This window comes from Dipodomys merriami, unplaced genomic scaffold, assembly GCF_024711535.1.
Source record: "Dipodomys merriami isolate MVZ:Mamm:240054 unplaced genomic scaffold, mDipMer1.0.p SCAF_7, whole genome shotgun sequence".
NCBI lineage: Eukaryota > Metazoa > Chordata > Mammalia > Rodentia > Heteromyidae > Dipodomys > Dipodomys merriami.
In genome coordinates, this window is record NW_027206290.1 from 6,063,366 (window position 1) to 6,351,723 (window position 288,358).

The 288,358-nt window shown below is 37.7% G+C and overlaps 6 protein-coding genes, 2 long non-coding RNA genes, 3 other non-coding genes and 2 pseudogenes across 20 annotated transcripts in view; 10 read left to right on the forward strand and 3 right to left on the reverse strand.

The window, feature by feature from the left end:
- The window catches only part of Slc44a5 (solute carrier family 44 member 5), a 349,067-nt gene extending 342,128 nt beyond the window's left edge, over window positions 1-6,939 (reverse strand). For 2 of the 4 annotated variants that reach the window (XM_070007303.1, XM_070007304.1), the window contains exon 1: window positions 1,565-1,639. Coding sequence is in view for 2 of the 4 variants with exons in the window: in XM_070007306.1 (XP_069863407.1) it covers window positions 6,890-6,923 (34 nt within the window). In the remaining 2 variants the exon portion in view is untranslated. Of the gene's footprint in view, window positions 1-1,564; window positions 1,640-6,889 lie in introns of those variants that run through there. The other 2 variants (XM_070007306.1, XM_070007302.1) reach the window with 2 other exon arrangements.
- An 8,428-nt stretch (window positions 6,940-15,367) lies between these two features.
- LOC138816814 (mitochondrial carnitine/acylcarnitine carrier protein pseudogene) lies at window positions 15,368-16,644 on the forward strand (annotated as a pseudogene).
- Window positions 16,645-23,373: 6,729 nt separating this feature from the next.
- Window positions 23,374-49,131, forward strand: Acadm (acyl-CoA dehydrogenase medium chain). Of its 2 annotated transcripts, XM_070007311.1 has the most exons (13): window positions 23,374-23,478; window positions 26,997-27,084; window positions 32,341-32,438; window positions 32,539-32,608; window positions 32,875-32,975; window positions 34,027-34,107; window positions 37,938-38,068; window positions 38,389-38,463; window positions 39,419-39,527; window positions 41,492-41,632; window positions 42,452-42,547; window positions 46,228-46,476; window positions 48,567-49,131. In XM_070007311.1, exons 1-13 carry the CDS (start codon window positions 23,449-23,451, stop codon window positions 48,636-48,638), a joined length of 1,341 nt encoding a protein of 446 aa, XP_069863412.1. In that variant the 5' UTR covers window positions 23,374-23,448; the 3' UTR covers window positions 48,639-49,131. The 2 variants fall into 2 exon arrangements, with proteins under 2 accessions (XP_069863412.1, XP_069863413.1); XM_070007312.1 differs by lacking the exon at window positions 38,389-38,463.
- Window positions 49,132-60,046: 10,915 nt separating this feature from the next.
- Rabggtb (Rab geranylgeranyltransferase subunit beta) lies at window positions 60,047-66,379 on the forward strand. Of its 2 annotated transcripts, none has more exons than XM_070007307.1 (9): window positions 60,047-60,104; window positions 61,301-61,408; window positions 62,285-62,482; window positions 62,824-62,929; window positions 63,656-63,708; window positions 63,832-63,942; window positions 64,342-64,467; window positions 65,172-65,321; window positions 65,590-66,379. In XM_070007307.1, the coding sequence occupies exons 1-9, from the start codon at window positions 60,102-60,104 to the stop codon at window positions 65,728-65,730; spliced, it is 996 nt and encodes a 331-aa protein (XP_069863408.1). In that variant the 5' UTR covers window positions 60,047-60,101; the 3' UTR covers window positions 65,731-66,379. The 2 variants fall into 2 exon arrangements, with proteins under 2 accessions (XP_069863408.1, XP_069863409.1); XM_070007308.1 differs by lacking the exon at window positions 60,047-60,104 and adding an exon at window positions 61,004-61,149.
- LOC138817370 (small nucleolar RNA SNORD45) lies at window positions 60,759-60,837 on the forward strand. Its single transcript, XR_011368828.1, has one exon. It is a non-coding gene; the product is annotated as a small nucleolar RNA SNORD45 (small nucleolar RNA).
- Window positions 61,650-61,733, forward strand: LOC138817369 (small nucleolar RNA SNORD45). The gene has a single exon (XR_011368827.1). It is a non-coding gene; the product is annotated as a small nucleolar RNA SNORD45 (small nucleolar RNA).
- On the forward strand, window positions 62,532-62,603 carry LOC138817372 (small nucleolar RNA SNORD45). Its single transcript, XR_011368829.1, has one exon. It is a non-coding gene; the product is annotated as a small nucleolar RNA SNORD45 (small nucleolar RNA).
- Window positions 66,380-67,256: 877 nt separating the features above from the next.
- Window positions 67,257-143,589, forward strand: Msh4 (mutS homolog 4). 2 transcript variants are annotated; one of them, XM_070007310.1, is made up of 21 exons: window positions 67,257-67,606; window positions 71,748-71,930; window positions 87,651-87,811; window positions 89,713-89,823; window positions 91,294-91,409; window positions 93,228-93,401; window positions 96,202-96,374; window positions 100,719-100,786; window positions 106,238-106,312; window positions 108,440-108,504; window positions 113,681-113,850; window positions 117,824-117,960; window positions 119,396-119,499; window positions 121,281-121,405; window positions 123,614-123,814; window positions 132,770-132,888; window positions 135,786-135,914; window positions 138,168-138,342; window positions 139,607-139,695; window positions 140,157-140,263; window positions 143,228-143,349. In XM_070007310.1, exons 1-21 carry the CDS (start codon window positions 67,360-67,362, stop codon window positions 143,253-143,255), a joined length of 2,757 nt encoding a protein of 918 aa, XP_069863411.1. In that variant the 5' UTR covers window positions 67,257-67,359; the 3' UTR covers window positions 143,256-143,349. The 2 variants fall into 2 exon arrangements, with proteins under 2 accessions (XP_069863411.1, XP_069863410.1); XM_070007309.1 differs by lacking the exon at window positions 140,157-140,263 and having other exon boundaries at window positions 67,259-67,606; window positions 143,228-143,589.
- Window positions 143,590-144,740: 1,151 nt separating this feature from the next.
- Asb17 (ankyrin repeat and SOCS box containing 17) lies at window positions 144,741-157,647 on the reverse strand. The gene is made up of 3 exons (XM_070006342.1): window positions 157,116-157,647; window positions 146,911-147,190; window positions 144,741-145,022 (listed from the first exon to the last, which is right to left on the reverse strand). The coding sequence occupies exons 1-3, from the start codon at window positions 157,514-157,516 to the stop codon at window positions 144,816-144,818; spliced, it is 888 nt and encodes a 295-aa protein (XP_069862443.1). The 5' UTR covers window positions 157,517-157,647; the 3' UTR covers window positions 144,741-144,815.
- Window positions 157,648-157,688: 41 nt separating this feature from the next.
- Window positions 157,689-191,348, forward strand: LOC138816540 (uncharacterized). Its single transcript, XR_011368682.1, has 3 exons — window positions 157,689-157,766; window positions 161,778-161,840; window positions 191,150-191,348. It is a non-coding gene; the product is annotated as an uncharacterized lncRNA (long non-coding RNA).
- LOC138816539 (uncharacterized) lies at window positions 161,945-176,418 on the forward strand. The gene is made up of 3 exons (XR_011368681.1): window positions 161,945-162,283; window positions 169,098-169,245; window positions 176,200-176,418. It is a non-coding gene; the product is annotated as an uncharacterized lncRNA (long non-coding RNA).
- A 72,673-nt stretch (window positions 191,349-264,021) lies between the features above and the next one.
- LOC138817395 (small nucleolar RNA SNORA40) lies at window positions 264,022-264,136 on the reverse strand (annotated as a pseudogene).
- A 21,361-nt stretch (window positions 264,137-285,497) lies between these two features.
- The window catches only part of St6galnac3 (ST6 N-acetylgalactosaminide alpha-2,6-sialyltransferase 3), a 543,084-nt gene continuing 540,223 nt past the window's right edge, over window positions 285,498-288,358 (forward strand). For all 4 annotated transcript variants that reach the window (XM_070007314.1, XM_070007316.1, XM_070007317.1 and 1 more), the window contains exon 1: window positions 285,498-285,623. In XM_070007314.1, coding sequence (XP_069863415.1) covers window positions 285,606-285,623 — 18 coding nt within the window. In that variant the 5' untranslated portion in view covers window positions 285,498-285,605. The remainder of the gene's footprint in view (window positions 285,624-288,358) is intronic.

Here is a 288,358-nt window from a genome sequence, read left to right on the forward strand (position 1 = left end):
CCCAACCACTGAGCATCCAGAAAATCCAAGGAGGAAATAAACTGCTAAAGGGAACTCAAGAGAAAGAAGAAAAGAGAATCTGTTTGTAAGCCTAATTTACTAATTAGAAAAAAGGGCTATGATTCAATGCCAGTGCTAAGATTTCTAATGAAAATTATAAAAACAGACTATTTCTCCCCTGTCCCCCACCCCAGGAGCCCAGAAGCAGCAGATGGAGTACAGGGGAAAGTTAAAGTGTAAATTAATACAATTATAGTGTAGGGTATTTTTTATTAATATTCTTTCATATAGACAAAAACTTCCCCCACCCCATTAGTTATATACTAATGAGGGCATCCCTATCTCCCAAGGTAGAAATGCAAAAACAATAAACCACAAGCATACTCATTATCTAATGTGTTGCAACAAATTGTCACCAAAAGTTAGTGGCTTAAAACTAAATGAAGGCATTTTCACAATAAAAAAAAAACTAAATGAAGAATATCTTAATCTCTCAGAGTTTCTATGATCAAGGAATGCATAAGCATGATGGTTAGGATGTCCTTACTCAAAAGTAACCATGAAATTCAGTGTGAGGTTGGTGGAGGATATATACATCTGAAAGCTCGACTGGTTGGGAAGACTCATTTCCAAGATACTTCACTCATAGAACTGGCAAGCTGCCATCGGCCGTTAAGAGGAAGCCTCAATTCCCCACAGTTCCCCACAGAGGCCATTCCATGAGAAGTTTGTTTTTATAGTGAAGCAGCTGGTTTTTCCTCCAATGAGCAATACCTTTCTAGTGAGGCCTAGCCTTCCCCTGTACTCTACTGGTCACACAAGTCAGCCCTGATTCAGTAGGGGCGGCTTACCATATAAAATTGCAAAGTAATGTCAGTCCACCTCAGAGATGATTCTGCTGTATCTTTTCCCTGCTTATACTTTTCAAAAAGTGATAGTATTTGTCTATCTTCTCTGCTTTTCACCTCTTGAGAGCCCTATTTGATATCACCTTTTCATCTTTGAGAATTTAGCCTATTTTTGCTAGCAATACATTTCTCATTTTAATGGTAGATCACAAATGATAAAATTGTGGCCCTTTGGGGGATAATATAAGAAGGTATAACATCTTGGGGAAAAAGATGATTATCTACCTTCCTATGTTAGACCCAATAGATCTTGAGAAAAGGGGACATATATCAAAACATTGAATGTAGATGAGGAAAATGGGGTCACAGAGCTTTTATGCCCCCGTCTACAGTACATGACTTAAGCCATGTATTTCAGCTTTCTTGTATATGAAATGTAGATACTATCACTGAAAAGTCTATCAAAAGTGGGAACAATTTTCTACTAGCCATGTATGTACAGATACATACTGAGAATTCAAGTCATATTCAAATTTCACCATGTATATACACACATAGTAAAGTATTTCTGAATATGAACCATATACACACGTATGCATACACACATCTATGCATAAAAATACATATATATTTCTTGAATTGTATAGAAAATATTTTTCAAATAATAAATTCTAAATTTCTTATATAGAGTACTCATCATTGGCAGAAGCACTCACCTCTCACTGTATCATTCCTTCAATAACGCTACAAATACTGAGCCATTCTTCTACAGCTAAGGTGCTATGGTTCCTAGTACTGTGAAAATAGAGCTGATGTCATAAACCCATTGTGTTACAGTGTTGCTAAGGGCCATACCCCACTCATATTTACTTAATTCCTGAGGCTACTAGTCTTCCTAATCTCCAAAATCCTGCTTGTATTACAAAGCCAAAACTGGGAAGTTTTCTGAAGGACTAATTTGCTTTTAGAGACTTGCTAGGTGGATGACCAATTAAAAAATCATCTCAGCTAAAAGAACCCCTGAAGTTACAAAGATTCTTTACTTTTCATCATTAATCATTGGCAGAGAAGCAGAATAGTTGAAGTAGGCAATAGCATTAAAATAATCAATAACTATATATATATGTATATATGTATATATATATGTTCCCTAAATATTACAGCATCTTTACATCACCAATGAACCTGTTTTCCCTCTTTTTTTTTTTTTTGGTCCAGTTATGGGGCCTGAACTCTGGGCCTGGGTGCTGTCCCTCAGCTCTTCAGCTCAAGGCTAGCGCTCTACCACTTGATCCACAGCACCACTTCTGGCTTTTTTCTTTTTGCTTATGTGGTGCTGAGGAATCGAACCCAGTGCCTCAGGCATGCAAGTCAAATGCTCTACCACTGAGCCACCTTCCCAGCCCCCTGTTTTCCCTCTTGTGAACATTTCTTCAGGAAAATCTGAACCCCCAAGTCATAATGTCCCTGATAACTAGTTGACAAGTAATTCCTTCCGATATAGGGAAGTAATCATTAATATTTTCATTTATTCTGTAAGAACAACCTAATAACAATTGAATGAAACTCAGAGCTCTTGTAAAAGTCTGTACATTTTTATTACCATAAATGTTTCAAGTAAAAGCTCAGTAAAAAGCATAAGGTAGCCTAATTTGAACTTCCTTTGTGCTTGAATTGGAATGATTCTCTTAAAACACTCATACCCAGCTTCCACTTCCTGGCAAAATCATGAATTGGCTAATGTTATTTTAGAGGCTTTCTCATTCCTCTTTCCCAACATCACTCTTTTTCTATTGGGCTTCTTTTGTTACCTAGGAACTCTCCTACTCCCCCTTCCCACCATAATGTCTTCCACATTCCACCTACTATTTGCTCATATTCCAGACTCTTCATAATTCCCCCTTCTACCATTATGATACATTTTTCCTAAGACTAACTTGCTTTTAGAGGCTTACTAAGTAGGTAATAATTAAATCATCTCTACTAAAATGAATTAATCCACATTCTTTCTGGAATTGGTTTTAAAGCAGAGATACATAGAGACACTCTCAATATCTCCACCTAGAATGTGGTGGGTATTTTTGATTAATGGTAAGATGGGATAATGGGTACAATGGACCTTTTAGAAAGGTCCATCTCATTTGGTCTAGAAAGCTGACACTGGAAAGCTACCCTCCCTGAAATCATTCTTGAAAGTAGGAATGTAGTCCCAAACATCAAATAAATATCCAATGGATTCTCACTTCAGTTAAAACCTGCATTCCTTTTTATGGCAAAAGAGATCTGGCCTTTTTTTAACCTGTCTACCTCACACAGAACACAAGTCTTCCTTCTGTCCTTAAACCCCCTGAGCTGCAACTCTACTCCTACTTGAAGCTCTTACAGTGCTATGTTCCAGTTTTTAGCATGCAAATTACTCATAATTTATTTTCCAATGCAAATGCCATCTCCTGGTACAATCTAAAGTAACCTCATGATCACTTTCTAGTATATCATCTATTTTATTTCTTTGTGGTGCTAATCATTATGTGAAATTCTCTGGTTCACATATTTGTTTAGCTGTCCTTCTTAGATTCTTCAGGGTCTATCATCTATCTTTACTGCTTTGTACAGAGTATGGAACTCTGCAAAGCTCAACACATATGTGTTCATGGTGACTCCAAACATCACCTTTATACCCAAGTAATTTTGTAAGGAGTCCTTGTTGTACTAGTATGGGGAGGGATGGGTTTTAATACTAATATAACCAATATAATTAATTTGTATTTATAAGACTTCTATTCATCGTGGACAATAGTATTTCTACTGAAAAAAACTGTAGATATTGGATTCATAAAGATTTCCTTTGACTTTTGGCAAAGCTATTCTTTTGATGAGATCAAATGTGAACACCAGTATTCCCTTGAGAAATCCAGTTAACAGATCTCATTTTGTCAATGCTAAGAAATTACAGTTCCCTTTGGACAATTTCTATCTCTGAAATCTCCAAGGCCTGTCAGAAGATTCAGCGAATAATCTCTCCCATATGCAGTGTAGCTAAGCAGAGAAGCAGGTCTCCTGTGGGGAAAATCAATACAGTATGGCAAATATCTTGCGCCCTCAAAAAAATAAAAAAGTCTGGACATTTTTTTTTCTTCCTACCAGGACGATCCAGTGTAGTTGATGGTAGCTTAGAAAAAAAGACATCTGAGAGCATTTCAACTAGCTTGCAAGAGATTTTGCAAGACCCTCGCAACAGAAAAAAACTGAGTTGACTGAATTGCTATTTCTTAGGTGTGCTTCTATCACACATGAAATATCAAAATGAATTTTACTAACATGAGAGTCAAAGAGATGTTTTTTTGGTGGGTCATGGGTCTTGAACTCAGGGCTGGGTACTGACCCTGAGCTTTTCAGCCCAAGGTGAGCACTCTACCACCTGAGCCACAGTACAACTTCTGGTTTTCTAGTGGTTAATTGGAGATAAGAGTTTCACAGACTTTCCTTCCCAGGCTGTCTTTGAACCATGATCCTTAGATCTCAGCCTCCTGAGTAGCTAGGATTACAGGCATGAGTCACCGGCCCCTGGCTAAACAAAGAATTTTTTAACCTATTCTTTGTTCTAAGAAGTATAATTTCTTGCTTTTTTTTTTTTTTTTTGGTTGGTCGAGGGGTTTCAACTCTGGGCCTGGGGGCTGTCCCTGAGCTCTTTAGCTCAAGACCAGAGTTCTACCACTTGAGCCACAGCACCACTTCTGGTTTTCTGGTGGTTAATTGGAGATAAGACTCTCACAAAGTTCCTGCCTGGGCTGGCTTTGAATCAGGATCCTAAGATCTCAGCTCCTGAGTAGCTAGGATTACAGGCATGAGCTACCAGCACCCAGCTAAACTCAAAGAATTTTTAAACCTATCCCTTGTTGTAAGAAATACGAAATTGATTTTAAAGGCATACAGAAACCTCAACCTTAACAGAGAAACACAAGTCAGAAGATGTAAAACAAACAAGAGGAAAAATGACTTTCCCTTTAAGACAAACATGTAGCCATGTTAAAAAAAAATTACAGTAAAATGTTTGAAACCACATGTCCTAGGAAAGCTTGACAAAACTATTCAACTATTTCACTAACTGATTATATTTATTTAGAAAATGCACAGAATTTCATCTTAACAGATAAAACAAAAACTTCTTGGTGTTTCAACGGAGGAGGGAACTGAAGGTGAAAAAAAATGCTTTTTTTCCCACCAAACCTCTTACACTAGCTCTTATCTCAGCTCACTTCTCATTAATTAGCTCTCCTCTGCATCTGTTTGTACTTACTGATTTCAGGAGTAAGGTTTTTGTTCAGCTACCACGCTCTGCAAAATTACAAAATTTGCCTTTTTATGAACTACTTACAATCTGCTAGATTTGGAGTATGACTCATAGGCCTGCCAATGGACAGCCACATCGGCGGTGCTGAAAACCAATCCTTCGGTTTTATTCATGGTGCTATATGGTTCCATAAAAAAAGAGAAAACCAAAAGTGTAGCTAATGCACTTGTCAGTTGGGGTTTAAACAAAGTCTTTGATATGATGGTAAGAAGAACACCTCTTTGTTGTGGTCTACCTCAATCCACATGTACTAATTAATAAGTCATAGAAGTCAGAGGTTTAACACCTTTGCTACATTTTACAGGTACTATATTATGTTTTAAGATAATACATTGAAATAAAGTTTTTTGTAAATCGTAGGCTGAAATTTCAACAACAAATCGCAGGAGTATATCTTCTAAAAAGTAGTCATATCTTCTAAAGAACCAAGGGTCGCCCGTTTTTAAGGCTTCCAAATAAGAAATCGGGGTAATTACAACACCAGCTGGAGCACTCAGATAAAGTTGTGTCCCCTGGTGACCTCTAGAGTAGAACCTAGCTCCCACAAGCAAGACTGGGGCTGCGGGCGGGGGGGGGGGGGGGGGGCGGGACAAGAAGCCAGGCAAATCCCAATACATTTGATCGCATCCCGTAGCTCCCATTTCAGAGTCAACGGTCCTATTTTATACAACCCTAAGGCATAAGAAATCTGCTCCTTCCAAGCCGTGAGACCCACTGGGTTGAAATCCAACTTCAAACACCGCTGCTTCCTCACCACCACCCCCGGGTCTGCTCCCCAGCGCCCAGCTTTCCTCACCACGCATGGTGTCGAGCTGACTTCCACCCCTCTGCAATCTTGCAGACAACCTCTTCAGCACTGCTCGTTCCCCCAGCGAGAGAAAGGGGCCGGAGGGGCGAGAGAGTAGCGTCCTCCACGAGTCCCTGTCGAGTGCGCCAGCCCAGCCGCGGAGCACCCGCCTTCCGCACGCGCAGCTCTCTCCAGGTCCCCAGGACGCCTCCAGGCTGGAGGCTGCCCAGGAGTCTTGCTCGGGACTGTGTGGCAAGTCACCCCAACAACCAGGTGTTCCACCTCCTCACCGCCACCCCTCCTATCCTTCAACTTTGCAAGTTTGGAACCCCAATTCCAAAGCAGCAACAGGGGGACAACTCAGCTGGAGTCCCCGCCCGCCCTCACAGGCGGGGCAATAGCCCGCCAGGGGCGGGGGCGCTTGACAAATCCCCTGGACCCGGGCGAAGGGAGCCAGACGCCTTCCAGTCTCCACTTAATAAGGATGAAGGTTGAGAAAATGGATGCAGAACTTGTCACCCTAGGGATGGAGGGAGAGAGACAGAGAGACAGAGAGACAGAGATGGATAGACTGCTTCAGAAAAGGCGATGTGAGGAGCTACTCCCCAGTGCGCTGAGGATAGAGAAGGTGCAACAGATAGACGCCCCAGCTCGCGGAGTAGGCAAAAGGGATGGGGTTGCAGAAGAGTCTCCAGGTTTCCCCAGGTTACCAAAGGGACAAACTCCTGATAGAGTGTCCCTGGAGGCGAGGAGAGGCGAAGCACTGCCCGGGTTCCTCCAGCACCAGGCAAACTCTTCCCAGGCAAGGCAAGCCTTCCACTTGGCCGAGCCTGGATGTAAACAGGCCGGACCGCTGGCGGGGAGAGGCGCGGTGCGGTGCGATGGGGATGGAGAGGGACTCACCCTTGATGCCGGGGGGCTTTCTCTTCCTGGCCATCCTGGGCCCCCTTCCCTCCCCCCGGACCCCTCCACGCGCTTCCAGGGGCTGCGGCGCGGCTCCGGGAGCTGGCGCCCCGGGCTTCCAGGCGAGCTCTGGCCGCCGCGCTCAGCTCAGCGAGCTCTTTGTTGCGGCGATGGCATCTGCGCGGCAGCGGCGGCAGCCGGGCTGCGCGCTCGCTCGCTCGGCTCGGCTCGGCTCGGCTGCGGCGGGCGGGCGCCGCCGCCCCTCCGCTCTCGGCCACGCGGAACTGCCCGCCCTGGTTCGCGCTCCAGCCGCAGCGGCGGCGGTGGCTGCGGCTGTGCAGCTCCCGCTGCTGGCGGGGGGCAGCGCCGTGGCCCCGGAACGCCCGCCCAGCGCTGACCTCCCCCCCCTTTCCTACAACTCTCTCCCTCCTCCCTGCTTCCCCAGCCTGGGTCCCGCCGGAGCCAACGGGTGACGGCGCCCTTACCCAGCTGTCGCTACTGAAGAAGGCCACAGGGGTGATGAGGGAGGGAGAGATGCTGGGGAAAGAAGGGAGATCGCAGACGCAGGGCTAGAGGGAGAGAAAGCAGCGTGCAGCCGGAGTCTGATGGAGCCTGAATGTGCCCTTCCTGCTTCTGGGGCCTCCTAAGCTTCCTCTCGGAGACACAACCAAGAATCCCAGGCAGTCTGCGACCACCACTCACAAACCAGCCCCAGAGCGTTCCTCCTCTTCGGCTTCCTCTGGGATCCAGAGCCCGAAGTCCAAGGGGTCCATGAACTCCAGGGCGCACTTGCCTCTGCCCGCCTCTTGAGTAATTCGGAAGAGGAGGTAGGGATGCTAGAGGCCTAGGAAGGAGAGAGTTTAAACTCCCGGGTGGCTACCAGAAGAACCTGCAAACAATGACCTTGGCCGGGGCCTCAAAGCTCTTCACGGCTAGGGCTTGGGACAGCTCCCTTGGGGACTTCTAAAAGAGGAAAGAAAGTTCACACAGTCAGGTGTTCGGGGGGTTGGGAGGGGGAGGAGGGGAGGACTGTTTCTTTGCCCACCAGCGGGAACTTGTGGCCGTGTACTCTCACGATGTGAAGAGAGGTTTGCCAATGAAAAGTTGTTATTGTTTTTTTCTTCTTTTTCCTTGAGGAGCTGTCCAACTCTTGTGTGCTGATCAGAAATAAGAAGGAACCCTGCTATTATCCGGAGACGTAAGGGCAGGCAAAAGTTTAAGAACGATCTAAGGACTACAAGAGCAGGTTTTAAAGTATGGTAGGAAGGGTAGAGTAGGGTTGGGTAGGGTTGGGTAGGGTAGGGTAGTGTGTGCCGCTGTGGGAATAGAAAGCGAATTCATTTATTGCTGTAGCTGACTATTATGTCCTAAAGTACTTTGCAATTCATCTGTATTTTAAACACCCGCCCTTTCCTCCTTCTAGATAAGCACAGTTCTCCATCCAATCTCATTATCTAAACATGTACTTCCTCTGGCCAAAACTTGTCTTGGCACCAGTGTGGTACAACAGACAGAACCCTGGACTCAAAGCCTTCAGTTAAGAGTTCTGGCCTTGTCGTGTCATTGCTCTGTTAATTTTGACTCGTTATTTAATCCCGCTGTGTCTCTGTTTTCTGGTCTGTAAAATGTCATCTCAAGAAATCGCTGAGGGGAAGGGAAATAGCAAAATGCTGAGATAAGGATGACCCATTGTAACAACGAGATGTACAAGACACTATGTTGAAACGAACTTTACAGCTTTGCGGGGGGGGGGGGGGGGGGAGGGAGTAGTTGGGGAGGAAAGAGTTGGTAGGGGAAAAAACAAAAGAAGGGTAACAATGTTCGATAGGAAATGGACTCATTACCTTGCTTATGTAACTGTAACCCCTCTATACAGTATCTTTACAATAAAAATATATATTAAAAAAAGAAATCGCTGAAATACTTGGCCAGATAAGTTATCATGTTATTTTTGCCATCTTTCTAAATTTAACTTTAACCTTAGATAAGGTAATTTTTTTAATTAATTACATTTTTTGTCGGTCATGGGGCTGGAACTCAAGGCTTTGTTGTTGTCCCTGAGCTAGTGCTCTACCACTTTGCGCCACAGTTCTACTTCTGATTTTCTGATGTTTAATTGGAGATAAAGAATCTCACTGACTTTCCTGCCCAGGCTGGCTTTGAATTGCAATCCTCAGATCTCAGCCAACTGAGTAGCTAGGATTACAGGTGTCAAGCACAGGCTGGCTTAAGGTAATCTATTGAAGTAAAGTGAAAACATGGAAGCATTGAATGCAATGTGAAATAGCCATTTTTTCTTAATCAAAGTGTGCATCAGAAATAAAACCTGAATAGCAATATTGTGTGTGTGTGTGTGTGTGTGTGTGTGTGTTGTGGTGGTGAGAATCCAAGACATCACAGGTGCTACGTTTATGTCCTACCACAGAGCCAACACTGAGCCCGTAAGTTTATCTTAATAAGCAAAATAGTTCCATTCTCAGACTTGTGCCAGAAATGAGACTCATCAGATATCCCTTCCCAAAAGCTGCTGCCTCATATTTCATTAAGAGCTACCCCCACTGACTGTGGTGGCACACACCTATAATCCCAGCACTGTGAAGATTGAGGTAAGAGAATTTTAAATTTGGGGCCACCCTGGACTACTTAGTAAACTTTGGGCCAGCATAATTTACATCAAGAGATTCTGTCTCAAAACAAAAACAAATAAAAACCAAAATGACATTATTTCAAATCAAGGTCATAGCAATCACAGAATACCTTCAAAAGAAGTTTATTTGTCATCACTGAGAAGATGAGGAACTGGGCTCTGTCCCTCAGCTCTTCAGCTCAAGGCGAGCACTCTACCACTTGAGTCACAGCGCCACTTCTGGTTTTCTAGTGGTTTATTGGAGATAAGAGTTTCACAGACTTTCCTGCCCGGCTGGCTTTGAACTGCGATCCTCAGATCTCAGCCTCCTGAGGAGCTAGGATTACAGGCGTGAGCCACTGGCGCCTGGCTTCCTTCTTTTTCTTATGTACTTGGGTTTTGACTCAAGGACTCTTGCCCACTAACTCTAAAAATTCTCAAAATACAAAGTTGAAGAAAACTTAGACGAAAAGTAAAAGCCTTAGGCTTTTGCAATTAAAGACAAAGCAGTTTATGTAGAATAAGCTTGGTTGCTTAAGAGCTATGTTCCTCCTTTCAAGATTTCTTGTCTCCTATAGATAATGATTGCTCCCATGAAATTCAGCCATTGTCTCCTGCTTAACAAGTTGCTTACATTGATTTCCACAGATGCTATGGATCTTTTTAGTCTTAGTAATGCTTGACACTGGGCCACAATTTTGAGTTGTTCACTCATACCCACAATTATCCTGTCTCCTTAAACAAACTCTCTCTGTGGAGAGTTTTGTTTCTATCAAATATAGTGCTATTTTCCAGTTACCTTTTATATTGTCGCAGCACCACTCAGCAACTTTTAGAACATTTCTGCCTGAACCAGCCATGGGAAACCATTTACTCTTCTGAACATCATCATTTTTATGATATTATGGCTAGCTCGTGTTAGGATAGGATTTCTCTCAGGGCTTTCCAATCTCTCAGCTTGTGTTATTCCCAATTTCTACTAAAATAATGGACCCACTGAGTTACCTAGTGAGTGTCACTCATCTCCAACACATATCCATGACTCCTTTCCTAGCACTTACTACTTTTCACATGTCAAGATTTCTTTTGAAGTTCTTCCCTGTCTTTTCATTAAGCTCATTGCAAAAACAAACAACAGCAACCAAAAAAAACCCCACTATTTTTCAAAGAATTAAACTTCCATCTTGCTTTATGAAGGGCTGCTGTTGGACTTTAGCAGCCAGAAACCTCTTGGCCATTTCAATCATCCTAGATTTCAAGACCACTTTCATAAGAGATTCAAGTAAGTTGGCTTTGAGATTAAAAATTGAGAAAACATTGCTTTTCTCTAGGTACATTGAGTCTTCCCAGAAGAAATGGATGCCACTGATTCAATGTGGGAAGAGTTGCTGGTCAAAAAATTTATGAGGATACAAGCATTCATTGGTTCACATACCATGTTTGCCAAAACATATTCAATCAAGAAATATGGTCTAATCACAGTGTGCATACTTTGTAACTTTGGAAAACTTTTACATCAAACAAAAATTGCAGCAACAATTTTGAAGCTTATTTTTGGTGGGCCAGGAAAGTTATACTAGCTGTTTGTTGGATCTTTTATTTTAATTTGAGGGACTTGTCCCATTCCTTCTCTATTACCCTTTAGACTTTTACCCTAATCCTCTTATATGAGGATTCAAAGTGTTGTTGTGCATTCTAACATTTATATTCCCTTTCCTACATAATACAGGTGAGTATGGGTCCAAGCAATTTTACCAACAGAGCAAGGAAAGTTGAAAAAGCTTCTAATGGCTTTTACTTTCCTACTTTTACTAGTAGGGGATGAAGCCATGTCCTAAGTTAGGGGAAATGGATTGTGGGGTAGAATGTCTGAGAAGAGCAGAAATGCTAATACCACTCTGCTGTGGAAAACAGGAGAAAAAAGCAACTAAGAAGACACAGAGAATCCTTGCCACTAGGGAGGTCAAGAGATCAAGGACAATGCGTTGTTTTTTAATTGAAACAGACTATTCTATTTTACTCAGTTGATGCACATGACTAGAAAAGATAGGTGACTGGATTGGCTGGTCTGGGTGTGTAGTTTGCAGAGAGCAGAAGAGATGAACAAGAAACAAGTAGAATCTAGCTAGAATTAGGAAAGGTATGAAGAAGAAGGAAGGCTGGCTCTCCTGCCAATATCCACATACTGGGTTGCCACTGTTTATTGAAAAACTTTCCAAATCAACGTGAGTATGTAGGAATGACCTGACCCAGGGCTACTTTCAGCCTCTCTTGTGTCAATCTTCCCCATCTTTTCTTCACTCAAGCCATGCATGAAGGGAGCCAGAAGAAAATAAACTAAATATAGTTTCTATCTCATTTTGCCCAAATTATCCTATCTAGCTTCTTCAGTCCAATCTTTTTTTGATAGACTCAGTTTGTAGCACTCTAGTTTCTTTTCTCTGTTAATTAGCAATCTGAGAGCTAATATTTCTTCCCATGTCCTCTCTTTGAAGCCCCATGGTCTCCATTCTCTCACCTCTGTAATTCATCTTTTTTCTTTTGTCAGTCTTGGGGCTTGAACTCTGGGCCTGGGCGCTGTCCCTCAGCTCTTCAGCTCAAGGCTAGCGCTCTGCCTCTTGAGCCACAGCACCATGTCCTCTGTAATTCATTGCTGTCTTTGTTATCTTTCTGTTATATAAAGCAAGACATATTCTTTCTTCTTCTCTGAAAGGATTAGATTTTACTTTGGTTCATTGTTTCTTTGCTTCTCATTTCCAACTCTGAAAGTCTTAGTCATCCCTCAAGTCATAAATGGTCTCATTGTGATCTCTTTTTTATTGTAAAGGTGATATACAGAGGGGTTACAGTTACATAAACAAGAAAACGAGCACAATTCTTGTTGAACATTGTTACCCTCTTCCATGTGTTCTCCCACTTGCTTTCCCCAGGTTGTAAAGTTCATTCCCAGCACCGTGTCTTCTGAGTATCACTCTTGCAGTGCTTCACCCTTTGTCCTTTGTCTCACCATTTCTGTAATTCCCCTTCCTATCCTCAAATCAGATAAAGTTATATACAAGACAAAATCAAAAACAGTGACAACAGGGAGTAAACCAAAGGAAGAAAAAAAATGAAAGAGAAAAGAAATAACTGCATACAGTGCACACACAAACACACACATACACACATACACACATACACACATACACACAAACCCCTTGTTTCCATATTTTGTAGTTCATTTCAATTAGCATCATTTTATATGGTCATATGTACATAGCTATTGAATATCTACACATATACTAATTATTACAAGTGAGGGAAACCATCTAGTCATTGTAATCTCTTGATAGAGGTGATTCTTTCATCCAGTACCCCAGTAGGTTGCCTGACCTTTATCAATAAGTTGTTGTTGTTGTTGTTGTTTTGTGCCAGTTCTAGGATTGAACTCAGGGCCTGGATCCTGTCTCTGAGCTTTTATTTCAAGCCTAGCACTCTACCACTTGAGCCACAGGTCCATTTCTGGCATTTTAGTAGTTAATTGGAGATCAGAATCTCATGGACTTTATCCTGCATGATCCTCAGATCTCAGCCTCCTGAATAGCTAGGATTACAGGCATAAGGCACTAGGGCCCCAATAATTTAATATTTTTAATATATATTTTTATCTTGGTAAAATGTGTGGATGTCTTTATTCCCATTACACTAGAAGGTCCACCCGGGGTGAACGCTTCATATAGTCATAATATCTCTTAGTGGGGTCCTTTGTGGATGAGGTTAGGGAGCCCCTGCCTGTCAAATTATAATTAAAATGTAAATGAGCATTTACTAGGCATTTAAATATTAAAAATTAGTATTTCTTTTTTGGCTTAAGAAATTGAGCCCAGGCATTAAACATCACTCTAGGCAAATGATCTTCCATTTGAGCTATACCTTTAGTCCTTTCATTTTATTTTGTCTTTAAGTCGGAGCCTTGCCACACCACTACCTTTGCCCAGGATAATCCAAAATTATAATACTCCTACTTCTGCCTCCTAAGTAGCTGAGATGACAGGTGTGCACCAGCACACTGAACTCTCTCTTCATGTAACTGATTTTTAACATATCTTTCCATTTGCACAGGCAGGAAACGTTTCCTTTAGTCTTTGAACATCATTGATTTACTCATTCAACTCTTACTAAGCACTGATTAGGAGCTGGAAGGGAACTGATAGACTAATTCAACTTTGTCAGTTTAAACATAGGGAAAATGAGACCTGGTGAATTCAAATGATTTATTGAGGGGTTTATGCCAATACATAGTTTAAAAAAAAGACTACAAACTTGAGTTTGTTTTGCTTCCTAACCCAAAGCTTCTCAATTTAATACAAAACTCTTACAAATTTGAGTGTGTGATAGAAAGATTGATAACATTCTAGCAACCCATGAGAAAAAAAAAGAACTTGATTACCAACTTTAAAAGTTTAATATTCAACAGATGTTTCCCTTTAACTCAAGGCTTCATTCCTTTATATCTGATTTCATTTTTTTTTAAAACCTTCCTACCTTATTTCATTGCTTCAATGAAATTTGCTTTTTTGCAAATTCACTTCACACATCTTTATCAGTCCACATGCCAGTTCCAAACCTAAAATGAATGTTTCATTTCATCAGTCACCTATTTAAAAATTCTGACTATGTCTATTGATTGCAGAATAGAATATTGAATACAGGATAAAAGACAGGTCTCGATTCAAGTCATGGCTCTGCCCTGTCACCTTCTTCTGGAAGCTGTGTTTCAAGCAAATCTCTTAAACATTGTGACCTTTAATTTTACCTAACAGGTAGGAATAAGAGAGTTCAAGTTTTAAACACTGACATTCAGCCAAATTCAAAAACAAATCTCCCTTCCACATATCTTAATTATATAACTGTCCAAAGAGAAAAAAAATAAAGCTAGCAAAAAATATCAATAGCACTCAAACAAAGGAAAGGGTCATATCATAACCTTCAGAAGGAATCAGAACTTTCCCAGAACAAAGGTCAGAGCAGTGTGACAAGCCCTAAATATCACCCTCCATAGAAAGGCAAAGTCAGAAATGTGAACAAAATCCTGGAAAGGGAAGGGAAGGGAAGAGAAGGGAAAGGGCCTTGATGAGGCTGGGAGAGGCATTCTTCAGCATAACAGATAGGAAATCAGGACAGGAAGATGATCCATTAGTGGATTAGCAAAACAAGGGAAAACAGTACCCTATAATGCACTAATGGAGTATCTTGCTTTCTGAGCTTTCCTTGGACATATGTTATACCAACACACTAACAAATCCCTCCCCCAGGCTCATCAAGGCCCTTTCCTTGCTCTGGAGCAGACCTACCACTTCCCACTCTGAAATATGGAAAAGATAGACTCCAGGACATGTGACAAGTCCTTAATGGAGACTGACTTCTGCAAAGGAAGAAATGTCTATGTATGCTTTACCAGAAATGAGAACAATTGTGCCTCCATTCTGTCATCTTTTTGCTGGGAGAAAGTGGAAAGGTCATAAGAACAATCATAAACACTAGTGAATTAGCTCCAACAATAAATAGTAGATTAGCAGAAAGGAAGGAAAAAAGAAAATAATTAGGACTAGAGACTCTGAGGGAGGAAAAGCTTAGTGCCTGTAGTCTACATATATATGATTGGTTCAAGGACAAAAGTTTCCATTTATTATCTTTGCCCCCAGGGAGGAATAGGTGAGGGTTAGGACAGAGAGAAATTGCTCTTGGGATAAATGGGCAAAGGTGGGAAAACGAACATTTAAAAATGTGAGACAGTGAAGTAGAGAATCTAATAAACAAAATTACACATTCCAGATAATGATCTAAAGAAACCAAAAAGGTCAAGTTTCATCATGACTAGAAGAAATAATTTAAAGCCCATTGATATTTCCCAATGTGATGATCAGAAATCCCAATTGATAGGACAGAATTTAACAGTGACAACATATACTAAAATCCAGGAGATGGTAAAGGACAGGTCTTTCTTTCAAGGCAGAACACAGGTGCAATTGAGCTCTCCCACTCTCTTTGACACTAAGATACAGAAAAGCAAATCAAGTAATTCAGCACTAAGGCACAGCAAGAAGAAGGTCTAGATGAAGCTGTCATGTAAAATATAAATATGGCCCGCCTATCCTAAAGTAGGCGAAAGGTCGGCAGTGCCAGAGGTGCTGCTGGGCACTAGAACAAGACCGCCAGGGAACTGATAGGTCGACTGTCAGGACGACAGACCATGGCAAAGGGGCTGAAACCATCAGCCTGCTCAAGAACCTGTTGGCTGGCGGCTTTGGCAGCATGTGCCTGGTGTTCGTGGGGCACCCTCTGTCTGGGACACAGTCAAGGTCCGAATGCAGACACAACGACCAAGTTTACCTGGACAGCCTCCCATGTACTCTGGCACGTTTGACTATTTGGGAAAGACTCTTATAAAAGAGAGCATCTCAAGACTCTACCGTGGTATGACTGCACCCATCATTGGGGTCACCCCCATGTTTGCTGTGCGCTTTTGGGGGAAGAGACTACAGCAGAAATCCCCAGAAGATGTGCTCAACTATCCCCAGCTGTTTGCAGCTGGAATGTTATCTGGTGTGTTCACCACAGGAATCATGACCCCTGGAGAATGAATCAAGTGCTTGTTACAGATTCAGGCCTCTTCAGGGGAAAACAAGTATACTGGCATTATGGACTGTGCAAAGAAACTGTATCAGGAGTTTGGAATCCGAGGCTTTTACAAAGGAACTGTGCTCACTCTAATGAGAGATGTTCCAGCCAGTGGGATGTATTTCATGACCTATGAATGGCTGAAAAATATCTTCACCCCAGAAGGGAAGAATGTCAGTGAGCTCAGTGTACCTCGGATCCTGGTGGCTGGAGGTGTTGCTAGAATCTTCACCTGGGTTGTGGCAATTCCCCCAGATGTACTCAAGTCTCACTTCCAGATGGCACCTCCTGCAAAATATCCTAATGGTTTCCGAGATGTGTTCAGAGAGTTGATCTGGGATGAAGGAATCACATCCTTGTAAAAAGGGTTCAATGCAGTGATGATCTGAGCCTTCCCAGCCAATGCAGCCTACTTCCTTGGCTTTGAGGTTGCCATGAAGTTCCTAATTGGATCACCCCCAACTTGTGAGGTTGAAGATTACTTGAGGCTTCTGGATGCTGTATGCTGGACACTGTCATGGAGGAGAAGCAGTGGGCAGGACTGGCAGTTCTGAAGGGGTGAGGGAGGGAGAATGGTGGGAATCGGGGCTCTATGCATGGACATGGTGAGCCTATTGTCTTAAAGACACCCTTTTCCTTGTATGAACACCTGGTAATGCCATTTGGAAACTTGAATTCACTCTTGTCACTCTAAGGGATCTCAAGATGGAATATGTAGCTTCTAGACCAGCTAACCACCTGTGATCAGATGGCTAACCTACTGGTTGACTACTTGGGTCTCGACTCTACCCAAAATACTCCTCACCTAAAGAGGTGATTATCAGCCTGTCACTGAAGACGCCTTACATATTAGTTTTCAGCCAGCTTATCAGATGCTGAAATCTTGTTAAAATCTGAATCAGGAACACTCAATTGATTTACAAGGTGTCATCTAATCCTGGGGTATACATAAAAAATATGGACTTGTGGACTTAAGGCCCACATCTTAGTCACCCAAGAGGTCTTGGCAGATATGTCTTGGAAGAGATAACCTGTTTAACTATTGGATTTTGATTATGTTTATGGCAAGAAAACAATCATACATAAAATTAGAGTAGCCTAATTTCCCAGGAGAAGATGGGAGAATTTGTTTTTCTTCCCACACAATGAGGACATTCTTAGGCTGCTAGGGTAAGTGTGAAAGCTGGAGGGTGTAGGAAGGCTTTTTGCACACTCTTTCCTCATGAGAGCACCCAGACTTAACAGGGTACAATAAATACTGTTTCTAATTAAAAATATACATATATATATATATAATCTAAAGGTATACTTTAAGTGGTAGAGTACCGGCTTTAAGCACAAAAACAGAACAGAAGCCCGAAACCCTGAATTTCAGCCTGACTGGATAGATAGATCAATTAAGTGATCAAAAGATAGATAGATAGGGCTGGGAAGGTGGCTCAGTGGTAGAGCGCTTGTCTTGCATGCCTGAGGCCCTGGGTTCCATTCCTCAGCACCACATAATCAAAAAGAAAAAAGCCAGAAGTGGCGCTGTGGCTCAAGTGGTAGAGCGCTAGCCTTGAGCTGAAGAGCTGAAGGACAGCGCCCAGGCCCAGCATTCAGGCCCCACGTCCGGACCCCCCCCCCCAAAAAAGATAGATAGATAGATAGATAAGTGTTTACTTACTTACATACACCTACATACATGTGTACATACTTACATAAATAAAAATAGCTACACTGAAAACACATTCTCAGCAAAAATTAACAAATTATGAGAAAGAAGAATACAATGGCACAATGCCACATAAAGAATATCCAGAATCCCACATAAAAATACTTTCTTCAAGTGGCTCATGATAGTGAAGTTAGTGAAAACATAAAATAAAATAAATTTCTGAAATGAAGTGTAAAGAACAATTAAAGATGAAAAGGTAGAATTCCAGGTGAAGAGACTTGAGAACCATATAGTACCATTATAGAACTAAAAACAAATTACAAAGCAGAAGAGCCAGCACTGTTGCAATTTAAACCCCAAAGCCATTAAACTGTACATTTCTTCTGTCTCCAAGTTCAAATAGAATTTCAGGTAAAGTTAGCTAGGGTTCCCATCCCCCTAATTTGGTAGTCACTGCATCCAATATTTGAGAGTAGAAGAATAGATGGAGAGACAGGACCATTTCCTAACAGGCACAACCTGTAATTCACTTGCAAGCCCTTTGGTGGCAGTAGTACAACTACTGATCTCCAAGTACCTCATCTGCCTTTCTGTTTGATCCTCTGCTTTGTGTATGACCTTCGAGTACAATTTATTAGGAACATTTAGGGTCCTTACAATGTGTCAAAAACATGCACCAGCCATGAGAGGAAGTACAGCCTTAGTCCTAAAGCAGCCACTTATGCATTCTGCTCTCAGTCAGCAGCAATTGTGGCCATAGTACTTTATTTACTTTTAGAACATTTACTGGCAGAATGTTCAAGATCCAGGACACATCTATAAAATTCTTCAAGAGGGGCTGGGAAGGTGTCTCAGTGGTAGAGCGCTTGCCTTGCATGCATGAGGCCCTGGGTTCAATTCCTCAGCACCACATAAGCAGAAAAAGACCGAAGTGGCGCTGTGGCTCAAGTGGTAGAGCACTAGCCTTGAGCTGAAGAGCTGAGAGACAGCACCCAGGCCCAGAGTTCAGGTCCCACCACCAGAGGTGGGCAGCGGGGGGGGGGGGGGGAATTCTTCAAGAGGCCCCTGGCCTGTTAAGAAGGGGAAGCTGTGTATCTACCACATTCTAATTTATAAACTAGTATTACTGGGCTTTGTTTTGTGCATATTTGAGGATATGTGAAATACGTTTGCCTCTATACACTGGGTGAGTTCACTTTTGCTTATACTTAAAGAAGTAAAAAATTGATAAAATAAGTCAGTGGATGCCACTTTCCATGCAGTGGAATTGGCAGCCTGACAATTTTCCAAGAAACAGAAAGATGTGGACTCATTGTTATCATGGCTCTGGCAATATCAATAGCCAGAAGTAACCTACAATACCAATAGAAGGTAATAAATCCACTATTCAGAGAACCATATTCCCATATTCTAGGGAATATGTGCCAGCAATGAGGTTGTCCCCTCTTCTCAGAGTTTATTACTACTTAGAGATTTCTACTACCCTTTCTCTATCCAAGATAGGAAATAAGATAGACAAAATGCAAATCACTTTCTTTCCAAACAAATCTTTTCAAAGCCATTACAGCTAGCAGTAGAAGGCGTTTGGGATTGTGATCTTTGAAGTTTCAATGTGAATAGTCTGGGCTTTAGAATGGCCAAACACATACTGTTTTGTTGTTAACTTTTTTAAACTTTTGATAGAGCATCCTCTTATCATGCCTTAAATTATTACCTCTGAGCATCTGTGACTTCTTTCCTTAAGGCAAAGAACTATCACTCATCCTTCTCTGCAGAGCCTGGACTGACCTAAAAACACAGAAGACACCTCACAAATTTCTCCTCGCCTTCTCTACCATTTTGCTTATCTGAACCACCCCCTCCCTCCCAGGGCTTGAACTCAGAGCCTGGACCCTGTCCCTGAGCTTCTTTGGCTCAAGGCTAGCATTGTATCACTTGAGTTACAGCATCACTTCAGGCTTTTTCTGAGTAGTTTATATGAGATAACAGTCTCAGAGACTTTCCTGCCCTGGTTGGCTTCAAACTGTGATCTTCAGATTTTAGTCGTCTGAGTAGCTAGGATTACAGGCATGAGCCACCAGTGCCTGGCTTCATCTGAGGTTTTTAAGAATATAGTTTACTTTACTTCTTTAGAGATGGTCTTAACCAATATTCAATAAATGTTCAAATAAGTATTATGTCAAATCAGAGATTTTTCAATCTTTCTTATATATGTTTGAGAAGGGATTAATTCCTTCACCGTCCTCATGTGTTGTATTGTAACAAACTAATGAAATTTAGAAAAAGCCATACATTAGTGGTTCATGCCTATAATCTGAGCAACTCAGGAAGTTGAGATCCAGACAATCGAGATTTGAAGCAATGCTTGTCAGAAAAGTCCAAGAGACTTCATGAAAGGTTATTACTAATACTTCATCTGTAAAATAAGCCTGGCTGAAGTCATGGTTCAAATTTTAAAGCACAAGCCAATTAAACAAACCAGTAAGCTCCAAGCCCTAAATTCAAATACTGGGAGAGGGTAAATTCTTCACAAATAAAGTAAAAACTTTAAAGAGACCATATTCATGAATTTTATCCCCTTGTAAAATGTAGTAACACATTACAAATGCTGCCTCCCTTCACCCTCTGCTGTCCATTTTTGTAACTGCACCATCTTTAACCTCGTTTCAGAATGATTTATCATTTCTGTTTAATCTGAGCTAACAAAATTGGCAGTTTTGAAATGTGCTACACATAATAAAATTCATGTTTCAAAAAAAGTAAGATTCTATTCCCTTGAGGAATCTGTTTAAGCACTTAGGATCTAGAGCCAGATTGCCTCATTTTGCAAACTTGTTCATTCTACTTGGTAGTTTGGACAAGTTACTTAACGTCCTAACACCTCTGCCTCTATAGTATTAGGCTAAACAAATTAATCAGTACAAAACACTTAGAACAATCTATGGAAATCAGTTCATTGTTCTTATTTGGTATGTTGTAGTCACGATTCCTAACTTTCATAGCAATGACAATTCTCATTTGCTTATTTTAGCGGACTAACTTCCTAGAAAAGACACATTGCATGCTTTAGACATCTTTACATTCCTAGCTCTGGACATGATATTTGGCACATTGTAATTACCCAACAAGCATTTATTGAATGTCTATAAATAATGTCTCTGACCACATTTTCCTTTCCATACATGAGAAATGATGGTGATGACAGCTTTTATTTTATGAGGTTGTGTTAAGAATTATTGCAAACAAGAAAAGCCTTTACAATAGGATCTGGATTATGGTAAATAATAAATGTTAAGTAACATTATTGGTAAAGATATCCCACAGTAATACTTATAAAGTATAAGTGAACTTCTAAGAGCAGCTGACATACCTGAATTTTTTTCTTCCTTTTATTCTGGAGTTTTGACTGTACCAGGCCCACAACCCTTTATGCTATAATTGTTTTTCAAGTAGGTTATCATGTTTGGGCCAGGGGGCATAAAACTAAATAGTCTCTAAGATTTTATCAGATAATATACAGACCAGATATTCTCCTTTTGTGGATCCCATTGTTTCTTCTTCCTTCTTCTTCTTCCTTCCACCTTCCTCCACCCTCCTCTTTCTCCCTTCCCCCTTCCATTCCCTCCTCCTCCTCCTTCTTCTTGCTGGAAATCAAACACAGCTTTAGACATGCTAGATAAGAACTCTACCACCAAGCAAAAAACCCCACAAAGAGGTCTAAAATGAAAAACTCACTAAGGATTAGTTTCTAGTATCTAAGTCAAATAGGTAAATCTGGTGATTAAAGAAGCCAGAAATTTTAATATGACTTTTGCTCCACAAATAGAAGCATTGCAGAATGTGCATCTGGGTTTTCACTATTAAGTCTGATAGCCTGAAGCACCAGCAGAGGCTTGCTCAAGTATAATCACCAATTCCTTTTTCATGAAATGATTTTCACAAAAACATAATGTAGTATGCCAAGATCTATTACTAATGTTTATTTATTCCACAGTCTAAGGGAAGGTCTTAAGGAAGGAAGGAACATTGGAGGGTAATAAATTATTTCATCTAAAAATGTAGTGAACATGTGTGAAACAGTGCCCTGTTAATAGTATTTACTGAGAAATGTTGCTACTTCTACCACTGGGCAAAAATTAGGTGAAAGATTGTTTGGCCTGATGCCAACTTTCACTGTGTATGTCTGTTCTTAGTGGTGGAAACAAAAATAAACCCTTATTATGGAAAGAACTGTTTGGTAGGTGTAGTGGCTGGCCTTTAGAAGCTGTAATTCTTTAAGAGTTAGTTTTCATTCCATTCAAAGCCAGCCCAGGTAGGAAAGTCTGAGAGACCCTTAGCCAGCAAGAAAATGCTGGAAGTAGAGCTGTGGCTCAAGTAGTAGAGTGCTAGCTTTAAGTGAAAAAAACTGAGGGAAAGAACCCATGGTACAGGTGTGGCAAGTCTAGGATCCTATTGAGTTTGAGCGCCAATAGCCACATTAAAAAAAAAAAAACCTACATTATAATGTCAGTAATGAGAGTGAGAAGTCTTAAACCCGTGCCAGTGGCTCACGACTGTAATCCTAGCTACTCAGGAGACTGAAATCTGAGGATCTCTGTTCCAAGCTAGCCCGGCAGAAAAGACCCAGTGAGACTCTTATTCCCAACTAATCACTCAAAAACTGGAAGTGGCCCTACGGCTCAAGAGTTAGAGCACTAGCCTTGAGCACAAAGAGGCTCAGGGACAGAGCCCAGTCCCTGAGTTCAAGCCCCACAACCGACTTCCTCCTCCCCCCCCCCCAAAAAAAAGTGAGAAGTCCTGAGAAAAGGAAACTATGTACAGTCCAGGCTCGCCCTTGGCCTTTGCTAGGAAGTACCCAGCCTCCCCCTGCCCCTCTCCAGCTTTTCATCCCATTGGATCTAACTGGAAGACAAAATGACTTTAAGTAGCTTTTTCGGAGAAATCTTTTCTCCCAACATTCACTGAAAGCTAGGAGCTTTTCACAGGGTTGATCTCAAAGTGCACCCTCTCCATATTCACACCCGTGATTAACACCCATGCACAAGGTTAATACGCTGTCTTTGCAGAACTCAGAAAGTACGGATTTGTGGGAACGAATGAAATCCCTTAATTGGTTCACAAGGCCGACGTCCTGGCATCTTTCCGCTGTATTCCGACCTGTGTTACGGGCGCCGTCACAAACCGACCTCTGCCGGTAAAGGTCGGCGCTCACCACGAGGGCTGGATCCTCCTCCGCGCCCCGCGGTGGCCTTTCATCTAGATCCGTGTCCAGTCCCTGCCTCTCCGTGTCCCCTGGGCGCTGGGCACCTGCCAGCCCTCCTCGCTTCCAAGCCCTGCACCCCAGTCCGCCCCCAGGACTCCCGGGGCGATGTTGGCAAGCACCGAGCACCACGGTGTCTGAGCGTTTCCGGATCCTGCGGCGGAGCGACCGCGGGCGGCTCTTCCGAAGGCCAAGGTCGCTGGGTCGGCGCAAGCCAGACCCTCCCCGCCGGAGGCCGCGCCGGGGACACACCCACTGCGGGGCGGGGTCGCGTGGCCACGCCCACCGGCGGAGTCCTGCGGGCGGTGGGCGCCCTCTGACAGTCTGTGACCTGGTTGGCGAGATCCGGAATCAACATGGCAGCGGCGTTTAGGAGAAGCTGCCGGGTGAGAGGGAGACCAGGGCCAGCGGTGGGGCTGGGCTGGATGTAGGGGTGGAGGCCAGGAACCGTCTAGAAGTGCAGCCCCGACGAGTAAGAGCGGTGATGGGGCAGGGGCCTGCTCGGGGCGCCGTGTCCCCACTCTCTACCCCCCTTACCAGGCTCCGGGACCCCGTCGGGCTTTGCCTCCTCGCTGCGTCCGCGGCCTGGCGCTGCTCCCCTCGCCGGACAAAATGCATCCCCGGCTGCACGGGTCCGAATCCCCGCGGCCCCCGCCCCGCCGGCGGCGCCCTCCTGGCCGGACTTTCTTCTCCGATCCGGCCAGGTAGTCTACAAGGAATTCCACCCCTCGCCCGAGCGAGCCGGGTCTCAGCGTTAGGATCCCCAGCTTGCAGAACTAGCACGCTACCTCCCGACTAGCATTTCCCTCGCGATCTCCAGGCCAGGCCCGAACAGTAAGATAGCTTGTCGATTAGGTTGGCTGAAAAGGTGTTGGAATCCGAAACAGGCTCAACTTGGGTGCTGGCACATCGCGTAGAGGAAAACAGAGGGCTTGCTCCTTTGGAGAGTGAATATATTGAATACGAAAGGCTTTGGTGTTGTAACATGGAGGAGCGCCCTCACATGCTGAAACAACAACAACAACAACAAACTACTGCTGGACTTTGCATATAAGATATGCTATATATATATATATATATATATATATCGAGTATGTGACTTACACATGCTGATATATTCACACAAGCTTAACATTTAAAATTGACCTTTGGTTGTCTTGAACCAAAAGTATCCCTAAAGTTTTAATTTATAGTAATTATATTGTATTATTGCCCAACTTTTGCTGTTGCTTTACAAGTTAATGAGCTCTGAGGGCAGAAATTGGGTGTTTTTAAAAATTACTAACTCTGACATCAGAAAAAAAATATTTCTTGACCTCTCCAAGGAATGATCTAGAGAAACCTAATTGGAGATATATTCTATTCCTCCCCCCTTGACAGTCTTATAAAACTGAGTATTCAGTTTCTAAGAAGGAATTGTAGGAAAGTTTATATAATTTGTGAAAGGATTTAATTGTAATGGCATTATTGTTGCTGAATTAATAATTCATTAAAGTTGCTATCTTTTTTTTCATATTTGGAATTCCATTGTTTTCTGGGCAGAGTGCCTGAAGCAATGAAACATATATATATATATATATATATATATATATATATATATATTTTTTTTTTTTTTACCACATCAAAACACCTTATTTGTATCACATCATCCAGTATGAGATTAAGTCCAGTGTTTTCCTCATATAATATAAACTGTAAGACATAAAAAATTTACAACCTGTCCACTGTAAAAAAGATGACAGGAAACTAGACATAGATTCAGCAATTCTGTGTTATTTTCCTCCAAGTCAACTCTTTGAATGACTAACATAGTTAAGTAGTGAGTAAGGCAAATGGACACTTTTCCCTGAGGGTCATGTCTAACACACTTTGTTTGATGTACCAAGTTTTCTGAAAATATGTGTAAACTGACTGATTGTAAATTAAATCCATTAGGAAATTGCCTATTTAAATTATCTCAGCAGACCATTTTGCTTATTTTGTGAGGAAAGTTTTATATTCAACAATTTATGTTCTTAACACATTTACAGTAGAGTCAGGGTGTTTTATTTGATTTTTGTGAATTGTTCTTGTTCCTAATAGAACCTAATGATCAGCTAGGAGAATAAGAGCAATATAGCCAGTGGTTGCAGCTTGAAGTCTTAACAGGAAATGTGAAGGGTAGAATCCTTATTCCTCTATCTAAGAATAGGAGTGACCTTGTCTACTTTTAGCCAAGTTTCTTCCTATACAAACTAAGAATAAAAATCTCAAACATGACTTAGGAATCACTGAATTAATACTTGTAATTGACTGTAATGAAGAATAGATGTATATCTATAAAGACTAGATGTAAAATCTATAAAGACAGGACAATTCAAACTAGAGACTTCCAAAAAAACAGCTAATGCAAGTTGCAAAGAAAATGACTTTTCATACAGTGTAATTTTTTTTCAGGGTTGTAGTGTAAGGAATGTTATTTTGAAAGGGTTAGTGAGGTTACATTTTTGATCATCTAAATGATTTTGTCACTTTAAATGTAATTATCAGGTGAAATGCCATGTACAAAATGAGCAATCTATAAAAGATTGGCTGTTGCAACTTATTTATATTGTTCAACTTCTATTTTTTTTTCTCTTTCTACCTACCTTGTGAAAAATTGCCTAAGGAAGTAACCTTTCAAAACCCTTTATAAAGTATAACTTGGGTAATTTTGGTTGCCCTTGGTTGATTACTCAGAAGTACTGGGAGTGTTTTTCAGCTTGCTGACTTTAATAAGTGCTATTGGCTACTTCTGTGACCATTAAATTGTCAGGAATATAAAAATGGGTTGCAAAGGAATAGTATATGTGTATCTTACTATTTTTTTCTTTTTTCTTTCTTTCTTTCTTTTTTTTTTTTTTTTTTTTTTTTTTTGTTGCTCCTGGGCTTGAACTCTGGGCTTGGGTGCTGTCCCTGTAGGCTCTTCAGTTCAAGGCAAGTGCTCTACTGCTTGAGCCACAGCACCACTTCTGGTTTTCTAGAGGTTTATTGGAAATAAAAGTCTCATGGAATTTCCTGCCTGGGCTGGCTTTGAACCGTGATCCTCAGATCTCAGCCACTTGAGTAGCTAGGATTACAGGCCTGAGCCACTGGTGCCCAGCTTCTTACCATGTTTTTATATGTTCTTTTGAAGAAATATGAGTGAATTTCATCTGCTAAAATTTAGTATATTACTAAAACATCGACTTTTCTTTTAAGGGATAGATAATAAATAGATTATGTTTTTGTGACCCTGAGGTCTCTGTGGCAGCCAAGTAACTTTGACTTCAAATCAGCAGTAGACAATGTGGAATAGCTAGCTGTGTTCCAATAGAATTTGATTAACAAAACTGATGATAACTGTAGTTTGCTGACCCCTGCTTTAGAACCTTCTTTGAATGCCTACAGATCACAACAAAGTTCATAAAACATGAGTTTATGCAAGTTTATTTTGTTAGATAAGAGTGAATATTTGGAAAATGGGGTCTTCCAAAGAGAAGATTCCCAGTGGCTCACCTGGGGCAATATCAGAGGCTGGGTATCAAAATGGTAGAACAGAAAATTCTTGAAAACACTACCATTCCAAGTGGAGCTGTGGTTCAAATGATAGACAGCTAGCCTTGAACAGAACACAAGGACAGCACCCAGGCCCTGAGTTCAAGACCCAGGACTAGCAAGCACACACACACACACACACACACACACACACAAATGTCTTTGGATAGGTGTTCTTGAAGTTGGCAATTGGCATATATAAATTCTAATTTAAAACGTAAGGAAAAATTACTTTAACATAGACCTCTCAAGTATAGGCAAACAAGTTATTGCACTCAATGATGGTCAGCATTCTCTTATTTAGTTGATACTTAATTTATCCATTTGTTTTTAATAATGTCTTTTACAGGTCCTGAGAAGTATTGCTCATTTTGAGTGGAGATCACAACATACACAGGTTTCTCAAAAACATGAACCAGGAACAGGATTTAGCTTTGGTATATATTATATTCTGTCTTTTGACTTTAAAGTGTATTTGTCTGGAATATGTTTGTTAACTTGATTATGTTTGTCATCAGGAAGAGACACCCATTTTTCCTCAGCTCATTTTGTTTCTTTCGGCTATATTCAGGGCCTCTTCTTTCTTACCCCACTTGCTTGCTCAATCAGTTAATGCTCTACCACTTGAACCATGCTGGCTTTGTTGATGGTTATTTTGGAGATGGAGTCTAATGGACTTTTCTGCCTGGGCTAGCCTCAAACTCAACATCCTCTAGACCTCAGCTTTTTGAGTAGCTATGATTACCTGGCTGAGCTTATTTTCTTCAGCATACTACTCTATACCTTTGGTCTGTGTTAGAATATGTCTATGTATACATGTAAAAGTAATTCCCAAAGTAATAATATAGATGAGTAGTCTTCCAACTTACAAATTTGAAGGCAACAAATACTTTTTAGAGGGCCAATACAGTGGCTCAGGTGGGAAAGTTGCTGCCTAGCAAGCATGAAAACCCCAAGTTCAAACCTTAGTACTGGAAAAAAAAATTAGACAAACTTCAAGCATTGCTGATCAAAAACAACATTAAGAATCAAAGAGTTGATAGCTGGGTACTGGTGGCTCATGCCTGTAATCTAGCTGTTCAGGAGACTAAGATCTGAGAATTGCAGTTCAAAGTCAGCCCAGGCAGGAAAGTTCATGAGACATTTTTATTTTTTGGTGGGGGGGGGGAGGTCTGGTCATGGGGCCTGAACTCTGGGCCTGGGCAGTACTGTCCCTCAGCTCTTCAGCTCAAGGCTAGTGCTCTACCACTTGAGCCACAGCGCCACATCCGGCTTTTTTCTTTTTGTTTATGTGGTGCTAAGGAATCGAACCCAGGGCCTCATAAATGCAAAGCAAGTGCTCTACCACTGAGCCACCTTCCCAGCCCTCATGAGACTCTTATCTTCAGTTAATCACCAGGAAACTGGAAGTGGAATTGTGGCTCTAAGTGGTAGAGTGCTAGCCTTGAGCAGCCAACACACACACACACACACACACACACACACACACACACACACACACACACACACACACACACACACACACACACACACACACACACACACACACACACACACACACACACACACACACACACACACACACACACACACACACACACACACACACACACACACACACACACACACACACACACACACACACACACGGAAGAATCAAAGAGTTGCCAGTCTGTAATCCTACCCATTCAGGAAGTTGAGATCTGGAGGATTGCACAGCCAGCCTAAGCAGAAAAGTCTACAAAACTCTGTCTCCAAAATAACCACAAAAAGCAGGACTGGAGGCATGGCTCAAGTTGTAGAACACCAGGTGAATAAATAAACCTAGTGTGTCACAGGCTTGAGTTCAAACCCCAGTACCACAAAAAAAAAAAAGAGAGAGAGGGGAGGAGGTATAACTACCACTCTCCCCCCACAAAACACTTTTTAATCTACTTAGTGCTAGATGTTGGATAAAAATAGTAAATCCTATTTTGGCCACAATTGATCTGAATGCAGTTTTGATGCTATTACATAAAGTTCTAATACCTGGGACCAGAGAGTAATGTGGTGTGTTATCAGAGTTTCAAAGAAATAAGATTTTTCTTTCCTTTTATAAAATGAAAACTCTAGATAAAAAGAAAAAACACAAGAAATAACAATTCATATTTTTAGCATCTTTTGCTATCTAAAAGGGCTTTTTGCTTCAAAATGTTTTCAGAAAATAGTTACAAATGGGACCAGGTAACTTAAGAGAATAAGTAGGGATGGGATGAATGATGGTAGGGGTGACATTGATCAAGATGCATTGTACCAATAGATTAACATGCTGTACATGTTAATTACATGTCAATAACATAACATGTGCATGTTATATGTGTTTGTAAAACTAATTAAAATAATAACAAAAGAAAAATGCAGTTACAAGGCAGCTGAGATAATTAATATATACGCAGGAGCAACTGGCAGCATCAGAGACCTAGGGTTATTGTTGCTGATTCTGTTCCAAATTTTTTTCTTTCTCTGAATTAGGTAAAAGGTTTTCATGGAGGCTGAGGACAGCAATTTGCTTTTGAGAGTCTGTGGGATGTTAGTTAGCATTGCTATATAGTTTCAGTCAGCTTACTGCATACAAATTCATAGCAGTAAGAAACTAACAGGAGGGCTGGGAAAGTGGCTCAGTGGTAGAGTGCTTGCCTTGCATGCATGAAGTCCTTCCTTAGATTCCTCAGCACCACTTAAGCAGAAAAAGCCAGAAATGGGGCTGAGGCTCAAGTGGTAGAGCGCTAGTCTACAGCTGGAGAGCTGAGGGACAGTGCCCAGGCCCAGAGTTCGGGGGGGAGGGGGGGACGACTAACAGGAAGTCTGTGACCATTTCAAGAGTGACAGGATTAAATCAATATAAATATTGGGGAGGGAATTTGTGAAGTGTGAGGAAATACAGAGAACACTTCTGACCAGTTGATCTGTTTTGTTATAAGATGGAGATCATATCTAAAGTAGGATTTCTTTGATGGGTAGATTATATGCTTGTACATGAAGTTGCTAGCAATTAATGGCCTGATGAAAGTGGTTTCTCAGCAATTAATACATGACAGAACCCTGGCTTTCCTCCTCTTAACCAATCCACAACTGGGGCCAATACACTAGCCCCAATTTTGCAAGTAAAGCTGTGCCGTGAAAAACACTGCACATCTACTTTATTATTTATTTTTTTTTTTCAGTTGTGGGGCTTGAACTCTGGGCCTGGGTGCTGTCCCTTAGCTCTTCAGCTCAAGGCTAGTGCTCTACCACTTGAGCCTCAGTGCAACTTCCGGTTTTCTGGTGCTTAATTGGAGATGAGTCTCATGGACTTTGTTGCCCAAGTGCCCAAGCAGGCTTTGAACCTTGATCCTCAGAGCACAGGCTCCTGAGTAGCTAGGATTACAGGCGTGAGCCACCAGCTACTTTACTTTTTTGCCAGTCGTAGGGCTTGAACTCAGGGCCTTGGCACTGTCAGCTTCTTTTGCTCAAGGCTAGCACTCTATCACTTGGGCCACAGCACCACTTCCGGATTTTTCTATTTATGTGGTACTGGCAAGCACTCTACCACTAAGACACATTCCAAGCCCACAAATCTACTTTAGAGGTGGAGATTAGGATTAGTTTAAAGCAGGCAAAAAGTGAGACCATCATCTCAAAGAATTATGGGCATAGTTGAGTCCTAGTCACAGTGCTAGCCATAAATTGGAGAATTAAGTTCTAAGGCTAGTCACAGGCAAAAAAAATCTAAGGCTGTACCTGAAAAATAAAAGCAGAAAAGGTCTAGCAGCATGGACCAAATGGCATAACACTAGTCTAATGGCCTGTGGCTCTTGACTTCAAAATCCAGTAGCTGAAACAACAACAGAACCCACATATACTTCTATATCTAGTTCGTGGGAACACTATGGGGCTATCATTTTCTCTCTCTATGCTTTAGATTCCTTATGTATTAAATGAGAGATGTGACTTAATGCTCCTCAATTCAGCACCAAAAATCTCACTGATTTATGTTTCATCTCTCATTCTTACTCCTTTTTCTGTGCTTTTGCTATTGTTCTTTTTTTGCTGAGAATATAGTATTCATAGTTATACTTCCCTCCCCGCCCCATCCCTGCTCCTGGGGCTTGAACTCAGGGCCTGGGCACTGTCCCTGAGCCCGTTTTATTCAAGGCTAGCACTCTACCACTTGAGCTCTACCACTTTTAGCTTTTTCTGAGTTAATTGAAGTGTCTCATGGACTTTTCTGCCCAGGCTGATATCGAACCATACTCCTCAGATCTCAGCCTACTGAGTAATTAGGATTACAGGCATGAACCACTGGCACCTGGTTAGATATACTTTTCTTTTTAAATCTTAACTATTTTTTAGAGCTCAGGATGTAGTCCAAGTGGTCAAGTGCTTATGTATCAATCATGAGTCCCTGAATTCAAAACTCTAGTAACACTAAAAAAAAATCCTATTTATTTTTGACATTAGATGCAACCACATTAAAATAGTAGCTAGCATGGATTTTTTTTAAAAATGCAGTTAGCAATACACTCTTATCCTCTCCAGTCTAGCTCCTATTTTCATTTCATTTATTTTAAAGTAGTTCCTTATTCAAAATTAATTGTTCAGAGATCACTTATTAACAATACAGCAGGGTCTAACATCATTACTGTCTCCTGAAAAACATTTCCATCCTTTCACAAAGTTTTTCCACGCTGACTTAAGACAGTTTTGCCTAAGTTTAAAGAAGAAAGATTGATGGAGGGTGCCAGTGACTCATGGCTCTAATCCTAGCTACTTGAGAGGCTGAGATCTGAGGGTGAAGGTTTGAAGAAAGTCTGTGAGATTCTTATCTCCAATCAAGCACCAAAAAAGCCACTCAAGGCTCCTGTGGTAGAGTGATAGCTTTGAGCAAAGCTCAGGGACAGCTCCCAGACCCTGAGTTTAATCCCCAAGATGGGCACAAAAAAAAAAATGAAATTATGGCATCAGGGGCTGGGAAGATGGCTCAGTGGTAGAGTACTTGCCTTGCATTTATGAGGCCCTGGGTTCAATTCTTCAGCACCACCCAAGCAGAAAAATCTGGAAGTGGCACTGTAGCTCAAGTGGTAGAGCGCTAGCCTTGAGCTGAAGAGCTAGAGGGATGCTCGAGTTCAGGCCCCACAACTGGCAAAATTTAAAAAAAAAAAAAAAAAAAAAGAAGAAGAAAGAAAAAGAAAAGAAAAAAAAGAAATTATGGCATCAATTTTCTTGTACAGTTCCTAGAAATAAATTTTGGTCATGTAGTGTAGCTAATTCTCTGTTCTGAGTCTTGCATATTATTTCACTCTAGTCTTAGTTAATAAAGGTAAATCTGCTTAAGAATGACACTTTGGTGGTACTGAGATATGAACTCAAGGCCTCACACTGCTAGGCTACCATGCCTCCAGGCTAACATAAATATTTTTTATATATTAATTAGAGAGGAGAAGCACTTATTTGAGCACTACAAGTTTAGAAATCTTACCTGTTTTCTTCAGCATCTGTACTGACATATTTGCATGCAGTGAAATTTTGATTAGTCAGAGAATGCAATGTATTCTTTAGAGTTTCTGATTAATTAAAGGTTTAATTTCCCCATGATAGAGGTAAATTTTCACATATCAATTTCATAGGATCTTTTTCCCTCAACTTATATCTTTAAAAAAATGTTTTCTCAACAGAACTCAGTGAGCAGCAGAAAGAATTTCAAGCTACTGCTCGAAAATTTGCCAGAGAGGAAATAGTCCCAGTGGCTGGAGAATATGATAAAAGTGGTGAAGTAGGTATACACATTTAAGGAGAGAAAGACTTCTCTTTTTTTATAAGATCATGTAATTATGCACAAATATTATAACTGTTTTTTGTTGTTGTTCTTTTAGTATCCTTTCCCCATAATCAAAAGAGCCTGGGAACTTGGTTTAATCAATACACACATTCCACAGAGTTGCGGTAAGCTATACTTGTTTTGAATCCTTGAATGGTTTCAAACAAGAAAAACTGTGAAACTTCTTTAAAGTATTTATTGACTTTAAATGGTTCTGCCTTTAATCTCCTTTATCTGCAGTTAGTTTTAGAAGCTTTGTATTTAATATGTAGGGTCATTTTCCCCTCTTTTTTAACTCGTTTCAACAAATACTTAAGTAGTTCCCCTTTACTTATTTCTTTGAAAAGTATTATGTGTTGTAATGGGTTCTTAAAACATTTTGATACCATAGGAGGTCTTGGACTTGGAACTTTTGATACTTGTTTAATTACTGAAGAATTGGCTTATGGATGTACAGGAGTTCAAACTGCTATTGAAGCAAATTCTTTAGGGGTAAGTCATTTAGAAAATGAATTGCCTAACTCAGCTATTAATGAGTCAGAAGCAGCTAAGTTAGGATAATTCATAAATTTTAGGGGTTGTCTTTATTTATTTTGTTGTGTTGTCATCATCGTCATTAATTTAATAGTAAAGTCTGGAGTTAGGATTCCAACACTTGGTCACCCTGGATCTGTTTTCTCCAGTATGTGGAGCTGTCTTTGTGAGGAAACTGTACATTTTGGCTGTAACTTCAGTAGGAATTCTAACTGAAGGCAAGGCCTATAACCAGCATCCAGGAAACTCTTAGGTTGGCTTATGGCCTCCACTTCCAATGCAGAAATGTAGTGAGCAATTCATAGGAGGCCTGATCCTATTTGCCATGTCGTATATCCTAAGTGTAAATTTTGTGGTCTTTTACAGTAATCAGTTTTTATATATTACCAAATGAGTCATTTATGTAACTGTGTTGGGTCTTCGTCCGTCCCACAAAAGACGGACGGGGTCCGAGGAAAGGTAAGTGCGGCGCTCGCCCGTTCCCTAGCCTCCCTCAGCCCAGGAGACAATCAGACACAGCGGGGAGCCAAATCCAGCAGGCAGAAAAACTCGTTTATTAACAGAGAGCAGCCCCTTTTTAAAGACAAAGAGGGTGGGTGGTATGGTAAGGGAGGAAGAGGAACCAATCACTGTCAAGGTCACACCCTATCATTCACCTGAGCCTTCACGGGCTGGTTAGGTACTGATCAGAAGATCAATTGGGGTCTGCCCACTCTACTCTCTCCCAGCGCCATCTTTGCTGCCCATGTGCTCTTCAGTAAATTAGGCTCTGCCCACTCAACCCCTTCCTAGCGCCATCTTTGCTGCCCATGTGCTCCACATAACTGAGTCTTATGAAAAGACTTAGATTAGATGATGGTTTTAGCTTTTTAACTTAAGGACAGAGTAAATACTCTGAATTTATTCTCTGGGGGGTAAGGAAGCAGTTTTGTTTTGAACTGTAGTGTCCTTCACTTTGTATATCTGATAAAACCTACCTTGCTTTGTAACTATCAATTTTCTTTGTCAGCAAATGCCTGTTATTATTGCTGGAAATGATCAACAACAAAAGAAGTATTTAGGGAGACTGACAGAGGAGCCTTTGATGTGTGTAAGTACGGAGAGCTGTTGCTTTAGTTCATAGTTCATGACTGTGTTGAATTGAAATCCCTTTGTACAGCTACTTAAAGATAATTTTAAGAAGTTAATTAATTAAAGAAAGGGAAAAAAGAAGGGCAAGGGAGGTGCCCTTTTCAATCCATATGTATATTTTTGACTTTATGACTTTAAGACAAAAACTAGCAATATATTAAGTTCAGTGTTGTTTCTGGATGTCAAGAGTCATAATTATCAACTTGCTTGTTTCTACCATACAGATATTTACTTGGTGATATTTCTGGAATGCCAACACATCACAATAACCTCCCTACTTTCATCAGAGTAGTATCTGTTTAATGGACAATATCTACTTAATTCTGTGGTTTGAGAACTGAGTGTTCTTCTGATTGAATGTAGTAGAGTACTAAGTCTAAGTGTTTAAATCTAGTAGTTTTCTCAATTAGTAACAAATCAATGGGAACATATGACTAGAGAGATTATAGTTCATTTGTTTGGATGACCAAATAATTTAGGGAAACTAAGTGATAGTTTTATTGGAGATATATTCAACAGTATTTTAAATTGTATATTTTAAAAAGATATGTACGTGTTAAGTATATATACAAAAATAAATACTGAGGTTTTATTCTGAAACTAACTTTTTTCCTTTTGGTAGCAATGTGGTTTATTTTCAGGGCCTACTATTTGCAAGGCAGGCACTTACCATTTGAGTCATGCCCTCAGCCCTAAATCTCTCCTTTCTTTTTATTAGGATATATTAGTTGTACAATGTATCATATCCATACGTATACACAAATTCCCTCTCCTTCATCTCCCATCCCCACTTCATAAAATAAACTCTCAGTGACACTGAAGCCCTAGGTAGGAGGACTATAGTGTAAGTTTATGCCCAAGACAAAACAGACTCTATTCAAAAATGAAACAGAAAAAATCAGTCAAGGGCTGAGAAGGTGGTTCAGTTGTAGAGTGCTTGCTTTGCATGCATGAGGCCCCAGGTTCAATTCCTCAGCACCACAAGCAGAAAAGGCTGGAAGTGGAGCTGTGGCTCAAGTGGTAGAGCACTAGCCTTGAGCTGAAGAGCTGAGGGACAGTGCCCAGGCCCAGAGTTCGGGCCCCACACCAGAAAAAAAAAATCAGTCAGGGATATAGTTCAAGTGTAGTAGAGTGCCTGGTCTAGCAAGCTCACAGTGTTTCATGCCTTGGAGTCAAGTCTTTCTGAAATACTTCCAGAAATTTTTCTGGCCATTAGAAACTTCTACATTACATGATTCAAGGGATAATTTTAATGAATTCTTTTTGTAATTTTATCACCTTATTCTGTAATAGGTGTCCAATATATGTTTGAATTATTTAGTTATATTTTAATTATTTTTTATGATATTTAAGAAGTTGAATAAAGGAGTTACTATTGAAAAAGGAGTTTATAGGGCTGGGAAGGTAGATCAGCGGTAGAGTGTTTGCCTTGCAAGCATGAGTCCCTGGGTTCGATTCCTCAGCACCACATACACAGAAAAAGCTGGAAGTGTTGCTGTGGCTCCAGTGGTAGAGCGCTAGCCTTGAGCTGAAGAGCTGAGGGGCAGTGCCCAGACCCAGAGTTCAGGCCTCATGACCGGCAAAAAAAAAAAAAGAAAAGAAAAAGAAAAGAAAAAGGAGTTTATAAATACAATGTATGTTGATTAGTGTTACCCCTTTTAACGTCCTCTGTGTCTTTTTTTCCTATTCATTCAAATAATTTCCCCGTTGACATTAGCCCCTCAGGTACCAGAATGTAGTTTTTACTGGAAACGCATTTAGTAGGAATAGATTGTTTTAGTTACTGTTCTTATGCCTCAAATCAGTGCTTCCAACTTTTGTAATAATCAGCGGTCTCAATATGTCATGTTTTGCAGTTTCAAAAATATTCAGTGGCTCTCTGTCATTAATAACAATGGTTCTTAATGTTTGTTTGTTAATTTGTGAGTGCATTTTCAGGTCTGACTTCCTCAGAAAATGTATGTACTATCCACTTCTGCACATAAGAGTGTTTAGATTCCTCTAAAATCCATCTCAAGTCCTTAAGGTTCCGCTGCACAGTAGTAGGCATCCAGTAAACTTTGCTGAATGCATGAGTATGCTCTCCTCAACATGGCAGACTCCGTAGCCCCTCGCCCTTCTTCTCTGTCCACATCTTCAGCTTATTTTCATGCTTCCATTTTCTCTTCACATCTCAATAATGAACAACTTACTGTCTCTCTTGATGCTACTATTTCATTCCTTGTCATTTAATACTTGTCTCTTTCAATGAGTTTTACTTCTTTTCTTTCCAGTGCCACTAACCACTTACCATCTCCCAGCCCTCCTCCAGGGTAAACAAATCCTTTCCAATGTCTATATTACCTTTACTTTGAAATAAGTAAGTAGTAAGTAGTTTTCTTCTTTGGACTTATGGATAATGAACCTGTATCTTTAGGTGGTATATATACCACTATACCTTCTACCCAGTAAACTGAATTAACTTTAAATTCCCTAAGGCTTGCCTCTACCTACTCCACCCCTGGCCCTTAATCCATTACTGCTGTCATCTTGTTGCTCTTTGTTTAGGAACTGTTAAGAGGCTCTTCTGTTTCTACTGGGTAAACTCTTAAATTTTTAGGATGAGATACTGTTTCCTTCTTTCTTTCCAAGCTCATTCCCTACCATTCCCACTAGTCACATAAAAAATTCTGGGCACATTCAGCATTAGCTCCAGTGGGTGACCCTGTTTTTTATCTTAGTATAATTGTATATGCTATTCTGCTTGCAGCACACATTCCTTGTCCCTGTTCCTCTTCCGAAAAAATCTCTTTACCATTTGAGCCTTATTACAAGTATATCCAGTCATGGTGCATTGCTTTCATATATAGACATATAGTATAGATACTTATCTCCACTGTCATATTGAGAAACTCTAGGACAAGATATTTTTCTAGCTCTGATTTCCTTTATTAGTCTTGAACTCTGGGCCTGGGCACTGTCCCTCAGCTCTTCAGCTCAAGGCTAGCGCTCTACCACTTGAGCCATAGTACCACTTCTGGTTTTCTGGTGGTTAATTAGAGATTAGAGTCTCATGGACTTTCCTGCCCAGGCTGGCTTTGAACTTCAATCCTTATATCTCAGCCTCCTGAGTAGCTAGAATTACAGGTGTGAGCCATTGGTGCCCAGCTTTTACCTCTGATTTTTTATCTCTTAATTTATAGCATGGTACATGGGTTGAACTTAAAAGTTATTAAATTTATGAATTTGTTTGAAGATATATAATTTTTGACATGGTTTATTAGTATCATATGCCCAATTTCAATCTATTTGATTTTATAATTGAATTATGTATTTGATTTTTCTAAGAACACTTTAGATATTTTTAAAGTAGTTTAAAAACTGGCTTCGAAAATAAGATAGTACTGGCCACTGGTGGCTCACACGTATAATCCTAGCTGTCCAGGAAGCTGAGATTGAAGGATTGTAACTTGAAGCCAGCCCAAGAAGGAAAATCCATGAGACTTTTATTTTCAGTTTACCATGCAAAAGCCAGAAGTGGAGCTCTGGCTCCAGTGGTAGAGCACTATCCTTGAGCACAAAAGCCAGGGGACAGCACCCAGGCCCTGAGTTTAAGCCTCAAAACCCACACAAAATAAAAATAAATAGTAAGTAAATAGGAGCTAGAGATGTGCTCAGTAATAGAGTTCTTACCTAACATGTTTGAGGCCTTAGATTTAATCTCTACTACCCCAAAACAAAACCAATTCTGTTTCCAAATGTTCAGGTTTTAATTGTTAACATTTCATTTCTTGTCTCCATATGCTCAAGGCCTACTGTGTAACAGAACCTGGAGCGGGCTCTGATGTAGCTGGCATAAAGACCAAAGCAGAAAAGAAAGGAGATGACTATATCATCAATGGTCAGAAGATGTGGATAACCAATGGAGGAAAAGCTAGCTGGTATGGTTTTTGAAACATCTCAGTGTATTTCTTCTTAGTTACTTTATTTTGGGATCTCTTCTCTCTTTTTTAAACCATCTCCATTAAAGTTAGCTATATTGAAGAAACTGGAAGATCCATAAAAGATCATGTATAGTTGAGTGATTTTTCAAGAAGTATTTCTAAGCCCCTGAGCTATTTCTTTTCTCTCTCTCTCTCTCTCTCTCTCTCTCTCTCTCTCTCTCTCTCTCTCTCTCTCTCTCTCTCTCTCTCTCTCTCTCTTTCTTTCTTTCTTTCTTTCTTTCTTTCTTTCTTTCTTTCTTCCTGTGGCTTGAACTCAGGGCCTGGGAAGTGTCCCTGAGCTTCTTTTGCTCAAGGCAAGCACTCTACCACTTGAGCCACAGCACCACTTCCAGGTATTTCTGTTTATGTGGTAATGAGGAATTGAACCCAGGGTTTCATGCATGCTCGGCAAGCACTCTACCACTAAGCCACCTTCCCAGCTCCTGAGCTATTTCTTTCAGATTAACTTTGTGACATTCTGTTTGTAAGATAAAACAAAAGTAGCTACACTTGTTAAAACTGATTTAAAAAGCTAGCAGTCCATTTACCTGACTTACCTCCACTTCTCAACTCAGTTTATTATCCTTTAGAGTGAACAGAGATTGCTGTTAATAAGATCTAACAGTTCTTAGGTTCAAATCCTAACATCTCGCCCCCACCTCAAGGAAAAGGATCATTATTGGCAGTGAGCCTATTAGGAATTTAAATGTTTATTTTAAATATCAGTCAATCCTTTTTGAGTATCCTAAATGTGGATACTCTGTATTATGCAATGTTAAATTGTTAGCATTTCACATCATGATACCGATAATAAAAATGTAAAAATAGCCAATTTAACAAGTTGAAAGTAATGTAACAATGCAATAAAATTTTAGTAGGTCAAATCAGGTGAAAATATGAAATTAGAAAACAAAATGAGCTGACCACTTGTGGCTCATGCCTCTAATCCTATCTACTTAGGAGGCTGAGAGCTTATGATTGAAAGCCAGCCTGGGGAAAAAGTCTGAGAGACTTATCACAAAACTAGCAAAATGTCAGACTGGAGGCATGACTCCATGTGGTAGAATGCCAGATGTGAATGGAAAAAGTCAACTGAGAGCACAGGGTTCTCAGTTCAAGCCAAAACTTCAAAGGAAGTTTTTGACTTGAAATGTGTTTGACTCTTCATTTCCTTACCCGTAAGATGGGAGTGATAGTAATGGGGAGTGTTGGGAGGATTCGCTGGGATAGCAATCATCATGTGCTACTCATTAAAACCATTTCATCATCATCATCATCATCATAAATATGTATGTATGTATATATCAGGTATTTTTTATTGGCGCGTTCTGATCCTGATCCTAAAACTCCTGCCAGCAAAGCTTTTACTGGATTTATTGTGGAAGCAGATTCCCCAGGAATACAGATTGGAAAAAAGGTAAAATATTTGGTAAAAAAAGGTAAAACTGTTTAGCCAAAAAGTAAAAAGGTAAATAATATTAGTGATTACGTTCTTTTTTTGTTTTTGGTTGTGGGGCCTGAACTCTGGGCCTGGGCACTGTCCCTGAGCTCTTCAGCTCAAGGCTAGCATTCTACCACTTGAGCCACAATGCCACTTTTGGCTTTTTTTTTTCTGCTTATATGATGCTGAGGAATCAAACTCAGGGCCTCATGCATGCAAGGCAATTTCTGTACCACTGAACCACCTTCCTAGCCCTTGAGGTCTTGAATATTAATTTAACTATATATAGCAAAACCACTATTTTAGTTTCCTTTAATAAAAATATTTTATTAAGTTGGAATAGAAATAAGCTGTGTTGTCGGGTGCCAGTGGCTCACACCTGTAATCCTAGCCACTCAGGAAGCTGAGATCTGAGGATCATGGTTCAAAGCCAGCCTGGGCAGGAAAGGCCATGAGACTTACCTCCAATAAACGACCAGAAAACTGGATGTGGCTCTGTGGCTCAAGTGGAACTATGTTTTTGTTTTTGATTTTTTTGTCTGTCATGGGGCTTGAACCTCTGGGCCTAGATGCTGACCCTGAGCTCTTCAGTTCAAGGCAAACACTCTATCACTTGAGCCACAGCGCCACTTGTGGCTCAAGTGATAGAGTGCTCACCTAGAACTGAAGAGCTGCGGGACAGCTCCCAGTCCCAGAGTTCAAGCCCCAGGACCAAGAAAAAAAAAAAAAAAAAGAAGAAGCTGTGTTTTGATATCAGGAAAAATAATTTATTTAATGGAAGATTTTAAGTTACAAAGAGTTGTTTCAAGTCAATTTGTAAAATTGGCCATTCATGGGACCAATCTGTAGAGAATGTAGATAATAGCTGTAGGTATAATGAAATAGAAATCAAATTATCATTTGTATTACCTACCCAATAGTAGAGTGTTAGATATCTTAAAGGACTTGCCCACTCTTTCCCCACTGGATCCTTACAGCAATCTTTTAGTGGGATAAGTGGCATTGTGCCCAGATCATGAGTTAAAACAATGTGACAAAAAATGGACTGCAAGACTGGTTCAAGTGGCTCACACTTGTAATCCTTGCTCAGGAGGATGAGATCTGAGGATCATAGTTTGAAGCCATTCTGGGCAGAAAACTCTGTAAGACTCTTACCTCTAATTAACTACTAAAAAGCCAGCAATGGAGCTGTGGCTTCAGTGGTAGAGTGCCAGCCTTGAGCAAAAGAGCTAAGGGACAGCCCCCAGGTCATGAAATCAAACCCTGGTATTTATGCATGTGTGCGCACGCACACACACAAACACACACAAAGTTTCTGATTCAATAAATATTTGTTGCCAGATATATATTTACTAGGCACCATTCTAGAGTTCGGGAACGGTGTATTGCACTAACAGACAAAAATCTCTTGAGGAACTTTCTAGTAAGAGACCATATGATCTCTGTTCTAGCTCCTCAATTTTTCCGTTGCAGCAAGAAACTATAGAAACTATGTAAGTAGGTGTGTCTATAGGTCACTGAAACTTTTCTTATGAACCAGACATTTCTGGCCCTCAACTGTGGCTCCTCATTTAGATAATCACAGAAAAACATAAAGTAGTGGTTAATGTTAAAATTGTTGTAACTCAAGCTAGGCCCTGGTGGCTCATGTTTGTAATCCTAGCTACTCAAGAAAACAAGATCTGAAGATTGTGGTTCAGAGCTCGCCCTGGCAGGAAAGTCCATAAGACGCTTATCTCCAATTAACCATTAAAAAGTCAGAAGTAGTGGCTCAAGTGGCAGAGTGCTAGCCTTGAGCAAAAGAAGCTCAGGGACAGTGTCCAGGCCCTGAGTTCAAACTTCAAGACCAGCATCATAGAAACAAAACAAAACAAGAAGAAAAGAAAAAAGTTGATGTGATATTTAAAAAAAAATTTTTAATGTGACAATTTCCTTGTTAGGAATTAAACATGGGCCAGCGATGTTCAGATACAAGAGGAATTGTCTTTGAAGATGTCAAAGTACCAAAAGAAAATGTCTTAATTGGTGAAGGAGCTGGTTTCAAAATTGCAATGGGAGCTTTTGACAGAACCAGACCCCCAGTAAGTTGATAAAGTCTGTATGATCTTTATTTACTACATTCAATACATAGTCATATTTTCATATTGTGTACTTGGTATATATTTCTTTTTTAATATTTTCTTTTAGTAAAGGTGGACAAGATATACTATTACTTTACTAATTTATAATTCTTAAGAGTTTTTTTAAAAATAGAAATTACTTCAGCAAAAACAAAATTAATGTAGTTTCTTCTAGGTTTCCAGGGAGGAAGCCTAAACTTAATTTGATAATTCCTGTTATATACTCATTTCTTATTCCTTTGTTCATTAAGGATATTTCCCTTAGGAAGGTTGCACTTGTTAAAAACAAGGATAAGTTTTCTCTAGGCTATGATTCTATGCCTCATAAATGCCTGCAATTATTTTTTGTGTGTATGTGTGTGGAGCTAGGGATCAAGCTCAAGGCATTTTGTAGGCTAAATATGGTCTCTACCACTAGGTATATCCCAAGCGTCTGCCTTTAATTTATAATTTATAATATAAACAAGTGCTCCCCTTCCCATTTTTTATTATGCTAATTTCTCTTTGTATAATCCATAAGAAAGATAGCCATATGCTGTGTTGAAATTATTTTAAAGACAACGTGATCTTTGTCTTTATACAATGTTAACATGCTAGGAAAATGGCCTGTGTAACCTTGTGGAAAGGGCTGGGTGAGCAAAACTGGGGGAAAGGGAAGGAAGAGGTAACATTGTCCAAAAATAGAAATATACTATTACCTGACATATGAAATGGCACCCCTTTATATTCTACCTTAATAATAACAATAAAATTATGTTTACATTTTTTTTTAAATACTAGGTAGCAGCTGGTGCCGTTGGATTGGCACAGAGAGCTTTGGATGAAGCTACCATGTATGCTCTGGAAAGAAAGACATTTGGGAAGCTGCTTGTAGAGGTAAGTTTAATAGTGTTCTTGCTTTGTTGATATATGAAGCCACTCTTTTTGCTGTTATTGTTGTTGGTGGTGGTCTTGGGGCTTGAACTCTGTGCCTGAGCGCTGTCCCTCAGCTCTTCAGTTCAGGCTAGCATTCTATCACTTGAGCCACAGCACCGCTTCCTAAGCCAGTAATTTTCATATAGCAATTACAAAAAAAAAAACAAACACAACTTTTTAAAATTCAAAATAATCCTTTTTGTATTTGGGTAGCAAGAAGATATCATGGTTATTTTTTCAAGTTTTCAAGGATTGATTGGTCACTCTGTGAATTACATTAAGAAGAGGAAAAAAGCTTATATTTATTGGTTGCTTATTTTGTACCTGATACTGCACTATCAATTTCATTATATTTTATAATTTTCCAATTAGTCATGTTTTGATGGTGTTATAATAAAGACTAAGAAACAGCCTCAGGATTACTAAATATTAGTCCAAGGGCATACAAGCCATAGATCCAGGGTTCTGTTTTACATTCTTAATTTGTGTTTCATTCTTTGCCTTACCGTGAATATCAAATTTTAATACTACAGAGTCATGTCCTGCATATTTTCCAGGGAAATTATTAACTCTTTTCAAATACTGATATCCCCATTCATTGTATTCTCTTCTTTAACTCACTATGGGCTCCACATCTTTTGGTGGGGGTAGGAGGCTTAATGTTTTATTTTTAGGAAAGGTTTTACTGAACCTCCATTTCTATCTCTATATCAGTGGTTCTCAAACTATCTATGGTGAAGACCAGTTGCTGTTTAATTTCCAATCAATTGTGCATAATTACTTTTGTAAAATATATGTCCACTTATATTGAATAACAGACTAATTCTCCAACGAGTTTGGGAATAATGATCCAATAGTAGCTTATCGATCCATCTGAGGGACATGGGGCAAGGGGAAGCTCTTAAAGACAAATGAAAATCCCTAACTTGTTTTGAAACCTAGACCACTTGTTCCAGTGTTTGTTGTAGGATTTGGTGTTAGTTCATTAGTAGAATCAGCCACTGCTTGGCAAGTGTTCTTGGGCAGGTTATCTGGTATACTAATGTTCCGAGGGCTTCTTTCAATAGTTCCTGTTAGAATCATGCATGTGTAAGGGCTTCTCTTTCATGGTCTCTTGGCTCCCATTTGTTAGGCTTTGACATAAGTGACTTCATTTTGTTACTACCAGCTTTCACAAAGGTCGTAACAAGGTTAAATCTATTAGGAACCAGTAAGTTTGTGGGCTGTCAACATGGGCCAACCAGATTTGTAGTAGTAGTGCTTTATGTCTCCAAGACTCGGTTTCATGATTTATCTACATTCTAGACAATATACCACTGATGCTCTTTTTTTCTTCTTCTTCTTTTCTTTCTTCTTTCTTTTCCTTCCTCTCTCTCTCTCTCTCTTCTAGTTTCTTACTCATGATTTTCCTACCTCAGTCTCCCAAACTGGAATTATAAGTATATACCACTATAATCAATATATATGTATAGTTTAATAACCAGTAAGATATATTTGGTTCATTTCCAAACAACACTTTCTTCTTTTAGGGTGTCTTGAGTTTTAGAACATAGCCTTTTTCTATAAAAATTATTTATAATCAATTTTATTTCTGTTATCTCAAGTACTTAAGTTGCTAATCTTTTTGTTACATCTGCCAGCTCTTTAGAGTGTTTTCCTGTTTCAGGTTTTGCTTATAAGCTTATCTATAGGAGGGTTTTTGTTGTTGTTTTGATTGTAGTGCTAGGGATCAACCAGGGGGCTTGGTGTGCTACTGGAGTTACTGTTCCTCTTAGTAGAGTGCTGAAGCATTCTGGAGAGTGACACCTTTTTGTTTTGTTTTGTTGGGGTAGGGAGAGGTTGTTGGCTGAAGTTTTTTTCAGGTATCCTACAAGTTTTTATAATTTTAAGAGTTATTGTTTTACATTAACTTTTCAACTTGGGAAATCCTATATGACAGAGGCTATATACATGGTTTTATCCTTCAAGAGGTTCTTCTCTTTTAAATCTCCCAGAGTCCTAGGCAAGAGATAAGCTTCTTTGTGGTCTATAGCTCTTTATCTTATTCTCTCTCTCTCTCTCTCTCTCTCTCTCTCTCTCTCTCTCTCTCTCTCTCTCTCTCTCTCTTTCTCTCTCTCCCTCTCCTTTTTTTTTCTCTCTCTCTCCTCTCTCACACACACAAAAAAAACACCCCAAAACTCCTGTTCTTGATGTGTTTGTTAAACTCTAGCTTCTATCCCATTGACTCAGATCTGAGTCTGATAACATACTGTCTCATCTCCTGTCACCAAGATTTCAGTTCCTTTCTGGAGGCACTTAGAGATTTCTGTTTCTTTCAAAAGAAAGCTTTGTTGTTCTTGTTTTATTTATTTATTTATTTATTTATTTATTTATTTATTTATTTATTTATTTATTGAGACAAGTTCTTGCTGGCTTGAACTTAACTATCCTGCCTCAGCCTTCCAAGTGCTGGGATTAAAGGAGTATGTATACCACTGTGTTAGCACTTTGAAGTCTTTTAAGTTACATGTTTCTTTGTTAGCTCATTTGTGCTAGCAGAACTACATTCACATGTATTAGTAAATACAAGTTCTATTTAGTTAGTTCTGATCTGTAATATTCCAGTTCTTCATACCAAGAGACTAAGGATAACTCTCTAAGGTAACATAACATAACCTACTTTTGTTCAGCTAGTTCATTTCACCTCTATCATTTCTATGCATGCACACACACATACCATATGTTTTTTTTACATATAAACTATAAAATAAATATTCAGAAGTAGTATAGCCTAACATATCAGATTTAGGTCCTAAAATAAAAGCTTTCAGGCACAGTTCAGAAAACAGGAGATAAGTTGTTATGGACTAGACACATTACAGGGAACTTGAACTGGGTGTAGAGTAGTTTTTCATAAAAAGTAAACTAATGATTAAGATTCACAGGAAGTGTTTGTTAAAAATTCATCATCTGATCACTGCCATAATATTTTAACATCAAGACCTCTGAAGGAATATAGGCATCTTAAAACATTTTACTCATGTATTAGCTTGCCAAAGCTTTATTTATTATGTACACAGCTTGGCTATAGTGAAACAAGTGCCATATTATCAATGATGATATAAATTAGTGCATATTTTATGAACTTCATTTAGCAAGTTATATCAAAACAACCTAAATTTAGGTCTAATACCAGTGGTTATAGCTGTGTTTTGTGTGACTCCTGCTCTTCATTTCAGTACTATATAGAAAAAATCAAAAGGTTAATCAGCCAGAGAAAAAGTGGAATCATTTGCAATTGTTGAAACAAAAACATTCTTTATATAGTGATACAGAAAGCTCTCTTAAGACTAAATTCAATGTGTGATCCTGAAACTGATAAGGGATATTTCTAGAAAATGTGACTAAATTTGAGTAGGGTCTATAGTTTACTTGATAATATGATACTAGTGTAGATGTCCTGACCTTGATCACTGTACTGTGATTGTGTAATATGGTAACATTAGAGGAAGCTGGGTGTAACTTTTCTGCAAGTCTAAAATTAGTTCAAAATTTTTTTTAAAAAGTTCTAGGAGAAAAAATTTTAAATGTTGTCAGTGAATATACTTAAACTGTTTTTTATGGTTGTGTTTTTTATTGTTGTTGTTGTTTTGTAATTCTAGCACCAAGGAGTATCTTTTTTGCTGGCAGAAATGGCAATGAAAGTTGAACTAGCTAGATTAAGTTACCAAAGAGCAGCTTGGGAGGTTGATGCTGGCCGTCGAAATACCTATTATGCCTCTATTGCAAAGGCGTTTGCTGGAGATATTGCAAATCAGCTAGCTTCTGATGCTGTGCAGATTTTTGGAGGATATGGATTTAATACAGAGTATCCTGTAGAAAAACTAATGAGGGATGCCAAGATCTATCAGGTAAGGTTTAAAATGTCTTCTGTTGTTTATCTAGGGATAGAATATTTTTAAGTGGCAAGTGACAGTAGATTTCTGGTTATTTAGGGAGTCTGTGCCACTAAATAACCAATAGCTCATGCCAGTAACTCATACCTATAATCCTAGCTGTTTGGAAGGCTGAGATTTGAGAATCTCGATTCCAAACCAGCTTGGGCAAGAAGATGTGTGAGATTATTACCTCAAGTTAACCACCAAAAAAAAAAAATCAAAAACAAAACAAACAAACAAAAAAAGAACAAACCCTAAACTGGAAATAGAGCTGTAACATCAATTGGTAGAGTTCTAGCCTCAAGCACAAAAGCTCTGAGACAGCACACCAGCACTGAGTTCAAGTCCTACGTCCAGCACACACAAACACAAAATAAATGACTATGATAAGTGACTATGAGCCATTTTGTGACACAATCAGCATACAAAAGAATATCCTTAAATTTGTTTTACTGTTACCTATTTTGGTTTTCCTGAGGTTTGAACTTATACTGAACTTGGGCCTCATGCTTGCTACACAGGCCCTTTACCACTTGAGCCATATCTCTGGCCTAGCTTTTTGCTGGTTATTTTGGAGGTATAATCTCATGGACTTTTCTGTCTGGGGTGCCTTTGAATCTTGATCATCCAAATTTCAGACTGCTGAGTAGCTAGGATAAGAGATGTAAGTCAACAGAGCTGGCAGGAATCTCATTATTACTTTTTAAATTAAGAATAGATCTTAAGAAGCAATAGGCTAACAAGGCAACTGGTACAGACATGTATGGCATATCTTACATCTAACATCTTAGTTGTAATCTACATTTTGCTCTCTGAAAAATATGCATTTGTTTAAAAAATATTTTTTATTATTTTTACCTGACAATCTTTAAATTATTTGAAACCATATTTGAAGTTAAAAACATGGAGACAGTCATATAGGACTTGTAAATTAGATTAGTGGTTAGAAAAAATTAGGAGTATTTTGATAAATAAAATATAGGTATGCATGGTCTCCATATGTGGCTTCATTATATACCATGCTTCTTAATAGCCCTGCCCTTGTTCCTATCATCTCCAGCAAATTTTGTGACAAATCTAGTCATTTGGAATTTTAAGATGATTTCAGAAAACTGGAATGAGAAATTCTAGATATAATTCAAACTTTTGTCCTTTAGTCATGGAAAAATTGAGGACCAGAATTTGTAACACATTGTCCCTGTCTCAGAGCATGTAATTGTAATTATTACTACTACTACTACCAACCATTTAACCTATTCCAGCAACTGAGAAAATGAAGTAACAAATGCATAAGGTTAGATTTTTAGAATGGAAATAAAGCCTAGATACTAGGAATTACCAAAACCAAACCAAACCAATATCATTTGTTCTTTTCTTTTTTTTTCTTTCTTTGTTACATGATACTTATTAGCTAAGTGGTTTCAAACAAGTCCAGGGCAAGTTTTCATATTTTGCCTCTTTAATGCAAAGACACTAAGTCCTATGGGAAATATAAAATACTTACCCAGTAATGCTCTCCCCTGACACATTTCAGTAATAGAATAGGCAGAAGGAAACTTCTGTGACAGAAAAAGGACACTATTTAAAGCTCATATTAAAGTATCTGTATTTTTTAACAACTCTATTCTTCAGGAAGTAGAAGAAAAAAATCTATAAAAATGATATAACTATAAAATGATTAGAAAGTGTTAATGACTATTAATGATTAGAAAATGATTGAAAAATCAAAGATAGAATCAGAGCAGCAGTTCAGAAAAGTTGGATGTATATTTTAGCCATGTTAAACTTTACTTCTCCCAAACTTTTTGAAGTGTAAATATTTGTTTTATATAGTTTAATTAAAATCTCCAATTTTTGGCTAATGACTTTTTTATAATAATTTAGACTATTTACACAGCCTTCACAAAATCAGGTTTCAAACTTTCTATAGGCTACAGATCCTATAATTAGTTTCATTCAGTTTGGCATTACAGTGTAACTAAAATGATGTTGTCCAAATACTAAGTAAATCAAGGTATATATGTGCTGAAAATATTTAAATTACTTTTATATTTTTCTTACAGATTTATGAAGGTACTTCACAAATCCAAAGGCTAATTATAGCCCGTGAACACATTAGCAAGTATAAAAAATAAAACAGATTACTATAAAATCATGGTTTAGCACTGAATAACTGCAGTAAAATCTACTCCTTTTTTGTTTTCAATCCACTTTTATTCTTCGAAAAGAAAAAGGGCTTTTACATTCTTTTCAATGAAAGAATATAAATAAACATTGATATTCTATTAGATGTAGACAGTTGATTCTAATAGTACTTTCTACTTCTTTGTAACTCTTTTCTTTTCTCTAATGGATCTGGTTTAATTGAAATTATGTGTTGTCTTTACCGACAGTATTTGAATTTTATTAACCCAGAAAAATACATTTGTCATTTTGATCTTTTAAAATTAGTCATAGATGCAGAAATACCTTGGAATTTTATTTTTCCTTTGACAAAAAAAAAACTTATTAAGAACTCAGAGAATATTCCAAAACTTACAGTTAAAAATTTGGATACCACCAACCTGTTGTAACAAGGTGAATTACAAAATGTCATGTCAAAGCAAGCTTTACAATGTTGGTGTGGGGAGGGGGAGGGGGGTATGATTGGGTGGGGGGGAGGGGGGAGGCTGGGAAGGGAGGTGAAGGGTAAACAAAGGAGGAGGCTGCAATGCTTGGTAAGAAATGTATGCATTATCCTGCCAATGTAATTGTAACCCCTCTGTATAGTATGTTCTCAAATAAAATAAAATAAAATTTAAAAAAAAAAAATTTGGATACCACCAAACAAAACTTGCCAGTAACTTTGTAAACTTAATGTTACTTTTGTATTGAAGTAATTCATTTTATAATTTCAAAGGCATATTTTCAATTTGTCATAATAATAGTAAAGATTTATATATTCTCTCCTTTATAAAACTATGACAAATTTCTTGAAAATCTTATTGAAACCATGCTCATTTCTCACTTACCTTATTTAAAATAAATGAGTAAAGCTTGCCTTAAATTGGTTTAAATGACTTACTTTTTCTGTTACTGTTTCCCTATTATATACATTTAATGTGCATGCATTCAGAAAAAGAGCCTAAATAAAATAATCTGTTATGAGCTTAATACTTTATCTTTGAATATTCTTTTCATGGTTTTATTACTTCATGTATACTTCATTTATTTACTATAATGAAAACTCAGAAAATATAAACATGAATAATGTAAGAACCACAATTTGTGAATTTAACATTTCTTTGTAAATCAAAATAAATACTGTTGGACTTCCGGGTGCTGATGGCTCATGCCTGAAATCCTACCTACTTAAGAAGCTAAGATCTAAGAACCATAGTTTGAAGCCAGCTTAGGGAAGAAAGTCCACGAGACTCTTTCTCAAATTAACCAGCAAAAAGCCAGAAGTGGAGTTACAGTTCAAGTGGCTGAGTGTTAGCCTTGAGCCTTGAACCAAAAAGCTCAAAGATAGTACCCAGGCCCTAAATTCAAGTCCCAGGACCAGCACACACACAAAAAAATGTTAAACTCTATGGGGATGTTTCTTGTACTACTTCTAATTCTTAATTTCTTCATTTATGTAATCTACATTCCCATTCTTTGTTGATTCTATCCAGAATTTGTCTCAGTCCCACAGCATATCCCTCACTTTGGAATTCTTGAACCCTGGTCCCAAGGCTACACATACTCCATTCAACCGTGGCTGTAAACTCAGCTACCATGACCTGCAGTCAAGGTTAACAAAATACCAGCCTGACTTACAGAACATAGGAAAACACTTTACTTATGTTTACCTGTTTATATCTTATAAAGGATATGGGGCATATCCTTAACTTTTTTAAGTGGACTTGTAGGTACCTGGAAACCTCACAGTCAGAGGCTGAGGAAGAAAGATCTTCAGTTGAAAGCTAGCCTGACTACATAGAGAGACCTTGTTTAACAAAACTAAAAACAAGCTGGGTGCCAGTGCCTTATACTTGTAATTGTAGCTACTCAGGAGGCTGAAATCTGAAGATTGTGGTTCAGAGCTAGTCCAGGCAGGAAAGTCCATGACTCTTCTCTCCAATTAATTAAAAATGAAAATAAAAATAAAAATCTCAAGTGGTAGAACACAGCTTGAGCGAAAAAGCCCAGGGACAACACTCAGGCCCTGAATTCAAGCTCTATGACTGCCACCAAAAGTCATTAAAAAAAAAAAACACCAAAGCTAAATACAACTTAAAAATTACGATTACGGGGCCGGGAAGGTGGCTCAGTGCTTACTTCGCATGCATGTGGCCCTGGGTTTGATTTCTCAGCACCACATAGGCAGAAAAAGCTAGAAGTGGCACTGTGGCTCAAGTGGTAGAGCACTTGCCTTGAGCTGAAGAGCTGAGGGACAGTGCCCACGCCCAGAGTTCAAGCCCCATGACCAACAAAATTAAAAAATAGAAAAAGAAAAAGAAATAGGGAAACATTTCACAGATAATGAAGTCAATATTTCCTCACTTATGAAGATTGACACATTGTGAGTTTTTCAATTTATGTTATGCCACAGGTCAAAAATAAACTTATCAATGGTCCAGGTGTAGCTTAGTGGTAGGTAGAGCACCTGCTTAGCAGAGGTGAAGCCTTGAGTTCAATCCCAAGCACTGTAAAAAAAAAAAAAAAAAAATATATATATATATATATATATATACACACACATATATATATACATATACAAACACACACACACACACACATATAAACTTACCAAAGTTCAGGTCTTAAAACCTCGCTCTTCCCAGTAGGGAAAACATTTTCAATGTATGAAGATGTACAAATAGGCAGATGCAAGCCAGGTGCCAATGGCTTATGCCTGTAATCCTAGCTACTCAGGAAGCTGAGACCTGAGGATCTCAGTTCAAAGCCAGCCTGGGCAGGAAAGTCCATGGGACTCATCTCCCATTAACTACCAGTAAATTAGAAATAGTGCTGTGGCTCAAAGTGGTTGAGTGAGAAAGCTCAGGGACAGTGCCCAGGCCCTGAGTTCAAGCCCCACGACTGAGGCACAGTGAGAGGCACCATCTAACAAAACACACACACACACACACACACACACACACACACACACACACACACACACACACAGAGCACTTTTTTATATTTAAAGCATTAAGGAGGAAAACAAGCTTTTGTAAACAATTTCCAGCAACCAGTTTAAACCTTAGATACATGAAAATAGCAAACCTCCAAAGTTGAGTTTTGTTTTGCTTGTGCCAGTTTTGTGGCTTGAACTCAGTGCATCCTTGCTCAGCTTCTGTGCTCACAGCTGAGGTTTTATCACTTGATGCACATCTCTAGCCCTGCATTTTGTTATTTAACTGGAAATGTAGTCTTGTGGACTTTTCTATTCAGGTTGGCCTCAAAATATGACCATTTGGATATCAGTCTCCTGAGTAGCTAGCATGACAGTTGTGAGTCTTGGGTATGCTTTTTGTTGTTGTTTGTGGGGGGGGGGGCGGGGGGAAGATGGTGGTACTGGAAGTTGAACTTAGGCATTTATGCTTGCTAGGCAGGTGCTCTACTGTTTGATGCATGTCTCCAATCCCCTTTTTTATTGTTATTATTAAGTAGGGGTTAGAAAAGGGTTATGATTCCTGAAGCCAAGTGTTCAATCCTTTTGGCTCTTATTTTTGACATAGGTTCTCACTTTTTCCTTAGGCAGGCCTGGACTTCCATCCTCTTATTTATGCTTCATTAGCTGGAATATCAAACATGTCATTCACATTTCACCTTATTGAGCTCATCAACATTTTACTTGGCTTTGCTTGGAAACATGATTCTACTACTAATTTTAGCCTCCTATATAGCTGGGATGACAGGTGCACACCACTGCACCCAGCTATTGACTGAGGTGGGAGTCTTATGAACTTTTTGCCTGGCTGGCATTGAACTGCAATCCTCCTGTTAGTCCCCAGAGTAAGTAATATTACAGGCATGAACCACTGGTGCTCAGCCCCAGGGTCTTCTGTATCATTTATAAAGGGTATAATTTTATATTTAAAGTGTTTTTGTATCCCAAAATTTATTTAGAAAAGACTTTTGTTGTGGATTTTACATGTTTTTGAGGTGTGGGGTTTTTTGGGAGGATTACTTGGCCTAGAGCTTGAATTTAAGGCGTGGGTGTTGTCCCTGCACTTTTTTGCTCAAGGTTAGCACTCTACCACTTGAACCACAGCTCCACTTCTGGCTTTGTAAGTCCTTAATTGGCTTTGAACTGTGATCCTCAGATCTCAGCCCGCTAAATAGTTAGGATTAGAGGGATGAGCCATCAATATCTGGCTAAAAAAGTTTTTTTTAATAATCTTAGAATTCTATTCTTATACTTGTATCATACAGAGTTCCTTTTATTATTCTAAGGCTTCAGACAAAATTTCACTTGGTTATACTGAATTAAAAAATGAAAGGGCAAATAAATCATGAAACACATAGCAATTTTTTTGTCGGTCATGGGGCTTGAACTCTGGACCTGGGCACTGTCCCTCAGCTCTTCAGTTTAAGGCTAGGGCTCTACCACTTGAGCCACAGTGCCACTTCTGGCTTTTTTGTTTAGGTGGTGCTGAGGAATTGGAACTCAGGGCCACAGGCATGGGGAGGCAAGCGCTCTACCACTGAGCCACCTTCCCAGCCCAGCAATATTTTTTTTTTTTGTCGGTCATGGGGCTTGAACTCTGGGCCTGGGCGCTGTCCCTCAGCTCTTCAGCTCAAGGCTAGCACTCTACCACTTGAGCTACAGCGCCACTTCCGGTTTTCTGGTGGTTTATTGGAGATAGGAGTCTCACAGTCTCTCCTGCCCGGGCTGGCTTTGAACCTTGATCCTCAGATCTCAGCCTCCTGAGTAGCTAGGATTACAGGCGTGAGCCACCAGCGCCCGGCTCCAGCAATATTTTTTTAAATGTACTAGAGATCAAACCCTTCTCACACATTATGTAAAATGTGACTACTGAACTGTACCCCGAGCCTGAAAGTAGAGAATTTTGGCACTGAGGTGTAGCACAGAGTCCTGAGTTTAAATTCTAGTACTGCCAGGGAAAGGGTAGAAGCACATTTAAAAAAAAAGAATATGCAACACTTAATATATGTATTTGTCACTTTAGAAATGATAAAGTCTGTGAGACTCTTACCTCCAATTAACCAGCAAAAAGACGGAAGTGGAGGTGTGGCTTAAGTAGTAGAGGGTCAGCCTTGGGCAAAAAAAAAAAGAGCATGAGGTGCTGAGTTCAAGCCCCAGAACAAGCACACACAAAAAATGTTGTACAGTACTGCTTTCCCATGGAAATACTATTCCATGACATAGTAAAACGCTAAAGCATTAGTTTAGTGAATGCTAATGAAGTTATGTGTATAGTCTAATAAGTCATAATGTGAGTTTTGACCAAAATTGTAAGTAATGAGAAACTTTTCAGATTTTAAATGCAAGCCTCTGAGTAGCAAGAATTAGGGCAATGAGTCACAGAGCCCAATTTTTCTTTCCTTTTCTTTTTTTTCCCTTCTCTCTCTCTTTTTCTATCTCCTTTCTCTTTCTGTCTGAGTCAGGGTGTCTCTCTGTAGCCCATGGTGGCCTCGAACCTGAGATCCCCCTACATCATTACTTGCATTAGATTTGACTACTACTATGTACTATGCTGGGCTTGAGAAACTTTTCATTTACAAATAAAACCTTAATATCAAATTTAAAATATAACTCTTCAAAGTAAGTAAGGACTTATGCAGAAAAGGTCAAATGAAAATCAAACATAATACGTTGTAGTTTCACAAATTAGAATGATCAGACAGAGTAGAAAGTAACCCAGTGTAAACATCAAATTAGTCTGGGAGGAAGAGGCAGCTGGGATGAGAAATTTGATGGAATAAACAACTCTGATCAAGAAGCACTAGACACATAAATGGATATGTTAAGGGGCTGGGAAGGTGGCTCAGTGGTAGAGTGCTTGCCTTGCATACATGAGGCCCTGGGTTCAATTCTTAAGCACCACATGAGCAGAAAAAGCTGGAAGTAGAGCTGTGGCTCAAGTGGTAGAGTGCTAACCTTGAGCTGAAAAGCTAAGGGGCAGCACCCAGGCCCAGAGTTCAGGCCCTGTGACTGACAAAAACAATAAAGAAAGAAAGAAAGAAACAAATAGGTTAAATTGTAACCTGTTACAATCATTTGTAGTTTAGAAAGTAAAACAATATTCAAAAAATGTTTAAAGTGGCAGTGTGAAAGGTGTAAAAAATAAAATAATAAAAAAGCCAGAAACTATATAAGTATAGTCAGATTTGAGAAATAATCAAATTGACCCTTTTAAAAGTGAGAAAGTAAGGAAAAATAATCAAATTGACCCTTTTAAAAGTGAGAAATAAAGTAATAGTAATGAAAATGTCATTGGACTGATTAGCTAGCAGGAAAAGAACCCAGGTAGAAGTCAGAAATAGGTCAGAGAGACATTTGAGTAAGGAAATCCATGGTAGACTCATGGTGTTCTAAAATATGGTCTGGACATGTGAAGGGATACCAGTTCACTTAGCTCCTCGATGTCTCCTGGAGGCATCTACCATCATATTCAGAGGAATGTTGGCTAGGCAAAGAGCATAGCATGCCATGCTATGAATAGGGTCAGGTCAGGAATCTGCTTGATTTTAGTGTAAAATTGGTATTGAAAGATAAAAATGTTAGAAAACTTTCAGAACTGTTTAAAACAGTTTGCAAATCTAGGAAGTTTATCAAATATTTAGTAAAACAGTAAATCCATAACTAGAGACAGATTCATGGAAATGGACAACACAGAACACACATACACACACAAAACAACCCACAAAAAGCCCACAAAACAATCATAGGTGAGAAAATCACTTCCACAGTAACTACTAGGTTCACAGAGATAGCATCAATGGATTATTTTCCAATTATTGAAAAGAAGTAAATGACAATCTAAAGTTGTGAACTCACTTTTTTTCTTTTTAAGAATCTGTCTTTTCTTTAAATATGGTGTATTCCCATGTATATATTCAGAATGGTGGGAGGGAGGGTAGAGAATTTGAGGGAAAAGTGCAGCAGTGGCGCTCACTGGACACTGATGAAAGTGAACTATACAACTCATGGGTGGAGACAGGAGGGACAACTGGGAGAGAGTGAGGAAAGAAGACACTACAAAAGGAAATACGCTCATTACCTGACTCATGTAATTATAATCCCTCTGTACATCACTTTTAAATAACAATAAAGTAAATAAAACAGAAAAAAGATCCAAGAAGAGGGACAAGAACTAGGAGAAAGAAAATTATAGGGGAGTAGAATTTGTGGATTGGGATATTTTGTACTGGCTTCTAAATGTTGGACATCGTGATTCTTCTGTTGCTTTTGCATGCCATCAGTAAAACCTATGGATCTTACCTTCAAAATTAAAAGTAACAATTTTTAAAGACTCAAGAAGAATGAAAAACACTTATTTTCAGATAAACACAACCAGCAGCCAACAACCACTAAAGGAACACTAGTGAAAAAAAGGACTCCCAAAGGAGATTGTGTTATTCCAGGACAAACAGGTAAATGAACTGAAAACTGGTCCTCTCCTGGATGGCGAGCAGACTCCTCCCTCCTCTTGGCCAAGTGCCTGCTTTACCTAGGCAACTGGCACAACTGGAGGAGGTCACATCTGCATCCGCTGAAGTCACATCTGGATCTGATATAGCCACACCTTCTCCCACCTGGTCCCACCTCCCCTTACCTGGTCCCATCTCCTTTCACCTGGACACACCTTCTCTAGCCCCTACCTTAGATAAGGCATGGCCTGGGGCCAGCCTCTCTCAATCCAGCCATGTGGAGTGCCAACCTAACCTGGTTCCATCCAGTCCGCTGAAAAAACCCTGTCCCTTGCTTGAATACCACGTAGATGATTTTTTTCTCACTCAGCAGCCTCTTTAAATACCTAACAAAAACCATGCGCAAAATATTCCCTAACTGGATGATCGTGATAATAAAATAATTTTTAAGTTAAAAACAAAACCACTAGAGTGCAAGTTAAAACAAGGGTGACTGGAGATTCTTACACTGTTCTTAGACTGTTGGGAAGAAGAGTTGCTGGTACAATAGACCCTCTACCACTTAAGCTATGCTTTCAATTCTGGTTTGTTAGCTGGAGGTAAGTCTAAAGGTTTTGTCTGACAGTGTTACCAGACAGAGGTGAGGATTCGTGAAGCTCCCCTTTAAATATAGGAACTCTTCAATTACAGTTCTTGACTTCCATCGCAGAATAGGAATTTCTGGACAAGTCACAATGGTAAGAAAACTTGGTAGAAGTTTATTAAGTAATCAGGCAAGGAAACAGACAAAAAAAACCCAGACTAACGGAAGGGCAGGGGCACACTCTAGCAGAGTGTGGGTGCTCTCATAGGGACATAAAGACAAAAACACAGACACAGACACAGACAAGGAGACATCCAGAGAGACACACAGCTCCTTGGGCTGTTGGTTATTTATAGGGTAAGGGCAGGGGGTCTGGCTTTAAATTATATAAAGCTAGGTGCTTTTATATTTTGCTTTAACTACACCTGTTGTTATTCTCAGAGTTTCCAGGTAAGAATGCATCCTGCCATATAACATCCTTATCCTTGAAAGGAGACATCCTGCTATCTGCATTTTGGGACATCCTGTCAGGCAGTTGTGAATTCTTGGGTGATAAATGCATGCCTTAGGAAAGAATGCATTTAGTTGCCTCTCTTTGAAGCAAAGATAGCATTTCTAAGTTTTTAGATGCCATATTTTTTAGTTACCTACCCCAGGCCTCAGTTTCCATAAGTTATCGCGCTTCAACAGGACTCGCTTTGAAGCTGGATTCCCACAGCTTGGTCTTCTGAGAAGCTATGATTATTGAACTTCAGTTGTTTTCAAGTATACTGAATAAATTTTAAAGTAGTTTAAAACAACAATTATAGTGTACATAACTTCTAAACCAGAGATGATTAGAAATTATTTAGAAAAACTTTTTTGTTTTGGTTAGAGCAAGAAAGCACAAATCAATAAAAAGTACAGAGATGTGTAACAGGTAGAAAGCAAAATGTTATACACAAAAACAAGTCAGCCACAGCTCATGAAAATAGATGGAGGTTAATGATTAAAAGTAGAAAAAAAATTCAGCAATTTTCTTTTTACAAGGCACACTTTGAAACCTAAAGATGTAGAAAGTTCCAAAAAGGATTGGGTTTCGTTATTGTTGTCATTTATTATTTTAAATCCCTCTCAAAGGTACTAACCAAAAGAGGATTGGCAAAAATCACATTAATATCTAACAAAGAAGACATTTTAAGATTAGTTGCATTATTGAGACTAGAGTATCCAAAAAAGCTAAATTTCCTTACAACTATATAGCACGTCTCAATTTTCACTCATATAGTAAAATAGTCCCAAACTATAAATGGGAAAGTAAGATCAGAAGAATTGCAGGGAGAAATATTGAAACCCCTTCATGATAGTTACAACTAGTTAGGTTTGATAAGGCCTAAATTACTGATGGGCCACTTATGTATGGTTAGATCTGATATCCATCTCAAACTAAAGCAATTTTTAGGAGACTATGGTGTGCTCTGATAAAAAAAAAAAAACACTTAAGTATGAAAAGGCAAGACATACAAAAGAAAGTAACTGTAATACTCTTAGGAAAAAAGCTTGTGAAAAGCAATTTATAAATATTTCAACTACTGTAGAAGCACTTCTGGTGGGGAGGAGGCAGGAGACAATGAGACTAACCCCCAAAATGGGCAAAGTAAAGCAAAGGAGGTGTGAACATTTAATTTTCATTCTTTTTTTCTTTCCTTCTTTTTTTTTTTTTTTTTGGTGCCTGTCCACAGCTCCACTTTTGGCTTTTTTGGGTGCTTAATTGGAGATAGGACTTTCCTGCCTGGGCTGGCTTTGAACCTCCATCCTCAGCTTCCAGAGTAGTTAGGATTGCAGACTTCATCCACTAGCACCCAGGGTCATTTTCATTCTTTTTCTTTCTTTCTTTCTTTCTTTTTGGTATATATTTTTATTGTAGAAATACTGTACAGAGGGGTTACAGTTACATGAGTAAGGAAATGAGTACATTTCCTATTGAGCATTGTTATCTCCTCCTGTTTTTCCCCTACCATCTCTTCCCTCCCCACCTCCCAACTTCTCTCTCCTCACCCTCCCCCAAGTTGTGAAGTTATAGTGTCTTGTACATCTCCTTGTTACAGTGGGTCATCCTGTCCTCATTTCAGCATTTTGTTATTTCCCTTCCCCTCCCCAAATTAGAAAAAATGTATATACAAGATGCAGAGCACCTGAATCATATACAGTGAAAACAGGGGTTATACCATGGGGGAAAGAACATAAAAAAGAAACAAAAAAATCACGTGGTGCATTATAAGTACATTAAAAACAACAGCAAGAAAGATAAAACCACTTGTGTCTCTATCTTGGGGTTTATTTTGCTTAGCATCATCTTATATGGTCATATGTACATAGCTTTTGGCCTGTTCTGCTTGTCCTAGACATATACTAGTTATTGCAAATAAGGGAAACCACGGGACCTATGTTTCTTTGGGCCTGGCTTACTTCACTTAATATAATTCTTTCCAAGTCTTTCCATTTCCTAACAAATGGGGCACTGTCAGTCTTTCTGATGGAGGCACAGAATTCCATTGTATGTATGTATGTGTATATATATATATATATATATATATATATATATATATATATATAGAGAGAGAGAGAGAGAGAGAGAGAGAGAGAGAGAGAGAGAGAGAGAGAGAGAGAGACCACATTTTCTTGATCCATTCATCTACTGAGGGGCTTCTGAGTTGGTTCCATATCTTAGCTATGGTAAATAATGCTGCGCGATAAACATAGAGGAAATAAGAATGGCCAATAGACACATGAAGAAATGCTCAACTTCTGTAGCCATAAAGAAATGCAAATCAAAACAACACTGAGATACCACCTCACCCCAGTTAGAATGGCTATAATCAAGAACTCTAATAACAACAGATGCTGGAGGGGATGTGGACAGAAGGGAACTTTACTGCATTGTTGGTGGGAGTGTAAACTTCTTCAGCCACTCTGGAAAGCAGTATGGAGATTCCTCAAAAGACTACACATAATGCTCCCTCTGACCCAGCAGTCCCACTTTTCTAAAGCTACCAGCACAACTACGTTTATCGCAGCACTATTAATCATTTTAATTTTTTAAAAGATCGACTCAGTACTGACCACACCAGCAAGCACTGTATTGAGTGGCCGGCATCTCAGATCTCCCGAGTACAAAGAGACGAGACAGAACCAACACTTTTTAAAAGTTTCTTCAAACTAAGATCGAGAAACTAGAAGCACTGTGGCAGAAGGAAAACGGCGCAGGCACGAAAGACGCCTATAAGCAGCCGGCGGGGTCCTAGGCGGTCACAGGACCGTCTGTCCTTCAGGCAGGAGCGTGGGCAACCCTGTCGGGGCGGGGAAGGGGGCCTTCGTGCTTGCTTCTGCGCAGGCGCGGCTCCTAAATCTACCCTGAACCTTCCCGGTTTCTGTCTTTTCGGTTCCAGACATGGTGAGTGTACGTGCGTTTCGGGGCCTTCTCTCGGGTGGGTGAGCCAGACTGTAGCGTTGAGCGGCCATCCTCACTGTAGAACTGGCTGATAAACACTGGGGAATGGTTAGGTCAAGACGTGGGGCTTGAAGGTTTCCTGAGCCGAGGGTGAAGTGTTACTCAGCGTTTTCTGCAGACCTCGCGGGCAGCATGGCTGCTGCCGTCTTACCCAGACTTCGTCCTCCTAGGCTTCTGTGCACATACAGGCACATGTGTTCGTGCATGCATGCGTATGTGCGTGTACATACATCTTCACCAGTGGGTGCAGTTTTGCGTGTCTTAACTGTTTGGTGGGTAATCACTGGTCTATAGGAAATTACTTAAATACTGTTGGTAGTAAGTAGTCACGGGAAGGAGAGCAGCCCTTGAGCATCGGTCGGGAGGGGGTTGGTTTTGCAGCTGCAGACTCGGATTAAAAGTTGAAGATAGAGCTCGTGGGACTACCTATTAGTTGAAAACCTCAGTTTGTTCCAGCAGGTTTTACAAAGTTTTGGGTTAGCCAGACTTAAGAAAGAAAGCCAACTTCATACATGTCCCATTTTGGTAAGCTTGGTGTTCTGTGGTGTTTCTCCCTTAATTATGTGACAGAGAAACAGACTACGATGGTAAGTTTTGGGTCGATGATGAGCCGGCATGTATTCTGAATCTAAAGTTGATTAATACCACTTTAGCTCTAGAATTACTCTGAGACCTGAAAATTACCAATATTGTGACCAATATCGTGAAATATGTTTTAAATTCCTTTTGGTAAGATAGTTGGCTTTTTTTCAAGAGAAACTCTGGGTTGATAGTGAACTGAAGAACTGAAACCTTTTGCTTCAGCTTCCCAATTGCTGGGATTTGTGCCAGTACACTAGCTTTTTTTTTGCCAGTATTGGGGCTTGAACTCAGGGCCTGGCACTATCTCTGAGCTGCTTTTGCTTCCACTTGAGCCACAGCACCACTTCCAGCTATTTATTTTTATGTGATACTGAGGAACTGAACCTAGGGCTTTCATGCATGCTAGGTAAGCACTCTACTACTAAGCCACATTCCCAGCCCCCTAGCTAGATACTTCTAAGTGACAAGATGAGCATAAATTCTGATCTATACTTAATGTATGATAAGGGGCCGAGTGTTAAGAGGTAAACATTAATGAAATGTTTTTATTTTGAAAGGGCACACCACAGAAGGATGTTACTATCAAGTCAGATGCACCAGACACACTGTTACTGGAGAAACATGCAGATTATATCGCGTCCTATGGCTCAAAGAAAGATGATTATGTGCGTATGATTTACTGTTGAAATAATAGTACAGGTATAAAATAAGCATGAGGGCAATATTGAAGTCCTATGTTCATCAAGTGGTATCCAACCACTCCTTGCAGAGAACTGAAAATGCTCATGTGGCTTAGTGTGATGGTTCACTTTGTATTTATGAAATTGGAGATAAGTCAGACTCAACCAATAAACTATAGACAAAGGGTTTTTGGGTTTCTTTTTGTTGCTGGGGTAATACTTTCTAGGTCAATGATGTGTTGGCATGTATTATCTGAATTGTTTATTGATGTGTAATAACACATTAGCTCTAGAATTACGCTGAGACCTTGAAAAAGTGTTACCTTAGTAGCTCAAACCCATTTGAGACAGTTTTAGGGAGTAATAAAGCAATTCCCCTGATTTCGGTGTTTTCTTCTATGCTGGCCAATCAGCTGAATTCCCCAAATTGGGGAAGATATACGTGACTTTTAACTTTTAAGCTAAATGTTAGATTTGTTTTTATAACCTATATTTTATGCTCCGTTAGAGGCCATGAAGTTTGTGAAGATTGAAATCTTGACGGGGTCTAACATTTTTATCTGCTGCCCATTCAGTTTGGGTTTGCAGAAAAGTACTGATTCAAAAACCTAGAACATTTTAATCAATGTAGTATTCTAGCATCTACAATACTGCCTGATATAAAGTAAGTGATAACTTGTTGAAACTTGAATAAGCCTGTTGCCTGAGTTTGCATAGGGTTCAACTTGGTAGCAACTAAATCCTCTCTTAAATTGTTAGCCACAAATTAATTAAATTAAACTACTTTTGAGTTAGAATTATATATATTGACTATAACCCTCATAAATTCAAACTGACACATTTAGGAAATTGTTATTTTAGGAATATTGTATGTCTGAGTATTTGAGAATGAGTGGCATCTATTGGGGCCTGACAGTGATGGATCTCATGGGCCAGCTTGATCGCATGAATAGAGAAGAAATACTGACATTTATTAAGTCATGTCAACATGAATGTGGTGGAATAAGTGCCAGCATTGGACACGATCCTCATCTTTTGTACACTCTGAGTGCTGTCCAGGTAAAGTTTTAAATTTCTGTTATGACTCAGTGAAGTCTTCCCCCCACAAGGTCAATGATGGTATGGCATGTATTAACTGAATGCAAATTTGATGTAAGTTTTAAAATAATACTGAGACCTTGCAGGGTAACTTTCTGTTCAATATATAACTTTGATATGAGTTTAATTTTGGTATTAGTGGAGGCCCATGTGATAGTAAATTAGAGTGAGTAGCTTCTAATGCCAAGTGACTGAAATTGCTTATGATTAAGGTTTTTATGGAATAAAGGGATTTTACAGAATAAATAGATTATCATTTATGTGCTTGAAGGCCTATTTACCATAGTATATTTGTCCTACAGATTCTTACTCTGTATGATAGCATTAATGTTATTGACATCGATAAAGTGGTGGAGTATGTTCAGAGTCTACAGAAAGAAGATGGTTCTTTCGCTGGAGATGTTTGGGGTAAGATCAGTTTTAGTTCATGCTATCCAAAGCTCAGTATTAAATGTCATGACTTTGGTAGTAACCAAGTTAAGTATTTCATCTTTTCAGATCCCACTAAAGCAGCTGGTCTGACTGGAGTTAATGGTCAGCTGGAGGTTCCAGCATGCCCTGTGGTAGTTACATACCAGCATACAGGAGCACTGGAACAAAGGGCCCAGTCTAAAAGATAAGGTAGGTGAAAATTTTCCCCAGTATTTGGTAGTTTTGAACAAAAGGGTGTTTTTTTTTCTGAAAGGGAAAGAAACCTGCTAGATTGGGACAAAATAAAGTTTGACTAAATTCCTGATTATTTGAGTGGAGGGAGGGAGTACAGTTTTGTATGATAAATGTAGATGATCTTTGCTTCAGGAGTGAACAAAGTACAGACCAGAGAGACCAGCTGCTTCATGGGATGTGAAAAATCTACTTTTGTAAAATAGGGTAAGTTTATTTGCATTATTAAAAGCTGGCTAGTCCTTCTAGTTTTTTTCTTTGCACTTGTACCTAATTTAATAATAGCAATTCAAGGGAATATGGTTATATTTCCTTGAATATTTAACATTTGTAATATATTCAGTTGTATAGCTTTTCTCATGATTATCTTAATGTAAAAGTTTAAACTATTGGGAATTGTATGTGATTATATAAATTTTTCTAGTTTACTGTTAACCCCATGATAATCTGTATGCCATTGATCTCTTTCAGGCGAAATTGATACAAGATTCTCCTTCTGTGCGGTGGCAACTTTGGCACTATTGGTAAGATTTGAATATCTTACTGAAATGATGAGACATCAGTGGAACAAAAACCATTGTGTTGCCACATTCTTGGCAAGCACTGTATATTTTAAACTAGACCCCATCCTGATCTTATCTTTATAGGGGAAGCTCGATGCCATTAATGTAGAAAAAGCAATTGAATTTGTTTTGTCCTGTATGAACTTTGATGGTGGATTTGGTTGCCGGCCAGGTTCTGAATCTCATGCTGGGCAGGTAATAACCTCATAAATGTATTTGTCAGTTTTGATGACATATCTTTAAATATTTAATAGTAACTGGAGTTATACATTAAATATCAATGAAGGAAATCAACAAAAGTAGGGTTATTGCTTAATAACTGCACGTTTCTTAGATATGTAGCTTATATATACATGGTATCTCTGACCCAAGCAAATATAAGTAGTCTCATCAGTTAGATAACCTTTCCTACCCTGAGTTGAGTCATCTTAGTTTGTGTCAGAGAATATTGTACAAATACTCAGGGTTCAAATTTGTAATTGGATGATAATAGAAACTTGAAATACAAAATGGGATTTTAGAAATTTGAGGAAGTTTTAATCTTTTATTTTCATGGAATCAATCTACATGTGTGTTTTATATTTTTAATTTTAGATCTATTGTTGCACAGGATTCCTGGCAATTACAAGTCAATTACATCAAGTAAATTCTGACTTACTTGGTTGGTGGCTCTGTGAACGACAGTTACCCTCAGGTGGACTCAATGGAAGGCCAGAGAAGGTAATATTTCATAAAATATTCTTTCTGCAGCTCTAAATTTATGACCTTAGGTGAGCAAAACTTACCTTCACATTGCAAGCAACATGGCTCTTGAAAATCTACTGAGCTTTACACATTGCTATTAAAGAAACAGATAAACCAGACTCAGAAAGACAGATGGTTTCTGAATCTAGTCTTTGAAAAACAGAGTTGTATACATAAGTGTTTCTGTTTGTGGGTGAAAGAAAAGGAAGGTAGGAGTGAAGGTGATTGATAATACATATGTGCGTATATAAAAATAAGAATGTCTAAATATCTTTGGTTTTTGAGGCAGGGTCTCATCACATGCTAACCTGGAATTCAAGATCCAGTAAATCCGGTTTTTTTTTTTTTTTGGTCAGTTGTGGGGCTTGAATTCTAGGTCTGGGCACTGTCCCTGCACTCTTCAGCTCAAGGCGAGGGCTCTACCGCCTGAGCCATAGCACCGATTCTGGTTTTCAATTGGTTTATTGGAGATAAGAGTCTCATGGACTGGCTGCCTGGGCTGGCTTTGAACTGTGATTCTCAGATCTCAGCCTCCTGAGTAGCTAGGATTACAGCCGTGAGCCACCAGCACTCAGCTTCCAGTAAATCTCTTGAGCATGAAATGTACTTAGTTTTAACTCAAAATATTCCTCAAACCTAAGGTAATAATGTGACAACTTTGTGACTCTTTACCATTCTAGTTACCAGATGTATGCTATTCCTGGTGGGTATTGGCTTCCTTAAAGATCATTGGAAGACTTCATTGGATTGATAGAGAGAAGCTTCGAAGTTTCATTTTAGCATGTCAAGATGAAGAAACTGGAGGTTTTGCAGACAGGCCAGGAGATATGGCAAGTATATTTGACAGTTTTTAAACTATGCACTACCACTTGCACAACCCTAGGGCTGCTGGTACCTACCTGGTTCTAGGTACTGTCATATAGTTGATTGTTCAGGTTTATTTTTTTTGTAACTTTTGTTTTAAAATATGAATGGACATGACATTTACAGAAATTCCTCATTGTGTCTAATAATGAGGTTTGAATGAAATTTCAGAACAGGGTATTTTTATTATATCAGAGATTTTCATTTTGTAATTAAACTGTGCTTGTTTTATAGGTGGATCCTTTCCATACATTATTTGGAATTGCTGGATTGTCACTTTTGGGGGAAGAACAGGTTAAACCTGTTAGTCCTGTCTTTTGCATGCCTGAAGAAGTGCTTCGCAGGGTGAATGTTCAGCCTGAACTAGTGAACTAGACTCATCAGTGGGAAAAATGCTTAATATAGTTTTGCAATCTCAACATTTCTCTATTTGAAGTACTTACTGAATCTAGAAGTGACTACTCTTAGTATTTATGTATTATATTTTGATGTATTAAATTAATTTTAATAAATTATGTAATTACATGTACTGTAATATAAAGGCTTGTATTGTATTTTCAGCTTTTTACTTTAATTCTTAATTTCTATTTGGAGTTTTTGTTTTGTCTCTATAGTAAACAATTTAAAATAAGATTTATTTTTAGTTCTCTTTCCCATGTGCTCCTAATTCTAGGTCCTATGACAGTAGTGTATTGGTTTGTTTGAAGAAAAAACTGTCCATAATGCAATCCCTAGAATTTTAGAAGCAGCTCTGTGTGATCAAGTTAGGATTCAAGAGATTCTTATGCTACTTTGGAAATCAGGTCATCCTGTCTTTTGGCTGTTTTGTAATGCCAATGGATAGGTTTCAGGCTGTTAGAGAAAGGGAAATAGAATCTTGAGTTTGTGGTGCCTTTGTAGATTTCTTGGGGGGAGGAGTTGATTTGTGTTTATGCACATTTCCTTCATGGTTATTTGTACACTTAAAAGATATTTTCCTACTTAGCAGCCTCTTCATGTACAATAAAACATTGTAAAAAGATAATACTTGTATTTGTTTAGTCTTCTGTAGTCACCTTTTTCAAGGTTTGCCACCTTTATTTAAAATATTACATCACTTTTAAAAGATACTAGCAACTCATTGGGATGTTTACACATCTGGCTTGAGTCACCTAACCTGTTGAAACATTTTGTTTGGACCCAGGTGTGACAGGTGCCTATGGCATAACAGGATCTGCTAAGGTAGGTGGTGGTTGGTTCATTATTCCTGTTGCTTGCACCAGCTTTCTTAAGCTGCTGCCCATGGCTTATCTATAGCGTCCATTCCCAGGAATACTTTACAGCAGTACTCAGAAGTTTAATCCTATCAACTAGCTTTTGACAACTCCAGTAAATTGGTGCCTGAGTTGCTATATTTGGGGAATATAAAAGTTCATGCAGTGTTCCTGTTTGCAAGCATAGAACTGTACTGTTTGAAACCATAGTCCTGGAAATTGGAGGTATTGGAAACTGACATCACTAGTCTGGTCAGCCATGTCCATGCTAATTTATAATAGTCTGTAGACCAGTTTTGTATTTGGTCATAAGACCTCCCCTCCATCCCCAAGGCAAAAAATTGGGTGCATAGTGATAAGATCTGTTTAAAAATCGGAATGAGGAAGATTGTACAGCTCAACGTGAGACACTGTTGTCTGCAGCATGCCCTCAAATGCATTTTGTTGCACAGTTAAGGAGTTGCTGTGAGAATTACCGGGCTGCCAGTTGGGTGATCCTTGGTGGGCCCAGAAGGATTGCAATTACATACCTGCAGATTTGAGGAGTACTGTAACCTGTGCGTAATACGATGACGATACTACAGAACAAGTTTGCACATAGTGCGGAAAGTTGCTTATGCGCCTGCGCGGAGGGATGGCTTGGTGCGCCTGCGTGGTGCGTCCTCTTCCGCCATTTTCACCAGTGGCGTTGCTTCGCCCCTACACAGCAAAGAAAGGCCTGGAAACTTTTTGTTCCTGACAGTTTGGTAGGATGTCCAGACCGGAGCTGTCATCAGTCTCCCTTTCATCTGCAGCTTCCCCCTTGCCGGGCGAGGCTTACCTGCGAGGTCCGCGCTACCATTTCGGGCTCCAGGAGAGCCCTCAGAGCTGCGCGCCGGCCTGGGCCTCGGCCGCGGCCTCCAGCCCGCCCGGCACGTCTGGGGTCACGTCTGGGGTGGTCGCCGACCGCAGCAGGAGCAGCAGCAGCAGCCGCCCGCCCGGGGCCTGGCCCCCGCGAGGCAAGCGGGGCTTGTGGGGGCAGGAGAGGGGCTCGAGAACGGGTGCCTGCGACAACTGTCTACGTTGTGGGGTTTTTCTGAGTGTTTGCCAGTCCCTGAGGCCTGGGCACTGTCCCTGAGCTTCTTTTGGTTCAAGGCTAGCGCTCTACCACCTGGGCCTCAGCGCCAAGCCCAGCTTTTTCTGAGCAGTTTATTAGAAGGGTCTCAGACTTTCCTGGCCGGACTTCCAAACACTATCTTCAAATCTCAGCCTCCTGAATAGCTAGGATTATAGGTGGGAGTCACCAGCGCCCTCCCCCCCTTCAGCCTAAAACTACTTTCTAATATTGTTTCATGACAAGACAGATGGTTCCTGGCTGAGTTCTGCTTCATTTGTGGATAAGTTTGCTGATAGAAATAGTTAACTGAGGGGCTGGGAAGTTGGCTTAGTAGTAGAGTGCTTGCCTCACATGCATGAGGCCCTGGGTTCGATTCCTCAGCACCACATAAACAAAAAAAAGCTGGAAGTGGTGCTGTGGCTCAAGTGGTAGAGCTCTAGCCTTGAGCTGTAGAGCTGAGGGATAGTACCCAGGCCCCACTACCGGACCCCCCCCCAAAAAAAAAAAAAGTTAGCTGAGGGTTGGGCTCCTGGATTTTAGTCTACCAAGACCCTAGGGTAAAATGAAATTTGATTAAGTTGAACATTTCCTCTAATCTAGATGAATATAGTTATTTTAGAAATTAAGTTCTTGAGTGTGTGTTCAACACATTAAAAAAAAAAAAAAGACAAGAGGTGCAGCTGTACTGGGTAACTTAGGTAGTCCCAGCTGCTTGGGAAGCAGAGATAAGGGTCACAGACTGAGGCCAGGCAAAAAGCTTGAGACCCTTTCTGAAACTAAAGTCAAAGGACTAAGGTGTGGCTCTAATGATAGAACCCTTCCACAAGTAGTGCATCACCCCCCCCCCCAAAAGATTTAACTTTGAGTTTATGTGTGAAGAATGAAGTGTTGAAATCTATATTTAAGAGAACCAAGAAGCAAGTGATCAGATAATCAGGTTAAGGAGCTGAAGAGAGACGATTTGATGAATATTTGAGTCTAAGGTATCTGTCAATTGAAACTTAAGGAGAACTGGGTGCTGGTAGCACAGGCCTGTAATCTTGGTTGCTCAGGAGGCTGACATCAAAACAATTGAGGTTGGATATCAGCCTGGGTAGAAACTTAACCAAAAAAAAGCCAGAAGTGAAGTTTTGGTTGAAGTGATAAAGTGTCAGCCTTGAGTGAAAAAGCCAAGCAAGAGTGCAGGCCTTTCAGTGGTAGAGCGCTTGTCTTGCATGCATGAGGCCCTGGGTTCGATTCCTCAGCACCACATAAACAAAAAGAAAAAAGCCGGAAGTGGCGCTGTGGCTCAAGTGATAGAGTGCTAGCCTTGAGCTGAAGAGCTGAGGGACAGCGCCCAGGCCCAGAGTTCAGGCCCCACAACCGGACCCAAAAAAAAAAAGTGCAGGCCTTGAGTTCAAACCCCAGTACTGGCACCAAAAAAAAAAAAATGGAAGGGAGGGAGGAAGGAAGGAAAGGAAGAAGGAAGGAAGGGAGGGAGGGAGGGAGGGAAGGAAAGGAAGGAAGGAAAGAGAAAGAAAGGAACTTCAGGCGACAGTGAAATAAGAATCTGGAGTACAGTTAAATTGTGTCATGAATAGAGAATCTTAGAATGTATAAAACAAATCTGAGCTGGGTGCATCACTGTACCTAACTATAGTTGAGAATGGGGTTTTAATAATTCTAAGTGGACTATCCTCTAATCACAAGTCTCCCATTCTCAGCTTCCCCAGTGGCTAGGATTACAGGTATGAGCCACTAATGCCCAGCTGATTTGTGCATTTTGAAGTGTTGAAAAAAATTTTAAATGTTAAATTGTGACATGAAAATTATGTGAAATTCATTTTTCAGTACCTAGAAAGTTTTTATATTTCTTCATAACATTATTTTTGTGGGGGGGGGATCCGGTCGTGGGGCCTGAACTCTGGGCCTGGGCGCTGTCCCTCAGCTCTTCAGCTCAAGGCTAGCACTCTACCATTTGAGCCATAGCCCCACTTCCAGCTTTTTTCTTTTTTGCTTATGTGGTGCTGAGTAATTGAACCCAGGGTCTCAGGCATGCAAGGCAAGCGCTCTACCACTGAGCCACCTTCCCAGCCCTCATAACATTATTTTATTTCTCCAAATATTTCTTTTTTGAGATTACATAATTACATAAATTCCATGGTATTGTGGCATAGTGATACTTAGGTAAAGTCACAAACACATTTTAACCTTCACAATGCAATTCATCATTATCTTAATCTACAAAGTTTATGAACTCTACCAACTTTAACAATAAAAGTATTTTTTCCAAATGGGGTGACATGTACATTTCTTTTCTTTTGCTGAGTGTCAGCTGTTCCATCTTGCCCTAGAAAGTTTTATTACAATGTAGCCAGGCTCATTCATTCATCTATGGTTGCATTCCCACTATACTGTCAGAATTGAGTAAAAGTGGCAGTGATTTGTGGACCACAGACCCTAAGATGTTAATGATCTGTGCTTTTATTAAAAAGTTCTTTATTAAAAATCAATCCTTGTCTTACATACAGAAGTTAAGAAGATTGAATCAGGCTGGAGGATGGCTCAGTGGTATAGTGCTTGCCTTGCCTTCATAAAACCCTGGGTTCGATTCCTCAGCACCACATAAACAGAAAAAGCCGGAAGTGCTGCTGTGGCTCAAATGGTAGAGTGCTAGCCTTGAGCTGAAGAGCTGAGGGACAGCACCCAGGCCCAGAGCTCAAGTCCCAGGACTGGCAAAAAAAAAGAAAGAAAGAAAAAAAGAAGATTGAATCATGAAGACTTAATGGAGATTTGAGAGTTGCTAGGAAATAGATGTGAATAGAAACCAAGAGAACAGATGATATTGCCAGAGAAAATTTTGTTTTGTGAGAGAAGGTTTGTAATATGGATAAGAAGACAGAATAAGGCTCTGCATGGTGGTAAACTCTTGTAATTCTAGTACCCAGAAGGCAAAAAAGGATTTTGAGTTTAAGGACAATCTGGACTACATTGTTATAAAACAAAAATAAAATGATAGATAAAATGGAATTAGACAGTGTAAACTACAAGTAGCTTGGAGGAGAAATAAGATACAGAATTGTCTCACACACACACACACACACACACACACACACACACACACACACAAAGGAAAAAGAATAGAGCCTTAATTCCCCCCCCCCCCCCAAGAACTTCCATGGGCCAGGACACTGTGCTAGGTTATTTATGTACATTATTTCAAATTTGATGAAAGCAATGAAATAGATAATATATCAAGAACTGAAGCCAAGAGAGCTATTTTTATACAATTTGTATGGGAGAAGATTTTCAATGAGGAGTAGAGGAAAACAGACCTAGTAATTACTGTAAAAATTAAGCATAGAGGGTTGGGAAGGTGGCTCAGTGGTAGAGCGCTTGCCTTGCATGCCTGAGGCCCTGGGTTCGATTCCTCAGCACCACATAAGAAAAAAGAAAAAAAGCCGGAAGTGGCGCTGTGGCTCAAGTGGTAGAGTGCTAGCCTTGAGCTGAAGAGCTGAGGGACAGCGCCCAGGCCCAGAGTTCAGGCCCCACGACTGGACCCCCCAAAAAAATTAAGCATAGATTATATATTTGAATATTAGAAAGTAACATGACTTTTTTTTTAGCAAGAGTAATCTCAGCAAGTTGTTTTTATTTTCCGTGGGACTTGAACTCCAGGCTTGGGTGCTATCCCTCAGCTCTTCAGCTCAAGGCAAGCTTTCTACCACTTGAGCTACAGCACCACTTCCGGTTTTCTAGTGGTTTATTGGAGATAGGAGTCTCATGGTCTTTCCTGCCTGGGCTGGCTTTGAACCGTGATCCTCAGATCTCAGCCTCCTGAGTAGCTAGGATTACAGGTGTGAGCCACCGGCGCCTGACTCTCAGGGAGTTTGTAGGAGCATATTTTAGAAAAATGTTAGCATATTTTAATAAAAATTTTTGAGTTATTGAATGTGCTGTATTTGAAAATCATTATTGGAAGAACAATTCTATATAAAGTGAACATAATAAATTATAGGTGTTGCATAATTCTAATCCTTAATGCTTACATTTTTCAAATTTAGGGTCAAACTTGGGAAGCAAAAGATCCTATGCAGCCAACACAGTTCCATCCAATTTTACTTTTGGTACAAGTTCATCTTCTGCACAAGACACTAATTATCCACAAGTGATTAAAACTCCATTGACTGCTGGAAATCCTCAGAGATCAGGTTACAAAAATTGGACACCACAAATAGGACACTCAGGTAAAAATGACTGAAAGATTAACCTGGGTGTTCTTTTGAAATTTTAAAGTCCTGTACTGTAAATTATGAATTAGGGTGCTTAAGTTCATTTGGTGTTATCTTTCACTGATATCAATGATTGAAAGATGTATGTATATATACATATATATATATATATATACTCATATATAATTATAATTTTGGGCTAGATTAATAAAGCTCCACATTTGTTTTACCCCCACCAGTCCTAGGGCTTGAACTCTGGGCTCCTTTTGCTCAAGGCTAGCACTCTACCACTTTAGCCAAAGCTTTACTTCCAGCTTTTTCTATAGTTGAATGAAGATAAGAGTCTCAGGTACTTTGCTGCCCTGGCTAGCTTCAAACCAAGATCCTCAGATCTCAGCCACCTGAATAGCTAGCATTACAGGTGTGAGCCACTGGCACCTAGCTCAAATATTTAATAATGTTTGTTGATAAATTCAGTCTTGCTTTACTTTAATCATCTGACAAGAAAAGCATGAGAAAGAGAAAGTTTGGGTTGTTTTATTTTTTATTTATTTATTTTGTATGTATGTATGTGTAGGTCCTGGAGCTTGAACTCAGGGCCTAGGCATTGTTCTTGAACTTTGGTTTTTTTTTTTTTTTGGTCAAGGCTGTCTACCACTGGAGCCACAACTCCACTGCCAGCTTTTTACTTTACTTTTTTTTTTTTGGTGAAAAGTTCCTATTGACTAATAGTACTTTAAAATTATGATGAAACTACTATTAGGCAATACAAGGTCAGTACAAATAATGACCTTTGTGTTTTAATGACCTACAATATTCAGCTCAGTAACATGTAACATGTACAGGTTAGAAGCAATTGGCTGTATGTTATAGCCTAGGTGTACATAGGTTTACTATCTAGGTTTGTAAATGCACACTCTATACTGTTTGTATAGTGATACATTCGGCTAATGATACATTTTCCAGAATTTATTACCAATTAAGCAATGGTTGCTTAATTATATGGTTAATATTAACTCCTCTCTGATACTAAGGATTGAACTCAGAGCTTTGTACGTACTATGAAAGTATGAGAGCTATGCTCTCACCATCTTTTTAAAAATTTTATTTTCTTGTATTGAGACAGGGTCTCACTTAAATTGCCTAGGCTGTCCTGGAACTCACAGTTCTACTGCTTCAACCTCCTCAGTGCTGGTACTACAGAAATACACTAATGTACTTGCATGGTCAACTCAATTTTTCAAATATTTTGTACATTGTTTAATTTTTTTGTGCCTGTCCTGGGGCTTGACCCATAAGGCCTGGGTGCTGACCCTGAGCTTCTTTGTTTTTTTTTTTTGTTTTTTTTTTGGGGGGGGTCCAGTTGTGGGACCTGAACTCTGGGCCTGGGCTCTATCTCTCAGCTCTTCAGCTCAAGGCTAGCGCTCTACCACTTGAGCCACAGCGCCACTTCCGGCTTTTTTCTTTTTGCTTATGTGGTGCTGAGGAATCGAACCCAGGGCCTCAGGCATGCAAGGCAAGCGCTCTACCACTGAGTCAACTTCCCAGCCCCTCAGCTTCTTTGTTCAAGGCTAGTACTCTACCACTTGAGCCACAGCTTCACTTTCATATTTTTTTGGTGCTTAATTGGATATCAGAGTTTCAGGGTATTTTCTGCTTGAATTGGCTTTCAATCACTATTCTCAGATCTCAGCTTCCTGAGTAACTACTATTACAAGTGTGAGCCGTCAGTGCTTGGCTTTAAGTTTTTTATTTTAAACATTTTAAAAAATATATTCTCATTACTGAATAATTTGATGATTTTTTATTGTCAAGGTGATATACAGAGGGATTACAGTAACATAAGTAAGGCAATAAGTACATTGTTACTCCCCCCCTCATGTTTCTCTTTCTGTTTTTTTTTTTTGTCGGTAGTAGGGCCTGAACTCTGGGCATTTCCCTCAGCTCTTCAGCTCAAGGCTAGTGCTCTTCCACTTGAGCCACAGCGTCACTTCTGGCTTTTTCTGCTTATGTGGTGCCAAGGAATTCAAACCCAGGGCCTCATGCATGCAAGGCAAGCACTCTACCACTGAGCCACCTTCCCAGCCCCTCTCCCACTTCATATATATATATATATATATATATATATATATATATATATATATATATATATATGTTATATATATGTTTGTTTCTATATCCAGCTGTAGATCATTTATATATCTTTGTTGCAAAGTCATAGCACTTTTAGTTTTATAATTATTCTTGGTATCTAGTAGGACAATCCTCTCATCCTTACTTTCCATAAAACACTTTCTTCTCCTCTCATATTTCTCCTCCTTCTACTAATTGTAACAGCATATACATTGCCTTCCTATCTTCTCTGCCCTGTTCTCTCTAGTGTCTGATGACCATTCTACTCTTTAACTTTTATGAAATAAATTTTTAGTTTGTATATATAAGTAAGGTTATGAAATGTTTTTCCTTTTGTACCTGACTTATTTCAGTTTAGTAGAATGTTACTCCAGTAACATATTATCATAAGTGACAGACTTTTTATTGTTTTTATGGCTGAATAGTATCCCATTGTGTATATGTACCATGATTTCTTTATCTATTCATCAATTGATGTACACTTGACCTGATTTCTTTTTTTTATTTATTTTTTTAATTCAAATTTTTTATTGTGATTAAGTTACATAATTCCCCTAATTTCACAGTATTGTGGGATAGTGAAGCTTAGTTAAAGTCACAAACACATTCTAACTTTCATAGGAGAAATTATCTATCATTGTCTATAACATTTATGAGTTCTATGAGCTTTGCAATACAGTAATTTCTTCCATATTGGGTGATATGTACATTTCTTTTGTTTTGCATAGCATCAGCTGTTCCCTCTTTCCCACTTGTTCCCTCCCTCCCATCACTTGAGTTGCTTAGTTCAATGTCCAGTGCAGTTGATGGGTCCTGCTGTTGTATGTTTTCCCCTGATTCCCTCTAGTTCTGTGTCATCCTCCTAGTTTCCCTCTGGTGTGCACATATATACCATACACGTGATCAGCAGCATGGGGGTTATTTAGTAGTGATTAGACCACATGAGTAGAAATCCTTTGTTTCTTAAGTCTTGTTAATTTTGTCATAGCACCTAACATTTTGGATTTAACATCAACTTATCAGGGAGACCATGTGCCATTTGTCTCTTTGCACCTGGCTTACCTCGCTCAACATGATTTCTTCTAGCTCATCCATTTCCCTGCAAATGCCATTATTTTGTCATTTCTAATGGCTGCATAATATTCCATTGTGTATAGATACCACAATTTTTGGATCCATTCATCTGTGGTGGGGCATCTGGGTTGTTTCCATATCCTGGCTATTGTGAACAGTGCTGCAATAAACATGGAGGTGCATGTGTCCTTGTAAAATGGTTCCTGTTGTTCAGATAGATGCCTAGAAGTGGTATGACTGGGTCATAAGGGAGGTCAATATTTAGCTTTCTGAGGACCCTCCAGACTGCTTTCCAAAGTGGTTGTATAAGTGTACATTCCCACCAGCAGTGTAATAGGGTTCCTTTTTCTCTGCATCCCCTCCAGCATTTGTTATTGGCAGACTTCAGGATGTTGGCCATTCTGACTGGGGTAAGGTGGTATCTCAGGGTTGTCTTTATTTGCATTTCCTTCACCACCAGGGATGGTGAACATTTCCTCATGTGTTTCTTTGCCATTTTTATCTCTTCTTCTGAGAAGTTTCTCTTTAGTTCCCTTGCCCATTTAGTAATTGGTTTATTAGGTTTGGAAGGGATTAGTTTCTTGAGTTCCCTGTATATACTGGAATATTAACCCCTTGTATGATATACTGCTGGTAAATATTTTTTCCCAATTAGTTGGGTGTCTTTCTAGCTTACTTGCTATAGCTTTAGCTGTGCAGAAACTTTTTATTTTAAGGTAGTCATATTTGTCAAGTTTCTCTTCAATTTGTTGTAACCATGGGACTCTGTTCAGGAAGTTCCTTCCTGTGCCTATAAGCTCAAGTGTCTCTCCTACTCTGTCCTGCAGTAGTTTCAGAGATTCAGGTTTGATGTTAAGGTCTTTAAACCATTTTGAGTTGAGGTTGGTGCATGGTGATAGGCTGGGGTCCACTTTTAGTCTTCTGCATGTGGCTGTCCAGTTTTCCCAGCACCAGTGGTTGAAGAGGCTGTGTTTCTTCCACTGTATGTTTTTGGCTCCTTTGTCAATTATCAGTTGACTGTAGGTATGTGGTTTTATTTCTGGATCTTCTATTCTATTCCTTTTGTCTTCAGGTCTGTTTTTGTGCCAGAACCATGCTGTCTTTGTTATTATGACTCTATAGTAGAGTTTGAAGTTCAGCATCGAGATCCCTCCCATGTTGTCTTTTTTTCCCTAAAATTGTTTTGGCTATTCTAGGTCTTTTGTTGTTCCATATGAATTTTTGGACTGTTTTCTGTATTTCAGAAATGTACGTCATTGGGATTTTAATAGGAATTGCATTGAATTTGTATATTAATTTTGTCAGTATTGCCATTTTCACTGTATTAAGTCTGCCTATCCAAGAGTATGGAAGGTCTTTCCATTTCCTAGTGTCTTCTGTAATTTCTTTAACTGTTTATAGTTTTCATTAACTAATTCTTTTACATCTTTGGTTAGGTTAATTCCTAAATATTTTATTTTGGGGGAGGTTATTGTGAATGGGGTAGCTTCCTTTATTTCCCTCTCTGCTTGTACATTGTCAGTGTACAGGAAGGTGACTGATTTTTGTGGGTTGATTTTGTATCCTACTACTTTGCCGAAGTGATTTATAATTTCTAAGAGTTTGGGGATGGAGTTTTTGGGATCATGAAGGTATAGTATCATGTCCTCTGCAAAAAAGGATAGTTTGACTTCTTCTTTCCCTATGCGGATCCCTTTAATGTCTTTTTCTTGCCTTATTGCCCTGACTAAGGGTTCCCGGACCATATTGAAGAGGAGTGGAGACAGGGTGCATCCTTGCCTTGTTCCTGATTTTAGGAGAATTGGTTGTAGTTTTCCCCCATTAAGTATAATATCGGCTATAGGTCTGTCGTATATGGCTTTTATTGTTTTAAGGAATGTTCCTTCTATTCCTATTTTCTCCAGAGCTTTTTAACATGAATGAATGTTGTATTTTATCAAAACCCTTTTCTGCATCTGTGGAGATAATCATATGATTCTTGACCTTGGCTCTGTTGATGTGTTGGATAACATTTATTGATTTACATATGTTAAACCATTCCTGCATTTCCGGGATGAAGCCTACCTGGTCGTAGTGTATAATTTTTTTTTAGGTGTTTCTGTATTCTGTTAGCTAGAATTTTGTTAAGGATCTTTGCATCTATGTTCATCAAGGAAATTGTTCTGTAATTCTCTTTTTTGATTGGTTCTTTGCCTGGTTTGGGGATGAGTGTGATATTGGAATCATTGAGCTGATTTCATTTCTTAGCTATTGAGATTACTGCTCCAATAACTATGGCAATACATTTTTTTTTTTATGTCAGTCATGGGGCTTGGACTCTGGGCCTGGGTGCTGTCTCTGAGCTCTTCAGCTCAAGGTGAGTGTTCTACCACTTGAGCCACAGTGCCATTTCCAGTTTTCTGGTGGTTAATTGGAGATAGAGTCTCATGGACTTTCCTGCCCAGTATGAATGGCTTTGAACCGCGATCCTCAGATATCAGCCTCCTGAGTAGCTAGCATTACAGGCTTGATCCACCAGTGCCCAGCGGCAATATATCTTTTTGATATACTGTTTTTTTTTTTCTTATCATACACACTGTCAAGATTGCTGGATTTTATTGTAGTTCTACTTTTTTTGAGGCATTTTCATTTTGAGGCATGTTAATTTATATTTCTACTAATAAGCACAAAATTCCTCCTTTTGTTACATCCTTTCCAGTAGTTTTTGTGGTTTTGATTTGTTATGTAATAACATTGAACACTTATCCATTAACCATTTATGTGTCTTATTTTGAGAAATATCTAGTCAAATTAATTTATTAAAATACATTTAAAATAAATTTTGAGTTGTTTTAGGTCCTCATGTACAATGGTTATTAGTCCCTTGTTGGATGTATAATTCAGAAATGTTATTTCCCTTTTGTACGTTGTGTTTTATTATGTTTTCTTCGATGTACAGCTTTTTCGTGTGATGTAATTCCTTTTGTCTGTTGGTGCTATTGTTGGGTATCCAAAGTCTTTACCCAAAATAGTATTATGTAGAATTTTTTCATCTCCAACTAGTACATAGGGGTTACAATTAAACATGTCCATTATGTGTATCTTGATTACATCACCCCTTCAATCATTGTCTCCCTCACCTCTTCCTTCCCCCACCAGTCACATCATTTCCTACTTCCTTTCTCACATACTTACTTTGAGTGTTATGACTATATTGGTCCATAATTCTGTTTCCATTCATCTGGTACCACCATTTACCCCCTCCCATTTCAAAACATGGTTCAGCTTCCTGATATTCATTTTGTTAAACTGTCTGTTAATTGTTTAAAGTAGTGAAACCATGGAATTTCACTCCTGCACAGACCATCCTTCAGTCAGCTTAATCATGCATATATGCAAATAATCCAGTATGTGTTTTATGTGAAAGTTTGTTTATATTTTATTTCTAAGATCCACATATAAGAGAAAACATGTGCCTTATATCTGTCTGGGCTGGGTTTCCTTCACTTAGTATAGTTCAGATCTAGATCCATCTGTTTCTTTGCAGATGAATGCCATGTAGTATTTCCTTTATGTTTTTGCTAATAGTTCTATAGTTTCTGATCTTTTCAGTCCCTTTCAGGTTGATTTTTGTGTACAGATAAAGATGAGATATTTTTATTCTGCTTGTTGAAGTGTATTTTTCTTTAGCATTATTTTTTTTTATTGTGAAAATACCGTATAGAGGGGTTACAATTACATGGGCAAGGTAGTGAGTGCATTTCTTATCAAGCATTGTTGCCTCCTCATTTGTTTCCCCTTACCATCACTTCCCATCTCCCCCCCCCCACCGCCCCCTTCACCATTCTCCCCCGCTCCCTCACGCCAAAGATGTCTAGTTCATTTTCAACATAACATCTTGGTGCAGTGGGTCCATGGTATAACCCCTGTTTTCATTGTATTTGATGTTGGTATAATTTGTGGAGGGGAAGGGAAAAAGCAAATTGTTCAGCATTATTTACTGAAGAGACTGCCCTTTCCAAGTTTTATGTTATTAGCACCTTCATAAACTCAATTGGCTATAAGTGAATGGATTTAGTTATAGTTTCTCTATTCTGTTCCATAGGTCAGTGTGTCTGTTTTTATATCAACATCACGTTGTACTAGTTACTATAATTTTATAATGTATTTTGAAATTAGGAAGTGTGATGCCTTCTTTGCTCAAGATTGAGAAATGTTTCAGTGACTTTTTAGTTCTGTAAAGTTTTAGTATTTTCTTTTCTAATTCTGTGAGCAATGACATTGGAACTTTAATAGTGCTTTCTTTGGACCTGTACATCACTTTAGTTCGTATGGATAGTTAATACAGATTTGTCCAATCTGTGAATAACTTTCTATTTATTTTAATTCACTTCAGCTTCTTTCATCGATGTTTTCTAAATTTTCTAAATTTTCTATTGTATAAATTTTATACCATTATCATTAATCTGCTTTTGTCTGTGGAGTACTATATTTTTGGTTGGCATTTTTCTTTTCATCTTAAATATATAACCCCAATCTTCCTTGGCCTTAAAGGTATCTACAGAGAAGTCCAGTTGTCTTTGATTTTTGTGTATATGACACACATTTTAACTCTTGCTATTTTTAGAATTTTTCTTTGCTCTTTATAGTTCAATTATTAATTTTACCATGAAGTCCTCTTTGGATTGTATTTAATTGGTGATCTCTATGATTCCTGTATTTGGTATAGTCCATCCAATGTTTTTTAAAATATACTTTTTGGATATTTTAATCTTTAAATTCCTACTGTGTCTAAGTCAGTTTCCTGATGGTTTCCCATATTTCCTGTAGGTTTTTAGCATTCTCTTTTCTTCTCCTTTAATTGGATGATTTCATATGCATTTTCTTCAGACACATTGATTCTTTCTTTAGTTATTCAGCGATTGAATATTTCTATCAAAAGTTTTAAGTTCAGTTACCTTCTTCCTTATCTCTTACACTTCTTATCTCTTACACTTCCTTTTAAATTGTTTCTCTTTGTCAATGCACTCATTTTTCCCTGTATTGTTTTCAAATTTCATTAATTTTTTTCTCCATGTATTCTTGGAGTTAACTAAACTTTGTAAAGATTATTATTCTGAGGTATTTTTGGAGTTAACTTTCTAAAGGCAATTATTCTGAATTATTTTTTCTGATGCTTAATAGATATCCCTTTGGAGGTTATTTTAGCACTCTGTTAGTTTCTTTTGGAGTTATTGTGATTTCTTAGCTCTTGATACTACTTGTGACATTACACTGCCGTTTGCGCATTGTGGATATAAAAAAACCTTTTTACTTTTGCCAAGAATAGACCTTTACTGTTTATTTTAGCCTATGGCTTAGGATAGGCCAGCTGGTAATGCACTTATGCAATGAAAGCTTGTTTTTAGGTTCTTTCTCTAGGTAGTTGGGTTGCTCTTTGCTCTGATTTGAGGTGGAACAGATAGCTAGGTTCAATTATTCACAAAGATCACAGATTGAGCCTTCTCTTCAGGATGAGCTGCTCTTTGGGTACTACAATTACCTATAATTTTGTTGGGCCACAGCTTATATTTCTTGAACAGAAAGTCTCAATATTAGACTTCAGCAATTGGAGAGAATTGAAGGAGGGTCTTATGGTTATGTTGATCAAGGGGTATGGATCATTTACTATGCTAATTGAAATACTTCGTTAAGATTAGCATCTTTTTCTGGATGGTGTCTGGGATTAGGCTTTGAGGATGTGGTGAATGTTGGTTAAATGCAACAGTGACTGCTTTCTGTTGTTTGCTGTGGTGGTCATGTCTTTTGTCAGAGTTTGGGAGTAAGCGTCCAGACTAGAGTAGAAGTGGAGAACAGTGGCTTAAAGTCCTAGGAGTAGTAAATTAGTGCCTGTGTATTCTTGTACTTTGCAGAAGTAGGTGTGTCCCTGCTTAATGTCTGGGTTCTTCTCTCCCGCCCCCTACCCTTTTTTGGAGTATTTGATATGTAGCCCAGGTAGTCCAGGCTGGCTTCAAATTCAGTATGTAGACTTGGTTGGCCTTGGACTCAATTCTCCTGCCTCATTCACCGTCTTGAGTGCTGGAATTAGAGGCATGAGTCACCATAACTGGTTTATTCTTCTTTAGAAGAGTCTTGCTGTGCTTGCTTTGGCAGCATATATACTAAAATTGGAATGATAGAATAGTCTTGTTTCTTTTTGATTCCTTTCTGTACCATATACATTTTGGGTCACCAAATACAGATTGAGATTTTTGATAGTAATTATATTTATATTGAATCAATAGATTCTTCTAGGGAGAACTGAAATATTAAGTCCTTATAGCCGTGTACATGGCACATCTCTTAACTTATTTAATGTTTTTCTGTGAACTTTTATAATTTTCTACATAGAAGTTTTACATGTTTTTGTTCATTTTGTTGCTAAGGTATTGGTATTAATTATTTTTTATTACTATGGCAAAATACCAGAAGTAAATCAACTTAAAGGAGGAAGATTTATTTTGGATCCAGTCACTTGTGCACATGGCTTTAGGCTGATGGTAAAGGAAAATGTTATTACAGAAAGGCATAGCAAAGCTGCTAACCTCATGGTGGTCGAGAGGCAGAAAGAGAGCAAAGGGTGGGGTATAAAATATGCCCTTCAGTGTATTTCCGTAAGGAGCTACATTCTTTACCTGGGCCCACTTTCTAATAACCTATTCAGCTAAGAACTCTTAGTAGTGTCCTTGTGATCCAATCACCCCTCTATATCGCCACCTGCTGGGAACCAAGGTTTTAGCATATGAATCTTTGTGGCACATTTCACATCCAAACCACTGTTGTATCTTAAAATTTTTATGACTAGACTGTTGCTTTAAATAACAACATTAAATATGTTTATATGGCTGAATTTTCTGTTCAAAGCTAACACTCTACCACTTGAGCCATAGCTCTACTTCTGGCTTTTTGATGGATAATTGGAGATAAGACTTTCTTTCCTGGCTGGGCTGACTTGGAACCATGATTCTCAGATTTCAGGTTCCTGAGAAGACAGGATTACAGATAGTACCTAGCTTTTTTTTTTTTGGTCAGTTGTGGGGCCTGAACTCTGGGCCTGAGCGCTGTCCCTCAGCTTTTCAGCTCAAGCCTAGCACTCTAACCACTTGAGCCACAGCACCACTTCTGGCTTTTTCTGCTTATGTGGTGCTGAGGAATCGAACCCAGGGCCTCATGCATGCAAGGCAAGCACTCTACCACTGAACCACCTTTCCAGCCCCCACCTTTTTTACATCATCTTTAAGTAATTTTACAAAGGAATTACCATTCAACACAAAGTTTGTAAGAGCAATGCATCTTGATCAATGTCCTCCCCTTACTTCATTTTCCCCCACACTTCTGAACCCATTGACTTTTAAAGCTATTCACCAAATTTGATGTTTTTGGTTGTTGTTTGTTTGACTTTTTTTTGTTGTCTGTGGGCTTGAACTCGAGGCCCTGGCACTGTCTCTGAGTTTTTTGCTTAAGACTCACCCTAATGATCTCCTTTACCATTACTTATCTCTCTTTGGTAGTGGGCTTGAACTCTGGGTCTGGGTGCTGTCCCTGTGCTCTTCAGCTCAAGGCTAGCACTTCAGCCATAACGCCACTTCCGGCTTTTTCTGTGTATGTGGTACTGAGGTATTGAACCCCGGGCTTCATGCATGCTAGGCAAGCACTCTACCACTAAGCACATTCCCAGCCCTACTTATCTCTTTAAAGGCAACACAGTGTATCCAGAAAACGTCAGATTCTTGGATACTGAGGCTAGAACCTCAGCATAGGAATTTTTGGGACACATGCAGAATTCTGCTCATAATTCCACCATACTACACTGATTGTTTCTAGTATTTTTGACCCACATTGCTGTTAAGATTGAATTTAATTATTCTGGCATGATTTATGAAGGACTCAATGATAGTACCAAAGCTAATATTTCCAGCATCTCACACCATTTTCTCACTTGTGTTCAAGCATTCTGAATTTTTTCTCTGTACATTGAATGTAGAGCTCTTTAACTTTCATTTATCTTTAGCTTTCACACATGAGTAGTAGTTGGAGATCAAACCCAAGGCCTTGCACATGGAAAGCTATTACTGTACTCCTGAGCTACATTCCATCTGTATACATTGTATTTTTCTTCCCTAGAAAACCATTTTCCACTCTTCATTAAGTCACTTAGTAATTAGTCCTCAAGTGTGAGTTTTGATGTTACTTCATTCAGAAATCCTTCTGATATCCTATAAATATTGATTAAGTCTCCCATTCTTATGCATCCATTGCCTTTTTTTTTTTTTTTTGGTTGATTGTGGGTCTTGAACGTTGGGGCCTGGGAGCTGTCCCTGAGCTCTTCAGCTCAAGGCAAGGACTCTGTTACTTGAGCCACAGTGCCACTTCTGGTTTTCTGGTGGTTAATTGGAGATAAATAAGAATCTCAAGGACTTTCCTGCCTGGTCTGACTTTGAACCACGATCCTCAGATCTGAGCCTCCTGAGTAGCTAGGATTACAGGCATAAGCCACCAGTACCCAGCCATTGCTCTTTTGTAAAGTTGTTTTTGTTTTTGTTTTTGTTTTTGTTTTTGTCAGTCGTGGGGCTTGAACTCTGGGCTTGGGTGCTATCTCTCAGCTCTTCAGCTCAAGGCGAGCGCTCTACCTCTTGAGCCACAGCACCACTTCCTCAGCCATTGCTCATTTAATTGTCTCTCTTTGCTGGGATATAAATCCCATGAAATCAGAGATTAATGTTGTCTGAATCTAATCTGAAAATAGAACCACACAGTGTTTTAAATTAATATAAAGAAGTATTAAGATTGTAGATGTGGCTTAAGTGATAAAAGAGCTTAAAAGCATCAATATTACATACCCTAATCCCCCTGAAAATAAAAATATTAAATTAAGATAAAGTAGTCATAGAATTAAGGAAACTCTTCAAGGTACCCTAGGATTGAGTTTCTAAAGGTAATATATTTGGAAACTGGTAACCTGCCAGGTCCCCTCTTAAAGGGTAGGGTTCAGATCTCATTAAAGAAGGTGAAGTGAACCTATGGAATGACAGAAGGTGCAAATTTGCGGTGCCAGAGATGATCAGAAATTAAATGACATAAAGAAAACCAACCATTATGAGTGAACTGTAAGTGATGGATATCAGACATAATTTTATGCATTTGGAGTGTGTTCTGCTCGAGTTAGAGTCCTGGAGGACATGGGCTCCCTATTAGGAAATTGCAGCATCTATCTAGATTATAGAAGACAAACTTGAGAAAAGGTAAAGGACTGGAGGGAATTATAATGCTCATGTGGGCAGGAGGCCTGGAGTGTAGGCTTTCTGTACTGAGATGACTGAGAAAGTTTGATCAAAAGCCATGTTAGAACTGTGAGATAATGTGGTTGTGCACTCTGCTTTTTATCATGTTTCAGTATAAAACATGTATGTAATGCTTCCTTCATCCTGTAAAGTTCCTCTAGTGCTTTCCATTCAGAAAACTTAAAATATGGTTACTTTAAAGAAGACATGTTTGGGGCTGGGAAGGTGGCCCAGTGGTAGAGCTCTTGCCTTGCATGTATGAGGCCCTGGGTTCGATTCCTCAGCACCACATAACCAGAAAAAAAAAGCCGGAAGTGGCGCTATGGCTCAAGTGGTAGAGCGCTAGGCTTGAGCTGAAGAGCTGAGGGACAGGGCCCAGGCTCAGAGTTCAGGCCCATGACTGGACCCCCCCCCAAAAAAATAGAAGACATGTTTATAAAAATTCCATTCATGCTAGGCCTTGTAGTTCTCACTTATAATTTCAGCAACTAGGGAAGCAGAAATTGGGGGATCAAAGTTTATGGTCAGTACAGGCAAAAAGTTAACAAGAACCCCATGTCAACCAACAACTGAACGTAGTGGTATGTGTCCAGTCTCCCACTAACATACGAAGTATAAATAGGAGAATTGGAGATAGCCCAGGCACAAAATACCAAACGTAACCAAAACAAAATGGGATATGTACATGACTCAAGTGGGAGAACACTTACCTAGTAAGTAGGAGGCTGTATGTTTAAATCCCAATACCATAAAAAAATTCATTCATTATTCCAGAGCTATTGAAAGGTGAATTTGGAACTGAATGATAATAAGTCAATATTTAACCTTACTTCTTGGTGATTACTAAACTTTCATGTGTGTATTTCTACACATATTTCTTTTTTCTTTTTCTTTCCCATAACCCAAAAGTTCTGTGTTACTGCTTAAAACTACACAGTTATCCTATTTGGAGTTGTAATCCTCACTTTTCTCCAAAACGTGAAGACTCACAGTTCCAATAATTGCTTTATAGTAATTATCTGAAATTCAGTCATTATGCCATAATAATTAAATATCCTTTTACCTAAAGACCAAATTGTAAAATTAACCCCCAATAACATAAAATTTTAAAAATTGAAAGGAGGAGGGAATGTTTAGTTTATATGCATAAATACATGTACAACAAATCATAAGAAAATAATTGAAACAACTGCAGTTCTGGATTCTATAGTTGGTCATGAGATTGTAGTTGGTATGTCTGACTTCCTTCTTCTTCTAGCCATTTCACATTTGTCTTACTCCAAGTAGTAAGAGTGAAGCAATCTAAATCTTCATTACTAAGGAGTCTGAGTCTTAGACATCCTAGTTTATTTTAGATACTGCCAGAGTTACTAAGTACCCAGAGAATTCCTTGTATTACAGTCTTTGCTTCCACTGTATATAGTAGCATAATTTCCCATTGGTGATCAGAACTGATCACTCCAGCTAGTTACCTTTTTGTCGGTTGGTTCAGTAGCATAAATAAGTAATTTGTAGAGCCAGTTGGCAGTATTAGTTTCTAGTTCAGAAGAACATTTGTTGTGTATTTTGGTGACATTGTTAACCTTGTAGAGACTAAGATCGCTAACAGATTTTAAAATTGTCCAGCTAAAGTCCTTTTAGCCTGGTAGATGTGATAGTGACAGGAGCCACTCCTATCTCTTGATTCCTAGACTGGCTCATATATTCTGTTTGTGGCAGAGACAGTGTCACATAATGGTCTCTGATTCAAAGAATAAATTTCGTTCTCTAAGAGTCCTGTCCTTTCACAATGTTGTCTTGCAATTGACTCCACAATTAAGTCCTTCAACAAGCCATTCTGCTTTCCAACTAGGTCCAGACACATCCAGATAATGGGACATTGGTCAAGACTAGTCGGATTCAGGGTTCACAGGGCTATCAGTGGTCTTCTTTTGCTGTGAAGTGAGTTCCTTAGTCAGATACTGTACTGTACAGAATGCCAATGTGGAGGATAAGGTGTTCTATCAGTTCACAGATGGTGATGCTGACAGCATTATGGGCAAGAAAAGTCAAAGTCATAGGTAGAATATCTGTGTACTCTAGTGAAAACCCCTATCTACTCTTTGTGATGGAAGAAAATCCATTGTCAGCAACTTGGCATTGGGTCACAGGCTAGTACCTCCTGGGGAATGGTGCTAGATTGCAATTAGTGTTGGTTTCTGTTCTTGACAAACGAGGCATTCAGTAATAGGGCTAGCCAGGTCAGCTGTGGTAAGGGAAGTTTATGCTGTTGTGTCCATGTATAAATTTACTTCATCCTTGAACTTGGTACTTTGGTCTTGAATATACTAAGGAAGGACTAGAACAACTGAAAAGAGATAATTAACTCACATACATTCATAGAATGTATTATTTTATCTTCTAGAATGTTGAGTCTACCCTATAATGGATATTCTTTAATGAGCATTCCCATGGGACAAAGTTTTCAAAGTTTATGCTTATTCTTAGAGATCCGTTCATATATTTTCCCCCCAAATGTCTTTGTTTCTAGTTTTTCAGCACTCTTCAGTTTCCTGATTGTTAAAGAAAAGCATCAACTATTTCCTATAACTTCATTCTGTGGTCACCTCTCATTCCAGACATGGTAGATAACCAGATGCAATGTTGAAAAAATGAGCATGCAAAAAGTTAGAAGAAATAGTGATAGACATAAAAGAGGAATTTCCTAGTATAAAAGCAATGAGAGAAATTATATAAGGAAGAGTATCTATACAAAAATAGGAATCTTGGGGCTGGGAAGTTGGCTCAGTGGTAGAGCGCTTGCCTTGCATGCATGAGGCCATGGGTTTGATTCCTCAGCACCACATAAGATAGAAGAAAAAAGCTGGAAGTGGTGCTGTGGCTCAAGTGGTAGAGCGCTAGCCTTGAACTGAAGAGCTGAGGGACAGCACCCAGACCCAGAGTTCAGGCCCCAGGACCGGACCAAAAAAAAAAAAAAAAAAAAAAAAGGAATCTTTAAATCACAGTACTGTAAAGAAAATAAAATTAAGTTTTGGGAAAATAATTTGAGAATTAACATTTTTAATTTGTTTGGATAATTTAAAAAATACTTTCAAGAGGGGAAAAACAGTTATTTCCATCACCAGTAATTATTAAAATGACTCAACTTGGGGCTTTGAGGTTTAATGTGAAGGAATTAGAATTAGAAGTGATTACATTAATTATTTTCTTTATTTAATTTTTTTAACAGCCACATCCTCTTCTGTAGTTTCTGCACACTCTCCGTCAGTTATTGTAGCTGTGGTTGAAGGAAGAGGACTTGCCAGAGGTGAGATAGGAATGGCAAGCATTGACTTAAAAAGCCCACAGATTATATTATCTCAGTTTGCAGACAACACAACTTATGCCAAGGTAAGACCCAACAACCTTAAAAAATGATTCATCCTAGGGTGTAGTTTGCAGATATCCATGTCCATGCTTTGCTAATTAACTTAAAGTTATATGTTCCAGTATGATTACATTACATTAAATTAAATCTATTTTATACCTGATTTTTGTTGTTAAATATATTTTATCCTAAACATATAAGCCGTCTTATTTGAATACTCAAAGTTACTGTTAATATTAATTTATGAAATTAAAACAGCCAAGTTATTCACTATTATCACAGAAACTTTGAAGTTAAATGATTTTCAGTCTCAGAAGTAACATTCAGGATTTATTTGTTTAAAATCTTTTTTGAAAAATTATAAACAGCAATAGTTTGAATAATGATATATTTAAAGCCACAAAGTAGTCAATAAATATAAATTCTAATCTAAAAGTCTACTAAAATAGGTAATAAATGATAGAGAATCCATATACTTAACTTGACACTCTTGATACACTTTAAGCAAAAGGAAATATTTTAGGTAATAAGAAATTTTCTCAGCATTGATAAGTTCAACTTAAATATTCCCAGACTCATTTCAAAGATGAAGTATGTGATAATCCTATTTCCAGAGGATTGTTTACACTGAAATTGTATTTTTATTTTATTTTTCTAGAGTTGTGAGAAACTAGTGTCTTAGATCAGAGATAATTTAGTATCTCTACTTGTTACCATCACTTCAATTATTTTTGGAGGTGGGGCTGTGGCTCAGGTGGTAGAGTTCTTGCCTTGAACTAAAGAACCCAGGGATAGCACCCAGGCCCAGGGTTCAAGCCCTGGTACTGGCAAAAACAAAACAAAAACCCAAACAAACAATTATTTCCCCTTTATTTTATATTATTCATGGTTTTAGGCCACTGGCTTATTGTTACGGAAATTTTTGTGAACTATTAGGTAGAGGTAGTCTTCTCTTAATCTATTTTATTTTATTTGTATATTTTTTATTGTAAAGATACTATACAAAAGGGTTACAGTTACATGAGTAAGGTAATGAATACATTTCCTATTGAGCACTGTTACTTTCTCCTTTTTTCCCCCCTACAATCACTTCTCTCCCCACCGCCCCAACTCCTTTCTCTCTCCTCCCCTGAAGTTGTAAAGTTCATTTTCAACATAGTGTCTTGTGCATCCCATTGTTACAATGGGTCAATCTGTATCCTTATTTCAGCATTTTGTTATTTCCTTTTCTTCTAATCTATTTTAAAAAGCTGTTTGATCTAACTATAGACACTTAAAAATATAATAACATATGTTCTAAGAAATTTTATTGTTTGTTTTTCTCAGATTCTCCTTTATCACTGACCATTACATAGGCTTCCTTTCCCTAACAATTTTTCATTATAAATATTGACATCATACATTATCTCTGAGTATTTTGCAATTTTTGTGTAATTTCGCAAGAAAATGAAAAAAATAAAATTGTTAGACAAAGAGTTTCTGTGCTGAAAATAGCCCTAAAAAGTATACCTTATTTTGTAAAAAGTCAGTCTAAGGCATGAGGTAAATGTTTCCGTTCATTTCCATTTTTAACTTGTATTAGCATGGAATACTGATTGTATTAGACGTTTTAAATTTTTCATGGAGATAAATAGAAGAATTTATTTAAAAAATCTTAATTTGGGTATATATATTTGGTAAGTTCAAATTCTTGTGTCTAGGCTGTTATAAATTAGTGTGAGTATAAAATAATGTTTGCTTATGATAGTCTTTTCTATTTTTAGTTATATTGAAATGTATGCTTATCATCACATGAACCATCTAAAGTCTATAATTAGGACTGTTGTAATTTTATCTTTGAGTTATTTAAGTACTTTCAGAAAAATACAGAACTTTTAGAGACTATGCTAAGCTTACATTTAACAAAATGATTGAACAATTTCAGGTGATCACTAAGCTGAAAATTTTATCACCTTTGGAAATAATAATGTCGAATACTGCATGTGTTGTGGGAAATTCAACCAAGTTGTTTACTCTGATCACAGAAAATTTCAAGGTAAATGATTTTCATTTTCAAAAGTAAGATTCAATATTTGTTTAAAATCCATTTTGAAATATTATATTGTAAAGAGAATAGCTTGAGTAACTATAAAAAGTCCTGAAATGCTCAATAAATGTAAATTCAAATTAAAATACGACTAAAACAGGTAATAGAAATGTTAGATAATTCACGTCCTTGGTTTGGTACCCTTGATCTACTTTAAGCAAAAGGAAAAAATGTTTGAAGTAATAAGGATGTTTCTCAGCATAGATAAAGAACAGACATGTAGAAAAAGCATTTTCCTTAGTCATAGCTTTCTGGAAACTACTCTGCTGTCAGACAAGTTGAAATTGAAGTTCTCATAAGGGACAGAAGCTATTAATAAATGCTTTTTCCTTTAGGTAATTTCATCTATATTGCAACTTTCTCTGTAACATATACTGCCCCAAAGTTACCTTGCAAGTCTATCCTCCATTTGTGGGATTGTGAAACATTAGAGCTATAGAACCCTCTCCAAAAAATGCTGTCCTTCTCAATGAGGGCTTTTCTTCTAATGTACTAAATTAATCTTTTCCTCTAGCAACTGTGCCTTGTAGAAAAGCACTTGGGTTCTAAACATAGTAGGCAGCATTGCAGTTTGAGTAGTTCCTCAGAATACACAATATTTTGTTATGTTTGTAGACTTAAATTTTATCATATTTGGAACCAAACTGAGATTTAAGATGCATTAAGTGCCTTGCTTATTCTTTATGTAGTATCTGCAGTTATACAAAGTATCTTGTGGTGCTCTTAAAGATCTTACATTGTCTAGCTGTTTTTAACTCATTGCCAAAAATTGTCCCTATTCTAATTTCAGTTATCTCATTATCACACAAGTTTTCTTATTTGTTCTCTTTTATTTATTGGCCTCACATTTCCTTTCATTACCCATATTAAGTATTCATTTCCAACTTTTGGTTTTATTATTTTGATTAGTCTTTTTAGTCTTTTGGCAGAATAGACCTAGCAGAAACTTAACAGAATTCAAGCAGAAAGGGAAACTTGTTGACTTATGTAGCTGGGAGGTCTGTAGTTTGATAGATTCTATCCCTGCAGTGAATTGATATTTTCATTTTTATAACTATCAGAGTAGAAAGATCTGTCCCTTCTCAATTATATTAGCACATACAAAACTTATTGTAAGAGCCAATATGATATTGCTGTAAAATAAAAACTTTCATGTTTAACTTTTATTACATCATCTAACTTGCAGTTAAATTTCATGAGAGTAAAGTCTGAGAGCTACCTTGTACTATAATTCACCTGTCAAGATAGATATCCATTCTTTTCATAAATTTTGAAAATTTTTATTTAAATGTTGAACATATTAAAAATTATACAGTATTCATCTGTAGATTGTACAGAAGAATTTAGTGTGTATGAAAAAAATTTAGAGCACTTGCATTACACGTATAAGATTACTTTGAAATTAAAAACTCTTTCTAGAATGTTAACTTCACAACTATCCAGAGGAAATACTTCAATGAGACAAAAGGATTGGAGTACATTGAACAATTATGTATAGCAGAATTCAGCACTGTCATAATGGAAGTTCAATCCAAGTGAGTTACTATTTATGGAAAGAGATAAAGCTCCAGTGTGAATTTCACAAGATAGGGAGTGAAAAAAAAATCTGTCTGCTCTTTGTTGTATTCCTGACATATAGAAAAGTGCTTGGTTCATAATAAACACTCTAATGATTGAAATAATAACACAATTAACTAATATTTATACACAAAGTAGATACTGCTAAATTAATATGTATAGAATCTCATCAAATTACTCAAGTTTATTGTTCTAATGATCGTAGTTCACTCTACTTGGGAGTGAAAAGCACTAGTAGCTACAATGTTCTTGAAGTATGTAGAGTCTCAGAAGTGAAACATATTTGAAACTATTTCTTTTTTTTTCTTTTTTTTGGGGGGGGGGTCCAGTCATGAGGCCTGAACTCTGGGCCTGGGCACTGTCCCTCAGCTCTTCAGCTCAAGGCTAGCACTCTACCACTTGAGCCACAGCACCACTTCCGGCTTTTTTTTCTTTTTGCTTATGTGGTGCTGATGAATCGAACCCAGGGCCTCAGGCATGCAAGGCAAGTGCTCTACCACTGAGCCACCTTCCCAGCCCCATTTGAAACTATTTCTGTTATTTCATACTTAACTCCTAAAAACTGCTACAGGCTGGGAATGTAGCTTAGTGGTAGAGTGCTTGCCTAGCATTCATGGAGCCCTGGGTTCTATTCCTCAGTACCACATACACAGAAAAAGCCAGAGGTGGTGCTGTGGCTCAAGTGGTAGAGTGCTAGCCTTGAGCAAAAGGAGCTCAGGGACAGTGCCTAGACCCTGAGTTCAATTCCCAGGACTGGCAAATCAATAAATAAATAAAAATAAAAACGTCTACTGAAGACAGGGATATTTTTGGAATAGAGATTTCTTAGCACAAGATCAAAAGATACATGTTGTTAAAATACATTAGTTACATAAGAGGGTTTTTTATGACATTACCAGATGTACAATGTAAACAGACCCTCATTCTTCTTAAATAGATAACTTTCTTATAGCCTTTTAGTTAATCACAGACTGTTCACACCAAGGTCACAATAGACCTACTGACTCTACGTGTGTGTGTGTGTGTTTGTGTGTGTGTGTTGGGCACTGTCTCTGAGGGTTTTTTGCTCAAGGCTAGCAGTCTACCACTTGAGGCACAGCTCCACTTTGGTGGTTAATTGGAGATAAGAATCTTATGATTTCATTCCTGCCAAAGCTGGCTTTCTACTGAGATCCTCAGATCTCAGCTTCCTAAGTAACGAGGATTATGGGCATGAGCCATTGGCACCTGGTTCTGATTCTACTTCTTTTTTTTTTTTTTTTTTTTTCCGTTCATGGAGCTTGGGGCTTAAACTCTGGGCCTGGGCGCTGTCCCTCAGCTCTTCAGCTCAAAGCTAGTGCTCTACCACTTGAGCTACAGCACCACTGCCGGTTTTCTAGTGGTTAATTGGAGATAAGAGTCTGACAGACTTTCCTGTCCGGGCTGGCTTTGAACTGTGATCCTAAATCTCAGCCTCCAGAATAGCTAGGATTACAGGCATGAGCCACCAGTGCCCGCCTCTGACTCTACTTTTAAAGTCTCAGACTCTGAACATTGCATAGTGAGAAAGATAAATGAAAACCTGATATAGATTGCTGTTGAATGTTGTCTTTTATCCCTTAGGTTACATATCTCAATTTTTAGGGATTAGAGACTATTTCATTACTTCTTAAAAATTATGGATATAGTATATTTTGAATTTAAGTGATGCTATGCAAATAGTTATAATTTTTCTAATATTCATTAAAATTTTTTGATTTTCTAAAAATAGTGCTTTATCACTGGTCACCTTACAGGTATTACTGCCTTGCAGCTGTTGCAGCTTTGTTAAAATATGTTGAATTTATTCAAAATTCTGTTTATGCACCAAAATCGCTGAAGATTTGTTTCCAGGGTAGTGAACAGACAGCCATGATAGATGCATCATCAGCTCAAAACCTTGAGTTGCTAATTAATAATCAGGACTCCAGGTAAGATCATTCAGTTTTTCCTATGAAATGTCTTCATATATTAGATATTATATTTTCTTATGATTATTTAAAAGTCTTTAAGATTGTTTGGTCAAGAAATGTTGAATAAACACTTTTGCTCTTTTTACCTTTGTTTTAAAAAAGGTGTCTGTACTGAACAATGAAAAACAAAAACTCAGTTTTCAAAACTGGGTAATGGTCATTAATAGAAATTTCTCCAAAAAAGATAAACAAGTGGCCAAAGGACATGAAAAGATGTTTAATATCATTAGTCATGAAGGAAGGGCAAATTAGGTTAGATACCCCTTTTTACCCACCAGGATGTGGGCTGAAATTACAGATTTTCTGTTGTGTTATTATGACCTGGGGCTGGGAGGGTGACTCAGTGGTAGAGTACTTGCTTCATATGCATGAGGCCCTGGGTTTGATTCCTCAGCATCACATAAACAAAAAAAGCCAGAAGTGGCACTGTGGCTCAAGTGATAGAGCTAGCCTTGTGCTGAAGAGCTCAGGGATAGTGCCCAGGCCCAGAGTTTAAGCCCCATGACTGACAAAGAAAAAAAAGTTAATGACCAACTGTTAATTATTACTGTTTTACACTCAGTTTTACCTTTTCAGGCTTATATTTCATCAGTATTTATAAGCTTTGTTTGAGTTCCTACTATATATTAGGAACCCAAGTATTCCTAATACATAGAATTTTAAAAGACTCTACAGATTTTAAGATTCTTAATATAAATTTTAAAATTGGATAATACAATGACTAATATCTATTTTCCTCTTCCATTGCATCCCAAATACAATGATATTTTGAACTTCTCTTGACTCAGAATTCAGAGTCTGAACCTGAAGTGATCAATCTGAATGATCAATTCCAGATCACTTCTTATTACTCTTGTGTCTGCCACTATAATCCAATTCTCTTTAGTCTTGTTGGACTAAGATAACAGCCTCTTTAACTTGTCTTTCTGCCTTCTTCTTTCTCTACTACAATTAGTTATTCTCAACAAAACATCCTGAGGGTTATACTTTTAATTTAGAAATCAGGTCTTCTAACTTCTTTTAAAATCTGTCTTAAAATGGAATGCATAGTTTTCACAATGGCCTATGCGGACTACTATGTCCTGCTCTCTATTGACTTCATCTCTCTCCATTCTTTATTCTCTACTTGCCAAGATTTCCAACAGTTTCAATCTTTTTTTCTGGTTCTGGAGACTTTCTAGGCTCTATGATACTTTTTTGGAAACCTTGGACAAATTACTTAGTTTCCTTGTGCATTAGTTCTTTTTTTGCAAAATTTAAATTTTATTATAAAGGTAAAGGGTTATGGTTATATAAGTCATGTAATGAGTACATTTTTTTGAACAGTGCTACCCTCTCCCTCATTTTCTCCTACTTTTCCCCCTTCTGACCTGCCTCCCCCCTAGGTTGTAAAGTTCACTTCCAATATAGTGTCTAGTGAGTATCACTGCTGAATTGATTCACCCTTTGGTGAACCACTGTTTCTGTGGTTCCCCTTTTCCACCCCAAATCAGATAAACTTAAATACAAGACAAAAGGTGTAGAAATTAAAAAAATACAGTGATAAAAGGAAATAAACCAAAGGGGGAAAACAAAAGAAAAAAGAAATAACTGCAAAAAGTACAATAAAGAACTTCTTGTTTCCATTTCTTGGGTTCATTTCGATAAGCATCATTTTCTCTGGTTGTATGCACATAGCTATTGAGCCATTAGTTCTTTTAGTTATAAAGGGCTAAAGAAAGCATTTACCTCAAACTGTTGTTGTAGGGATTAAATGAATTGACACATATAAAGTGCTTAGGGCAATACCTGGTACATACTAAGTATTTAAAATGTGATGGCTTCTCATTATGTCATGATTTCCATACCATAGTTTTGTATTCTGTCTCTTTTTTTGTCAAATAAAAATATTTTTCAGTCAGCCAAACTAATCTGATTGATTCTCTGTATGCAATTTTTGTTTTCTTTTAACAGTTTCTGTACATTTAATTAAATTTTATTTAGATTGTATGTTTATTTCCCCCTATTCTTTGAGTTGTCCATGCATAAAGAGTAAATTGGTAAAAAATTATTCAGTCATTAACTATACTTTAAAAAAGTCCATGAGGGTAGAAATCATGTTTGTCTTGTGTGTTCTTAGGTTTTGAGTATTGTAAGAATTGAAGAAATATTCATTGACTATTAAAATGAATTTTCTATTTTGTACACATTAGTATTGTCATACAAAAGTCTAATGAAAAATACATATTGACAGTAGCTCATTTCCTTAAATTAATCACTTAGAAATTACTGCATTTTTTATTACTTTTTTTTATTGTGAGAATACGGTACTGAATTTTTTTACTTGTGTTCTTTTCTAACGTCTTCATTTGGGACAAGATTATATGTTGAATACTTGTTTTTATAAATGTAAAAATCTCTCTCCTTTAAGGGTATATTATTGGTATCTTACAGTTACTGGTGGAATGGAGAACTTTATTAGTGTGAATACTGTAACTGATCTACAGAAAAGGTCATTTTGCATAAAGAGATACTGTTGATTCTTAGTAACGAAAATGTGGTTCATTGATTGACAGCATATTTGGTAATGCACTCAAATGTAGGCTTTCAAGCTTTAGGTTAGTCTCGTTGCATTAGAATTCCTATGTAATGTAGTATGTGTTTAACTCTAAGAATCACTGATAGAAACTATAGGATGATTTAATTGCAACATTAAAATGCAGTTTCCTTGCATTTCTTTATGTATACATAATGAAATTCCCAATTTCTGTTTTCAAAGGAATAATCACACTCTCTTTGGTGTTTTGAATTACACTAAGACTCCTGGAGGGAGTAGAAGACTCCGTTCTAATATATTAGAACCGCTTGTTGATATTGAAACTATTAACATGAGATTAGATTGTGTTCAAGAACTACTTCAAGATGAGGAACTGTTTTTTGGACTTCAGTCAGGTAAATTAATATTGTCTACTTCTATAAATACAAACTATTAAACATGCAGTCCATTTGGTTGAGATACTTTTCTAAGTTTCTTAAAGGCTAGCAGTAAAGGTGTATATACTTAACATTTTTGTATGGAAATTATTTTTCTGAAAATTTCCTCTGAATTTTGTAATAAATAACTTCAGAGATATATTTTGATTTTTTTATTTACTGTATAGTATTCTTTTCTTTATTCTCTGGTTTCTTTTAGTTGCCCTTTATAATTTGCTTTATTTTATTTTATGTGGCCCTGGGGATTGAACTCCAGCCCTTTTGGTGTTCGTTGTTTTTCAGACTGAGTTTTAAGGTTTTGCTTGGGTACAGTTCTTCTACATTTGGCCTTACATGTAGCTGGAACTACAAGCACACACCATCCCTTCCAACTATGTTGAGATGAGCTGAGCTCTCACTGTTTTTGCCCAAGCTGTCTATGAATCATGATCCTCTCAATGTCTTTGTCCTGAGTAGCTGTAATTACAGGTGTGAACCACTTCAACTGACTGGCACTTGTAATTTTTTTTCTTAGTAATCTTCAAAGAAGAAAATATTTGTACAGACTAGGTAATTTGTATAAACTACGTAATTATCAACAGATGACTATTCACCATAGCCAAAATATGGAATCAGCTCACATGCCCTTCAGTGGACAAATGTGGTATATATATACAATGAATTTTGCTTAACTACTAGAATGAATGGTATTGGTTTGGTGCCGGCAGATCAAACCTGTAATCCTAGGAGGCTGAGATCTGAGGATCATGGTTCAAAGGTAGCCAGGGCAGGAAAGTCCATGAAACTCTTCTCTACACTTAGCCACCAGAAAACTGGAAGTGGTGCTGTGGCTAAATTGGTAGAATGCTCACCTTGTGCTGAAGAGCTGAGGGACAGTGCCCAGGCCCAGAGTTCAAACCCCACAGCTGACAAAAAAAAAAAAGGAAGCAAGGAAGGAAGGAAAGAACGAACGAAAGAAAGAAAGAAGGAAGATGTACTATTTGTAAGGCAATGGAAAAACTTGGAAAAAATTATGCTAAGTGAAGTAAGCCAAGTTCACATGGTTTCTCTCATTAGTGGTAGATAAGAATGTATCTATAAATCTATAAGTAAACACACTGGGTGGTATGCAAGCAGTTCTAAATGAATTAACTGAATTATAATAGATGCTGCAGTAAGTCAAAGCCTAATGAAATAAGCATGGAACAATGGGTACTTTCAAGGGGGTGGGGCTAAGGCAGGAGGGACATATAATGTAGGGGAAAGAGAAAAAGAGTGCAGTCAAGAATTCATTGTATCTGGGTTGGTCCAAGTAGATGAATGGATCAAGAAAATGTGGTATATATACACAATGGAATTCTATGCCTCCATCAGAAAGAATGACATTGTCCCATTTGTTAGGAAATGGAAAAACTTGGAAAAAATTATATTAAATGAAGTAAGCCAGGCCCAAAGAAACACAGGTCCCATGGTTTCCCTTATTTGCAATATCTAGTATATGTATGAGTCAAGCGGAAAAGGTCAGATAATGTGATGTTAGGAAAATGAACCCTTAGATATGTATTTTAATGTTTTTTTTTTCATACATGTGTTTCTAACGCATTTATAAGATTATTTCTTTGTTGCTTTGTATGTCCCTCCCCCACAGTATAACCCCTGCTTTCACTATATTTGATGTCAGTATAACTTGTGGAGGAGATGGGGAAAAACAAGTCGTTTAAGGATTCAGGTGGACCTGTTGCAACAATGAGAAGTACAAATTGTCATGTCAAAAACGAGCTTTACAATGTCGGTGGGGGGGGGGGAGGGGGGGAAGGATTGGGTGGGGGGAAAGGGGGGAGGCTGGGAAGGGAGGTGAAGGGTAAACAAAGGAGGAGGCTGCAATGCATGGTAAGAAATGTATGCATTATCCGGCCCATGTAATTGTAACCCCTCTGTACAGTATGTTCACAAATAAAATAAAATATAAAAAATAGAATTCATTGTATATACCACAAGATTTAGAACCACAAGGGAACCAAAGAAGTGAAGAACCTCTATGATGAAAACTTTAAAAACTTGAAAAAGGAAATCAAAACAGAACTTAGAAAGAGGAAAAAACTCCCATGCTCCTGGATTGGAAGGATCAATATCGTGAAAATGGCAATAGTTCCTAAGGCTATCTACAAATTCAATGGGATACCTATCAATATTCCAACCTCATTCTTCAAGGAAATAGGAGAGGCAACCCAAAAATTCATATGGAACAAAAAAAGATCCCCAAATAGCAAATACAATCCTTAACAGGAAGAACAGTGCTGGAGGAATATCAATACCAAATTTCAAACTCTACTACAAAGCCATAGTAATCAAAACAGGTTGGTACTAGCACAAGAACAGATCTCAGGAACAATGGAATAGAACTGAAAACCCAGAAATGAACCTAAAGACCTTCAGCCATCTAATCTTTGATAAAGGAGCTAAAAAAATAGAATGGAAGAAACCCTCTTCAGTAAATGGTGCTGGCAAAATTGGTTAAGTACTTGTAGAAAACTAAGACTAGATCCTTATATATCACCCTGCACCAGAATCAACTCCAAATAGATCAAAGACCTAGGAGTCAAAGCAGACACTCTGAAAACATTACAGGATGGAATAGGAGAAACCTTAGGTCTCCTTGGCACAGGCCGAAATTTTCTTAATAGAGACCCAGAAACACAACAAATCAAAGAAAGGATGGACAAATGTGACTGAATGAAATTGCAGAGCTTCTGCATGGCAAAGGACATAGCTAGCAAGATCAATAGAAAGCCCACAGAGTGGGAGAAGATCTTCACTAGCCATACAATGGTCAAGATCTCATATCTAAAATATACTTGGAACTCAAAAAATTAAATCCCCCAAGAACAAATCCTCAAAGAAACAACTGCCCAATAAATAAGTGGGCTAAAGACTTAAAGAGAAACTTCTCTGAAGAGGAAAGAAAGATGGCCAGTAGACACATGAAATGCTCAACCTCTGTAGCCATAAAAGAAATGCAAATCAAAACAACATTGAGATACCACCTCACCCCAGTTAGAATGGCTATAATCAAGAACTCTAATAACAACAGGTACTGGAGGGGATATGGACAGAAGGGGACCTTACTGCATTGTTGGTGGGAGTGTAAACTTGTTAAACCACTTTGGAAAGTAGTATGGAGGTTTCTCAGAAGATTCCACATAGAGCTCCCCTATGACCCAGAAATTCCACTTTTGGGCATTTACCCAAATAATCACAAACAAGACCATACCAGAACAACTATGTTTATTGCAGCATAAGCCATATATCCAACCAAGTCTCACAAATATTTTGTCTGGATTAGCCTACAACCACAAACAATCCTTCCAATGTCAGCCTCTCAAGTAGCTAGAATTACAGATGTGTGCCACTATAATTGTTGTTCATTTGTTTTTTAAATGTACTGGAGTTTGAACTCAGGACTTTGTGCTTGCTAGGCAGACTATCACTTGAGTCACACCTCTAGCCCTGGAACTTCTTTAAGTTATTTAAATGTATTCATCCTCATTTTCTGACCGTGGTACTCAATAGTTTTTGCCTAGAATATTTCCTCTTCCTTCCCCGAAACTTTCTCTTAAGCTACTCTTGAATGTATTACAGTTTGTCCTTGTTGTTGTTGTTGTTGGTTGTGGGTCTTGAACTCTGGGCCTGGGCACTGTCCCTCAGCTCTTCAGCTCAAGGCTAGTGCTCTACCACTCAAGCCATGGTGCCACTTCCGGTTTTCTGTTGGTTAATTGGAGATGAGTCTCATGGACTTTCTTGCCCAGGCAGGCTTTGAATCCGTGATCCTCAGATCTCAGCCTCCTGAGTAGCTAGGATTACAGGCATGAGTCACCGGAGCCTGGATACAGTTTGTCCTTTACTATTCCAGTTTAGATGCCACTTCTAGACATCTCTCTGACTACCAAGTGTGTGTTGGATATCATGTGATGGCATTTTTCCTACAAGTTTCCTGTAGTATTTTGTTAATAGTATTTATCTTGCTATATTATAAACACATGTTTGGTTGGATTATTTTAATATAAAGCTAGGCTATAATAAGTGTTCATATTTTTAAACTAATGACTTACTGTTGAACTGTATTGTTTTTGCCAAGATAAAGACTATCTCATATGATGGGACTTTAATTGGTTCTTTTATTTCAAGTACATGTACAAGAGAAGACAAAATAAGTAGTGATTGCCATTAGAACTGTCCATTTTATCTCTTAAGGATCATATTTTGTATCATATATATTTTCAGTTGTACCATGAAACTTAAATACTCATGCTCTTTTTGTTTCAGTTATATCAAAATTCCTTGATACAGAGCAGCTTCTTTCTATTTTAGTCCAAATTCCAAAGCAAGACACGGTATGACTACATATGCATTTTATGTTATACTATTGTATGTTATATAACTTATCTTGATGTAATGTAACAATGGGAAAATATAAAAATGGTTTCAGAAAGTACTTGATATCTGGAGGATTTTAATGTTTTTAAGGAGAAATTTTAAAAATTAGTACAACACAAATTCTTTAAATAGTTGAGGAATTAGCATATTTTCATTAATCAATATTTAGAAAGTGACAGGTTTTTAAAACTTAGACTGTAAACAATTTGTATAATAGAAGATACAAAGAATAGAGATTGTTCTCATAAATGACTATCATGGGAGAGGAAAAGAGAGTACTAAGGGATGAAGATGATTAAAGTATGTGTTATGTAGATATATTTAGGTATATGTATATATATTTATGTTATATGTGTACACATATATACACACCCACATGATAACACAATGAAACCCACCGAACACTTGGAAAAGGAGGAGGAATTGAATTCTGTAGAGGAGGCCTGCTACCATCAGTCTGCTATCATGGGACTTGTAGTATTTTACTCCCTTTCCATTATTAATAACTATTCTTCGTCAATAAGAAACATGTGTCCTAATATATTGCTATATTTGATCTCTTTTTTATGTATGTGACTAATCTCTCACTGACACTCCCTTTTCCATGCAGATACCGTCTTTATTCTGCCTATATTCTAGTACCCCACATTGAACTAACTCTTATATAGAAATCCTTCTTTCTTCTCTTGCACTCTATACTACATGAAGCTTACCTCCTATTTAAAAGCTTTCTTCAGCCTACTTGGGATCCCAAGCCTATACTAGGCTTCCTTTCTCCCCTTGTATGGATATTTCTGTGGGTCTATGAGCTCATATACCCTGTGTCGAAGACTTCCAACTTGGGAATCCTTGTTATGCTCCAGTACTCTCCATAAGCTGGCTTTTACTCTCTGTTCCACATCAAGGAATGCTTTCTTTTCCCAATGTACTTTCTGAAAATAACAACTTGCACTGTGTATATTAAAATCAAGTAATTTCTGCATGTATTGAGACAGAGTCTTTCACTTTGCTTTTGAATATGCTCTTGCTAATCTGGTATGTAACAATGTTTTTGGAGTTATTAAATGTTTTAGAACTTTCATAGACTTAATATGGGTAGGCAGAATGAAATAGGTATCCAGATGTTATACTCATCAACTGACATATGTTGAATGGTAACCTATTTGTACAACTACTTAAAGAATATAAAAATAGAATAAAATATAGATAAGCAAGTAATTGTACTTCCTGGCTCAGTCACTCCTTTTACTTATGCTCTAGATCCCTTGTCTTTTTGCCTATTCCTACACAGCAGTTTAGACTAGAGTCTGGCTCTAGCCCACTCTAGGTTTTTTTGCTTCTTTTTCTTTTTCTTTTCTGAATTTACCCTACTTTTGTTTCTACCACAAAACACCTTGTTTGTAAGTGATATCTGTAATTCCTTTCTTTTATCTCCTAACTTGTTATGATCATTGCCACCAATGAGGTCAAGGTCACCATCCTCAGTGGTGTTGGTCAGTGGTCTTTAAGGTGATCTAGCAGCAAAATTTCACACAGATGAACTCTTTTTTGGAGTGTTTTCCTCCTTTGCTTTCCAGAAAAGCACCTCCTTTTTAATTGTTGTTGGCGCATTTCTTATCATCTTTAGGAATTTAAAAATATTGAATAATAATATACATTAAGAACTATATGAGCCGGGTGCCTGTGGCTCACACCTGTAATCCTTGCTACTCAGGAGGCTGAGATCTGAGGATTGAGGCTCAAAGCCAGCCCAGGCAGGAAAGTCCCATGAGACTCTATCTTCAATTAATCACCAGAATACTGGAAGTGGCGCCATGGCTTGAGTGGTAGAGCCCAGGCCTAAAGTTCAAGCCCCACGGCTGACAAAAACAAACAAGAAAAAACAACTATATGAAACAAAAACGCAGTGTTCACTGGCTTATCAGAAAGTGAACAATAACCTAGGTTAGGAAACATATTGCCAGTAGTTCAAATCTTCCCTTCTCTTTACCCTTTAGTCTCTTCCTCCCTCTTTTTAATGACTACTTTCTTGTTTTTCTTAATAATACAGTTTTACCTGCTTTTCCAAAAATCTTTACATTTAAAGGATCGCTGTGCATGTGTGTGTGTGTGTGTGTGTGTGTGTGTGTGTGTGTGTGTGTGTGTGTGTGTGTGTGTGTGTGTGTGTGTGTGTTGATACTGGGGGGCTTGAACTCACCTCTTGCTCATCTTTCTATTTTTTTATTTTATTGCCTTCTGTGATTTGTTTAGCTTCACTTGTAGTTTGGTATCTTCGTCCACTTGTAGTTTGCTTTGGCACTGAGTTTTGTGGTATGGATGTTGCTCATGTGTCACCCACACCTTGTTGATATTCACTTTTGTGCAAAGGAAGTTTTCATATTGGAATCTGCTGAGTTTCTCTTTTGCGTACTTTCGCTGGTTAGAGTTGAGACCAAAGGGCATTAAGGAGATAATGTTCTTGGCAACAGCTCCTATCCTTTAGTTAATAGGAATTAGAGATTTAATTACCCATTTGGATAACATCTGGACTATATTTTATAAAACATTCTCTGTACTATTTACCAAAAGTCTCAGTGGGATTGAGGTTACAGTACCACACAAGGGTAGCTTGATCATTAATGCAACCTTGCTTAGTGTCCTTTTTTCCCCTGTTTTACTTATTCCGTCTTACTTGTTGCTGAAATTACTTGTCGGTTAGATTATTTTCCTTCAAATTCTAGTTCTGAAAGATGTCCAGAAGAATCTGGTTTGATTTATTATTATCTTTTGATAAACAGAAAGTCTTAATTCCCCCCCCCCCCTTTCAAGGTTGAGGATTAAACCATGTTAGTCAAGTGCTCTACCACTGAGCTACATCATCAGTATAGCATTAAATTATTTTTTGAAAGTAGACGTACAAAGGAGTTTAAATATCAAATGTCAGCTTATAAGTACAATGCTGACTGAAGTACTTCATGTAAAGGAGTCTGGTTTATCATGGTTTTTTTCTTTATAGTTAGTGCTTGTCATGTTCTACTTAAGGAGTCTTTACCTGTCCCATACATCTTGATTGTACTCATGGACTGTAAGTTATGGAAGTGAGTGAATGGTAACTCAGATACAATGATGCCATTAAAAGAAGATTTTGATATCCAAGAGGAGAGGGCACAACCATACAAGGAAGTATCAGAGACAGAAAGAAAAGGGGGAAAGAAAGCAAACTTTTATCACCAGTGTCAAGTAGAGATGACTCTAATAGGCAGCAACTGGAACATGATGTTAACGTTTATGATTGAAGGGTATGTAGTATGATTGTGTGTGTGTGTGTGTGTGTGTGTGTGTGTGTGTGTGTGTGTGTGTGTGTGTGTGTGTGTGTGTGCATGCGCACACGCTCATGCTTCAGCAAAGGTTAGACTGTAGAGTATAAACAATTTTGGCTATCACTTGGGCTGTGTGTTTATCAGATAACCAAATCATTAGTTATAAATTAATAAAAGTTAGAGTATCTGAGGCCTTGAAGTTATCCTTATTTTTATATTATGAAGTTTTATTGTTTTGCTTTTTTATCTTTAGACCAACAGTCTACTTGAATTATGTTTTGTCTGTAAGATAAAAGAAAAGGCCACATTTCTTTTTCTTATATGCATTCATTACTGTGCTGTTATCATTTATGGAAAAGTCCTTTCACTACCGTATGGTAACAAGCTTTTACATAAACCAAATGCCCATATATGTTTGGGTCTGTTTCTGTATTCTTTATTCTGTTTCATTGGCCTTTCTATTTGGTGGTAGTGGTCTAGTTTCCTTTATTTTCCGCATTTCACTTCCTTTTGTTCCCTTCCCTTCTCCTTTCCTTCTTATCTCCTTCTCTCTTTCTCTCTTTCTCTCCTTTTCTCCCTCCCTCCCTTCCCTTCTCCATCCTTCCTTTCCTCCTTTCCTCCATTCCTGCTTCCTTCCTTCCTTCCTTCCTTCCTTCCTTCCTTCCTTCCTTCCTTCCTTTCTTCCTTCCTTCCTTCCTTCCCTCCCTCCTTCCTCCCTCCTTCCCTCCCTTCCTTCCTTCCTTCCTTGCTTCTTTCCTTCCTTCCTTCCTTCCTTTCTTTCCACATACTATGCATCCCAGGCTGTCCTCAAACTCATTACATATCCCAGGTTGTCTATAAACTCACAATCCTATCTCAGCCTCCTGAGTGCAGGAATTATAATTATGTACCACCAAACCCAGTTGGCACAGTTTCTTAATAGTTTTATTTATTTATTTATTTATTTATTTATTTATTTATTTATTTATTTATTTATTTATTTGGGGGGTCTGGTCGTGGGGCCTGAACTCTGGGCCTGGGCACTGTCCCTCAGATCTTCAGCTCAAGGCTAGCACTCTACCACTTGAGCCACAGTGCCGCTCCGGCTTTTTTCTTTTTGCTTATGTGGTGCTGAGGAATCGAACCCAGGGCCTCATGCATGCAAGGCAAGCGCTCTACCACTGAGCCACTTCCCAGCCCTTTAATAGTTATGTTTATTACAAGTTGATATTTAATGTAGTAATCACACCTTGTTCTTTTGCAAGAATGTACTGGCTAATTTTGGATCTCTCTTTTGGAGGTAGTGATGATAACATCTTGTGTTTAGCAAATTTTATTTAATTTTAAAATGACAGTTTCAGAGCTGCATTGTTGTAAGAGGATATGAGATCACCTCTCTTGGAATTAATGACATTTATTATAGTATTTCTTATACCTTGGGCCATATGGTCATAGCAACACTACATAATACTGGGGATATAGGTCAGGGGAAGCTCAAAAGAAACACACATATAAATACATTATATCAAATATCCACTCTTACTTCTTTTATCATTGTTGATAAATTAATACATTCATGGGACCATTCCTCATTTCTCAGATTGAATATCACTGCTCAGGTCTGCACAGAGTCCAATTAAATTCATAAAAATGTATTTGTATAATGTAAAATATGATTAATTTGAAACTACCAACAATATGAATATTGTTGAAAAGCAACTTGTACATACAAGATCTAGTGGGGAAAATTTGTTTTTCTGTATCTATGTGGGAGATTCAGATCCAGCCTTTGAAATGTCTTTCTGCAGATATTTGTGTGTGTGTGTGTGTGTGTGTGTGTGTGTGTTTCAGTTAGCTTCTTGGTGCACCTCAGGATTGATCCTTGTATACTTTTGCTATTATAGCTTAAATTCAACTCAAGATGCTAAAACAAATGAAAGTTGGAAATAATGCTATAAATTCTTATTATCATGAGTCAGTAATTCTTCATCATTCTCTAGGCTGCCATCCTTGCTAAGCTTTTACAAAAATATGTGGAATGCAACAAGAGTTGAATGTTAAAGGGGAAAACTAATTCTTTTATTAAATATTTATGGTATAGTATCTACATTTGGATTTTTATCTTTACAGATTAATGCAGCTGAATCAAAGATAACAAATCTAATATATCTAAAACATACCTTGGAACTTGTGGAACCTTTAAAGGTAATTTATATGTGAATATTATACAAAACATGTTAGGCACTATTTTTAAACTACTTATTTAGAAAATAATATTAACTTAGAGGAAGTTGTGAGACTATCCAATGAATTTCTGTACTTTTCTCTCTTTATACATATAGCACATACACAAATACATTGTCTTTATTGTTAATGATTATTATATCATTTGGAAGTAAGTTACAGCATCAAATACTGCAATATATCTCTTAAGAACAAGGATGTTCTCATATAACTACAGTGTAATTTTCATATTTAGGATTTATAATGTAGGTATAATACCATTACATGATGTACACCCTATAGTCAGTTTTTCAGTTTTAATATTCTTTTTTTTGGGGGGGGTTCTGTTTGTGGGGCCTGAACTCTGGGCCTGGGCACTGTCCCTCAGCTCTTCAGCTCAAGGCTAGCGCTCTACCACTTGAGCCACAGTGCCACTTCCCGCTTTTTTCTTTTTGCTTATGTGGTGCTGAGGAATCGACCCAGGGCCTCAGGCATGCAAGGCAAGCACTCTACCACTGAGCACCTTCCCAGCCCCAGTTGTTTTAATATTCTGTAAAGCATTTTTCCCCTGATACAGAGTTCAGTCCACAACCATGTATTGTTGAATTTAATGTCTTCAGACTTTCTTGTTTGGTTGTGGAGATATGGTCTTGCTAAGAAGTCCAAGCTAGTCATTAACTCATGATCTCCTTGTACCAGCTTCCTAAGAGCTGGGATTACATATACTTCTATGCCCAATGATATTATTTTTTTTCTTTTTTTGGTCAGTTGTGAGGCCTGAACTCTGGGCCTGGGCACTGTCCCTCAGCTCTTCAGCTCAAGGCTAGTGCTCTACTACTTGAGCCACAGTGCTACTTCTGGCTTTTTCTGCTTATGTGGTGCTAAGGAATTGAACCCAGGCCTCATGCATGTAAGGCAAGCACTCTACCACTGAGGAGTCACCTTCCCAGACCCCCACTGATATCTTTAAACCCTTAAAATGGAAAAATTTGTTTTCTTTCATGCATGATTTTATCATTTTGAAGATAAAACAACTTTTAGACAATTGGTAGGAATACAAAAATCTGACTAGTTTATAGAAATGTTAACAACATTCATCTTTTCTATTTTTTTTGTGGGAGTGCTGGGAATTGAACATATGGCCTGAATATGCTGAATGCACGATGTACTGTAGAGCTACGTTCCCAGCTTCTGCAACATACATCTTTTCATCTTGTGAAACAACTTCTAGAAAATGTGTCTGAAAAAGCTATTAAGAAATGTTGACCAGTCTTATTTCTGGTGATGACCATTGCTATATTATATATTAGTGAAAAACTATAGTTAGACTAAACTCCATTTATTAGAAGTAGTGCCTATTTGATTTTCACAGGATGGGATTGCTGCAAAAATTCTTCATATTCATGCTATCGTATTAAGTGGGGGGAAAAGAAGTACATATGATATGCTATTTTAGAGTATCTTTACTAAGGTAATATAACTATGAACAATTTAGTTTTTTCTTTGGGTTTCTGTGAACTTTCAAATTTTTATCAGGATGTATAATTAATTTTCTGTTCCAAAACAAAAAAGTTATAGATATTGTCTAAAATCACAGTATAATAAGAGGCAAATGTAAAGTTAACTATGAGTTCTCCTCTTTTCTGTTTATTTAATTAGTGATCCCTTATAATATCAAGCAAAATTAAATTTCATTTCCTACTTTTAGCATATTAGAATGGAGAAATCGCTTTATTTATAAATATACAAAGCATTTTTCTAGCCCAAATCTTAGAATTATGTAGAGAATAAATGTATAGCAGTAGCCCACTTCTGTTATTAATTGGATGTTAATTATTAGAAGATTAGAAAAATAGAAGGCATAAAAATGAAACACTGGATTACACTTACCAACCAAATACTTTTAAATCTGGAAAATGGGAAAATACAATTTGCCTAAAACATTTCTATGAAATAGAAATACTTCAAATATTTCTGTGAAGATAAAAATGAGAAAATGAATCAAGGAAGCATCTGATAAAGTATAAACTATTAGTTATATAAACTACTATGCTTAAATAATATTATAATTTGTTATCTTTAACTATTTTTATTTTGTTTCTTTTATAGATGACTCTGAAGGACTGTAGCACAACTTTATTAAGAGCTTACTATGGCTCCTTGGAAGACAACAGGTTTTTGTTACTTGTTAATAAAATAGATATTCTTTCCTATCTGATTATCACTGATTTTAAAAGCTTCAATCCTATTTGGATAAAAATTACTTGAATCTGTTTCACTTATTCATTAAAATTCTAATTATAAATTTCATTTGCAAGAGGAATAACTAGACTAAGAGCACATTGATTAATCAGTAATGACTGATAGAGTAGCATAAAAATTGAAACTCACGTACAAATTTAGTATTTAATGTTTTAACCATGGAAAAATGTACACATATAAAAACATACTTTCTTTGTTAAACCATGAAAGGCCTAATGTAGCCAAAAATAATAGTTATGCATATTTAATAGGAGCTAGTTACAGGTTAACTTTATTAATGTTAAATTGTTAACAGTCACACTCAGGTTTTTGAACAAAAAGATTTTTTATGCTTAAAATTATTTTATTGATTCAAGATTTATATTCTCTATAAGGCCACATACTAAGTTAATAATAAAACCAACTTAATTACATATAAAATACAAAACAGTATAAAGAAAAATGTTAGGTAAATAGGTCTACAAGATTTCTGATTTGCATAATCACTGCACCTGATTACTGACAGTTGTGAGATTCCTGTTACACTGAGAGTGTACCCTTAGTTACTTTGGCCTTTATTGAGGGCAGAAAGCAATGTGTTCTTTCTCTGAATCTGGACCTGACACTACTCTTTTTTTATTGTTAAAATACTGTACAGAGGGGTTACAATTACATGGGCAAGATAATGAGTACATTTCTTATCAAGCATTGTTGCCTCCTCCGTTGTTTCACTTTCCCATCCCTTCCCATCTCCACCACCCATCCCCCTAACCCCACCCACCCCTGCCCCCTGGCCAAAGTTGTAAAGTTCGTTTTTCGACATAACGACTTGTACATCTCATTGTTGCAATGGGTCTACCTGTATCCCTATTTAAACCATTTGTTTTTTCCCTTCCCCTCCACAAATTATGTCAACATTAAATACAGTGAAATCAGGGCTTATACTGTGGGGGAGGGACATACAGAGCAACAAAGAAATAATCTTATAAATATTTTAGAAACAATCCCATGAAAGAAAAAAAAACATTTGAATCCTTATCTTGGGGTTCATTTCACCTAACATCAATTTATCTGACCTTTTCTGCTTGTTTCAGACATATACTAGTTATTGCAAATAAGGGAAACCATGGGACCTGTGTTTCTTTGAGCCTGGCTTACTTCACTTAATATAATTTTTTCCATGTCTTTCCATTTCCTAACAAATAGGACAATGTCATTCTTTCTGATAGAGGCATAGAATTCCATTGTGTATATATACCACATTTTCTTGATCCATTCATCTACTGAGGGGCATCTGGGTTGGTTCCATATCTTAGCTATGGTAAATAATGCTGCAATAAACATAGTTGTGCTAGTAGCCTTAGTGTGGTCTTGTTTGTGATCATTTGTGATCATTCCCAAAAGTGGAATTGCTGGGTCATAGGGGAGCTCTATGTGGAGTCTTTTGAGGAACCTCCATACTGCTTTCCAAAGTGGTTGAACATTTTACACTCCCACCAACAATGCAGTAAGGTTCCCTTCTGTCCACATCCCCTCCAGCATCTGTTGTTATTAGAGTTCTTGATTATAGCCATTCTAACTGGGATGAGGTGGTATCTCAATGTTGTTTTGATTTGCATTTCTTTTATGGCTAGGGAGGTTGAGCATTTCTTCATGTGTCTATTGGCCATCCTTCTTCCCTCTTCACAGAAGTTTCTCTTTATGTCTTTAGCCCACTTATTTATTGGGCAGTTGTTTCTTTGAAAATTTGTTTTGGGGGGATTTAATTTTTTGAGTTCGAAGTATATTTTAGATATGAGATCTTGACCATTGTATGGCTAGTGAAGATCTTCTCCCACTCTGTGGGCTTTCTATTGATTTTGCTAGCTATGTCCTTTGCCATGCAGAAGCTTTGCAATTTCATGCAATCCCATTTGTCCATCCTTTCTTTGATTTGTTGTTTCTGGGTCTCTATTAAGAAAATTTCAGCCTGTGCCAAGGAGACCTAGGGTTTCTCCTATTTTATCCTGTAATGTTCTGAGAGTGTCTGCTTTGACTCCAAGGTCTTTGATCTACTTGAAGTTGATTCTGGTGCAGGGTGATATATAAGGATCTAGTCTTAGTTTTCTACAAGTAGTTAACCAGTTTTGCCAGCACCATTTACTGAAGAGGCTGTCTTTCTTCCATTCTATTTTTTTAGCTCCCTTATTGAAGATTAGATGGCTATAGGTCTGTAGGATCATTTCTGGATTTTCAATTCTATTTCATTGGTCCTGAGGTCTGTTCTTGTGCCAGTACCAAGCTGTTTTGATTACTATGGCTTTGTAGTAGAGTTTGAAATTTGGTACTGATATTCCTCCAGCACTGTTCTTTCTGTTAAGGATAGTTTTTGCTATTCAGGGTCTTTTATTGTTCCATATGAATTTTTGGATTGCCTCTTCTATTTCTTTGAAGAATGAGGTTGGAATATTGATAGGTATCCCATTGAATTTGTAGATAGCCTTGGGAAGTATTGCCATTTTCACATTGTTGATCTTTCCAATCCAGGAGCATGGGAGGTTTTTCTACTTTCTAAGTTCTGTTTTGATTTCCTTTTTCAGGTTTTTAAAGTTTTCATCATAGAGGTCCTTCACTTCTTTGGTTAAGTTAATTCCTAGGTATTTTATTTTTTGTGGGGCTGTTACGAATGGAGTTGCTTTCCTAATTTCAGCTACTTTTTTCTCATTGTTGGCATACAGAAAAGCCATTGATTTTTGAGGGTTAATTTTATACCCTGCTACTTTGCCAAAGTTTTGAATCAGCTTGAGTAATTTGGGAGTAGAGTCCTTGGGATTCTTTAAATACAAGATCATGTCATCTGCAAAGAGTGAGAGTTTTACTCCATCTTTCACTACTTGGATCCCCTTTATGTTTGCATCTTGTCTTATTGCTGTAGCTAGGCATTCTAATACTAGACTGAAGAGAAGTGGAGAGAGTAGACATCCTTGTGCAGAGGAGTCAGAATTACATGGGCAAGATAACGAGTACATTTCTTATCAAGCTCTATTGCCTTCTCTTTGTTTCCCCTTCCCATTACTTCCTATACACCCCCAACTCCTCCCACCTGATCCTACCCCCAACCACAAATTTGTAAAGTTCCTTTTTTGACATAATGACTTATTGTTGTAATTGGTCTGCCTGTATCCCTAGTTAAACAATTTGTTTTTTCCCTTCCCCTCCACAAATTATACCAACATCAAATACAGTGAAAGCAGGGGTTATACCCTGGGAGAGGGACATACAAAGCAACAAAGAAATCATCTTATAAATATGTTAGAAACAATTGCATGAAAGAAAAAAAACAATTTGAATACTGTGTGTTCATTTTTGTTGAATATCATGAACATTTTAATTTCCTTTCTAATCTCTTCCATGACCCACTGGAGACTCAACAGTGTGCTGTTCAGCCTACATGTGTTACAGGACTTTCTCTGGTGGCTTTTGGTGTTGAGTTCTAATTTTATTCCCTTGTGGTCTGAGAGAATGCAAGGTATAACTTCAGTGTTTCTGAATTTGAACAAGTTTGCTTTGTGAGCTAAAATGTGGTCTATTTTGGAAAATGTTCCATGTGCTGCTGCGAAAAATGTGTATTCTGATGCTGTTGGGTAAAATATTCAGTAGATGTCTGTTAAATCTAGTTCACCTATGCAGTTATTTAGATCTGCAGTTTCTCTGTTGAGTTTTTGTGGAGTTGATCTATCTAGTGGGGATAGTGGTGTGTTAAAGTCCCCAACAATTAATGTCTTTGCATCTATGTGAGATTTAAGGGAAAGTAGTGTTTTTTGGATAAATTTGGGTGCTCCGTTGTTTGGTGAATAGATATTAAAAATAGTAATATCCTCCTGAAGGAGAGATCCCTTAATTAGTATATAACAACCTTCTTTATCTCTTCTCACTAATTTTAATTTGAAGCCTATTTTATCTGATATTAGGATTGCAACTCCTGCCTGTTCGGGGGGGGGGGGGCATTTGCTTGGTAGATTTTATTCCAGCCTTTCACTTTCAAAATATGTTTGTTTTTATGGGCAAGGTATGGCTCCTGAAAACAGCAGATAGAAGGATCTTGTTTAATCCAACTAGCAGTCTATGTCACTTAATTGGAGAGGAGAGTTAAGTCCATTAATGTTGAGAGTTAGGACTGAGAGGTATTTGGGAGTTCCTGCCATTTTATTCACCTTCTTGGGGGCTGCGGCAACTGGGTTCTTCCTATGGTTCTTGGATTCTCAGTTTGGGTGTGTTTTCTTGGCCTTTATTGTGGTCTTGTTGGTTTTCTATGTGTAGGACATCTTTAAGTATCTTTTGTAGGGCTGGTTTGGTGGAGATATGTCATTTCAGTTTTTCTTTGCTATGGAAGGTTTTTATTTGGCCTTCAGTTATGAAGGAGAGTTTAGATGGGTACAGTATTCTTGGTTGATAGTTGTTTGTCTTTAGGGCATGGCATATATCATTCCAGGCTCTTCTTGTTTAATTGTCTCTGTTGAGAAATCTGAGGTGATTCTAATTTGTTTCCCTTTATAGGTGATTGATCTTTTCTTCTTGAGAGTTTTAAGGATCTTTTCCTTGGTCTGAATTGATCCTGTGCGGATTATAATGTGATCATGGGAGGTCCTGTTCTGGTCTGGTCTATTTGGGGTTCTAAACACTTCTTGTATCTTAATAGGCCTATCTTTTTGCATGTTTGGGAAGTTCTCTGCTAGGATCCTGTTAAACAAATTTCCTAGACCATTAACTTCTAGGATCCCTAACACTACTCTTGATAGGCAGTGTGAAGTGTTTGAGAGAATGATCATCAAGAATAATTTATAATTCTTTAATTTTTACTCACAGAAATGGTCTGTTATGTATAATCTGGAAGATATATTTATACATTTTAGAACTGTATTTAATGGTGTCATATTATTTTAGAATAGTCCTTACTGATGAAATAGTTTCTTTTCACCATCCTAGCTCTAACTTACATAATTATAAGTATTTATTATTTATTTTCAAATAACCTTCAACAAAATTTACTATCATTAACTATGATTCAAATTATAAATGAAAGTAGCTGTTTGACTTATTACATGTGATTTTTTTTAACCTTAATTTTAGGTTTGGGATCATACTTGAGAAGATCAAAACAGTTATCAATGATGATGCAAGATACATGAAAGGATGTCTGAATATGAGGACTCAGAAGTGCTATGCTGTGAGGTCTAACATAAATGAATTTCTTGATATTGCTAGGAGAACCTATACAGAGATTGTAGATGACATAGCAGGTAATTTATCTGAGAATATTTTCTGTATTTTTAGGACTAAAACAATCATTAGTACATGCTATGCTTTTTCACTGATGATAAACAACTAGCTATGCATTGTTTTTTTTTTAAATCATAAAACTGCTAATTGCTCTTAATTGATACTTAAGGAACCTCACTTTTAAAAAAAAATGTAAATGTCAAATGTTATAGTGTATCTTTTCTCTAAATTTAAATAGGGAGTTACCTTCATACAACACTGTGTCAGTTATATGAACTATACAGGGCTATCATTACTCAATTTTCCATTGAGCCAGTCTAGTAATTCCATTTTTTCCAATTTCTTTTTTAATATATATTTTTATTGTAAAGATACTGTACCGAGGCTTCACAGTTACATGAGTAAGGTAATGAGTACATTTCCTATTGAGCATTGTTACCCCTTCCCTTGTTTTTCCCCTTACCATCCCTTCCCTCCCTACTTCCCCAACTCCTTTCCCCACCTTTCTACATCCCCCCTCACCCCCGTGCCCCAGAAGTTTTAAAGTTTGTTTTTAACATAGTGTCTTATACATCTCATTGCTACAATAGGTCCACCTGTATCCTTATTTCAGCATTTTGTTATTTCCTTTCCCCTCCCTAATTTAGAAAAATGTATATATAAGATGCAGGGCACTGGAATCAAATACAGTGAAAACAGGGGTTATACTGTAGGGGAAGAACATCAAAAGAAACAAAAAAATCACATAGTACATTATAAGTACATTAAAAACAACAGCAGCAAAGATAAATCTCCTGTGTCCCTATCTTGGGGTTCATTTTGCTTAGCATCATCTTATATGGTCATATATACATAGCATTTGACCTTTTCTGCTTGTCCTAGACATAAAGAGAGACTTATCTGAAGAGGAAATAAGAATGGCCATTAGACACATGAAGAAATACTCAACTTCTCTAGCCATAAAAGAAATGCAAATCAAAACAACATTGAGATTCTACCTCATCCCAGTTAGAATGGCTGTAATCAAGAAATCTAGTAACAGATGCTGGAGAGGATGTGGCCAAAAGGGAGCCCTACTGCATTGCTGGTGGGAGTATTCAACCACTCTGGGAAGCAGTATGGAGGTTCCTCAAAAGACTCCACATAGAGCTCCCCTATGACCCAGCAGTCCCATTTTTGGGCATTTACCCAATCACAAACAAGGTCATACTAAAGCTACCAGCACAACTATGCTTATTGCAGCATTATTCACCATAGCTAAGATATGGAACCAACCTAGATGCCCTTAGTAGATGAATGGATCAAGAAAATGTGAAATATATATGCACACACACAATGGAAATTCTGTGCCCCCATCAGAAAGAATGACACAGCCCCATTTGTTAGGAAAAGGAAAGACTTGGAAAGAATTATATTAAGTGAAGTAAGCCAGACCCAAAGAAAAATAGGTCCCATGGTTTCCCTTATTTGCAGTCTAGTAATTCTTTTAACAAGGATTTACTAAACTCTTATTATATATGGAAATTAATCTGAATAGTTGGAATACATAGTGACTTAAAGTCCCTGTCCTTATAGTTTGTATTATGTGGATAAGGCAGACAGTAAAGAAGTAAACACATAATTCACATGTATGTTGTATAATATACATGTATCAATAATCAATAGGTATCGGTCAGAAGAATCATGTAATTTCACATGGATATAAGATACATGAAGGAAAATAGAGGTTAGAGGAGTCAGAGAGTCACTGGAGGGCCTTCCATAGAGGAAGGGAAAGTTTATAGTAGATAGAATACCCTGAGGAGGTGTTCTACTCACTCAGAGTAGTATAAACTGAAGCACAGAGGATTAAGGTGACCTCAAAATATGAGTAAGGATAGAATATGACATTTCTTTACACAACTAATAAGAGATAAGAACAAAAATGTAGAGAGGGAAGTAGCATTTATGTGTACCCTCCCTCCCCACCGGCCAGGAGAATGTAGAGGTACTGAAATGTTTTTCCCTTGTGGAGTAAAACTGATAATAGTAATAGTAACAACAACAACAATAATAATGATAAAAAAAACCGATGAAACTAAGTGATATACGGGCAGGAAGACCACTTTAAGTTGTTGTGCATTAGCTAGTTGTGGAGAAATACACCTGTAGTTCTAGCTACTCTTTTTTTTTTTTTTTTGGCCAGTCTTGGGCCTTGAATCTGGGCCCTAGACTTGTTTTGCTCAAGGCTAGCAGTCTACCACTTAAGCCACACCACCACTTCTGCTTTTTCTGAGTAGTTTCTTGGAGATAAGCATCTCCTAGACTTTCCCAGGTCAGCTTCAAACCATGATCCTCAGATCTCAGCCTCCTGAGTATCTAGGATTACAGGCATGAGCCACTAGTACCCAATTCCAGCTACTCTATAATAGGAGAATTGTGGTTGGAGGCCAGCTCAGGGAAAAAGTTTGCAGAATCCCATCTTGAAAAACAAGCCAGGAGTGGAAGTGAATCCCAGCTATGCAGGTGTCATAGATAGGAAAATAGTAGACCAGAGCTAGCAGTATCTGAAGCAAGACCCCATCTGAAAAACAACTAAAAGCAAATGGCTGAGGTATGGCTTTATGTGGTAGAGCACCTGCCTACCTAGTGGAATACCCTGAATTCAAACCCAGTACTGCAGGAAAAAGGTTGATATTATTAACATAGTTAATACTATTACCTTCCTAACAATAATTAGGGTGATAGCAGTATATGGGAGACAAGAAGAGTAAGATGCAAGGATTGAAAGAAAAATTGATAGGGATTAATTATGTCCATGGTAAAATGAAGCAATTAGGTCAAAGTGAGATTTCTATTACTGAAATGATGAAATATGAAATGATTAAAAACAGGAAAATTAGGAAGATTCTTTTTGGGTCCCGTCATGGGGCCTGAACTCTGGGCCTGGGCGCTGTCCCTCAGCTTTTCAGCTCAAGGCTAGCACTCTACCACTTGATCCACAGCACCACTTCTGGCTTTTATCTTTTTGCTTATGTGGTGCTGAGGAATTGAACCCAGGGCCTCATGCATGCAAGGCAAGCGCTCTACCACTGAGCCACCTTCCCAGCCCCTAGGAAGATGTTTTGAGTAGTAAAGATGTTATTCTTTTTCTGGTAATGTTCAAAATCGAGATTATATTAGAAATACAAACATATAACTATATTGTGGGAAGTTAGAAATTAACTTGGAATAGTTGGATTTTTTCTAGGAATCATCTCTTAAGTTTTATGAATATTTTCTGTAATCAGATATATTTGTAGAGGAATTTTATATTCTGAATTAGTTCTTGCAATCATTCATGTAAATATTCTGTTATTAAAAACTAGAATGAATAATATATCAAATGTTAATATTTCAAAGGCTGGAGGTGTAACTCAGTGGTAGAACACCTACCTAATTGAACTCCAATACTGCAAAAAGCAAATAAGAAAACAAAAAACGTATAACATTCCTCACCTAGAGTATGAAATCTTTTTAGTTTTTATTTGTATAATTTAGTTTTGTTAAAAAAATGCTTATCAGGAATGCCTTTTCCCTTCTATTCTTCGAGGAAGGATATGGCCATATCTTTTATTTTTTCTTTTGTGCTGGTTCCGGAGCTTGAGCTTAGAGCCTGGGCAGTGTCCTTGTGGTTTTTTTGGTCAAGCTTAGTGTCCTATCACTTGGGTCACACCTTCACTTCATGCTTTGGAGTTATTCATTAGAGATGAGTCTCAAGAACTTTCCTGCCCAGGCTGGCTTTGAACTGGGATCCTCAGATATCACCTTCTTAAGTAGCTAGAATTATAAGCATAAGTCACTGATGCTGAAGAGTCACCAAATCTTTTTGACATCAAATATTTTAATAGTTAAAGTAACACTAACTTTCTTATTACCTATAAAATAATAAGAAAAATTTGTTTGATGATTGATATAAAAAAGAACAATTTAATCATAAAAATTCTCTTATTTTTTCTTTGTTTTGGACACTAGGAATGATATCACAACTTGCAGAAAAGTACAGTCTTCCTCTAAGGACAAGTTTTAGCTCCGCTCGAGGATTTTTCATCCAGATGACTACAGATTGTACAGCACTCCCCAGTGATCAACTTCCTTCAGAATTTATCAAGGTTCATTCTGGAGTGGTTAGGAAATAATTGTTCTAGAGGTTTCAGTTAAATTAACACGTTTTTTTCACCACTCCTTGACTTTTACATGCCAAATTTCTGAGTATTCTATGTATTACTTTTTCTTCTATTCCTTCCTGCCACCTAGCAGCTATGCCATCTACAGTGAGTTATAAACACTTTCAGAGAAAAATCAAACTCAGTGTTACCCACATTGGGGGAGCTTAGCTTGAGAAGATAAAGTAAATGAAGAAATTAAGTCCAAAAAGTAATATTGATAAAGAGATTAGGAAAATATCTTTCCACTTTTTTTTTGCCAGTCCACCTGAACTCTGCGCCTGGGCACTGTCCCTCAGCTCTTCAGCTCAAGGCGAGCTCTCTACCGCTTGAGCCACAGCGCCACATCCGGCTTTTTCTGTTTATGTGGTGCTGAGGAATCGAACCCAGAGCCTCATGCATGCAAGGCAAGCACTCTACCACTGAGCCACCTTCCTAGCCCATCTTTCCACTTTTTATTTTAGGTAGCTCTCCAGACATATTTGCTCATTAAAGATTTGAAAAATCCCAAAGAAGAAAATCTACTTAACATTTTAAAACTAGCATTTCCCAAACATTTGGACCATGTGAATACTTTTTCCTGTATATTTATTTATTCCTCCACAGTATATTAGCATGGGAAAATGTTTTTTTGTTTGTTTGTTTCCCAGTCCTGGGGCTTGAACTCAGGGCCTGGGCACTATCTCTGAGCTTCTTTTTTTGCTCAAGGCTAGCACTCTACCACTTGAACCACAGCATCAATTCCAGTTTTTTCTGTTTATATGTGGTACTAAGGAATCAAACCCAGGACTTCATGCATGCTAGGCAAGCACTCTACCACTAAGCCACATTCCCATCGCATAGTGTGGGAAAATTTAACCCAGACTAACCTTGCCTTTTTTGTTTTTAAAGAGCATCTTTTAATAAAAGCAAGCATATATAAACAAAGTTTATATATATTGGGTTTCATGTATCTATGTATGCAAGTTAAATGACATATATATACACATACATACATATGTGTACACATAATATAGAATTACCAAGGAATATAGGCCAGATTAAGCAAACTCCATAAAGGTGTTAAGGATTGGAGTTTGGATATGTGAGAAGGATTGAAACAGGAGTCCAATATGAAGTGAGGTTTACTAATGTTTGTTATCCATATCACTTGATAATTATGATACAGGTTGTGTACATCATTCTTATAGGGCTCTTTTAAAATCTATCAAGATACTCATGTTGAATGGTCTGGGGTAAACTTCTTTTTCTCTTTCACAATACTGTATATGAATATTTAATAATTAGCCTACATACTTATATTTTGATTATATAAATGTATATATTTTATTTCACATGCATATGCATATATCTTGACATTTATTTTTTAACTTCCTACCAGATTTCTAAAGTGAAAAATTCTTATAGCTTCACATCAGCAGATTTACTTAAAATGAATGAAAGATGCCAAGAGTCTTTGCGAGAAATTTATCACATGACTTACATGTAAGATCATTTGAAGTATCTGAATATTGAATTAAATTATTTTGAGGAACTGTGATAAATTTAATTAACTTTTTGTCTGATTATAGATTATTTTCAAACTATTAATGCTAGGAAAGGAAGTCTATCATTTTGATGTGGAGCACTGAACCTTACTGAAGCATCAGGGCAAATTTAGTTGCAAAAAACAAAATCCATGATAATGAATACTTCTGAAATGTGAATAACACTGTGATGTAGTGTTTGGAATATCATGGACTTATATCGAGTTTATTTTGTTTATTCTTTTCTAGTAATCTGTAAGGCCTAGACTTCTCATACCCTGGTATTTCAAGAGCAACATCATAATCATGCCAATTCTTTTTCTGTTCATGAAATAGTAGCAATACAGTTAGAAGGAATAGAACATTTAGAATTGCTGGGCTAAAACAGTAAAGAGAAAAGCCAGGCTTTCAAAATAGGTCGAAGGTGTAGACAATAATACATAGCCAATTTATATATTTATCATTATAAGGAAGGGGGAAAAACCCTTTGCATTATATAACAGTGTAACCCTGCTATATAAAACCTCAACTAATTATGTTTGGAGGCAAGGCTCAAGTGGTAGAGCCTCTATCTAGCAAGCATGAATCCCTGACCACCAAAAAGTTAAGTGATTATGTTATTCTGATATGTGTGTGGATATGGGAGTGGGCAGTGGACGAGAAAGGAAGGAGAAATGAGAGACAGAAATATAGCACTTTTTGTGTTGAGTTGAATGTTTGCAAAAGTAAAATTATTAGCAGATGAGATCTTTTCAAGAACAGGGTAAGTGCGATTTGGCCTCTTTGAAACTATTTGTTTGCTTGCTTGCTTGTTATTTATATTGGTGCTAGACATGGGGCTTGAACTTAATCTGTACACTGTCTGTGAGATTCTTTGCTCAGGCTAGAGCTCTATGACTTGAGCCACAGCACCACTTCCAGACTTTTCTGAGTAGTTTATTGAAGATAAGAGTCTCATGGACTTTCCTGCCTGGACTGGATTTGAACTGCCATCAGATTTCAGCCTCCTAAGTAGCTAAGATTACAAATATGATATGAGCCAACAGCACCTGGCCCAGATTTTTTTTTTTGGCAATTAATTTGAGATAAGAATCTCACAGACTTTCTTGTCCATGCTGGCTTCAACTGTGATCCTTAGATCTCAACCTCTTGAGTAGTTGGGATTACAGGTGTGAGCCACCAATCTGGCTGAAACTTTTATCTTTTATAAAATACAGCCTTTTATTAATAAAGATTGGTCTCATTAATAATAAAAGCAGTCCTTTGGGGGGGGGTCATGGAGCTTGAATTCTGGGCCTGGGCACTGTCCCTCAGCTCTTCAGCTCAAGGCTAATGCTCTACCACTTGAGCCACAGCACCACTTCCAGTTTTCTGTGGTTTATTGGGGATAAGACTTTCTTGCCCGGGCTGGCTTTGAACCTCAATCCTCAGATCTCAGCCTCCTGAGTAGCTAGGATTACAGGCGTGAGCCACCGGTGCCCAGCTAAAGCAGTCATTTTTAAAGTTCAGTTTTACTACACCAGAAAATGTGTTGTCACTAAGTAGTTATGATCTTGAACAGAAGATTCCATTTCTTCATCTTATTAAAATGAGATAACTTGAGTAATGGATATATTTTATAGTGTATAGCTCAATATTATTTTACCTCAGGAAATGAATTTAATATTATTCTAAAATTACATTTTGTATCCTTCAAAACAAAAAGCATTGTCACATGTTTTACCAAAATTGTACTTTCAGGATAGTGTGTAAACTTCTTGGTGAGATATATGAACATATTCATTGCTTATATAAACTCTCCGACACTGTGTCAATGCTGGACATGCTACTGTCATTTGCTCATGCCTGTACTCTTTCTGACTATGGTAAGTTACTTTCTTTGGAATAGACAAATTTCATACTAAAGTTTGTATTCTAGTCAAATATATATTTAAAACAATTATGCATATTTTACATAGTCTCTTAGCTATAAGATACAAAATACAGAAAAGCGTTGTTTAAAACTCAAAATTTCATTCATTCAGAAACTGATAAATCAATGAAGATATTGCCAGAAATTTTAAAGGTTTTCCAAATAAGAAAGACTGCAGAGCTGTCTCCTTGGTGAAGATTTCAGTGCTTCAGATCCAAATCTTAATACCCACTAGAAATTCTGCCTTTTCATATATTAGCTGTTTAGATGTGTGCAAGGTAAAATGAGGAAATATATCCATTATTTTTGTGTCTCAAGCCTGTATATAGTTCTTGAATTTAAATATAGAGTAATTTTGTAATGTTAACTGAATACTTCAATCAAAGTAACCCCTGACATTTTTTTATCCAATTTATTATCTATTTAGCATGCTAATCTATAGGACTACTATAGGATTAAAACCACATAAGACATGACATTCCAAATTTAGTATATTATTTTTATGAGAAATATCTTATAGAGATTTTTTCCATATGTCCATATTTGTAATAGAAATACCTTCTCAGTGGTATTTTATGAATGAAACTTTTAAATATTTTATATCTCTTTGAGGGGTCACAACCTAACCTTAAGGATTTCTAATATTAATTTCCTTACTATTAAGAGACTTGACATTATTACATTTTAGTTTGAGGGGTATAATATTTCAATTAAAAAACTATAATGAAGTTTTGAAAATACTTTTAAAGCTTCTCTCTAATTAATCTTGCTTTTAAAATGAACAATTTCAAGTTTATCTGTACATCTTACCAGTATGTAGTGTTTTATTTTTCTCTTATCCTTCTCCTCTGTTACTTATTTCTCTACCTTACATATTAGCCATAGAAATCTGATCATTTGTTTCTAATAATTATAAAATTTTTGAAGTTGATTTTTTCCCATGCGTTAAGTTGTACTTTTGTTGTGTATGTGTGATTGTACAGGGCTTGAATTTAGGGCCTGGATACTGTCCCATATTTTGTTTCTCAAGACTGTTGCTTTACCACTTGAGCCACAAATCTACTTCTGCAAAAGTCTCACAGATTTTCCTGCCCAGGATGGCTTTGAAACACAATCCTCCTATCTCAGTCAACTGAGTACTTAGCATTACAGGTGTTAGTCACTGGTGCCTGGCTAAATTTTAGTTTAAAAAGGTATTTCTCTAGGAGTTAGAACAAAAAATCTGATTGTAGCTCTACATTCATACTTCATTTTAATAACTATATCAAATTTGATTTAAGGTACAATAAGTCAGTTTGGAATTCGGTAGTAATTATTTGTTATTTAAAAATATTGTCAATGTATACTTGGTTCTCTTTAATTTATATAAATTGGAAATTTTTATGAGTTGCTTTGTAGCCCAGAAAGGAAAGGTTAGTATTTGGAAAGTAATGGAAAGATTAGCATTTCCATTAAAATATGGAAATATGAGAAATTCTCTATAAGATACTTCTCATAAAAATAAATTAACATACTAGATTTGGAAATGTCATACCACTACTGATTTTATAATGTTTTAATGTCATTAAATATACAGTTATTCATGCCAGGCACTGGTGGCTTGCACGTGTAAGTCTAGCTACTCTGGAGTCTGAGATCTGAAGATTGTGCTTCAAAGCCAGCTCCAGAAGGAAAGTCCATGAGACTCTTATCTCCAGTTAACTACTAGAAAACCAGAACAGGAGCTGTGGCTCAAAGTGGTAGAGTGCTAGCCTTGTGCAGAAAATCTCAGAGACAGCTCCCAGGCCTTATGACTAACCAAAAACAAAACAAAAAGCACTCAAGAAACAAAAATATCAGTTATTCAATCATAACTAATACATACTCGTCCTTAATTTTCATGCTGGAATATGTTAATTTGGATAAGAAATTTCAAGAGAGTATCTTGATTGAAATACTCAATAAACATTACAATTTCAAGGCATTTGGGATACAAAAGTAAGTGACATAATTCCTCATCTTTCTCTATATTTTAATTTAGAGGATTCCAGTAAGACTTGAGTAAAATAATACCTTAAAGAATTGTCCCAAGTTGACCCTAATAAAATAACTATGATATACATAGTACACACATAACAAAATAGATACAAATATACTAATTTTCTGAACTTTTTTCCACCAGTTCGGCCAGAGTTTACTGATACTTTAGCAATCAAGCAGGGATGGCATCCCATTCTTGAAAAAATATCTTTGGAAAAACCTGTTGCTAATAATACCTATATTACTGAAGGAAGTAATTTTTTGATTATAACTGGACCAAATATGAGTGGAAAGTCCACATATTTAAAACAAATAGCTCTTTGTCAGATTATGGCCCAGATTGGTAAGTGATGCTTTTATTGCTCTCTCCAAATGTTTTGTATCTATTTTTTTTTTCTGTCAGTGTGGGGCTTGAACTCTGGGCCTGGTCACTGTCCCTGAGCTCTTCAGCTCAAGGCAAGCACTCTACCACTTGAGCCACAGTGCCATTTCCAGTTTTCTGATGGTTAATTAGAGATAACAGTCTCACCGACTTTCCTTCCTCGGCTGACTTTGAACAGCGATCCTCAGATTTCAGCCTCCTGAGTAGCTAGGATTATAGGCATGAGCCACGAGGGCCCAGCTTTGTATCTAGTTTTTAGGTTCAAATGTTTGGTTAATTTTAGAAAAATTTTGAGCAGATTTTCTTATATAGATATACTATGGGGATTTAGTAAGCTATATCTAATTTGGACTTCATTTCCACATTTATTAGTTTTATATATTATATTTATTTATATTCTTATATATTTCCAAACAGATTTTGTTATGGAATATTATAGAATTAGAAATTTCTTTACTATAACTATTGATATATGAATTGTTATTAGCTGGAATAATATAATTATTTCTGATTCATAAATAAACTTTGTTGTAACAAAAAGTAAAATGAGTAGGATAAGCTAATGCCTTGATAACCTCATGAAATTTTCCCAAAATTATAACACTAGGCTAAGAAACATTTCTTTGACTTGAGGAGGTACTGATAACAATTACAATATTACTCATATATGCATGCATGCACATGTAAATGGACTGACATGGCTCATGTCAGTTTTAGAGTTATAATTAAACTCCTGTCTCTTAAAACTAAGTGTCTCAAACTCCTGTGTCTTTAAATTTTATGACTTTATGAAATAAAGATAAGTTGCTTTGTCCTAATGCAATAGTTCTCAACGACAGCTGGATTTAGATCTATACTCTCACTGTCCACCTCTAGGAATTTGTCAATGTCTTGAAACTCTTTGGTTACCTCAATTGAGATGAAATGTAGAGCCTGAGGATTTTGCTGAACATTATTCAATGACTTGAAGAGTGCCCATCTTTTTTCCCTTCTCCAACATATGTAAAAGATTTATTGATTCCAAGATGCTATAAGTGTCGTGAGTTAGAAACCCTGGTTGGATGTAATAGATTGTAATGGTAAATACAGAAAAAAAGAATAATGATATGGGGCAAATTCGATTGTAATTCTGAGGAAGGAAATCCAGTGAATTAATGAAAAAGTGAATGAATAAATGATTAGGTATTCTGTTGAGTTTAGAGTTAGATTGGAATTAGACATCTTAGCTAATTACTCTCCACTCAGAATTTTGTCTGATCCTTATACAATGCTTCTACTTTTATTTCAATAGCTATGAGGAGTCTTGTCCTTCATAAAACAGGCAGTTGTTAGAACATTCATTATACTAAACTGAAACTTAGCTTTCTATAATTTGTACTTCATTAGTTGTAATTATTTTCTTCTATGTAACACAGAACACTCTTACATTAGCTCATCAATTATTGGAAGATAATTGTTTTACTTTTTTACCACTGCCCATCTTAAATCTCAGAAATACCTCAAAGTGTGTATAATATTTCATAAGGTTTCAGCATAAAAGAAACAGTGGGACTTGAAAGACTTGGAAGTGAAGAGCATAGACATTGGAGATCTACCTTGTCTAGTTACCAGCTGTGTGATCTTAGGAAAATTACTTAACATCTCCAAGTCTTAGTTTTCCTGTCTTGTCTTTCCTATATACAAATGAAGATTATGTTACCTGCTTCTTTTTTTAAGGAATAAATTTTCACTTTCTCTCTTTCCTCCCCCCTCCCACACCACATGGATTGAAAGGTATGAGAAAGAAAGAGACTGTTCAGAGTTAAGAGCACATTCTAAAGCAAAGAAGAAACAAAAAAGATAGGATGAGCCCAAGTTCCTTTGCTTTGTTGAGCAGAGTAACTGAGAAATGAGAGGATTATAAAGTTCCAGAAACATACAGAAATTAGTTAGCAATGTATTATTGTTAGATATTAAATTATTAGATTTGCCTATTAATCAGTTAACACAAATATTATGATGATATAAGCAAAACACAGGAAACAGTGTCCAACACAGTGAACTCAGAATTAGCTATTAGGGAAAATAAATGGGCTAAACAAAGAACTGATACTGGGTGATTTTGGACACATCTTTGAGCCTGACCATTATGTACAAAATGAATGAACATTTATTAAAGATCTGTTACATATTAGGGTGAATAAAACAGAAATGGACCCTGCCTTCCAAAGAGCAGAGTTAATTCATCTTCTAAATACAACTTTCTTACAGGGTTTTCAGAAGGATTAAATGGGAAAATAAATGTGAAAGTGATGAGTAGAAAACATAGCATATACTTGTTGGGTGTTTATATTTTTCATATCTCTTAACCTCCAACAAGAAAGATTCTTGATACTTTTCATCTATTTTATAGCATAAGTCTTCTCACTGCTATTTTTTGTTCTTCTTTGACTCTCATATATAACCAGTAAAAGTGATTGAAGTCAAATCTGATCTCACTGTTTTCTTGCTAAATTTCTTAATAGCTCCCCATAGATTGCTGAATAAAATTCATTTCCCTTAGTTAAGTATCTAAGGTGCTCAGTCATCTATTTCCTATTTTTAAAGGTCAGTACTCCTCATAACTACTTATAGAAAATAACATAAGCATGATACTTTTTTTTGAGGCACCTCCAGAGTGATCTCCATAGTGGCCAAACTAATTTATAATCCCATAAACTGTGTAAGAGTTCCTTTCCTACGTCACACACATCCTTTCTAGCACTATCGTTGTTTGTTTTCTTGACACCCCTTCTGACTCAGGTAAGCTAGAATCAATCTAAATTTGTATTTTTCTAATGGCTTAACATAATGAACATTTTTTCATGTCTTTTTGTCCAATTGCCTTTTTTATTTGCAAACTCTCCATTTTCTGATTGCATTATTTGTTCTTTTAGTGTTTAGTTTTTTTTTAAGTTCATTATATTTTCTTGATATTAAGTCCCTGTTAGAGAAAGCAGGAAAATATTTTTTTGAATTCTGTAGACTGTCTCTTCACCTTGGCAATTGTTTCCTTTGTTTTAGTTTGATATAATCCCATTTGTTAATTCCTTTTATTTTCTGAGCTATTAGTATATTCAGAAAGTTATTGTCTTTGCCTGTGTGTCAAGTCTTTCTCCTACATATTTATCTAGTAGTTTCAGAGTTTTTGACCTTATATTAAAGTCTTTAACCTTAGTAATCTTTGAATTGATATTTGAAACAGAGTGAAAAGTAAGGATTTGGTTTTAGTCTTCTACATGTGGATATTAGGTTTTTCCTACACCATTTGTTGAAAAGGCTATTTTTTTTTAATTGATGCCTTTGTCAAGAATTAAGTGGCTGTTCCGATGTGGGTCTGTTTCTATGTCTTCTATTGTTTTTTTTTTCAGTCAGTGTGCCTATTTTAGTGCTATGCTGCTTTTGTTACTATAGCTCTGAAGTATAATTTAAAACATGAAATTTGAAACATGAAATCATGATACTTCTAGCATCACTTGTTTGCTCAGGATTCCTGTGGCTATTTGGGGTCTTTTATGCTTCAATAAAAATTTTAGGTTAAACTAGGGAAGAGGTGACACTGCTCAAAAAAAGATACATTTATTACCTGACTTATGTAATTGCAAACTTTCTTTACATCACCTTTACAATGTCAAAAAGGTTGGTTTTTCTATTTCTTTGCAGAATGACATTAGTATTCTGATAGGGATTACATTGAACCTGAAGATTGTGTATTAGGTAGCATGGCCATTTTCATGATACGAATTTTGTTTGCTCATAAACAGAATTGTTTTGGAGTTATTTTGGAGAGGGAGTCTTGTGGACTTTTCTGCCCCACACTGTAATACTGAGTAGTTGTCATTACAGGCATGTGTTACTGGTGCAATAGATTTTAGGGCTTTTATTATGTAGTGATGTTGAATTTTTTTTGTCTTTTTCTGCATCTGATCATATTTTGTTGTTGTTGTTCCTGTTTCTATTAATGTGTTGTATTGCATTTATTCATTTCCATCTGTTGAACCATCTTTGGATCCCTAGAATGAAACCAACTAGATGGTTCTTTAATGTGTTGTTGAATTTAGTTTGCAAGTATGCTATTGAGGAACTTTGTGCTTATTTTCATCGAGGAAAACTGTTTATAACTTTTTTTTTGTTATGCCCTTGCCTGGTTTTGGTATCAGAATAACATTGTTTCCATAGAATGAGTTTTGAAGTGTTGCTTCCTTTTGATTTTATGGAATAATTTGTGGAACTTTGATATTCTTTAAAGAGCTGGTAGAATGCAGCAGTGAATCTCTGCAGTTGGGATTTTCTTTGTTGGAAGACTATTATTGCTGTAATCTCATGGCTTAGTATGGGTTCATGTACACAGTTTATGTTCTCTTGGTTCAATTTTACCTTGGTAGGATGTCTATACATTTAGCCACTTAGATTTTCCTATTTCTTGGAATTTATGTTTTGTTAATATTTCCTAATCCTCATAATTTCATGATAGCCATTGTAATATCCCCTTTCAGCTTATTACTTTGGGTATTTTCCCTTTATATTTTCATTATTTTAATTAAGAGTTTGTCGCTTTTTTTTTTTTTTTTGGCCAGTCCTGGGGGCTTGAACTCTGGGCCCAGGTGCTGTCCCTGGGCCTCTTTTTTGCTCAAATCTAGCATTCTACCATTTGAGCCACAGTGCCACTTCTGGCTTGTTGAGAAATTTATTGGAGATAAGAATCTCAGCTGGTGGCTCATACCTGTATCCTAGCTACTCAAGAAGCTGAAATCTGAAGATCATGGTACAAAGCCAGCCAAGGCAGGAAAGTCTGTGAGATTCTTATCTCCAATTAACTACTCAGAAAACCGGAAGTGCTGCTATGGCTCAAGTGGTAGAGCACTCGCCTTGAGCTGAAGAGCTGAGGGACAGCACCCAGGCCCAGAGTTCAAGATCAACGACCGACAAAAAAAAAAAAATCCTGCCCAGGCTGGCTTTGAACTGCAATCTTCAAATCTCAGCCTCCTGAGTAGCTAGGATTACAGGTATGAACCACTGGCACCTGGGTGAGTTTGTCATTTTTATCTCATTAAAAACTGTTTTATTATTCCTTTGAAGCAGTATTCTTTTGCTCCCCATTTTATTAATTTTCATCTTGATCTTTATTATTTATTTCCATATACTAATTTTGTGTTTGTTTTGTACTTGATTTTGTATGAGCTTGAAGTACATCATTAGTTACTTACTTGAGAGTTCTCTGATTTTTTTTTAAATGTAGGCACTCATAGCTATTAACTTCCATCTTAAAAATGCCTTTATTGTATCCCAATGGTTCTGGTAAGTTTTATTTTCATTTTTATTTAATTCTAAGAAAATTTCTTCTTTGGTTTCTCCAGTAACCGATTGATCATTCAAAGTTGTTTTGGTCTATTTCCACATATTAGCATAGTGTCAGCTATTTTTCTTGCTATTGACATCTAACTTCATTTCATTATGGTCTGATATGATAGAAGAACTTATTCCAATTTTATTGCATTTGTTAAAACTTGCTGTATTGCCTGAAATATGATCTAGTTTGTAAGTTTCATTGGCTGCTGTGAAGAATACCTTTCCTCAGCTGTTGAGTGAGATATTTTGCAGAGGCCTGTAAGGTCCATTTAAGCTATGGTGCAGTAAGAGTAGAATACTAATACCTACTATTACTATATTTGAATTTACCTATCCCAAAGTCTTTCATTTGTGTCTTTAACTAAGTACTCCAAGGTCTAGAGGATATATGTTTATAATTTATAATATAAATTCTAATCATTTTCCTTGATAGTTTCTTCATTTTATCAACATTTGGTGACATTTTATCCCTTCTTATTCATTTTGGCTTGAAGTTGGCTTTATCATGTTTGTGTGTAGGTACTCCTCTTTGATTTTGTACTCTGTTTGCCACATATTTTTCCATCTTTTCACTTTGAGTCTGTATGTGTCTTCATCACTGAGATGAGTTCTTGTAGACAGGATTGTTCTGTCTTGTTTTTAATCCATTTTGCCGGTCTGATGAGAGTGTTAAATCTTTTTACATTTAGAGTTTGAACTGGAAAATTAAGTCTGGTGACAGTAGGGTTTGTTCAAGAGATATGTATTAACTTCTTCATCTTAGAGGTTTGTTAGTTTATTGAGTTAATATCTTTTATTCTTTCTTTTTTTCTAGTCTGCTACTGAGATTTATTCTTTCTTGAATTTTCAGGCTGGTATGTTTCTTTCTTCCTCTTCTATGTATTCTCATAAGTATCTTCTGCAGTATTGGTCTACAGTATTGTCTTGGTCTATGCTTATCATGGAAGATGGTTAGTTCTCTAATTTTAAAGGGTAACTTCAGTAGATATGCCAGTTCTTTTGTTTTGGGGCTCTAGCTACATCTGTCTGTGTTTTTTGTGGCCTTAGGATTACTGCAGATAGGTCTGCTGTTATTCTGATAAGTTTATCTTTGTACATAACTTGCCACTTTTCAGTTTTCAGCCTTTAGTATTCTTGTTTTATACTGTTGGCTTTTGACCTAAAATACGATGTAGAGTTCTTTTCTAGACATAGCCATTTTGGAGTTCTAAATGCCTAATGTACTTGGATATACATTTCTTTCACTAGTTTGGAAAATTTTCTATGATAATTTCATTAAATAAGTATTTCTACTTTTACCTTGTATCTCAGTCCCCTACTTAAGACTACAGGTTTGTAGGTTTAATCAGAAGGTTAAGGATGCTAACTATGTCCTAATCATGGCTACTGTGGTCATAATTACTTGTTTTGTATTTTTGCTGAGTATAATAACTCTTTGCTGAATTTCTTTGCTGAATTTCTTATCCAGGATATTGACTTATTCATTCAGGTGTTAAATTGTCTATTTTACTTCATTCACTTTTTATTTGAATCCTTTATGAGATCATTTATAATTTCTGAAACCAGACTTCTGATTTTTTTGTCTGAAATTTTAGCCTTTTCTGTGTTTTGTATCCAGTTCTTGAAGAGTTTTAAACTTTTGGAGCCATGTTGACTTGCTTTTTTCATATTGCTCTTGCTTCTAAGTTTAAGTTGTGCATTTGTTGAGATGAATAGTTCCCCTAGTTTTATTTAAGGAAGTAAGACTTCTTTTGAAGGGTTATACCTCAGTAACATGTCAGAGAAGAAAAACAATCTAAGAGCAACACCTTCTAGATAGCTGGGTTTATGCAGGCTGAAGGAGGAACCAGTCAAGGGGCAATTGTCTTTTTTGGGGGGAGGGGTAACAAGTTCAACAAGAAATGCACTCACTACCTTACATATGTAACTATAACCTCTCTGTGTAACACCCTGACAAAATTAATTTTTTTTAAAAAAAGGGTCAGTTGTCCACTTCCAGGCTGCATTCACCTTAGAAGCTTCCCTCCTTTACACACTCAGAGCTGCTTCTAACTCTGACACTTGCTCCACAGGCTTGCTTTTTTGTGTGCCCAGTGGTGGTAAATGTCCTAACCAAGAGTTGTTCCCTGAGTGTCAGGGAGTTGGAGGAACAAACAGCACTGAAATATGCACTAGGGATTTTGGGGGTGAACTGGCAGAAACTGGCATCCTGCCTGAATGTCTCAGTGCTTTCAGATCCCACCCAGCAGTAAATTACTCTGTGTGTGTGTGTGTGTGTGTGTGTGTGTGTGTGTGTGTGTGTGTGTGTGTGTGTGTGTGTGTGTGTGTGTGTGTGTGTGTGTGTGTGTGTGTGTGTGTGTGTGTGTGTGTGTGTGTGTGTGTGTGTGTAAATCCCATAAACTACTAGACCTGAGCTGAGGTCTAGTCACAACTGGATTTCTGGCAGCAAACCATACATCTCAAGGAATGAGCACCAGAGGTCATGTACTTTGCTCCACCAGGTTGGAGGCTCTTAGTCTCGCAGTCACCATAGACAGTGAGGCTTTCTCCTTATCACAGAGAGTAAGAGCCTCTGATCACCCTACTTTTCATAGCCTGAGCCTAAATGTCTCAGTGAGTCTATGTTCATCTTCCGACAGCTGCCACTTGAGGCTGTCTCAGACACTGTGGAAGGGTGTCTTGTGGGTGTGGAAGGCTTACTTGTAATAATCACTTACTTTCAGAACCCTAATATATTTCAGACTCCAACAATAGGCTTCCTCTCAAAGTAGCAACTCTTAGAGATAAAGGGAGTGGCAAAAATCATTCCTTCTCCAATGCTGGCCTTGGAAGAATGATTGGCCCACTAAATTCCTGTGCTGTGTTTAAGGCTTGTGGGAACTCCGGGATTATCCTGAAGCTAGGGATGCTTGTTTGTTTCATCATATTCAACCTTGGCTACAACTTACTTTTCTTTCCGAATAGCTCAGGTTGGAACTATAGACTGTTACTATCTTTTCTCTTGTAGCCTCTCTACATCTCTAGGCTTTCCAGATGTCTTTTTTTAAAACACAATTTCGTCTCTTTTTTTGTTCAGAATAGTCTATTTTTGTTACCCCAACTCTTCTTAATCATTACACAGAGGAAAATTCCAATCTTCCAGTTTACTCCAAATAAAATCTAAGATCTAAAACATTTTATAATGATTTTTAATCAACTGAGCTTTGTAAGAATTTTCTCCAAAATTTTAAATTTTAAATGCTATTTTTTATCATTTACCACATTATTAATTTTTTGTGAATTTTAAAATGTCCTCTTTCTGGTATAGTTGAATTTTAGGTCAAATGCTACCCTATTTTGACGTCCAATTGTATAATAGGACAACAGCTTTACATATGAGGCTGGGAAAGTTGAAGTATTCTTCCAGGTCATGCAATAAGTTTTAGAGCTCATTTTCTTTAATCCCATATCCAGTTCTCTTTCTACCACAAAATCCTAGTAAGTTGTCTGCAAATATGTTGCTGGTATTTATAAAAGTATTTTAATTTATCTTGCTTTTATATTTTACAGGTTCATATGTTCCAGCAGAATATTCTTCCTTTAGAATTGCTGAACAGATCTTTACAAGAATCAGTACTGATGATGATATTGAAACAAATTCATCAACATTTATGAAGGAAATGAAAGAGGTACCCAAACAAATCCTTTCTTATGTCAAAAATATTCAGTTTTTACACTAGTGATAAATTACCATGTAAGAAAGTATTTTTGCACTGAAACTTATAGGTGACCATACTCCTTTCTGGGAGCTAGAGGGCAGTCAAAGACAGCTTCCTCATTTCTGTGTTAAGAAGAAATGGAAATCAATGTTTCATGGAAAAGCACAATTTGAAAAAGAAAAATAGTGAAAAAACTGTGCCTGCATGTTTTTAGATGAAATCTAAAAGGCCTTTAAGTAAACAATGAACTGCACAGTTCATTTTGCATAAAATCTATGTTCCTCTTAGGCTTGATTTTAATATGAAAGACCACTAAATTAGAAGGTTTAAAAAAATCACTATTGAACCTGAACTTACAGGTAAGGAGATCTTTAACTTCCTATTCCAAAGTATGCATTATTTCCTATTTCTGATCTTAGAAACTGTAGCATATGCTTGAGGGCTAAAGAAGTATTTCTTGGACTATTTGGAAGGAATTATTGGATCAATATACAGTTAGATAATTTTCTGCAGACAAATAGCAGTGAAGTTGGGATTTTGATTGGTATTGCAATGAATTTGTAGGTTGCTTTGGGTAATATTGCCATTTTCATGATGATAATTTTTCTAGTCCATGAACATGGAAGGTCTGTTTCCTTAAGTCTTCTTCAGTTTCCTTCTTTAAATTATTAAGTTTTACTATAGAAATCCTTTACATTGTTGGCTGATTTCTGGGTATTTTTGAGGTTATCACAAATGGAGTTGATTTCCTCATTTCAGTCTTGATCTCATTGTTGGCATGCAGAAAAGCTATTGATTTTTGTGGGTTTATTTGATACCCTATTACTTTACTATAGATTTGAATCAGTTCTAGTAGCTTAGCAGAGGAGTATATAAGAATCTTGTAAGTATAGAATCATGCCATCTGCAAAAGGGATAATTTTACTTCTTCCTCCCCTATTTGGATCCCATTTATGTTTTTCTCTTACCTTGTTGCTCTTGCTAGGAATTTCAGTACTATATTGAAGAGGAGTGGAATAAACAGACATTCTTGTCTGGTTCTTGATTTTAGAAGAAAATGGCTTTAGGTTGTTATCATTAAGTATAATGTTGGCTGTAGGTTTGTCATACACAGCCTTTATTATATTGAAGAATGTTCCAGCTTCTGCATAGCTTTTATCATAAAAGGATGTTGGATCTAGTCAAAAGCTTTTTCTGTATCTATTGAGATGATCTTGTGGTTCTTAACATTACTTGTGTAGATGTGTTATATTACATTTATTGATTTAAGTATGTTCTAACTGAAATATATAGATTCGAGGGAGATCTCAAATAGTGTAATTCCTTAGAAAGGCAAAACCAAAGTTCAACAAAATAAAACACCAGGAATCAGGTACTCAAAAGGAGTGGAATGGGGTAGAAAGGAAAGTGGTAGATAAATGAAGAGGAAGAGAGTGAGAGAATGTAGTCAAGAATCCAATGTATATTCTACAAAATTAAGAAGAGTGAGGGAAAAGATGGGTAGAGGAAGGATAGATGAGAGTATTGAAAAAGATGACAATGATCAAGATATTCATAAACTGCTTTGTTAAACAGTACCTCATTTGTACAACTACTTAAAGATAATAAAAAGAAAAAAATAAGGGTGAAAATGTTACTATTTTTTCAAAGTTTGTATTATACTTACTGCATATTGAATATCTATGGAGAGTAGTATACTAATATAGTAGGTGCTTTTATTTATTTTTTAATGCCAGTCCTGGGGCTTTAACTCAGTGCCTGGGTGATGTCCCTAAGCTTTTATGCTCAAGGCCAACATTCTACCACTTGAGCCACAGCTCCACTTCCAGCATCGTGGTGATAAATTGGAGATAAGTTTTATGGACTTTCCTATCAGGGCTGGCTTTGAACCATGATCATCAGATCTCAGCTTCCTGAATAGCTAGGATTGCAGGCATGAGCAACAAGTAGCCTGGCCCTTGAGGTATACTTTTAAGTGGTCCTAGCTTTCAAAAATCTTAGTCCCATAGAAAGACAAAATGTTCATAAAAGTTGTTGTTGTGTAATAAAATAATGTAGGTGAAATTCTACCTTTTGAAAAAGAGGCTAATATTCTTTACAAGGGAAGGAACATTTCTGTCAATTTGATTCTTGGTGTTTGTTGTTCATGGTTTTAAGTTGATTTGTGAAACCAAGGATTAAGACTTGGGGTACATTTCCTAAAAATTTTGGATCCTTCTTTAGTGAATATAGAATAGGGAAGTAAATTTGTGAGATAATCTTAAGTATTTTATAACAATGACTATTGTTTAGTAATTTATGAAGAAGAAAATTACCATCTTTGGGCTTTTTTTTACCATTTAACTTACAACTTCATTTCACTATCCATAAAGTATCATATTTTAGGATAATGGGTATTTATTGTGTCACCTTATAAACACATGTGTATTTGTTTATATATATATATATATATATATATATATATATATATATAAAAATCAGCTTTCCTATTGCAATAAATAGCCCTGTAGTTTTATTTTGGGTCCGGTTGTGGGGCCTGAACCCTGGGCCTGGGTGCTGTCCCTCAGCTCTTCAGCTCAAGGCTAGCGCTCTACCACTTGAGTCACAGCACCACTTTCGGCTTTCTTTTTTCCTGCTTATGTGGTGCTAAGGAATCCAACCCAGGGCCTCAGGCATGCAAGGCAAGTGCTATACCACTGAGCCACCTTCCCAGCCCAGCCCTGTAGTTTTAGAAAAAAAAGCAATGTGTTGTATTAGCTTAGCAGGATTTATTAAAATTTATTTCAGACAAACTAATAGACTGAATTTTCTCCATTTTGTGATACTAGTTTGGTTACAATGAAAAATATTAAAATTGTATTTTTCAGATAGCATATATTCTACATAATGCTAATGACAAATCGCTCATATTAATTGATGAACTTGGCAGAGGTACTAATACAGAAGAAGGTATTGGCATTTGTTATGCTGTTTGTGAATATCTGCTGAGCTTAAAGGTATACATCCCAGTTTATTTTAAGTATATTAAATTCGAGTCCTTTTAGAAATATTTTTACAGAAATCAAAAATAGAAACAAAAGGGGAAAACCAAAACCAAAACAAATAAATCACAAAAAGTAAAATAAAAAAGTCTTTGTTTACATTTCTTTTTTCTTTTTCTTTTCTTTTCTTTTCTTTTTTTTTTTTTTGTTGGTTGTGGGGCTTGAACACAGCTTGGGCGCTGTCCCTGCATTCTTCAGCTCAAGGTGAGAGCTCTGCCCCGTGAGCCACAGTGCCAGTTCCAGTTTTTTAGTGGTTTGTTGGAGATAAGAGTTTCACAGCATTTCATGCTCAGGCTGGCTTTGAACTGTGATCCTCAGATCTCAGCCTCCTGACTAACTAGGATTGCAGGCATGAGCCACCAGCACCCGGCTTCTTCTTCATTTTGATAAACATCATTTTATATGATCATAATCAAGTAACTATTTTGCTTGTATGATTTTGTCCTAAGAATATCTATTAGTCTCAGTGTGAATATTTAAACTGCTGCTTATCATGTCCAAGTGTAATTTTTTTGTCTTTTCCCATCCATTGTATTTACTTGTAGGTTTATAGGCACAGTCTCATTACTACAAATGAGGGAAACCATGCAACCTATGTTTCTTTGGCTCTGGCTTCTTTCACTTAATATATATTTTTTTGTATTGTATGTAAGTTTATCTGTTTTGGGGAGGGAAAGGGGAAGCACAGAAATAGTAGGACAAAGTGAATTAACTCATCAGTGATACTCATAGACTCTATGTTGCAAATAAATCTGTACAACTTTGGGGAGGGGGGAGAAGTAGTTTCAAGAGGGAAAACATTGGGAGAAATGAAGTGACCACTGTTCAAGAAGAAATGTACTTATTACCTTACCCATGTAACTGTAACCTCCCTGTCCATCACCTTTAGAATAAAAATAAGTAGAAGTAAAGAATCACCAGAGTATGTTGTTTACATCAGTTTACTGTCATGAGCTGATTACATGTCATCTCAATGCATTTTAAAAGGCCAGTGTTAAATCTTGCCAAAAGCATTGACCCAAATGATTTAATTACTTCCAAGAAGCCCCATTTCTTCGAGGCACTAGCACCTTCCAACATTGCCAAACTGAGGGCTTACCTTTCAACTGTTATTCCATAAAAGATACACTCAAATCATACTGAAACTATAGCAAGTACTATTTGAGAATTTTCATTTTTTGTGTTATATATGTCACCTTTCCTCTGTTTGCTAAGTCTTCCAAAGTAGAGCCATTCTGCCAACCAAACATTCTTCTTTTACTGCCTTAATACTTAATTTCTCCACTAACCTTCTATTTAGGTTTGATTTTTCTTTCTTGGGAAGGCAGTACTAAGTATTGGACTTTGAACTCAGGACCTCATGTTAGGCATGTGCTCATCCCCTTGAGCTATATCTTTCACTGGTAATCTCTTAAAACATAAAATCTTTGGGAATTTCACCCTTGGTTTGATTCCCCACACCACGGAAAAAAAAAAAAAAGAAAAACACACAAAACAAACACAAAAGCTTTGGGAACTTCAAATTCCTGAAGGAATACATTGATTTGCAAAAACTACTTAGAGAAGGAAGCTACTTTCAAAGAGAGGTTCTTTTTTTGGGGGGGGGGTCTGGTCGTGGGGATGGTTATCTCAGTTAATAGCATGATTTTTGGTAAACTTCAGTATATTCAGATCTTTATAAATATGAAAGTAAAATCATAAGGAATATGTCTTCCTTCTTATAATGTAACATGTATGCATGTGCACTTGTATGTATTTCCTCATAGAATATAAAATTTTAAAGTTGACACTGGTGGCTCACACCTGTAATCCTAGCTACTCAGGAGGTTGAGATCCGAGGATTGCAGTTCAAAGCCAGCCTGGACAGGAAAATCTGTGAGACTCATTTCTAATTAACCACCAGAAAACTGGAAGTGGCACTGTGGCTTAAGTGGTAGGGTTCTTGCCTTGAGCTGAAGCGCTCAGGGATAGCATCCAGGCCCACAGTTAAAGCCCCATGACCAACAAAAATAAGTAAATAAATAAAACATAAGATTTCAAAACACGTTAAGTAGACTGATCATTTTAGCCTCCAAGGTATTAGTCTCACTTGACATCTTTGCTAAGTTACTTAGAAAATTTCGCTTAAGTTTTATGGTTAAGTCGTAAAATGAAATTTTCTAGTTCATTTAAACAGAAGTATTATCCATTGTTTATTGTATATTCTAGGCATTTACATTGTTTGCTACACATTTCCTGGAGCTATGTCATATAGATGTCTTGTACCCTAATGTAGAAAACATGCATTTTGAAGTGCAGCATGTAAAGAACACTGCAAGAAATAAAGAAGCAATTTTGTATACCTATAAACTTTCTAAAGGACTTACAGAAGAAAAAAATTATGGTATTGTATATAGAAATTAGCTAAACCTTGACACACTGTATATTCTCTTAAGACAAACTTTCTACTTTTTTATTGTCTGTATAGGTAGCTCTTTCTCATTCTTTCAAGTATTTGTGTGTTCTAAGACTGTATCTGATATAACTGACTTACATGTATGTGTTTCTGTATGCACTTAGATAAGACATAACTACCTTCGTTTCCATTCATGTACATTTACATGTATATAAACCAGTAATTTTGAAGAAACACTGAGGCATGAAAGGCATAGCAAGTGGCATAATGTCTAAGAAATATAGCTTAGTTTATATTTGCAAGTTACATAACAAATAAAAAACTGAATATTTCCTCAGATTCAATAACAGAGTCTTTCCATTTTTTTCAGTTTCAGGGAATTTGATAATTAAATCTAAAATCTTAAAAGGGAATATGTTCCCAAATCATATGATATTTTTAAACTTTATTAGATATTTTCTGTGTAAATCATTGTGTGACATATACAATCTGTGATTCAGGGAGTTTGTAATTGATCCATCCATATTTTAGCTATGGTGGCCAAAGCACCTGTGCTATATTGTGTCATAATGCATGAAATAGGATTAGTGATAATTTTTCTTACATGTGGAGTCATCAAATTTGAATGCATTATCAAATGTGAACTTCCTGTCGGTATCTAGCAGTAAGATTTCTCAGTAAATGTTAGTGTTCCTTCTGTTCATTAAACATAGCTATAATGAACTATTGAGGCACAGTAGAAAACCTATATGACATTATACAATAGAATTAAGCTCTGAAAACAGGAATAATAGTTGATACTTGAATTCGCATAAAAATAGTCACCTACACTTGTTATCTTCTGAGAAATTTCACTTTTATTGATCTGTTGGAACAACAAGCTGTCAGGTTATCTTTAAAACTACACATTCTCTTCCCCTCAAGCCAATATACCCTTCTACTCTAATAAGCAACTTTATTTATAATTGATTTTGTTATTATTATTATTATTATTATTATTGTTCTAATTATCTCTTTTCTTTCCTGTTATCTCTGAGATACAAGATAATTGGTATTCTATTTTCTCCTAGGCAATTAAATGAACTTTCATTTAGAACATTGGAAAACTTAATTTTTCAAATTGCTGAATAGCCCATAAATACTTGTAGAAAGGAAATTTAAATCTGAAGAAAAATGTTAGTTAATATAGAAAAGATAGGAAAAAAAAAAGAAAAGATAGAAAAACATTGAAATCATTTGTTTATGATTGTAGGATTAAAAGCTGCAGAAGCATCATCACTTCCACCTGCAATTATCTTGGATGCCAGAGAAATCACAACTCAAATTACAAGACAAATTTTGGTAAAATCTATTTTTTAGCAATAAGAATTATTTGCTTTTGAAATAAAATACTTTTAATATATATGTCTTATTGTGGCCATTGATCCAAATATATGTTAATAATTAAAATATGTAATTGATTGGCTCAGTGGTAGAGCACTTGCCTTGCATGCCTGAGGCCCTGAGTTCGATTCTTCAGCCCCACATAAGAAAAAAGAAAAAAGCCAGAAGTGGTGCTGTGGCTCAAGTGGTAGAGTGCTAGCCTTGAGCTGAAGAGCTGAGGGACAGTGCCCAGGCCCAGAGTTCAGGCCCCATGACCAGACCAAAAAAAAAAAATAAATAAAATATGTAATTGAAAAGTGTAATTCCTAAGAAAATCCTTTGTACTTCTCCAAACTTTGTTTTATTCAATTGTAATTATTTTTTAGCAAATCAGTTAGATGAGACAAGATTTTGTTTTATTTTGTCTTTATTTGTGCTAGTCCTGGTGCTTGAACTCTGGGTCCCTCAGCGGTGTTTTGCTCAAGGCTACTGGCCTACCACTTGAGCCACAGCTCCACTTCTGCCTTTTTCTGGTAATTTCTTGGAGGTAAGAATCTTCAGGTCTTTTCTGTAGGGCTTGGCTTCAAACTGTGATCCTCAGATCTCAATCCCTTGAGTAGCTAGGATTACAGGCATAAACCACCAGCACCCCCAAGAGACAAGATGTAAACAGTTAAGTTCTTTTATCGTTATTTGTCAGTCACAGGGCTTGAATTTAGGGCCTGGGCACTTGTCCTTGAGCTTCTTTGCTTAAGGCTAGTACTCTACCACTATGATCCAGAGCTCCACATGAGCCACAGCTCCACTCTGATTTTCTGATGGTTAATTGGGGATAAGAGTCCTGTGGACTTTGTTACCTGGGCTGGCTTCAAACTAAAATTCTCAGATTTCAAGGAGCAGCTAGGATTACAGGCATGAGCTACCAACAGCTGGCTTAAACAGTTGGGTTCTTACAATGATTATTGCTGGTTAACTTTCTGATGTGAAAATAAATCTATTAAAATACATTAAAAATATTCTTCTGAACATATAGTAATTTTCTGCCATAATCAATTGTTTATTGGCAAGCCTTTATTATAAAAGATAAATGTTTTTGTAGCTCCCATAAGTACATAAGCACAACCTTTGGGTCCTGGAACAAGATACCAGATATCCAACCACTGTTGTTGAAATGATTGGTTGTTAGCCTAATGCATCAAACATTTACCCAGTGTATCAAATAACCACCAGTTATTCAGTAAGTGAAATATGATTATCTTAGTGTACCTCATAAGATCTATAATGAAAGTAAAAAATATTTCCAATTACATGTTGCTGGGAAAGTTGAAAGGGTTATATGTTTTGGAAAACTCATTGAAACTTTCTAGTCTTACGTTCAGGCAAAGATGTGAATGAGATTTTTCCAGCTATATTCCCAACCTGAAGCCCTATTCAAGGAGTGAATGTCTAAGCTTTTTCCACATTCCAATTTTATTATTTCTTAGCTTTCCTTGAGTATAACTTGTTAAGAATTAAGAAATAAATGTAAATTTCAATGTATGTTGTTTATTTTTAAGATGCACTCCTCAGGTAGTATTTTCTTGTAGACTACAACAGTGACTACCCATGTGCTCTCTTTAGGGACAAGCATATCTTCCTGTCTTTCTTTCCTCTTTCCTTTCCTTTCCTTTGCTTTGCTTTGCTTTGCTTTGCTTTGCTTTGCTTTGCTTTGCTTTGCTTTGCTTTCCTTTCCTTTCCTTTCCTTTCCTTTCCTTTCCTTTCCTTTCCTTTCCTTTCCTTTCCTTTCCTTTCCTTTCCTTCCTCTTTCCTTTCCTCTTTCCTTTCCTTCCTCTTTCCTCTTTCCTTTCCCTTTTCTTTCCCCTTTCCCTTTCTCCTTTCCCCCTTCCTCTTTTCCCCTTTCCCTTTCCCTCTTTCCCTCTTTCTCTCTCACTTTTCCCTTTCCTTTCCTTTCCCTTTCCCTTTTCCTCTCTTTCCTTCTTTTCCTCTTTTCCCTCTCCCTTTCCCTTCCCTTTCCCTTCCTTTTCCCTACCTTTTCCCTTCCCTTCCCTTTCCTTTCCTTTCCTTTCCTTTCCTTTCCTTTCCTTTTCCCTTCTCTTCCCTTTTCTTTCCCTTCCCTTTTCTTTCCCTATCTCTTCCCTTCCCCTTCCCCTTCCCTTCCCTTCCCCTTCCCTTCCATTTCCTTTCCTCCTTTCCCTTTCCTTTTTTCCTTTCCCTTTCTCCTCTTCTCTCTTTTTTCTTTCTTTCCTTATTCTCTTTTTCTTCTCTTTCTCTTTCTTTCTTTCCTTCTTCCTTCCTTCTTTCCTTCCTTCCTTCCTTCCTTCCTTCCTTCCTTCCTTCCCTCCCTTCCTCCCTCCCTCCCTCCCTCCCTTCCTTCTTTCTCTTTCTTTCTTCTTTCTTTCTTTCTCTTTCTTTCTTTCTTTCTTTCTTTCTTTCTTTCTTTCTTTCTTTCTTTCTTTTCTTTCTTTCTTTCTTTCTTTCTTTCTTTCTTTCTTTCTTTCTTTCTTTCTTTCTTTCTTTCTTTCTTTCTTTCTTTCTTTCTTTTTCTTGCTTGCTTGTCCTCTTGCTTACTTTCTTTCTCTTTTCTTTTTCTCATGGTGACTGTCACTCTATCACTTTAAGCACATGTCCAATCTGGGATTTTGAAGATGGTGTCTCATGGACTTTTCTTCTTGGCCTGTCTTTGAAACAAGGTCCTCTGATCTCAGCCTCTTGAATAGCTAGGATTGCAGATGTGAGCCACTGTTACCCTGTGCTGCAAGCACTTTTTGGATAACTAATTTTGTTTATCAGTTTATCTTTTGGTTAATTAAAATGGGAAATAGCAGAGTCATATATTTAGGGACATTTACAGTAAAAATAACTGCATAGCAATGAGAAGTGGGAATGCCTTTTTATTTCTGTCAGTTGTGGAGCTTGAACTCAGGGCCTGGGCACTATCCCTGAGCCTCATTGTGCTCAACACTAGTGTTCTACCACTTGAGCCACAGTGCCACTTCAGGTTTTGGAATTGTTAATTGGAGATAAGAATCTCACAGGGACTTTTCTGCTATGGTTGGCTATGAACCTGGATACTCAGATCTCAGCCTCCTGAGTAGCTAGGATTATAGGTAGGAACCAGCGGTGCCCAGTTTCCCATATACCTTTTTAATGACAATTGTAAAACCTGTTTGATTTTCTTCTGTTTATTTGGTAGCTTGTTGAACAGTTTGACCTATTATTCATTCAGCAAGATCTTTTTTTAATTGAAAAGTAATTTTCAACATATCTATCATAAAGTTCTAAGTACTTCTGAGAAATGTTGTTGTCCAAAAGCATTTTTAGTGTAGTATATTATTACTTTTAGCAGTAATTTTTGCCACTTGGACAGAACTGATTTACCTAAAGGAATTAATTCTTGAGTGCCAAATTTCTAAGATAGTACCAAATTTCTAGGATAGGACAGTACCAAACTGTGATAAAAAATCATAATATGTATTATTAACTCATGTATTAACTCATATTTTACCAACAGCAAAACCATAGGAGTACTCCTGAGATGAAAAGACAGAGAGCTGTGTATCATCTAGCTACTAGACTTGTTCAAACTGCTCGAAATTCTCAGTTGGATCCAGACAGGTTGCGAGTCTATTTAAGTAATCTCAAGAAGAAGTATGAAGAAGATTTTTCCCAGGATGAACAAGTTCCAGAACAGACTGAAGAATAACATATTCAAATAATGAAGTAGTATATTTAATATGAAAAACCTAGAATTAATGTATCTCCTGAGAGCAAATACACTTGCTCATTTTGTAATAAAAATAATATGAACTAGAGTTTTCACCTGTTTGTTCTACATGAAAAGTAATTGTTATAACTTGCCAAATAACAACTGTTTTTAAAGGATTCTTACGATATAAAAACTATAATACAACACTTTAACAATTATTTATGATACTTTCCATTGTATTGAGTTTATACTTTCAAATTATTTATACTTTCAAAATATTGTCATAAATATTTTAGTTTAAAAGTCTTATTAAGTGTAGAAACATGATCTTTGGTTTACATTTTTCTTTGAAGTAGTAATTTGAAGATGATGATGATGATAACTCATTTTCTTAACTAATATCCCTATATTCCAATCCTACATGATTCTCAAGTTCATTAAATGATACTGAGAATTTTTACAGTATTCTTTTTGATACTGTATAGTTTTAAAACATGAAAATAAACAAATCGTTGTTTGGTAATACAAGCAGTAATTCTGGAAGGGGCAGTCCCACTACTGACCCATTAGGTTTTCTGAATATCCAATAGTGCAGTTTGCTTAACTTTCATTTCTTTTTTTCCATCTTTATTACACAAAAAACAGCAGAAATGTAATGTTGGTATGTTTATATGCATCATTTGATTCATATGGGAAATTTTACAGAGCTGTTTTTTAATAACCATATGAATTATCCTCCCATTGTGTTATAAGTTAGACCCTGTAGTTACAGAGAAAAATCTATTGAATAGGTATTTAAAAAGAGTATTTGCCTTTGAATTCTAATTTCATGAGGTAAATTCACAATGTTAACACTTTTAACATAACATTTTCATTTTGAAGTTATAAAGGATAAAAACAGATTATTTTCTTTTTGTATCATAATGTGTATAATTTATTCCACACTGCAGAAGATAATAGGTTGAGTCACCTATAGACTTAAAAATGATTGAGATTAAGCCGGGCGCTGGTGGCTCACGCCTGTAATCCTAGCTAGTCAGGAGGCTGAGATCTGAGGATTGTGGTTCAAAGCCAGCCCGGGCGGGAGAGACCGTGAGACTCCTATCTCCAATAAACCACCAGAAAACCGGAAGTGGCGCTGTAGCTCAAGTGGTAGAGCGCTCGCTTTGAGCTGAAGAGCTGAGGGACAGCGCCCAAGCCCAGAGTTCAAGCCCCACGACCGACCAAAAAAAAAAAAAAAAAAAAAAAAGATTGAGATTTAGGACATGATATGAAAAGACATTTTCTAATGGAATATTTAATACAACAAGAACTTACATGAGATTAATAGTTTATTAACTTCAAAGTCATACAATGGAAAGCATCTTTAAAGAACTTAGAATAAAGATGCATATCAGCTTTCTAAATTCAGGTAGTTCTGTAGACGAACAGGAATTAGAAGTGAAAATATTCCATTTGGGAGCATATTGTTGTTTAATAGTTGAGTCCTGATGGTTATTCTGCAAAGATGTAGTAGTTCACATGGATCTTTGTATCTTGTTGAAGGGATATACTCCAACCAATTTGAAATAATTGGACGTCTTCCTAAACTCAGTTGTGTCTGAAAAAAATTACTTTTGTCATGTTAATCATTGGATTAATTCAGATTATTAACATCTTAAATTTAAATTCAGAAAACAGGTCTTAAATGTATAAACCCCTTGTAATTTTTCCAAAGTGTGTCCACTTGAGACAAATGTTTTATTTCCATTTTATTCTCATAATGATAAAAGTTTTTGTAATACATATATGGAAACAGCAAAATTATATCTATGACTAGGAAAGCTTTTAATGTTAGATGGATTACACTTATATTTTATCAGCTTCTCTTTTCAGAAGAGTTATCAAAATTGTCACACAATAGAATTATCTGGGAGACTATATAAATGATCAGTGCTCAGGTTCTAGTCCAGAAAGTTTGATTCTGTTGGTTTGGGGTTGGACATAGACTGTGTAAATTCTGAAAGTTCCCTAGATGGTTCCCGAGTGGAGAGTGAAAATTAACACACAAAACCTGAGTAAAGTCCTCCCCAAGTATAAATATCTACCTTCAGGATTTTGAGAAGGTATATATTTAAGGATTTAGTTTCAGAGGTCAAATGTCAATAGATGGACTTAGATAGAAAGGATATTTCCTTATTACAGAGATAGTTTCCCATTAGAACCTTATACTTCCCAGGTTCTTTGACACTTTTATTGATTTGCTTATATTTGTCTATATTCATTAATTATTCAGTCAACTGTGATATATCCTCAGTATTATGGTAGGTGCTTGGAATAATTACTTAAAAGACCTGGGACTTAGATAAATATTTAAATATGTATTTACAATAAACATATGTGCTATGGTACAGAAATATGGAAATGCAAAGTGGAGAACAAAGTGTTATTCAATCAATTTTAATGTAATCTTTTCACTCAAGCAGGTGATTTTGGTCAATTCCATTGTAGTACTTTTCTACTATAGTTCTGCCTTGGGAATAACATTCATGGAATCTGTTGAAAATTGGTATGTTCTTTAATAATTAAGCAGTCAGGACTAACACGGGCAACAACAAGCAACTGACTGAACATGCAAAACAGTTTGTTTTATACATAGGTTAATAAAATAAGTTTGCCAATTTATTTTTCTTACAATTGGCCCAAGTATTAAAATTGAGACATTTAAAAAGCAGCAGAGTTATAAATCCCATTAGTGTATTTAGAAAGTTACTCTTTAGTGGGACTATTGTTTTGTTGGTAATTTAACTGGTTGAAATTTACAGGAGTAGACAGGCACCAGTGGCATATGCCTGTAAACCTTCCTACTCAGGAGGCTGAGATCTGAGGATCACACTTTTAAGCCAGCCTGGGCAAAAAAGTCTGTGAGACTCTTCTCACAAATTAACCACCAAAAAGATCTGTGTCTCAATTGGTAGAATGCTAGCCCTGAGCAAAAATAGTTTAGGCCCTGAATTCAAGCCCCCGGACTGGCAATCATTAATTTACATCAATTTACAGGAATGTTTCTATTAAGCAGACATTTCTTCCTATGGACAAATATAATTTAGTATTATAGTTAAATTTAGGAACGATGATCATTGACTAATAGAGTTGATTCTTTTCCCTGTACTTGAAGATATCTTCAACTGAATATTTTAAGCCTTCATATTTCTATAATGCTTAAAATTGTCTATTTTAAATACAAAAATCTATTTCTTAGTATATGCTTATAGTTGTAGAAAGAAACACAATACTCATTTTCTCAGGTTTATAAAATCAAAACTTTGAGGTGATGAACTCATTTAAAATTTAAAATTTTGTCTTAAGAGGCAGAAGTCATTCATACTGATTAACTTGTCATAGATATAACCTAAACATTAAGAATTAACTTTATTTCTGTCTCCACAGTTATATGTTAAAATATATCAATATTTGAGCCCAAATACAGAGAACAATATTTTGCTTACCTCTATTTCCTTGATTGAAATGGTCGAAAGTACTCTGGAACATAGCATTAAGCATGTTTTGGCATCTTCCTGGATATCAATTAACTCATGATCAACCATTATTCTCACTCTTGAAGGGTACAGCAATATTGTTAAGACAATGTTGATAGGGTTTTTTTCTCTTTCTAAGATCCCATATTGCAGGAGTATTTTTAAGATATTCGACTGTCTTGTCTGAGCTACATAAAGGAGAGGTGTGATGCCACTTAGTGGGCTTGGACAGTATACTGGTGTGAAAGTTCTGTGAATCAAGCAAAATAGAAGCTTATTGGCTATATAATTAAACGTGATTAACACTGTAGTGATAGTAATGGGAAAATAATAATGTAATATTAAATGAAAATAGGCTTAAATTTTAATGTACACTTTCACATATTATATAATTTATGTTTCTATATAACGTGTTAAAGAAAATTTTACATTGTATAAATTTAGACAAAATTAAAGCTTAAAAGTACCACACAGGTAAACTTCCCTTTACCTTTGTAAAAATAAAAAAAATTACATTCCAGGAGGTATTTTTTCCTTCAGATATAGCTGTTTTGTCTTTCTCATCTGATAAACCCATACTGACTAGAAGAGTATTATAAAACTGATTATAAAGCTTCGAAAGTCTAGGCTTGAAGATATTTTATTTCACTTTATTAATAGAATTATGTGATCATTTTGATATCTCCTTATTTTTGTTCTCTATCATATATCACACATGAGCTTGAATAGAGATTGCAAATTAAATGAAAAAGGAATGAATGAAACGATTTCTAGTTTTTTATGTTAATAAAATTAGAAATGATGTTCATTGTCCTAGAAATATAAATTATGGTGAAAACTATAGCAGGTGCCTCAACGAGCAGAATTTTAATTTCTTCCATCAAGAATAAAGTTTGAAATTTCCTCTAGCTAGACCGTTCTACATGTGAATTTCAAGACCAATCTGGCCTACAGAGAGAGAATCTATTTCAAAAACAAAACAATCCCTTCTAAAATTCTTTTTCCTAGAGTGCCATATAATGGCTAGACTTGAAATATTCTCCCCTCCTCATGTAGAAAAGAAAAATTTACTTAAGTTTTTCTAAAGTTATATTGTGTTATACGTTTCACTTAAAATAATCTTTTGTGGTTACTATTTAGTGGGCTATGTAAATGTCAACACAGTATTAGGTCTGACCAAAGGGAATTTTATACTAATAAGACTTAATTTTGCTAGATAATATGATTTTAGTACTAAGCAAAGAGAAATTTGATTAATAATCTTGCCTCTTAGCTTGGCTGACAACTAAAATCTAGTTTGTATAATAGCATTAAAAGTGTTGTATTGATTTTAAATAACTATGCAGAACTTTAAGGCTGCATATATTGAAATGAGATGGAAAAAGCACTCATAATAGTGTAAACAGTGGGAACTGTTTTGAATCTCCTAGCTGTGTGATCTTGACCAAGTCAGTCTCTCAAGCTGTTTTCTCATATAGTTTTAATTTACTCATTCCTTCCTTAACTACTTACTTGTCTAGAGCATATGACCATAGCGATAAAAGTTGCAGTCCTTGATTATTATCAAGGAAATTAGACAATTCAATACAATAAATACAAGGGAATAATCACTCTGACAGTATGCTTGAAGTACTCTAGAAGCATTGAGGAGTGATGAAACACTCCCTGGAAAAATGATTTCCCATGAACTGCGACTTGAAGGACTAGTTCATGTTTTCTAGTTAGATTAGGAATAGGTCACTGTTAGGCTTGGCTTCACTATATAAACATGGTATATTCAATGAGTTGTTTTCAAACTGTCTTAAAGACAGTTAATGACGATCCCTTAAAGGAAAGGGATCATCTCTGGTCACAGTTAATTTTAGGGCTGTAGAGTCTCCCTTCCTACTGGGTCCCTAGTCAGGAGCTCCAATCACTAGCATTAGAGCTTATCTCCAAACGTTCTCTGTACTCTGAAATGCAAGAAAACTATGATCTAAACAAATAATATAGGATGGTGCAAAGTAACTTAGGTCCTACCTTAATTCTGCTACTAGCATATGTATATCTGTGTCTGTCTACCTACCTCTTTATCTATTTCTCATTTTTCCTTGAATAATCTGTCCTTTTTACTTTTTAACATACACTTCCAACACATACCAAAGTTAAAGTACTTCTATATTACATGTTTTAATACGTTTTTTATTGTGAAAATACTGTACAGAGGGGTTACAGTTACATGAGCAAGGTAATGAGTACATTTCTTATGCAGCATTGCTGCCTCCTCCTTTGTTTTCCCCCTACCATCCCTTCCCTCCCACCTCCACAACTACACTCCCCCCCACCCTACCCCTCCCACCCCCGCCTAAATTGTAAAGTTTGTTTTTCAACATAGTGTCTTGTACATCTCTTTGTTACAGTGGGTCAACCTGTATCCCTATTTAAACATTTTGTTTTTTCCCTTCCCCTCCCCAAATTATATTGACATCAAATACAGTGAAAACAGGGGTTATAACATGGGGGAGGAACATACAAAGCAACAAAAAATCACATGGTACCTTATAAATACATTAGAAACAATAGCAAGAAAGAAAAAAACACTTGTGTCCCTATCTTGGGGTTCATTTCACGTAACTTCACCTTATCTGGTCTTATGTACACATTATAGGTACCTAATATTCTAAACCAGTACTGTACCTAGCTCTCACATTGTCTCATTGTATATATTCTCCTAAAATTGAGAGACATTGCTTTTGGAAGACTTTGTTGTTGTTGTTGTTGTTGTTGTTGTTGATGGGGCTTGGACTCTGGGCCTGGGTGATGTCCCTGTGCTCTCCAGCTCAAGGCTTGAACCATAGCACCAAATAGGTTTTCTGGTGGTTTATTGGAGATAAGAGACTCAAGGACTTTTCTGCTTGGGCTGGCTTTGAACTGCGATAGTCAGATCTCAGTCTCCTAAGTAGCTAGGATTACAGGAGTGAGCCACCAGGGCCCGGCTTGGAAGATTTTTTTCTAATAAACTTCTTTCAAGGCAGTTGCCCTAAACTTATTCTTCTTGAGGTACGCTTCACTTCCTTCCCTTAAGTTCTTATCATTTTGCAAAATCTATGAAATATTTTTAAACTTCCATTTTCTTATCTTCAAAGTAAATTATTAAACAACATGATTTGTAAAACTTAAGCCTCAGTGGCTTTTAAGGGCGGTAATTTTTGTTGACATGGATTGGGAGAAGATCTTCACTAGCCATACAACAGACAAAGGGTCTCATATCTAAAATATACCTGGAACTCAAAAAATTAAATCCCCTTAACAACAAATCCTCAAAGAAACAACTGCTAAAGACTTAAAGAGAAACTTCTCTGAAGAGGAAAGAAGAATGGCCAATAGACACATGCAGAAATGCTCAACCTCCCTATCCATAAAAGAAATGCAAATCAAAACAACATTGAGATACCACCTTACCCAGTTAGAATGGCTATAATAAGGAACTCTAGTAACAACAGATGCTGGAGGGGATGTGGACAGAAGGGAATCCTACTACATTGTTGGTGTGAGTGTAAACTTGTTCAACCATTTTGGAAAGGAGTATATGGAGGTTCCTCAAAAGACTCCACAAAGAGCTCCCCTATGACCCAGCAATCCCACTTTTGGGCATTTACCCAAATGATCACAAGACCATACTAAAGCTACCAGCACAACTATGTTTATTGCAGCAGCATTATTTACCATAGCTAAGATATGGAACCAACCCAGATGCCCCTCAGTAGATGTATGGGTCAGAACTGTATTTCTAAGAACCTAGAATAATGCTAGGTTCATAGGTTCATGGCAAGCAATCAAATATTTATTTCGATTTTTTAAAAATCCAAACAAGATTGTGGGTGATGTATAATCATTTAATGTTTTCAAATCCAATGCAATTCATTCATCCTACAGTTCTTAAGAAAGTATTTAAGTGCTTTATAAATCTGGGAATTCAGGAAACAGAGAAAAAAAATACACTGAAAGTGGTTATTGTTAAGTTGTATAGATAAAAGATGGCTAACGAATATTAAAATTGGTATTACCTATAGAAGTTATTGAAAGAATATTGTAACATGTTGAAAACATGACTAAAACTCAGCGAGGCTTAGAATGATTTTTAAAAGTCAAATCTGTATCCAAATGACTTACGATTAATCCTCATGCTTAAAAGAGTATAGTATGATAATCCAAAATTTGCTTAATGGGTACTGACAGTTAATTATAACAGTATTTATATGAATGGAATGAGGCAAGCAAAGCAAGAATCAGTTTTTAAATGTGAGGTTAATGAACTGAACCTTGCATCTGAAAACCTGTCATCTGTGCTTATGAAATGGGGCATAATATTTCCGTATTGACATGAGGATGATTTAGTTTTGTAGCTATAATTATATCTGATTTTTCTACACATTCTCCTTTGGTTTCTAATAGCTACTTCTCCATAATAATTTTATATCTGTGATATTTAATGTAGTAGACTTGCTTTTTTATTAATAAGTATTTTTATTGTAAAAGTACCATACAGAGTGGTTACAATTACATGAGCAAGGTAATGAGTACATTTCTTGTCATTGTTGCCTCCTCCTTTGTTTCCCCTTACCATCCCTACCCTCCCAGATCCACCCCCCCTTAGTTGTTTTCCTTGTACTTGTTCAGAATTGTCATCAAGTTATCCATCAATCTCTTTGTCTATTCCTTCTCAACTGTACTGCATTAGCCCCTTTTCTTCTGTATCTTCTTCTTCAGCATCAACATGCACATTGCCTTTTGACAAGTTTCCATTTGGATATCCTTAGGCAATTTCACCCATGACCATAACTCCCAACTATTGTCTACTCATTTATTCCAACAAAGAGCAAATGCAAATGCATTCCAGGTACTGTTTTAGGTGTTTGTGTTATGTCAGTGGGCAAAACTAAAATCTCTGTTGTCTTGATTATGTTATCATGTGGGATGACTAACAATAAAGTATGAACACAGCAAACAAGCAAATTTTATAAAGTTAGAAGGATATAAATGCTGTCAAAAATAAACTACAGATTCTGGGAGGTACTTTGATGGCACTTTCCAATTTTAAATAAGGTGAGCGGAGAGGACCTTACTATTAGTTTCTTTCTGGACAGAGACTAAAAGGAAGCAAAGTTGTTAAGCATGTAAATATTTAAAGATCCCAACATAGAGAAGTGTGGCTGGATTGGTGAAGAAAGAACAAGGGAGTCAAAGTGACTGAAAGGTAGAAAGTACATGATAGTGAATAGCAGGATATGGGACAGAGGAGATGGGGTGTCATGTCATGCAGAAACTTAGTCACCTTTTACTCTAAAAGGGATGTATGGAGCCACCGAAAGTTTAGGGTAGAAAATAGCACAATCTATCCTATGTTGAGAATTTGTTTGATACACAAGGAAAACAAAACATTTAACTTGGAACAGGGTGATAGCATTGGAGGTGGCTATCCTGTGTAAATTGCTTGTCATTGCAACCAACATTTATCCTAACAAATGTTGATATAAGAGAATTACATAAGAAATGGCACTATATATCTATCCACACACTGAACCTCTATACCTGTATATTTCTTAGACAGTTCAAACTCAGTCTAAAATTGACTTTATGGGTCATTTGTGATATTTTTATAAGTGTGTGGCATGGCCATTAGAGTAAGCTGAATAATGTCCCCTCAGTATGACCAAAGAGGCTTTCCAGATGTAATTAAAATCTTGAAATGAGAAGGGAGCATACTGTAGTCAAGGAAGGAGGGAGAGGGGCACCTCATAGAGAAACATTAGTGTCCTCTCGATGGTAAAGGAAAAACAAATTCTCCTCTAGAGCCTCCACAAAGAATGGACCTGCTGAAACTTAGGTTTTCAGAGTCAGGGACCTCCTCTCAAAATGTCAGCCTCCACAGTGATGGGTGTTGGGGCACTGCACATGAACTTTGGTCAGCCAATTGCTCTTGTCATAAACATTCCTTAGACCTCAGTGGCTAACTGAGCTGAGAGAACACTTTGTACATTTTGTCATATACGAAAGTGCATTATACCTTTTGACAAAGATACTGGTTTCACAACGGTCTGGGTGTTCTTCAGAAGAACTTCAGAATGGAATACAAGGGAAAATCATAGTATTGATGGAGTAAAGCTCCACGTTCAAGCTCAAAGACCAAAAAATGTACAATGGGATCAAACATTGGATGAAGACAAATATTTCTGAAAAATTATTCATTAAGTAAAGCAAACAAAACTGAAAACAGTAATTTAGATCTCCAGAACTATAACATAACAAATTTATATTGTTTTCAGACACTAAGTTTGTGGCAATTCGTTATAATGGCAACAGGAAACTAATATGATAATCAACTAATCTTTCCTATCTTTGATTCTCTACTTCTAATCACTTACTGTGCCTTACTAATCTACTTAAAAGATATCTTTTGCTCCTGTTACTACTGATTCATTGTAACTTATTGGGACAGCAGTGATGTCAAAAGATTCCATGAGCGAGGAAGATTATGGCAAAGTAGATTATTTCTCCCTTAAATTATTATAAACATTTACGTAAATATGTTGTGTACATTCAATTTCCATAACTTCTCTAACCACTTCCCTCTATCAAATAAACTTCTCCCCATTCTTCCTATAGGATTCTGGGGTTATTGTTTCTTGTTTGGATAGCCCACTAATTAGTACCATTGTATTCTTGCTTCCTAGAATCCAGTCTCTCTTGGAGGTTGAGCAACCTCTTCATTCTATATGTTTTGCCTTTATTAACTGGTCATCACCATAAATTTCAAATTTAGCTGGATGTGGTGGTACACAACCATAACCCCAGGACTGGGGAGATGGAGGCAGGAGGGTCATGAATTCCAGGCAAGCCTGGAGCACATTGCAAGATCTTATCTAAACTTTTTTTTCTTAATATAGTCAAAGTTCTTCATGGTTTCATTTCCAGGCTTCATCTGTTGCCACTACCTGATTCTCACCTCACTTTGTAGCTATTAGTAAACTGCCTATAGTCATTAACAAATCAAAGGATGACTGACCAATCCTGTGCAGAGAATGAAAATAAAATGCTGATAATGACTGGCTGGCTTTTTTGCATTATATAATAAGGGAAGATCTCTCTGAGAGATGATATTTACACTGATATATCTGGTAGGAAGCAGCCATAGGATGATCTGAGGGAGGAAGATTTTTAAGCCAAGGAAGCAGTTCTACGGCCTTAAGGCAGGAGAGAACTTTTAGGATATTTTTTTTAAAAATCAGGTTTGCTAGATGAAATATAGTGGTCAAAATGGAGAATAACAAGACTTGAGAGGAATTAGGGCCATTCATGTAAGGCTTTATAGAAAGAGTTGTTCTTGACATATTTATACTGGTAAAATCTTGAAACGGTTTCAGCATGGGCATTAAGAGCTACTTTATGCTTTAAAAAATATTGTTCAGATGTCCACTTGGAGTATATGATATAGATTGTGAGGGAAAAATAAAAGCTGGGATGATCTTTAAAATCTATTGCTGATGTCTAGGCAAGATATGATGGTAGCTTCACCTGGGATAGAAATGGAGCAGATGAAAATAAGAAGAATTAGGACATGTTTTGGAGATAGTCAAAATAATTGTCTTCCTCACTATGTACTAAAATCTGTCTCTATTTTTTCCACTTCTATGCTTACAGATACAAAGAACAAAATCTACTTGACTTTCTCTTCCACACAAAAACGTATACAATATTTGAGTTACAACTCTTACATCTTCATAATGACTATTCTACTACCTGCTATCTTTTATTCCAAAGCAGCATCTCTCTTGCTCATCCCTCCTTGTATACATGTATACACTCCAATTTGTTAAATTCCCTAGTATTATAGTTATTTACATAATCCCTGGGGTAGAAGAGATTGGCAGGAATAAAAAGAATCAAGATTAACCCCCAAATTTCTGGCTTCATCAATGGAATAGAGCAACAAGGGGTATTAATAAGACTGAAATTTCAGGGGAAGGATTTTATTGGTAGAGAGTCGGATTAATTAGCTCAATGTTATCTTTTGTTTGTATTAGGTTTGAGATGCCGTGCTGCAATGAAGGTAGACAGTAGAGGGAGTCTGGAGCTCAAGAAAGGTCAGAGCAACAGAGATTTGTGAGTAATATATATATATATATATATATATATATATATATATATATATATATATATATAATTTGTGAGCAATTGATATATATATCAATTATATATATATATGTATATCTTTTAAGATTATGCAACTGGATAAATCCTTTCAGGAAACTGAATATGATGGAAACAGAAGATCCAAGCAAAAACCTAACTCATGTCAGGAAAGTTAACTCACGAATGGTATTGTTGTTCAAGCAAAGATGTGAGAACCATCGAGGGATGTCCTGCCAGAGGTTGCTGCCAGAATAAACGGTTGCCAATAAATTCTCAGACTGCTCAAATTTAAAATTCTGTGACAGTGAAAGTTCCAAATAATGTGATAAGTAGAATTGGCTAGTAATGAGTTTGACCTTGTAAGTGCATCTAAGTCAAAATTTATTAATTTAAAATCTGTCTCTTAACTGGCTGTTAATTATATATAATATAGCTCAGGTATAGAGGATTTACTAAGCAAGTGCAAGGTCCTGGGTTCAACCACCAGCACTACACACACAGACAAAAAAGCTGTTAATGGTCCTCTATCATCATTGGAATTTTTCCTCTCCCCTCCATATTTTTTCATTTATTTTATTCTCTATTTTACTACATTTTTCTTTCCCATGGGCTTTTCAAAGCACATAAGCATTACTTACCCAGCTTTTGACACTATGAATCCCTGCTTTAACTCCAAATATAATAGTAACTTAAAACAACCAAAAGTGATAATTAGATGGCTATTTGTTGATAGTTCCAAACCACAACTCTTGTTTTATGCACGTGAATAATCATTAAGGTACATAATGCAGGAGTTCTCCAATAGCACAGTAAAACACAATTAGCAAACATCTCTGCTTTCTGCAGAACTTAAAACTGTTCTTATCTGTCTACTGTACACCAGAGTGTGTCCACGTGCTTAGCGCAGTGCTGCCCACATGATGTGAGCAATAAACACTGCCTTGAATGAATAAACAAATGCACATCTGGTCTAATCAAACTAATACATAAACCCAAAGAATAAGTTGAGTTAGACTAAGTACTTGGGAATTTATGTTTCAGACTCTACAGAGAGATCACAAGGCACATCTTTTTATAAGACCTTCAGTATATTTATTAGTAGGTTGACATATTTGGACTGTTGCACACTGCAACATGTCATTGGCTCTCATTTTGCTCAATTGTAGAGAATGTGGAGTCAACTTTAACCATATTTAACATAAAAATAGAACTGTTTTTTTTGGGGGGGTCTGGTCGTGGGGCCTGAACTCTGGGCCTGGGCACTGTCCCTCAGATCTTCAGCTCAAGGCTAGCGCTCTACCACTTGAGCCACAGCACCACTTCCGGCATTTTTCTTTTTGCTTATGTGGTGCTGAAAAATAGAACCCAGGGCCTCATGCATGCAAGGCAAGTGCTCTACCACTGAGCCACCTTCCCAGCCCTAGAACTGTCCTTAATAAGCTTAATATGTTTTAAAATACTTTATAAGTTTTAATAATATTCTAAGTGAAGGATGGAAGGGGTACACAACACTCATAAGTCACATGTTGAAGGAAACCATATTTGTATAATTAGGTAAAGATAATAAAAATTTAAAAATATATTACAGTGAAGATATATACACATTGTCACTTGTGCTTTGAAAATCAACTTACACATATACATAAACATACAACTTCAGTGTATGAAAAAGGAAGAGGTCATAGTATTAGAGAAAACAGGGAAACATACTTATTTTTTTTTAAAAAACCTACATTTTCTAACACTACATTTCCTTGAACAGTAATATGTAAGCTGTATAGTACAAGCCTTCAAATAAATCATTAGGGTATAATGTACACACAAGTAAAACATTATTATACATATAATTCAGGAATATAAGAGTAAAGAAACTATTGAGCAACTAAGTCAATATTTCTTATTCCTACATAAGCACTAGATATACAACTTTTTGAAAAAAGGAGTACTGTACTCTTATAAAAACAAGTTTGTTACTCTATTGTAAAAACAGTTGAGATTATTACCTCCATATAAGTGCCAAATTACAGCTTCTGTCTTGAACATAGTCTTTGGTTTTCTTGAGGAGCAATTCCACAAAGTCAGGATTACCTTTTCTGGCAAAAACCCAGTATAGAATTGTATTCACACATATTTCAGTAAATTCGAGATTAAAATTTAGTTCAAAACGGTATCCCGATTTTTCCACAAATGCAATATAGTCTGTGAGTAGTATGTCAAACCCATCGAGGTCGACATACCTCAAAATTTTTGCCAGTGTTCGGTAAATCCTAGGTTCATAGCAATGATATCCCCACTGACCCAAAAACTGCAAGGATGGTCGCTTAACAATTTTTTCAATGAGATTGCAGAATATATTGCCTCTTGGAAAAGAAGTCTTTCGACATAGTTTAGAAGATTTACTCATTGCTTCGTAAGGCCCAGTGTAGAAACAATGTCACAGGTTGTCATACTCTGTCCCTCCCGTTACATATTTTGATATGTTACACTCAGAAAGTGCCTTTTAAGCTGCACGCAGGAAAAAAAAACAGATGCATTATTACCAGGACTTACTGGATGACATCACAATAGATGCAGATCTGTCATCAGCACAGGTCAGAAATTTGGGATATTATATGTAACTTGGAGATATTTGAGAGCGACACACCCAACAAATGGTAGGCAGGAGAGCTAAGCTATAATATTTTTAACTTTCCCAAAATTCAGCTTGGTCTTGTGTGTTTTTCAAGTGTTCAAAGCACAGTTTATATATTAGACTAACTGATACTGTTCTCATGTTCTCCATGAATTCTTCTTGTTCTCAATTATCATTGGTTATTTCTCTTATTTTATAGTTGAGGAGATTGTTTAGGCACTATGTTGTCCCTCTGAGAGAGAAGGTGTAATGCAATATTAAGAAACTTAATTCCAGAATTTTGAATTTTATAGAAATGATTTCTCTTTGAACCAGGCAAAATATATACACTTTGGGCATTAAAGGTACTTCTTGCTTGAGGGTTGGAGGTTTTTCCTAATGTTTATAGTACTTGCCTACCATTTGTGAGGCCCTGAATCTGACAAAAAAGCTTCAAGTTCATTTTCTTGACCTAGTAAAATAAAGGAAAATATGTCACAATTATGTCATCATTGTTTACTAGTTCATGTTTCTTCTACCTTTTTATTAGCATTCACAAAATAATGAGTCTTAATTCTAATAATCGAGTATATGTATTTGTATTCTAAAGGTAACTAAATGTGTGATTTCTCTTTAGCAAGAGGAAATAATAACTTTGTGTTCATTCTGATAGGCTGCATTAGATTTTGTAAATTCTGAACTTTTCATCATGATAACAATACATGTTGTCATCTCTCCGAAACAAGTATTTAATCCTTTTTCTCCATTTTCTCTTTTGTCATTTTCTCCATCTCAAAATGCATTTTTTTGGGGGGTCCGGTCATGGGGCCTGAACTCTGTGCCTGGGTGCTGTCCCTCAGCTCTTCAGCTCAAGGCTAGCGCTCTACCACTTGAGCCACAACGCCACTTCCAGCTTTTCTCTTTTTGCTTATGTGGTGCTGAGGAATCGAACCCAGGGCCTCAGGCATGCAAGGAAAGCACTTTACCACTGAGCCATCTTCCCAGCCCTCAAAATACATTTTTAAAATCATTGAAATATTTGTGTTGACTTGTCAAACTTGAAACATAATAGAGTCCATGAAAATCTCTGAGATACTCATGTTAGTATTTTTATCAGTAGTAGTTCAAGTATTTTATACAATTTATATGTGGATATTCATATATAAATAAATTGACATTTTTATACTAATGGAATAATTGATTCTATGAGCTGATTTTTATTTACATAACAATGTATTTGTGGACACTTTTGTACGAGCATATATAACTCTTAAAACCCACTTACTGAATTCTTGTTGCTGTTTAAGTACTTTACATATTAAATCCTTCAATATTTTTAATAACTCCATAGATAAGGAAGCTATGGTAAATAGCTTCATGGGCAAGAATGACTTGCTCAAGATGAAATGTCTACCATGTAGTGAAACTAATGTTTCAGGAAAAATGGGTTTAGAACCTTTACTTCTATTCTCTTAGTTATTCAAAAAGTGAGACCTACCTTTTCTTTTCTTTTTTTTTTTTAAATTTAAAATTTTATTTTATTTTATTTGAGAACATACTGTACAGAGGGGTTACAATTACATGGGCAGGATAATGCATACATTTCTTACCAAGCATTGCAGCCTCCTCCTTTGTTTACCCTTCACCTCCCTTCCCAGCCACCCCCCTCCCCCCCATCCAATCATACCCCCCTCCCCCCCCCCACACCGACATTGTAAAGCTGGTTTTGACATGACATTTTGTACTTCTCATTGTTGCAATCCTTAAACGACTTGTTTGTCCCCATCTCCTCCACATGTTATACTGACATCAAATATAGTGAAAGCGGGGGTTACACTGTGGGGGAGGGACATACAAAGCAACAAAGAAATAATCTTATAAATGCGTTAGAAACACATGCATGAAAGAAACGAAAACATTAAAATACATATTTAAGGGTTCATTTTCCTAACATCACATTATCTGACCTTTTCTGCTTGACTCATACCTATACTAGATATTGCAAATAAGGGAAACCATGGGACCTATGTTTCTTTGGGCCTGGCTTTTCTTTCTTTTTTTTTATTTAGTATTACACCACCTAATATTTATTTTTTAATATTTTTATCATAAAGATACTGTACAGAGGGGTTACAGTTACATGAGTTTTTTTTTTTTTTTAACCAGTTCTGTGGCTTGAACTCAGAGCATGGGCTCTGTCCCCGAGCCTCTCTGTGCTCAAGGCTCGCTGTCTACCATTCTCAAGAGGTAGAGTTTTTTTTCTCTTATGTGGTACTGAGGAATTGAACCCAGAGCTTCAAGCATGCTAGGCAAGCACACTCTCATTTTTATGGCTAGTTTATGAATAAATTTGTCATGAAAGAAGAGCTCTATAATTAAATATCAATAAAACAAAATATAAACAAAGAAGATTAATCCTATTTGGGAGTCAAAGTAGTTCAGAATATACATGAAAGGAATGACAATGTAAATGTCTGGACTACTGAATTGAGTGACTTTTCTTCGTTTCCTTTATACATTTTTTTTCAATTTGAATGTCAGTATGTTAATTTTTATAAGTAAAAAACTAGTCATGTTCATGTTGATTATAATAACCAGAACATAATAGGTCAATATTAGTACTGACGAGTTCTTTAATTTTTTTAAAACTTATAACCATTACTGAAATTAATATTAAAAACAGTTGAAAGAGTACTGTTTTGATTATCATATATTGAATTCTGATTAATAATACCTGCTGAAATATATTGAGCTCTTAATTACTTAAAAACAATGCTAGACAAGTGTTTATATATGCCTTTTGTCATTTAATTCTCATCTTATTCTGCAATATTATACCCACTTTATGGCTAAGAAGGCTTATTACTAGATTATTAAGTCAGATGTCATACAGCTAGGAGCAGTGACGGGAACCAAAATTCTACTAACAATTCAGGTTCTTTGTGCTCAGCTGCCTTCACATAGCCAAATGTATCTAATATGTCTCTTCTTCATGAAAATTCCTCAAAAATGTTTGTATAATGGCACTACAAATATTTTCAATAGCTTTAATAAATGTTTTGTCTTAAAGAAAAATATTATCATTCCTACATTTTATTTTGAGAAATGGTGAGATTCTGTGTGCTTGCTCTTAAGACAGGCTTGCTTTGTAAAAGCTCAGGCTGACTCCAACTCATGATCTTCCAGCCTCAGCCTCCCTAGTGCTGTATAATTCCAGACATGTTTCATCAGGTTTGGCAAGCTAACTTTTTAAAAATGATTTAACATTAACATAAGAATAAAATGTATATTGACCTCTATGTGTTGTATATCAAGAGCTTCATAAGTCCCTGTGTGATCTGGAAGATTTACACTTGAAATCATTATCACACAATAATCCTTTAAGTATTTTTCCTTTAGTAAATCCATCACATTTTGTTCTTAAGAAAACAGATTAGAAGAATCTCAGAGCAATAGGGATGAAGGAAGTTAAATGTCACAACCTCCTGACAGGAGTTCTTTTGCTCTACCTGGATAGAAATTACAGGCAGGTCAGGACGTACATGCAGGTGTCAGAGTAGATGACAATGAACAGTAACAGGCAGGCGTAGATCTTTGCCAGTTAGGACACTGGCCCAGTGTTTGGACCTCAGGATTCCAATCTGAGGTCTGAGTTGCTAAGGCGGCAGCATGAGTTTGGGAACTCAGGCCCAAACAGCTACATAGAGCTTGGAGTCCTAGTATAAACTCCCTTTGCACCCAGGTGATCAAGTATTCTCTTCTGCCAGTCACTGCTTAAGTTTAGCATTCCTGCCAGTTTTTCCTGGGCTACTCAGCTTGCTGGCCTGTGGTTGCACTGCAGTCAGTCAAGCTTCCTTCCAAGCCATTCTTGTTTCCTTTTTCATTCTCTGCTCAGCAAAGGCCAAAAGACCACTTTATTTGGACCTGATGCTGTAAAGTCACAGGAGCAGTAAGTGTTATTTCCCATTTGCTCACAAAGTGAATTGAGCACTTGCTTATATATAGCCAGAAGGGTGAAGGAACACTAATATCGAAGTTTCCCTTATGTTTGCAGTAATCATGGTCCACTCCATTATGCAAATGAAGGACTATGTTGGCACCAATCACATGTCTTCCGGTGAGTTCAATTCCTCCTCCTCTTAAACCTGTCTGGTCTGAGGCAGGGATTGGGAGGAATGGTAGTGCGTCTGTTTATTTCCGTTGGGACAAAGGGCAGGCAGTACCTTCTGGAGCTGGAGTCCTGCAGCCTGGACCAGGAAGATAGTCTCACAGCTGTCAATTAGGGGCATAAGTCTTCTCAACACCCAACGTATCTTCACATTATAAGAAAAAATTATAATATTTCAGAGGTTTATCAGTAAGAGTACTTTAACAGTATTTAACGGTGTTCTAATAGTGTTTAACTTCTGTCCCTGGGAGAGCTATGACCCTACCATCTATTACATAAAGGATATGGCAGAAAAGCAATAAACAGCTGGGAAGTAGCTATCCACCTGAACAGACACATCAAGGACAAATACTGGCTGAGCACTTTCACTACAAATTAATTTTATATCATAGGTAAGTGACTCAATTATAGAATCTCAACAAACTACAAGACAAATGCCAACACACAAAAATGACATTTTAATTGGTTTGGTAATATTTTATATTGGTTAAATATAACTGTGAAAAGGGGCTGGGATGGTGGCTCAGTGGTAGAGTGCTTGCCTTGCATGCTTGAAGCCCTGGGTTCGATTCCTCAGCACCACATAAGCAGAAAAAAAAGCCGGAAGTGGCGCTGTGGCTCAAGTGGTAGAGCGCTAGCCTTGAGCTAAAGAGCTGAGGGACAGGGCCCAGGCCCAGAGTTCAGACCCCATGACTGGACCCCCCTCCCCAAACCCCCAGAAAACAAAAAATATAACTGTGAAAATATTAAGGTTGCAAAAAAACCTATGATATTTAAATTTATTTTATATATGCTATATAATATATAATGTTAAAGCCTTTTCTAGGGCTTTGCCATTTTTATACCATTCAACCTTAATACTCATTTACATATCTAAAAGATTAAAGAAGGAAGGGGTGACATTGTTCAAAAGGAAATGTACTCTTTGCCTGACTTATATAATTGAAATTCCTGTTTTTAGCACTTTCAAATAATCATAATAACAATAACAACAACAATAATACTAAAGGTTACTAAATAAAACTATAAATGAGAGAAGAGGGCTTTTTAAACATCATTCATGCTCTACCTGTTCATTTGTTTATCTATTGTTTATCAATCGTTGGTAAGTCCTCTACCACTTGAGCCACATATTCAGCCCTTGTCGCTTTGTTTTTTAGATAAAGTCTTATACTTTATGCCAGCTGTGGATCTTTTTCTTCCTATGTCTGTCCCTCTATCACTTTCTCCCGAATAGCTAGTATTGCAGACATGAACCACTGCACACAGCTTGATTTTGTTGTTGTTGCTGTTTGCTTTTTCATACAGAGAGGTTTCAGCAGGTCTGAGATTGATGAGCCTCACCAAGTTTTTGCATGGTTTCCTTCCCCCTTCCCGGAGATCCTCCTATTTCTGCCTTCTAAGTACTTGTATTAGAGGTGTGAGCCACCACACTTTGTTCCTGTCTCTTTAAATATGGGTAAGATCTGTATGTATTTCCAAAGACAAAGTGGGAACAATATGGGTGTATTTTATGATGCTTTAAGTGTAATTTAATAGCTCTGATTCAGCTTAAAGAGTGTTGATGAAGTGAACCAACATTCAGGATAAAGACTGAATTTTTATTCCTTTAGAATTTTAGCTTACACAGAAGAAAAAAGCCAAATGAGTCAGACTTATCTGTACTTCATCTACTCATATTTATGACACAATTTTTAACTCCATTTTTATCAAACTCCATTTTTATCAAACTATGTCATTTCATAGGTCTTAGGGCAACTTATTGTATGTGTTTTGTCTACAAGTCCTGATATCTTACAATTGATCCACTCTGCTGGAGATGCTTTCAATTGAAATTTTATTTGACATATATGAGTTTTTCATTTCCAGAACTTCAGTATAATTTTCTTCACTATTTCTATCTTTTTGAATATTCTTCTTATGCCTTGCAATGTCTGCCTCATTTCACTCAGCTGTTGATTCGTGTTTTGAGTTATATCTGTATTTTCTTCACTGGTTTATTTGTCTAATTTCACTGAATTACACATGTTCTCTTCTATCTTATTGATTATGCTATTGAGTACATTATTTGAGATTTCACCCACTTTGCTACCATTCAGATCCTTTGTTATGTGATTTATTGCTAACTTTTGAGGTACCATTTTGTTTTTCTTTTTCATATTTCTTGTGTTTCCGTAATGACATTTGCTCACCTGAAGTTTAGTTAGTGAAGGTTTTGATCACCTAAAGTCCTGAATTCTTCCCTATGCTCTGGTAGGACCGGATACTGATGGATGGATTCATGTGCTGTTTCTCAACACCGGCTTGGGGGCACAACTCAGCAATGATAAATTCAGCAGTTGAATACCATGCCAGCAATTTACAGGAAGTAAAGAACCACTGATGACATCATCCATACCACCAATCACATTATCTGAGAAAAGCTCTAGCATCTTTAGATTGTACAGTAGGGGATTAGAAATAGTATTTATGTAGTTGAAATTACATTTGTGGTCAGTGAAGTCAGAAACCACAACAAATCTAATATTCTAGTTAAAATTTAAAGATACACAGCTGGGTTGATATTTAAGATATTAGAGTCGGGAGTGGTCACTCATTCCTGTATTCCAAGCTGCTTGAAAGGTAGATAATGGGAGGGTTATGATTTAAGGCCAGTGTAAGTGAAAAGTTAGCAAAACTCCATCTCAACCAGTAAAAATCTTGTAATTTTAGAGCTGATACTAAGAGGTTTCTAAGTATTGGAAAATTTGAAATTGTTTATTGTGGAGGAAAGCAGCTACAGTATACCTTGAGGCTATTACACTGTACAATAAGTGGTACTGGAGGGCTGGGAATGTGGCTCAGTGGCAGAGCACTTGCCTCGCAATGCATGAGGCCCTGGGTTCAATTCCCCAGCACCACATAAACAAAAAGAAAAAAGCCAGAACTGGCGCTGTGGCTCAAGTGGTAGAGCGCTAGCCTTGAGCTGAAGAGCTGAGGGACAGCGCCCAGGCCCAGAGTTCAGGCCCCACAACTGGACCCCCACCCCCAAAAAAAGAAAGTGGTACTGGCAGCACAGAAATGGTGGGACAGGGGGTGAACTAATTCAGAAGTGTTACTAGACACTGTTGGAAATGAACTACACAACTTGGAAGGAGGAGGCCTGGGAGGGAAAAAACTGGGATAAGATGTGGGAGGGGTTGACATTGTTCAAAAACAAATGTACTCATAACCTGACTTATGAAACTGTAACCCCTTTGTATATCACTTTTACCATAAAAAAGTGATACTGATACTTATGCACCTAATTACATCAGATATATTTATAGTATTAACCTATAATATAAATAAATACATATTTTCCAAATATCTATTAAATATATACATCTAAAATATGTATTAATATATATTTGTCAAAATATACATACATATTTTCATCAAAATATGTGTGAATATTTATATCATATACACATTGTTAACAAGTTATGTATAGATTTATATTATATGCTAATAACTTTCTCATTATAAAATTTTTCTGGATTAAAGTATAAAGGAAGGTCACCAGTAATTCCACTACACAGAGCAACTTAATTATAGTCATATATAAGATTATAATTTTATTATACTAAGCAAAAGAAGCTAGGCCCAAAGAAATGTAGGGTGTATTGTTTCCCTCATTTGTAATAATTAGAATATGCCTACAATATTCTTAGCAGGGGATCACAATAGCCCAAGTGCATAGGACCATATATAATGAAGTATATCAAAATGAGCTCTGAGAATTGGAAATAAGAGGTTTTTAATTATGTCCTATGTGCAGGTATTTCTATTTTTTTCTGTCTTAGTTTTCTGTACCCTTTCCCTTGCATATCTGTGCAAGGGAAAGGCAATCACAGAACAACAGGACAAAGGATGAACTAATGCAACAATGATACTCACTAGACACTATGTTGGACATGAACTTTGCAACTTTGAGGGGAGGGGTGTGAGAAGGGGTAATCAGGAGAAAATGAGGGAGGGGGTAACAGTGTTTAAATAGTAACGTACTAATTACCTTACTTATGTAACTGTAACACTTCTGTTCATCACCTGTACAATAAGTATATTAAAATAATAAAATACTATAATTTTAGAAGATATTTAAAAAAATTAAAAAACTGACAAACTACATTTAGTGTTTTGTAAATTATCTTTAAAAAGAAAACATAACAATTTCTTCATTTCTAAATATGTTTTGGGATTGATGTGTTGCTTTTTTTTTACTGAAGATACATAATATTGTCTTTACCATGTAATACAATCTATTGTTTGACAATAGATAACTTTCAAGCATTACCTATTGTAACAATATTTCAGGGAGCAACCTTTCCTAATCTATGTGGACTCTTCCTGATACTGCTTTTCCATACACTCTTGGCAGCAAAGTTACTAAGTTATAGAACAAATATAATTGGAAAGTTTTCCAATTGTTTTTTGAATGTATTTTCTGTTGCTGTGTAGCAACAGTTAATTATTTGAAACAACACAAATTTGTTACAATACAGTTGTGGTCACAGGGCTGCATTCTTACTCCAGGCTATAGGGAAGATTTTCTTTCCTGTGCTACCTTTTAGAGGCTGCCAGCTTCCTCCATCTTCAAAATCAACGGAGCAGCATCTTCAAATTTCTCCCACTCACTTCTCTGAATCCTCTGCTATCCCATCTGGTTCTCTGTCAGATTTCCCTGCCTTCCTCTGCCTTTAATCAGGATGTTATAGTTAGATTAATCTCACAGGAAGAACTTAGGATATTTTTCCTATGTCAGGATTCTTAATCATACCTGAAAAGCCATTTTTGTTCCATAAAATTGAACATATTTTCATGTTCTGTGGATTAAGGGGAAATATTCTGAAGGGAACTTGAATCTCCTACATAGTGCAAAAAGATAATTTAGGTTCCTTGTTTCAGTATATGAAGGGGCTCTGACACCATAGCTCTGGGTTTCAACCAAGTTTCAAGCCTTGTGAATTTGATAGGGCAAAACATGAATTCTTGGGGTTGAGTTCTACTGAGACTGAATGTTATTCATATGTTTATTGATAACTCAGATTTATTCCTCTGTGAATAGACTACTTATACCATTTTTTCATTTGTTTGGGTATGTTTGTTTTGACTACTTTAACCAAAGTTTCAGGGTACCAATTCACACTGTTAATTGTATGTGATATAAAATTTTCTTATAGTTAATGTTTATTTTAAAATCTTTGACAACATAAGTAATTGTTAATATGTATTGAAGTTTAGTGTATTAATAATTTTCCTCAAAAATTTATTTTTGAAATAAAAACTATGTTCTTATTAGTCTGTATTGCTGCTTAGATTTGATGTTTTCATTTTATATATTTAATCCTTTTCAATTCATTTTGGATTTGGAAGAATTTCTATTTTTATAGTATCTTTTGGTAATTGGAAGCTCAAGTTTATCCTTTTTCTGTAATCTTTCCAATCATGATCAAGTTCTATATTTGACAGTAACTGTACTTGAAGCATGAATGAATAGGCAGAGGAGAATAGACATATTTTAAAAGATGTTTAAGTTGAATTTTTTCATAGAGAACCTTGAGATGGCCATTTACTGGTCTAGGTATGTTTTTTAGGTCGATCAACAAAACTTGTTTTCTTCAACGAAGACCTTAGTACATATCTTAGTATATGTGTTCCTATGTATATTTTTGTTTGTATTCAGAATGAGATTTTTCCATTATATTTTCTGTTTATTACAAGAATACAGGAAAACCCTTAAATTTTACATCTGCATTTTTTTTTTGGGTCCGGTCGTGGGGCCTGAATTCTGGACCTGGGCACTGTCACTCAGCTCTTCAGTTCAAGGCTAGCACTCTACCACTTGAGTCACAGTGACACTTCCGGCTTTTTTTTTCTTCTGCTTGTGTGGTGCTGATGAATTGAACCCAGGGCCTCATGCATGCAAGGCAAGCGCTCTACCACTGAGCCAAGTTCCCAGCCCTTACATTTGCATTTTATTACCAGAAATCTTATCTCTTTTATTAAAGGGATCTTGTATGTATTTTGCATAGTGCAAAAAGATAATACAGGATCCTGTTTCCAGTATATGAGGGGGCTATGAAACTGTAGCTCTGAATTATAAACAAGTTTTAAGCTTTGTCAATTTCTTCTATTTTTAGCTGGAAATAGGATCAGATGCAATAGCTATGTGCATATGATCAAAGACAATGATACTTATCAAAATGAACTCCAATAAATAGAAACAAAAGTTTTTTTTTGTTGTTGTTGTTGTTTTTTGCCAGTCATAGGGCCTGAAGTCTGGGCCTGGGTGCTGTCTCTGAGCTCTTCAGCTCAAGGACAGCGCTCTACCACTTGAGCCATAGTGCCACTTCCTGCTTTTTCTGCTAATGTGTGCTGAGTAATTGAACCCAGGGCCTCATGCATGCAAGGCAAGCACTTTACCTCTGAGTCACCTTCCCAGCTCACAAGAGTTTTTTTTTTTTAAATTGTATTGTTAATGTGTATGGGCAGAGAGAGAATATGACTTGAGGTGAAGCGTGTGGCCTAGTAATAATAAACTTATAGGAGCTCAACTAGACCTATATCTTCAGGTCTAGATTCAGGTAATATTTATTCTTTCTAAAGAGTTTTTAAGGAAGAGGGAAAGAGTAGGTAACCGAATGTTCTTCCTAGTTTTAAGGCCTGATTACAAAAGATACATAAGAAGGTAAAAGTAGTTTTCTTCTGCCTCTCACCCATCTTTTGGTGACATATTTTGGGGGGATTCCTTTTGTACCATATCAGTGTTACAAAGAACTTATAGGAAGTTATTGCTGGACTAACATGTGAATGTTAGCTGGACCTACTCAAAATTGGAGAGACCATTTTTTAAAAATTGTATGTTCTGAGGCAATGTATTTCCACAATTTGTGTTTTCGGATTTCAAAAGTTTTTGTTTTGTCTGCCTTAATAATTAACCACAAATTATCACTGCCAAGCAAACTAATTAGTGAAGTGATTTTTATCTTTATAAATTTTTATCACACCGATTTACTCTTACACTAACAGTATACCAAATTTTATTGCTTAATAAATTTATAGGTCTTTTTTTCCAGATGAAAACTGTTATTTTATACAGCTAAAATTAGTGGGCTGTTATATGTCCATGAACCATTTTTTCCAATGTTAAGTAATACTAACTTTTTCTCTTTTTTTCTGCTATAGATGAAAAGAGATGACTTCAGTGACATTTCTATTATAATTCTGTGTGAAGCTCCCTTTAAGCCACCTTTAAATACAACTCAATGTGATGTGTCTGCCTGGGGCAACTGACATTTCAAATTGTGATTCTTTTCACCCCAAAAGCAAGAAGGTCTGCTCTTTCTTGTACTTATAACTACTTAAATGAAGTTAATTTAAGAGGTCAGAATCTAACTTGTGACTTCTCAGATTCTTTCATTTGCATTACAAATCATTTATAGAGAAAAAGGAGCAACTGACTAAAAGATTTTGAAGAGAGACTAGAGTAAAACATTATTAATTTGAACTCTGTTACTTTTGAATAGCTGATAATCTAGACTGTGGGAATTAATGTCGTTGGACAAAGTAATTTGCAATCAAAATCATTAAGATTCATATGGGAGATTAAACTGTGAGCTGGGAAGGCCCAGGTAACCATACTATGAGTGAAAACTGTTTTTTTTCCCAGGCCAGGGCCTAGAATAGCGAAACTAGCAAGTCTTGGTCATTTGGTCTTAAGTAATCAGTATGCGTATAATGTAACCTCAATCAAATATAAAAATCCTTTAGCTAAATTTTGCCCCGAATTAAAATGTATTTTGTTAAATGAATCCCAAGTTAACCAGTTCATATTAGAACATACAATTTTGTTGTTGTTGATGACATATTGTTCAAAACAGAATGTACATGTTACCCCATAAAATCTGTAAAGGACTCTGAAAGGCAAGTTAGAAATTGGGTTCTTTTGTACTTGGAACAATGTTGGACTACCAACATAAATGCTTCAAACTAAACCCCCTAACACAGGGCATACGCTCCTTACCCCCCACCCAAAGCAGATACCTCTTTACCAGCTTCTGACCAATCTTTGATCCAGACCTGATAGTGACTAGATTCACATTCATTGTTTGATCCTAAAAAAGCAGCAGGGTTTATAGACTGACCAACTGATTGCTTTCTCAAATTCTCCAGCTCTGAACTTGCTAAAGTAGTGTTTGCCAAGTAGTCTCACCTATTTTCATTTCTTTTACTGAACAATTACTTCAGTTATCTCACATCAAAACCTTTATCTCCCAATGCATCTTTTTAACCTAAATTTATTTTTAAATTTATACATAGAAGCATCAAATTCTACTATGTCACACCATGTGATATTTTGATGTATGTGTATATTGTGTAAATTCCAATTCTTTATTCCACAGGTATCCTAAGCACAGAAAACTCATGACTGGGTCTATGGCCTACCTGATATTTATATATATTTAAAAATTTCAACATAATCATAAAATCATGTTTAGAACTCATAATTTTTCTGCATCAACTTTTCTTCTACTTTAAAAATGTTGGTAATATAATTTATGTTTTGCCAAGTATTTTATGGCTAATAATTAAAATAATCACCTTTGAAGATCATTTACTTTTACAAAAATTAGTTGTTGCTTGCTCTTACTCCATATTATTATGGCATGATCTCCTGAGTAAAAAAATGGAGTGGAGTTATAGATAACCCACTGGTAATTCAACAAAATCTTGGAAATACCCATAGAAATTATCCAATATGAGCTTTATAATACTTCGTGATGAAAGAATATAAGATATTGGCCATTCTAGGAATAAGGGTCTATCTGGTACCCAGAAAAGGAATTTGAAAGATTTAGATTTGGGATACTGATTTGGAAGAAACTATATTTGAACAGTAAGGCTGACAACTTCTCTATATATTTCTGATCATCTCTCATAGCCTGCACAATAAAGACCAGCATTGGTTTCTCTAAGCTCTACCCTATTATCTACCAAATCTTCTTTCAGATACTTTCCTACTTCACAGTGGACATAGAGGTAATTATGGAAAACTCTAACAGCTAGAAACTCTCTTCTACTTACTTGATTTTCTTATTAAGTTTCCCCTTGAGTTACCATAACAAATTACTAGCCTGAATGGCTATAAACAAAATAAATTTATTTTTCACAATTCCCAAAGACAAAGCCTGAAATCACATGGCAACAAAGCACTTCTTGTACATTTGTCATTGCACAAGGGGCCACTCAAGTTCAGATTAAATTTAAATTAAATTGATCACATCTTAAAGACTCTATTTTCAAATAAACTCGCATTCACAGACACTCAATAGTTTGATCTTCTAGATGTATTGTTAGAACACATAGTGCAACCAACAGCTCCCATCATTACCTTTTTTAAACATCAATTGGAAACTCTCTTCCTGTTTAAGAATGTCTCTCAAGTTTGTCTTTCTTCCTAGTGATTGTGTTTCAAGCACCCCTTCTTGAAAGTATCTCCCATCATACCTATCGAACCTTGTATTTCTTTTTATCCTTTACCCTCTCCCCTTTTGCACCTCTAAAACGGTGCTTTACATTCATGTTTATAGCCTGTCCTCTTCAATTTACTCCTTAACTGTTATGTGACTTCAACTCCTCACTGAAACTGCTCATTATAATTCTAATGCCGATAATCATCAATAAAACTTGATGATTCTTATTTTTTCTTTTATGTGACTTGGTAACTGATAAATTTTCTCTTTTCTCTCTTTCTCTTTCTCACCTCCTCCTCTTCCTTCTCCTTTCATCTTCCTCCTCCTCCTCCCCTTTCTCCTTCTTTTGGCTGTTTCCTTTATCTTTAAATCAGTTCCTCCCTGATGTACATATTCATAATGTTTGACTTTCAGGTTCTCCTTTATCTTGGGATGCATGGCCACCTTGAAAGATTTTTTTTCTTACACTGTTCAATCCAAATTTTGATGTCCTTCTGGAATTAATGTACAGTATCTTACTCACTATACACTATACACTCATTTCCTTTCAAGTGTTCTATATGATCTCTCAGAATCTTAACTCCAGCTAACATTTCTCTTCATTCTTATGGCACTTGTTACCCAAGTGATGAGAAAACCACAATTCTTCATGGTGGCCTTTCCCTCAATTTTCCTTAACTCCATACCTTTCTTTCCCTCCCTCCCTCCCTCCCTTCCTTCCTCCCTCCCTCCCTCCCTCCCTTCCTTCCTTCCTTCCTTCCTTCCTTCCTTCCTTCCTTCCTTCCTTCCTTCCTTCCTTCCTTCCTTCCTTCCTTCCTTCCTTTCTTTCTTCCTTCCTTTTTATAATATCTTCCAAATTGGTCTTCTGTTCCTCAATATCAATTTAACTGATTTGGATTCAACTTCTATATATTCTCTCTGTATTTTTCAATTATTTCATTTTGTCTAATCTGAAAACATTCTCCATATTGCTGCTAGCTTAATTTTCCAAAATGCAATTTCATGATGATACTCTGCTGAAAATCTTTTGAAGGCTTAAGAATAAAGTCCCAACCTCTATGTCACCTATCTGGCCCTTTCGATTTCCCTTCTAGAAACTGTATTCATTTGGAAAAATTTACATTTCTTTTTTTTTTGGTCCAGTTGTGGGGCCTGAACTCTGGGCCTGGGCACTATCTCTCAGCTCTTCAGCTCAAGGCTAGCACTCTACCACTTGAGCCACAGCTCAAGGCTAGCGTTCTACCACAGCTTTTTTTTCTTTTTGCTTATGTGGTGCTGAGGAATTGAACCCGGGGCCTCATGCATGCAAGGCAAGCACTCTACCACTGAGCCACTTTCCCAGCCCAAATTTACATTTCTTAATGCTGTACCCAGAACACCTTCTTTATGCTTCATCTATTCTTACTCTTTCAGGTTTCTTTGGCAGGATGGCTCTTCTGTCCCTAAGCCTTTTTTTCTCATTGGAATTGTCACCCCTTGGTGATTGGCTCACTCTCACTGGGCTGTATTGTAGCAACATAGATGACATTTTATTTATAAACTCTGAATTTTTCACAGAATTATATGATACTTGAGCATATGAGTCATTTTATATCCTCATAAATTAGTAGTGTTTGCCATATGAACTTTACTCTAAAAAGTTTTTTTAATATATATTTTATTGTAAAAATACTGTACAGAGGGGTTTCAGTTACATGAGTAAGCTAATGAGTACATTTCCTATGGAGCATTGTTACCCTCTCCTTTGTTTTTCCCCTACCATCCCTTCCCTCCCCACCTCTCCAACTCCTCCCTCCCTGCCTCCGAAGTTGTAAGATTCATTTTCAACATAGTGTCTTGTATATCATTGTTACAATGGTTGTCAACCTGTTTCCTTGTTTCAGCATTTTGTTATTTCCCTTCCCTCCTCAAATTAGAAAAGATGTATATACAAAATGTAGGGCACGGAATCAAATACAGTGAAAACTGGGGTTATACCATGGGGAAGAACATACAAAAGAAACAAAAAAAATCACACAGTACATTATAAGTACATTAAAACAATAGCAACAAAGATAAAACCTCTCGTGTCCCTATCTTGGGGTTCATTTCGCTTAGCATCATCTTATATAATCATATATATCTTATATTTCCCTGTCTCATTCTCATTTAATCAAAGTTGGTAAAGGCTTTGAAAAATATTCTGGGCCCGTTGCATAAATAATTTAGTATGCACTTCTTTAAACAAAGTCACAAACAAAAGGATTTTGAAAGAAGTCCTTTTCTATTTTGAACTCCAAAAAGAATACACTATGATAAAGATTTTGTAATCAAGTGGACAGATGCATGCATGTTCTGTATGTATCAATCACCTTCCCCAGCTCTCTTTGTGCATGCTCAGTGAACTCATTATCAAAGTGGCTATGATGAGAGATAAAGCTAGAAAAGAGGCATTTTCCTCTAATTGGAACCAATCTGTTAAGGCAGATTTTGTTTTCTAAAATGGCCACAATCCTGCACTCCTATAAAAAAGTGGGTGGATACTTTTCACATCAAAATTGGATCTAAATAGCCTCTTCTTGAACTTGAAAAGCTCCATGTGATGACTTTGTGCAACTGAGAAAAACCATAAAGTACTAACATCTGGCTTGTCAAATTTGATGATCTAAAATTCTAGAATAGATTTACATTATTTTTAATTAGGTTATATAACAATTTGGGTTTTACATGTGTCTAAATGATTGCTTCATTACTTTAGACTTTAATGACTTATTTTTATATTTCTGTAGCTATTAGAATACATATACATTTATACACACATATTTGATTTAAATATTCACCACAATGATTTTTTTCTCTCATCTTGATTTCTTTCTTTGAATTTTATTCTTAATCTCTTGAATAAACTTCCAAGTGAAAGGGTAGAAATCTTAAGGGTAGAAATCTTAGTACTATATGTCTGAACTTTTGTATAATTGAAAATTTCTTTGCATTTGTACCTGTGGGATAGCATGTTCAGTGCATTATCTTCCCCTTCCTAAGTTCAGTAAATGCTAAAAGGTTACCTTCTGGAATTACTAGGAGGATTTCACATTACAGTTATGTTTATGCTTGTATTTTAGTTTTTTTGAATGCTCATTGGATTTCTTTCTTTATGCTTCACACAACGCTCATTGAATCATGCCTACATGCCAGTATTTTTAATCTTATGTGGTGGTTGATAAGTCTTCTGCATCTATAGTTTCCATTCTGTCTAAAAACTTTATTTCTCTCTTCATGATAGGATTATCATTTGTCTCACTTCTTTCTACAATTTCCCTTTATTCTATATTTTAAGAATTTTCCTGGATTTCCTCATAGTGTATACTCATAATCATAGCCCTAGGGAAGCTGAGTCAGGAGGATTGTGAGCTTGAGGCCAGCTTAGCCTACACAGCAAGACCCTGTTAAAATAAAAAGAACCTTCTAAAGTGTGTCTTTTAGTTCACTAAAAATATCAGATTGGTTTGTACAACTAGTAGGTTCAGGAATAAAGTAAAACAGAAAGACTTCCCGTGGGAGGGAAAGGAAGGCAGGTACAAGTGTGTACAGAAAGTTTCTACACCTTTAAAGGTGCAATGTCCTAAGCATCAAACATGACATTTTGTACATGGATGCAAAAGCAAATTTCAGTCTGCTTTATAGTCTTATTTGTCCATCTTACTTTAGGACTTCTGTTGAATTTTGCCTTAATAGAAAGTCAGCATAAGGAAATTCCTCTCCTCTTCTCTCTCTTTTTTTTGGCTTAGGAAAAATTAGTTACCCATAGCTCAATTTAAATAAGGTCTAAATTACTTCTTTGTCCAAAATAATAAGACTGCTTTGTTTTTATTCTACTATCCAGTGTTTATATATAGCTATTTGATAACTGATTTTTGTTTATCACTTTTGCAATAGAGAACAACTAGAACCTAACTTGTTACAAATTCACAATATGGTATAGGCTATACTGAAGTACAATTTCTAGGGATGAATCAACTGGTAAAGTGCCTGTCCAGCAGATACAAGGTTGTGAGTTTAAACCCAGTAAGAGGGAAAGAGAGAGGAGAGAGAGAGGAACCCAATGAGGGGGAGGAGAGGGAGAAGAGAGACCGAGGAGAAAGAGACAAAGAGAGCAAGAGAGTGAGAGCAAGAGAGAGATGTGCTAGCCATGGGAACAAAGAGGCTCAGGGACAGTATTCAGGCCCTGAGTTCAAGCCCCAGGACCAGCACAAAAACAAACAAAAAACAAAAAAAACCAAAAAAACCCAACAATACTTATTTACTATCTGGGCAGTATCTAGCAGAGAAATCAAAATCAACTTTTTTGATACTTTCTTGCACTTGTTGATTTTTAACATAAAAGATTTGGTCAAAAAGCATATTGAAGCCAAAGGATCATTTTGTGCAAAATATCACAGAATATTCTCAATTCTTGTCATTCAATGTTTAGGTGAAATTGATCTATTGTATGTCTAACAATATCACTGTAAACTAATGGAGAAATAAAATCTCTTTTAAAGCAAGGAAGTAAAACTGTAAGCCAATAACAAGAAAGTATATATATCTACAGCTCCAGTCTATTCTAAATTAGGTAGAAAAAGAATTGAGACTGCTAATTGTGGCTGTGATTACCCGATTGGGTAAGTCTATTATAATGTGAATTACATATTCTCTCAGTAATAGAAAGGATAGAATATCATCTGTGGAAGGAGACAGAGAGGTAACAATGGACTAAGTCACAGAAGTTTTAAGCTTATAGTTACTGTACATCTTCATTCTCATTTCAGCTTTTTATTACATTTTTATTTCTCTAGGAAGCAGCATAGAATTTTATAACAAAGAAGACAAAAATAAGTCCTCTGTGCTTTCTACCGTGGCTGCTTAGTTGTACTTTTAAGTGCTGGACAAGAAGAAGATGACTTTTAATTATTAAGGATAGAGAAGGCAAAAGCTTGTGCCTTGGAACGCTTCTCATTAAGAGGAAAAGTAGTCAGCCCTCATATGCCCATTAAACAAGTTAAAAAAAGCAAAAAGCAGCATTTCCTTCCTATGTCCTATATACTTAGTTATTTTTATTTTCCTATATAATAGGCATGTTTCATATAAATAGCATGTTTCTGGAAATAAAATGAACTTTGTATAGGAAATAAGAAAATCCGATTTTAAACATAGCACCATGGTTAATTAAAAGTGTACTTTGGAGCAAGTCACTTGAGAATTTTCTGGCCTTTAGTTCTCTCTGTGCTAAGAAAATTATGTCAAATTCAATTCCTGGTCTCTTTCGGGCTTGAGAAGACTTTCAACTCCTTCTTGCCTGATATCAACTCCAAGGTGATTAAATGCAATATCTCACATTCTTGATTTATCTGATTCCTTTTTTTTTTGCGGGGGGGGGGGAGGAGGGTCCGGTTGTGGGGCCTGAACTCTGGGCCTGGGCACTGTACCTCAGCTCTTCAACTCAAGGTGCTCTACCACTTGAGCCACAGTGCCACTTCCAGCTTTTTTGTTTTTCTGCTTATGTGGTGCTGAGGAATCGAACCCAGGGCCTCATACATGTGAGGCAAGCACTCTACCACTGAGCTACCTTCCCAGCCCCCTATCTGAGTCTTTACTCATAGTGAGATTTAAATTCTTTTCTTTCCCCCACAGTATAACCCCTGCTTTCACTATATTTGATGTCAGTATAATTTGTGGAGGGGAAGGGGAAAAACAAATCGTTTAAATAGAGATACAGGTGGATCCATTGCAACAATGAGATGTACAAGTCGTTATGTCGAAAATGAACTTTACAACTTTGGTGGGGGGCGGGGGCGGGAAGGATTGGGTGAGGGGGCAGGGGGGGGGGTGGAGGATGGGGAGGATGGGAAGGGATGGGAAGGGGAAACAAAGGAGGAGGCTACAATGCTTGATAAGAAATGTACTCATTATCTTGCCCATGTAATTGTATACCCTCTGTACAGTATTTTCACAATAAAAAAATTCTTTTCCTTTTATATTTAACTTGATCAAATACAATATAAAAATGCATGTCTTTTCTGCTTTTTTTTAAACAAACTTTCCTCATAGGTGGTATTGAAGTGTATTTCACATCATCATCCAACTATTATCAATACAAAATTGATCCTTGTCTAAAGATGGTAACTGTCAGATCATCCCATGTCTTCCAGTGTTTTTATCATTGATGAAATTTTCCTAGATTTCCCAACTATTCTTTTATCCTACGGATAGGTTCCAGATTAAGTTTTTAAATCATTTTGTTAACTTCATGGAGCAAATACTCTCAGGTACCTTTTTTTTTGGGGGGGGGGTCCAGTCGTGGGCCTGAACTCTGGGCCTGGGCGCTGTCCCTCAGCTCTTCAGCTCAAGGCTAGCAACTCTACCACTTGAGCCACAGCGCCACTTCCGGCTTTTTTTCTTTTTGCTTATGTGGTGCTGAGGAATTGAACCCAGGGCCTCATGCATGCAAGGCAAGCGCTCTACCACTGAGCCACCTTCCCAGCCCCTCAGGCACCTTTTTTTTCATGGTCTCCCCCTAAATATTTTTCTGATTCAATTAAGTTAAAGACAAAAAAATCTTCTACAAATGATTTCTCCCTTCCTAGCCTCTACTTTCAAAATCCTGTGTCCTTTTTCTAGACTCTCTCTCTCTTTCTCTCTCTCTCATAAAATTTTATTGTAAAGGTGATGTACAGAGGGGTTACAGTGACATAAGTAATGAGTACATTTCTTGTTGAACAGTGTTATCCCTTCTTTGTTTTCTCCCATTTTTCCTCCCCGCCCCCTCCCCCGGACTCTCCTCCTCCAAAAGTTGCATGGTTCATTTCCACCATAGTGTCTTGTGAGTAGTGCTGCCTCATTGGTTCACTCTAGGCATTCTCTTATTATCACCATTGGCTAGTTCCTTTAGGATTCACCTCATACCAGAAGGATCATTCTCCATATCCAGGTCTTCTTAGCAGTCACCTATTCCATTACTATCCTATTATTACTTTCAGTATACTTGTTCTTTCAACAGAAACTAACAGTTTTCCTACATAGGAAATAAGCCCAAATTAGCCAAAATAAGCTTCAAAGGTATGATGAAATTGTTTAAAGGCCTTTTTTTTCCCCTTTGTACATAACTATGGGCTGGTAGGTGAGACTGTGTGCTGGTGTGATGATAATGAATGAATGCAGTGCTTCTTTTAAAGTCAAGGAAGCCATTTTGTGAGAGCGGCTATCCCTCAGCAGTGTTGGGAGTTTTCCCTTCTAATTTTTAGGTTAGGCATGATTTTTATGTGGCCTATATTTCTGAAATTGGGCTGTTTATTCCAGATGGAACTTTTATGGCTATGGTTTGCTAGGAAATACTGCTGTGCTTGCAGATCATTCATTCACTGATAAACTGAATTGACTTTCCTAGGTACTTAACTCAGCTTTTTAGTGTGATATAGTGAGAGGAGACTGAATTTGGAGTCAGAAGAACTGGGTTTGAGCATTGGGCTTTGCCACTTACCTTAACGGTAACCTTGAACAAAACTTTTTCTTTTGAAAAATAATACCATGCCCATTTCAAAGCATTGTCGCAAAGCACAAATGAGATGTGAAAAACCTTTTGTGATTCATAAAAATAGTATTAAAATTCAGTGACTAATGTTTATATTTTTTCAGTATACTAAGTAGATTGATAGCCTCTTAGAAAAATTTCTATTACAAAATAGTGCATTTTTCTGTTTTTGTAAACTAAGAACATAGATCTATTTGCCCCCCTTTGGTAGAACAATCAGGTTGAAAACAAAGAGAAACATAATTTTTATTTTAATCAGGTTGGGGGCATGTCTCAAGTGCAAGAGCCAGGCTTTTAGACCAAACTCCAATTCAAATTGCCCCCACCCCTCGCCAAAAACCCCAGATTTTTATCAGAGTTCTTCTTTCACCACATATTTAAGACATTTCCTCTATTATCTTTATTCCTTATATAGCATACCATTGTGAACTTTGGAAATGTTTCATAATCTCTTGCTAATATTATTTTTACAATGATCTAGCTACTAGTTTCAAAGATAGCTTTACCTAGCTGAACTAATGTCTCTATCTTTTCATTTTTTCTCTTACCACCTTGCTCTATATTATGTTTAATCAACTGGTCAATCATACAAATCAAGACTCACGGCATACTTGCTATGTAAAAGTAATCCATCTGTTATCAAGATATTACAAATGGTCATATATTTTGCCCAAGAGCCAGTTTAGACCATAATCCTCCTATTTATATTTCCTGCATAGATGGGGTCATGCTCAACTTTTGGGTGAGAATGGTTTTGTGAACTTTTTTCCAGGACTATTTTTGAACCACAATCTTTCCCATCTGCACCTCTCAAGAAGCTAGGAATATAGGTGTGAGCTACTGTGCCCAGCTTAATCTAATTTTTTCATTTTTTTTTGTTGGTCATTAGGCTTGAATTCAGGGCCTGAGTGCTTTCCCGGAGCTCTTTCGCTCAAAGCTAGTGCTCTGGTTTTCTAGTATTTAATTGAAGATAAGAGTCTCACTGACTTTGTCCTGGCTGGCTTTGGATTGTGATCCTCAGATCTCAGCCTCCTGAGTAGTTAGGATTACAGGTGTGAGCCAAGGATACCTGGCTTAATTTTTTTAAAAAATGTATAGTATCCCTAGGTCTCCTTGGCTCAGGCCGAAATTTTCTGAATAGAGAGACCCGGAAACACAACAAATCAAAGAAAGGTTGGACAAATGGGATTCCATAAGGTTGCAGAGCTTCTGCAGGGCAAATGACATAGCTAGCAAGATCAATAGAAAGCCCACGGATTGGGAGAAGATCTTTACTAGCCATACAACGGACAAGGGTCTCATATCTAAAATATACTTGGAACTCAAAAAATTAAACCACCCAACAACAAATCCTCAAAGAAACAACTGCCCAATAAATAAGTGGGCGAAAGACTTAAAGAGAAGCTTCTCTGAAGAAGAAAGAAGGATGGCCAATAGACACATGAAGAAATGTTCAACATCCCTAGCCATAAAAGAAATGCAAATCAAAACAACATTGAGATATCACCTCACTCCAGTTAGAACAGCAAAAATCAAGAACTCTAACAACAACAGATGCTGGAGGGGATGTGGACAGAAAGGAACCTTACTTCATTGTTGGTGGGAATGTAAACTTGTTCAACCACTTTGGAAAGCAGTATGGAGGTTCCTCAAAAGACTTCACATAGAACTCCCCTATGACCCAGCAATCCCACTTTTGGGCATTTACCCTAATGTTTACAAAAAAGACCACACTAAAGCTACCAGCACAACTATGTTTATTGCAGCCTTATTTACCATAGCTAAGATATGGAACCAACCCAGATGCCCCTCAGTAGATGAATGGATCAAGAAAATGTGGTATATATACACAATGGAATTCTATGCCTCCATCAGAAAGAATGACATTTCCCCATTTGTTAGGAAATGGAAAGGCTTGGAAAAAATTATATTAAGTGAAGTAAGCCAGGCCCAAAGAAACATAGGTCCCATGGTTTCCCTTATTTGCAATATCTAGTATAGGTATGAGTCAAGCAGAAAAGGTCAGATAATGTGATGTTAGGAAAACGAACCCTTAAATATGTATTTTAATGTTTTCGTTTCTTTCATGCATGTGTTTCTAACGCATTTATAAGATTATTTCTTTGTTGCTTTGTATGTCCCTCCCCCACAGTGTAACCCCTGCTTTCACTATATTTGATGTCAGTATAACATGTGGAGGAGATGGGGACAAACAAGTCATTTAAGTATTCAGGTGGACCTGTTGCAACAATGAGAAGTACAAAATGTCATGTCAAAACCAGCTTTACAATGTCGGTGTGGGGGGGGGAGGGGGGTATGATTGGGTGGGGGGGGAGAGGGGAGGCTGGGAAGGGAGGTGAAGGGTAAACAAAGGAGGAGGTTGCAATGCTTGGTAAGAAATGTATGCATTATACTGCCCATGTAATTGTAACCCCTCTGTACAGTATGTTCTCAAATAAAATAAAATAAAATATTAAAAAAATGTATAGTATCAGGATGGAATGTGGCTTAGTGGTAGAGTGCTTGCCTAGCATGCATGAAGCCCTGAGTTCAATTCCTCAGGACCACATAAACAGAAAAATCTGAAAGTGGTGCTATGGCTCAAGTGGTAGTGAGCAAAAGTGCTTTAAGCAAAAGAAGCTCAGGGACAGTGCCCAGGGCCTGAGTTCAAGCCCCAGGACTGGCAAAAAAATGTATAGTATCCATCTTAGATTTTATTTATTTGGACAATAAATAATATTGACCACTTATCTGGATATGATCACATAAAATGACTATTATAAGGAGTTCATTGTGTTAGTTTGGGAGATAAACAGCTATTGAGAAGGGAAATAAAAAGTAAATGTGTAACTTGTTTCAGATGCATTGTAAAATGTACTTTCAGCTACCAATGATCTCTCTTTAGGAAGTAGGAAGGGTATAGGACACTGCTCAGGAGGCAGATTCCCTTGCTGTAACAAATTACCCCCCACATGTAGTAGATGTCACCACCTCACCTATTTAGGTCTAGGTATGAATATGATGCCCTTCTCAGTGTAGTTCCTTAAGTACACATCTTCAAACATAGTTTCTCTTGATCTCCAGACCTTGGAACCAATGAATCTAGAAACTAGTTTACTGCCCTAAAAGTACTCCACACAACAGGAAAAAGACATTTGATTTCATTCGAAAAGGGGAGACAATTAGAGGCTATCAATAGTCATAAATCTGTAACGTTCTTGTTTATTTGCTCTTCCTCTCTCCCTTCCTTCCTTCCCTCTCATCCTCTTTGCTGCCCTCCTTTCTCAGGATTGAAGCTAGTAAGGTAAACACATATTCTACCCTTGAGGTCTACCCACATCCCCTCCTCAGAAATTCTACAATATAATACAAAATTGATTAGTAGTCATGGAATGGTTCTCCATGGCTCTTGGTTCCAAACTCAGGTCACCTAGTTTTGCCTTCTGAGGCACCTTTTCTTTTCCATAACAGGAAGTTATGGTAGTCTTCTAGTCCTGCTTTTTGCCTATGGATATTTGGAAACAGAAGATAACTCTTTATTTTTGTACTGGATTGCTCCTTGCAGCCTATCTGGAACTATTTCTGCCATGGAATTTTTTTCAAATCTGGATGTGTTTGTTATGGCTCTTATTAAGTATAATGACATTAGATCTTGATTAAGACAATCCCACATTTTAGGCAGCTGCCAGAGCCCTCAGACTTGGAGCAGACGCACTAGTAGCTGCTGCCGCCTTGGGTGTGCCACCCTGGCTTCACCCTGGCACGTCGCTGGCAAGGCCAGTAATGCAGCAGGCCTTAGGCCACCTGGACCTGCTCCATGCTAGCAGCGCAGCTCCAGTGTCTTGCACTGGAGGCTGAGCTGCTGCAACTAGTGCCTCCTGCCCTCCCAGAACCTGGAAAGCACACGTATACTCCACCCTATACACTGCTCTCCAGACTGCAGGTGCAGGACAGACAGGACAGTCTTGGACCATACCACTAAGCTGAGGCAGGCCTTCCAAGGAGACCCCATTCCAGTTGTCCTGAGAACACTACGGCCATTTCCTGTTTCTTTCACTGCTGACTCCCCAAAGCCACTGAGACCAGATAAAAAGAGCCCAGCTGGACAGTAAGGGTCAAGGACCCCTCCCTTAGTGGTTCCCAATTCCTCACCATGCCTTGAGCAGTTACATACACCAGAACTGAGCATCACATCATGGCCCATTACCCCCAAAGACTTGCATGTGAACAGCAGGCTGATTGGACTCCTGAGGTATATGACAGGCGGGCACCCAGTTAGAAGGCCTATAAATGATTCATGGAGAGTTCATGAAGGCTGTGTGGAGAATCTCATTGGTCTGGGGACTAATATGGCCCACAGGCTGCCCAATAACCTTGAGAGTCACAAAGCTCTCTCCTAGAGATACTGCGTGAATCGCTGCACAATGCACTCTGGGTGGTGCCTGCTCTTGGAATCTCTGCATATATTTACTTTGAATAAATATTTGTTTCCTTCTCCCACTTTGTCCTCCACACTAACCAGACAGAGGCCCTGAAGCAGCTTTTGTCATTTGTGTGCTTATTCCATCATTGCAACTGTGACCCTTGTGCTGTCCATGCTTAACACAGCTGAAGTTATTAACCTTGTGGCCACCTGAGAAAGCAGGGATTCAGTTCTGAGGCCGTGCTGTGCAGAGGCAGGGCCAGGAAGCCATGCTACCTGCTCTCTGCTGTCTGCTGATCAAGGCAGCGGCTGCCTCCTGCCACTGGGTGGGGATGATGTTTAGAGCCATGAATGTGCCCAGACTGATCATGCAGCCAGAGCGATCCACCTCAGGGTTGGCACACTGTTGGCCATCACATTCCGGGCTTTATGTAGGAGAAGCCGTGAGGCTTTGAAGCTTCCAAGTCCTTGATGTCAGCTTTCTTGGGATTCAGATTGGCTGTGCCGCACATATAGACTGGTTGGGGTGGGGCTGCTGTCCCTTGGGACAGCTCCTCTGGTGGCTCAGGAAAGAAATTTATCTTGAAGCTGGCAGTATGTCTCAGTGGTGAGCAACTTCCCTCTCGCCCTAAAAAAAGACAATTCCACATTTTTAGATCTGTTGTTTGTAGCCCCCACTTCCAGCAATCTGTTTCCATAAGACTCACAACTACTGGTGGTGAGGACGTTATCAGTTAATACAATACTCCAGGCTGCCCTGAAGAATTTTAGTATGCTGCTTGCAAGTCTAACCTTACTGTTAAAATTTTAGTCTCATTTCAAACAAATTTTCTTAACTCTTTCTCTCTCTCTTTCTTTCTCTCTTTCTTTCTCTCTTTCTTTCTTTCTTTCTTTCTTTCTTTCTTTCTTTCTTTCTTTCTTTCTTTCTTTCTTTCCTTCTTTCTTTGGTTTTGAACTCAGGTTTCATGCTTGCTAGGAAAGTGTTCTACCACTCGAACAATGACTTCAAACATTTCTGCTTAGGTTGTTTTTCAGATGGAATCTCATTTTTTTTGCCAGGGCCAACTTGAGACAATGATCCTTCTCCCTATGCCTCTCATGTAGATGGAAATTAAGGTATGACCCACCAAACCTGGATGGCTTGATCAAATTGGACCTTACCATTTTGGTCTGGTTGGTCCTCCTAATCTATGCCTCATAGGTAGCTGGGAAGACAGGCTTGAGACACTGTCCCTAGCCCTTCAAATGTCTAACTGTTCTGAGGAGGTCTGGTAAAGGACACAGAAAGACACAAAAGACATGCCCTATTCTCCATCTTTTTCTTCCTGTCTCCTGCGTATGGCCCTCATGGCATAAGTGAGAGGATGCTAGAGATGTGTCCACTTCATTGAGTGTCCACACCTTGAGTAAGAAGTGATGTCTTTCTGTTGATTAATAATGCTTCCCCATCAGATGTGGGTGTACACACAGTAGCTCCTATGTGCATATGTCCCTGAATCTGCATAGGATGGGAAGCAGGCTCCTTACTAGAGCGATGTGCTGCCTCAACCCTGCTTCTCTGGGTTCACCCCCAAATCCTCAGCACCATGGAGTCTGCAAACTCTCTCTTCTCTCTTTCCCCTTCTCATGGCCATGGAAAGCTGTTCTTTTTTATATCAGCTTTATAATGAGTCAGTTACCAGCAGGTTCCTCCTGGCAAGAAACAGACTCCTGTTCTGCCTTCTAGAGAGATACTCAGATTCTGATGGATGGTTTTCCTTAGACTCAGCTCTTCCCACAGAGAGGGAGGTGCATGGGACATCTTTACTTTTTCCATACTTCACCACCACTAGGAAAATGGCAAAATGGGGGAAAGACGCAGTGGGAAACTGCTACAGCTTACCCAGTTCTGTTTTTCTATCTGTTCTCTTCTGGCTCTTCTCTTAATATAAATGATACAGAAAAAAAATTTGTTTTCCATTATGTTGTTAGAAGATCATGATGTAGCAAAATTATATGTTAAAGAGTCAAGCACTAGCAGATTCATGAACCTTGAAAGATGAAAGAAATGAGTTCTTAGTGATGAGATGTTAACACTTCACATCGTGGTGTTAGATTCATACAAATGGGTCCTATGATCCACCTGAATCCCTTGCATATCTTTGAAGAACTTTATTATCTAAGAACCACTTACCACATTTGTACTCACTTCCACTGGCCCTGGCTTGAACTATGAAAAACCACTGTCTGCTCCCCAAATATCACACTTTCCCTATGCTTTAGGGCCTTTTTCTAGACTTTTCTACTTTTGAAGACTACTCCTTATCCCCTTCTCCCTTTCTCACCATCATTATGACCATGTTTCCCTCTATCTTTATCTTCCCGGTTAAACTGACATCATTGAACTCTGTTTTCCATTTAGAATGGAACACAGATATCAAAGGCAGAGAGCATGGCTCACACAACTTTTTACAACTGATACTGTGTAGTGCCTAGCACAAATAAGTGTGCAATATTATTGAAGTGAATCATGAATCTGAAGGTTTCATGCCATATCCAATTAGCTTATCACTCTTACTATGACCTCTAGATGTACTCTTCTTACTGGGAAGTGTCATTTGTTGAGCATGTCATTCAAAACAACTTGCATTATGTTCTCTCTGCATCCTCTCATTGCAGGCCTTCCGATCCCAGCTACTACCATTGTATTGATTGAATGCCTTATTTATTGAGCTGCTATTTTTCTTACAGATTCTTTCTTTTAGGAAAAATATGGCTTTAAAAGATGAAGTACTTAAAATATCTGTGTATAAGAAAAGAGAAAATAAGCAGTTGGCCTCTAAACTCCTGCCACTATAATAAGCCAACTTCGATAGCATTGCTTTGATAGATCTCCAAATCACCTTGTCTGTAGTTCTTTAAAACAAATAATTCAGACAGGAAAGCACATGGAATGAATGATAAGCAAGGAGGATCGATACTCTTACATTCATTCTGCATCTTGAGTCCAGTAGAACAAGCTGGAATACTTCCATTTCATGAGGAGGCTACAGCAATTTGTGTATTGAGGCTGTAATGGAGAAAGGCAATTGCACAGTGGTTCATGTTACTAGGTATCAGATTCTCAGTAAATTACTCAATAAATGCTTTATTCCATAATCTCTTAGTCATTGCTTTCTTATTATATTAGTCAGGGATTAAGTAGGGGTATCCTGTATGTTTTTGTATATGTATATATTAAATTAGTAATATGTATCTTATGTTATTAAATATTTTACATGTAATTATTTTCATTTGTGTTTTACATTCAGATCTAAGTTTGTTTATAAATGAAATGTACATAAATGATACATAGTGTGGTAACATAGAACACAATATGCAATTTTATATTAACATAATAATTATGTATAAAATAATATATACAATTATATTATATACCAATACATATAATTACTTATATATAATCCCATTAATATTACATATAAGATATGTGTGATTATGTGTATATTTTGAAGGGTGTCAAGTCTTAAGATGGTCAGGGTGAGTTATCAACCTAGGGACTTGAGAGAGTTTAAAATCCAGCAAACACTAGACCCTGGTGGCTCACACCTGTATCTTAGCTACTCAGGAGGCTAAAATCTGAGGATCCAAGCCAGCCTATGCAGAAAAAGCCATAAAATTCTTACCCTCAATAAACCACCAGAAAACTGGAAGTGGTGCTATGGCTCAAGTGGAAGAGCACTAGCCTTGAGCTGAAGAGCTGAGGGACAGTGCTCAGGCCCAGAGTTCAAGACCTATAACTGACTAAAAAAATAAAACCCAGCAAACTTGAGACCCTCCCAACCTAAAAATAGAACAACCTAGTTTCAATTTAACTCCAAAGTCAGAAAAAAATAGCCTCCCATTTCAAAAGCAGTCAGGCAGAATGAAATTTCTCACTCTTGGGGAAAGGTGGATCTTTTTGTTGTCTCTAGGCTTTCTACTGATTGGATGAGGTCCACCCACAGTTGGGAGGACAGTTTGCTTCACCCTGTCTGCCAATTTAAGTGTTTATCTCACCAATTACGTTCTCAGAGAAACACTCAGCGCAATGTTAATAAAATTTCTGTATCTCTTGTGATCTAGTCAAGTTTGACACATAAGAGGAATCACTGACATACCTGTGTTGTCAATTCCATGCTAGCCCCGATTTTCAGGGAAAATGAGGAAAAAGCAGGAGGTACTGTAACTTCCTGGCAAGTGGCAGATAATTGGTCCCAAACTAGGTCTTACCAAATCACCTTGTTTAAAAAGGAGATCAGGGTTGGAATTTAGAACTCTGGGATTTTTGTGAAAATTAAAAATAAACAGACTCATTATAGGTAACAGTGTTGGTAGATTTACTATTAAAAGTGAATTTATTTGTAACTATAAACATTTTTCTTTGTATCCTTGATAGCAAGGGTGGGAAAGTGAACTTTACATGAAAATATATTGGACCAATATCCATCTCATTCTCTTCCACCATTCTGTAGTATAAATGTAAAAAATTGGAAGTCACTAGACAATTAACTTCTCCAATATATCCTCTTGTGAAGATAATATTACCTTTGGCAGAGTTTTCCCTACTCCTTGCTGATGGCATTAGAAAATGACAAGGTCAACTAAAATGAGAAATTGACAGTGCCTCTGTCTTTCCAGCTTTTAATAGGTGTTGTCAAAAGAAATCCTAATCGCATTTGAACTTGTTTGTCCTTGAAGTGTCTCAAAAAAAAAAAAAACCCAGCCTTCTAGGAAATCTAAAGTGAGATCAAAAGCAGTTGGGGGAAAAGTAGAAATGACTTAAGTGCACTTGCTCACCCTATCCTGTGTATGATGGAAGCAAATGTTCTTCCTTCCTGGTGGCTCAGGCTCTGGGGCACTTGTCTTTTTATTTCCCAGGATGGGAGGCATTGATGGCAAAAGAGACTTCTAATGAGTGATAGAGCTCTATGTCCCAATATGACAGTCAATACATCCTTCTAGGAACAAATAAATGTTCTTTAGGTTCTTTATCACCCAGAGCCACATTGCTAAGGCAAGGCTCAAGGCACACTTAGGAAGTCAGTTGCATACATATTTTTTAGTTTACAATCATTTAAAAATGATCAAGTAGTAGTACAGAAGAATTGCCATTTAACAAAGCAGTTTATGATTCATCATATTCAATAGCATTCATTTGAACATTCTCACCCATCCCTCCCCTATTCACCCCTTTCCCCACTCTTTAAATTTGTAGGTTGTACATTGGATTCTTCATTGCATTCTCCCCATTTTCTCCTCTTAATTTGTCTACATCTTTCCCCTTGCCTTTACCCCACCCTTTTGAAGTACTCACTTCCTGCTATTTTATTTTGCTGAACTTTTTTGTTTCCTTTCTAAGGAATTACACTATTTTTCTCCCTTGAATCTACCATATTTTAATTAATACATGTGTATATACTTGTGTACTACCTAATGTACTTACTTAAAATTTAAAAGCTACATTTAGCTTCCACATATAAGGGGGAAATGCATCCTTTGTTTCTCTGGGGCTGACTTACTTTATTTAACATAATTTTTCCAGGTCTTTCCATTTTTTTTTTTTGAGGGTCCGGTCGTGGGGCCTGAACTCTGGGCCTGAGTGCTGTCCCTCAGCTCTTCAGCTCAAGGCTAGCACTCTACCACTTGAGCCACAGCACCACTTCCGGCTTTTTTCTTATGTGGTGCTGAGGAATCGAACCCAGGGCCTGGAGCATGCAAGGCAAGTGCTCTACCACTGAGCCACCTTCCCAGCCCCAGGTCTTTCCATTTCTTTCTTTCTTTTTTTTTTTTTCTTTTTTTTTTTTTTTTGTCAGTCATGGGGCCTGAACTCTGGGCCTGGATGTTGTTCCTCAGCTCTTCAGCTCAAGGCTAGCGCTCTACTACTTGAGCCACAGTGCCACTTCTGGCTTTTCTTATCATGTAGTACTTAGGAATTCAACTGAGGGCCTCATGCATGCAAAGCAAGCACTCTACCACTGAGCCACCTTCCAGCCCCTCTCCATTTCTTTACAAATGGTACCATACCATTCTTTCTAGTGGTTGAGTAAAATTCCATTATGTATCTATATATCACCTTTTTTACCCATTCATCCATTGAGGGGCTTCTAGGCTGAGTCCATATTCTGGCTATGTTGAACAGTACTGCAATAAACATGGTTGTGCTGATGGCTTTACTGAATCTCAGTTTGTAATGTTTTCCGTAAATTCCCAGAAGTGGAATTGCTTGATCATAGGGTAATTCTGCATTCAATTTTTTTGTGGAACCTCCACACTGCTTTCCAGAGTGGTTGGACAAGTTTACATTCTCACCTTTTTGGCTGCATCATTTTTATTATTATTTTAGTTGTATAAGGATATGGGTGACAGGGTGGTAATTTAATACACTTGTACTGTATGTTATAAAATCAGGGTAGTTAACAGTTCTACTTCTGTAAACTTCAAAAATGTTTTTGATTATATATTGTACATATTATGGAGTATAGTTTAATATTTGGATACAATATACACTATGTTTTAATAAAGTGATTAGAGTTTCTATCCTGTAATCATTAGCATGCACTTGGAGAATTTCAGCTCCTCCTTATAGTTTTTGGAAGGAAGGTAACAGGTTATTTATGGTAACACTTGTGTTTTCCTATCTACTATTCAGCCTCTCATCTTTTTTTCCCATAACCCTTCCAAGACTTCTACACTTTTTCAACAACTATTTTTATTAGTATGTGTTAACGATACAATAGTGAGCTTTATTATAACATTTTATACATGTACATATAGCACATTACCCACATTACTCACACTCCTCCCCTCTTTCTGGTCCCTTTCCTGTGCTTTATTAGTTCCCTTCTACTTTTACTTTTTTAAAGAAAAAGCCTATATATGAGATAAAACATGTGATACATGTTTTGAGTCTTGCTTCATCAATTTAACATGAAGATTTCCAATAAACAATGAGCAATGTGGTGGTTCCTTATTGCAGTTCACTGATATGCTAACATATCAGCTAATTCTCTAAACTTAAAAATGATTCTTGATCTAGAATTTGGAAAAGTATATTTGGCAATGATCCGAAAGCTATTAATGAGTAATACATTGTGTCAGTTTTCAGATAAGCATGACGGTTCATTAACTCACCTGGTCATTTAGTGAAGCTGAGTTATTGTCCATGAAACCTTCTGTGCAGGGTCTATGAAGACACAGATGAAAGTATTCTATGGTTGGATGGGCTGTAGAGTAAGATGCCCATTGTCCACTTGTCTCAGAATCATCTACAATGTCTAGTTTTTCTACCTGACCACACAGAAATTTGGTGGGCTACAAATTATTTAATATTGGCAAATGAAGTTATCATGGGATATCTTTTTTATACTAGATAAGAGTTTTGATTTAAAAAAGTCTTTGCATAGCATATTCCTTTAGTTCTCTCCCACCTATGAATGGTAAAAGTTGAGAATTGAATAGTTTCCCTCTAACATTTAAAAAACATTTCCCACTTTTTTTGCTGTATTTCATAAGAGTCCTAATATCCTCATCTAGTCCTAGCACAATGATTTTCATTTGTAGACTAAAACTACATTGACAGCACCATATTAAACTGTTATTTAAAATAAAATCATGTTTGAAAAATAATCATCTGAATAACAAGCATGTATATTTTCTGGGTATGTAATGACTACCATGTGTTTAACAGATTTGTTTGCAATGCTTTTAATGCATATTTTAACCATTATCTCCACAGTTCTTCAAAGTAAATATAATTTTCCCTCCTGTTTTGCAGATAGAAATTAGTTCACAGAACTACTCAGGAGGCTGAGATCTGGAAGAACAAAGTTTGAGGTCATCCCAGGCAGGAAAGTCTCCAAAATAACCAATAAGAGCTGAGCAGGAGATTTTGTTCAGGTAACAAAGCTTCATCCGAGCAAGCAGGCTGAGTTCAAGTGTGGTACTGACACAAAAGGCAAGTGGATCATGGAAAAAATGAGTGACTTACCAAGGAACTGGAACGCATGTCCATTTTCTTCACAGTTCAAATCTTGCATATTGTCTCCTCAGAGAAATAAAGATAGTATTAAATGCTGTTCTCTAAGTACAGGAAACAAAAGTACACAACTCCGGCTTTGGTGAAGCTCACACTCTAAGAAATAAAGATAGTATTAAATGCTGTTCTCTAAGTACAGGAAACAAAAGTACACAACTCTGGCTTTGGTGAAGCTCACACTCTAAGGAAGGGAAGTAGTCAAGTACACAGAAATGACATCTTGGATGATTCTGATTCTGTCCCTAGGGACAGAGGAAGTGATGGAGAGATCAGTAAAAGTTTCCTATGAGAACCCATGTCTTAAGATGAATTTGAATGCATAAGTAGAATCTGTAGTGGGGAATGGGAGGGCCAGCATTAGACCAAGGCAAAAACAAGCTTTCCTTTGGAAAAAAAAATGGTGAGCTACTACTATGGCTTAAACCCAGTGAAAACAGGAGTCATGAGAGACTTAAGAGACAACTGAGCAAGTTGGCTTGAAGATCATGTTAAGGAGAGCTCTCAAAGCTTTCAGAATGGCAAATGATATGTTGGCTTACCATTACTTTTGTGCACTTAGACTGAATTCCAAAACACCATGGATTCAAGAGCTTTTCACAGTTTTGGAGGTTGGAAGTCCAAGGTTAAATATCCTCACTTAACATTAATTACTTCTTTAAAAGCCATACTTCGAACAGTCACATTAAGGCTCCAGCATACGAATATAGGAAAAGAAATGCAGTGAAGTGGGTGTTTCTTGAGGCCTCCCTTCACCATTGGCATGCAGCTAGTCACCTTCTCGCCATGTCTCATGTGACATCTTTTTTGTGTCTGGGTGTGTGTGTGTAAAGAGAGATAAAGAAGAAAGTAGGGGAGGAAGAGGGGTGCGGGAGAAGGTTTGTGTTAGGCTAGCCTGGAAAAAATGGCCTGTTCCCTTTGTTTTCCCTCTGTGCACATGTGGCCTCTTCCCTAGAAGCAATTGCCCAGCATCTCTAGCCCTGATAACTGGCATACCTGGGAGCAGTAGGCAGTCCCCCAGGTTCTGAGGCCACTTCCTCTTCCTCTGAGGTTAAGTCAGCTTCCTTTGGACGGTGAGAGGTTCCCAGCTCTGGGGTCACTTCTACATCCACTGTGGCTACATCTCCTCCTCGCCCCCTCCCTATATAATCGATCTTCAGGACTAGTTCCCTTCTTCCCTTCTTCTTCCCTTCTCTCTGAATTCCCCTTTCTCTCCCCCTTCTTCTCTTCTTGTTCTGTACAATTCAGTTGTTCTCTCTCTCTCTCTTTCTCTCTTCTCTTTTTCTCACTGCACACCTCCATCTGATGCAGCCCCCTACATGCCTCCATCTCCTGTGGACCAGTTGTTCCATAATCCTAAACAAACAACTGCATTCCAGACTCCTTTGCGGGAACCTTACAGTTGATATTTCCTCCTACAAGGACAGTAGGTCTGTTTGACTAGGATCCAACCCTGGTGACCTCATTTTTAACCTTACTCATTATTTAAAAGTTCTGTCCCAAACACAGTCACGTTAGGGCTTCAACATACTGGGGGGGGGGGAACAAATTCAGCCCATAACACCAATTTAGATAGCTTTAGAGTATGGCAAATGGATGAGAGAAGAAGAAGGTAAACCTGTAGGGCCATTGGCAATTAGATGACGGTAGCTGAACTGATCACATCTGGTTATCCCACTATGTTTTGTTCCACTTGATGAATAAAATGCAAACACACTGAGCAGCACTGTCCAGGGTTAACAGATCAACCAAATGACTTCAAGTACCTTAATAACTTCAGCAGCCTTACCACCCCTACGTGTGTCAGTTCTCACCAGATAGCCTGCCAGTTAAGTTGCAAACTCCTCAAATTTGTTTATATTTTACCTTTTCCACATATGCAGATATCTCTTCCTTGATGGCATTTTTCCCTGCTTAGTTAAGAACATGCCACAGACATGTTGCAGACACCAACCACAGACATTCTGACTGGTTTTATTTGATTGAGTTGTAGATATCTAAGGCTTAGGCATAGACAGATAGTGATACATGTCATGTTCCATGTCTTGGATTTTTATCTAATCAAAACACTGCCATATTTGTCTTCTAAATGTGAAGTTACTCATTGAATAAATCATAACATGAGACTATTAGGTAAGCCATGCATAAGAAATGAAATTTAAATAAGAGAAGTTATAAAAGGGGTAGGGAAAACAATTATTCTATTCTGAAAATAAGCATTTATGTTCACCTGGTACATGTGAGTAGTCTATATGCAAATCTAGGGCAAATGCTCAGATAAGCAGGGTCTTTGTCTCTGTCATTCCCTACTATTTACATAGGATAAAACCTAGCCAATTTTGTATGGTATATTCCCTCTGGGTCTGCTCAATGTCATGCTCCCACCCCACCCCCACCCCCATCTTCTGCTTCCTGCAATACCTTCTTGTTTGCCAATTTGTCTTACCTAAGCATAATTTCCTCTAGGCTTTCTTTGCCTCTCTATCCAATAAACTCTTAAACTTCCTTCTCCTTCCTCTTCCTTCTTTTTGTTTGTGTTGCTATAAAATGCCAGAGGATCGGATTTATTAGGAAAAGAAGGTTTATTTTCCTCACAAGCATGGTGAAAAATTGCTCAGCTCTGATGAAGCCTTCAAGGCAGACAATGTCACATTGGTTGGGAACACACATGTGGGAGTGACAATGACAAGAAGCAAGAGAGAGTCAATGGAAGCTCTAGGCTTGCTTATAACAAATGACCTGCTTTCCCAGGACACAAGAAGTAAGGCATCAATCTCTTTTTGAAAGAGATCTCGCACGAGGCCTCAACTCTTAAAGGCTCTACCACCACTCACCTAAACTTCCTGCACAAACTAGAGGCCAAACGCAAATCATCTCCAAGCCATAGCAGACTCACACATGGTTGGTATTTGCTATTCTTAGACTTTGTATTTGCAAATTTACCTACTTGCTAATAACCATTTGTCACCCCTAAATCACTGTGGCACTTTCACAGTCATTGGTGGACCAAAGTTTTGTGCCACTTGAGGCATAATCTTATCACTTAATCTTCCTAATTTTTTTGTTAAATATTTATTTATCTAACTTTTTCTTTTAAGAGTAGCACAAAACATTGTCATGAGCAGAGGTTTAGAGGAACCAAACACTTAGTTTCAGAGGAAGAATAGTTCATATTCAGACAGGTTTATACAGAACAAAAATCTCATAATAAGAATGAAAAAATAGGTTGCTGGAATGTGGCTCAGTGGTAGAGTGTTTGCCTGGCATGCATGAAGCCCCGGGGTTCCATTCCCCAGTACCACATAAACAGAAAAAGCTGGAAGTGGCTCTGTGGCTCAAGTGGTAGAGTGCTAGACTTGAGCAAAAAGCACAGGGACAGTGCTCAGGCCCTGAGTTCAAGCCACAGGATGGGCGAGAGAGAGAGAGAGAGAGAATAGGGCCAGGAATATGACTTAGTGGTAGAGTGCTTGCCTAGCATGCATGAAGCTCCAAGTTCCATTCCCCAGTACCACATAAACAGAAGCCAGAAGTGGCATTGTGGCTCAAGTAGAGTGCTAGCCTGGAGCAAAAGAAGCTCAGGGACAGTGCCCAGGCCCTGAATTCAAGCCCCAGGGCTGGCAAAAAAAAAAAAAGAAAAAAAGAAAAAAAAAGAATAAAGAACATGTTTGTTTGCATGCCTGGAATTCTTTGAAAGGTGAGACCATCATGTTTTATGCTTATGATTAGCATAATGGTTAATATGAGCTTGGTTTGGGCTAATATCATTATTGACAAGAATACCAAAACAATTCAGTGAATAAATTAGGAATTATGTGTTCTTTTTTATTTCAAATTCATCACAATTAGCCTGTTCAGAAACCAAACAACTATGGGTCACTAATACTCACTTGAGCATTAACTACAAAGGAATGGTAAATGCTTTGAAACTTTTAAGAACTTTTACTTCCTTTTAAGGACGCAGAATTCCTGAAGTAGGAGGTTTGTAATTTTAGGAAAAGTCAAGCATAATAAGTAGTATACTCAGACAGAAATAAAAGTTCTCAAGACAGAATTTACAATGGCAGTTTCAGTGACAAGGCTTAGGAATTGGGATTTTTAACAAGGACCTTCATCCCATGTGATGCTAAATTTCAGGTTACTATCAGGATAGGGTAGTAACAAGCAAATAAACAAATGTTTATTTTCTTCTGAAATGAAATGTCCAACTTGCAGGAGACATGTCTCAATCACCCAAGGTTCTAGGCTGATGGAAGTCATATCATTTTATAGCACTGCTATTTCGACACAAAATTTCAGTCGTTTTTTGAGTTTGGGGTGTGTGTGTGTGTGTGTGTGTGTGTGTGTGTGTATGTGTGTGTGTGTGTGTGTCTGTGTGTGTCTGTGTCTGTGTCTGTGTCTGTCTGTGTCTGTGTCTGTGTGTCTGTATATTGGGAGAGGGAGAAATGGAGAACGATGCAAGGAATCACATCTGTAAACACATCTACCTCCACTTGGTCCATCATTTTTGCTCTCATTAAGTTGACCAGATGAAGGCATCAGCTATGTCAAATTTCAAGAGAACAGGGAAGTGAAATCTTCCAGTATTCAAAAGAGAATATTGGGGAGTACTTGTGATCATACTTGATAATCAAAATGCCCTCTACAGCCAAAATGTATTCCTTCCTACTCCTAAGAGAGTGAAAAATCCCAAATCTTCCATGAAATACTGTGAACTGAAGGAACAAGTCAGCTTTTGTTCCCTTTTTAGCCTCTCAACTAAACAAGGGTGGAATAACTCATGGAGGTAAAGATTATTTCCCACTATGGCTGCAGACTTTCTTTCTAGGAGATTGTGCCAGCCTAACAATTTCACAGAGTTTGGCTTGTCTTCCTATGTGATCCTTCCTCCTCTGTAATCACCCTTGGTTCTATATCCTGTGGGCACTGGATGCTGCTGCTGTCTCATCATGGGGCTTCAGGCTTCGATGTGGCCAGGAAAATGTACATTTTCACTCTGGATCTTAAATGCTTCTGCAATAAACTGCATTATCCCATTTTATTCTTAAAGTAGTAGATCTGTGTAATCTTCACAAGACAGATGAACTCGAATACATTGGTGAACTTTGGTATAGTTTCAACTTTCAATTTCTGCTTATGCACATGTTCAAAGTTTAGTTCCCATAGAAGATTTAGGGTTTGAGTCTGGCCTTGCTATTTGTTTTGTTTTTTTTTTTTTGGGGGTCCAGTTGTGGGGCCTGAACTCTGGGCCTGGGCACTGTCCCTCAGCTCTTCAGCTCAAGGCTAGCGCTCTACCACTTGAGCCACAGTACCACTTCTGGCTTTTTTCTTTTTGCTTATGTGGTGCTGAGGAATCGAACCCAGGGCCTCAGGCATGCAAGGCAAGCACTCTACCACTGAGCCACCTTCCCAGCCCCTGGCCTTGCTATTGATTTCCCTTAGATTTTTAGGTATGTTATTATCTTACTTAATAAACATTCGTTATAAATTAGAGACTGCAATAGTAACTCCATCCCATAGAATGACTCTTGATGATAAATTCATGTCCAATATCTAGTAGCATTTCCAGCTGCCTTCTTAACCAAAACACTCTCTTCTTGAATATCCTAGGACTGTGTTCTTTTATAAACAGATTAGGATTCAGTCTTTCCTCTGAATTCTCACTGAAGATGGTGAAATAATGGTCTAAAAAGTCTTTGTTTTTTGTTTTTTTGTTTTTTTCTTTTTGGCTTAGGATAGGTAGGTTTCTTTTTTTAATTGTGAAAATACTGTACAGAGGGTTACAATTACATGGGCAAGATAATGAGTACAATTCTTATCAAGCATTGTAGCTTCCTTTGTTTCCCCTTCCCATCCCTTCCCATCCTCTCCCTGCCCCCAATCCTCCCTGCCCCCCTACCAAAGTTGTAAAGTTAGTTTTCGACATAACGACTTGTACATCTCATTGTTGCAATGGGTCCACTTGTATCCCTATTTAAACGATTTATTTTTTCCCTTCCCCTCCACAAATTATACAGACATCAAATACAGTGAAAGCAGGGATCATACTGTGGGGGAGGGACATACAAAACAACAAATAAATAATCTTATAAATGTGTTAGAAACAATCACATGAAAGAAAAAAACATTTGAATATTTATCTTAGGGTTCATTTCACCTAACATCACCTTATCTGACCTTTTCTGCTTGACTCAGACATATACTAGATATTGCAAATAAGGGAAACCATGGGACCTATGTTTCTTTGGGCCTGGCTTACTTCACTTAATATAATTTTTTCCAAGCCTTTCCATTTCCTAACAAAAGGGGCAATGCCATTCTTTCTGATGGAGGCATAGAATTCCATTGTGTATATATACCACATTTTCTTGATCCATTCATCTAGTGAGGGGCATCTGGGTTGGTTCCATATCTTAGCTATAGTAAATAATGCTGCAATAAACATAGTCGTGCTGGTAGCTTTAGTATGGTCTTGTTTGTAAACATTTGGGTAAAAGCCCCAAAGTGGTTTTGCTGGGTCATAAGGGAGCTCTATGTGGAGTCTTTTGACTCCATACTGCTTTCCAAAGTGGTTGAACAAGTTTACACTCCCACCAACAATGCAGTAAGGTTTCCTTCTATCTACATCCCCTCCAGCATCTGTTGTTATTAGAGTTCTTGATTTTTTCCATTCTAACTGGAGTGAGGTGTTATCTCAATGTTGTTTTGATTTGCATTTCTTTTGTGGCTAGGCAGGTTGAGCATTTCTTCATGTGTCTATTGGCCATCCTTCTTGATCCGAATAGGGAAAGAAGAAGTAAAACTCTCCCTCTTTGCAGATGACATGATCTTGTGTTTAAAGAATCCCATAGACTCCACTCCCAAATTACTCAAGCTAATTCAGAACTTTGGCAAAATAGCAGGGTATAAAATTAACCCCCCCAAAATCAATGGCTTTTCTGTATGCCAACAATGAGAAAAGTGTGGCTGAAATTAGGAAAGCAACTCCATTCGTAATAGCCCCACACAAAAAAAAAATACCTAGGAATTAACTTAACCAAAGGATAGGTAGTTTTATAAAAAAAAATATTGTAAAAATACTATACAGAGGGGTTACAGTTACATGAGTAAGGTAACGAGTACATTTCTTATCAAGCATTGTTTCCTTCTCCTTTATTTTTCCTCTGCCATCCCTTCCCTCCCCACCTCCCCAACTCCTCCCTCCCTGCCCCCCAAAGTTGTAAAGTTCATTTTCAACATAGTGTCTTGTACATCTCATTGTTACAATGGGTCATTCTGTATCCTTATTTCAGCATTTTGCTATTTCCCTTCTCCTTCCCAAATTAAAAAAATGTATAAGTGGGGCAGGGTGGGGAGGATGGTATGGGAAGGGGAAACAAAGGAAGAGGCTACAATGCTTGATAAGAAATGCACTCATTGGGGGGTGGAGGGGGAGGATGGGATGGGAAGGGGAAACAAAGGAGGAGGCTACAATGCTTGATAAGAAATGTACTCATTATCTTGCCCATGTAATTGTAACCCTCTCTATACAGTATTTTCACAATAAAAAAGAAAATTTAAAAAAGAAATGTACTCATTATCTTGCCCATGTAATTATAACCCCTCTGTACAGTATTTTCACAATAAAAAAAGAAAAAAATGTACATACAAGATGCAGGTCACTGGAATCAAATACAGTGAAAACAGGGGTTATACCATGGGAGAAGAACATACAAAAGAAACAAAAAAAATCACATAGTACATTATAAATGCATTAAAAACAATAGCAAGCCGAAAAAACCACTTGTGTCCCTATTTTGGGTTTCATTACATTTCACTTAACATCATCTTACATAGTCATATGTACATAGCTTTTGACCTTTTCTGCTTAGGGATACCATGGGACTTATGTTTCTTTGGATCTGGCTTACTTCACTTAATATAACTTTTTCCACATTTTCCATTTCCTAACAAATGGGGCAATGTCATTCTTTCTGATGGAGGCATAGAATTCTAGTGGTGTGTGTGTGTGTGTGTGTGTGTGTGTGTGTGTGTGTGTGTGTGTGTGTGTGTGTTTGTGTGTGTATCACATTTTCTTGATCCATTCATCTACTGAGGGGCATCTGGGTTAGTTCCATATCTTAGCTATGATAAATAATGCTGCAATAAACATAGCTGTGCTGGTAGCTTTAATATATATAGCCTTGTTTGTGATCATTTGGGTAAATGCCCAAAAGTGGGATTGCTGGGTCATAGGGGAGTTCTATGTAGAGTCTTCTGAGGAGTCTCTATACTGCTTTCCAAAGTAGTTGAACAAGTTTATACTTCCACCAACAATGCAGTAGGGTTCCCTTTTGACCACATCCCCTCCAGCATCTGTTGTTATTAGAGTTCTTGATTATAGCCATTTTAACTGGGGTGAGGTGGTATCTCAATGTTGTTTTGATTTGCATTTCTTTGATGGCTATTTCTATAGCATTTCTTCATATGTGTATTGGCAATTCTTATTTCCTCTTCAGAGAAGTTTCTCTTTAAATCTTTAGCCCACTTATTTATCAGGCAATTGTTTCTAAAAGGCCTTTGTTTGAAGAGTCGTTTTTTTTTTTTTTTTTTTTTTTGCAGTGCCATGAGGACATGTGCTGTGCAATATTAAACATCTCCCTGGCAACATAGCTAGGGAAATTTTGTTCATTTATTTGATGATGACCATGGTAAAGGTCACAGTTTTCCTATAGGCACCTGCATTTCATGACTTGACTCGTTGTGCACAAAAGGGAAATACACAAAAATTTCTAAGAGATGAGTGAACACTATCCGTTGAGCTTTCTGGATGCTGCTAATGCATTTTCTTTACTATCTTAAAGCAAGACTCATAATAAAGAATGGTGTTGAGTAGCACTGCACCAATGGAATGATATTCAGTTGACTTCCACAGAGCATTTTGGAAACTTATGACATCATACAAGCATTCAATGTACCTCTTGGGATATAAAAATGTATAAGATGTAGTTTTCACTAAGAAAGATTTCCTGATGCAAAGGGAAAGAGATGGATAAGTGTGTGGAAAATTCTGTACAAGCTCCTAAGTACTCACACAGAAGAGCAAACAAAATGCAATGCATATAAAATACAGGAGAAACTTAGGCCTACTGGTTAACATTTGGTCTAGTTGCTGTGGTAAATGAACTGAATTGATCATTATAGTTTGGTATTTGCTGTGACTTGTCTATATAGACTTGTCTATACAGCTAAATCTGATTTAGTAGACAAACTGCAGGATTTTGGAGGGTCAGATTTGCTTCAACCCTAATACATTTTATAGCGACAGGGTAGATCAATGTATTCATTATGTTTTTCTTCCACTCTTGTGTGCAAAAACTGCATATTAAAAGTATTCTAAATTACTTTGCATATTGACATCTGAATGTCACTGCTCAATGACTCCTCTCAATTTCATGTTCCTAAGGTTTCCTTAGAAACCCTAGAGATGGACGGTTTAATGTGATCTATCAATCTGCCTTTCTTTTCATTGGAAATGTAGAAATATATATTATTTTGACATGCTGGATTTGGCCTTTTCCAGCCCAGTTGATTCATTTGTCAGGAACAAAGGGAGTAGTAACACAGGCTGTAAAAAGCGGGTCAGAGTCAAAGATTACTGATGAGAAAGAAAGCTTGATTCAGAAGGGTGGTGATGGCATTCACAGGGCTTTTAAAGTACTTAAGTTCCACTCTCTCAAGAGAATCTGTCTTTCACAAGCAAAGAAGACTGTCAGGAAATTGTACAGCTCTTAAAAATAGCTCTCCATCAAAAGAGTGCTAAGAGTGCTCTCTGAGAGCATGAACCTTGTGTAGCAGTGACCCAAGTGATACCCAAACTATCATGTAGCAAACTTTCTGAGTCTCTGGCCATCATCCTAAAGTTGAGAAAAGGGAGCTGAGTGAGCAATCAAAAACAAATCTGGGTTAGAGTCCAGCGATTAGACAATAAGACAGATTTGATACTGGTTCCTCATGAAACAATAGCACAAGTTAGGCCTGCCTCATCTCAGGAAAAGCCCATATGTGGTTGCCAAGTGCTGTCCAAATAGAATGTCATTATGTTGAAAAATGAACTTTACAACTTTGGTGTGGGAGGGGACAGGTGAGATGGGAAGGGATGGGAAGGGGAAACAAATAGAATGTCATCTACATACTGTTTTTTGTTTGTTTTTGGTCAGTCATGGGGCTTGAACTCTGGGCTTGGGCACTGTCCCTGTGCTCTTCAGCTCAAGGCGAGCACTCTACCACTTGAGCCACAGCGCCACTTCTGGTTTTCTAGTGGTTTAGTGGAGATAAGAGTCTCAAGGACTTTCCTGCCTGGGCTGGCTTTGAACCACGATCCTCAGATCTCAGCCTCCTGAGTAGCTAGGATTACAGGCATAAGTCACTGGCACCCGGCTACATATTGTATATTTGGGTATTTATTATGATTATAGCAAAGTGCCCTGTTTTAATAAATCAATAGGCTAGGGCAATTTTCTTAAAAGGACCTAGAAAAGAGGGCTTCTCTTCAAATTTGCACAAAAGCACAATACAAGTAGGCAGTAGCCCTGGCTCACACTTAAAAAACAGTGAGTACAGACATATTCTGCACTTCTTTGATGCTTGTATCCATTCTGGTAGACTTGTGTCACCAAATCTTATTCAAACAAATAATGACTTAGACATCTGCTAAGTCAGAAGCAAAAATTGCCTGCTTATGAGGCAGTTTTTTTCCAAAGTGAACTTTGAACTGAGGAAATGGGAAGGTTAGAGGAACAAGATCAGCCTTTGAAGGCAAACACATTGTGTATTTATTCCCAGCTTCAAGCTGGCCTGGCTTCAGGAAGTTAGGCTCTTCTTACATTATTCCTCTTTAGAAAAAGTTAATAATGCTTTCCTCATTGGGTTTGCTGGAAAAGTTAGTACATTTCTGAAACTCTTAGTGTAGGCCTTACATCAGAGCAAATATACAATTGATTGTGTGATTGTGGTATCTTAAACTTCAGTCTTGTAATTATTTGACATCCAAGCCTAGATGGCAGAATCTACTGACCCCTGGGTACCCTGAGATAAAAGGAGAGTGGTAGAGCTGGAAGTTTTCATTTACTTCTTGCATATTTTCTTATTTTCCCACTCTGTAAAACCTGTTCTCTAAACCTCACTTGAAGAAGTATAGTATAAAGAAAACAGGATAGACTTATAACCTATATAGGAAAAAAAAACCAACTTAGAATTCAAACCTTAACAACCCATGTGTGAAATGGATGTCGAAATGAGATGCATCTGAGATGGCAAAGCCCTGCTTAGTTGTGTTTCTCCATGCTTCCGGAGGGGAGGGATTTTACAGGCAAGAGATTGGGCCAGGAGGTTGTTATAGGTCAGCTCCCAGAGGCCAACTTGGGGATGGAGATTTGTACAATAGGATTGGTGAGTATGCTTGCTCCTGGGACCAACATCTAAAGGAAACAAAGAAAGCAGCTGGAAGACAAATACTTCAGTTCTGGAGGGAAAGGTCACAGTAGCACACAACAGTGGAGAAGGTACCTCCATTTCAAACGTATCTATACAAACCCTGTGCCTAGGTGAGTTAGTCATTCTGTCATATTGAAAATATTTTCGTGGTGCGTTGGGTAAACAGAGTAGGCTGCTTGTAATGAGGAGAGACAGGCCTCGGGTCTCCAGCTCCCAGGTGGCTACAAGATGAGTGTTAAGAGCTGAGAGGAGCAAGGACTTGACAAGCCCATTCACATAACTTGAATTTAAACACATGGCTTAGAAAGTGGTAAATTAAGGACTTAGAGAAAAGGTTTCAGTGGGTATAAAACATAGAAATGATTTGGAAAAGGCCATGGTCACTGGCCTGAAAGGTGTAAACATCATTCCTCCTGTCATATTTGTATAAAGCTCACTCTTTTTCTAGGCTTCAACTGTGATCTTGTCTCCTTGAAATCTAACCCTCCCCGTCCTGCCAGTTATACTACAAACCTCCCTGGGTGCAGAGACACAAAGTTGGTTTTCTTGGGGGATGCCTATTACTTTAAACCAGAATTTTGCTCATGATTATCTAAGCCTGATTGAAGTGTACAAAGGAGAACAAAGAATAACTAGCCAGAGGGGAAGAAAGAAAGAATATTGTGTTTCTCCCATCTATGCTGCCATTGTATTATGATGTAAGCAATAGATTTTGGGTTATCTATAGCTCCTGGCCATTATCTGACTGTTCCTGTCCATCTTTGATTCTCAAGTTGGTGATCTGTTGACTGTTGAGTGCATCAACAGTAAATGGAGAGGGTTATGGGGAGTGAATATGGGCAAAATACCTTATATATACATGTGAAATGGAACAGTGAAATTTGTTGAGACTACTTTGGGAAAGGTAGAAGGAGAATGAGGGAGAGCCATGGAGGGGAAGAATCTGATCAAGATACAGTGCAGGCATATGTGGACAATCAAAAAGAGACCAACTAACTGATGCTAATTAAAAATGTGGGGAAACAGGATAAAAATCAGTTCTTGAGCTAAACTAACAAGTGCCCAAGTGACTTAACTAGGTGAAAATTGCCCTATGTTTTAAGGAGAAAAGGCAACAAATCATTTTGTATTTTAAATAAGGATTACATTGTCAGTAAAATTAGCATGTATACACAGGTGAATACATGTCTCCTGGTGCACGTGCTAGAAGTTTCTTTGGATACATATTCATGAATGAGAAGAGGATTGCTGCACTCTAAGTGGTATGCTTCAGACTTAGTATAGACATTGCCAAACTTTTTTCCCCCTGAAATAAGAGTCTAACAATTTACATTTCTTTCAGTAGTGTCTGAAATCCACAGCTGCTCTATGCCCTCAAACACATCTGCTGTTGTCAGATTTTCTTATTTTTTATTTCTTATGGGTATATAATAGTATCTCATTGTTTAAATTTGCATTTCCCTCATTATGAGTGAATTTGAGCTTTTTTTGAGAGCTCGAAAGACAGTTCTATTTCTGAATAAGCATGAAATCAGAAGATGATGTACATTACAAAAAATCCACTAAAAGACTGCAAAGACAGAAATAAATCTCACTCTTCTCTATAGCTATGTGGATTCAGCCCATTTCTGTTTGCATTTCCAAGATGTATTTACTAATTTTCTCATATCTTTAGTAACTAGAGGCAGATTTTTGCAAGTTGGAGTCAGGAGACAGCTGATAAATTTCCAAATGTCCACAGAAGTTTACTGTGCTATTTGAAGTCCACACTTAGAATGACATTCTTATTGAATTGGGAGCCTGCCTTCAGCAGCACTGAAAACAATAGTCACTTTCTAAGCGTCTCTCTAACTTACAGACCTACCCTCAGCAGATTCTAAGTTCAGCAGTTCAGCATCTGTGCATGTGTGAGTTACTAAGCTGCTTTTCCTAGTGATAGTAGCCATCGAGTGACTTTCTCTAAGCATTACCTATTTATTTGATTTGTTCTTTTTTTTGGGGGGGAGGTCTAGTTGTGGATCCTGAACTCTGGGCCTTGGCGCTGTCCCTCAGCTCTTCAGCTCAAGGCTAGCACTCTACCACTTGAGCCACAGTGCCACTTCCAGCTTTTTTCTTTTTGCTTATGTGGTGCTGAGGAATTGAACCCAGGGCCTCATGCATTGCAAGGCAAGCGCTCTACCACTGAGCCATCTTCCCAGCCCCACATTTGCTCATTTTTTTAATTTGCTGTATGTGTGTGTGTGTGTGTGTGTGTGTGTGTGTGTGTGTGTGTGTGTGTGTGTGTGTGTTGTGTATATGTGTGTGCTGGTCCTAGGGCTTGAATTCAGAGCCTGAGAATTGTTCCTGAATGCGTTTGTACTCTACCACTTAAGTCATAGCTTGTACTCTACCACTTAAGTCATAGCTCCATTTCCAGTGTTTTTGATAATTGGAGATGAGTCTTAGACTTTTCTGTCCAAGCTTTCTTTGAACTGTGATCTTCAGATCTCATCTCATCCTTTCAAGTAGGTAGGATGACAATCATGAACCACCAGCCCCCAGTTTTGTCTTTTTTTAAAATCAAGTTGCACAATTCCTTTAATGACTATGCCTTTATAGTTGTATAAATTGTAAATATACTGATTTTATCTCTCTTTTCACTTTTATGGTATGTATTAACTTAAATTGCAAACTTAAAAGTTGAATTTATTAATATTTTCCTATGTGGAAAGTTGGTCAAATACATGTAATCAATTTATTTTTTAAGTTTTATTTTATATATTCACATATAAAACCACCTGGAATATAGTTTTGTCTTGCAAATTGAGATATGGCTATGCATCAATTTTTTTCCACAAGAAAAAACTGCCTGAGCATAACATATTAATAATTCCTCTTTTACTCCATATGTTTTATTTTTAGTTTCTAGGTGTTGGGTCTGTTTGGGGGATTTCTGTTCTACTGGTCTTTGTTTACCTCTGCTCAGTATCACAATGTTATAATTACTGTAGAAGGGTAATAAGAACACCCAATGTTTTATGTATATATAAAACTAGTCTTTGTAAACTAGCTTCACATCCTCATTCTTCCATTATTCTCTACAACAAGCAGTGCCAGCTTATGCTTAAAAAAGCACATGTTAGCCAAGCACCAGTGGCTCACACCTACAATCCTAGCTGCTCAGGAGGCTGAACTCTAAGGATTTTGATTCGAAGCCAGCTTGGGCAGCCTGTAAGACTGTTCTCTCCTATTAACCACCAATAAGCTATGAGTTGAGCTGTGGCTCAAATGGTAGAGTGTTAGTTAGCCTTGAGCGAAAGAGCTCAGGCCAGTTCCCAGGTCCTGACTTAAAGCCCCAGAACCAGCACTAAACAAGCAAACAAACAGAAACATATCTCATTAACCACATGAGTTGTCAGTCCTCAACATGTCCCACTGTATCCATCCCCTAAACTCACCACATTTGTATGAATGACCCCAAATAACCATAGCTCTTAGCCCATGTTTATTGAGTATTTATTATATTCCAGGTAATGAGTCTATTGATTCAGGTCCATCCTGGGCACTTACCACCAGGCTTCTGAACTGTACAGATTGCTACACTTACTAATTGTTTCCATGTCCAGGCATTGTTCTACCCATCCTCTTATTCCATTTTCACCAAAACCCTGTAAGAAAGATGCTATTGTTCTTATTTAGCAAAGGAGGAGAAGAAAGGACTAAAGGCAATTTCCTAGGGCTACAGAGAGAATAAGAGGAAAATCAAGGCTTCAAACAACTCCATGGAGATTTCCCAGCCTCACTGCTTTCCCATTTCAGGTAGGAAAACAGGCTGGGCGAGTGGGAATAACTTACCCATTTGTGGGCAAAGTTTTTGGTCAATTGGTTAGTCACCCTTTCTTTGATTTTTCTTCTCTCCCTTTCCAGACATTTGCTTCCTGTGTTTCCTCCATGTTTAGCATGAAGTCTAAGCCCTGTACTAAATCCTTCATTTTGGTAACATAGCAACTGAACCTCAACACACTCACAGTACTTTTCGGCTCACACATAACCTGCCTAGACATGATCTCATTCACTCCAGGGCTCCCCTGAGTTTCAAGTTTTATTATTATTTTGCTTTATGAGTCCCCTAAACAAATTGTAAGCCTCTCAAGAGGGCTGATGGTAAAGGAAGAGAGAAATACTCTTTCCGTAGTGCTCTCAGACGTCTTAAGTGAGAAAATAGGTACCAAATATGAGAGTCACAGCTCATGCATTTGCGTGATGAAAGTAATTCCGAACTTCCAGATGCTTTTTCAACAAGGTGCAGGTTTGCAAGTCTGGAGGACAGCTCCTGGAGAGTGAAAATAAATTCTGACACTTTCCAGAGAGTTTTATTCCTTCCATATGTTTATAGATTTTTCTTATGTTGGTGATTCAGGTCTGGCTCAAGAGGTGTGTGGCACTGTGAGGCAGGGGAGAGGTGGACTGATGGCTGAGAAAACTTGGGGGCCGTGTGGACCATTGCTGTGCTGATGTGATGTGATTTCTGGCACTTGCACATGGATAGAGTTTTGATCATCACTGATTGTAGAAATAACTCTGGAATCCTGGTTTTTTTTTTTTATTGGGAAATCAAGTGATTTCCCCTTCCTCCTTTCTGTGCTGGTACTGAAACTTGAACTCGGGGCCTCAGCACTGTCCCAGGGCTTTTTTCGCTCAAGGCTGGCATGCTCCACTTGAGGCATAGCTCCATTTTAAGCTCTTTTACTGGTTAATTGGAAATCAAAAGTCTCATGGACTGTTCTTTCTGGGCTGGCTTTGATCCACAATTCTCAGATCTTAGCCTCCTGAGTAGCTAGGATTATAGGCATGAGCCACTGGTGGCTGGCTAAATCGTTTGGTTTCAGATATGGCCAGGAAAGAAGAAGAGGAACAAACATATAATAATTTGGAATAATTTTGACTATGAGTGAACAGCTTTAGTCACAGTAACAAGAATTCTTTTAGCGCTGGATAGGTCTTCAGTGAGATTTCCTTATACCTGTTGGTCACTTGTCTTTTGCTTCTATGCCCCTTGACCAAGAGATGAGACCTTCCCTCAAGTGCCACTCCGGAATATTCCATAGGAGAGGCTGATGTCCTTATGTCATATCCTAAATTGTTTGTGGGCATGAAGAAATGTCACCATGGTGGGACTTGTGGGCGATGAGTGATAACTCTGGCTCATGCAGACTTGTGGTTTGTTGTTGTTTTTCCCTATGAACACATGTCAACTGAGAGCTCACTTAGCCAAGAAGGTACAATGCTTACGTGGAAAAACTGCACTTCAAACTTGAACAATAAACAATACTAACTTGGAAAAATTATTTAATTTCCTTGATTTCAGTTTCCTAATGGAATCATTATAACTTCCTCATCACGCCAGCCTCAGAGATTTAATGATTATTTTGAGTGAAATAATGTGTGCAGAGCATCTAGCACACAGGTAGGCTCAGATCCCTGACAAAGTATCAACCACATGAAAATTGACTGATAGCAAAGTCAGAAATCATAATAAAGACATCTGACTTCTATCCAGGTGACCTTTAACCCATAACTTTTGTTTTCCAAAAATATAAGTGTCCTTACCCTATGATCACTCCTATTTCCTCTGTGAACCATGTGGCCAAGTAGATAACTGGCTGGGAAACACTCAACTGATTAGAGCCTGCCTTCTTAGTTCTATTGGTTACATTAGAGTCTTGACACACCAGTCCGCCTTGCTTGGCCCTCCACGAATCCATTATTCCTCTCAGTTTTCCAACTCCCATTTGTTGTGCCTGCTTTATGTGGACAGCAGGTGGCGCCTGGCATCAGTTTTGGAGAGGCGGTTGTCAAGGGAACCGGGCTCTGTGCCAGCTGACAGGGCAGACTGCTTTTCCTCTCTCCTTCAGGGATGCTAATCCAGAAGCGAAGGGACCTGTGCTGTGTGCACTAACCTCGACGAGCTCTCCTCTTCCTGTGGTTGTTTTGTAAGGGAAGATTTTGTTTTGAAGATAAACGAGAAATGTTGCAAGAACGTCCATCCCTAAACAAGGTCCTATCACACCCAGGTATCAACTAATCCAAAATTGATAGCTTCTTTTCTTTCATGCAGGGCCTACACAGGGAATAAAATTTCAGAAAGGACCCTTTCCTGGGAGATCGAGGGAAGCAGGGCTTAAGCTCTAGCCAGAGAGGCAGTTACTCAGGCAGGGATAAAGAGACTCCAGGGTAACCAAATTGCAGCCTTGACTGAACAATGTCACCAGAGGTCAGAGCTTAGCCCTGTTGTTTTACTTATACCGTGAAAGAAAGAAGAAAGTCTTGCCAATTAAACTGATTGGAAGGCTACACCTGGTTTCAGAGATATGAATAACTTTGTTTTTGACTCACAGCAATATGGTAACCCTGAGGACAGTCATCCGAGGGGGTTGTTCTCTAGTTGTTTTATCCTCTGCATTCCTTTGTCTGTCTCCATCCTAGATTTCCTAGGAGATATGCGTGGGACTGCCAGAAGAATATTCTCATGGTCCTTGGAAGGAATCCCTGGAGTCAATGGTAACTGCCCACAGCTTTTAGACCGGGCAAACTATGGCCCTTGGGCCGAATTCAGCCCCAATGCCTTTTCCTAGTACAACCTACAAATGAAGAAAGCATTTTAGTTATGCACTTATTTTTAAACTTTTAATAAACATAATCATTTTTCGTAGGGGTACCGTGTGTATTTCAACATAGGTATAGAGTATGTATGTATCATAAAATCATAACCATCATCTAAGATGTTTATTGTGTATTCATGTTAGAAACTCTCTAAATTCTCTTCTCCCCACCATTTTGGTTTTTGTTTTTTAATTGTCAAAGTATTGAACAGAGTGGTTACAGTTACATAAATAAGGTAATAAGTACATTTCTTGTCAAACTTGTTACCCCTTGGTGCCAGTCCTGGGCTTCAACTCAGGGTCTTGATACTGTACCAGTGCTTTACAGCTACACTTCCACGTTCCCCCCGGGCTCTCTCTCTGTCTCTGTCTCTGTCTCTGTCTCTGTCTCTGTCTCTGTCTCTCTCTCTCTCTCTCTCTCTCTCTCTCTCTCTCTCTCTCTGTGTAATTGGAAATGAAAGATTCACAGGCTATGCTGGTGGGCTGTTTTCAAACAGAACAGCCAATGCTGGGCTGTGCACTAGGTATTACAAAATGCACAGCAAGTCATCTACAATCATATTACTATACTATAGAACATAAAACTTACTCTCTTATGTACTTTTGTACCTATATCCAACTCTTCGACCCTTCTTTCTTCCCTACTTTTGCTAGTCCCAGTAACTTATATCAGTTTTTTTGCACTCTATTTCTATGAAATCAACCCTTTTAGCCCTCATTGTGAGTGATATTTGTCCTTCTTGGTCTGTTTTTTTTTTTATTTGTATGACAAGCTTCAGTCTCATCCACATCACTACAAATCACAGGGTTTCATTCATTTAATGTGTAATATTCTCTTGCAAATATACCACATTTCCTTATCTATCAGTAGGCACATAGATTATGTTTCTTGCCTATTGTGAACATCAAAGTGCATCTCTTCAGGAGATATACTTTTAGTTTTGGGGGAAACATCTATACTGTTTTATTTAATGGCTATATAAATTCATGTTCTTACTAACTGTGTAGGAGAATTCTTTGCTGTGCTCCACACCATCTCCAGTGTGTGTGTGTGTGGGTGTGTGTGTGTATGTGTGTGTGTGTGTGTGTGTGTGTGTATGTGTGTGTGTGCACATGCATATGTGTGCATGCCAGTCCTAGGGCTTGGATTCTGTCCTTGAATTTTTTGTTCAAGGCTAGCACTCTACAACTTGAGCCACAACTCTACTTCTGGCTTTTTTTTTTTTTTTTTTTTTTTTTTTTGGTTAATTGGAGATAAGAGTTTCCTGAATTTTTCTGCCTGAGCTAGCTTCAAATCTTGATCCTCAGATCTCAGCCTTTTTGGTAGCTAGGATTACAGGTGTGAGCCACCAGTGCTTGGCTTTTTTGTCTGATGCCAGTCAAAGAACTTTTTTCAGATGAACATTTGTAATCAGTTCAGCTATATGAAACACTAACTATGACTCCAATGAAGTTTCATCACTTCTATAAGAATTCTATGTTTGCCATTGATGGATTTACACTATTAAAAAGCACTCAAGTATTACTTTAAATTTTATCAATATATATTTTGGAGAATTTTTCTCTGTACAATTTTATAGAAGTAAACTCAATTTTGTTGCTTGGCCTGCAAAACTTAAGATACTATCTAGTCCTTTACATAAAATGTTTGCTGACTCTTGGGTCCAAAATGGAAGTCACAGATTTGCCAGTATCACTCATTAACAAGAATGCCTAAAGACTGGAGAAGTTGAGCTATGTAAATAACCTACTGAAAATGACCAGATCCAACCAAAGAATATCTATTAAGAATTTGTCTATACAGCAGTGATATGTATTTTTTAAATGACTAGAATGCTATATCTAAAATTAGTGCTAATCTACCCAAAATATACAGTTTAGGGAGATGTTGTAGTTGTTCAGAATGGCTGTTGTAATTAGTTCAAGAACCATGCAATGCAAATCTGAACTTATACTAGCATGTCCTGAATATGGAATGGGAAGGGATTAGACACTGAAAGGGGTAAAATAAGAATAGTGTAGCTGGGCAATGGTGGCTCACAGCTGTAATCCTACCTACTCAGGAGGCTGAGATCGCGCTTCAAGCCAACCCGGGGAGGAAAGTCTGTGAAACTCTTATCTCCAATAAACCCACAAGCAAACCATAAGTGATATTGTGGCTCACGTGGTAGAGCACTAGCCTTGAGCTGAAGAGCTGAGGGACAGTGCCCAGGCCCAGAGTTCAAGTCCCACAACTGATTTAAAAAAAAAAAAAAGAACAGTGTATCCTCCCTGAAACTTTATTTTGTTTTGCCGTCAAATGATATTTAGTCAATTGTTTACTTACTTTCTGTGCTGGTTGTGGGGCTTGAACTCAGGGTCTTGCACTCTTGCTTAGCTTTTACTACTCAAGGCTAGCACTCTACCACTTGAGCCATACCTCCAGTCTGGCCTTTTTTTTGCTGATTAACTGAATAAAAGAACTTCACAGACTTTTCTGCCTGGGCTGCTTTTAGTCATGATCCTCAGATCTCAGCCTCTTGAGCAGTTAAGATGACAGGTGTGAACCATGAGCACCTGGTGATTTTTAACCAATTTTAAGCATTGTATTTAACTTTAAATGACTTAATGGATTTCAAGAATAAAATCCACGCTCAAGGTTTGGAGATTTGTTTCAAGCTAAAGATGTAAGTTCATTCTTACATTTCATGAGCTTACTTATATATTCACGTACAACTATCAACCACTTCATGGCAAGCTTTTTTTAGAAGTCTTCTTCCAAGTAAATACATCAGGACATGTGGGAGGGAGGGAAACAAAGCTTTTACATTTCTGATATGGGAGTTCCTAGGTATTTTCCATTTGTTGTATTCTACTGCCTCAGAATTAATGATCAGGCAATTTGAAATCTCTCCTGTTCTGAAAGTTATATGGTTAATTACCTTACTGAAAACTGAATCTGATAGAAGCTGCTTAGGAGTCACCAAGCAAGGTAATTATGAATAATTCAGACTATATTTCTGAAGGGAAAAAATTTGAGTAGGAGAGAAGGAATGAAGAAGAGAGACACACACACACATATGTATTCAGAAACAGACACAGAACTATGCCTAGACATGGTGACTAACTTGGATTTAAATTTTTTTTTTAAAAAATGAGTCATTCAACCATTGCATTTGTCCTGTTTTTATAACTGTGTATACAAATGACACAAATTGTCCTTATTTATGTAATTTGACTGACCAGACTGATTTTATTCCTTTCAGGAATTCTCTGTTCTTGATTTCCTTCAAATCTATGTCTCTAATTGGAACAAAGGGAATTGTATAGTAAGGGTGGTCTATAAACTTATGTTGATTAACAATCAGGATCTGTAGCCTGATGACTTTGCTGTGAACTTATCTCATATGTAAGGTTCTTATTGTGTGTCATACGGGCCAGGGTTTTCCACCAAGGATTTCCTCAGTGCCATTTCTACAAGAAATGTCAGTAGAGTGATATCAATTTCAATTAATGTACAACTTTCTCTGACCTTTCAAAATAACTTTTCATTTTATTATAAATGCCTTTAAAGATGCTAATCTTAGATCTTTTTTTGATAAAAAAAATAGTACTAAGCAAAGTCTTTTATTGCAAGGGCTTAGGAAGTTGTGAAGTGTTAGGCCATGGCAGTTTTCCAGATAAAAGTGTTCACCTAGACTAGCATCATGGGTTCTATGATCAGACCAATGACTCTCAAGGCTGTCCAGTATTGAGCTTTTCTTGAATGATCAGAATGGCCATGGGTTCAAGATGGCAGCGCAGCCTGGCTATAGTCCTGGCTGTCTATTCCATACAAATGGCAAAGATTACCTTCAGTTTGCTTCAAGAGCTGATCCTCACTGCAATAACATCTGTGATAAATAAAGCCATGAGCCCCTTTATGCATTGGTCCTCATTTATCCTCAGTATATTTATGTCAGAGGCAAAAGTTTAGGCCAGATCCAATGTAAAGCAGATGTCAAGTCATATGACCACCCCAAGTTTTCTGTTGGGGAATAGAGTGCTTTGTCATCTGTTTGGCATTTAAATAAAGCCAGGCCCAAAGAAACATAGGTCCCATGGTTTCCCTTATTTGCAATAACTAGTATATGTCTGAGTCAAGCAGAAAAGGTCAGATAAGTTGATGTTGGGGGAATGAAACCCAAGGTAAGTATTCAATTTTTTTTCCTTTCATGCAATTGTTTCTAACATATTTATAAGATAATTTCTATGTTGCTTTGTATGTCCCTCCCCCATGGTATAACCCATGCTTTCACTGTATTTGATGTTGGTATAATTTGTGGAGGGGAAGGGAAAAAAACAAACCATTTAACTGGGGATACAGGTGAATCCATTGCAACAATGAGATGTACAAGTCGTTATGTCGAAAAATGAACTTTACAACTTTGGTGGGGGGTGGGGTAGGATCGGGTGGGGGAGGCGGGGAGTATGGGAAGGGATGGGAAGGGGAAACAAAGAGGAGGCAACAATGCTTGATAAGAAATGTACTCATTATCTTGCCCATGTAATTGTAACTCCTCTGTACAGTATTCTCACAATAAAAATAAATAAATAAAATAAAAATAAATATGAAAAAATAAAAATGCCCTGTACCCAGATTTATCAGGAACTTATGATTTACTGAAGAATTTTATTTTGGTTTCACATATTTTAATGCCTATCTAATGTAGATAATTTGGCCTTTCCTCAACATGCATTGAAATATTTTAATTACTGTATAATAGAGTTCAAAATCGCTTGCCAGGCTGGCTTTGAACTGCGGTCCTCAGATTTCAGTCCTCTTGGAGTAGTTAAGATTACAGACTTGAATCAGCACTACCCAGCTGAAAATCTGTTTGGTTTTTTTTTGAAAGTACAGACATCTATCTGATTATTGTAATTTTAACCTGGAAACTTCCATGCATGAGGTGCATAGGTCAGCAGCTTCTGATAGCAGGTGTTAAGGACTCTGCATAACTGAGATTTTCCCTTGAAACAGTCCTTTTTCACAATGTCAGGATTATTGTTCTAACCGGTTAGAATAGTATTTGGCTTTTTTTTTAAAGACAACTATGTAATCACAATTGGCCTAGAATTTATTAAATAGCCCATGCTGGCCTCAAACTTGTGATACTTCTGCTTCAGTTTTCTGAGTGCTAGGAATTTGACGCTTTGAATTTTATTTTTATTTTAAAATCATTTTTATTATTTTTTAATTATTGTTAAGTAGTGGTACAAAGGCGTTTCCATTTAACAAAGCAGTTTATGACACTTTCTATATACCTTATTTATATAATACCTGAAAACACGAACAGCCGTAGTATAGGAGTGAAAGAACAGAAGTGGCCACGATTGGCAACTTAGATGCGATTTGTTCTTTCCTATTTCTCCATAACCCACAGAGTACTTCAGCATTTTTCCAAGTCTTACTAGGTAGAAAAGAAGACTTTATAGTTCCTTTGAGTTTTTTTTCTAACCCATCTCATTTTTATGGGTCATACTACTGCTTCCTATTCAATATTCACAGCTATTATTGAGATTATGTTATACATAAAGTATTGGCTAATTATGTATTTAGTCATATGTATATAATCTATTGACTTTCTAGAATCTGGAGGCATGAAGTTCATAATCTTAACCCTACCATAGCTCCTATGAGCCATCTCCCCTTTTCTGTCCAGAAGAAAATTACATATTGACAAATGCTATTAACCTATTAATGTTTTTATAGTTTTGAAGAGGGCCATTGTGGATAAGAATCTTTGGTATGGGAGACTCACAGCAGATGTTCACTCTGGCATCCCTAAAATTTCATCATTTTCCCTGTGAGCCATGCACACTGGCATAGTGGCTATTTCCTGGGAGATTTCACACAATTATGTGCCATGATTAAAGCATTTCACATCAAGCATAGACATGTTGGTTTGGGAGCAGTTTTGTCACATTGCCTATTAGAGTAATAATGCTAAGAGATTCAGGAGATAATCTTATCAGTTTTTCTAATATGTTTTATTATTATTTGGACAAAAAGGGCATTGAAAGCACAAAGTGTTAACATTTTTATGATGCATTAACTTCTCATTTTATTTTCTTAGGGTTGGTGCTAATGTTTTATCTTTACAAGTTAACTATTATTAAGGTGTCATTTAAAATTTTCTAAAGGCTGGAGAAATGGTCTTAATGGAGACCTCATCTGTAATCACGCCTATGAGGCAAAAGCAATCTCATTCTTTGAGGTCTATTCACATATTTGAAAATTATATAGGTTGGCCTTCAAAACCAATTTAGTGTGTCATTGTTTGACTATGACATGTATTGGATTCTGCAAAGGAAATATATAATCTTTCTTCTTAAACTCATATTAAATCAATACCACTAATCTATCAGATGAGAAAAAGTGGTGAAAAACCAAGCAACCACTAATTTAGTAAACTGCAATGGAAAATTTATACTTAGAAAATCTTTTTTTTCTAAGTAGCTTAATTAACCCCTTTGTGGTTCTTAAAAATTGAGAGTTTGCAGTCCTGGAGATAGAATTCTGTTTCTGTGTGTCCCTTGGTCTCTGTCTCTCTTCCCTGTTCTCTCCTCTCCTCTCCTCTCCTCTCCTTTCCTCTCTCTCTCTCTCTCTCTCTCAGAAAAAAGAAAAACTTTGAATTTAAGTCCTTAGGTTATTACAAAACCCCTATGGTAATAATTAAACTATTATAAGAAATAATTTTCTCTTTCCATTTTGGACATACAGATTTAATTATTCCCCTCAAACTTTGCTTCTCTGGTCTCTGCTATTGCTCTTGGAAAGGAAGACTTTTTTCTTTTTCTAGTTTTAATAAGATTTTCTTTTCCTTGTAATATTGTTACTGCCTATGTCTAAGACAATGAAAATATCTATTTCTTCCCCCCTCAGGGTATTTCCATGTACTTGCTTTCTGTTCTTAAAAGTGTCAGTTCTGATGGAATGTAGCTTATATCAACAAAACTATGATTTGTTATTAAACAGGAACAAACTGTAAGAATGCTGATCTATAGAATTTCAGGGAATCCTGGAGAGAATTTTAAGGAGGTATTTTTTTTAACCATGTTATCTTAGCAGGGTGAATGTTGTAAATAGCTGTCAGGATGATGATTTGGGGAGTTTAATACCTTAATTTTCTTGTCACTTTATTTGCAACTTTCTTCTGCATTGTTTTGCCTGGACAAAATTCACCCTTCAGTCAAGAATCATTTAAGGTAATAATTGTTGTCAGGAAACCCACTTTAAATACCAGGAGGATTTTTATAGCATTTTGATTTCCTTATGCTAAATTGATGGGAAAACAAGAGTTTTCCTGTTTGTTAAAAATATTTTAGGGGCTGGGAAGGTGGCTCAGTGATAGAGTGCTTGCCTTGCATGCATGAGGCCCTGGGTTCGATTCCTTAGCACCACATTAGCAAAAAAGAAAAAAAACGGAAGTGGCGCTGTGGCTTAAGTGGTAGAGCACTAGCCTTGAGCTAAAGGGTAAACAAAGGAGGAGGCTGCAATGCTTGGTAAGAAATGTATGCATTATCCTGCCCATGTAATTGTAGCCCCCCTGTACAGTATGTTCTCAAATAAAATAAAATACAATTAAAAAAAAAAAAGAGCTGAGGGACAGCGCCCAGGCCCAGAGTTCAGGCCCCATGACTGACCAAAAAATAAAAAAGAATAAAATAAAAATATTTTAAAATTTGTCAATGGTATAAAGAAGCATTACCATTTGCAATTCATTAGTTAGACCTTACCATGGCTTATTTGAGAGAATGGGAAAGCCTTACAAAACCTTATTGGCCTGTATATAATTTGTGTTCACCTGACTATTCTATTAGATTGTGAGTTGGTGAAGGACAAGGATTGTGTCTCACTCCTCTTTATATTCCCAGAGCTAGGGCAGGGCTGGCACTCAATGGACACTTACAACATGAAAATAAATGAATTCATGTTGAAAGAAGGTCCTGGCTCATGCTTTGAATTCTGATTAGGACTTTACCAGAGACATCCCAGAGACATACCACAGCCTCTCTCTCTTATGCTGAGAGAGCCTCAGAGAAAAATTCTCAGCATAATCCTAGGAGGCATTTAACTTGCTCTCTGAGCCTCCCTAAGTGGCCATTTAAACAACAAGGTGGTTTGGTGTTGGTTTTGCTTCAGCTTTGCATGTGGTAAGCGTTCTCTAAGTGGGAAATAGTCGAAGGACCCAAAAAAGCAAAAAACAAAACAAAACAAACAAACAAACAAATGTTGCAAATGATGGAATTGAATCACAAGACAGCTAGGACCAACTCTGACTTTGAGTTATATAGCAAGTTAACATTGCATTAGAACTAAAACCAAGTCTCCTAAACTACCAAATGCCTTTCTTAGTGAATCTGTGATCTTTATAATCCCAGGGACATTTCTTTGACACATGTGAAAAGCGCAGGCCAGCCATATGGCTTATTACTGTAGTTCTTGCTACTCAGTAGGCTGAGATTCAGAGGACTGCTATTCAAGGAAGCCTGAGAAGAAAAGTTTGCTAGACTCCATCTCCAAAATCACCAACAAAAAGCAGAAGTGGATGTGTAGCTCAAGTGGTAGAATGCCAACCTAGCAAGAGCAAGGTCCTAAGTTCAAACCTCAGAGCTACCACCAAAATAAAAAAACAAAAACCAGACAACAATAAGAAACAAAAACACAGAAAGTTTAAAATTCATCAGGAGTTTAATATAGGGGAAAAATCAACATGACATTATGTAAAATTAGAAGTATATGGAAAAAAAGAAGTATATGATGATGTTTTCAGATGCACTTTTTCATCCTTAGTCTCCAGGATATAGTATTCTGTCGGGTTTTCCCTGGCCTTGGTACTGAACCATCTTGGTCTCTTATCGAGTTGGAATAGTCTGTAATCTTATTTTCTTCCCTAGGTGCTCTTCCTCTTGTGACCTCATCTGGGTTGCTTAATTGCTTTAAGTGACATCTATATCCTCATTACTCCTACCTTTACATTTCCAGTCTCCCTTTCTCACAGACTATAGATTCTAACAGCCAGTTGCTGACATGATACTATCCATTTGGATGTCTCATAGGTGTCTTAAATTCACCACATCCCAACTTAGCTTCTGGCCACAGCCTCCTGACTTGTACCAGCTACAGGAATCATCATTGTAGAATGACATCCCTTCACTTATTCTTCCAAACATGGGGAGGTAGCCTTGAGTCCACTCTTAAGTAATGCATATGATTGATTGTGCAAATTAGTGCGCTTTCAGAAGTAAGTCCACTGACCAGCTGCTGGACAGCAGGCTTAAACTGGAATGGTCCAGGGCAAAGCAAGTTTGTGACTCCCTGTTCCTATCTCACATCTAAGCCATGGAGAAATGCTAGCCATACCTTTAGACTGGATCCAAATGGATTCTTGCTTCTAGCTACCATCACTGTATTCCTCCTAATTTCCTTCATTCTGTTGTTCTGTCCATGCTCAGTCTTAGCTAAGGCCCATATGCCCAAGCCTATGCCACGGAACCTTTTCAGTGTTTCTGTTCGCGCTCTTCTTGTCTTACATTTGTCCTTGCCTTCCTCAGTGTGCCACTCTCTATAGGATGATCTTAGAACTTTCTCTACTTTCACTCTCTGGTAGCAGGTGCTCACCTTTATCCTTTCTTCAGCAGCAATGGGTCTTTTATATGTGTTTTAAAGGGGAGTGACTGGATTAACTGCCTTGTCCAAATAGTTAAAGTGCTTGCATCTCCAAGGAAGAGAGGGACCTGGGCAGGAATGTAGATTGCATTCTTGCACCCTCTGAGGGGATCAGACTTCTGCACCTTGTGCTATCCAGGTGGGCTCTTGCTAGCTATCCAAGGGTCCTTATATTCATTGTGGCAGTGTGGAGCCCCAAGGTTAAGAAACCTTGTGTCTGGGGCTCCTGGGGATTTTTCCTGTCACACTAGTTCTCACTTAGCCTTTAGCATTTGTTATATTCCCCTCCCCACCCCTAGTTTCTTAGAAGCAAGTTAAGTAAACCATATTCTTTTGGATGTGTCTTGCCTGTGCTTGGAAATTGGCTAATCATGCGCCTTGCTACCTCAGCTCTCACTATTGGGATGAAGACTAGGCTTTCTGGTGTGTTCTTTACACAGCCATTGGAATCTGACACTATTCCATCTTATTCTGATGATTAAAAATTTCTGGAAGCCGGGCGCTGGTGGCTCACGCCTGTAATCCTAGCTACTCAGGAGGCTGAGATCTGAGGATCGCGGTTCAAAGCCAGCCCGGGCAGGAGAGACCGTGAGACTCCTATCTCCAATAAACCACCAGAAAACCGGAAGTGGCGCTGTAGCTCAAGTGGTAGAGCGCTCGCCGCGAGCTGAAGAGCTGAGGGACAGCGCCCAGGCCCAGAGTTCAAGCCCCACGACCGACAAAAAAAAAAAAAAAAAAAAAATTTCTGGAGCCCCTTTCTGAGAATTCATGGTATAGCAAATATCCATGATTTGTAGCAAAGTTTTACTCTTTGGAAGTGAACTTTAGTTTTTTTAAAGTTAGATTATCTTATTGCTTAATAATAATTGTTCAAAATAAGGGGTCTCATTATGACATTTTCATGTGTACATATAACATACTTTGATGGTATTCATCCCCTGGATTTATGTATTTTAAGCAGCTTAAAGTCTTTGAAAAGTTTAGCAATACCAAATATAACGATGATGCATACCATTTCTTTTAATAACCATGGGCGTCTACAGGATGAGGTTATTTGGCAGTGCTTATGATAAAAAGCGACTCAAACCATATAGGTATGTGTCTTCAGAGGGTGGCTTTGATCTGCTATTGACACAGCTGCATTGGGTAAATTTGAGGCAACACAGAGGCAAGAAAAAAATAAAAAATGAGAGGTAGTGGGTAAGCACCTCTCCATCTACTATCAAATACATAGACATCACCACACATTCATTAAATCATACTAACAATCTGGCTTCAGTCAGAGGCACACCTCCCTCTCAGGAGAAGAAACTGAACTTGAATTTGGAGGTCATCTGAACTATTGGAAGCTTCTTCTAGCAACTTCTGGCAAATTATTCAACTGTCTTGAGGTTAATTTTCCCATCTATAAAACATACTATTCTTGAAGTAGTGCTGGCAGATTGGTGTGGGGTGGCTCTATCCAAAACACAGTGTGGTGGGGGAGGGCTTTTAGAGATCATGTTAGTTGTCAGTAATGGGATTTTGTTATTTTGTTTGTGAGACTATTACTACTATAATTACTACCAATGATAAATGTCTATTGAGGATATATTGCACTAAACTGTAAGGCTAATAAAATTATTTTAATGGTTCTTCTCTTCTAAGAAGAGGTTTTTTTTTAAAGCACTAGCATTGTTTTCATTGTGATAGATTTGAGTCTTGAAAAAGTCTCATCTATACTACTTATAAATTTATAGTATTAGCCACATAAACTCTACATTAGTCTTTTAGCCAGTTTTATGAGCTTTCTATGTGGGGATATCTTTTATCATCACAGTTTTGATTTTTTCTATTTTGTAAAATTTTAAACATATCTTTATTTGTCCAATGAATATAGTAATTTTATTTAGTTTTTCTACATACCTTAATACATTTACTTTACCATATTATACATTATCTATTATAAAATTTATTTAATCTTATATATGTGTACAAAGGAAATGTTTCTTGTATGAATGTGAGTTTTTAAGTATAACTTATGCAGGTCAATTTGAACATGTATCACTTCTAAGTACTTTATATATATAAATTGAATCCTCTGAGATTGGCAGTAACAGTCCTTCTGTTGTAGAGGGAAGGAAAACGAGGTTTAGGGAGGCTCAATAATTGGCTCATCTCCTGTGGACACAGAGCAATATGATGTCACTGGTGCTAGACTCTGTGCCCAGCCAGGATGTGCCCTGCTCAGGGACTTCACGTTGGACATGGTTAGGGAGGAAGAAGTGATGAGCTTTACCTAGGATTTCCCTTGAACTTTAGTTTCAGGATAAGAACTAACAACTGTCCCTTTCCAGTGGAGGTCTTCTACTTCAGCATCTGTCACAGGCATGCTAGTGGCATTCGCCAGATGTTCAAGAAATGAATAAAAAAGGAATGTTCCAAATGAGGCCTTTCTGATAAAACCAGGAATAAAAGCATGTGGTTGGCAATAAATCACTGTATTTTTCCCTCTATCACCTGTGCTTTGGTTTTACTTATACTTCCAAATGCTTCTCTGTTCAGGACAGAGGTGCTGATTTGACGAGGTCAGGATGAGGGTTTCTCTTTTGAGTAAGAGGAAGAGAGTGGTTGGATCCAATGGCAAACATTGAGGCCAACTGTCAGTCTGGAAACTTTTATTATTAAGGGATATTTCAAATTGATAGATAATGGCAGAAGGAAGGTCGTGCTGATGCAGTTACTAGAGATGCCAATTTCAGGGATCCATTTTCTAAGTCAGTTGGGAAAACTATGGGCTTGTCTGATATCACAGATGCCTCTCAGGCATCTGTCACTGACAGTCAAAGGGGATACTGTACAATGAGACTGAGTGATGCTCTTCTCTTCAGAATTTACTGCCTCTTCTTGGAAAATATCCTCAGCTCTTATGCATGGGCTCTTAAATCCCTTGTCTAGCTAAATGTTACAGTGGTAACTTTAGCTGATGCTGCAGAAACCGGTTATCTTATCTTCAACAAATTTGCTAGCAAAGAGAATGATCCTGAAGGACTGCCATGATCTTGCATAGCACTAACTGAAACAAAGTTCTCTGCAGTCTGCAATTGCATTCTGAGAAAGACTTTCTTGTGCTTTTATTAATGAATTTTCAACTAACAAAAGGCAAGTGGCTACATTTATGGAACTCGGCCTGTTAAGTTTTGACATCAGATGCTTCTGGATTTCTTTCCACTTGGGCTCTGTGTAATGCAAAGCCATCATTAGCAGTCAGCCCAGGGGCTGCATCATGGTTCACCCAGAATCCTCTGCTTTCAAATTACTGTGTATGAGATTCCAGAGTTGTTTACAGTACTGATTCAGTTGATGTTTAATAACACCGTCTGGTACCAAATCACATGACATGTTTACAAATGTCTTGAACAAATATTTGAAACAAAATATATCCAAAAAGAAATTCACTCGCCTGCATTGTTGAACCCTAGTAGAGTGAGCTGTCTATAAAAAAAAACTTTTTACATGATGAAGGCATGACTAGGAATATAAATTAATGTTTCTTCATTTTTCTGGGTAAAAGTGAATGCTGGTGATGTAAAGCTAAGAGAAGGGGAGAGAGAAAGAGAAAGATTTTTAGTTGTAAATTAGATGTTCTCTAGCATTAGAAAAAGAACAGCAGGAAAAGCAAAGGCTTGTGTACAATTCCCTAGCCACAGAAAGATATTGTTGATTAAGAAGCACTGTCCTTTTATTCAGAAAGACCAAGCAACAATGTCCTATGGGGAGCATTCCAGCAGAAAGGGCAGCCGAAGAGTCTTCACAAGACTGGAAGCTCATTGAGGATCCTGTTGAATCTCTCTGTGTATTCCTCTCTGAGGTATCTGTGTGGTACCCATGGAGGCCCAAGTGTATTGGGGGTAACAAGTAGGCTTTAAAAGAATCTTAGGTCCCCTGGTGAGGCTCCACAACCATCTCAGACCTTCCAGGTCATGGTTCTATGTCTAGCTCTCCATTAACATCCTGAGATGTTTTAAAAAATGCACTTTGTGATGTTTCTCTAAATGAAGACTAACATTTGACTTATGAGGCTCCAATGTAATGCTGAGTCTCATCTCTTTAGGTTTCAGGGCTCTTCATCATCTTCAAAATTGAGGATGCCATGGGGACTTGGTTATGTGGATTACTTCTACTGATAATTACTTTAAAATAGTCAATGTCTGATTAACTGAAAGAGAACAAGAGACCTGAGTGTGGTGGTACATGATTGTAATCCCAACAACTGGAAGGCTGAGGCAGGAGAATGACAGGTTGAAAACTCTTCCTGAGATCCCATTTCAAAAAAGAAAGAAGAAAGTACAGCAGTGACAAACCACAAACCTATTACACGTTAAGAGAAACAACCTAACTTTTTAATTAAAAAAAAACCCTATATTTTGAAAAACAAAAAAAATGACCATAATGAGATTGCCAGTTTCTTCAATGTCAATGAAGATAAAGCAGCTGGATTCTTATACACTTGCTTCTGCATTCTGTTGTGATCTGATATCATGGAACCCCTGGAAAGCTCCACTGTCCACAGGTAGAAGACCAAGAGTGGAGAGATCAAAAGTTATCCCTGCCAGGCGCCGGTGGCTCACAGTTGTAATCCTAGCTACTCAGAAGGCTGAGATCTGAGGATTGGTGGTTCAAAGCCAGCCTGGGCAGGAAAGTCCAGGAGATTCTTATCTTCAATAAACTACTCAGAAAAAGCCAGAAGTGGTGCTGTGGCTCCAGTGGTAGAGTGCTAGCTTTGAGCAAAAGCCCAGGGACAACACCCAGGCCCAGAGTTCAAACCCCAGGACTGGCACAGAAAGAAAAGAAAAGAAAAGAAAAAGAATGATAAGCTATTCTACTTTTAAGTGGTGGCCTTGAACTTTAGAATGTAGTCTAAGAGAAAGATGATTTTGATATTGACACCTATAATGACAAGAATACAGCTCTCTATTTAAAAGAGGTATAAGTTAGAATGATAAAACTATCACAACCTTAGTGGATTATACAAAGCCAGACCTCAGTGTAAAGATGTTCCCTTTTACAATCAGGAATCCAATAACATTAATTAGAATAAGATGAAGCAGCGAAGATTCAGACAGGAGAATGGAGCAAGCCAGAAAGAGTAGTATAAGAAAGAATGTCACCTCCAAAACAAAGGAGGAGGCAACAATGTTCAGTAGGAAATGTACTCATCACCTTGCTCATGTAACTGTAACCCCTCTATAAAGCATTTTTACAATAAAAAACATACAAAAAAAGAGAAAGAACTGTCAAAACAGAATTGGAGACTAGCAATGAAAATTGGCATGCAGTGGCTCTGTGGATCTGATATCTATTATCTATTCTAATCCATCAAGTTAGTTTGGTTGTGGCAGCACAGTTCCAAATAGGGTGCCCCGAGGCCTTCTCCACAGAAGAGATGGAAAGGAGGAGCCACTCATATGTCTAAAGCCATATGTTACTGTAACGTTTATTACTCCACTTGGTGCAAAAATAACCTCTGCCTAAGCTTTTCCATCTCAAATGCCAACACTTCATGTCTCCAAGTGAAACTGACTTTTAATATCATTACTGTCACAAATCCAGTATTTGTGAGTATAACCAAATATAAAATAACCCAATGCCTAATTTGCCCAGATTGGAAATCCAGGGAGTATAATTCTGCAACCTCAGGAGTAAGGGAAGAGGGAAAAACTTCATCCCTTTCAATCTGAGTAAAATGCAAAACCAGCTTTTTCTTCCAGAGAATGTAATGAAACAGCAAATGACATCCAAGACCAAATGATTGCTCAGCCTTTGCCAAAAAGAGCCACAGGAATGCACAACATTGCTTCCTAGTCTCCAACTACAAGGGAATGTAAGAGATCCCTGAACAGGTTGCAAGGGGCCAGGGAGGTTTCTAAAGTTCTACTGAGTTCTACTCAACATGAGCGAGCATAAGTGTAACTGCTGCTAAAAATAGCTAGAAAGTTCCATGATGGCTAAATAATCTTTTTCTTTTCCTTTTTCTTTTTCTCTTTCTTTCTGGTGCTGGTGTGAAGTTTCAGTGGCTAGATTACTCGTCCTGCTGGCATAGAGCTGTTTTAACACCACAAAGAAGAGTTATTTAAGCCTAGCTGGGCTAATGACAAAAATCTAAATGCAACCTGCTGGGAGATAGCACACACATACCCCCATTGGTCATCTGGTTGTATGAAATTTGCGCTAGATTTCACCTGATAAATTTTCCTGCTCTTCATTCTGCTTTTAAAAATGAAAAGGAGAGAAAAGTGGTTGAGTGGCTTACATGTATAATCCTAGATATTCAGGAACTCATGATGGGTTGGAAAGTCTGTGAAACTCTTATCTCTAATTAAAACCAGCAAAAAGGCGGAAGTGGAGCTGTGGCTCAAGTGGTAGCGTGCTAGCCTTAAGCAAAAAAGTTTCAAGAACAGCACCCCCAGGCTCTGAGTTCAGGTCCCTAGGCCTGCGCATGTGGGCACACGCGCGTGTGTGCGCGCGCGCACACACACACACACACACACACACACACACACACAAGCAGATGAGGATGGCTCTGATATCTCGGGGCTTTGAAGAGGGGAGACTGTCTTCTGTGAAGCAGTGCAGGACTCAGGACAGCCTAAAAAGGTAGAGGACACTGCTAAGAGCAAAACATGGCCTTAAGAAAATCATAATGAAAAAGAAAACCATAACACATTTATAATTTATTCGCTCCTGATGACATTTAAGTCTTTTTAATTTTTTTATTATAAATATGCTGTACAGAGGGGGTATAGTTACACGAGTAAGATAATAATGAGTACATTTCCTATGGGGCATTCTTACTCCCTCTTTTGCTCCCCCCCCACTATCCCATCTGTACCCACCTCCCCAACACCTCCCTCCCCACCCCAGAAGTTGTAAAGTTTGTTTTCAACAGTGTCTTGTACGTCTCATAGTTACAATGGGTCAACCTGTATCCTTGTTTCAGCACCATTTAAGTCTTTATAGTACTAATACACACATATTATTGTCTTTTGGAAATGAAGCATGTCTAAACTTTTCTGAGATTCTTGTAACGGTTATCACTTTGTTTCATTTGTACTTCCACCTTAGCAAAACAAAACAAAATCTGAGCTGTCTCTGTGTGCAAAGATTTTCTGTAGACATGGTCATCAGATGAAATCCATTCTATGTTGTGAAAGAGGTAGACTGGAAGCATCAGTCATGCCAAGGTTCTATCAGGTGTTTCTGGTTCATTCTAGCAACCCTGGAGACCTCCATAAAAACACCTGCCAAGGCTAGTTGCAGGCAAATTTCGAAAATGAGAACAGGTTCTGTTTAGTTTCTTCCTTGTCAAAGTCAGTAAGTATTGTAGCAAGAGTAAAAGCAAATTTTATGTGCACTGAAATCCAGGACCTGTGACTGAATTCTATTTATTTATTTATTCAACTGGATATTTATTAAGTGCTTACTGTTTTCTTTTTTAATTTTAATGTCAAGGTGATGTACATAGGGGTTACAGTTACATAAGTAAGGTGAGTACATTTCTTATCTTAAGTTGTTACACTCTCTCTCATTTTCCTTTTTCTCCCACTTACCCTCCTCCCAACTCCCCCCCTCCAAGTTGTACAGACCATTTTCAACATATCATCTTGTTTTATAGGCTCTGTTCCAGGTATCAAAATGCTAGAGGGGGAAAACCCAAACATGAATGCCCACCTGCCCCTGGTCTCTATGGTCCAGACAGGTTCAAAGCTCAGCCTTATGCTGAGCTGGTTTTAAAGCTATGTATTTCAACTGTCTATCTTCCCTTTCTAGCCAATGCTCAGTGGGCTATCTGGACCCTAAAGCCTCTGTCCTTGCTTGTTTTCTGTAAAGGTTCACCAGCAGGGGTGCTGGGGGAAGGGGGACAAGGAAGGAGATAGGACTTTCCCAGCACTGGATTCCTTGGTCCCACAGTGGCAGGTGGCTCTGATCTCTAGGCTCTTTGAGATTGTCAGAGCCAGCCTGCTGGCATGTTCTCTGAAGTGTTAGCAGCAGCTGGGTGGTCCTATGAGCTCCAGCTCCATGGGGTACTATCTTCCTCAGACAGCAGCTATTCCCACTTTGGTGGATGGAGGTTACTTTGGTAAAGCACATTGCCCATTCTGCTTTCTCCAATCTAGGAAACCCATTCCTTGTGGTAAGTTTCATGTTAAGTGCTTCATGTATTTTTGCTTTGGGGGCTAGCCCCTGCCACACCAACTCATCTTAAGATACATTAAATTGTAACATGGCCACAGTGACTGTTGGTGATGAAGCAAATCATCTTGGTGTATTTGTTCACCACTTTTTTTTTTTTTTTTTGGTCGGTTGTGGGCCTGAACTCTGGGCCTGGGTGCTGGCCCTCAGCTCTTCAGCTCAAGGTTAGCCCTGTACCACTTGAGCCACAGCACCACTTCCGGCTTTTTCTGCTTATGTGGTGCTGAAGAATGGAACCCAGGGCCTCATGCATGCAAGGCAAGCACTCTACCACTGAGCACCTTCCCAGCCCCTGTTCACCACTTTTTATAATGAGGAATGTGAACACTTTTAGTTGCATAGTTGACATTATTTCAAAGAAAGAAGCAAAAATATCCATGCTTGCTTTTATTTTGTTAGTTGTGGGGCTTGAACTCTGGGCCTGGATGGTATCCCTGAGCTGACTTCAGCTCAAGGCTAGTGTTGTACCACTTGAGCCACAACACCCACTTCTGGCTTTTCCTGTGCATGTGGTGCTGAGGAATCAAGCCAGGACCTCATTCATGTAAGGCAAGAACTCAACCACTGAGCCACCTTCCCAGCCCCTGTCCCTGAGCTTCTTAGGCTCAAGGCTAGCACTCTACCACTTGTGCCACAGCACCACTTCTGGTTTTTTCTCTTTATGTGGTACTGAGGAATTGAACACAGGGCTTCATGCATGCTAGGCAAGCCCTCTACCACTAAGCCACATTCCAGTTCCCATGCTTACTTTTAACAAATAAGCATTCCATTGTGGTGAAAGGAAATATATATGAAGGGTAGTTTTTTTCAGGCATTTGTTTAGATCTATAGCATCAATAATTTCTTGACTCTTATCATAAAGCAAGATGTTTTAAATCCATATCATTTTGTTTTTTTGACTTATGCAAAAATCTCCTGCTCAATGTCATTTTGTAAACTCTTTCCTACAAATTTACAAATTTATTTCTATCCTTCTCTTGTAAGATAGAGATAATTTAACTGGAATATCTATGAATTCTCTTGTGAAAAAATGCACTCAACAATGATTAGTAAACTATATCCATATTTAAATCCTGCCCTTACAATTTGTCAGCATTGATTTCTAAGTATAGGATAAATATTCCCATAATGCAATCTAGCATGAAATGTGCTAGAATTAAGAAAACCAACTTGTTTTAAATAAGATCAATGTTTTCCCCTCAGATATTGGTGTGCTGTCCTAATTCTGCCACCTTCATAATTTCAACTATAAAATGAAAATTATCCATCTATCTATCTGAACATCAAATATCTTTACTTACCATGTCTTTTAAATTTACTTTAATATGTTCTAATAAATGGAAACTTGTTTAATAATAAGATAAAGGTCTTTGTTTAATAAGATAAAGGCAAGGGGGAAAAAGCCTATACTTACAAGTTCCAAACAAGATGCCTCTTAAAGACACATGTAATACTCACACACACACACACACACACACACACACACACACACACACACACGGACTGGGATCTTGAACACAGGGCCTTCTGTTTACAAGGCAAGAACCACCTGAGCCATATCCACACTTTATGAGTTCATATAATTACTGAGAGTCATTTGATAAGTCTCTAAAAGCTTTTATGGTTTTGCTTTGTTCCCCTGATACTAAAAATCAAGTAATCCTAATGACTTAATAATGTATCCTTTCATAAGTCACACTTTTCAAATGGTTGTGACCAATAAAATTGAAGAAGATTCCTTGCGTTGTCAGATGAAATATCACAATAAAATTCACATCTAACTCAGGAGATCAAATTGAGTAAGTTTTATAGCTAAACTCCATCCATTTTCATTGACTAATTCCTCAGAACTCATATTCAGTAAAGGATAATTAGGACTAAACATTTCGCTCTTGTTTAATTTCAACACTTAATACTTTTATTTGTGCCTATGAGAACTAAGAAAAATAATCTATTGCATTATGGGGTGGAGTCTCATTAACATTTAACTGTTATGTCCAATAATTATATTTCAAAATAATATGGATAATTGTACTTCTTTGATTAACCAGGCACAACTAATAATTGCTAAGAATAACACAACACATAGAAAAGTAATTTAATATTTGGAGCTCTGTATTTACAAAAGCAGTACATTTTTCTTATAAATTTTAGTTTAAATATTTTTGTAGTAGAAACTTATAAGACTTATAAATGTTTTTATTACATTAGGGTAAAATTATGTGGGAGAAGTGGAATGGAAATACTTCACAGAGGCCAAGTATTGTGTCAAATGTCCCGGGCTCAGGCATGGTCATGCACCTTTAAAATAGATGATGGCGTGTGTCAGAACACTTACTTATTTAGGTTTCATTGTTTTTACTTTGGAATGCAATAAAAACTTGCTATTTATAGGTGTGAATATGTATTGATGGGCTAGAAATTATGTCCTTGAATCTGTTTAAGGTAATAGTGACGTAGTTTAGACAGCCTAATACAACATAGAGGGGTTTCTAGTTTTCTTAGACATTTTAGGGGACACATGAGCAGGAGACTTTGAATTCATTGACACAGACCAATAAGGGGCCAGTTGAAACTAATTACTTCAGTGTTTTGAAATGGGAATGCTACCAGCACATGAGCATGGAGACCCTGTATTTAGCAGCAGGGATCTTGTATAAGGTTCTGTAGAGCTATCAGAATAGTATCATTTGATATTCTACTTTTAATATAATATAGAAAATACCCTTATTGAGGGGGGTATTCTAGCATGTCATGGATCATCATTTTGCTATACTGAGTCTAATTCACTAGCATGTATCCTGTATTTTGTTTCAAATGCAAAAATTAGTAACAAATGTTGAGTCAATCTGAAACAAAATAAAAGCCAATCTGTCATTTACATTGTAAAAGGCTCAATATCACAGCTTGCTTAGCAACCTAGCTAGGTTTGTCTGGCTAAGAGGGAAACACTGGAAACCAGTCTATGCCAGGATTGGGAAGTCCTGGATGGGACTTTTCAAGTCTCAGATTTTACATTGCTGAACCCCCTCAGCCTACAAAAGCCAAATGCTCTATGTTCATGTCTGGATCTGTGGACCTTAGACATAACAATGGATTATTAAAACCATGCTTTTCTGGGCACAGACAAAGCTCTTGAAATCCATATAGCAGTGGAAAACAATCAAAATTGATTTTGCAAATGTTCTTGAAATGTCATTGTCTGCATATCCGCAATTGGGTACAATGCTCACACACTTGTTTTCATGTCAGAAAACCAGGTCTCAACTCTAAAAGACAAAAGCAAAAAGGCGAATAGTTTCAATATCTTGTTTGCAAATATACTACTTACCATGGGGTCTGTGAAATCTTTATTCATAGAACCCAATTCTAGTCACTCTGTCTTTTCACATTTTCTACCAAGTGAAGTGGCCATGTCCTTGGAATTGCTGTTCTACAAGATCTTCTACCTCCAACCTCACACACTTTTGCCCTAAAATTGATTCCAAAAGTGAATTAGAAAACAGACCCATAAAAAGTGTGTTCTGTGCCAAGCCAATCTTCTTTAAATACAAGCAATTTCTTCTCTTCACTCTGGGATTCTGCAAGACCACACCAGAAATGGTTATCAGTACTTCTGTACTTTTCGTTTATACTTTTACAGGATTGGCAAAGGTCACCCTTGGCTAAAATAATTACCTCCACTGGGAGCACTCCTCAGTGCATACATGGTAAGATGTCTCTTAGTGTGTACTGGAGTTAATTGTTTATTTTCCTAAATTATCCAAGAAGAGATTCAGAAAGTGGAAGAGGGAGAGATTAAAACACAGATTGCATTATTTTGTTATACCTAAAGTCAAACTTTGGATTTTTCTCTGTCCTTGTATATACGATTTTGGAAGAATTTTCTTAAAACTCATTGTTACAAACATATTCACTTCACTAGTATCATAACCACAATGGCTTCTGTATCACTAGCGCTTTCCGTGACCTTTAGATCTGAGTAACACATTTCAGTAGACATGTTTGTGTGAGTCTCAAGATGCCATTTCTAGCCCTGGGAGAGAGAACACTGCATTCTCTTGCAGATGCATATTAATGGCATTGAATTCACATATAACCAAGGAGACAACTCTTCTTTCAATTTCTGTAACCTCCTAGTGGCTTTTCTGAGTTTCTCTCCCTCTAAATATTTCATTAGCCAAATCAGGGTATTCACACACATCTGCAGTAAGAATGGATTTTCAAGTCAGAAGTTCACAACTATTAATGAATGTGCCTGCTTACAACACTGCAAAGTAATGGAAATCCTTAGAGAGACTCAGCTAGCTTGGTCTTGTTGAGTGCAGGGTGGTCAGAGGAAGTCCCCTCTGCAGTTGAATATTAAAGCAAAAGGAAAATATATCCCCACGGGAATCTGAGAATGGACAGCTCTGGACACATCTGGTTCCATCAGAAGACTCAATCATGACTACAGACCCTCGACTCTCCTTGTTTTAACCACACTGAGGCCTCAGGAGCAAGTTTAAGCTGCTGATCTGCTGTGATGAGTTCTGAGGTACTTGAAACTTCTCTGGGGAAAGACAGTTTATGGGCATCGATCACTGCATCAGTGAAGAAGATCATGTGCCTGTGGAAGTTGGAACAGTTAATAGTCTGCTCTGGTAAGTGGGGAAGGGATAATACATTAGAGGGTACTTAATATTGACATCCTTGAGGGGAGGGCTGGGAACTGACAGGTCTAGGAGTGAAGGAAGATCATTGTGTCCCTACTAAGAAATGCCCTGGACCCTTAGGCTCTTTGCATAGAATTCTGCTGCTATCTTAGGTCTTGGGTGAACCTTGGCTTGATCCCAGTAGAAGACTGTGGCTCCAGTCTGGTTCAGCTGGGATGTTTTGTTTTGTTTTCCCACACACAGTACACATTCCCTGTTACCATATCATGCAGACATGCACTTACCCTGTGTAAATCTTAGACTTTTTTTTTTTTAGATGAATTGTTTATTTGAAAGTTGAAAGTGAAATATAAGAAAGAAGAATTAACAGAACTCCCCTCCTCCAAGTATGGGGAGAGGATTTCCAAGGCAGGGGCTTGGATTGAGGGCCTGGGCACTGTCCCTGAGTCCTTTTGCTTAAGACTAGTGCACTATCACTTGAGACACAGCTCTATTTCTGGCTTGTTGGTAGTTAATTGGAGATAAATCTCAAGGATATTCTTTTCTGTGATGGCTTAAAATTACAATCCATAGATCTCAGCCTCCTGAGCAGCTGGACTTGCAGCCATGTATCACCCATGCCAGGCTCAATCTCGGACTTTTGAGAGATTGATACCACTATGCTATACCGTAGTCTATCTACCTCTGTTGCTCAAGAAGCCCAATTTCTGTGTGTGTGTGTGTGTGTGTGTGTGTGTGTGTGTGTGTGTGTGTGTGTGTGTGTATACCACTTCTGGGGCTTGAACTCAGGACCTGGGCACTGTCCCTGGGGGCTTCTTTTTGCTCAAGGCTAGTAGTCTACCACTTGAGCCACAGCACCACTTCTGGCTTATTCTGAGTAGTTTATTGATGAGTCTCACCAGTTTTTCTCCTGGGGCTGGCTTCCAAACACCATCCTTAGTTCTCACCCTCCTGAGTAGTTTAGGATTACAGGCATGAGCTACCAGCACCTGGCCCAATTTCCACTTAATTCACACAAATCTATAGCTCCTATCGGCACTTTCCATTCCAAAACTATATTTGATGACTGTGGACAACCAGCCATTCTTAGGGCCTCAAATTTTCCCTGGACTTTCTAAATATATTCCATGGCAACCTCTCCAGAGGTTGAGAGAGCCTGAGCTCTCCTGGATTTTTTTTTCTAGCAAGTCCTACCTAATTACTTGCTGATTCTTTCTTTGTCCTTATAACTTTTTCCTAGTTCACAATCAAATTTGCGTTTCTTAATGTGCTCATCCCATCCCTTTTCTACAGTGTGACATGTTTTGTTCAAATGTAGCCAACTCCTTTAACTCTTCTCATTACACAGTCTGTAGGATGACTTACAAGATCCTTTCTATGACATGGCTTTATGAGCTGCTCTATGAGTTGTTTCCTACTTCTCTCTCTGGCTGACCTTTCCATGTTTACTTCTCTCTGTTTTGCACTTAAGAGGCAACATCACTGAATGGTGTATAGCTCTCAGAACACACTATTCTAGGCCTTGCTTTCCTTGTGTTTTCTGTACCTGGACTGTCCTCTATTCTCCTCATTCCTGAATTTCCACTCCCTTTTCATATTCACTGGGAAGTCTTCTTTTTAAATTTTATAATACATTTTTATGGCACATGGTCTCCCTGATAAATGGATGTTAAATCCAAAACGTAAGGTGATACGAGAAAGTTAACAAGACTTGAGAAACAAAGGACCTCTACTCATCTGGTCGAATCACTACTAAATAACCCCATGCTGCTGATCACACATATGGTGTAAATGTACACACCAGAGGGAAACTAGGAGGAGGACACAGAAGTAGGGGGAAACAGGGAAAAACAGAACAGTGGGACCCATCAGCTGCACTGGACATCGATCAAAATGAACCAAGAAACTCAATGGCAGCAATGGGAGGGAGGGAATGAGAGGGAAAGAGGAAACAGCTGACACTAAGCAAAAGGAAAGGAAAGTACATATCACCCAATGTAGAAGAAATAACTGTATTGTCAAAGCCCATAGAATTTATAAACTTTATAGACCACGATAGACATTGCCCCATGAAAGTGAGAATGTTTGTGAATTTAAGTAAGCCTCGCTATCCCACAATACAGCGAAATTTGTAAAATTATGTAATCACTTAATCACAAAAAAAATTTGCAAAGAGGCTGACAAGCTGCCAATCAGCCCGACTTCAGTGGTTTGGAGGAGAGGAAAGTGTTTCCATGGGGGTTAGGGTCAGCAGCACTCAGCGAGTGTCTCGAAACACGGTGGATCATTGGTATGAAAAAATACATTTTTGCTTCTTTCTGAATATTTCTTGGAGAAACTTTTTATACCCTTGAATTAGATACTCTTCCATCAAGCTCACAGACTGCCAGATTACTCCGGGCACCTTTTTAAAAAAATTGTTTTCATAGATCTGTTTATTCCTTTATTGGAATTGTCCAGTCTCTACAGTCACATGTGAATTTGTCCTGACAGATTCTCTGCTCCCTCAGTTATAATAAGTTGAGAGGCAATGGAAGTCTGATGAAGTTAGCACCTCTTAGTTTTGGCTTGAATCCACACTCTTGAGAGAGTACAGTGCTTTATAAGTGCTTTCATTTCTGAAACCTTCAACTAGGATGGTCCTGTGGCCATGGACACTGAAAGCGATTTGATGGATGGACTTACTGTAAAGCATACTCTGTTCATAAATCAGAGAATGCTATAGAGAACAAGCCATTCAAGTTTTTGTTACATAGGAAAGACAAAGGCATTACACAGAAGGAGACCTAGCAGGTTCATTTTCTCCCATTTTCTGTAGATTTATTAATACAAAGAGCTCTTAAAAAATGAGACTATCAGAACAATGAAATAGTTGTAAATAAATAGTTACAAATGTTATTCTATTCAGGCATATTCTCCAAAAATTATTATATCTTAAGAAATACTACAGTATAGCCACAGGAAGTATCACATTGATAGAGTTCTATGCACATTTCAAATCAAACTTTCTGTGACCTAAATTAGCATCTGTCATTGTGACAGCTGCAAACCATTCCCAAAGCTGCTCATTTTTATGTGGGGTTTAAGCCAGCCTATTAGTGAGCATCAGGTTGAAATCCTTCTCTGTGATGCCAGCAAATAGATCTCATTTAATTGAGAAAATTCAACAAATATTTACTGAACATCTGTTGTAAGACCTGAGCTAGGCATTACAGATGCTACAGAGGGGGTACATCTCTTCCCTAAGACTCTTACAACACAGTCCTAGATTAAAAGTTAAATCAAAAATACAAGGTATACATTGGAAGTGGATGGCACACACAGTGATACTTTCTCAGCTATATAATTCCTCATAGCACTGCTTTCTGAAGTCAACCCTATGAATATGTGTAAGTTTGTGTGTGTCTATATCTTTATCTTTATTTCTACCCATTTGTTGTTATTGTCATTTTAAGGTCTACAAGAATGAGAAATTTTTAGGTCTTAAGCAACAGTATATCCAGAGCAGCTTCAACAGTGGTCTGATATAAAAGAGTTGCTAAATAAATATATGTTGGATGTATCATCAGTGAATTTGGAGAAGAGAGAAACTGATATAGACAGAACTGATTAAAGGGCAGGGGACATTTGATATCATGCTTGATTAATGTGTGTGGCCTAGGTAGAAGCAATGAGGTATCTGAGGAGTGAGGTTGCACAAACTCAAAGGTTGAGGGTGGTAATGAGCTGGAGGTATACATGCCTCACTCAAATTATGTTTCCTGCTGTGAATTATTGAACCATATGATCAGTTGGAGCTGAGTTGATCAAATGAGGATTTTTCTTCTGTTGCATAGACATGCAGAGTATTTGAGAGAATGACATATGTCAGAGCAATTTCAATTCTTCCAAATTTCTGGCAATCTTGTAACTTGCTAGGACAATGTGTTCGTCATTTTGCCTACAGAAAATGGATAACAAGGCCCAGGTAGAACAGACTGTTAACACTGATGGGCTGAAGTATTGCACTTCCCTGAAAATGACATTTCTCCACCAAAACGGTGTGCAGAAAAAAATCCCTTAGAGAAACAACCCTTGATCTTGTAGCATGTTTTAATACTGTAATATCCCCCTCACATATGCACACATAGGCTAGAAGATTCATCTGTCTTGATTTTTCCCCCAAAGGAATCACAACAAATTGGCAGCAGCTCAGTTCATAACCCCTATAACAGTCTTGGGTCTGTGTCTTCATGAAGATTCAGCCAATACTAGGTTGAGTGACTTTGTCATTGAAGTTATCTTTTGTGGGGTGAAATACTAACTTTGGATAGTCCAAAGATCCTGGTTTTGTGAAGTCTTACCTTCTTGTTTCAGTTTTCAAAAATAGAAAACTATACCTAGGAAGATGACATTAAATTTTTCCCTTGGTTAACTTTTAAAAGTATACTCTGGGGACTGGGAAGGTGCCTCAGTAGTAGAGTGCTTGCCTTGCATGCATGAGGACCTGGGTTTGATTCCTCAGTAACACAAAAGCAGAAAAGGCCAGAAGTGGCACTGTGGCTCAAATGGTAGGGCACTAGACTTGAACTGAAGAGCTGAGGGACAGTAACCCAGGCCCAGAGTTCAGGCCCCATGACCGACCAAAAAAAAAAAAAAACACTCCGGCCAGGTATAGTGGCTCATGTCTAGAATACTACCTATGTGGGAGGCTTGAAGCTCAACTTGGAAAAAATTAAGATCCTATTTCAAGCAATAAAAACTGATGCATTGGTACATGCCTGTCCTCAAGCTCCTCAAGAAGTATAAATAAAAGGATGATAATCCAGGTTAGCCTGGCATAAACATGAGCCCCTATTTGGAAAATGACTGAAACAGAAAGGGTCAGTGATGTAGCTTGTGTGATAGAGTACTTGCTTGGAAAGTGTGAGTTCTGGGTTCAAATATTAATGCAACCCCACAATAGACTTTGTTGTTTGAGTGTGATACTCTAAGCATGCTCAATATATAAAACAGTCCAGAAAAGAGCTACTTTGGTTGAAGAAGTAGTCCATTATGGCTTGGTGCTCTTCTTCCTCATCCCCAAACTCACCCCTGTGTCAAGCACCATTCTTAATTTCCACTGAACATAATTTGATATGCACTGAATTATTATGGTACAAAAAATACTTAATTGTATCATCATAGGGCTGGCCCATTCATCCAGATTAACCTGTGAGGTGTAATTGCCCCTGTTATTCCCTTCTTCCTTGATAAATAAGGCTACCAAGAGAGTGATTATTCTGCTTTTATCTGTGCTGGAAATGTAGGGTACCGGGGATCAGAGGTGGGAAGAATAGCTGCCTTCATCATCCCCTAAGTAAACATCCAGAATCCTAGCAATAATATAATTGACTCTCAGGAAAACAAGACCCTCTCATTCCCCAAATTCTTCATATTTTACCTGGACTCATAACACTTCAGTCATTCAGTACAAGTGAACAGAATAGGTGATGGATGTAAGTTAAGAAAATATTATGTAGAATTTGCTTTAATAAGTTTGTTAAGACCCCCCTGCCCTTACACCTGTTGGCTCATGGGTCCATAATGTGGTTGCAAGTCCTGCGCAGATGGTACACGTGGCTGTGAGGAGACAGGTTTGACACAAGCAGGGATAGGACTAAAATTAGGTTTGTTTTTATCCTATGATCTTCTCCAAGTCACCCACAGTGACATTAATTATATTTGAAGTCATAACTTCTCCATGTAGTTTCAAATAATTGTGCAAGAATTTATCAAGACAGCATATAACTAATTAAATTTGGCAAAGGGCATTCTCAGTGTTGCCAGGGACAGAGACTGCAAGGTGACTCCTGCAAGGTGACCAGCTGGGTTGAGAGAAGAAAATATCAGAACATATTTAAACTTTGATGGTATTTCAATATTCCCAGTTTCATATCTCTGGGAATATTCTCATGATGTAATTGTAGCAGCACAAGCCTGATCGATGGACATGCACTATGCTCTTGAAAAGTTTTATTGACAGGATATGAGAAATAAGTATTTACCCAAGTAAATAAATTTACATAAATTTATTTATTTATGTAAGCACCTATTTGGATAGGTAGATAAATACCTAGCCAAACAGGGCAGCACAAGGACAGAGTGAAAATGTTGACTCCCAATAGATCTGGGTTTGAATCTCCACTTAACCACTGCCTTGCTATAGATGTGATCTGTTCACCCCCAGATCCTTAGCATGGTGAGATCAGTCAGCTTGTGAGATCTTCAGAAAAAGGGGGGGCCTAGTGGGAGTCTGAAGGTCAATTGGACAGGCACCTGCTCAAGGAATTTTGAGATCCCTTGCCTCTCTCTGGCTTCCTTTTGCGAGTGAGTTCTCTTCCAGAATGTTCTCCTATCCTAATGCCTGTCACAAAGTGATGAAGTGAGAGAGTCCTCACCAGGGCAGCACTGATGTCCTTGCCCTTGCATCTCCCGAAGTGTGAACTTTCTTCATAAAGTTAGCCTGTCCCAAGTATTTCATTACAGTAATGAAAATTTGATGAGTACAACCACTTACCACCTACATGATCTAGAATAAGTTTATGGCTCTGAACATCAATTTCCTTGTCGGTAGCAAAGGATAATAACCCCATTTAAAAAAATAATTGTTTTTTTAGAGGTGATATAGACTGGGGTTACATTTACATACATCAGGTCATAAAAACATTTTCTTGCCCACAGTGTCATCTGTTCCTTCATTCTCTCCCATTCTCTTCCTCCCATCTCCACCCACGAGTTGCATAATTTACTTTCATCAATGTGCAGTGCACTCCTCTGCTGCTCTTTTTCACCCTTTTCCCTCAGATTCCATGCCCTCCTTCCGCCCTCTCACAGATATGCAAATGAATACACCATATATAAGATAAAGAATACAGAGTCATCAGAGAAAGAAAAGACTAAGAAAAATTCCTTTTGTTTCCATGTCTTTGGAGTTAATTTCAGTATGTGTATTATTCTATATACATATGAAGAGGTGCTTTGTGATTCTCTCCTAAGCCGATCCTCTCTTGGTCTCACTGCGTGTATCTAGAGTCCTGTGTAATTTGTCATATCTCAGTGCATTTTAGATCTACCTTCCACATGTCAGGGAGAGCATGAATCATTTGTCCCTCTGACATTGGCTTACCTCAAGTAACATGATTTATTCTAGTTCCATTCATTTCCCTGCAAGTGACATTATTGTATTCTTTCTAATGGCTATGTAAAATTCCATTGTATATAGGTACTGCATTTGTTGGAATCACTCCTCTATTGTGGGGCATCTGGGTTGTTTTCATAGCTTGGATTCTGTGACTAGTGTGGCACTGAATATATTCTGGCTCATGATGCTCAGGTAGATGTCAAGGAGCAGTATGGCTGTGTCATAGGGGAGGTCTACGTTTAGCTTTTTGAAGAACCTCCAGACTGTCTTCCAGAAAGGTTGTATTAGTTTACATTCCCACCAGCAGCGTAGTAGGATTCCCTTTTCTCCAGTCCCCACCAGCATTTGTCATTAGAACGCAAAATGTTGGCCAATCTAACTGGGGTAGGATGGTATCTCAGGGTTGTTTTGATTTGCATTTCCTGAATGACCAGGGATGATGAGCATTTCCTCATGTGTTTCTTTGCATTTACCTCTTCTTCTAAAAAGTCTCTTCTTAGCTCCCTTGCACATTTAGTAATTGGTGTATTAAGTTTGGAAAGGCTTAGTTTCTTGAGCTCCTTGTATATATTAGATTTTAGTCCTTTGCCTGATGTATTGTTAGTAAAGATATTTTCCCAGTAGGTTGGCTGTCTTCTACTTTAGTAACTATGTCCTTAACTGTGCAGAAACTTTTTATTTTAATATAGTCCCACTTGTCTAGTCTCTCTCCTATCAGTTGTGCCCCTGGAATTCTATTCAGAAAGTTCCTGTCTATACCTGTAAATTCTTTTTTTTAATTGTGAAAATACTGTATAGAGGGGTTACAATTACATGGGCAAGATAATGAGTACATTTCTTATCAAGCATTGTTTCCCCTTCCCATCCCATCCTCCCCCCACCCTCCCCACCCAAACGTCCTCCCCCCCCCCACCAAAGTTGTAAAGTTCGTTTTTTGACTTGTACATTTCATTGTTGCAATGGGTCCACCTGTATCCCTAGTTAAATGATTTGTTTTTCCCCTTCCCCTCCACAAATTATACCAACATCAAATACAGTGCAAGCAGGGGTTATACTGTGGGGGAGGGACATACAAAGCAACAAATAAATAATCTTATAAATGTGTTAGAAACAATTGCATGAAAGAAAAAAACATTTGAATACATATCTTAGGGTTCATTTCCCTAACATCAACTTATCTGACCTTTTCTGCTTGACTCAGACATTTACTAGATATTGCAAATAAGGGAAACCATGGGACCTATGTTTCTTTGGGCCTGGCTTACTTCACTTATAATTTTTTCCAAGTCTTTCCATTTCCTAACAAATGGGACAATGTCATTCTTTCTGATGGAGGCATAGAATTCCATTTTGTATGTATACCACATTTTCTTGATCCATTCATCTACTGAGGGGCATCTGGGTTGGTTCCATATCTTAGCTATGGTAAATAAGGCTGCAATAAACATAGTCGTGCTGGTAGCTTTAGTGTGGTCTTGTTTGTGAACATTTGGGTAAATGCCCAAAAGTGGGATTGCTGGGTCATAGGGGAGCTCTATGTGGAGTCTTTTGAGGAACCTCCATACTGCTTTCCAAAGTGGTTGAACAAGTTTACACTCCCACCAACAATGCAGTAGGGTTCCCTTCTGTCCACATCCCCTCCAGCATCTGTTGTTATTAGAGTTCTTGATTTTTGCCATTCTAACTGGGGAGGTGTTATCTCAATGTTGTTTTGTTTTGCATTTCTTTTATGGCTAGAGAGGTTGAGCATTTCTTCATGTGTCTATTGGCCATCCTTCTTTCCTCTTCAGAGAAGTTTCTCTTTAGGTCTTTAGCCTACTTATTTATTGGGAAGTTGTTTCTTTGAAGATTTGTTGTAGGGGGACTTAATTTTTGGAGTTCCAGGTATATTTTGGATATGAGACCCTTGTCCATTGTATGGCTAGTGAAGATCTTCTCCCAGTCTGTGGGCTTTCTACTGATCTTGCTAGCTATGTCATTTGCCATGCAGAAGCTCTGCAATTTCATACAATCCCATTTGTCCAACCTTTCTATGATTTGTTATGTTTCTGGGTCTCTATTAAGAAAATTTCAGCCTGTGCCACAGAGACCTAGGGTTTCTCCTATTCCATCCTGTAATGTTTTCAGGGTGTCTGCTTTGACTCCAAGGTCTTTGAACCATTTGGAGCTGATTCTGGTGCAGGGTGATATATAAGGATCTAGCTTTAGTTTTCTACAAGTAGTTAACCAATTTTGCCAGCACCATTTACTGAAGAGACTGTCTTTCTTCCATTCCATTTTTTTTAGCTCCCTTATTGAAGATTAGATGGCTATAGGTTTGTAGGTTCATTTCTGGGTTTTCAATTTTATTCCATTGGTCCTGAGGTCTGTTCTTGTGCCAGTACCAAGCTGTTTTGATCACTATGGCTTTATAGTAGAGTTTGAAATTTGGTATTGATATTCCTCCAGCACTTTTCTTTCTGTTGAGGATTGTTTTGCTATTTGGGGTCTTTTATTGTTCCATATGAATTTTTGAATTGCCTCTTCTATTTCCTTGAAGAATGAGGTTGGAGTATTGATAGGTATCACATTGAATTTGTAGATAGCCTTGGGAAGTATTGCCATTATACCTGTAAATTCTAATGTTTCACCTAATCTCTTGTAGTACTCTCAGAGTTTGGGGTCTAATGTTGAGGTCTTTGATCCATGTTGAATTGAAGTTGGTTCATGGTGACAAGCAGGGATCCACTTTTAGTTTTCTGTATATTGCTACTCAGTTTTCCCAACACCAATTGTTGAAGAGGCTATGATTTTTCCACTGTATGTCTTGGCTTCTTTGTCAAATATCAGATGACTGTAAGTATGGAATTTTATTTATGGGTCTTCTAATCTGTTCCATTGATCTTCAGGTCTATTTTTGTGCCCATGCCTACCTGTTTACTTATTATGGCTCTGTAGTAGAGTTTAAAATCTGATATTATCACACTGTTTGCATTGCTTTTTCAGCCTAGAATTGCTTTGGCTATTCTAGGTCTTTTGTTGTTCCATATGAAATTTTGGATTGTTTTCTCTATCTCAGTAAAGAATATTATTGAGATTTTGATGGGGATTGTATTTAATTCTTCTTTTTCTTCTTCTTCTTCTTCTTCTTCTTCTTCTTCTTCTTCTTCTTCTTCATCTTCTTTTTTTTTTTTTTTTTGGTCAGTCATGGGGCTTGAACTCTGGGCCTAGGTACTGTCCACTCTGAGCCGCAGAGCCATTTCTAGTTTTCTGGTGGTTAATTGGAGATAAGAATCTCACGGACTTTCCTGCCCAGGCTGGCTTTGAACTGTGATCCTCAGATCTCAGCCTTTTGAATAGCTAGAATTAAAGGTGTGAGCCACCAGTGCATGGCTGCATTGAATTTGTATAACATTTTTGGCAGTATGGCTATTTTCGCAATATTGATTCTACTTACCCATGAACATGGAAGGTATTCTATTTCCTGGTGTCCTCTTTGATTTGTTTTTACATTTTTATAGTTTTCACTGTAAAGACCTTTTATACTTTTGGTTAGGCTAATTCCTAAGGGTTTTTTTGAGGTTATTGCAAATAGATTTCCCTTTCTGCTTGTACATTGTTGGCAATGTAGCACAGAAAGGCTACTGATTTTTGTGGGTTAATTTTGTGTGCTGCTACTTTGCCGAAGTGGTTGATTTGCTCTAGGCATTTGGGGACAGAGGTTTTGGGGTCCTTTAGGAATGAGATCATATCATCTGCAAATAGGGATAGTTTAAGTTCTTCTTTCCTTATGTGAATCCCTTTTATGTCTTTTTATTGCCTTATTGCTCTGGCTAAGAATTCCAGAACTATATGAAGGAATAGTGGAGAGAGTGGGCATCCTTGCCTTATTCCTGATTTTAAGGGAAATTTAGTTTTTCCCCATTTACTATGCTGTTGGCTGTTGGTCGGTCATATATAGTCTTTATTGATTTAACTAATCTATTATTTTAAGTGGGATAGTTTATTTAAGTATGTAGTAGAGTGTTTAGCACAATAGGTACTAGATATTATCATTTTTGTAAAGTCCACTAAGTTGTCATCTAAGTTGTGACATTTCAACTGTATTCAGATAATGTGGTTTCACTAAAAATGTAAATAATATTTGAGTACATGGACTAGAAAGATAGCTTTTTGTTCATTTTGACTCTTGAACAGTAAAGGCTACATGTCACACTTACTAATTTGTGTATTAAGAGATCCCTTGTTCCTTGTCTTTACTGAGCTCTGTTCTGTTCATCCATGGCTGGACTCATCCAAGTCCACATCCACATTATAATTCATTAGGAAAGAAAAGTCAGCTCTTGCCATGTGGTAAAAGATAATGGAAATTTACTTATTAGAAGTCTTCCGAAGAGAAAATTTCTTAATTACTTGCTTTTGATTAAAATTAAGGAAAATAGAAGCAATTCTGAAGTGAGCCTTGTGATTGTGTTTTCCGAAAGATAGTGTGAGAGTCTGACAATTAGGAAGCAATTTCTTGCAGATCTCCTCCATCTGTTTCAATCTCAGACAGTTTGCAAGGAGACTAATTAACAGGGGAGTCACAAAATACTTTGAAGAAGGTGAGTTTACTAAGAACTAACCACATCAGGTCTATCTAAAATATGTGTCACTAGGCTAGTCAACAGATTGGTACCATATGTTTGATTTCAGCAAAGCATTTGACAGGCGTATTGGGGCAACTTCAGAGTCAACATGCCAAACATGATCCTGACCATACAAGCTTAGGTATGTAAGGCTGTAACCCAGTTCATAAAGACATAAAGTGATTACATAGCAGTGCTTTGAGTGATTATTTGCAGGGGAATGATTAATGCTGTAACATTTTCTGAATAATAGGGGAATCCATTTTTAGTTTGGAGTGTAAGAAGAAAGTGAGTCTTCTAATTTTAGTATTTAAAGTGTTCCTTAAATTACTATAGTTCTCAGAAAACTCAGATTGCTTCACAAAAATATAACCATAAGAGAAAACAGACACATAGGCAATGCAGACAAAAAGAGATCCAAAATAAACTGTGGTAACTCCAGAAAATGTACTCAGCACTAAAAAGAAATGAGCCATCAGCCATGGAAAACAGAGGAAATGTAAATCATATTTAGTAAGTGAAAGAAACCACTCTAAAAAGGTTGTAGACTATGTGGCTCTAACTATATGATCTTCTGGAAAAGCTAAAAACATGGAAACAGGCATAGGTCTTATGCCCAGAGGGTTGCCAGAGTTTGCAAAGCGCAAGGGTAAATAAGCAGAGCACTAAGGATTTTTTAGGACAGGGAAACTGATTCTGTAATGGTGGATAAATGCTATTATACATGGATCCAAACCTATACAACACATTGCTCAAAGAATTCATCATATGCCTCCATCAGAAAGAATGACATTGCCCATTTGTTAGGAAATGGAAAGGCTTGGAAAAAATTATATTAAGTGAAGTAAGCCAAGCCCAAAGAAACATAGGTCCCATGGTTTCCCTTATTTGCAATATCTAGTATATGTATGAGTCAAGCAGAAAAGGCCAGATAATGTGATGTTAGGAAAATGAACCCTTAGATATGTATTTTAAAAATGTTTTCTTTCATTCATTTGCTTCTAACGCATTTATAAGATTATTTCTTTGTTGCTTTGTATGTCCCTCCCCCACAGTTTATCCCCTGCTTTCACTATATTTGATGTCAGTATAATTTGTGGAGGAGAAGGGGAAAAACAAGTCATTTAAGGATACAGGTGGACCTGTTGCAACAATGATAAGTACAAGTTGTCATGTCAAAAACAAATTTTACAACTTTGGTGGCGGGGGAGGATTGGGTAGGGGGGGCGGGGGGAGGCTGGGAAGGGATGTGAAGGGTAAACAAAGGAGGAGGCTGCAATGCTTGATAAGAAATTAAGAAATGTACTCATTATCTTGCCCATGTAATTGTAACCCCTCTGTACAGTATGTTCACAATTTAAAAAAAATTCATCATCAGTCTTTTCAACACTAAGAGTGAATTATAATGTAAATTATGGATATAAAGAAATCATGATGTGTCAGCTGTATCATCAGGAGATTATTTTGTAGCAGTCAATTGACAAAAAAAAAGATGACTATGGTCCAAGTCATGAGGAAACATTATCATCATTCTTCTAGTAAGTAATGAAGGTCTTCAAGGTGGTACACTGATGTTTATGAACTAGGTCTCTAAAAAATAATACTATGATAAAGACACATAGCACTCAGTAACCTCAAGTGCATAAATAATAGGAAAACAATCAGGAGTCTACTGATTTCTTCTTTATACTAAACATTTTAAACTCCTTATTTGGAAATGTTTTTTTAAGTTTATGTAAGAGTTATAAGATAGTAGAGAGTTCCCATATACTTTCACCCAACTTTTAATGTTAATGTTACACAACACTTGTTCACTTACATAACCAGGGAAGGAACATTGCTATAATATCATATTGTAATGGAACAAACTTTATTTAAATTTCCTACTAATCTCTTTTACTCGGTTCCAGGATCCTATCCAGTACACCATTACCATGCTCATTAGCTATCACCTCTCCTATACTTCTCTGATCTCTGCTAGGTTCTTAGGTCTTCCTTGTTTTGTTCACAACCTTAGCTTTAATATAATTCACTTTTAATTGTGTCTCTAGTTGGCTACTTCATAGGCTTATAGCTTATTCAAAGCAATACTCAGAGACTATGCCTTCATGGATCAATGTCATCTGGAGAGGAAGTTCAAGAGTTGGGCCCATGAAAACCTCTTGTTAATCTTTTTCCATCAACAATTGTATTAATGACTTAGGAAACACTACTGATGCTGTGAAAATCTTATTGGCAGGTGATAAAGATCTGAGCGTGAAACCAGTTGTGCTAGATAGTAGTCCAGAACCACAGGGCCTACAACATAACAGACAGATCTAACAACATAATGTTTTTTTTTTAAATAGGGATGAATGTATTTTTCATCATTTCGGTATCAAATTCTACCTCCATAACTATCCCTGTGGAGGTGTGACTTAAGAGTGCATGCTAAAAGTGCTTAGGGCTTTGAGGTTATCCACCTTTCATAAACAGAGTGGACATCCAAGACCTAGTAGAAATTAACTTGGCATTCTGGGTTCAATTTGGGATCCTGATCCCTCCTTCATGTGAAAAAGATAAGGATTATCAAAGGATATGTTTGTCTCAATTCAGAATGTCCAAAAAAATTGATAATAAAATTGTCAAGAGATTTTTGAATCACCATTAGCTTCTTCCTAGGGAACTACAGAGAGGACTTGGAAAGAGGAGGACAAGCAGAGGTCCCTCAGACTACAATCAGGTAGCCACAGAGGTCTGAACGTGGGAATCTGTAACCTAAAACAGGGTATGCCCTGAGGGTTGGAAGACAGCAGGGAGTAAAGACCTGGGTGACTGTATGTATAACATACCCAGTTATGTCATATGACTGCCAAAAGACTATTTAGCTTGCCCTGCATCTATAGAAATATAGCATCTAGTTCAATTGAGCTGGTAGTTTTTCCTTGTATCTACATTGATCAGCCATATCTGAAGCGCTTTGACCATTAATTATGGACATCAAAATGTTGAGTATTTTAAAGGATCAGATGCTAAGTGATCAGAGACTAAGAAATGCCATGTAAGAAGCCTGGGAAAAATCAGGAAATGGCTTAGCCTAGTAAAGACAAGGTGTATGGGAGTAAAATTACTATTTCTTTTTTTTAAATACGCTTTTTATTGTGAAAATACCATATAGAGGGGTTACAACCAGGTAATGAGCACATTTCTTATCAAGCGTTGTTGTCTCCTCCTTTGTTTTTCCCCTACCATCCCTGCCCTCCCACCGCCACAACTACACTACCTTTGCCAAAGTTGTAAAGTTCCTTTTTTGACATAACAACTTGTACATCTCATTGTTGCAATGGTCCACCTGTATCCCTATTTACACAATTTGTTTTTTCCCTTCCCCTCCACAAATTATACCAACATCAAATACAGTGAAAACAGGGGTTATACTGTGGGGGAGGGACATACAAAAAAGGCCGGCCCCGGTGGCTCACCCCTGTAATCCTAGCTACTCAGGAGGCTGAGATCTGAGGATCGGGGTTCAAAGCCAGCCCGGGCAGGAAACTCTGTGAGACACTTATCTTCAATAAACCACTAGAAAACTGGAAGTGGCACTGTGGCTCAAGGGGTAGAGCGCTTGCCTTGAGCTGAAGAGAGCAGGGATAGCACCCAAGCCCAGAGTTCAAGTCCCACGACTGAGGAGGAGGCTGCAATGCTTGGTAAGAAATGTATGCATTATCCTGCCCTTGTAATTGTAGCCCCTCTGTACAGTATGTTCTCAAATAAAATAAAATAATATTTAGAAAAAGCAACAAAAAAATCACCTTATAAATATGTAACTTAACCAAAGAAGTGAAGGACCTCTATGATGAAAACTTTAAAAACCTGAAAAAGGAAATCAAAACAGAACTTAGAAAGTGGAAAACCTCCCATGCTCCTGGATTGGAAGGATCAACATCATAAAAATGGCAATACTTCCCAAAGCTATCTACAAATTCAATGTGATACCTATCAATATTCCAACCTCATTCTTCAAGGAAATAGAAGAGGCAATCCAAAAATTCATATGGAACAATAAAAGATCCCGAATAGCAAAAACGATCTTTAACAGAAAGAACAGTGCTGGAAGAATATCAATACCAAATTTCAAACTCTACTACGAAGCCATAGTAATCAAAACAGCTTGGTACTGGCACAAGAACAGACCTCAGTACCAATGGAATAGAATTGAAAACCCAGAAATGAACCCACAGACCTATAGCCATCTAATCTTTGATAAGAGAGCTAAAAAATAGAATAGAAGAAAGACAGCCTCTTCAGTAAATGGTGCTGGCAAACTTGGTTAATCACTTGCAGAAAACTAAAACTAGAGCCGCGTGCTGGTGGCTCACGCCTGTAATCCTAGCTACTGAGGATGCTGAGATCTGAAGATCTCGGTTCAAAGCCAGCCCAGGCAGCAAATAAACCACTAGAAAACCACAAGTGGCACTGTGGCTCAAGCGGCAGAGTGCTCGCCTTGAGCTGAAGAGCTAAGGGACAGCACTCAGGTCCAGAGTTCAAGCCCCACAACTGACAAAAAAAAAAGAAAAGAAAAGAAGACTAAAGCTAGATCCTTATATATCACCCTGTACCAGATCCAAATGGATCAAAGACCTCGGAGTCAAAGCAGACACCCTGAAAATATTACAGGATGGAAAAGGAGAAACCCTAGGTCTCCTTGGCACAGGCTGAAAGTTTCTTAATAGAGACCCAGAAACACAACAAATCAAAGAAAGGTTGGACAAATTGGATTGCATGAAGTTACAGAGCTTCTGCATGACAAAGGACATAGCTAGCAAGATCAATAGAAAGTAGAAAGCCCACAGACTGGGAGAAGATCTTCACTAGCCATACAATGGACAAGGGTCTCATATTTAAAATATACCTGGAACTCAAAAAGTTAAATCACCAACAACAAATTCTGAAAGAAACAACTGCCCAATAAATAAGTTGGGCTAAAGACTTACAGAGAAACTTCTTTGAAGAAGAAAGAACGATGGCCAATAGACACATGAAGAAATGCTCAACCTCTCTAACCATAAAAGAAATGCAAATCAAAACAACACTGATATACCACCTCATCCCAGTTAGAATGACTAAAATTACTATTGCTAAGTATCTGAAAAGCTCTCTGTTATGTGGAATCTTAATTAGACATGGATAAATGGGTAAGCAGGGCAGAAAGATAAATTTTAACTCAACAAACAAAAAGGCTTTTAATTACTAGAGCTCTGAAAAAGTAGACTGGGCTACCTCAGGCTGAAGTGTTCAGGGAAAACAGAATCAACATCAGCAAGAAATGTTATCTGGAGAAAAAAGAAATGCTATCTAGAAGATGGGTTTAAGTCTGTTATGCCATGATATGAGTTTCTACACATGACTTCTCTCCCACACAGCTGGCCACTAGCTGGTACAATATAGACATTATGTTGGATTATTTAAGACTTTCTCAACTTCTGATATTCTGTACCACCAAACCACTGAGCATGAATGCAAGGGGCTGTCACTACTAAGCAGAGCAGGCTGTGAGAAGCAGGGCAGGTCCTTTGTTCATTCAGATTTACTCATGGATTCTGTCTTAGAAGCACTGATGCCATTCTTCCCAATCTTTGTAATTTTTAAAAATTCAACAGCTTTAGTTGGGTGCTGGTGACTTACATCTATAATCCTAGCTACTTTGGCAGTTGAAATTTGAGGAACCTGGTTCAAAGCCAATCCAGGCAGGTAAGCCTGTGAGATTCTTACCTACAATTAACCATCAAAATGCTGGAAGTGAGTCTGTGGCTCAATGGTAAAGCATTAGCCTTTATTCAGGGGTAGTATATAGGTCCTGAGTTCAAACCCTTGGTCAGGCATAAATACACATACACACAATCCCTCAACTGCCCTTTCTTATACTCCCTTCCATCAAACTAACTTCATCTCTTAATTTTTTAAATATATATTTTCTATTGTAAAGATACTGTACAGAGGAATTGCAGTTACATGAGTAAGGAAATGAGTACATTTCCTCTCATGCATTGTTACCCTTCCTTTGTTTTTCCCTCCCCACCTCCCCAGCTCTTCTCTCTCCCTCACCGAAGTTGTAAAGTTCGTTTTCAACATAGTGTCTTGTACATCTCATTGTTACAATGGGTTGTCAACCTATATCCTTGTTTCAGCATTTTGTTATTTCCCTTCCCCTCTCCAAATTAGAAAAATGTGTATACAAGGTTCAGGGTACTGGAATCAAATACAATGAAAACAGGGGTTATACCCATGGGGAAGAACATACAAAAGAAACAAAATAAATCACATAGCATAAGTACATTAAAAACAACAGCTACAAAGAAATAAACCTCTTGTTTCCCTATTTTGGGGTTCATTCATTTAGTACCGTCTTATATGGTCATATGTGCATAGCTTTTGACCTTTTCTATTTGTCTGGTAAGGTTATCCTAGACATATACTAGTTTTCGGAAATAAGGGAAACCATAGGACCTATGTTTCTTTGGGCCTGGCTTACTTCACTTAGTATAATTTTTTCCAAGTCTTTCCATTTCCTAACAAATGAGGCAGTATCATTCTGATGGAGGCATAGAATTCCATTGTATATATAGACCAAATTTTCTTGATCTATTCATCTACTGAGGGGCATCTGTATTGGTTCCATATCATAGCTAGGGAGAATAACACTGCTATAAAATTAGTTGTGCTATGGGCTGGGAAGATGGCTCAGTGGTAGAGTGCTTGCCTTTCATATATGAGGCCCTGGGTTCAATTCCTCAGTACTACATAAGCAGGAAGAGCCATAAGTGGCTCTGTGGCTCAAATAGTACAACGCTAGCCTTAAGCTGAAGAGCTGAAGGACAGTGCCCAGGCCCAGAGTTCTGTTCCAACAACCGACAAAAACAAAACAAAACAAAAAAACAGAAAAAAAATAGTTGTGCTGGTAGCTTTAGTATGGTTTTGTTTGTGATCATTTGGGTAAATGCCCAAAAGTGGGATTGCTAGGGTCAAAGGGGAGCTCTATGTGTAGTCTTTGTTAATTTTTTAAAACTTGTCTTCTATTTACCATATATATATATATATATATATATATACATGTATATATACACATACATATACATATATATATATATACTAAATGCAGTTTTTTAGGCATTTAACTTTTCTGCTGTTATTTATTGATGTGTTTGTATGAATTTGCATGTGTTTTCAGGAGTTCTATTCCTGTATTTATTTTGGAAGATTAAACAGCCAGAAATGTATGTCTTGGACTGCATCAAGTGTCAGACTTCCAGCCATCGCTTCTAATCCTGACTGCTCATCTTAATCACTCAGGGAACTAAAAAAATCCCCCAAACCCTGCGGCCTCCATGGCTCATGTCAGGTATCCCAGGGGCAAGAACTATGACCTTACAATTCCTTTTTTTCTTTTTTTTTTTTTTTTTTTGGTCCGTCGTGGAGCTGTCCCTTAGCTCTTCACCTCAAGGCGAGCACTCTACCCCTTGAGCCATAGCACAACTTCCAGTTTTCTGGTGGTTTATTGGAGCTAAGAGTCTGACAGACTTTCCTGCCCAGGCTGGCTTTGAACCGTAATCCTCAGATTTCAGCCTCCTGCATAGCTAGGGTTACAGGTGTGAGCCACTGGTGCCAGGCAACCTTATACTTCTTAAAGGTCCTTTGCAGCTAACTTAGAACCAGCTATGAAGATGTGCCTTGAAATCACCAGACAGGATGACCTCTGGCTCCACAATTCTATGTTACCACCTATCTCCCTGTCATTTATTTAAAACAAGACATGTGCCGTCCTTGCAGTAGTAAAACTGCACAGCTAGCATTTTAATGTTGACATCAATATCTGCCCCGATTGTAGTGAGTTTTAGGGACTAAGCACAGTATGCATGTTAGACATGGGCATTTTGCAAGACAAGCATCTCTGCTTGAAATACTCTGTAAGTCACAAAAGTCTTTGTATCCCTAAAAGTTAATTCCCAAGAACATTGCATTTACCGAGCACATTTAAAGAGCAAGTTTATCTTTGAGCCAGACTTTCAGAAATTTAAACATGAGGAAATTCTGAAGGCAGAATGCAAATTGAGAATAGGATGTGTTCATCCACTGAACTCCCCATCAAGCCGGGGCATTGTGACATTTGCAAAATTGGAAATCTGAACTTGTGAGAGTCATTAGAATTGGAAGGGTGGGTGGGTCAGCTCAGAACTCTGTTGACTCTGTAGCTGACCATCAGCCTGGGACTTGCTCCAGTCAATTTTATGACCATTAATTCCAATGTCCGCTTATAAAATTGACTTCAAAGGCCATTTGGGTGATATCTGCTCTGTATTTCAATCTTGGTCTCTCCCCTGCAGTAAATGCAATTTCCACAGTGACTGCTTAACTGACAGCTTAAACCAGGCAAATCTTGAACTTTCTACATTAAATAGGGATCTAACTTTTTCAAAAGCTGTGGAATGTTTCCTCAGTCCTGTACTAAAGCATAAATAGACAGCTGAGCTGCCGGCCTGATGCTGTTGAATCTTGATAAGGGCAATGCCAGAAGGTTTGAAAATGAACAAGAAAAACTTGATATAAAGGTGTGCATCAGTACTTCTAGCAAATTAGAGGATATTCTAACCCATCCCTGTTGTCTGCTGGCAGGAAGCTTATTGAGGCAGAACAGAGATTACACCTTCCCTGGCGTACTTTGGATGTCTGGCAAAACAAATTTAAAACAGGAACCTTAACTCACAGGTCAAAGATGAAAAAGCAAGTCAAAGATGGAAAAGAAAGTCCTTAAAAATATTTCCTTGAAATGATTAGGGCTGTTCAGCAAGTGCTCCCAACTGCTAAAGAAAGAAAATCTCATCAGCATGGCCAGGAACAGGGTCCAATGTAGGAACACCATGCCATAGTTACAGATCCTCAGAGTTGTCTCTACCTACCTTCACACCCCACCTTGTGGGCTACAGAATTGCAACTAACTAGTGCTTTGCTAGAACAACATGTGTGCAAAATCCTACTTTTCCAGTAAAGCACCTACCTATGTGGTGTGTGTGTGTGTGTGTGTGTGTGTGTGTGTGTGTGTGTGTGTGTGTGTGTGTGTGTGTGTGTGTGTGTGTGTGTTTCCCCAGTGCTTCAGGCTTGTTAGGCAATGACTAGCTCTTCAGCCATAAAACTACCTTTTTGGTTTTACATTATTTTTGAGATAGGGTTTGCTAACTTTTCTCAGGCTGTCCTTGGACTCTCAATTCTGCTTCTGCCTACTATGTGTCTAGGATTACAATGATGCATCCTGCTGCCTTTGTCCTCAGGAGACAGGGTCTACTATGTTTCTCAGGCTACCTTTCAACTCCTGGATTCAAACAATCCTCTCATAGGCATGCCAACTTAGGTTACTTTTGAATGAGGAACCTTAATTAGAACAACCAAATTAATGACTTCATAGAAAAGTCCCTGAAAACACAGACAAGAAATAGAGGAGACAAAAAATTGAGAATGTAAATAAGAGTAGGAGAAATAAGGGTGGAAACCAGAATATTTGCGTAATGTCTATATTACATACATTTTAAATAAATATCATTAGAAAATAACTGCTAATTTTCCAGAAAATTATGTATGAAAATATTTATAGGCATACCTGATGGCATACACCTGTAATCTCAGCACTTGCAAGTCTGAAGCAGAATATCACAAGCTCTTAACACTAGCCTAGTCTACAAAGCACGAATCTACTTCAAAACAAACCATCCCCATGTTGATGCTATTTTGTTACTCTCTTGTGGGTTCACAACTGGGATTAATTTTCTGGACTATGACCATATATTTCTGGAACTGTGAGAAAATGAATTTGTGTTGGTGGAATAACCCAGTAGGCTTTGTTCAACAACCACCAAAGATCACAGTTATGGTTTGGGTAGAGAGACTTTCCAATGTTTGAAAGCATGTTTGTTAGCATGGAGACATGAGAAGTGAAGGGAAATTTACTTAATTCAGTTTCATTTCCTGTATAGTATTTGACTTGTGGGAGTTTAAGTCAGCATTTTTAAAGATTCATTAAGATGGATCTCATTACAATTTTTTTGTTTTCTTATTCATTCGTTTGTTTGTGTGTGTGTGTGTATATATACATGTGCACGCATGTGTGTGCCCATGTGTGTAGTACTGGGATTTGAATTCAGAGCCTCATGTTTGCTTGACAAGCATCTACTGTTTGAGACATACCACAGTCTGTTCTTGGACCTTTAAGAGAGGTCTTGCTATGTAGCCCAGATTGGTTTTAATCTCATGAATCTCTTACCTTAGCTTTCTGAGGTTGGAAGTGTATACCACCACACCTTGCTTGTCTTGTGTTTTGTCAATTGACAGTTATCTGAAATATCACAGATGACTTTTTTACATTTTGGTTAAATATTGCAATGATGACTTTACAGCTATTGCAAATGGCTGAATCCCTTGCTAGATTTTGAAAGTATTTCAATAAACTAAAGAGTGTGACATTACTTTTACATGCAACCAAAAATTACAAATGCAATTTCAATTCACATAAGACAATTAACCAGAACCTTTGTGTAATTCATAGTTTTGATATTTTAAAGTTCTCCAGTAATCTAGCAGTACCCCTCCTCTGATTATTGAATGTGGATACAACAAATCACATCTAAATATGGGGTCTTCTTGACATCCAAAGACCACCAGAGAAAGTAAGGAATTTTCAGAAAAGATTTAATTATCAGTAAAAGTGTCATTTCTTACACTTTCTCATGTCATCAAATAAGTTCACATAAATCCTGTAAGGGGATAATCTATTTTCTCTATCAGATCTTTTATTTGTGGTATCTTGTGGCAGGATAATTCTGCTGGCTTTGCTCTAAACAGTTTTCTTTTTGAGTTCACTTAATATAACCATAATTTTCTTCTCATCTCACTGAGGAATGTTCTTAGACTCCCTTAATCATTCCAAGCTGCATTCTTCTTGTTCAGCAGCAGCATATCTGTAACTCTTGCTTCTTGCTCCCCAAATTTAAGTTCATCACAATATAAACAATGGCTACCTTCTATGAAAGGTAAACGGAATGGATTACATTCCAGCATTCAATATTCACCATATATATATATATATATATATATATATATATATACACACACACACCATACATATATATACACACACATACATATATATATTCACCATATACATATATGTATATATGGTGAATATATGAAAGCACCCATCACAGAATACCACATAGGCACAGGCACATACAGGAGAAGGAGGTTTATCAGAGGGGCTGCCAAGGCCATCTCCCTCACCAGAGGGGAAACAAAATGACATCTGTCCCTATTCAGAAGCATCCTTCTAACATCAGGGCTAGAGGTGAGAGGTACACTGCGAGCGCAGTTAGGTCTGGGTGGAGAGTCAGAATGTTGATCTATCCTAAAGAAACTGGCAGGAGCCCAAGGAGAGTCTTTGTGAAGGGCAGGCAGTAGTTTAGGTTTTGGTGGAGGGCATTCCATTGATGTAGCTGGGGCACTAGCTGGGAAATGAAGTGGGAGGGGTTGAGGACCTGAGATGGAGGACATGCTAACTAACTAACTATATATAATGTACATATCATATGTGATCTGTATCAGATGTATGATATACTATGATATGCTATTGTATGTTATACCCTATAAATAGCATAGCACATATACTTTGTATGTATTATACATATGAAATGTTATATGTATCATATACCATATATGCTCATATATGAATGTGTGCTCAGATATAGCTTTTATATACCTTGTTATAAATAGTCTGAAATGATAGTTCAAGGCCAGTAACCCAAAGTTACTAAACTGATAAGTAGTAAACTGGGATATAGTCTTTATTACTTTTATCTACTTTGATAAGATTCATAAAATAATTCTTTGGTTTAGCTTAGTTACTTGAAGTAAGGAATTAAATATATTACTTTGAAACACTTTGATTACTAGTAACTAAAAACACACCTCAAAGCAGATGCGGAAAACTGAGAATTTAATTGTTCAATTGATGGCAGGAAGTGGCTGAGCACAGACCCGCAGGACCCACAGACTCTTGTCTTGTTAAGTTTTCCCTTTTATCCTTTTGGCTCATCAGTTTCAACATTTTTTTTATAAACCTCTTCACAGTGAATAACACGTCCTCCTGCTGAATTCTGGGCTGGTCTACATCCTCTGCTAAACTCTGCTTTTGTCTTGTCACATGGGACACTTGGAGACTTCTAGGTGGCTCTTACACAGACAGCTACAAAACTGTTATTGTAACACTAGTGTGTGAGGCACCTTACTAGGTGGTTCCTTAGAACCTCCATGTGTGTCTATAAGCAATCAACCTCCCCCCAGCCCCCCCAAAATCAGTAGCTTTTCTATATGCTAACAATGAGAAGATTGAGACTGAAATGAGGAAAGTAACTCCATTTGTAATAGCCTCAAAAAAAACAAAAGTAGGAATTAACCAAAGATGTGAAGGAACTCTATTGTGAAAATTTAAAGAATCTGAAAAAATAAATCAAAACAGATATAAGGGAATAGAAAAACTTCCATCCTCCTAGATTAGAAGAATTAATATGCTGAAAATGGCAATATTGCCCAAAGCAATTTACAAATTGCAAATGCAATGTTCATCAAAATGCCAACAACATAGAGGAAGCAATCCAAAAATTCATTGGGAATAACGAAAGACCCAGAATAAAAAAAATCATCAACAGGAAGAATGAGGTTGGATGAATATCAATACCAAACTTGAAACTCTATTAAAAAACCATAGCAATAAAAAAATCCCAGCTTGGTACAGGAATAAGAATAGCCCTGAGGATGTATGGAACAGAATAGAAGATCCAGAAATGAACCTACAGACATATAGCTACTTAGTATTTGACAAAAAAGCCAAAAACACAGGATGGAAAAAAGATAGCCTCTTCAACAAATGGTGCTAGTAGAATTGGCTATCCACATGCAGAAAACTGAAACCAGAACTTTATATTTCACCCTGCACCAGTATCAATTCTAAATGGATCAAAGACCTTAGTGTAAAGCTACATACTATCAAAAGATTACAGAAAGAGTTAGGGTAAACACTAGGGCAACTTGGCATGGGTCAGAACTTCCTAAATAATGATTCAGAATCACAATAAATCAAAGAAAGACTGGATATAGGGGATTGAATCAAACGGAAGAGTTTGTGAATAGCAAAAGAGAGCTAGTAAGAGAAATAGAAAGCCCACAGAATGGAAGATTTTTTTTTTATCAGTTATGCATCTAAAATATACTTAGAGCTCAAAATCCCCCTGAAAAAAACAAATCCTCAAAGAAACAGCAACCCAATTAGGTTAAAAATTTTAAGAGAGACTTCAGGAGAGACTTCTCAGAAGAAGTAAAAATGGCCAATAGACATGTGAAGAGATGGTCAACATCTGTGGCCATTAAAAAACTGCAAACCAACAGTGAGATCCCACCTCACCCCAGTTAGAATGGCCATTTTCAAGAAAACTAACAAACAAATGCATGCAGGGATATGTCCAAAAGCAAACTACACTGTTGACTGGAATGTAAACTTGTTCAGCAGCTATGGAAAGCCATATGGAGGTTCCTCAAGAGACTAACCTTCCCTATGACCCAGCAATTCCACTCTTTGGAATTTATCCAATAGAACACAAACAAGGCCATACTAAAGCTGCCAGCACAGCCATATTCATTGCAGCATTGTTTATCATAGCCAAGATATGGAATCAAGTCAAATGTCCCTCAGTGGATGACGAATGTATCAAGACAATGTGATATGTGTTTGTTGTGTGTATATTATATACACAATGGAATTCTATTCATCCATCAGAAAGAATGTTATACCATTTGTAAGGAAATGGACTTAGAAAAAAGACTTAGAAAAAATTATATTTAGCAATGTAAGCCAGACCCAAAGAAACATACATTGCATAGTTTCTTTCATTTGTGGTACCTAGAAGGTGCCTATAAATCCACAAGTAAAAGAAAAGAAAAAATACACAAGACATGATAAGGTCTCTATGTATTCACACGAAGTGAGACCCAAGAGGATAGTCTTAGGAGAGGATCACATAGGCATTATAGCTATGTTCATAGAACTATATAAAATATTTATCAAAATGAACTCCAGGAGGTGGAGTTTTCCCCCCTTTTGTTGCCATTTTTTGTTTTCATTCCCTTTTGTCTTGTTTGTTCATTTATCTGTCTTTGGGAGAACAAGGGAGGGCACAAAAGTGGTGGGACAAAGTGTGAACAAATGCAGCAGTGATAATCACTAGACACTATGCTGAAAATGAACTATACCACTTGTGTATCGGGGTGGGAGGGAAAATCTGGAAGAGAGCAAGGGAAGGGGGACATTGTTCAAAAAGAAATGTGTTCTTTATCTGACTTATGAAACTGGAACCCCTCTGTATATCACCTTTACATTAACAATAAATAAAAGAAAAAAGAAGAATCTCCCCCAAAAGGCAAGAAGTCAGCATTCCCATGGGGAGTGGGGGAGGGTGACTACCCGAACATAGATATTCCAATGACACAATGAAATCAAAATGTCTGACCACAATGTTAGACATTTGTTTAGAGAGTCTCCCTTACATCGATCAAGGAATAAAAACGCCCTTAAATTTAAGTCAGAATATCTAACTATGCTCTAACCACATTCCCATAAGCTAACTACATTTCATACAATATTTGGTACCCAGATGCTCAGCCACTACTGGTAGGATGATAAATACATTTTACCATTTTTACCTCATTCTGCTACTTCATGCAGGTGTTTTATGCTTTTTCATATTCAACTCAAAAGTCTATAGCTTCATTTTGTAACTTGTGAAAATGAGCATTTGACATGATTACCTCTCTAAAATAGTATGCTAAAATATAAGAACCCCATGGTTTTCTTAGAGGAGACACCTTTATATGTAAAAGCCCATTTGTCCTATCATTGAGCTCTTCACTCATAACTCTCACAAACCCCATGCTAACACCAGCTTTGCAGCTTACTAAACAACAACATCTTTCCAGCCCTGTGATGGCAAGATACAAGAGAGAGGAGAACAAAAGAATTTTAAAGAGCACTAGTCCATCAAGCAAAACAAGTTAAAAAAATTCAAATCCTTGTTGGACTACTTTCAAGTTCATCTAATTTGTACTACTCACTATTCGCAGAATTTTTTCCATTCTTCTTTTCCATTATTATTGCAATAATATTAATATTATTAATAAGTATTAGGCCTATCCCATACCAGTGAGACAGGCTTCTGAAGTGGAAGAGGCCCCACTGAGATTGTACATCTCCTATCACCCAAAGCCGCTTCACTCCTAACCCTGACCTCAGTCTCACTTCCCTTGTCCAGCCAGAGGGGGACCTTGGCTTCTGCAGTCTCCTCTTTCTAAAGCCGCCTTTAATCCTGAACATTTTTTTAAGTTCTTTCTAATAAGAACTCTCATCTTTATGTGTGAGATCCAGTGATCCATGGCAGCTCTTATCTTCCTAGAGAATTGTTGGGGTTGGGGATGAGAAGGAAGAACTTGTTTTGCCTAGGGAGGTTTTTTTTTTTTTTTTTCTAATAGATGAGGAATGTGCTTGTGGGAGGTGGTAGACAGCAAACACTAAACACCATGATCAGTACACTGCAGGATATTATTGGTGTTTTTCTATGGTTTAAAGACTGTAGAGGGAGAAAACAGGAGGAAGAAAGGTTAGAGAAAATAACAAAGAGCAGAAGAGACTTCAGATTCTGGATCACCTCTCTGTCTCCTGATTTCTCCCATTTCATTTCATTCCTTAGTACTTGTCATACCTGTATGCTGGCCCCATCTTCCATAAGTGTCTGTTACTAATGAGAGAGATTTTTATTTTGTAAAAGTATGTGGTAGGGAACAGAGCAGTTGAGTGTAGGAGTCATAGAATTTAACCTATGACTTAAAATAGCATTACAAGTTTTGGATCTACAAATCCTTCTACAGATCATTTTACAAATCATTTGTAAGACAGAATGGGAACAGCTTTCAAACAGCTCCTTGCCGTGTGCAATGGTCGAACATACAGATTTCATTCATTGAAGTCTGAAAACTTTTCTATGTCAAAAATACTTTTAGAATTTTAAGGACAGCAAATCTTCATCTGAAAGAAATATACGTTAGAGTTACTCAAAGATAAAAGCAGAACTGTCTTGGAACAAACACTGAAGCAGTGTGCGGAGATGAGTTGTCTGTTTTTCAAATAAATTTCAAAAGCTCCTGAGACTTGGGAAGGGGAATAAGAGCACATGGTTGATAGAGAAACCTCACAGAAGCACATCACAAGAAGAAATTGCTGGCATTATATACCATCGCTAAGATATGGAACTAACCCAGATGCTTCTCAGTAGATGAATGGATCAGGAAAATGTTATATATATATATATATATATATATATATATACAATGGAAATCTATGCCTCCATCAGAAAGAATGACATTGCCCCATTTGTTAGGAAGTGGAAAGACTTGGAAAAATTATATTAAGTGAAGTAAGCCAAGCCCAAAGAAACATAGGTCCTATGGTTTCCCTTATTTGCAATAACTAGTATAAGTTTAGGACAAGCAGAAAAGGTAAAAAACTATGTACATATGACCATATAAGATGATGTTAAGTGAAATTAACCCCAAGATAGGGACACAACTTGTTTTTTCTTTCTTGCTATTGTTTTTAATGTATCTAAAATATACTATGTGATTTTTTTTTGTTTTTCTTGTATGTTTCCCCCCACGGTATAACCCTTCTTACTGTATTTGATATGTTGCATCTTGTATATACATTTTTCTAATTTGGGGAGGGGAAGGGAAATAACAAAATGCTGAAATAAGGATACAGGTTGACCCATTGTAACAATGAGATGTACAAGACAATGTTGAAAACAAACTTTACAACTTGGCGGGGGGGGGGTGGTGGAAGGGGGGAGTTGGGGAGGTAGGGAGAGAAGGGATGGTAGGGGGAAAACAAAGGAGGAGGCAACAATGCTCCATAGGAAATGTTCTCATTACCTTATTCATATAACTGTAACCCCTCTGTATACTATTTTTACAATAAAACAACAAAACAAGAAATTGCTGGCAAGCCTCATACGCATCAGAAATCTCCTTTTATTTGGGAGGTTTTGCAGTCTTGGAGGCCTCTTGGAGTTTAAAGAGCTAGGTTGCAGTTTAGTTGACAGGCACGCTAATCTGCAGTAGAAGTAGTTGAAAGCGATCACAGTGTAACTGCCCAGGCTCTTGTCATTAGACTTTCTTGCTTGCCATCTTATTCTTGACAGATACCTCATTCAAATTGAGGCAGTCTTTGAAATTTGTATCTAAGATGAACTGGCATCTTCAGGTATATTGGCGTCATTTCAAACTCCACTTATTTTTAAAGAACATTTGAATGTGAATAGATGTGTATATGCAAAGTTTTAGATCAAGCAAGTTTCCTGCAGGATGTCTGGATGTGTCTATCTATAGCATTTGGCAAGTGACTGGATGCCACTCAAAGCAGATAGCTAATGTTCAAGTTAATGCATACTACCTTCATGAAGTTGAATTTATTTATTTTTTTCCAAGCTGGTCTGGAAATGAAGCAGTTTATCTTTGAGGAATGGGAAGAAGGGGAAATGAAAGGAAATGGTTCCAGTGATTTAACTTAATTGCATATAATTTAAAATTTACATTGAGCATTAGAGAATTCTTCAAGCAAATGTAGAATATGAGTTTGTTATTTCACATTAGAGGTAACGTGCTTAAGTGCACAAAGTAGTTTGTGATGAGATGGAACACAAAATAATCATTCTTAATACAATCAACTCTCATGTCTAGGCTCAAATTCTTTATTTTGGGCAGGGAATAACCAACTATTGATGACCAGCTTTGCTGATTGAGCTTTGAGGATCAGAAATTTGCAGGCTTTGGGGCAGACTGAAAAAGAGTGAGCTAGCAGAGAGTTTACCACATTCTACATTAGAGTTTGCAAAATCTATCAAGGGGTCACTCAAGCTGTAATTCACTTTGCTGTCACTAACAACCCATAGTTGGTATTCTGGTGTCTGAAGAGAACTGACTCTGGTTTACCTACACCATATCCTTTCTTCCCAGAATATGGATTTATTTAAGGCTCTCCTCTGCCCCTATGTAGTTCTTTGTTTCAGGGAAAGCTGACCACAACCCAGGGTCTGAGGGTCAGGCTGAAATGTAAGTATCACTCCTTAGTAATGTTTGTTTCTGTGATAGACATGTGAACATCTCTGACCATGATTCACTGGCCAAGCCAAATGGCTGAGGCAGAAGAAGAGTTCTGAGGAGCATTTCTGAGAGAATCATAAAGATCCATTCCTCTGAATACTGAATGCTATTGTGCCTGCATGTGGTACCTGGAACAGCTGCTACTATGGTGCTGCCAGCCTGAAGCTGATGCTGGCACTAAGGAAGGAATTGCAGAGTTCAAAAGAACCTGGTTCTTCCATGACCACAATGAGTGATTACCTCTACACTTCCTTCTGTGTGAGATAATACATTTTCTTCTTGTTAACTCCATTGGGTTTCCTTTACTGCCAGCCCAATGGACCATAACTGATTTTTTAAAATGTCCATGGGGGTTTGGAGCCTTGGTCCATTTGGTTGCTGAAATAGCTTTTTAGTGTAAGAAGTTACAATAATGTCAACTTTATTCTATCAAGGAAGAAAGTTGGGTTCCATTTCAGCACAGCAATCAAAGCCAGTCAGTGTGATCTAGGGTGATCCGACAAACTTCAGAGCTACTTATTTAATAGGGTCTAGAGAACCTCTATTTCACAGGAGTGCTTTTCAGGATAGAGCCAATTAAAGTACTTTTAGAAGAAAGATATGGTGTGAATTCAAATAATGGTGGCCATTTCTGACACATCTCTCTATCTACTTAGGGACAAAGGCTTCTGACACTTCCTTCCTCCTGAGTCTGCAAAGTAATCATGCTTGTAATTTCAGAGGTTAGCAAAGAAAAGAAATTATGAATATCATAAAGTCATTGTAGAGACATGTTTCCCAGATCCATTCTCATTATACCCTGACCAAAAATCCATACATAATCAACACATTAGCCATATAGAGTTTCAAGGCTAAATTTTTAATTTTTATTTAGCTACTTTTGTTGGTACATGCATTTGAACACAGGACTTCATGCTTACTCGGCTCTGCTTCTCTAATGCTGTAGGCTCTAGTGCTCTAGTGCTGATCGATACCTTCAGATGCTTTTGGCACTAGCCTTTTTTTTTTCTTGCTTTATGCCCAGGTACTTGCTAAGACCATAATCTTCCTATTTTACAGGCTTGTGCCACCACACCCAGTTATTGGTTCACAAAGGGTCTCACAAATTTCTCCCCTAGGCTGGCTTGTTCTATCCAGAAAGAGCAGTTTTCCTCTATGTAGAAACTGGAGTTTCCCCCGCTTACTTTATACCTAAGCTATGGGTATATGATCCTAATGTAGGTAATTGCCCATGAGCCCTGGACCTGAGGTCCTAAAATGGTTTTAGTCCCTAATATCAAAATGAAATGATTCTCTCATTTTAACACTAGAATTTGTCCTATTTGAATATGCTAATGTAGCATTTAACAGCCAAAGAGAGAGCTGCTAATCGGCTGTAATCTGCTAAGAATGTGGGCAATGAGTCCTGTACATTGTAGAGTTTCTGCACCAACCTTGGAACTACATTGGCCCTGGGCTTCTTGCTATGGGATTATTTGACTGTCCTCTTTTTTTTTTTTCGTAAAAATTAGACACTTATACCCTATGATATTGTTCCTTAAAACCCACGTCCTCCCCAGTTCTTACATTTACTTCGATTTTCATTTATGTCTACTACCTAGAATATGCTTCTGAATAATCTGCCCTCTGTCACCCCAGTCTGCTTTTTGACATTGAGCTTCCATTGTTCCTGATTATTAGTCCATAGCCACTGGTTCAGAGTTCCAGCAATATTAATGGAGCACTGATGATATTCTGGGCACAATGGTCAAGCATGGGGATACACAGGTGAATGGAACAAAGATTTTATCTTTAGAAGATTTTTGTGTATGGAACAGACCCAAACAATAATTCAAACTAATCGTGACATTGCATGATGAAGTTTTTTTTTTTTATCATATTCCTTCTTACAGGTACCAAAATTTCATATCAACAATTAGTTCTGGGTTGCAAAAAAGGATTTACTATTTGCACTTGTCTGTAAGGCTTTGTTACAAATTTAACAAGTGTTCCTGCATGATGAAGTTTTACACCAGAGAATAGAGGGCCAGAAAACCTGAGTGACCTCTGTATGTATTGTTTTGTTTTTTTGTCTTAATCCTTGTCTGGGAAGTTGTTACTGGTGAAAGTCAGTAAACACACATTTAGAAGGTCATATTAACATTAGCAATCCTCTGATGCTTTTTTGAATTTTTGTGCATGTCAGAACAACTTTTCTCTTCCTAAAGCCTTGACCATGTCATTCCCACAACCCACATCGCATCTTTCATTTTACCAAAGTGACTCATATCTCACCTAGTCTTCAACTTGCTGGCCGCATGTTTTCAGCTCTCCTTTCCTTCAAGAAAAAGTTATTTTGTCCTTCCAAGGCCAATTTTTCCTTTTACCCCACCACTGAACAAACATTCAATCGAACACCAAATATCTTGAAATGCCAAATGAGAAAGACATTTACTTACCATGTCTAGCCATGACCGGGCATAAATTTTCTTTGGCTTCAATTCCTTTTTTTTTTTTTTTTTTGGTATTGATTTATTTTCTTTCTTTTTTGCCAGCTTCTTCTCCACAGCTTTAAGGATGCTCAATCTCTCCTTTTCTCATGAATACCCTTTCATTGTTCTTTGTATTCCCTGGAGTTCTATGGCATCCCCTCTCGGACCCCTCCCCCTTAATGTTGTTTGGGATCCAGCAACTTCTTTTGTCTCCATTCTCGCAGCCTTTGCCTTGCTTTGCTGTGCCTCAGCGCTTCTTGCCTGAATTGCTGGCCTTTCCTTCCACATGGTCTTCTACAAGTGATCATATTGTCATCTGGTTAGAAGCCTTCTGTAGTTGCTGATCACAGAATTTGTCACCATAGACTCACTTTCAGACCCTCCTCCAGCATGACTCGAACTCTTAGTGTATGTGCTCCACTTTCCTCTTCAATTGAGTTGGGCACTACTTCCTCTACCTGGACATGCGCCCTCCTTTCTCATCTCTATACTCTTCACTCATTCTCATAATTCATCTGTTTTTTCTTCAACAATTAAACATCCCGGTTCTTTACTTTCTGATATGCCTACCTTTAGCTAAGGTCTTGAAATGCAGGAAATTCAGGCTTCTTGGCAGGATCATGGAGGCAATAATTGGAGTGAGGAAAGATTTCAGTGCCCTTCATAGCTAATGTTGTACATCCATTCATGTTATGTCTTTTCTGAAAAGGTCTGAAATCTAAGGAATTTTCTTGCAGCAGGGTTTCTTTGAGTTTATAGTACCTGGTTTTACTAAGGTTAGGATATTTACCTGGTTTTAAATTAGCTATTAAAGTTCCCTGGGTTGCATTGGTTCTTTGGTTGCATTTTTAGATGATGAGTTGAAGAACAATTTCTCTGGGGCCTTCCTAAACTCACATGGAAATCATTTTCTTGTCTAGTGATTTTTTATGTGACAAAAGTTCTGTGAACTTGTATTGCATCTGCTCCCTGGTGCAATGTTACCTTGCTATCCAGGGAGCTCCTCTAAACATCCATTTATGAGCATAAGGATGGTAAATCGATTGTGGAGAATTCCCTTTATACATATAGAGGAAATGCTTTCTAATAATATATTCCTGCTAAGTCTAACACTGCCAAGAATATGAAGCACCAAATCCCTGGCCTGTGGAAATGTATAATTATGTATAAAACTGGATTTCTCTTTTTCTTTCTTCTTCCCCCCCCCTTTTGTTTTTTTGTGAGTCAAGACACAGGGCTTGGTCCCCATCACCTATAGGTAATTAGTGGGGATTTCAGGATTTTCAGGACCATCCTTTTAGACACTGGTCTCTGTTATGCAAAACAAATAAGGGGTTTGGGGCCTGCTAACAACCCCCTGCTGACCTCAGTGAAATATCAGTAGTATTCATAGCAGCTCTGCTTTGATTAAAAATTAATAGTGATGTGGGCACTGGGAATTAATTATGAGCTGTGAAATTTATGTCTGATGTGTTTAAGAAAAAAACGAAAACTATGACTACTCAAAATAGGCTATTTTCAATGCATTTTGCATGTTCCCTTCATGCAAAAATTTTTAATTGATTTCAATAGCTTTCTTTTGCTGTTTATATTAAAGAACTCACATCACTAACTGCTTGTTTTGCTTTTCTATGATTAAAAGAAAGAAGATTCAAATAGTATTTCTTTCCAAGTAATTCTTTCTAATAAAACTGGTAATGTATTCTTAATTTCGCTAGTAATTTGGGTACAAGAATGTTTATATCTTACTGAGGGCTTAAGACAATGGAAATGAAATCAGAAAAGATTTGTTTGCTGCTCTTGATAATGTGTTTAATATTTATTTCTCTTAATTATTTGAATTACATGAAATATGTTTTACATGAAATATTTCAGGATGAAGGAACAGATGCTTCGGAAGATAGAAAACAATTCTTTTACCTTGGGAATTTTTTCTTCCATTTTTCATAATTTGGTATTTGGTGCTTTTCCAAGGTATTGTGGATGCTTAATGAGGTCTGGTAAGGAAGAGATGACAGCCTTATAAAAGGGCCTAATTTTTACAAATGACTTATTTCAGAATTTGCCTTCAAGGTTTTACTACCCTATGTTTTAAAAGAAAAATTTCAACTAATATACATATGCCTTAAAATATCTGAAAGGCACTTTTTTTTCCTTTCCTTCCTGTCTTTCCCTTTCTTCTTCCTTCTTTCTCATTAGTTTATTTATTCAATCATTTATTGATTAGGTGTTCATTGCACTTGGTTTTCTGTAGGAGATGTAGAGAAAACAGACTCTGGTCTTCTGACATAATCCTTTTAACAATCCTATGAATTAAGGTTATTGGTGTTATGTCCACTTGAGATTCCTTGCCCAAAGTCAGAAAACTAATAAATGATGTTGGGGTCTTTTTTTGGTCTTTGCTTCCCCCTCTCTCTGTGTCAGAGATAGATATGAACTCATATAATGTTGATTGCTGAGATCATTACTCTATTACTTTTCTGTACTCATCAATGGAGATAAACAATGTGATAAACAGGAAGTATGATTTAAATCAACTTTGCTAAGGTTCAGTGGAGTCCATGGGTGATGATACTTTCAGAAAATTAATATGTCTCATGTATAGAGTGTTTTATATCAAGGAAATATTTCTACCTCCAATTCCTACAGCTGTCCAACAAGTGCTGCTCATCTACAAATAGAAAACTGGCTTAGCTGAGCCAGCTTGTATTGATGAAAATCACTGTCAAGTAGAAGGTGAGGGATTTGAATGCAGATGTTTGATTTGGGTTCTTTAAGTACATGATATGAGATTATCACGTGATCACACCAAGGTCGGATGGAGTCATAGACAGTAATCTGGTTTGGCAGGAAGGAATCAAGCAGGCATTCTTTGACATATTCTCCCATTGAGAATTTAGCACATGCCAGGCTCTGTGCCAGCCACAGCAGTTGTGGACAGATAACTCCTCCTAACATTGAAATCAAAGCTGTTTTTAGCCTGCTACCTATGAGAATATTTATTATATCTCTTTTGACTATAAATAATGAATTCTTGAAAATGGCTGTATTCTTGGAAATGTGAAGTAGGAGATCAGTTTTTTTTTAATTGGAAGTTTTTTAATTTAAATTGAAAAAAAATCAGTGACTTTTAAAAAACAATAGCGTATGATAGATTAAGATAAATTTGCTAACATCATACCAAGTAAAGAATGTAAATAATTATTGTTAGGTTTTTAAAAAGAGGTAGTTGAGTAAGAACAGCACCATGCATGTGGTATTCAGGTAAGGGGTAGGTTTATTCATTGTTCCTGCTGGTACCAGGCCGTGTTGGCCCTCCACGCCGAGGGGAAAGGCCTGGGAAAGAGAGCTGGGAGAGCTGGGAAAGAGCTAGAAAAGAGCTAGAAAAGAGCCAGGTTTTTGTTTTTATTAAGTGCTTTTTTGAGAGGAAAGGGAAGGATAAAAGTGAATGTTTACTGAACTGCTGGTTTGTACTAATTATCACATTCTCTATGGAACAAAAGTCAGCTTTGATATGGAGTTGAGATTTCAAGGTTTAGGCTCCTCTTGAGGTAAAAAGTTGTTGAGTTGTTGATTGCATCTTATTCACAAAGATTAAAGGGGGTGGGGGGAGAGTGGGGGAGGCAGGGCTGGGGCGGGCCTGGGAGGTGATGGGAAGGGATGGGAAGGGGACACAAAGGAGGAGGCTACAATGCTTGATAAGAAATGTACTCATTACCTTGCTCATGTAATTGTAACCCCTCTGTACGGTATTTTCACAATAAAAAAATTGAAAAAAATGAGACAAAAAATAAAAATAACAAAAATAAGAGCCAATCTTTGCCAAGGATTCACCAGGCCTCATGTCTATGTATGTTTATAATTCACATGCAATGTAGTGTAATCTTCACAGCAGCCTAAAAGATAATCTTCTAATTCACTTTGACAGAGGAAGAGATGGAAACATAGAATATGCCTAACATCAAAGGAGAAGAATGAGGATTTGAACCTAGCTAGGTTATTTAGACACTACTAATTTGTCCAAATAAATATAGTATAGCACCCATTCTGCTTAATTCAACAGATAATTATGCTCCAAGCTTCTAATGTAGCATAATTTTTCATTGCCACAAACCACTTCTTTAGCACCAACCACATGTGAGGATGTAGTAATACTAAGTAGCCAAGACAAAATGTCTGGCAAATGCTAAGGTAATGTTTATTATTCAAGGTTTTTCATTCAAGTCCCTACAATGTTGTATCTCCTCATAATCTTCCTGCAGAAAAGTAGAAGCTGGCTGCAGAATACCAATGAGTCATTTCTTTCTATTCTTCTATATATGACATAACTCAGGTCACAGAAGAGCTGATTTCATAAGCCTAAGTTTAGGTGAGATTCACTCAGAGTTTAGTTTTCACAGCTTTGTAAAAATCCATACAGGAGCTCCAGTGTTTCTTGCTTTAATTTTTTTTTTGCAAGATTATTTATACATGAGGACATAGGACACAGGAAGACAGGTCCATAAAATTCAGTGTTGTCATTGGTGATTGTGGAGCTGTCTTATCAGATACTGGTGAAGGAAAGGCCATTGTAGTATCCTACTGCCTGATCTGTTGTAGCAGGAGCTAGGGAAACACTCACCTGCAGCTTGCAGGCTTCTTCTTCTGGCTTTGATGGACTGTGCCTGTATGTCATTCTCCAGACCTGATCTCCAATGTTTCATTCAAATGGCCGTGGAACTCTGCTGCCTCTTCCTTCCATTATACAGCTAGCCCCAGGCAGTCTAGGGGAAAAAAAAGCCTATTCTGTTTCTCTGCAGCTGGAATATTTTACATGAGAAATAATCCAGCTGAAACTTTCTTCCGCAATTTGAATAAGAATGAACCAGATTATGGTTCAGTAGGATTCAGTCAAGAATGTGAATTTTTTTTGGGGGGGGGCTGGTCATGGGGCCTGAACTCCGGGCCTGGGCGCTGTCCCTCAGCTCTTCAGGTCAAGGCTAGCGCTCTACCACTTGAGCCATAGCACCACTTCCCGCTTTTTTCTTTTTGCTTATGTGGTGCTGAGGAATAGAACCCAGGGCCTCATGCATGCAAGGCAAGCGCTCTACCACTGAGCCACCTTCCTAGCCCCATACATGGGTACATTTCTTATCAAGCATTGTTGCCTCCTCCTTTGTTTTTCCCCTCCCATCCTTGCCCTCCCATCTCCACAACTACACTCCCCGCCCCCCCCCACACACCAAAATTATAAAGTTGTTTTTCTGACATAGCATCTTGTACATCTCATTGTTGCAATGGGTCCACCTGTATCCCTATTTAAACAATTTGTTTTTTCCCTTCCCCTCCTCCAAATTATACCAACATCAAATACAATGAAAACAGTGGGTAAACTGTGGAGGAAGAATGTACAAAGCAACAACAAAAAAAATCACATTATAAATATATTAGAAACAATAGCAAGAAAGAAAAAAACTTCTTGTGTCCTTATCTTGGGGCTCATTTCGCTTAACACCATCTTATATGACCTTTTCTGCTTGTCTCAGATATATACTAGTTATTACAAATAAGGAAAACCACGGGACCTATGTTTCTTTGGGCCTGGCTTACTTCACTTCTAAAAATTGTACTATGCTGATGGATTTTCAAATTTCTACTCATAATATTGTCAGATTCACTTTAGATGCCTTGTGCTTATATCACCAGAAGGATATAATTTATATTTCTTCACTCTTATTATTTGCTTCTGACCAGTATATACAGATCCTCTTAAACACTAATAAATAATATTTTTGCCAGATATTAATATTGAAGCATCAGTTTTCTTTTCTGTACAATGAACTATTTCTCAGCAATAAAAAGCAATGAGCTAGCTGTATGTGTAATATGAATGTATCTCAGGAAACATTTGAGCAGATGAAATGAAAAAAGCCAGACACAAGGATTACATGCAGTATAATTCCATCAAAACAAAACTCCAGAAAAATAAATCTAATTTTACAGTGATGGAACGCAGACCAGTGGTTGAGGGCAAGTGTGGGGTGAGGAAATTGATAGTGAAGGAGCACAGGAAACTTCACGGTGAAGGAACAGTTCTGGATCTTGGGTGTAATGGTAGTTACAGGCTATATTTATCAAAATTCATCAAATGGAATTATGAAAACGGATTCAGTTCATTGTATCTAAAATATATTTTGACAAAGTTGAGTAACACAAACACTGATCTAACAATTCTGCTTTTATAATGTCCAATTCTTTTGTCATAAATAATTATCTGATAATCACATAGATTTTTAGATTGTTAACATTTAAAATGTATTCTTTCATTATTTACTTTAACTGCTGCTCAAAGTGCTAAAATATCTTAGGTTATTGTTCTAGATACTGTAGTTTTTCTTTAACATGTATCTAGTTATGAAATAAAAAAATTTCCTTAGATGAAGTATAGTTTGTAATTCTAATGACTTCTTTCTTCACAAATTTCTAGAAAGTACCCAGGCATTATCTCATTAGATTTTGGTCTTTTTTAGCCTTTCATTTCCTCCTTTTGGAATTTCTATTTGATCTATGTTTGACTTTCTATTATTCCAGGTCTCTAATATTTCTTTAACATTATATATTGTTAATACTTTTTATCTATTTGTGTTATATACTTAGGCTAAATTTACTTCCTTAAGTCTAACTTCATTTCATTCATTAGTGTTTATTTCAACTAATAGGATTTTTACCACTGTAATTTTAACTTCATATTAACCAAACTTGTCTATTTGTTGTTTATACTGGTCAGTTCTTAACTTGTGACTTCTGTTTCTAGCTTTAGCTCTTTGCATTTTTTAAAATGTGTTTACTTCTAAATCTCTTTCTTTTTCCTCTATCATTCCAAGTTATCCTCTGCTATGTTCTCATTTGTGTCTACATCCTGTTTTCCTATGTGGTTTGAGATTTGCATCATAACTTCATTTGCAATGAGCTTTGTTTACCATGTGACTCTCATAAGGCTTGGTCCATGGAAATGGTTTTGGGTTTGTCTCTGCTAGGTCTCTAGGGATTTCATTGGTTCCAGCTCAATTTGTATGTTAAGCTTTTATGCAAAGTCATCTTTGCAGAGAAGGCCACAGCAATATCTTCTTTCCCAAAGAAGCTTTAGCAGTGTAATATTGCTACAACTCCATGAAGAGCTAGAGTTGATTTCTCTTTTTTCCTTGATAGAATATGACAGAAGTGATACTCTGTGACTTCCCAAACTGATCTCATGAACGTTTGAACTTTACCCTCACTACTGGGAATAATTCCCTTTGATGACCAGTCATTATGTTGGAAGCCTGGACACTCCGTTAACCATCAGATGGTGAATAAACCCACACTGCCTAATCACATAGGAGAAGCCAAATAGGGGAGTGCTATGAGCGACAGTTTCTTCCTTCTTTCAGCCTCTCTCAGCCCAGTGCTACTGAATGGAGAGGAGTGAATGACTCTTATTCCCAAATGAAGAGAAGAATCATCCAGCCAAGCTTGGCCTACATTCTTGACTAACATATCATCAGCAAAGAATTCAAATCCCCTATACAGTGTTGGAATTCTGTAGTTTATAGTCAAGTTTTTCCACTCAAGGTGTAGTTTTATTTCTTAGTTTAGTGGATGCAGAATTTCAAGTCTTCCTTTCAGGACCTATCCTTCCATATCAGATTAGTTTACTGCAGGGACTGGTAATTCATTCATCAACATGCCTTATGAGCCAGAGTAGAAATTCTTAGCCCTCTGGCACAACTTTCTCTGATTATCCAAAAGAAAAACAAATACTGATGTTCTCTCTCATGAAGCTTCTCTTCTCACAAATACACAATATTTTTCAAATTTTGGTGTTTTTATTTTTTTTGGTGGTACTGGTTATTAAACCCAGGACCTCATTTACACACTATATAAGAATTGTACCATTTGAGCCATACTTGTGTCTGTATCTTCTGATTTCTATGAAACCAGGGTTTTATTATGTACTTGGAAATCTTTTTCAACAAATGAAAATCTCACTTTTCCAGTGTTACTACACTTTATCCATTCCTCAGCCAAACGGAATCCCTTCTTCTTCCTCTACAGATCCCACTCCACATGCTGCTTCTATAATTTTGCTCACATTGTTCTCTTTAAAGAAACATTTCAGCTCTTCTGAGGTACAACTAGATCTGACATATCTTTCAGGCCCTTTTAAAATGATCCTTCTCTATAAAGCCCTTTTTGCTAGCATAAGCTATAATATTATTTTGACCTATAACTGTCATGACTTCTACCTTCCCACGCCTGTAAAACAAAGTAGTTTACGGCAGAAGATGACAAAATGACAGCTCACCAAAAAGACCTAGCTCACTGCCTGTTTGGGGAATACAATTTTATTGGAAAATAGTCACATTTATTTATTAATGCATTGTCTATTGCCACTTTCTCACTACAATGGCAGAAACCATTATTTGCAACAGAGACCATATGGCCTGTAAAACCTAAAATATTTACTATCTGTCACTTTACAGAGAAAAGTTTGCTGTTCCTGTTTTAGAGCACAAGAACTGAACTTTGTATTATGTCTTAACATTTACCAGCTGTATGAACCACAGTCTGCAATGAAGACCAAGTGATAGAATACAAATGGATTATTTTAAAGCTTTTAAAGCTTGAATATGGACTATTACCATTGCTGTTCTTTTTGCCCTAACTTAAAGTACATCTTGTTTGCTTTGTACTTAATAAATCAAATGCATAAAGAAATGAATGCAAATTAGAAACTCTGTGGCCAACCATTCGATATTACTGCATGCTTTTTATAATCCTGAACAGTTATGTGTATGCAAGTTAGGTACTATAGATATAAGCTTCATTAACTAAATACCTAGATTAAATTTGAGAAGCAGCAAAAAATTCCCTTTTGAAAGCTTGCCATGGAACACTGGGATTGTAGAATAGACAAAGGTTGGTGTGTACCAGAACATATTCTATGGTTTGTGTGTACCAGAACATCTTCAATGTCCTTCTGGAGACCTAAGATTTAGAAAGTAAAGAAGTTGACACTGTCATTTCCATCATGAAATGATCTCTCAGTTTTTTATGTTTTGGCAGAACAAGATTTGGAAAAAAATGGAAGTTCAAAGATTTATCAGTTCAAAGTTTATCAATATGCATAAAATCAATGAAAGGCCACTGCAAAACGCAAAGAAACAAAAGTGGCAGACTTCACTGATGACTCAGAAATGGGGGTGAAGAGAGCCCTCCTTACTAGTCACATCCCCTGGCCAGGGAATTTTGAAAAGAAAGAAGTCATAACTCACCAGGAGATTGTGCTTTTTCAGACCTTCTGGTATGCTATTAAATATTCTTCTACTACACAAATCCCAGCAAGCTACAAATTGTTTTCTCTGTGTGTGCAGAGAAAATACTGGGTGGGAGGAGGGTGTGTCAGAGGCCTGGAGTTCTGCAAAGCATCAGGGCCTCTTTAATTAGAGAGAAGCTGTTAGGGAAAATGGACAATGTTCCCTTTGTTAGGGCAACACAGTGGTTTCCAAAATCATACTTCTGTTAAAACTTGAAATATTTGCACACTGCCATGATACAAAAAGTACAGGTTAGATGATATGTAAGTATATAGACTGGAGATGGTTGATTTAAAAATACAAGAAATAATGATACAGTGCTTTTGAAAACCCAGAGATGCACTGAGTATTGTAAAAGTTTTCTCTAACTGAAATTTGCTGCTAAATGCATTATATGTGCTTGAATGGAATTGTAACACACAGGTACTCTCACTATGAGAATGGAATAGAAACTATTCTCATCTTGACAATAGAAGTACATTTTATGACAATAGATTCTAAGCTATTTTTTCTTTTTTTTTCCTTAGACATCTTCAATTCTAAGAACATTCATTCAACAGTAAGTGGATGGAAATTGTGGAAATGTTTCAATATCTAGAAATTTCACTAACTTGGACAAGAATTTTAATAAAGATTGCTGTCTCTGTAGCTTAGTGGTTAAAAATTGTACCATTTAAGGAACTGTATTATCTATAGGTCTGTTCTAGCTACTCAACTGTATACAAATATGTTCTGTTTTGGTTGGTTTATATATCATTTATTTGGTTGAGATAGGATCCAACTATGTACTTCAGGCTGGCTTTGAACATGTGATTTTCTTGATGCCTGAGTACTAGGATGACAGATGTGTCCTGTCACATCTGGTGTGTGTGTGTGTGTGTGTGTGTGTGTGTGTGTGTGTGTGTGTGTGTGTGTGTGTGTGTGTGTGTCTTAATATACTATAATAATTTTAGTGCTTCAGACCTTTATAAGTCACAATCAGACCTGATTGCATCTCTTAGATTATACTAGGCACTACTGAAGCAAAGAAAGAAAAGACACAACTCTTCCTCACAAGAAGCCTACAAAGGTATGAGAAAAACACACTGAAAACAGGAATCTCTTTAAATGTAACTGAGCCATAGTTGTGTTTGATGAGTTGTTTGGCTTTGACAGTGTTGTTAACTCTGTAAATTTAGCAATTTTACAAAATTACTAGATTCCTATCTATTAGGAATAATTTGCAGTTGCTGATTGCATATCCTGAGAGAGATGACCCGCTACACTATAAACATATGATCACTGTGCTGCTCTTGGAGCTGAAGTTTGTTTGGCTATAGCCTAATAAATGACAATAATCTACTTGGAACCTTCAAATAATTGGGTTTTCCTTTTTTTTAAGTTTTGCTTAGTTAAAAAATAAAAGAAGAAGATGAAGAAAAAGAAGGAATGCTAATGGACTCATGCTTATACTCAGCTGCGATCTTCCTGATCTCTGACTTCTGGATAGCTAGGATGACAAGCATGAGCTGCCACATCTGGCTAGGCATACCTGTTCTGAAGTGCAGAGTTGAAAGAAAGCTTTGTAAGTCTCCAGGAATGAATATTTCATTTGACAGTATGTCATTGCTTTCATTCAAGTTAACCTTGGCCCGACACTCATTTATAATTTCTAATCCATGAAGAAGACACTAGAGATGCCCCTAAAGAACACTAGTGGGCCAATTGTTTGGCTGGGTGTGTGAAGTCCCTGGCACTGTGTACCCTGCGGAAATGCCATCTCAAATGCATCATTTTGCTAAGTGTCCCTGCTCAATGCCAACATTGATCTGTCTTCTGAATTGGCACACTTCTAGGTATTACCCTTCAGCTGACCCCACTGCACACCATGCATTACATGTTGAGTGATGTCACTCTCATTCTGACTGCACACAAGAAACACTTGAACAGAGGAAGTTTTCCACAGAAGGGAAATGGAGAGGGCTTATTTTCTGTCTCTCATCAGTGGCTTGATGCCAGACACACATTTTGTGGCTTAGTGCACTAAACTCACAGATATACATGGACACTGCAGCAAGAGTGTAGCAAATTCATGTGGAATGTGGAGCCAGAGAGAGACTGGAAAATCAGGTTATGTGTAACAAAAGAGCTCTAATTTGATGCAAGAAAAACTTCAGATCTCACAAAGTAGATTTTGGAGTGAGTAGAAATAGGAGGGTTCCTAAAGAAGATACATCATTCTTTGTCGAGTTTGAAGATTCGCTTCATTCTGCCTTTGCCTAAAAACAGAGGGCTAATCCAAATGTCTACTTAAGACATTATTAGCACTCTGTAGCAGCCAGGTTTGTGTGCCTGTTTTATATCATTGTAAACTAGAAGGATTTGCTAATAAGGGGCCTGGCTTTATTTACTTTCTCTGATTTTCTCCTGGGCAGAGCAAAGAATTTCTAAGTGTGCTGAAAATAAGTAAGGCAGAAAAGAAAATGTAATTTAGAAGAAAACAAACCTTTTTGTGAAATATGAGTTCCTTGAATTTTTAAGACTATTTACTCATCAGTAATTCAATCTCCATTCTCTACAAAATTAAAAGAATATTTTTGTAATCCTCACCAAGAAGAAAATCAGCTGTGTATGCTTAATAGAAGAAAATAAAGGACACTGTTGAAGTCAGTGGGTAAATACCTCATTTTTAAGACTAGAGAGCTTTAATGAAATATGATGTCTGGAGCTGAAGGAGGAATAACAAGAATTGAATGGGGGAATCATCTAGCATCCATCTTTTTATTAAAAATTAATATTGCATATCCATGTTCATTGCTGCACTATTTATAATAGCCTAGTAAAGAAAATATCCTACATGTTCTACAATGTATGAGTGGGTCAAGAAAATGTGATACACACACACACACACACACACACACACACACACACACACTGGAATTTTACTCATCTATTGCAAATAATACTGTATCCTTTGCCGGGAAATGGATGGACCTAGAAAAAAATGTGTTAAGTAAAGTAAGTCAGGCTCAGAGAGACAAATGGCACATATTTTCTCTCATGTGGAAGTTTGATCTAAAACACAAACATATATGGACACACACAAACAAGTTAACTAAGGGATGTATACTCTGGAGAGGAGTCTAGTGGTACAACTTCTCTGAACCCTAATGAACTCTTTAGCAAAAAGAAGAGGAGGAAGCTGAAACATATTTTGTTGTGATGATGGACAGAAAGGAGGGGGGCTCATGAGTGGAGGGAGAAAGGATGGGTAAATACAATCATTAATGTAAACGTGGAACTATGGAACTAGATGGTATGGATGGGATTGGTGAAGATCAGGGAGAATGATGAAAGAGGTGACATTGATCAAGACACATTGTACTCATGAAACCCTTTGTACAACTACTTAAAATTGAGGGGGAAAAAAACCACACAATCTAAAAGAGACTTACACCTTTATAAGATTTGAAGTCTCGGCTGAGTATGTGGCTTAGTGGTAGAGTGCTTGACTAGAATGCATGAAGCTCTGGATTTGATTCCTCAGCATCACATAAACAGAAAAGGCCAGAAGTAGCGCTGTGGCCTGAGTGGTAGGAGTGCTAGCCTTGCACAAAAAGAAGCTCAGGGATAGTGCCCAGGCCCTGAAGTCAAGCCCCAGAACTGGCAAAAAAAAAAAAAAAAAAAGAAACAGAGAGAGAAAGACAGACAGACAGACAGAAAGAAAGAAAGAAAGAAAGAAAGAAAGAAAGAAAGAAAGAAAGAAAGAAAGAAAGAAAGAAAGAAAGAAAGAGAGAGAGAGAAAGAGAAAGAGAGAGGAAGAGAGAGAGGAAGAGAGAGAGGAAGAGAGAGAGGAAGAAAGAAAGAGGAAGGAGGGAGGGAAGGAAGGAAGGAAGGAAGGAAGGAAGGAAGGAAAGGAAGGAAGGAAGGAAGAAAAGAAAGAAAGAAAGAAAGAAAGAAAGAAAGAAAGAAAGAAAGAAAGAAAGAAAGAAAGAAAGAAAGAAAGAATAGATTTGAAGCCTCTAAGCTCAGGGCTTTTTCTGAAACATAGCCACCACAATGGTTGGCCTTCTTCAAGTTTGTAGGAACTGGAGGCAAGAGTATGGGTATAAATCCTGATACTTTACCTCTGAATAATTGCTATAGTAAGTAGTCCTATGACTAAAATAATAAATAAGTCTACATCTCTGGCCTGGGGAAAAGGTTTTGTGTGTTTAGCCAACGTGATAATAATATGTAGGTAATTTCTTAGTATATATAGGATAAAACTTCAGCCTCTTCAAAAATCTCTACTGCTTTGAGGATTTGCATTTTATTCAGCCAAATGCTAGCTACCTTAGTACTTTCTCAAGGTCAAATATTTAATTGTTTTGTTAAATTTAAACCAGAGATAGTAAAGGATGTAAAAGAAGTAAGAGGTAAAATGGAGTGGTAACAGCATCAAATCACACAAAAGAGAAAGGTTTTTGGCACTAAACATTTTTATATTCTAGGCAAATGTATATTTTTTAAAACTGTAGATTCATCTAGTGGCCATGTTAATAAACATACTTTTCTTGAAAATACAGAGAAACTAGTGTATAGTGAGAGAGGTTCATTATTTTTCACTTACTTCTGGCAAAATATTATTAAAATTTGCAATGGAAAAAATGTGAATAACTTTAAAATGTTAATGAGAGAAGAAAAAGATGAACATTTTTCTATTGTTCAGATCATATAGTGCTTGTTGTAATTATTATTAAATTGACCACTTAGAAGGGAAAAGTAATTTTATAATGTACCATTTTTAGTATGTAACTTCTTACTTTTTCTTAATTATAAAGGTGTCAAGAAAAACTGCAGATTCAGTTAACGGCTTGATGCTTTTGGAAATCTAGATCCTTTCATCTTTTAGATAAAACCGTTATTTCTAAGATTCCATCCATTTAATCTTAATGAAAATAAAGATGAAGTAGAGCAAACTATCAAAATTACAGTATAAGAAAGCAAGTTTTTTAACTGCAATAAATATCATGAAAGCGCCATGCACTATTACTACTTTAAAATACTGTGCAATGCTTTCTTAAATCAAGATAAAATTAAGGCATCCACTACTTAGAAGAAAAGCCTCACTGATTTCTCAATCAGCTGATGACACCCACAGGGGTAATTACAGGCTACTCTTGTCATTAAACATGAACTGAAAAATCCATTTCAATCAAGTAATCATTCTGCTGATTAAAAAATGAAAAAGACAAAGATAATCCAATAATGCCCCATAGAGAATTGTTTGATGATCTGACAATAGTATATGTGATGAAGGAATTCATATACAGCCAGAATTCTCTACTTAGAAGTCTTTGAGTGGTATCCAGGAGGATGGGACAATCTGCTTTCAATTTTAGAAATTTATGGTTGTTAACAGCTTGTCACCTGGTATTCTTTGTTATCTATTGAGAGTCAAATGAGTCATCTCAAATTAATCAGCATTTGCTAAACATATGAGGAACTGTCTTTACTTGCTAGGGGCACAGAGAGGTGAAGAATGCAAAGAAAAAAAAAGAAAAGACAGTAAGTCAGAAGTAAAGTTAAAAATGAAAGGCCAAAGAATGAGAGCAAAAGCAGTGGGTGACATTGGGTCTTCAGATGATTTTGTATATGTGAAGATCCAAGAATGGATTATACATTTTTAAATGGTTGAGAAGAAGACCAAAGGAGTGAATTTTATAACATTAGAATACACAGATTTAATATATATAAATTTCCTCTTCTTGGACCCCAGCCATTGTTTTTGTCTGTGGTTGCTTTCTTATTGTAATGACAGTGTCCAACAGTTGTGACAGAGACCAAATGACTTACAAAGTCTAATATTTACTTTCTGACTCTTTACTGAAAATGTCTGCCAATCCCTGATATAAGAGAATAATGGGCAATAATGGTGCAAAGGAATGTTGGCAGGCCTAGAAATATACCAGGCTATGGAGATAAAGAGATGTCATTGAATGTTTCCAATATAGAAGGAAGCCAATTTACAAAAATGATACTGATGTTTGGGGACTTTTCTGAGAGGGCACTTAGGTGACTCCTCCTTTGATCTTTGTGCTTCTTTGGATTGTGTGTTCTTCTGCCTTTCCTACAACAGCTCAGATATGAAAGTGAGGATTGTAGGTGATACTCTGGAAGTGGGCTGGCTTGGACACAAAGAATTATCCAGAGAGTTTGTGACATCCAGGGCATTTGAGGAAAAGTGAATTGGGCAAAACATACTGCATTCAACACAGTCCTGCTCCTTTGGTTCTTGCTATCAGATTCCTTATGGGTGCTTTTCAAATACTTTGTTTCTATTCTAATACTTTCAGGAAAGCATGTAAGAGGAGGCCTCATCAGGAGGAGAAATCTAAGACTCCTGTAGAGAAACACACATGGGAAGAACCTCATAATAAGAAGAAAATAAACTCTGGGAAACATGGTTTAGAAATATCAGACTCAATTAATTATGGAGCCTTCAGTGGCCTTGGAGAAATCCAATACAAACCAAATTCAAACTACATGCCAGTGCTTCTGGCCATATTTACTTTCAATTGATTATGGTTTAAAAAGAATCTTTGGGGGAATTCTTGAGGAAAAAATATCTGGCTAAAACCTACATTCTTAAAGAACATTAATTTTAGAGTTTTCCCCCTTTTAATGAAAACCAGATTTCTTATTTTTTCCTTTATTGGTTGGTTCTTTTGAATTTTGTTGTAGTTATGTTGTTTATTTAGGAATTTCCAATAGGAAGGGTAGAGTGGAGATGATGGTGTAAATGGAGAATGTTATGAATTACAAAACACTGTATATAATATTTTGAAAGTGAATTTTAAGTCATGTACAAGTTGTTTTGGACATCAACTCAGTTAACTATGAGGATAGTGAGGAATCATGGTGAATTCTGGATCAAGCTATGTAGAGGCTTGATATAGCCAAAAGCTCAAGTGTTGTTGGGAATGCAGTTGAGTGACATTGCAAATGACCTTCTTTCCAAAATTAAGGAATGGAGCTCAACCTTTTATGTCAGTATATTCTCGTAATAAAGGCATAGCCACAGAGGTCCTTGTACCAGATGTAGGTATAGACACACATACAGAAGTGGACAGATGGATACCTGCCTCAGAATATTAAAGGGCTTCTAGATCTAAATTGTGACAGCACATGGTTTCTAGGGGAAAAAATATTTCTTATTGTGACCTAGAATACTAAAATGTGACATTCCACTATCATTTTCTAATGGATCTTCCATTCACAAGTCTCCCATGGAAACATAATTTTTATAGTGGATGTCAAGAAGCATGACACCAGGAATTTATTTAAAATCTTTAGTCAGAAAAACTTAAGATTCAATTAAAACCTTAATAAATGACTATTCAATTCATATGTGTAGGATGAAATTGGAGAGGTTATAAGAACTGTATTTTTTTTTAAATTTAATTTTATTTTATTTGTGAACATACTGTACAGAGGAGTTACAATTACATGGGCAGGATAATGCGTACATTTCTTACCAAGCATTGCAGCCTCCTCCTTTGTTTACCCTTCACATCCCTTCCCAGCCTCCCCCTCCCCCCCATCCCAATCCTATTCCTTCCCCCCCCCCACACCGACGTTGTAAAGCTCGTTTTGGACATGACAACTTGTACTTCTCATTGTTGCAACAGGTCCACCTGTATCCTTATAGAACTGGTTTTTCCCCATCTCCTCCACAAGTTATACTGACATCAAATATAGTGAAAGCAGGGGTTATACTGTGGGGGAGGGACATACAAAGCAACAAAGAGATAATCTTATAAATGCATTAGAAACACATGCATGAAAGAAAAAAACATTAAAATACACATCTAAGGGTTCATTTTCCTGACATCACGTTATCTGACCTTTTCCGCTTGACTCATACATATACTAGATATTACAAATAAGGGAAACCATGGGACCTATGTTTCTTTGGGCCTGGCTTACTTCACTTAATATAATTTTTTCCAAGTTTTTCCATTTCCTAACAAATGGGGAAATGTCATTCTTTCTGATGGAGGCATAGAATTCCATTGTGTATATATACCACCTTTTCTTGATCCATTCATCTACTGAGGGGCATCTGGGTTGGTTCCATATCTTAGCTATGGTAAATAATGCTGCAATAAACATAGTCGTGCTGGTAGCTTTAGTGTGGTCTTGTTTGTAAACATTTGGGTAAATGCCCAAAAGTGGGATTGCTGGGTCATAGGGGAGTTCTATGTGAAGTCTTTTGAGGAACCTCCATACTGCTTTCCAAAGTGGTTGAACAAGTTTACATTCCCACCAACAATGAAGTAAGGTTCCTTTCTGTCCACATCCCCTCCAGCATCTGTTGTTGTTAGAGTTCTTGATTTTTGCTGATAAGAACTGTATTTCGATTCTATTTCTATCAGAAAACTGCATAACTCTGAAAATTACTTGGTAATGAGGTTGTCTACAATGAAACAAAAATCAATTTTTTAAATTAAAATTATTGTTATTATAAAGGTAATGTACAGAGGGGTTACAGTTACATAAGTTAGGTCAATGTCACCCTTTCCCTCGCTCTCTCCCAGTTTTTTCCTTCTGTCCCCACCCACAAGTTGTATAGCTCATTTTCAACATAGTGTCTATTGAGTACCACTGTGCCCACTTTATCTTTCCAAAGACAAATAAACAGACAAACAAGACAAAAAGAAAAGAAAAAACAGTAATGAAGAAAATAATCTCTCTTGTTTCTATTTCCTGGACTTTAGTTTATATGATCAGATGCATATAGGAATTACACCTTTGTGTCCCTCTCCTAAGAACATCCTTCCCTGTCCTCACTATGTGTGAATGCCTAGAGTCTTGTACATTACTTGTCATAACTCATGAAGTCTCAGAGTTAAGTTATATTGAGGTTTTATTGGTAACAGTCCTGATGAACAAGTAAGATGGACCAAGTGAAGCCATCAAGAGCCCTGACATAGTGTGACAGAACCATGAAGGAAAGCCAGGGCAGCTAAGAAGGCCAAGTCTGTGGCAAGCCCCTTCCCATAAGTAAGAGAAAGCAGTGATAGTCTTGCTTGGTTGTCACCAAGAGCAGAAGGTGGGCAGAGGTTGGTTGTGTGGAAGATGAAGATGGGATATGAAGTATCATTATAGTATTAATCTGGGGGCTGAAAAGATACAAGGTTAAGTTTGTTGTGTACATTCAGATAGAGAATGTCTTTTACTCAAATGTATCAGAATCCTGGGTTTTCTTATGACTAGATACAAAACACAGGCTAGAAGGGTGCCACATGGTAGATACTGGGTTCCTGATATATGGGCAAGCTGAATATAACAGTGTAGATGGCCGGTTCTATAGCTCAACTCCTATTCCTCTGTTTACCAATCATAGAGATTAGAGGATCAAATGGGATGTCAGCTGAAAAATACTTTATTATTGTATTTTGGAAACAAAGACTTTTGGCTTTAAATGGCATAATTTGACTTAGAAAATTATTACACACCTATAGTTAGACTAAGCTATTTCTGAAGTTTGGCCAGGTTTTAAACAAAAATATGCTGGACACATTCTCTTCCCCCCACTTCCATCTTCCTCCAAACTTGGCTGTACCTTTATCCCCTGATAGATTCAGAACTTGTTTTATGTTTTTTCCTTTTTTTTTCTTTTCTATTTCCAAAAGGTTTTGGAATTGCTTCTCTTAAAGAGTGATGGCTAATACTATTTTGTCAGATTTCTAGTCCCGATTTATTCTAGAATTCATTGAGTTTGTAGTTAGTTATAAATGTGCCTGTTACTAACTATATTTGAGGATAACTTGTGGGTTTTAATTTAAAAAGTTACGTTTTGGGGAATGTGAACATGGGTGGGTGGGAGTTGAAGAAAACATGTTGAAGTGGGAAGAGGGGGAAAGCTAGAAGGGGAAATTGGAGAGGAGAGGATGCTGAGAGATGCTGAGGATCATAAACATCACACACACACACACACACACACACACACACACACACACACATGTATGTGAGGACAGCAGAAGGAAAACCATCCAGAGAGGAGGAGGAGGAGGAGGACTATGGAGGAGGTGAATTTGTTCCAAATGCACCGTGTGCACACATGGGCATATCACAATGAACCCTACCCCCTTACAAATGTATGCTAATTCAGAAATACAAATAGTTTAAAAAAGTTGATGATGGAGCTTAGAAAACATCATGGAACACCCAAGCCACCAAATGCCAAATGTCTGCCCCGTCAACACTCATCCTCTGGAGATATTCAAGATGGATAGCAAGCTACCAATGAATCTTTTCCCAGAAGATAGCTCTGGTGGAAGGTTTACTTTAGATATTCATTAAAAGTGCACAGAAGTGCCAGGAATGGAGGTTTATGCACTAATGAAAATTACCTCATGTAACGCTGATGAGGACAGATACTATTATAGTTATGTAATATAAATTAAAGAGAGGTACAAGGAAGAGACAATGATGTACTCTGCCCACTCTTGCTCCCATTTCTTTGAAGCTTTGCTTCCTTTTTGGTTAAATATCATGGTCTGTTAGCATGCATCTCTTTATCTTTTCCACTTAACTGTGATCTTTCCATGATGTACAAAGACCATGCGGTGAATCTCCTAGTCCTGACAGATCCTATAGTATTTCAGAGATTTTTTCCTCCATTCAGCCACAGTTTATAAAAGATTCATTCCTCCACTTAGTAGTAACTCAACAAAAGCTTGCTGAATCAATATAGGAAAGAATGAAACAAGTAAATTTTCCTGGCCTGCAAAGGACCGTGAGCTAAAGCAGTAAAGTATACCGTCCTGATGAAGGCGTTCCTTCAAATACTGTGATTGAATCTAGGTGAGCAAACTAGCTTGGGCTTCCAGTAAGGCTAATTTCTCTGGGGTAGACCTTTTGGGGCGGCTTTGCAGGCTTCTTTGACAGACCAAGAGGTCCACACATGTATGCCTACCAACAGCAAGCTCTTTGCCCGGCCACCTGCCTTTTAGGTACAGCTGCCACACCGCGCTTGGTTTGAGAGATGGAGTTCGGGTCGGAGGACCCAGCAAGGAGCTTTCTGGATTGCCAACTCGAAAATGTTCGATAAGCCCATCAGGCCGGGTTGTGCGGAGTGCTCCCCGGGGCCGGGGGTCAGGGGGCCGGGGAGCATGTGCGGAACCTCGCCAGCTACTTTCCAAGAACCTGCTGCGGGACACGCCAAACCCAGCCAACTTTTTAAACTGGGAAGTGCCTTCTAGGCGTGCTCTGATGTGTGAAAGCACACTGAGCAACTACCGCTCTCCCTCTCGGGCGGGACCCGGATCACCGCCGGATGCATAGTATTTTGCATACGTCGAACTACAGAACACTGAACAGGAAAAGAAGTAGCAGCAGCTGGAGAACTAGAGGCTGCGGCGGGCGCCGGCGCCAGCCACAGCACGTGACGCAGGGGGCGGAGCCTGTCGGGCCGCCGGCCAGTGAGTAGGGCCGGGGGCGGGGCCACGGCGCGCGGGGGGCGGGGCCTGTGGCCGCGCAGCTCGCGCCGCGGTCCCCTTCTTTGGGTCTGCGGGAATGTGGGCTGGGGCGGTCCAGCCGCGGTGCCAGTCTCCAGCCTGCCGCCGGGTCTGCCCGTGATCCAGGCGCGCCCGCCGCTCGGTGGCCGGAGCGCCGGCGGAGCGCCATGGCCTGCATCCTGAAGGTAACGAGTCGGATCTGTGGCTCGGACGCGTGGTTGACCAGCCCCTTGGCTGCTTAGAGGCACCGAGTCAGCCGCGGTCCCACCGCATCCTCATCTCAGTTGTGTTTTGCTGGCAGTGATTTTCTTTTTGTTCCTTTGGCAAATGCATATGGAGGGAGATTCTGAAGCATGCAGCTGGCACTGCTCCTTTTCCCACCATTCCTGCCTGCTCGCGCCTGCACCGGAGGAGCTGCAGAGTGACGGCTCCCGGGGAGCCGAGCGGGGCTGTGTGCCTAATAATGGTGATTGCAGGGCGAGCAGCGGGGCTCCCGCCAGACCCGCGGCTCCGCGCAGCCTGAGGCCTTTCAGTGGCCTGGGGCAGAGCAGAAGCCACCGGGCAGAGGTTGTTAGCGAGGAGGGAGGTAGCGCTGCGAAGGGGGTTGGTGGTGGAGAGTGAGAGTTCTACTGGGCGTTTGATTATGTCAAGACCAAAAACTTCTGGGTTTACAGGTAGTCCCTTAGGAATGAGTTTCCTAGGAGATCTGCTAGGTTTATTGGACATCAGCTATACTTGGGAAAAGTTCATAGGAAGGTGTATTAAGTAGGACAGAACCTTAGATCTACACTTAGCAAAAGCCAATCACCCCCCCGCCCTCCCTTTTTTAAAGTTTTCTCCAAATCTAGTTTCTTGGCCTGCTCTTGAGTATCTCTCTGGGTTCACAGCCTTGTGGCTTCAGGTGTGAAGAGTTTGTGTAAGAGTCTCTTCCTTGAGAACCACTTTACATCACACCAGTAACATACACTTTTCACCCTGGTTTTTGTTTTTCCTGCACTACCCTTCTACAAGTCCTAACCTGATTGCATGAATAAAAATCATTCACAGCATGGTTTCCTGGGTCTTGACTGGAGAATGCAAAGGCCTGTTTATTCTCAGCTTGGAGGAAGCTGTGAGTGACAAACAAAAATATTAGAAAACATTTTTAAAAACATGTCTGTGTATGTTATTGTAAAAGAGTATTTGCTTCTCAGTAGGAGCCATCTACCATGGTTTCCGTTACCTGAATCATCTTCCAACATGGCTTGGTGTTATTGATGCAAATAAGAAATCAATCTCATAGAATATGGTTTCCTTTCTTAGGAGTAAAGATCAGACATTACCTGTGATTTCCTGAGCTTCCGCTGTTTATTTGAGAACAATTTCCAGGACATAACAAATGGTGGCAAAATCACAAGGAAATAATACGTTGGTATTACAATTTTGGTATTTTTAACCTCAAGACTTTTAGCACAAGGAAATCTTAATGAGCCATTTTTACTATTATATAGTTATTGGCTCTCAGGGAAATTGAGGAACATGACATTTACTGTTGGCTGTCTTCCCTTTTAGTTTTCCTTCACTCTGCACATGTTCCAAGCATCATTTTTATGGAAGAGGCACTGCTGAAGACTGAACCCAAGGCCTCACATATACTCAACACATATTCTGCTACTGACCTACATCTCTGACCCCCTCCAAACATCTTTAATCCACACTCCAAGTTATACATGAGTCTGCTCTGATCTTGCAAGTACAGCACCTCACATTGACCTCAGACATTTGGGGGCACAGCTGCCTGAGACTTTGGGATGTAGACAGACTGCAAAGGGCAAGGACTTTGTATGCAGAGACTTTAAAGTGTACATGCTGGCACTGCCCCTTGTTACTTACATAAATTTGGACAAGTTACTTAAATATCGGTGAATCTTAGTTTCCTCAAACGAATGCCATTTACTCCACAGGTTGCTGAACATATGTTAATATGTTCAGTTGTGATAAAGTAGGGTTTAATAAGTTTCTTCCCCCCCCTCCACATATAGTAACAATTATACGTTAGTTAATACCTACTAAAGGCCTGGTCTGTTTCATGTAATATAACTTTTATTCTTTTATAAAATCTTTAAAAGTAAGTATTATTGTTTTCAACTCCATTTTATAGATGAGGAAACTGAATGTCTTGAGTTTAATTGATATGCCTAGGGATATACAGGGTAAAGGATAGAGTGAACCTGCATTCAGGCCGAGGTCTGTCAACTTTTAAGCCATTCCCACGTCATCCTTGAAAGGCTACACATTATGCAGTGGGACGTATAAGTTGTAGTCCAAAGACTGAGGTTCAGTGCAAGCTTGGCCTTTCACATTGGGTATTTTACAGTCACGTCAATGTGGGTCCTCCCTTTTCCCAAGTTGTAGAATGACATATGATTGTAATTATTTCTTAGCAGAGTTGTGGGATAAAATGATGAATATTCTTTTATGTCACAGGTTGGCTCTAGAGAGAGCTGTTGGCATCTCTTGGGGGGAAAGGACTTTATTCTATTGGCTCCTGTGCCTGGACCTGATGATCAAATGGACAGAAGACAGGTTAAAAAGAGAAGGACATGCATTTGGTATTTGATGTTAGTGTCTTGATGAATATATACAAAAAGGGTTCATATATGTATAAGAAGTACAGACCCCCCCCAAAAAAAGAAGTACAGACCCAAAGAAGAGTTTTATATGACATTTTCAAACAAAGAGTAGTAAACTCATTGGATGAGAGGTAGTAAATTGTAGGAAAATGACTGGCAAACATGTGAGGGAAACTAATGGAAAAATACAGTTTTAAATATGTAGTTTGCTTTAACATGTTGAATTTGGTCTTGATCATTATCTTTCATAATTTTTTGTTTTGTTTTGTTTTTTGCTTTTGTCAGTGATGGACTGATGGACTCTGGGC

What these genes read in the sequence shown, in the direction of transcription:
- Acadm (XM_070007311.1), top strand. Translation starts at nt 23,449, where the DNA reads ATGGCAGCGGCGTTTAGGAGAAGCTGCCGG. An exon ending in AGCCACAGCACCACTTCCAG is followed by an intron (nt 38,464 to 39,418) that starts GTATTTCTGTTT and finishes TGTATATATCAG; the next exon opens with GTATTTTTTATTGGCGCGTT. An exon ending in TTGGGAAGCTGCTTGTAGAG is followed by an intron (nt 42,548 to 46,227) that starts GTAAGTTTAATA and finishes TTGTAATTCTAG; the next exon opens with CACCAAGGAGTATCTTTTTT.
- Rabggtb (XM_070007307.1), top strand. An exon ending in ACACTCTGAGTGCTGTCCAG is followed by an intron (nt 62,483 to 62,823) that starts GTAAAGTTTTAA and finishes TTTGTCCTACAG; the next exon opens with ATTCTTACTCTGTATGATAG. An exon ending in CAGACAGGCCAGGAGATATG is followed by an intron (nt 65,322 to 65,589) that starts GCAAGTATATTT and finishes CTTGTTTTATAG; the next exon opens with GTGGATCCTTTCCATACATT.
- Msh4 (XM_070007309.1), top strand. Translation starts at nt 67,360, where the DNA reads ATGTCCAGACCGGAGCTGTCATCAGTCTCCCTTTCATCTGCAGCTTCC. An exon ending in ACCACAAATAGGACACTCAG is followed by an intron (nt 71,931 to 87,650) that starts GTAAAAATGACT and finishes TTTTTTTAACAG; the next exon opens with CCACATCCTCTTCTGTAGTT. An exon ending in ATTAATAATCAGGACTCCAG is followed by an intron (nt 93,402 to 96,201) that starts GTAAGATCATTC and finishes CTGTTTTCAAAG; the next exon opens with GAATAATCACACTCTCTTTG.
- Asb17 (XM_070006342.1), bottom strand. Translation starts at nt 157,516, where the DNA reads ATGAGTAAATCTTCTAAACTATGTCGAAAGACTTCTTTTCCAAGAGGC. An exon ending in AATTTGGCACTTATATGGAG is followed by an intron (nt 147,191 to 157,115) that starts GTAATAATCTCA and finishes CTTGATTCACAG; the next exon opens with AACTTTCACACCAGTATACT. An exon ending in TTTCAATCAAGGAAATAGAG is followed by an intron (nt 145,023 to 146,910) that starts GTAAGCAAAATA and finishes AATTTTTTTCAG; the next exon opens with ACACAACTGAGTTTAGGAAG.